Genomic DNA, 245,505 nt, shown 5'->3' on the forward strand with positions numbered 1-245,505 from the left:
TGAGTATTTCTTTAACAATCTCTTGAATGTTTGATATTGTTGTAAAAAATAATGGAGTTTAATCACTCTTCTTGTACTTTCTGATTGAACTTCCTTTGGAGTTTTGTCCTTTCTTTTCTTGAGGGTTGTTTTCTTCATTTTTTTAGACTCTTGCCCATGCTTTTTTGAGACCCTTTAGAGGATTGTTCTCCTACTCCGCCTCCAATCTTACATGGGCCAATTGCTTTAGAATTAAGACTAGTATGCCATGAAGTATCATTCTCTACCAAAAGCTTCCTCCAATCTTACATGGCCAATTGCTTTAGAATTAAGACTAGTATGCCATGAAGTATCATTTTCTACCAAAAGCTTGACGAGTTTTTGAAGTGGAGAGCTGGTTTTGAGTAACGAGAGACATTATGGATTACTTTTACATATATAATATTAAAAAGCACTTGATAGAAAAGTGCTTCTTCATGGATCATGTTTCACAAATTTAGACATCAACTATTAAAATATTGAAACATACTATGGGTAAATAACTTAGAATCATATGATATTTAAGTATGGAATATCATTACATTGAAGAAGATTTTTGAAGTGTAAAGAAAAAGACATGAAAATAGCCCACATTGAAATTAAAATTTTTATTCCTCCACTTTGAGCATAATAAAAATGAATAAATATGTGCATTTTGAGGATTTCTATCCCTTTAGCCACTTCTAATCATATAATTTAATCTAAAGTTAAAAACCACCATAGATGTCATAGGGCCGCTCAAAGTCATATACCTAAATAATTTAATAATCCCCTATATAATGTGTATGAATAATGACAATTTAATTTATAGAACTAAATGTCTTAGAATAAAGATTTAGATAATCTCCGAAGTAATTTTTGTAACTTATAATACAGCTATTTTGAATAATCACTTGATAAATTTGAATTTAAATGTATATTTATGACGGAATTTTTTTTTTCATTCAATGAAAAATGGCATCACATGGTTGATAAAACGTCATTATTTTGTATATGGTTAATATGATTCATGTATTTAAAATAAATAAGCAAGTTGCGTACCAAAACTTTTCATTTCACCTGTTACTTGTTTTGCCTTCATCTTTGCGCTGCCATGAAAAAAGAACCTCATTTATGGGGTGTTTAGGCCATTATTTGAGAGGAGAAAAAAATAATAAACATATGTAACAGAACAGGTAAATAATTAACGCTGAATGGACATAAAAAAAACCATGTTGTATTAAACAAAATCCATCAGAGCAACTCCTTATTTTATTAGACATGAAAATGTGAAGAGAAAACCGTTACATCCATTAAAGCCCCTATTTCACAATATAGAAGTCATTGTGGACATTGACTTTTACCTGTTCAGTTTCATTATACCAGGTATTGAACTTACACCATGGGCTCCATTCTATTTATTGAGAATAAATGTTACATCCATTAAAATTGGTTCAATTGGTGAGTTGGATATTTTGACTTGAAAGCTTGAATGTCAATCATATATTCTTTTTTATATGTCTCTCCTTTTTGGTTACATAACAAAATTCGAAGTCAATTTCCTATTCTAATGAGATATACTTTGGAGCATTATCAAAATTTTGCAAATATCTTTCAAGTCAAAATCATTGATTGCATTATAAATTAATCTAAAGAAGCACAATCAAACAAAGTGTCTAATATCACATGAATGAAGCTATTCTTATGATGTATGATGAATGAAGCAATATATACTTCTATAACCTAAAGTTATTGAGGAATTGGTGTAAAAATCATTAAAGAATAGTATAGCTTTGAGTTAGAGCAAGAATTTGTTTAATAGTGATTTTAGAAAGCATTTATAACTTTTCTAATATTTAAAAATAATTTTTTTAATGAAAAATTTCAAATACTAGAAATATTTAAAAGACTTCATAAAATCACTACCATGATCTGAGTAAATTTTGCATATGATAGCTGAGAACCATTGTTTTACCTCAATGAAACAAGTTGGAGAGAGTTCCTACATATATCTTTGGTCTCAAATTCTACTTTTAGCCTTTTATTTTTTATATAATTGAATTAACTAATTTGATAGAAATTAATCTTTATTAATTTGAACCAACAAGTCACCCCCTTAACTAATTCTATATAATTAAGGATATATGTTTACATGCTCAATATAAACCAAACAAAAGAATGCATGCACATTATAAGTTAGCTAATAAAGTTGACTTTAAAATAAATTTTTCAAAAGGAGATAATATATGTAAAAGTATATTTAGCACTCTAAAACTATATTGATGCGCACGCCCAATTTCCACAAAAATATTGCCTTCTAATGAAAAAGTAGGAGTAATTCTTGATTGAATGAAGAATAGATGATGATGAGGAAGGAATTAAATATATTATACTTGCGACAATGAGTTTGTCCAAGATTTCTGGTTTTGATTCTATTGCTTTCGAGCTCACGAGTTCCTCCATGAATCCTTGTCTCTTCTTTCTTTTTTGTTTTCCAAATGCAGTCGGGTTGCATACAAGATATTAAAGAGCAGTCATTGAATCTTGATCTCTTTCTTCAATTAAATATGAGTAGCTCTTCGCAATGATGTTGGCCAACTTTGTTTCACATTAATTTTGCAAAAATAAAACAAAAGGTAAAAATGTTAAATTAGTAACCTAATGCTATCTTTGCATGCCAAAAATATATGTAAAAGAAATATTCTTATCAATTGTCTTAGATTAATTAAATAAAATCAAAGTTATTTAAAATTTATATGTTTTTAAAGACTCTTCAATTTTTATGTACATGAATATAAATTTGAACAATGTATTTAAGAAAAGTTTAGTGAATTTAAACTTATTAAGTTTTCTTTTAAATTCTTTTATTTTATTTATTTTTTACTTTCCCTATTTCTAAGATCCAAATGATAGATAGATTGAAGTGCATATGCAAATTACTTAAGGCTTTTTTTTTTTCTAGTATCATAAATGTTTTGAACTTTGAAAAAAAAAAGAAAAAAGAAAAAAAATACATGATATACCCTAAAAGCTTAGGCTACCTAGGGACAAACACACATGATATGCCTTTAAGCTTAACCAATTAAATATATATGGTTCTTAAACAATTTTATGTAGGTCCTGATTTTTGTTATCCAATACGCTTTTAGGTACCATATTTTTAGACTTAAGAAATAGTTATTGGATAATAAAAGATCTTTTATTTTATATTTGATTGCATTCAAGATTTTCTTTGAATGAAAATATCAAGACTTTAAAGTATAAAAAGTTACAGTATAGTAACTTTTGTAATTAGTATTAAATATATGTTTGGATGTACTTTTTACTTTTATTTTTAAAGGTAAAATGCAAAAATAAATTTTATATAAAAGATAGAATTTGTTTTACAAAAAATATATATTTATTTTATATTTTTAAAATCATTTTTAAAAATTCAAAATTTGAGGTAGTTAAATTTTTTGATACCTGAAATTTTTAAATAATTTTTTTTTCAAAGCATTATTCTTTCGATGCGAACATTAGAAATGATAAAGAAGTATATATATATATATATATATATATATATATATATATATATATATATATATATATATATATATATATATATTTATTTATTTATTTATTCATCTTATTCCATCCATAATAAGACAAGTTTGTTTAAGATGAGTTTTAGCAATTAAACCAGGGATGCTTTCAGGGTGGGTTTAAGTTTGACTTTAGCTCATTCCGTCCCGGTTATATATAATATTAAAAAAATTATTTTAATTAATTTTTTTATTTTTTTAACTTTTTAAACTATTACTTTCCATAAAAATAAATTATAAATACTTATAATACTTATCAATTTATAAATTGTATTTATTCTTAATACAATTTAAAATTTTAAAAGTAAAACAATTCAAAAAATAAAAGTCAAAAAGTCAAAAAATAAAAATAAAAACAAAAACATTAAATGGGATAGGGCAAATATGAGAATTTTCTACAGTCACTTTGCCCGGCACCATCCCTTAATTTTTATTTTTATTTTCATCAAGAATAACAATAGATATAAATAAACAAAAAGTAATAAACAGATATTTCTTAAAAAGTTCGCTACACCAAACAAGGCTTTAATTACAACATGCAGTAATTTTTTAAAAAGTTTTCAGCACTAGCTGTCTAAGGCTTTGTTTGAATAGTAAAATATAGTAGGAATAGAAAGGAAAATTTAAAATCAAAGGAATCCAAATTTCTTGTTTGATTTACCTTGGAAATAAAGAAGAAAATTTTATAGTAATAAAAAATTTTAAAGTTTGTACACATTGAGAGATGTTAGAAAGAAAAATTTATTAAGTGGGATTTTTTTTTTTCTGGGATAGCCTATAATATCTATATTTGATGGTAAAAGAAAAAAAGGTCTAAAGTCCAATTTTTATATTTGAAGGAAAAAGAATAAGTCTTCAAAGCAGTTAGGAAGCATCTACTCAGACATTGTAAAAAGCTGTGGTTAAGCTTGGATTTGAGAAGCTAGCTCTCCCAACCAGAGATTTAACGACTTCAAGTCAGAGGTGAGTTTTATAAGTGCTTAAGAAACTAAAGTCTATGGCACTAGAGAAAGAATCAGTGAGATGCTAGAAATAGAAATGGAGTATATATAACTTGCAGATGAATTGAGAGCACATCGAATAAACTCATCAAAACACTCAATGACGACGGAAATATGAAGAACTGTTGTTTTATCATTTCTCCGCAAATATTGTTTAGCATCTTCAGGACTTCGTTCATCTAGTTTCATTTTCCCAGCCAGAAACTTAAACATTTCAGTTTGACCGTGCTGGGCTGCACAAAAAATGGGCGTCTCTCCTAACTTGTTACGCGCAAGTAGCAACTCTGGATCTGTTTCCACCATCTTCGTGGCCTCATCTTTCATGGTATCACTGGCAGTTACTTCGTGGAGTATACTGCTATCGACGTTGTTATCTTTAGCGGTAAGTTGATGCTTGCAGTCCTTAGGCAACATATCCAGTATGTTAGAAATATGGAATAATTGTATTCTATTTCTTAATTAAAGAATATACATCAGTGCCTTTATATAGGAGGCATATGTGTGCGGTACAAGTAAAGTGTACTATACAAGTAACCTAACTGGGCCTAAAGCCCATAACATAATATACTTTAACAGCCCCTCTCAAATTCAAGGTGGATGTGAGACCAACTTGAGGTTGTCAACTAAATCACGAGTGCATCTCTTAGGAAGTGACTTGGTGAAGATATCTGCAAGTTGATCTTTGGAGGAGACGGAGAAAAGCTTAAGAGCACCATGGACAAGATGATAACGGATAAAATGACAATCAATCTCGATGTGTTTAGTTCGTTCATGAAAGACATCATTGTGAGCAATATGAATGACACTCTGGTTGTCACAATAAAGAGGAGCAGCAGAGGAGGTGGACACACCCAAATCCTTAAGAAGCCATCTTAGCCAAAGGAGCTCAGATGTGGTATCAACAAGGGCACGATATTCTGCTTTAGTACTGGAGCGGGCCACAAAAGTTTGTTTCTTACTTCTCCAAGAAATCAAAGAAGAACCAAGGAGGAAGCAATAACCTATAGTGGACCTGCGATCAGTAGGATCTCCTGCCCAATCAGCATCAGAGAATGCACGGAGTACAAGAGGAGACCGAGCTGAGTAGAAAAGGCCATGAAAAAGGGTACCCTTCAGGTATCGAAGAATGCGTAGAACAGCAGCATAGTGAGTTGATCGTGGAGCAGACAAATACTGGCTCACCTGATGAACAGCATAGGAGATGTCTGAACGAGTAACTGTGAGATAAACTAAGCTGCCAACCAATCGTCTATAAAGAGAAGGATTAGACAATGGTTTCCCCCTCGAGGGTGTCAGATGCGCATTAAGTTCAACTGGAGTGTCAACAGTCTTGCTGTCAGTGAGTCTAGCTTGAGACATCAGGTTAGAAGCATACTTGGCTTGAGTAATATAAAGACCATCTGTGGAATGAGTAATTTCAAGACCCAAGAAATAGCTGAGATGTCCAAGATCTTTCATCTCAAACTGCTGACTGAGAAAATCCTTGTGTTCTTGAATGCCACTAAGGTCATCACCAGTTATGATCATATCATCCACATATAGAAGAAGCAAAATAGTGCCTTTATCAGTACGACGAAGAAATAAGGCAGAATCATACGGACTGGCAGTGTAACCCAAGCGAAAAATAGTGGAGCTGAACTTGGCAAACTAAGCTCGTGGGGCTTGTTTAAGACCATAAAGTGCACGTCGAAGATGACAAACCTTGTTTGATTCAACAGAGAGACCAGGAAGAGGTTGCATATAGACTTCTTCACTCAGATCCCCATTAAGGAAGACATTTTTAACATCCATCTGAAAAAGATCCCATTTACGAGCAGCAGCAACAACTAAGAGAGCATGAACAGATGAGATACGGGCAACTGGAGCAAAAGTCTCTTCATAATCAATCTCATACTCCTGTGTAAAACCTTTGGCAACAAGACGAGCCTTGTAACGCTCAACGGATCCATCAGAGCGAGTCTTGATCTTATAGATCCATTGTGATGTCCCACATCGGATAGGGGAGCAAGTTCCTAGCGCGATATATGTAGAGACTCCTCTTAATTAAGTAAACGTGTTTTAAAGCCGTGAGGGCCCCCTTGGGCCCAAAGCGAACAATATCTACATGGTTGGGTGCGGGTCGTTACAAATGGTATCAGAGCCGATCCCCGACCTCGGTGTGGGGGTTTGTTTGACTCCGTAAGGGGTGTTTGTCTGTTTGGCCTCGTAATCCCATGGGACACAACGAGGATGTTGTGTCTGCATGGGGGGGTATTTGTGATGTCCCACATCGGATAAGGAAGCAAGTTCCTGGCGCTATATATGTAGAGAATCCTCTTAATCAAGTAGACGAGTTTTAAAGCCGTGAGGGCCCCCTTGAGCCCAAAGTGGACAATATCTACATGGTTGGGTGTGAGTCGTTACATCCACTTACAACCAACCACAGACTGTACAGGAGGGAGAGTAACCAGGTCCCAAGTATGGTTTTTGGTTAATGCATCAAGTTCCTCTTTCATTGCAATCTGCCATAAAGGGTCAGTAGAGGCCTCACGATAGGTTTGAGGCCTGTGAAGTGTAGCAAGGGCAGTGTAACAATGATAGTCAAGGAGGTGTGGAGGAATGGATCTTACCCGGGTTGAGTGGTGAGGTGGAATGTCTTGTGGAGGATCTTCAGGCATAGCAGGAGTAGGGGACCTAGGCTCAAAGTGGGGTAGCTCGTCATCAATTTGTTCATCTACAACCTGTCTAGGAGAAGCATCAAAGATATCTGGAGAGAAGTCCAAAGGAGGATCAAAAGTATTTGTAGAAGGAACAAGAGACTCATCTGGAAAGATTTCTAAAACAGAGGAGTTAGTCAAGGAAGAACGAAAGTGAGAGAGTTCAACAAACAATCGGTGTTCCCAAAAGACAACGTTACGAGAAACACGAAGACGATGATAGACAATATCATAACACCTATACCCTTTTTGAGTTTCGCCATAACCAAGGAAACAACAGAGTCTAGATCGAGGCTCAAGTTTGTTGTGCTCATGAGACTGAAGAAGAACGAAACAAGCAGATCCAAATGAGCGAAGGTGATGATAGTCAGGGGGTGACCCAAAGAGACGCTCATACGGAGTCTGATTATGGATGACAGCACTTGGAATGCGGTTAATTGCATGAACAGCATGAAGACTAGCTTCACCCCAAAATGGGGCAGGAACTTTGGCAGAAAGAAGTAGAGCACGAACAGTGTCAAGAATATGACAAAGTTTTCTTTCGGCTCAACCATTTTGCTGAGAGGTACCTGGACAAGTTAGATGATGTATAGTGTCATAGGAATGTAATAGAGCTTGAAATGCATATTAAGTATATTCAAGAGCATTATCAGATCGAAAGGTTTTGATACGTTTGGAGAATTGAGTTTCAACCATTTTTGCAAAATTGCTATATATTGGTAAAATTTCGGAACGAGATTTCATAGGAAAAATCCAACTATAACGAGAATAATCATCAATAAAAACAACAAAATATCGAGATCCACCAATACTAGCAACAGGAGAAGGTCCCCAAACATCATAATGAATTAACTCAAAAATACTATTAGAAATGGATTCACTGTTATTAAAAGGCAAAGCTGGTTGTTTTCCTAACTGACATGAAGTGCAATCAAAATTGTCTTTAGACACAGAACCCAACAGACCCCTATACACTAACTGTTGTACCCGAGAAGATGGTGCATGACCAAGACGAGAATGTCAAAGTGCAAGAGAAGGTAAGGAAGAAACTGCAGCCGCAGCAGCAGCAATAGAAACAAGAGCAATAGGTGGAAGATGAAGATTGTTCACGGGAAACATACTAGGACCGGTCCCAAGCTCCTGCCCCGTCCTCGGATCCTGCACAATACACCCAGAATAGTAAAAAATAAGGCGATAACCTAGTTTAGCTAATTGTCCCACAGAGCACAAATTATAGGATAGGGCAAGTACATGGAAGACTCCAGGAATAGAAAGATTAGAGGTTGAAACAAAACCTAGACTATTTCCATGCATGGTGGAACCATCAGCTATATGAATATTTAGAGGATGTGGTGCAGGGTCAAGGTTGGAGAACAGGGATGAGTGAGGTGTCATGTGATTGCAGCAGGCAGAATCAAAAAGCCAAGTTTGAGACTTACCAGGTAGAACAGATAAGGCAGTGGAAAGAGATGCATTACCAGCCATACGAATAGCCTAAGCTATGATCTTCTGTGGTTCAGTGGAGGAGAGGTTGATTGTAGATCCAAAAGACTGGGACTCAGCTGAGGTGGAAGCCGTTGGTGGAGTAGGCTTAGTATTAGCAACAACAGCAGTAGATTTGTTACGACGGTAACAAGTCTCAATGGTGTAGCCAGGACGCTTGCAATAGTTGCAGAACTTTTTGTTGGTCTGCTTGCGACGATTGCTAGAGCCAGAAAAATCACCTACATTTCACGGTTAAAAAATGAAAAAAAAAAAAAAAAAAATCAAGTGCGAGGCCCTCTACTTGACGTTTGAATGACAAATTGAGGTGCATCCCATGCGATTCGAGTGACAAATTATTTATTGAGTTTAAATTTTATTTATTTTATTTTTTTTTACTTTTTTCATCACATTTTCTTTCAAATTTATTTTAGGATTTCCTTCTTACCTTTTTATGGTAAAAGTCTTCAAGCTTAGAAGTTGGAAGCTACGAAAACAAAGTCAAATAAAGTCTTATCCTTTTTAATTATATATATAAAAATTAAAGTTAAAATATGTTTGGTAATAATTTTAAAAAATATTTTTAATATTTAAAAAATAAAATTTTTTAAGTGTTATAAAAATTAGAGACTCTTTTTATAATAATCACTATTAAATAGACTTTTAATCTCATGTAATTAGAGTATCATCTAGGCAACACTTGGCCAAATGACATAATTAATAACCGAATGGATATGTATTGTTTAATTCAAAGACTAATAATGAAATCTCCTAAGAGATTTCATGTAGCTAGTCATGTTATCTTAATAATTTTGAGGGTCCCTAGAGTGAGAATTATTAAATCAATGCTTCATTAAAATATAATGTATAGTTTTATTAGCACTGTAGTTGATTGACATTATAAGGTGTTTGGGTATTAGTGTGGAAATTAATCATATTCTCCACAACTTTATGTTGAAAATGAAACTTAAGAATATTATGCCATATTCATCATCTCTAATAAGAAGAAAAGGGATCAAACATGCATATTATAACTAACTCTTTTAAGGTTGGAAATGAAACAAGAAACGGAATCAAGGAAAACTCACTAGAAAGAGGGAGACTTCAAAAAACATGGCCAGAGAAACGAATGCAGGGCAATACAAACACAAGTAGACAAGAAATAATGTCTCCTGAGTAGTCATCAGAATGAACAACACCTATATCAAATTCTAGTTATAGGGTAGTAATCTAGGCAGAAAACTTACATTAGGCTACTGTGATGAATAAATGAAAAAGTGGTCCTAAATGTTTGGATGAGCAATGCAATATCATTTGGCCTCAAGATTGATTACCTTTTATTTTCTGAATAAACCAAAGAGGAGAAGCTAATTGACATGCAGCTAATTAACAACTGATTGATTTGCATTTTATTCAAAAAGTATTTTAAGTGAGAATTTGTCTGAGCATATTATTTCAAAACAATTTTTTTACTTTAAAAGCAAAACACTGTTTTCAAAATGCATGGGCTTGTTAGGTTGGGAGTCTCAAAAAATAATTTTTCTTAACAAAATAAAAAGGAAGGCAATTTTCAAAAAATGAAGTTGTTTTGGATTATTTCCTAAGAATAAAATTAAAACAAGAAAACTTTTAAGAAAAAAAAAAAGAATTAAACTATAAAAAAACAAAGATAATCTTTATTCTCTTGATTTTTTTTTTACTAGACATGCAAACTCCAAATAGTTTAGTAATTTTGATTTGTTAACAATTCTAGCAATTTATACAAATAATTTAAAACTCAAAAATCAATTCAATTAATACTAGAAATTTATTAACTAAAATTGATTTAAAATTATTCTACCAATTTCTTCTTTAAACATAACTACCTTTTTTTTTCCACTAAATAAATAGATTTCAAATTCAACAAAATTTTATATGTTGAAATTTTATAATGTTGGAATGGTTGAAGAGTTTAGTAATTTTTTAAAATAATTTGTATTTCAAGTTTGGATTCTTATCTCTACATATTTTTATGATTATTCCTAATATTAGAGTTTGATAACTTGAATTTTATTTTATCGACTTGAAAAGTTCGCAGTAGGACATATGTGATCAAGATTGTGGATTTTGTTTTTTTTATATGTGTGTGTGAGAGAGAGAGTGTGATTATTCCTAATATTAGAGTTTGGTAGCTCGAATTCTATTTTGTTCGACTTGAAAAACTCATAGTGAGACATATGTGGTCAAGATTGAGGATTTTATTTTTTTATGTGTGTGTGTGGATAAGGGGATTTTATTTGTGTGTGTGGATAAGGGGTGAATATGGGGATTTTATTTTTGTGTTTGTGTGTGTGTGGAGAAGGGGATTTTATTTTTTATTTTTTCTTTTTATGTGGTCAAGATTTTTGCTGATTTTATTTTTGTGTGTTAGTGTCATTCTACCATGATTTGGGAAAAGGTTTTCTCACTCATTTTCAAGCATCTTGCTCAACTAAATGCGGAGAGAGGACATTGGAAATCCATGAAATTGATGTCTTCAATCTCTTCCAAGTTTAGTCTTATCTATTAGAGATATTAGGAATGCTTTCCTTATATCATTATTTCTCATTCTTAGAATGGTGATTACCCTCTATATATACTTTGTACATGAATGAATAAAAGGAAGAATGAGAAAAAAAAAAAAAAAAAAAAAACCTCATTCATCAATTTGAAGATAGTATCAGAGCCATGGAACTGAAATCTTGGATAGTTGCCGGAAAACTGACATTGTCCTACAACCTGGCATGTTTGTCTGTACTTTTAGTGTCTTCTACTATTTTTTCTCTATTATTTGATTTTCTTGAAGAATCTTTCTTTCTATTTAGGGTCCCCTATTTTTTGTCATTTTTTTTCCTACATCGCCAGTTGAATATATATTGTATTTGATCATTAAAAAAAAATGAGTGAAAAAAATACTATTATTTTTCAATCTGAAGGCACTTTTAATCCAGGAATTATTTTGACTGAATCAAACTATGACGTTTGGTCACAACTTGTGGAGATGCATATTGCCGAATGGGAAAAACTTTCCTATATTTGAGGTAAGACAAATCCACCAAAAGAGTCAAAAGATGGATATGAAAAATGGTATGCTGAGAATCAAAAGGTGAAGAGATGGTTGTTAATGTCCATGAGTCCAAAAATTATGAAGCGTTACTTACGCTTACCCACCGCTCAAGAAATTTGGAGTGCATTATCAAAGGCCTTCTATGATGGAAGCGATGAATTACGAGTTTTCACTTTGAATCAAAAAGCCTTCACTTCCAAACAAAGCGGTAGGTCTCTTTCTGAATATTACAGAGAGTTAACTGAGATTTTTTGCGAATTGGATCATCGGGATAAGGTGGTCATGAAAGACCCTGATGACATTGCAACATACCGGAAATCCATTGAACGACAACGGGTGCACATCTTTCTTGCTGGATTGGATGGTGACTTTGAGCAAGTTTGAGGAGAGATTCTACGCAAAGATCCTCTTCCCGATTTAGAAGAATGCTATGCACTGATTCGACGAGAGGTAGTGCGCCATGCTAGTATGAAAATAGAATCTGAAAATCCTGACACCTCACTTATGGTAGTCCAACAACAATCAACCCGTAATTGGCAGGACCAATCCAAGACCAACCATTCTAAGACAGGCCCTAATATTGATAAGTCAACCCTCAAATGCACTCACTGCAATAAGACTGGTCATACCAAAAATCGTTGCTTTGAAATTGTGGGATATCCAGACAGGTGGGATCATAATCGTGATCAACGGAAGAAGGATTCCAAGAAAACCTCGACTACAACTATTGCCGAAATAAAAACAGAGGCCAATGTTACTAAGAATGCCTCTGCATTGGTAGCCACTACAGATTATGATGGTAAGTTTTTGAATACTTCTACACCTGTTATTAATAGTGCATGGATAATTGATTATGGTGCTATAGATCATATGACTTTTGATTCTAGACAAGTCTCACCCCTTAGACTTTCTTCACAAAAAATTGTTTCCACAGCCAATAGTAACACAACCCCAGTTATTGGGGAAGGATCCTTAACTCTTACTGATACTTTGAATTGAGATTCTGTTTTAGTTGTTCCATCTTTAGATTACAATCTTTTGTCAGTTTCTCAAATCACTGCAGCCTTATCTTGTATTGTCATTTTTTGGCCTGAATTTTGTATTTTTAAGGACATCCAAACAAGACAGACGATTGGTTGTGGTATTAAGCGGGGAAAACTCTATTATTTGGATTTACAGTCAAAGGATTCCAATAAGTTGCGACAAACCTTGATGGTAGATGGATTTGAGGGGGAGGAGAAAAAGTCTGAAATTTGGCTATGGCATCGACGTTTGGGACATGCTTCCTTTGGTTATTTAAAAAAATTGTTTCCTAGTTTGTTTGCAAGGAGTGATATTTCTAGTTTCCGTTGTGATATTTGTGAATTGGCTAAAAGTCATCGTACTTCGTTTCCGTTAATTTTGAATACAAGTCCGCTTCCTTTTATGGTTATATATTCTGATGTTTGGGGCCCATCCAAAGTCCCAACTTTGAGTGGCTCGCGTTTGTTTGTTACTTTTATTGATGATTGTACCAGAATGGCCTGGTTATGCTTGATGAAAACCAAAGATGAAGTGAACTTGTTGTTTCAAAATTTTCATAAAATGATTGAAACTCAGTACAATGCAAAGGTTCGGGTTCTGCGTAGCGATAATGGTGGAGAATATCATAATTCTGATCTTCAAAAGTATTTGGAAGGACATGGCATTATTCATCAAACTACTTGTTCCAATACACCCCAACAAAATGGAGTCGCTGAACGGAAAAATCGGCACTTGTTAGAGGTTGTTTGTGCTTCCTTGATAGCAGCAAAAATGCCAATATCTTATTAGGGAGAAGCAATCACATCTGCTGCATACTTGATCAATCGGGCACCTTCTAGTTCAATTGACTTCCAAACATCTCTCCAAGCTCTTACTAATGTTGTAGTTGCCCCAACCGTCCCAAATCTACCTCCTCGTGTTTTTGGTTGCATGGCATTTGTGCATCTACACAAACACCAACGCACCAAGTTAACTTCCCGTGCATTGCAATGTGTGTTTGTTGGATATGCATTGCACAAAAAGGGATATCGATGTTATCATCCTCCAACTCGACGAATGTTTATTACAATGGATGTGGTGTTTCATGAAGATTCAATGTATTTTTCATTTGAGTCTGAACTTCAGGAGGAGTACCATAAGGAAATTCAGACTCTCGATTATGATATCTCTAAAGAGGATGAATATAGACAATTTGAACTAGTGAACCAGGAAACGGGTGAACCAAGTAGTAATGACCACCCAGAAACTGAAGAAGTGATAAAAGAAGGGAGAGATAGTACAATTGAACCATCTGAACAATTTGGGTCCGAAGATGCCTTCATTAAAATACCAAACCAATCGTCGTCTGTTGAAGGTGTTCTTAATTTGGAACCTGATCCATTCATGAAACGGTTTCCACACCGTCATAATAGAGGTATTCATAAACCCACATATGAACCTGAATTGTCTACCAATGTTAAATATCCCATGAGCAACTATGTGTCTAACCATCGTTTGTCTTAATCAAATAAGTCATTTGTAAATCAATTATCTACTATAGTTATTCCTAACAGTGTGCAGGAAGTCTTAGCTGATCCAAGGTGGAAAGCAGCCATGAATGAAGAGATGAAATCATTACAGAAGAATGAAACATGGGAACTCATAGATTGTCCACCAGGAAAGAAGCCAGTTGGGTGTCGTTGGATCTATACTGTGAAATACAAGGCAGATGGTAGTATTGAACGTTTTAAAGCAAGATTGGTAGCAAAAGGGTACACTCAAACTTATGGAATTGACTATATAGAGACATTTGCACCTGTAGCTAAGATCAACACAGTTCAAGTATTACTGTCTTTAGCTGCAAACCTGGATTGGTCATTACAACAGTTTGATGTAAAAAATGTCTTTCTGCATGGCGAGTTATCTGAAGAAGTATATATAGATCTTCCACTAGGATGCATGGGGTCAGAAAAGCAATGTCAAAAGGTATGCAAATTGAAGAAGTCATTGTATGGGTTGAAGCAATCCCCGAGAGCATGGTTTGGAAGGTTCACAAAGTCAATGAGAGCTTTTGGCTATCGTCAAAGTAATTCAGATCACACTTTGTTCCTGAAAAAGCAACATGGTAAGATTACGGCACTCATCGTATATGTGGATGACATGGTAGTTACAGGAAATGATCCTGAAGAAAGAAAAGCTCTGTAGAATTATCTATCTAGAGAATTCAAAATGAAAGATCTAGGTCCTTTGAAATACTTTCTTGGGATTGAAGTTTCTCGATCAAGTAAAGGAATTTTTCTGTCTCAAAGAAAGTATGCCTTAGATCTTTTACAAGAGACTGGAATGTCGGGATGTCAACATGTTGATACACCAATAGAAGAAGGTTTGAAATTGTGTGTTAAGCTTAATCAAGTATCAACCGATAAAGGAAGATACCAAAGACTTGTAGGGAGATTAATGTTTTTAGCTCATACAAGACCAGATCTTGCTTATGCACTAAGTGCAGTGAGTCAATACATGTATAATCCTGGAGAACAACATATGAATGCAGTCATGCGTATTTTGAGGTATTTGAAGAATGCTCCTGGGAAGGGAATTTTGTTCGCTAAAAATGTTGATCATCAAAGTATAGAAGTATATACTGCTGATTGGGTCGGTGCAATGGATGAAAGGTGGTCTACATCTGGTTACTTTACCTTTGTAGGTAGTAATCTTGTGACATGGAAAAGTAAGAAGCAGAATGTCGTCGCTCATTCAAGTGCAGAAGCGGAATTTAGTGGTATGGCTTTAGGACTTTGTGAGGCATTATGGCTAAGACTCCTCTTACATGATTTAAGTTACCTATCTAGGCAACCAATCCGATTGTTTTGTGACAATAAAGTCGCATGTGACATTGCACATAATCCAGTACAACATGATCGTACAAAGCATGTCGAGGTGGACAGATTCTTCATTAAGGAGAAGTTAGATGATAAGATTGTAGAATTGCCTAAGATTCGATCAGAAGATTAATTGACTGATATCCTCACCAAAGCTGTCTCAAGACAAGTGTTCTCAAAAATTTTAGACAAATTGGGCATGTGTGACATCTATGCACCAACTTGAGGGGGAGTGTTGAGATATTAGGAATACTTTCCTTGTATCAGTCTTTCCTTGAGGGGGAGTGTTAGAGATATTAGGAATGCTTTCCTTGTATCATTATTTCTTATTCTTAGAATGGTGATTACCCTCTATATATACTTTGTACATGAATGAATAAAAGGAAGAATGAGAAAAAAAAAAAAAAACCTCATTCATCAATTTGAAGATTATCCATTAATTTTTATATTGTTTTAGAATGGAAAAAGGAGAGAGAGATAAGTTGAAAGTTGGTGAGCATATGGTAAAACTAGATATTTAATATTTAATGATTTAAATAATTTTAAATTAATATACTTAAATTGTTTATATAAATTTCAATATTTAATTATTACTTAAATATTAATGTTGTTTGTTAAAACCAGTCTAAACTATTAAATTGATAATTTGACCCTTACAAATATAATTTATGTAAAAATGAAACAATGGAAGAAGGAGACATAGCTTATAAAAATTGCATTATTTTAAAAATATGAAACAACATTTAAGGTCTCTTAAACATAATTCGATTTTAGAATTTCTAAATAATTTTTTTCTATTTTTCTATTTTATAATAAAACTAAGTTTTTATTTATGTTATAAAGTATTTCATAATCTTATTGTTGTAAGTTTCACCATATTATTTTTCTTACATCATCTCAAATTATATACATACTAATTTGAGAAACCTATAATTTTAGCTTTGGTGATTAGTCTAGAATAGATGGATGATAGGAATGACAAGAAATTATTTAATTGGTTGTGTGTAGGCCATGAACATTTATTTTGCATTAGAAATAGTGGCATATTCCTCAATCAAGCATTAGTTTCTTGTCTGTCTTCAAAGAAGCGTCATTGAACTATACAGTGCTTTGATAAAGAGTACAAGATCGTGACCCAACTCTATCCCAAACTTCTTGACCCATTAGAGAGAATTAATATTTGCAATTCATTTGATGCCAAAAATATGAAGACCAAATACTTACCCTAAATTACCATAAATCAAGTAGCATAGGTCTTATTACTTTGTGTCTTATTGCTTTATACATTAGTTTTATTTTTTATATTTTGATCATATTATTTGTATAGGATCTTATTCTTTTGTACATGAATCCCATTATATGTATCTTTATTCAATAGTTTAACCTTTATTATGCACTTTTAATGGTTTGGATTACATGTTTCATAGGTACTATTTTGATAAAATGCTATTATTAATTTTTTTCTAACAAAAAATAATATAATTTGTTTCTTTATTACAACATTAGTATTCACATGTTATCACAAACTATTTATTTTCCATTCATTTCTAAGATATTTTTTTTTTCATAAAACATGTATTAAATTTAATTTAATATTACAACTCTTTGCAAGATCAAAATATAAAAGTTATTTTTTAAAACAATAGAATTTTTTTTTCTGGAAACTATTTTAACAAAGAACTTCCTAAACACTCTTATTTAAATAATAATAATAATAATAATAGTAATACTAATAAGAACAATATTTTTTTTTATCTTGAATATATTAGAAATATCGACAAACTTGCCTTAAGTAAGTTACACACATTTTCTTCTTTTAGGTTATGTTTGGTTCCTAAAAAGTATGAAAGGAAAAAAATGTTAAAGAAAAATGATTTTCTTATATTTGATATATTATAAAAAAAATATTAAAAAAATTAAATATAATTAAAATTAGTTAGAAACTTATAAATTTTTAAAAATATTAAAGCACTAAAATAATTTAAATGAGTTTAACATTTAAAAATAATTTATTGACTTTAAATCTATTTTTTTTCGTTCATATTTTCTTTTCTTATAAACAATGTCACATGAAGTCTTATCCTTCTTAATTATATATGAAAACTAAAGCTAACCGCATGCAGCTAGAGCATCATCCATGCAACTCTTGGAAAAATGACATGACTAATAACTAAATGATTGATCATGAAATCTCCTAATGGATCCCATTTCTCAAGATAGGTAGCTAGCCGTATTATCAAGATAATGTACAATTTTTATTAACACTCCGTTTATTGATGTTGTAAGTTGTTTGAATATTAGGATGAAAATTAATCACTCTCTAGTCAATCTCTTAATGGATCCCACTTCTCAAGATAGATAGCTAGTTGTATTATCAAGATAATGTACAATTTTTATTAGCACTGCATTAATTAGGGTGGAAATTAATCACATTCTCTAGTCAATCTCCTGATGGATCCCACTTCTTAGGATAGGTAGCTAGTCGTATTATCAAGATAATGCACAATTTTTATTAGCAATGTGTTGATTGATGTCGTAAGTTGTTTGAATATTAGGGTAGAAATTAATCACATTCTCTAGTCAATCTCCTAATGAATCCCACTTCTTAGGATAGGTAGTTAGTCGTATTATCAAGGTAATGTACAGTTTTTATTAGCATTGCATTGATTGACATTGTAAGTTGGTTGAATATTAAGGCGGAAATTAATCACATTCTCTAGTCAATCTCCTAATGGATCCCACTTCTTAGGATAGGTAGTTAGTCGTATTACCAAGGTAATGTACAGTTTTTATTAGCATTGCATTGATTGACATTGTAAGTTGTTTGAATATTAAGGCGGAAATTAATCACATTCTCTAGTCAATCTCCTAATGGATCCCACTTCTTAAGATAGGTAGTTAGTCGTATTATCAAGGTAATGTACAGTTTTTATTAGCATTGCATTGATTGACATTGTAAGTTGTTTGAATATTAAGGCGGAAATTAATCACATTCTCTAGTCAATCTCCTAATGGATCCCACTTCTTACGATAGGTAGTTAGTCGTATTATCAAGGTAATGTACAGTTTTTATTAGCATTGCATTGATTGACATTGTAAGTTGTTTGAATATTAAGGCGGAAATTAATCACATTCTCTAGTCAATCTCCTAATGGATCCCACTTCTTAAGATAGGTCGCTAGTTGTATTATCAAGATAATGTACAGTTTTTATTAGCACTACGTTGATTGATGTTATAAGTTGTTTGAATATTAGGATAGAAATTAATTGCATTTGCTAGTCAATCTCCTAATAGATCCTACTTCTCAAGATAGGTAACTAGCCGTATTATAAAGATAATGTACAGTTTTTATTAGCACTGTGTTGATTGACGTTGTAAGTTTGAATATTAGGGTGGAAATTAATCACATTCTCTAATAACACAATGGAGTCAATCAGCTAAGGAAATAATGCCTTCTTCAAACTTTATCTAAATTTAAATAATTTTTTTTAAAAAAAAAATATCAGTTTAGAACAGAACATTGTACTTAATAAATTTAAAAATTGATTACCTTTTATTTTCTGAATAAGTCCAAGAGGAAAAGCTAATTAACATACAACTAATTGATAACTGATTGATTTGCATTTTATTTAAAAAGTATTTTAAGTGAGAATTTGTTTGAGCATATTATTTCAAAACAATTTTTTTACTTTAAAAACAAAACACTTTTTTCCAAAATGCATGGGCTTGTTAGGTTGGTAGTCTCAATAAATAATTTTTCTTAACAAAATAAAAGGCATTTTCAAAAAATGAAGTTGTTTTGGATTTTTTCCTAGGAATAAAATTAAAACAAGAAAACTTTTAAGAAAAAAAAACATTAAACTATAAAAAACAAAGATAATCTTTATTCTCTTGAATTTCTTTTTACTGGACAAGCAAACTTCAAATAGTGTTAAACTTAATCCATTTTGATTTGTTAACAATTTTAGCAATTTATACAAATAATTTAAAACTCAAAAATCAATTCAATTAATATTAGAAATTTATTAACTAAAATTGATTTAAAATTATTTAACTGATTTCTTCTTTGAACATGACTACCTTTTTTTCCACTAAATAAATAGATTTCAAATCCAACAAAATTTTATATGTTGAAATGGTTGAAGAGTTTAGTAATTTTTTAAAATAATTTGTATTTCAAGTTTGGGTTCTTTATCTCTACATATTTTTAAGATTATTCCTAATATTAGAGTTTGATAACTCGAATTTTATTTTGTTCGACTTGAAAAGCTCGTAATAAAACATATGTGATCAAGATTATAGATTTTATTTTATTTTATATTAAAGTTTCATAACTCTAATTTTATTTTGTCTGACTTGAAAAACTTGCAGTGAGATCTATATGGTCAAGATTAGGGATTTTTTTTTTTTTCTTATGTGTGTGTGAATAAGGGGATTTTATTTGTGCGCGTGCGGGTGCGTGTGTGTGGACAAGGGGTGGATAAGGGGATTTTATTTATTCTTTTTATGTGGTCAAGATTTTTGCCGATTTTATTTTTGTGTGGGATAGGGGGATTTTATTTTTTCTTTTTATGTGGTCAAGATTTTTGCCTTTAAAATAATTTTTATTTTTTTTCTATGGCCATCTGTTAGTGTCATTCTTCCACGATTTGGGGGAAAAGGTTTTCTCACTCCTTGTCAAGCATCTTGCTCAGCAAAATGTGGAGAGAAGTTACATGAAATTGATGTCTTCAATCTCTTTCTCTTCCAACTTCGGCCTTATCCATTAATTTTTATATTGTTTTAGAATGAAAAAAAGAGAGAGAGAGAAATATAGGTTGAAAGTTAATGACCATATGGTAAAACAAGATATTAAATGTTTAATGATTTAAATAATTTTAAATTAATATACTTAAACTGTTTATATAAATTTCAATATTTAATTATTACTTAAATATTAATGTTGTTTGTTAAAACCAATTTAAAATTTTGTTAGACTATTAAATTGATATATTATTGTCCCTTACAAAGATAATTTATGTAAAAAAGAAATAATGGAAGAAATATAAATAACTTATGAAAATTGTATTATTTTTAAAATATGAAACAACATTTAAGTTCTTTTAAACATAATTTGATTTTAGAAATTCTAAATATTTTTTTCTATTTTTCTATTTTATAATAGAAATAAGTTTTTATTAATGCTATAAAGAATTTCATAATCTTATTGTTGTAAGTTCCACCACATTATTTTTCTTAAATCATATCAAATTACATACAAACTAATTTGAGTAACCTATAATTTTACCTTTGCTAATTAGTCTAGAATAGATGGAATTAGTCTAGAATAGATGGATGATAGGAATGACAATAAATTATTTAATTGCTCGTGTGGTAGGCATCAACCTTTATTTTGCTTTTGAAATAGTAGCATATCACCCAAACATTCTTAAAATGTATTGATGAAGCATTAATTTCTTGTCTCTCTCCAAAGGTGCATGATTGAACTATACAATGCTTTGATAAAGAGAACAAGATGGTGACCCAACTCTATCATGAACTTCTTGACCCATTAGAAAGAAGTAAAATTTACAACTCATTTGATGCAGAAAAAAATATGAAGATCAAATATATAACAAAAATTACCATAAATCAAGTAGCATCGGTCTTATTACTTTATGTCTTATTGTTTTATATATTAATTTTATTCTTTTATATTTTGATCTACGATCTTATTCTTTTATACATAGATCCCATTATATGTATTTTTATTCAATAGTTTAAACTTTATTATGCACTTTCAATGGTTTGGATTACATGTTTCATAGGTACCTTATAACTATTTTTGTTTTTTTTCAAACAAAAAATAATATAATTTATTTCTTTATTACATCATTAGTATTCTCATGTTATTACAAACTATTTATCTTCTATTCATTTCTAATTGAAAACTATTTTTTTTTTCATAAGACATGTATTAAATTTAATTTAATATTACAACTCTTTACAAAGTCAAAATATAAGAGTTATTTTGGAAAACAATAGATTTTTTTTTTTTTGGAAACTATTTTAAAAAAAGAACTTCCCAAACACTCTTATTTAATAATAATAATAATAATAATAAAAACAATATTTTTTTATCTTAAATATATTAGAAATATTGATAAACTTGCCTTTAAGTAAGTTACACACGTTTTATTCTTAGGTTATGTTTTGTTTTTAGAAAGTATCAAAAGAAAAAAATGTTAAAAAAATAATTTTTTTATATTTGATTTATTATAAAAAAATAAATATAATTAAAATTAGTTAAAAGCTTATAAAATTTTAAATTATTTTTCTTTTATATTATATTAAAATAATATAAATGAAATAGCACCTTGTTATCTGTAAATAAAATTTGCAATCAAGTAGAATAGGAGTGTTGAGTTAAAATTAAAAAAAAAAAAAAACCAAAAATAATATTGGGTGCCTGTGCAAGGCATAGAATTGCCCAATGCTATGGGTCCAACTCCAGTATGGGCCTTGGGTGCCTCTACTCCATACTTTCCATCTTTACCTACCGAAAATAACTGAAAATTAAAGTTCATTTGTTCTAGTTTTTCTCTCTTTTCTATTTATGGCTTTTAAAACATACTATCATTTTAGAACCAATCTTTCTTAATTCTTGAGTTTAATTTTTACTCTTTAACGAAGTACTAAGTGTTTTTAACTTAAAAAATAATTTTGAAAAAAAAAATGGATGTTTAATAGAATTTATAAAATATTTTAGAAATATGAAAAATTATTTATAATGTTAAAAAATCACTTATAATATTTTTTGAAGAAAAACTTAATAAGTGTTTCTCCCAAAAATATTTGAAGAGATAACATTTTCATTTAAAACACTTTAAAAAAAATATTGTCAAAATCACTCTAAATACTATTGATTTTTAATTTCCTTCCCCCCATTGGCTAAAACATCACGGTTTCGCAGCTCCCACTCTTCAAGTTCAATAGTTGAGGAAAATCCTTATCTCAAAATTTTTAGAGAAATTAATAATATATTTTTTAACCATCATTAACCAATTGTTGATATTTTAAAATCTTTTTTACCTACACATTTGAATTGTTAGGTAATAGATCACATCCGATCCATTTGGAGGATGAGATGAGGTGTATTACCCAACAACTTAAATTTGTAAGTAAATAGATTTTAAATAATATATATATATATATTTTTTTTTTTTAAATTGTTAAGATGTTGTATTTTAAATATGGGAAATAACATTTAGGTTGTTTTTTATTCTTGAAAAATATAAGAAATTTTTTTTATATAAAAAATGATTTTCTAGTGTTTGATTGTATTATAAAAAATATAAAAAACAATTAAATATAATTAAGATTAGTTAGAATTTTACATATTTTTAAATTATTTAATCTTTATATTGAAGAATTAAAATAAGTAAAATGAATTAGAAATATCATATAAAAATAATTTATAGATTTTAAAACAAGTAAAATGTCTTTATTTTCCTTTTTTTGTATTTTCTTTCAAATTTTTTGAGAATCAAACATAACTTTAAAATTTATTAGATATAATTCAATTTTAGAATTTTTATATAATTTTTTTATTTTTATAAGAAAAAAAAAATTTCATTAAATTCCAACTCCTTATTTTTCTTAAAACATCTCTAATTGTATGCATACTAGTTTAAGAAGCCTATAATTTCACCCTTACTAATTAGTCTAGAAGTTAAGAATAGATAGTGAGAATCATGGACAAGAAGTTCTTTGGTTGCTTATTGGTAGGCCATGCACGTTTGTTTTGCTTGAAAATGGATTGATGGAGCATTAATTTCTTGTCTCCCTTCAGAGACAAATAGTTATTTGGTAGGCTATGTAATGTTTTCAAAAATGAATTGATTGAACTAGAAAAATTATTAATTGGATTAAATTTATGATTGAGTTGTAATTAAATAATTGATGTCATAAATATATAATTTATATAATATTAAATTAAAAATAATTATAATAAGTGAAAATATATATAGATAATTAAAAATTTAAAAATATTTTATTATTTTATTTTTAATATTACTAATATTAATCATGATAAGGATAATATGCAAAACCTATGTAAATTTTTTATTTCATTAAACAACATAATTATAATATTTAATTATTAAAAAGATGTCATATATAAAAATTGTGAGTGTCTATTAAACCTAGACGGGACAATATTTACAATTAAGATTGTATTGTTGCATGAATGGGTCAAAAGCATCCATTAAGACTACTCCAGCAACCATCACCAACCACATTTTCATAAATCCCGTGGCATCATCATGCTTAAGGGCATCCTCAAATGGTATTAAAGGGACTTTGCAGTGACTGTGGAACCACCCCCACCAAATCCCTCACTTCTAAAGCCTTCTGCTCTGCTCTCACTCTCCAAAGACGGCTTTCATGGAGGATACCAAACGAAAGGATCGCATTGCAGAACTGTACCAAGCTTTGAAGAAAAAAAACAAGTATCTGTCCCAAATCAACCTTGATCAGCCTCTTGAAGACCCATTGCAGACAATTAGCAATATTTACGACAACACATTCCTTCATCTGGCCATTCGCTTCAAACAAAAGGATATGGTAGAAGAGTTACTCATGAAATTGCTGCCTAGAGAAGGAAACCCTCCACTTTGGAATATAAAAAACAAGGAAGGCAACACTATACTCCACGAACTAGCCTGCAGCGATTCTATGAAGAATCTGGCACAGGAGGCGTTGAAGATCTGTAAGGACAAAGATTCGGAGTTGCTAACTGCGCGTAACGAGTTAGGAGAGACGCCTATTTTTTGTGCAGCCCGCCATGGTCAAACTGAAATGTTTCAGTTTCTGGCTGAGGAAATGAATTTAAACAAAAGAAGTGAAGATGAAGTTAAACACCATTTGCAGAGGCGTGATAACACAACAGTTCTTCATATTTCCATCACGACTGAGTGTTTTGGTGAGTTATTCTGCTCTTAATTCATCTCCAAGTCCTGATCCATTTCTATTTCTAACATCTTACTAGGGTGTTCACCGATCGCCTCTCCAGTGTCAAAGACTTCAGTTTTCTAAGGCACTTTTAAAACCCAAGTCGATTTAAGTCGTTAAATCTCTTTTAGGTCCCTTTCAAACGTGAAAAATGGATTTTTATTTAATTAAAATTTTAACAAGTAACTTCGCTTTTGCTATTAAATATAGAAATTACATTTTATCCCAAACGTTAGGTGAAGGATGATTCAAGTTTATGCAAGATATGACAAAATAGGAGGATCCTAGAAAATATGTTTTGAGATTCAAAGATTTGTTTTAACTTATTACTCTGCTTCTCTTTTAAAAAACACGAAAAAAAATTGAAAAGATAATAAAAGAAATTTTTTAATATATTTTTTTAAAAAATATGATCGATATAATAATCTCTCTTACACCATTCTCCAAATGTATTTTTCAACTTTCTCTCTACCTCTATTTATATTAAACTTTAGATATTTCTTATTTTATTTCATTTTCTTCATTATTTTCAAGAAAAAACAATTTTTTTAGATATTTATTATTTTATTTCATTCTTCTTCATGATTTTCAAGATAAATTAAATCAAATGAGAAAAATTTAAATTCCTTTTATTTTTATTTTTTTCTCTTCTCCCACTATATTTTGCAATCCAAACAAAGCTTTAAACAGTGTTTTGCATTCAAAAGGGGTGTCAAAATTTAAAAGATTAGTGAATATTCTAACTAAAGTCTTGTTTGTCCTAGCTTTAACTAAATAAGAAAAAATAGTCTTATTTCTATTATTAGTGTTTGGTTAGCAAAATCACAGTTTACAAATATTTATGTAAAACCCTTTTTTCTAAATAAATATTAACATCCCAAAGCGTTTTCTTTTTTTTTTTGGTTTTTTTTTTTTCCAAAACTTACTATATTGTAACTTTTGCTAGCTTAAGTGTTAATATTCTCATTTAAAGATCATTTTAAATATAGTCAAATATAAACCAAAAGAGCAATTATTATTCAAAAACTCTTTTTAAGTCTATCAATGGTACCCAAAAGTGTACTGGACAACAAAAATCATAATCCACTTAAACTCAGTTTAAAAGAATTTTATTTACTTGGTTAAACTTTAAATGCATGCCATGTGTTTGTCCAAAGGGAGTTTAAGCTTTTAGAACATATCATGTCTACTTTTCAAAGTTCAAAAGATTTTTAATACTAGAAAAAAATTCAATTAAACTTTTTAAGAAACTTGCATTTACACTTCAATCTTTGGATCTTAGAAATAGGGAAAGTATTACAAAAAAAAAAAAATATATATATATATATATATATATATTTAAAAATAAAAAAGTTAATAACAAGTTTAAACTTAATAAACATATTTTAAATATAGGGCCTGTTTGGTTGCTGTTTTTGAAAACTGTTCTGGAAAACAGTTTTTGAGAACAATTTTTAAGAACAGTTTTTGGTGGTTTTTAAAAAAAAATTGTGTTTGGGAACTGAATTTTGAAAAACAGTTTTTGTTCTCAAAAACAAAAAAACATGTTTGGTTGAGTTAATAAAAAAATAATTTAGAACAAATATAACAAAAAATACGTTTGAAAGATGTTTTTTTTTTCTTTTCTAATTAATAAAATATTTTCTTCAAGTAATTTTATATTATAAATTTATAAATAATTTTTAGATATATAGTTCATTTAAATTAAAAAAATTATTTATTTTATTAATTTAAAAATAAAAATATTTTTTTATTTAATTTTTAACTTTATTAAAAATTATAGCATATTTTATTAAGTTGAGATAAAATTGTTCTCATGATTTGTTAATTTTTTTTTTATCTCTTCTAATTCTAAAATTCAAAATGCCAACCCTTTCTTTCTCCACTCACTTCTCTCATCGGGCATCAAGAAGCCCTTTTCTGAAGTTGCCCTCCAGCCGAGAGAATCCCTAAAAGGCCCTATTTTCCTCTGCCACTCTCAATCCTCGCAGGTACTAATCTAATCATGTTATTATTATTATTTTTTTTTTGCAACCCCCGTTTGATTCCCAAGAAAATCCATCCCCCATTCGATTTCCGGGAAAATTCATCCTCGTTTGATTTCCGAGAAAATCCAAGCAAAAACCCTGCAACCCGTTTGATTCCCAAGAAAATCCATCCCCCATTTGATTTCCGGGAAAATTCATCCTCGTTTGATTTCCGAGAAAATCCAAGCAAAAACCCCAAGGAAAACCAAAAAAATGGATTTTCTTTTGCTCCCTGCGTTTTCTGGATCCGTTTTAGGGTCTCTTTGCTATTGTGCCATTGGATTTAAATTTCACGAACCTTGAATCAAAACTGAGAAATGGGAAAAATCAAAAAGAGGCGAGCGACTGTGCTGGAGATGAAAACGGGAAGAAAAAAAAAACACGGGAAACAGATTGTTTTTTTTTGTTTAATTTTGTTCTTTGAACAGTAAAAAAACGGGGAAAACAACATTTTGTTGTTCTCTAAACAGTGTCATTTTGAGAACACGGGGAACAACAAAAACAAAAATGACTCTCTCAACCAAACGAGTTTTTGGTGTTTTTTGTTTTCAAGAACAGAAAACAGTTCTTGAAAACATTAAACAAACAGGCCCATAGTCTCCAAATTTATTGTTTTCTATTGTTCTTTCTAAAAATTTAAAAAAATTATAAATTTCAAATAGTTTTGATTGCATCTATTTAATCAAATAAGATAATTATATACATATTTCCCTTTCAAATACTATTTGGGATACAAAGACTACTAATTTAACATTTTTTTTTTCTGTTTTGTCTTTGCAAAATTAACATGAAATAGGTTTAGCCCACTTCATTGCGAAGAGCTACAAATGTTTAATAGAAGAAATGGATGAAGACTCCATGACTGCTCTTCGGTATATCACATGCAATTCAAGAGCATTTGGAAAGCAAAAAATAGGAAAACGAGAATTCATAGTGGATATCATTGAATCTAAATCAGATCAGAAACAAGGACTTAGAGATGTGATAAGTGCAGCGATAAAGGAACTCATCGACTCCGGTACAGTTTTCACCATCATCTATTATTCATTTACTCATATTTTATTATTATTTGGAAGACAACATTTTTGTAAAAATTGGATGCAGGCAATAGTATAGTTCTTGAATGCTGGATATACTTTTATTTATTCTTTTAAAAAGAAAAAAAATAGTCTAGGGTCAAGTTAATTAGCAATCATATAAAGTGCAATGCATATTTTTGTTTAGTTTACATTGTCTTTTGAAAAGAGCATATAAATATATGTTCTTGATTACATAGAACTACTTGGGGGATTAGCTAAATTGATGATTCAAACAAATATTAATACATATTAATTCAATGATATCAAAAAGTAAGATATGAAAAGTACAAAACGTGGTAGTGAGATTGATAATATATGTGGAAAATCCCTCTAAACTCTTTCATTGAGGTAAACTCATAGATCAAATCCATTATATATAAAGTTTTGATAAATCTTTTACTTAAAACTTGGTTTTGACCACTTAAAAGAAAGTTGTAAAATTTTTATAATTATGGACAAAAAAAGAGAAACATGTATGATTTACATTCAAGTTTGCAAGTCAATCCAACTCGATTGAACCCATTTTAATGGCTTTAATATTTATTCTCAATAAATAAATAAATAGAATAGAACTATGGTGTCAATCTGATATTTAGAACCCGTTTGATAGTAATTATAGGAAACGTTTTTAATATTTTTAATACTTGACATTTTTCATAATTTAAAATGTTAAAAATATTAGAAACACTTTGTATAATCACTCTCAAACGCACTCTTAGTATAATGGAACTAAAGTAAGGAAAATTCAATGTTTGTAATGACTTCCTTATTGTGAAACGGGCCTTTAATGGATGTAACTATTTTTCTTCTCAAATTTTCTTTTCTAAACAAAATAAGGATTTGCTATGATAATATTGTTTAATACAATTTGTTTTTTTTCTTTGTTTATTTTTATCTTTTTGTTTTCATGTCCATTCACCATTGATTATTTAATTACCTCAATTTCTTATAATTGTCAAGTGCCATTTATTTTCTTTTGTTATATATGTTCATTATGTTTTCCCGCCAAATGGTTGCCTAAACATCTCACAAGTGAAATTCCTTTTTAGATTGGAGCCTTGAAGAGGCAGTGAAGAAAAGTGACGAAAGGTGAGTCATGAAAAGTTTTGTTTTTTTTTTTTTTTTTTAAGTACCTTTGCATATTTATTTTGATGCATGGTTGGTGTTTTAAAAGGTTTTGCATAAGAAATTTAAAATATAATTAGATATTTAAAACCTAAGTAACCTAATGTATATACTTTCTATTTTTTGCTTCTATGTAGAAGTAGGATATCTTATAGAAAAAGTACAAGATTTTATCTTATCTTTAAAAATTTTTAAATTTGAGGTAGTAAAATTTTTTGAAAGCTCAATTTTTTTTAACAATTAATTCTTCAATGTAAGTCTTTGAGAGTTTTTATATATTATATAAAACATAGGACTATTTTATAATTTAAAAAAAAAAGGGCTTCCAAATGAACCCTAACATGTCATTTAGATACACTTTTTGTTTTCTATTTTTAAAAAATAGAAAATGATAATAACCCTTACACAAAACGAAAAAAAAAAACAATTAAAAAAAAAAGAGATTTAGTTTAAACAAAATGGCTTTTAAAAATAGTTTAGTTTGTAGATCTTGCTTAAAGAATAGGGCAACACCCAAAGGGGGTGAATGAGTGATTTTTAAAATATAAGGGTTGAGGTTTTAACCCAATTAAACTTGTGAAAAAAATTTAAACCTTTTTAACTCAATTAAACACTAATGGATTAAAGAGTCAATGAAAAATCAATTAAATACAATAGACAAAAAAAATTTAGGTGGAAAACCTTACACAATTTGTTGAGATAATTTTTTTATATACATTATTAAAATTAAAATTAAAATTAAAATTAAAAATGATATATAATTTTTTAAAATAATAATAAAATTAAAAATCAATAATAGTTTTTTTTATCTTTAATATTATCAAATTAATATATAGATGTATTAATATTTTAACATTTTATTAAATAATATATATATCTTAAAATTTATATATTCTATTATTTATTTATACTATTTATATTTTTATTATTATAAAAATTTTGAAACGAAGCTTGTTAAATTTATTATTGTTTATATATGTGCATAAAGTGTCAACATTGTGGTGTCGTCCTTACATGTTGAATTTAAGGTCAATAGTCCAAACCCTCATGCTGTATGAATTTTTTTCAGTCTTCCCTCCCATCATGTGGCAGACCAAGCCATAGCTTTATGTTGCCCATTCGCACGTAACATAATCAAACATGCGTGATGCGGCGGCCCAAGCCCTAGCCCATGTTTACTCAAGTTTTGATGCCCATAAAAAAAAAAGGGAGAATTATGTTTTGGGGTAGATGACCCCCAAATTAACAAAAGGTCCATGTAACTCTTCAAATTGAGCCCAAGACCCAATGAAAGTATGGAAATTGAGTTGAAGGATATCATCCTTTAGTATTTCCAAAAATGCCCTTTATTGATTTTGAGAATAAAAAATTAATATTTTTGAAAAATGCTTTTATTTAATTTAATATTTTTGATTTAATTTAATATTTTTGATTTAATTTAATATTTTTTATTTAATTTAATATTTTTAAAAAATACTTTTATGTAATTTAATATTTTTTAAAATACTTTTATTTAATTTAATATTTTTTTAAAAATAAAATGATTTAATTTAATATTTTTTAAAAATAAATTTATTTAATTTAATATTTAAAAAAATATTTAATTTAATATTTTTTTTAAATACTTTAATTTAATTTAATATTTTTGAAATAAAAATTATTTAATTTAATATTTTTGAAATAAAAATTATTTAATTTAATATTTTTGAAAACTACTTTTATTTATTTTAGTATTTTTGAAAAAAAAATTATTGAAAAAAAAATTATTTAACTTAATTTTATAAAATATTTTATATGTGTTCTTAAAGGGTATATTTGTCCGTTACTATTTTATATCCTTCAACTCAATTTGAAGAGTTATATGGACCTTTTGTTAATTTGGTGGCCCATCTACCCCCAAAAGATAATTCTGCCAAAAAAAAATCCATCAATGAGCCTCAATCGGATGATTTGGTCAAACCAACTGATTTGGTCCAGTTTTCTAAAAATTGGTTTTGATCAAATTTAAATCATTGGTTGTTTCTATATAAAATATAAATAACCCTATGCAATATATATATATAAATTTATTAAACTTATTAATCTAACTTATTGTATAACCATTTATCATCAGATGTTGTTTGGGTAAAAGTGCAAACCTATAGTAGAGAAGTAGGAATAATGGATTCAGAGCTAATATTATTTCTATAAAGTAGAGCCTTTGGGTCCCTATCATGAGATTTATAAGCACTATTTAATAGTAAAAAGTGTAAAAAAAAATTTTATTCGTATATACATTTGAACCACTGTTAGTCATACTTTTCTTTATCGAGAAACCGAAGAAGCCATCCAAGGCTTATATACGTATATAGCTTTTGTTGTTAAAAATCACTTTAAGAAATTTTAAATTTGATATAGTAAAAAAAATTTAATACCTCAATTTTTTATTTTTTATTTTTAATTACTATCCTTTTAGTGTAAGTCCTTAAAAAATCTTGCATTTTATATAAGTGTTATTATTTTTTTTTTATTTTTCAAAATACAAAGTGTGAGTATACCCCAAGAACACCTAATTAGTTATGAAGGAGAAAAGAAAAGAAAAATGGACACACTTGGGCAGCTTCTCATTATTGTAATTGAAAAATATTATCCCTTATTAATAGGTTTTTCAAATTGCTTCACTAACAATACCAATTCTTTCTTGAACATACAAAAACTCTTGATTTAGCATATATTTAGATCATATTGAAGGCTCAAAAGGCTCAATGCCTAGCCCAGGCCTGCCAGTAGGCTAAAACAAAGGCTTCAATTATTCTTTTTTAAGTTTCATAAAAGGAAAATTCTAGGATAGCGAATTATTATTATACTAAATTTTAAATGAGTCACTGATTTAGGATATAGATTTCAGAAAATATTAAAATGTTCTTCAACTTTTATAGTGGATTAAATTGCAAATTTATCATTGAAAGCTATTGTTGTTGGAGTATTCTACTAGCATAATATTAATTACAATGCGTCTACTAATACAGGCATGTAGAATAAACAATTAGACTTCAATTGTTTTCTTCAATGTAATGATAATCCATACCTAAAATGTCACATAATACTAGATTATTTTCTTATGCTATATTTCAATATTTTAGTAAATTGAGTATTCCTATGCTAGCCTGTTTGTATGTTTCATATGATATTAGGTTGTTTACCTGTAAAATCAATATTTATATGATTATGTCAGTAGTTTATTTTTCCATTTATGAAACATGATCCATATAAAAGCACATTTCTATCAAATACTTTTCAATATTATGTTAAACCAATCAGCAATATCTCACATTGTTGTAAATAGAATGCATTGTGAGAAACTCGCCCAGATTTTGGTAAAGGAGGATACTTCATGGCGTGCTAGTGGTGATGACCAAAACACAGTAGAAACGGCCTCTGAATTGTCCCAAAAACAGGAAGGGAAAATCTCTCCAGGAAGTACTTCGACTAGTGAGTATAACAAAAGCGTTGAAAATCCATTATTGTTGGCAACAATATCAAACATCCCAGAGATTGTCAAAGCAATACTCGATTGCCAACCTCAATTGCTTGGGCATACTAATAAGTACTGTGAAGAAAATCCATTATTTTTGGCAACAATATCAAACATTTCAGAGATTGTCAAAGCAATACTCGATCGCCATCCTCAAACCAACAAGAAGAGCCACGAAGATTTATTATTTTTGGCAACAATGTCTAACACTCCACAGATTGTCAGACAGATACTCATTCATCATCCTCAGGCCATTGAGCATACTAATAAGGAGGGAATGAATATATTACATGTGGCAATCCTTTACCGTCATGATCAAATTTTTGATATGGTGGTAGAAGAGTTTGAAGTACTTTCAAGAAGGCTATTATCAGCTACAGATAATGAAGGGAACTCATTACTACATATGGTTGGCAAAAAAAAAAAAAGTGAAGTCCGTGAAAAGATGCAAAACCCTGCACTCCAGCTACGAACAGAGTTTGTGTTATTTAAGGTAAAGTTCTACTTACCCATTAATGATAAATATAAACATAAACATTGTGCACATGCATACACTTGTGTCAAGTCATTAGATTTCAATCTTTCATTGCCGAAAAGAATAAGTTTTAGGTAATGGATGAGAAATATGCATCTAAGTTAGGGAAATGATAAGGTATTTAACGGGTACTATATAAATTCCAAATTTGAGTCATCAATGTCTAACAAAATCTAGATTATCAAATAAAACATATAAAATATGATATTTAGATATAAAAAAAATAAAACTAAGGGACAAAGAAATGAAACCTTAATACAAATAAATAAGACTTTAATTATAAATAAATAAAACATTTAAATATATATATATATAAACAAATAAGATCATTTTTTACCGGGTATCATTTTTTTTTCCATCACTTTTCTATATTGTATGAAAATTAGTTTTTTAGGATTATAGAATGATAGATCAAGTTATCACTACACTCTATTTTTAGATTTACACAAGGCTCAATAAACGCATAGGAAAAATGAACACATTAATGAGATTCAAACTAAGGATCTCTCATAATTTTTCCTTTCATTTTCTTTTTCTTACATTTTCTCACAAATTTTATAAGAATCATCATAATCTAGAAGTTCATGAATAATTGGCTTGAATGCCCTTGTTTTAATTTAAAGTATTTATGTCAAAGGGACAAGATAACCACTAGATTTGGAAAAATAATTTCAAAAAATTGTAAATATAACCACAATGTAACATTTTTATCCTGTGCATTTGTTTCCAAAAGTGTTTGGATATAAGATAGGGATATATAAATTATATTTCCAAAAGTGTTTCAAAAAATTATTATTATTATTATTATTATTATTATTGATGTAGGATATTTTTGTTTAAAAGAAATTATACTTCATGTTTCTAAAATATAAAAATTATTTTTTGGAATATATAATTGTTTATCACTTTTAATGGAATAACCTTTTTAATTTATTCTCTACAAACCGCAAAATAATTGTATTTAAATGTATTACAAGAATTATTTGTGATTGTATGTGCATGCAGAAAGTGAAGAAAGCTTGTCAGGTGCATGTCGCCAAGCCTCTCAACAAAGAGAACAAGACTGCTGAAGAATTATTTGCTACTAGGAATGAGAAACTCCATAAGGAAGCCAAGGAATGGCTAATGCGCACCACTGAGAATTGCACCCTTCTTTCTGTTTTCATAGCCACAGTTGCCTTTGCAGCAGCCTATACCGTACCAGGAGGTCCTGATCAAAATACCGGTATTCCAATCCTTAACTGCAAACCCTTCTTTGTGGTTTTCATTTTAGCTGATTTGATCTCCCTCACTTGGGCTTTGAGATCTGTGGGTATATTTCTCTCCATCCTTCAATCCTCATTCCTATTAGAAGACTTCGAGAAACATCTTTTTAAGAAGCTGATACATGGAATTATATGTTTGACGCTCTCGGTCTTAATGATGGCGGTGGCATTTGGAGCAACAATCATCCTGATAATGGAACATAATTGGAAAAAGGCTGTTTGGCATGTTGTTGCATTCCTTCCTGTGCCCATTTTTTTCCTCTCATATTCACCTCTATTTTCAGCAGTCCTGCGAACTGGCCCAGGAAAATTGTTCAAAAAAGTTTTAAAAGCCATCAAAGCTGTTGCTCTTGTGGCTCTAATAATCCTTCTTGGCGTCATTATTCATATCTGTAGAGCTTGCAGGAAACTGTTCAATTCTGTAGCAAAGGCTTGTGGGTATAAATCCCATCCCAAATCCGATACCCAATCTCCTCAGCAAACTGCAGATCCAGGTGCTGAAGTTTGAAAGGACAAACAGAAACTCTTTTCAGAGCACGTGCATGGATGAATTGTCTTCTCCTTTCCTATATATTTTCAAGTAGTAACAGAGCATGTCTGTGTAAAGTTGATTAGCATATTGAGAACGTAGTATCAGTTGATGACTCATTATGATGCATGTGTGTTTTAAATTTTAATTTTAGAGACCGTTATTATGATTTAACTACATAATTTTATTATTTGTTTTTAGTATTGCTTTCCTTTATCAATTTTATGAGTAGATGAGACTTTTTGGGAGAGTGTGGGGTTTAGTACAAGTGTATAACAAACCCACCTATTCGACTCTTCGCCTATTTTTGAATTGATTTTGATGGGCAACGAGTACACTTAGTCGTTGGAATCAAATTTCGACAACACTTAAAAGATCGCTGTATCATGAGGAAAGTATGTCAATCAACTTTTTGCAGAATTGTTCTATCATAAGGGAGTAGCAGCATATTGGCCTGGCTTGTAGCTAGTTATACTTCTTAGCTCTCCTTCTCCTGCTACCCAGCAATCATAAGCACAGGCATAAGACCGATGTTGGAGATTCCCATACCGAATGGAAGGGCAGCTCAGCCTCCATGTTCACCAGGCTTTGCGCCATCTGCTAAATTCATGATTCCATCAATATTATCCACAGGAACGAGTGATGGATACCAATCTAATTGTGCCTACATTCATAATTTATAAATATTTAGTGTGTATATTCATTATTTATTTGGAGGATAAGATAAGACGTATTACCAAACAACCTAAATTTATAATAATTTTTTTATTTTATTTTGCCAGCTCATGTACAAGAACTGTGTACACATATCCACGTGCTTGGCTATGTACACGTGGCATATGTCTGAGATCCACTTTCTACGGAAGTATGCCACAAATCCCCAGTCTTCGCTTTCTTCAGTTCAATATTGACCGTTGATTTTGTTGAGATGAAAATTGACCTGGCATTTGATTTAGGTTAATAATAAATAAATGGAATTCATCAAGACACGGGTTCCGCTTTCGGAATTTAATATGATTTTGTGTACAGTGCACCACATGGGATGTTTCAAAAGGTTTATCCATCCATCATGAAAGCGGAAGACAGTTGACCGATTCCAGAGGATAGAGCTGGTCACTAGATTCTCGGCTATAAGTTGTAGCCTAATAAAAATTATTTATTAATTTAATTTTAGATTAAATTTAATATTAGAAATAAGATAATTAAAAATTATAATATATATATATATATAAATTATAAAAAAGAGATATAATTAAATAAATATAAAAAATTAATGAAACAAAAAATTTTCATATTTAACTCAAAATTATTTATAATAATACTAAGAATTAGGGATTTAATGATCACTCTCCAATATAAATACATTTAATTTATCATTAAATCCCATTCCATATCATCCATATCATTTTACTTTAACAAAGTAGGACTCATTTCTCATGCTAGGTTACCATTAAATCATATGTCACAACAACCATGTAAATCCATATAAAAGGCAGTTTTTACTTTACCTAATTTGAGCTCCCAATCTTCTCCTCTCCCCGCCCTCACAGCACCGTTGCTGTGAAGACCCACAACAGACGACACCACCTGCAATGGTGAATTTGCAACTATGCAAGACCCAACACTGGGGGAGCAATCTGACTGTGAGGGGTTGCCTTGCCGGCGTCGCCGTTGTAAGATGCAGTCCACTTGACGAGTCACCACCGCCACACCAAAGCTCCACCCTCCGGTAATGCTCGATTTTCAGGAAAATCGGGTAAGTAAATCCTAAATCATGCCCTCATCCTTGGGTGGTTTCTCCTCTTATTTTGGAACGGGTCAAGCGTTGGGTTTTTTCTTCTTCATTTTCTTTGATCTTCTGGGTTAAAAGTTCCAATTTCAGAATCCCGAGTGTTTGCTTTTGAAAGGGGTATCTCTGATTTTTTTTTGAAAATGTTTTGATATTTTAATGTGATTGGAAAGAAAAAGAGTATGTTTGAAAATTTTTCTGTAACCTAACCGAGTGGATCGAGTCTTACCGATTCCGTGCCGAGTTTGTGCATTATATTGTATCTGGTATCGGCAGGTGTCGAGAGGCGGATACGACTCAGCCGAGTTGCCGATACTTTGAACCCTGAGTGGCCTCACCAAATCCACATTACCACCCAGACATATCATAACTGTACTGTAAGAGCCCGTCCCTCACTGCTAATTAAGCATTCTTCTCTGCTATCCCCTCTCCAAAGGCGCTCTCATGGCGGACAACCATGATATCAGACAAGAGAGCATTGCCGATCTGTACAAGGCTTTGATGAAGAAAGACTACGAGAATGTGGCTAAAGTCTGCCATAAACTTCCAGAAGGGCCGTTGCAGAGAATCAGTCTTCACAACGACACAGTTCTCCACGTGGCCGCTCACGCCGCACAAAGCGATGTGGTACTCGACTTGCTGAATATGTTGCCTAAAGATCTCAACCGTCCACTCGCTGATATAAAAAACAACGACGGCAACACTATTCTCCACGAAGCAGCCACCAGCCATGGCATGATCGATGTAACAGAGGAGCTGTTGAGGAGAGATGCGGGCTTGTTAATTGCGGGCAACAACTTGGGAGAGAAGCCTATTTTTTGTGCAGCCCGCTATGGTCAAACTTCAATGTTCGACTTTCTGGCTTGGAAAATGGGACTAGGGCAACAAAATCCAGAAGATTGTAAAGCTCATTTGCAGAGGAATGATGGAACAACAGTTCTTCATATTTCCATCGCCACTGAGTGTTTTCGTGAGTTACATACTCTGCTTTTAATTCGTCTCCAAGTGCTCCTGCTCCATTTCTATTTCTACAGTATACCTGAACGTAGGACCAAAAAAAAAATAAAATCTATTATCCCATTCTATACCCAAAAGTGTATTCTATGTCAAAAATAGCAAGCCACTTAAAAGCTCAAGCTTTTATGAATATATATATTAGACTACTAATTTAATATTCTTGTTCCTCGTTTTATCTCTATAAAATTGATATGAAACAGATTTAGCCTTGTTCATTGCCAAGCGCTACCCATTCTTAATTGAAGAAAGGGATCAATCCTCAATCACTGCTCTTCAATATCTCGCATGCAATCCAACAGCATTTCGAAGGGGGAAAAGACAAATAAGACGAGGTTTCATAGAACAACTCAGCAAATCAAAAATTGAAGCGAGACGAGGATCCATGGGAGAAGTATTTATGGGGTCTCTCATCTTATTATGTATAGTACCTTTAACTCCTTTATCATCATCATCATCTATTCTTCATTTAGTCAATTATTCTTCTTAGCATTTTTATTTAAAAGTCAAAATTTTGTTGAAATTGGGTATGTGGTTATTGTTGTTTTGGAATGCTAGATATGCTTTTATGTATTCTCTCTTTTTGAAAAAATTAGTTTAGAGTCGAGTTAACTAGCTAACAATCTTACAAAATGCAGTGCATTTTTTTGTCATTAGTTTACATTGCTTTATAAAACAAACATATGAACAAATGTGTTAGATTGCATATAACTACTTAGAGAGAGGTGAATTGATAGTTAAAAAAATTAATTTTAATTTAAATATTCAATGAACAAAAAGTGTTAGGTGATTTATGTATATAGACACACACATACTCTCCAAGCTTTTTCATTGAAGTAAAACCATGGATCTAGTCTATTGTATAGAAAATTTAATGAATTATCTACTTAATTTTTGTTTTATATATTTTTAAAAGTCTATAGGTTAATTTATAACTCAATTTAATTGACTTATATGGTTTTGACTTCAAAGAAATTCCTAATTTTGATAATGTTCCAAACTAAATTTTACTAGAATCACAAATTGACTTGTACATATATTGTTGTAGAAAAAAATAGGAGAAACATATAAAATAATATATGATGTACATTCAAGATTTCAAGTCTATCTAACTCAATTGGACCCATTTTAATTGCTTTAACACATAGCAGTAATGTTTAATAGGACCCATGATGTAAGCTACATATGTAGTAGAATGGAATTGATTAAGTCATATTCCATGTCTCTAAAGACTTGTGTTGTGAAATGGGGGCTTTGATGGATATAACTGTTTTCTTCCCAATTTTTCTCTAACTAAACATATTTGTTATCGATTGGACTCATTTTAATTGCTTTAACACATAACAGTAATGTTTAATAGGACCCACGATGTAAGCTGGATATGTAGTAGAATGGAATTGAGTAAATCATATTCCATGTCCCTAAAGATTTGTATTGTGAAATGGGTGCTTTGATGGATATAATTGTTTTCTTGTCAATTTTTCTCTAACTAAACATATATTTGTTCTCATGGATTTTGTTTCTTAGTCTATATATATATATATATATGTTCATTAACTATTTATTTCTTTTTTGTTACATATTTTTACTATTTTTTTCCTTATGAATTATGGCGTAAACATCTCACAAACAAAGTTCTATTTCAGATAAGCTACTATTGAACCCAAGAAGAAGCATGATAAGAGATGAAAGGTGAGATATGGAAAGTTTTGATACATACCTTGGATATTTAATTTATTTTGATGGTTAGTACTTTTGAAAGCTCTTGCATAAGAAATTTAAAATATAATTAGTTAAAGGAGAAAAAACAAACTTCGACTACTTCTCATTATAGTTTGTAATTGAAAATTATTAATAGGTTTTGCAAATTGCTTCTTGAATATACAAAGACATGAATTCTTTCTCAAACATACAAAAATTCCTAATTTAGCATGTATTTAGACCATTCCATAGGCTTGATGTTCAACCCAAGTCTACTATATACTAGGCCCACAATGGCTCTAACGCTTATTGTTCAACCCAAATGTAATACTAGGCCCAAAAATGCTTTAACTGTTCTTTGACTTCAAGATTCATAAAAGGAAATTTCTAGAGTCTTAATTTATCATCATATCAAACATTGAACTTGAATAATTGATGTGTATAAATGAATTTAAATTATTGAACAAAAAAAATGACTTAATTATGTAAAGGAATTAGACGTAGATACAACTAAATGATAAAATTTTAAGAAAGAATAGATATAGAATTAGGTTTTAGATTGATTGTTATCAATCTACTAGTTAAAATTTTAAGATAGAGAATAGGTACTTTATAACCTTGAGGGGTAGCTCAGTTGGTCCGGCTTTGGGTTTGCTCCCCAATGGTCACCAGTTCGAGTCCCCTCAGGGCCACTGGAGGTTTACCCGATCGTTAACTTCAGAGCCCCGTGGGATTGGTCGAGGAGCATGTAAGTTGACTCAGACATCCACGGTTATAAAAAAAAAGGTACCTTATGCCTAACTCATAATATGAGTTGTTGATATATATGATAAAATTATATAAAAGAATGAAAATAAGTTACAAAAAATGAGACATTAATACAAAGTCAATATATAGACAAAAGTAATCATTTTTTTCCATGTGAATATTTTTTATTGGACCAATTTTTAATAACTTCTAAAAGGTTGTTAGAAAAAATTAAAAATAAAAAGGAAAAGTCTTCTTTATGGATCTTAACCCACTAATTGAAAGTTGTTTTTGTGGTATTCTATTGGTATAATATTAATGAAAATGTGCACAAACATGTTTAGATTCATATTTAGAATAAACTATACATTAGACTTTAATATCATAGAATACTCGGATATTTAATTACAACAAATTTTAGTATTTCGGTAAATTAAGTATATTTAGTACTAGCTTGTTTCCATGTTTCATATGATATTAGATTGTTTACTTGTAAATCTAGTATTTATATGCTTAGTATTTTAATAGTTAAATTTTAGATTTATAAAATATTATCCATATCATAAAACCACTTTCTATCAAATAGTGTTCAGTATTATATAAAGTAATCCTCAATGTCTTACATCACTAAAACAGATATTCACTTGAAGAACTTGTCACGCTTTTGGTAAAAAAAGATACTTCATGGGATGCTAGTATTAATTCTCAAGCAATAAGCCTAAGTGAGAGTAAGAAGGAGCCCGAAATAAAAGAACATTCCTCCAAATTATCCCAAATAAAGGAAGGACAAAACTCCCAAGAAAGTTCAACTAGCAAATACAAGAAGAGCGATGAAAGTCCATTATTTTTGGCAACAATGTCAGATATTAAACAAATTGTCAAAGCAGTACTCAACTTCCGACCTCAGGCACTTGAGCATACTAATAAGGAGGGAATGAACATATTACATGTGGCAATCCTTTACCGTCATATTGATATTTTTGATATGGTGATAAAGTTTGAAGTGCTTGCAAGAAGGCTATTATCAGCTACTGATAATGAAGGGAACTCCATACTACATATGGTTAGCCAAAAAAGAAAAAGTCAAGCTAGTGAAAAGATGCAAAGCCCTGCACTTCAGCTACGAGAAGAGTTGCTTTTGTTTGAGGTGCGCTTCTACTCACTCATTAGTCATAAATATAGACATTGTTCATATTAAAGGGTGCAAATAAGGTTGTTTTGATCAATTTTTGAGTAAAAAAGTGAATCAAATTGATATAGTTGGTTTTATATATGATAGAAACGAAGCTAACCAAATTTGAAGTGAAAAACCAAATCAAACCAAGCCTTTTAAGGTCGATTTGGTTCGGTTTTTGTGGATTGATTTTGACCCAACTTAATGACCTTCTTTAGTCCTTAGCCTAATTATATATTTATGTTTGTTTTTAGCCTAAAACCCATTAATTTGAGTTTATATTTAGTCCTTAAGTATAATTTTCTTTTTGAAATAAATTGAAACCAATTTGGATTTAATGTTAAAAATATATTGAGTGCATTTAGAATTAATTTGACCATAATATAAAAACAATGAATCATTTTAATAGAATCCAATATAAAAAAACTTGTTAAATATCAAACAATTATATATAAGTTTTACAATATTGGTTTGGTTTGATTTTTATCGGTTAAGAGACATGAAAATTGAAAACCAAACCAATATGATCAATTTTGGTTCGTTTGGATTGGTTTGTCGGTTTTCTTTTTTTTTTTTACTTACTCCCTTAGTTCACATGCATTCACTTAGGTCAAGCCATTTGATTCTTCGTCTTCATTACCAAAAAGAGTAAGTTATTAGCTAGGTAATAGATGAGAAATATGCATTAAATTTGAAAAATGCTAAGTTACTAAATGGGTATCACACCTAATTTTAAATTTAAGCCATTATTGTGTAGAGCAAAATATAAATTGTAAAATAAAAATGCTAAAAGATGAGATTTAGATATAGAGAAATAAAATCAAATTAAGTATAAAAAAAAATATAATCTAAGCATAATTAATAAGTAGAACTTTATTAGAAGTATAAACAGATATCATTTTTCTCATATATCAGTTTTTTTGTTGGCTATCACTTTTTTATATGGTATGAATAGCAGTTTCCCTATCATAGAATGATCTATTAACTTATCATTGTAGTCTTTTTTACACTGACACAAGGCTGAGTAAATGCACAGTAATGAGATTCAAATTCAAGATTTCTCATATGCCAAGATACCTATTAAAAGCTACTAGTTGACCATAAGCTTAAGTTGTTGGATAAATAACGATATCAAGCTACTAAGATTAAAACTTAAAAGTTAATGAATAATTGGCTTGAGTCACCATGTTTAATTTATTTAAGTATGGGTATAGATGAAGGGATTACAAACAGAAAAAATGCTTGCATGCATTTCAAGAATAACGACTCATGATTGTTGTTGAACTACCAATTTTTCTAAAAGCCTAAGCTTATAGGATTGAGTCCAACGATGTATATCATGCTTCCTTAGGCCTTATACCCTCACATAGAGAGACAGACTAAATTTGGGAAATGCAAGTTATGGAGAGACAAACTAAATTTGGGAAATGCAAATTGTGGACAGGGGGTTGAACCCGGGACTTCCCACCAATATCATGTTAAATAACCAATTTTCCTAAAAGCTTAAACTTACAATATTTGAGCCCAACAATGTATATCATGTTTCCTTAACAATTGTATTGTATGTGTGGGAGCAGAAAGTGAAGTCGGCCTGTAAGATGCATTTCTCCAATCCTCTCAACAAAGACCAGCAGACTGCGGAAGAATTATTTGCTGCTAAAAATGAGAAACTCCATCAAGAAGCCAAGGAATGGCTAATGCGTACCACCGAGAATTGCACCATTCTTTCCGTTTTCATAGCCACTGTTGCCTTTGCAGCAGCCTACACGGTACCAGGAGGTCCTGATCAAAGCACCGGTATTCCAATCCTTAACTCTAAACCCTTCTTTGTGGTTTTCATTTTAGCTGATGTGATCTCCCTCACTATGGCTTTGACATCTGTGGGTATATTTCTCTCCATCCTTACATCCTCATTTCCATTAGAAGACTTCAAGAGATATCTTTTTAAAAAGCTGATACAGGGAATTATATGTCTGGTCCTCTCGGTCTCAATGATGGCAGTGGCGTTTGGAGCAACAATCGTCCTGATGATGACACATAGTCCAAAAAATGTTGTTTGGGATGTGGTTGCATTCCTTCCGGTCCCTATTTTTTTTCTTTCATATTCACCTCTACGTTCAGTAGTGCTGGGACCTTGTCGAGAATGGTTCGGAAGTTTTGTTCAAAACTTCCTCATAGTTGTTGCCATTCTGGTTGTAATATTCCTCCTTGTCCTCTTTTTTCTTCTCTTTGGAGCTTTTGATGGACTGCGCTGGACCTTTAGAAAGGTTTGTGAGCTTATATGTAAACCTGTTCATTGGATATCCGGGAAGAAATCCGAGCCCAAATCCGATACCCAATCTCCTCAGCCAACCACTCAAGTATGAAAAAAGAAACAGAATCTCGCTTCAGAACTCTTTTCAGAGCACTTTTTCTATTTCCAAGTAGTAACAGAACATGTTTGTGTATTGATAATTAGCATATTGAGAATGTAGTTTTAGTTGTACTACTAAGTTGGTGGAATCAAATTTCCACAACACTGAGATCTCTGTACCGTGCTAGAGGAAAATCACTTCTATGCAGAGAATCATTGTATCATAAGGGAAGAGCGGATTTATGATCAGGTTTTCCTAATCCTCATCGTTATCTGATTAATATAATATTTGGTTTATTATTATTAATGATTGAAATTTAAGCCTATCAATTACTTTCTATTGATTGCATCCCATTAATATTCTTTTGAATGATGAACACCCAGCACATTGGACTGGATTGTAGCTGGTTATACCCATTAGACATTTCTCTGCAGATGCTGCCGCCTCAGCAACCCCTCCTCACTCTTTGGTCTCCATTTTCCTTCACCAAACTCAAACGATTCAGTTGCAGCAGCTTCAACAAATTCAGTTCCTATTTAACCAGTTTGTAATTCAAAATTTGTTTTATCTTTTCTTTGTATATAGGCATTTTTACGTCTAACAAATTGCATAGCTCTTGTATATATATACCGATCCCGCACAGCAAATTAAGTCAATGAAGTGATTATTCAAATCATACAACCTCGTGAGGAGAATGTCCAAACTTAAAAGGAAGGGCAGCTCAGCTCCTACGTTCACAGGCTCTGCACCATTCTATTTCAATTTGCTGCTTTACGAGCCATCTACTAAATTCATGACTCCACCAATCACCAATATTATCCACACGATGAATAGAGTTTGGCCGTTGCATTTAATCTGCTAATTTAGGTGAGTTGAACGTTTTATAATGCACATGATTCGTAAGATCCTTTTTCCAAATCCCGACTTCATTTGTGATATCATGAGCCAACCATTTTGCTCTTTCTATTCCTCATTTAACTCCCCGATTCCACCCGACTACCGTTGTTCATCTTCTCGCCCAACCTAATGCAAATGGAGAAGTCAGAGCTTTAAATTTGAATATGCAGATCTCCATGTAAAGAAAAGAAGAGATGTTTGTCTTTGATTCTTAGGGCTGAAGAAGGTCTATCCATCATCAGTTTGGAAAAGGTTTGGAATATGATTTGAAATAAAGGACCAGTTAAGGATTGTATACGATACCTACGCTAGTGGTGAAGCCCACTGTTGCAATAGGTCTTTGGTAGCAGTACAAGTGAGTTTGCTGCTATAGCACTTGATATATGGCTACATTACAAATGTACACACATTAAAAGGCCATTTGTAGAGTCGGTTCCTCTTATTGCCACAACTATAAGCTTACCATAAAATTTTCACACCAACTTTCCATCTTTCAAGACTTGTAGACACAAATAAAAAAATTTCGCATCTATATATCATCTTTAGTGGAGAATTGTTTTATCCCACTAAAATAAGGTGGCTATAGCTTATAATTCTTGTAGTGATATATGTGTTATTGGAGCACATATTTTGACTAGCTCCAATCACAAGTCCCTTGAGAGAGGTAGCCTTTGAGTCTAAGTAAAATTGTATACTTAATTTTATAATTAGTTATTTTCTATGCATCCTATTAGACCCATGGTCCCTACATCTACAGGATTTTTATATGAGACTCTATAAATGGTTTTTCATATCAATTATGCGTTTCTTGGTGTGATTGCTTGATAATTCTCATTCCCAGATATTTGGATTGATTAAAAAAAATAATAAGAGTTGTGAAAAATAGAATTAATTTTTAACTTAAATAACCGTAGCTAAACACTCCCTCTACATAGTCTCACAAATGAAGATAAACAAACTTTCATATAAGTAGACTATTAAATGGATAATACGAGTTTGTCCACAACCCATGTAACATAATAGTCATAGGGGGCTGCATCATATAAAGCAAGTGAAAAGATAAATGGTTGCAATGAAATCTCTATCTTCAATTTTTTTTTAGTTCTAACTCCAAATACCTACTCAAGCAAACAAAAAAATATCATTAATTTATATAAACTTCATTGTTTACTTAAAATATAACAAACAATATCAATAAGAGTTTTTGTATGGATGAGAACTATTACTTACTATAAATTATAGTTTTTAATAAATGGAGAATGGGATATCCATAGTGCATCAAGTCCTGATAATGTTTAATCTTTATGGATTAAAAATGCAAGATGAATCTTAATATATAGAAGCTTATAGAAGTAGAAAGTTGGGGGAATATAATAATGCCTGAAGTACAAGCATATCAGCCTTGTCTATTTTATGAGTAGCTTTTTCAATGAATTGATTCAAGAAGAAAGATAACATTTTACTTTGTTTCTGTTATCATATAAATAATTTATGAGCCCCGGCAGTGCACATGTTCTCAATATCCACAAAAATAATAAATAAAGATATATTATTTGACTTTTTATGAAAAAAAAAGTAAATTTACATTCACTTGAAGCCTGTAGACGAACTCTCCTAGGTATATAATTTAATGCTGTGTTATGTTAAAACTAGAGATAAATCTAAGTGTATGTTATTACATAATATAAATGTTAGAAAACTATTGTACTTTTTGTATGGTCTAGATTTTTATCAATATTTCTAATTTTGCAAAAGTAAGTATATATATATATATATATGTCTTGTTTCAAAATTTCTTGAATTTGTAAAAGATAAAGTTATAAGAATATATAATCATTCTTGAAGGACAACTTTTTCAGTAGGCAACTTTGCTCTTTGCTCTTTGCTCTTTGATGGCAGGCTTCAATTTTCCATACTAATAAAAAATGTGACAACTTTAACTTTATTTGTCTTATGAAATAGGTAAAGAACAAACAAAAGATAAACCTTATGAAGTAGGTAAAGAATAAAAGAATAACTTTGTCAGACTTATGAAACAGGTAAAGAATCATACAGATAATGCAAATGCTATTAATTAAATTTGTTAATCTTGTCCTAATGTACACATTTTTCAAAGCCAAAATGTTCACTTAGCCCACAGAGAAAATTGATTCACTTGGGCATGATCTAAATTTTTATTTATATCATTTTCAATATAATATCTACAAAGGGCAAATATAATTTTTTTTTTTTTTTTTTAATTTTTCAAAGCATGTTCATACGAATAATCTAAAACCATTAAAAGTCCAGCATGAAAATTGACATGATACAAGTTTATAAAAGCAGAAGCAGAATGTTCTGGAGTCCAGTTCCCTACCACATAGCCTTTATTTCTTTGCAAACTGTTTTGAGAACTTCTCGAAAGCACTTTTATTTTTTTTGGAAAAACAAAAATGTAATAAATAATAATAATAAATTTTAAAAAGCAAGCTTCAAAAAAGGTGACACACATGGCTTTTAGCAAGTAAGGAATTTTTCTTCTTTTTGTAGCATTAGGAATTGGATAAATATGATGAGATATTCACATTTATCATAGCCATAAATTAATACTGTGGCATTATGACTGTGGGCACACTCAAATGATATGAAATGGATTTTGCTGTGGCCTCACCAGATCCATATAACAACTACTGTAAGAAGTAAGAACCCATCCCTCACTGCTAATAAAGCCTTCCGCTCCGCTCCGCTCTCCCTTCTCCAAAGACTCTCCCATGGCTGCTACCAATGATTCCGAACAAAAGGAACGCATTGCTAAATTGTACAAAGCTTTGAGGAAAAAAGACAACGAGCATGTGGCTGAAGTCTGCCATGAACTTCCAGAAGGCCCGTTGCAGAGAATCAGTATTTACAACGACACAGTCCTCCACATGGCCACTCACTCCAAACAAAAAGATCTGGTACTCAAATTACTAAACATGTTGCCTGCAGACCGTCAACTTTCCGATATTAAAAACAACGACGGCAACACTATACTCCACGAAGTAGCCACCAGCGATGCCATGAAAGATGTGGCGGAGGAGCTGTTGACGAGAGATTCTGACTTGCTAATTGCGTCCAATGACTCAGGAGAGACGCCTATATTTTGTGCAGCCCGCTATGGCCAAACTGAAATGTTTAAGTTTCTGGCTGGGAAAATGGGGCTAACGAAAGAAGGTCCAGAAGATTATAAACCCTATTTGCGGAGAAAAGATGGAACAACAGTTCTCCAAATTTCCATCGCCACTGAGTGTTTTGGTGAGTTATATATTCTGCTCTTAGTTCATCTCCAAGTACTGCTAGTCCATTTCTATTTCTAACGTGTCTCTTTCTCAAGCGCCACGAATTAAGTTTTTCGATGCTGAATGGCTTAAGTTGTTAAAGCCCTTGGAGAACTTTTTCAGCTAAAAGTTGAAGTATTTGAATATAAAATATGACTTTAAAATATTTGAATATATATACATGCAAGACGTGATAAAATAGGAGGAAAATAGAAAATATGTTCCTTGGAATTGATTGATTTTTTTGAATTTTAAATCATTTTTGTTGTATCTAATCTTTAAGATAAATCAAACAAAACAATTTAAATTCTTTTTATTTTTACATTTTTTCCTTTTCCTACAAATTTTTTACAATCAAAGCAGTGCTTTCCATAGTGTTTTGTAATAAAAATAAATACTGAAATTTAAAAGATTGATTTCATATCCTAATTAAAGCCTTATCTGACATAAGCTAAAAGCTTTAGCTTCTAAAAAATATAGAAAGAGTTTCTTAAAAATTGATTTGTTAATGCCACATTTAAATGAAGTTATATTGTATTCATGGAAAAACTTTTTTTATTAAATAAATATTAAATTCGCAAAGCCTTTTTGGTTAAAAGTTTCTAAATTGTAACTCCCCCGCCGCCCCCGGCGTCCCCAAAAATATATGTATATAAAGAAAATTCATTATACACCCAAAAGTGTATCCTATGACAAAAATAAAACTTAAGCTTTCAAAATATACACTTTATAAATTATTTATAGTAATTTTAATTTAAGCTTTCACTTTATATATTATTTATAGTAATTTTAATTTTGATATAAATATTGCAAAAAGTGTACTAAACTACTAATTTAATATTTATGTTTTTCATTTTATCTTTGCAAAATTGATGTGAAACAGATTTAGCCTCATTAATTGCCGAGAACTATCCATACTTAATTAAAGAAAGGGATCAATCCTCAATGACTGCTTTTCAATATCTCGCATGCAATCCAACTGCATTTCGAAAGAGGAAAATACAAAGACGAGGGTTCATAGAGCAACTCAACAAATCAAAAACTCGAATGAAACAAAGCTCTATGCTACAAGAATTTGTAAAATTTTCCATGGAAATTCTCATGGAATTATGTATGGTACATTTAACTCTTTCTTCATCATCATTTATTCTTCATTTACTCAATTACTCTCATTTGCATTTTTATTTAAAAGGCAAAATTTTGTTGAAATTGGGTATATGGTTAATATAGTTTTGTAATGCTAAATTTTGTTGAATTTTTCAGTGCATTTTTTCATAATTAGTTTACAATGCTTTTTGAAAATAACATATGTACAAATGTCTTATTGCATGAGACTACTTAGCGAGAGGTGAATGGATAGTTCAAACAAGATTAATTTTAGATTAAATATTCAACAAGATCAAAAAATAAAATACAAAAGGTGGTAGATAAACAGATGATATATATGGGAACTCCGTACAAACTCTCATTCAAGCAAAACCATGTATCTAGTCTATTGTATAGAAAATTTCATGAATCTTTTACTCATATTAAATGCAACTTTCTTCAAGGGACTTGCTTTACCCAAACGCTTATGCTATTCTCTAGTGATTTTTATATCAACTCATCAACTTTAGGCTACAAAAGTATATATTGCTTCTTTCATCATAAACTGGTCCAGTGGACTATTCATGTGATATATATGAAACACTCTTTGATTATGCTACTTTATGTTTTATATATTTTTAAAAGTCCATAGGTTAATTAATAACTCAATTCAATTGACTTATATGATTTTGACTTTAAAGAAATTCATAATTTTGATAATGTTCTAAACTATATTTTACTAGAGTCAGAAACAGACTTCTATGTATATTGTTATGGAACAAAAGAGGAGAAATATGTAAAACAATGTATGATATACATTCAAGATTTCAAGCCTATCTAACCCAATTGAACCCAATTTAATTGCTTTAACACATAGCAGTAATGTTTATTCTCCATAAATAGAATAGGACCCATGATGTTAGCAAGATGTGTAGTAGAAAGGAATTGAGCAAGTCATATTCAATGTCCCTGATTTGTTGACTTGAGTTGTGAAATGGGGGCTTTTATGGATATAACTGTTTTCTTCTCAATTTTCCTCTCTCTAACAAAATATGGATTTTGTTTCTTAGTCTATCTAATAAAATTTGATATATATATATATATATATATATATATATTTTCATTTTCATTCACCAATAATTGCTTACTTTGATTTCTTATAATTAATAACTATTTATTTCTTTTTCTATTACATATTTTTATTATTTTTTTTCTCTTACTAATTGTGGCATAAACATCTCACAAACAAAGTTTCATTTCAGATGAGGAAACCTTCAAAAGAGATGTGACGAAAAATAAAAGGTGAGAGTAGGAATGTTTTGGTACGCACCTTGGATATCAACTTATTTTAATAGTTAATACTTTTAAAAGTTTTTACATAAGAAATTTAAAACATAATTAGTTAAAGGAGAAAAAACAAACGCGAACTGCTTCTCACTATAATTTTACTTGAGAATTGTTAATAGGTTTTTGAAATTGCTTCTCAAATATGCAAGGATACGAATTCTTTCTCAAACATACAAAAATTCTTGATTTAACATATATTTAGACCATCCCAAAGAATAGATGTTCAACCCAAGTGTATAATATACTAGGCCCACGAAGGCTCTAATGCGCAATGTTCAACCCAAGTGTAATTCTAGGCTCAAAAAAGAAAATTCTAGTGTTTCAATTTATTATCATATCAAACTTTGAATTTGAATTCTTGATATGTATATATAAATTTGAACTATTGAACAAAAATAGAAAAAATGACTTAATTATGAAAAGAAACATGACCTAGATAAAAATTAAAAAAAAAATTACAACATTTTAAGAAAGAATAGGAAGAGAATTAGGTTTTACATTGATTGTCATCAATTTACTATTTAAACTTTTAAGAAAGTACAGAATAGGAACCTTAAGCCTAACTCATGATATGAGTTGTTGATATATGTGGTAAAATTATACAAATGAATGATAATAAGGTATAGAAAAATAAGACGTCAATACAAAATCAATATACAAACAAATATAGCCACTTTTGCTATGTGACTATTTCCCATTAGCAATGTCCCAATTTTTAATAACTTTTAAACAATTATTAGAAAAAATTAAAAAGAAAAACGAGAAGTCTTCTTTATGGATCAAGTGACCTACTCATTGGAAGCTATTGTTGTTGCAGTATTCTATTGGTGATATAATATTAACCAAAATATGTATAGGCATGTAAGGACTCATATGTAGAATAAACTATTAGACTTCAATATTATATGATAAATTTCAGTATTTCAATAAATTGAGTATTTAGTATTAGCTTGTTTGAGTGTTTCATATGATATTAGGTTGTTTATTTGTAAATTCAATATTTATATGTTTCAGTATTTCAATAGTTAAATTTTAGATTTATGAAATATGATCTATATTATAAAAGCACTTTTATATTGAATAGTTTTCAATATTACATAAAAGTAATCCTCAATGTCTCATGTTACGGGAAGCAGATTAACACTTATAGCACTCGTCAAGAATTTAGCAAAGCACGACACTTCATGGGATGCTAATATTAATTCTAAAGCAGTGGGTCAAGATGAGAGTAAGGAGCATGAAATAGAAGAACACTTCTCTAAATTGTCCCAAAAAAAGGAAGGACAAAACTCCCAAGAAAGTTTAACTAACAAGGACAAGAAGAGCGATGAAACTCCATTATTTTTGGCAACAATGTCAAACATTGAAGAAATTGTCGACAAAATACTCTACTTCCATCCTCAGGCATTTACACATACAAATAAGGAGGGAATGAATATATTACATGTGGCAATCCTTTATCGTCATATTGATATTTTTGATATGGTGGTAAAGTCTGAAGTACTTGCAAGAAGGTTATTATCAGCTACGGATAACAAAGGAAACTCCGTACTACACATGGTTAGCCAAAAAAGAAAAAGTCAAGCTAGTGAAAAGATGCAAAGCCCTGCACTCCAACTACAAGATGAGTTGCTTTTGTTTGAGGTGCACTTCTACTTACTCATTAACCACAAGCATATACATTGTTCACATGCATTCACTTCGATTGGGCCATTTGAGTCTTGATCAGTCTTTATTACCAAAAAGAATAAGTTATTAGCTAGGTAATTGATGAGAGATATGTGTCAAGTTAGAAAAATGCTAAGTTACTAAACGATTACCTCAACTAAAAGATGAGACTTAAATATAAAGAAATAAAATCAAATTAAGCATAAGAAAATATAATCTTAGTATAAATAAAGAGAACCTTGTTAGAAGTATAAACAAATAAGATCAATTTTTGTCATATATGGGTTTTTCCTTAGCTATCACTCTTTTTATATGGTATGAAAAGTAGTTTCCTTATCGTAGAATGATGTATTAATTAATTTTTCATTGTAGTCATGCTGGACTGACACAAGGCTCAATAAAAGCATGGGAAAATAAACACATTAATGAGATTCAAATTCAAGACTTCTCGTAAGCCAAGATACCTATTAAAAGCTATCCTAGTAGACCTATAAGTATAAGTTGTTAGAAAAATAATGATATCAAGCTTAAAAGTCACCATGTTTTAATTTAGTCTGCTTATAGATGAATGGATTACAGGAAAAAAAAAAAAGCTTGTGATGGTATGTGTGGGTGCAGAAAGTGAAGTCGGCCTGTAAGATGCATTTGACCAAGCCTCTCAACAAAGATCACCAGACTGCTGAAGAATTATTTGCTGCTTCTAATGAAAATCTCCATAAAGACGCCAAGGAATGGCTAATGGCCACTACTGAGAATTGCACCATTCTTTCTGTTTTCATAGCCACTGTTGCCTTCGCAGCAGCCTACACGGTACCAGGAGGTCCTAATCAAGAAACCGGCATTCCAATCCTTCACTCTAAACCCTTCTTTATGGTTTTCGTTTTAGCTGATGTGATCTCCCTCGCTTTGGCTTTGACATCTGTGGGTATGTTTTTCTCCATCCTTACATCCTCATTTCCTTTAGAAGACTTCAAGATATATCTGTTTAGAAAGCTGAGACAGGGAATTATATGTCTGGTCCTCTCGGTCTCAATGATGGCAGTGGCGTTTGGAGCAACAATCGTCCTGATAATGACACATAGTCCAAAAAATGTTGTCTGGGATGTGGTTGCATTCCTTCCTGTCCCCATTTTTTTTCTTTCATATTCACCTCTACGTTCAGCAGTGCTGGTACCTTGCAGTGAATGGTTCAAAAGTTTTGTTGCAAGTTTCCTCATAGTTGTTGCCATTCTGTTTGTAATATTCCTCCTTGTCGTCTTTTACCTCTCTTTCCTTCCGTTTGCCCTCGCTTTCTTTTCGTTTGCCATGGTGATTGTAACATTCATCGTTCTCCTACTTCTCCCCATTTTTCTTCTCTATGGAGCTTTCGTAGGACTGCGCTGGACCGTGAGAAAGGCTCCTGAGTTTTTATGTAAACCTGCTCATTGGATATCTGGGAATAAATCCCAGCCCAAATCCGATACCCAATCTCCTCAGCCAACTACTTCTGCTCCTCTTACCGATCAAGTTTGAAAAAAGAAACAGAATCTCGCTTCAGAACTCTTTTCGGAGCACATGCATGGATGAATGATTACTTATCACTGGAATTGTCCTCTACCTTATATATATATTGTTTATGATGACTCATTATTATTATTATTATTTATGGTTGGAATTTAAGCCTATCTAAATTATATTTTTATTGTTTGCATGTTAAATTAATATTTATTCAAGATAGTTTGATGATTGGGAGTTAAAAGAGGAGGCCTTTGAGTTAAAAATTCAAAAACATTCGGTTTGGTATGATATAGAGAATAAAATGACCTGATAGATCAATTTCAAGAAATGGAAAGGTTTCTGTTGATTAAATATAAAAACAAAAAACAAAAAAAATAAGAGATTTAGCTTTGATAGCAATTGTGAAACAAAGCTAATTAACTTTAGAGAATCACCCAAGAGAGGATTGAATTGGTTTAATTTATTAAACCTTTTTTTGAAAAATGACAATAAAAGCAACAAAACAAGTAAATAAATAAGTAGTTGAGATGAGAGAGATGCAAACTCTTTTTATAATGATTCGGTAATCTACTTACGTACACTCTCTTCACTCTCTTAACCAAATAAAGGTTTCATTAATCATCAAGACATTAAGGTCAAAGTCTTCAACCTTCTTACACTTTACAATCCTTTCCAATTTTCCACCAACACTCAATAGGTAGAAAGGATTTTAATGTTCACAATCCTAATACAAAAATGGCCCACAATGCAAAATAAAACTAGAATGGAATTCAATGGTGCAATGAAAAGGATTCTTCAAGTTTTGAACTAATGCACTTTAATGAGGAAGTTTTGAAAAAAAGAAAAGGAATGGTAAGCAAATAAATGCAAGTATTCCCTTGTTAATAAATGCATAGACTCCAATTTATAGAAAACAAACATCTAAAACAACAAAGTTGTCTTCCACCAATCAATTTCCAATTCAATCAATTGACTAGTCGTTGACACATTTAATGCACAACTATTAATTATTGCCCTTTTTAAGGTTCAACCAACCCTTGACTAGGCCTTAATCAGACCTTGACCAATTAAGTTAGATGTTCTATCAAAAACACCAAGCTACTAGAGAGAAAGAAGAATTTTTTGGGCAACTCGATCGAACGTCAATCAAAAAAGCCTAATTGGTTGAACTGATTCAAACGATTCAAGGTATCCTTGATTGATTGGGCTAAAAACAACCCAAAATGCTTATGAACTCATTTCTAATCTTTTAATATCTTGACCAATTCATTTTAAAACCTATATAAGACATTTTTGAAAGACTTTAACCTAAGGTTTTGAGGTAAAAATAAAATTCATCAATTTTTAAAAATAAAAACCATTTTAAGTTTAGATGGTGATAAAGTAGAGAATCTTTGAAGGGCATAAAAAAAAGGTTAACCCTAAGTGCAATGACAAAAACCATCTTACAATATTTTCCTAGGCACTTGAGTCTTCATGGTCCAAAACTTCATGCTTTTGAAGTGTTTCCTTAATGCTTGAGCTTTCTTCAAAATTTGTGCTTTTAAACTTGAGCACTTCACTTGACTCAAAACATTAGTAAGCTTAACCTTTGTTTTGTAATTATCAAAACTCAATTAAGAAAATACTTGGGCTAACAAATAATATTAATTAAGGTTAAGTTTCATAAGAAGCTTAATTGGGATTAAATTTTTGTTTAAAATGTACATCTAGATTTAACTGTGATTAAGTTTAACAAAATCACCATAATTTTTCATTGATGCAAATTGTTACTCACCATCATTAACCTTGCTAGATAGATAAAATGTTTCAACTCCTTTTAGGTTATTGTTTACCTCTCTTAGATCTTTTTCATAACTAATAATGAAGAGTAATTAATGGTTATTCTCCAGCTCTTTTTTGTGATAAAAAAAGAGGATAAGATAAAATAAAAAAAGTGTTGAATATTTACATCATTCTTTCTCATGACCAATGATAAAGATTAGAGGAAAGAATAGTGAGGAATTCTTTTACTTTACAGCAAAGCAAAACATAAGGAGAAAAAAAAAAAAGAGAAAACATGGAAAAAAAAAAAAAAAAAAAAGGGGGTGATTGGGATAGGTGGGTCAAAATATTCACAAAATTGTAAAAATAACTTTTATTAATTTTATTAAAATTTGGCTTCCTTTGAACAAGTTTACCCCTCTATTTTATTGCCCTCTAAGGGCTTCTTTTTTTTTCTCTCTTTCAATTCTTTTAATCTCTCCACACCTGTTTGTATCCCTAGCTCTCCCATAAATCCAACATAAATTGTCTTTAATTGAGTCACTTAACACCAGAACTTTCTTTTTTTTTTTCATATGCTTTCTAACTTGCTCTCATTTCTTTATTAGTCTCACTTTTTTTCTTTCTTAATTGATGATGTTCTAGAAAAACCCTCTCTCATGATAATGATTTCTCTCATAAAACATGTTCTTACCATTATTATAACTATTAAAAAACTAGATAAATAATAAAAATAGAAATAGAAAGTTAAAAAAAATATATATGACAAATCATTCTTTTTTTGTTCTCATTCAAGATATATTGTCAATTCATAAATTTAGTATAAATTAAGAAAAAGTTTTCATGATATACAATTATTAAATTTATTTATAAAGAACTTAATTAAGATTAAGTTTGTAAGTTTAATTTCAAAATAATTTAATTAGGATTAAATTTCATTTCATTTACAAAGAACTTTATTGAAGTTATGTTTTTAGTTGGAACGTTTATCTAAATATAAATATAATTAAGTTTCATTTATGATATTGTAAGGTATTAAGATTGAAACTTTGATTCCGCAATCAATTGAGTGTGATCCAAGGTTTTCGTTAAAGAACTTGTTGAAAATCAATAAATTTTAAAAAAGAAAAATGCAACAACACCAACTAAAATCCAAAGATTTAACCGATGGTAGCTTTCTAGTTAACCTTATCCTCAATATTATCAAAGTTCATATGAAACTATAAAAAAATCCTAACCAAAAACAAAAAGAAAAGAAAAAAATGGAGGATGTGGCGAATCTCAGAAAACAAAGAAATATGAGACAACATCACTCTTTTATTTGTGACATGAATAAGATTTTAATCTTTAGTTCCTTGATCTTTGCTTTTAGGGTTTAAACTTCATTGAAAGAGGAAGTAGTAAAAACAGGGGGAAATGGGCTAGAAATGAGATATACAAAATGTTTTTAAAGTAAAGACAATGGGTCATTTCCAGTGAAAAAGGGGCTCATTTTTCCAATTTCAAACTAATTCTCGCCCTGTAACCAAAATATGTCCCTTTAACCTTCCACGAAAACAGAAGTCATTGTTCCAACTTCTACACATAAGCAAGAGATTATGTTGCTTGCCTGCTACACAATCCAAACGCGCTTCGACCCTCCTTTCTTATTATATCCCATTAAAAAATACATCAAAAGGTAGAGAAAAAAAATAGAAGTAGAAAATAAAACCAACTTGGCCAATATCTCGTAACCACCAAATGATGGTTGAAGCGTTGAATCTGATACAGCCCCCTTTCCAAAACCAATAATGTCATTCAAATTCTGCAGGATCCAATGAAGCAAGAAGTACTAAATCAATGTAGCTTATGAAATAGAAGTGTTATTCTATAAAATGAATTATCTTGGAGTATTAATCTCACATATATGATCTGATTCCCACCTGGCACAGGTACTAGAAATCTAAACCTTTTTGGATATTGTGGCTATGGTCTAATCTATTTTATCTGACGATGATTTATAAACAAGATTCTTCAGTTCATTCTCCATTTATTCTTATATAGAATCCAACATGTCTCTGGAGAAGCATCACACTGCTAAGAAATAGTTCTTTGCTTTGGCTCAAGGTACCAATAGGGAGCTGCCTTCCTTGATGAGCACAAAGATACTGCCAGCATCTCCCCTAGAGATTCGAAGATCTTCATCAAGGTATGTGGTTAGCAGCCATGATTCAGCATTGCTGTTTGGGATAGAGAACTTCAATGGTGGTTGGCTGGAGATTGTCTTGGCAACAGAAGAAGCTGTATCTTGGACTGAGGTGATCAAGCCTTTGAAGGGCGTCAAGTCAATATTTTGTCCCAGAAATTCCACATTCTCTGGTAACTCGATGGAGTCAGTCAGCTGTGGAGTGCCAATGATGCCTTCTTGGAACTTGATCTGAATTTAAATAAAAATGCATACCAATTTAGAGCAGAACCTTGTACCAGCCCCAGTAAGAGGATGGAAAAGAACTTTCTTGTTTTTGAATAGAATTTACAATCAAATAGAACCCTGAAAATGCAGGGGCATATACAGGAACAATAAGGAAATGAAAATCATTCAACTTTGTTTTGGTGGAGCATACAAACAATTCAATAAGTAAACTGGAGTGTTGAGTGGAAAAAAAAAATCTAGAATAATGAAAAATATAAGTTATTGAATTCCAGATACTAATTATTACCATTATGAAAGACGAAGAACCATTTCACCATGCTTTATATGTTGGAAAAAGAAAAGAAAGTGGATCAAGTTCATGCTCATGACCTTTCCTATGGTCCAAATATTCTCCCTCAACTAATTCTCCACCATTTTTCTCTTACTACTATGGCAAGTGTGAGAAATTTTTTGATTGAGTATACACAAAAAGAAGGATGATGATCTTTAAAGAAGATACAAATAAAGATGCTGACATGTAAATTGAGAATGAATCCTAAGAAGTGGTCAATCACTAACCTTTCTGTTAAAATTTGTCACCATAATAACCAGGGAGTATATGGTTCAGGTATAGAGAAATACCTGCACACGCTTGGGACTTCTGACTTCAAATTTAGCATTGGTACTGATGGAAGTGGTAGCCAGAGGCCCAGAAAACTGGACAGAATTCTGGACTGTGAAATTCTCCGAGTCGATGGTCTGTGATATCTCCTCAACCTTCACCAGTGGCAGTGTACCCCTTGACAACAAGGGGAACAAACCAGCAAAAGATGTGTACCTGCAGCACCACACAAAAATCTCAGTAACAATATCATGCCCAATTTGAATCCCCTTCAAGAGAGTTACAACACACTAACACTGATGAACATGCCATAGTCACCATCTCTAGAGAAGCATGCAAATCATACTCACTCCCGGGTTGGACATGAAACAAGAAATAGGATCAAGGAAAACTCCCAAGCATCAGGCAACACAATAGAAAATATGGCTGGAGAAAAGAATGCAGAGTTAATACAAACACGAGTTGACATAAATATAATGTTCTCTTGTGCAGGCATCAGAATGAACTACACCTGTAGCTAAGTCTAGCCATTGGGTAATCTTGATTTTGCTGCCAAAGAGAAGGACTGAACACAGTGTACAATTTGGTGTATGTAAAGCAAAAGCAGAGGAAAACACATACTAACTTTGAAACATATATGAGATCTCCAAGGTTATGTTTGGTTACAAAAATAATTGTTAAGGAAAATGATTTTTCTCATATTTGATATTAATACGGAAGATTTCGAAACCAAAGTCAAATTAATTAAAATTATTAAGAAATTTACATATTTTTAAATTATTTAATATTTTTAAAAAGAGTTAAATAAATGAAAAGAATTTAAAGTAACATATAAAAAAATAATTTATTGACTTTAATCCATTTCTTGCTTTCCATCCTACTTTCCAAAAACCAAACAGCGCCGAAAAGATTACAACATAAAACAAGATGATTCTGTACCCTACTTGCACATATTGACTCAGACAGCCATAGAATTATGCAACATCACCAATCAGATTGATGGTCAGAGCTCAACCTCGATTAATCAAGCAGCTGCCTCAAGTTTGATTTTACAAAATCTAAAATAATCAGAGAAGGCAAAGGGGCTTTTCACACACCCGTTTCTTCTCCTTAGATATCTCATGTAAGTCCCAGTCACTCCCTTAATTAGTTTGATTCAGTGATCCATTAGCATCAAAGAAAGCAACTATTACAAATAAATAAATCCGAAGATGCATTTTCCCTCTGTTAATCAGGAAAAATTGAGAAACATGCCCAACAATGATCCATGAGGGAAGTCATTTAAAATAACTTTCCGTTCTTTTTCCCCTAGTCTTTCCCAACAACCAAACGGAGAAAAAAGAAAAAAAAAAAAAAAAACTAAAGCAAACAACTTACGCTAGAATCCATTTCCCATTGAGCAGAGTCAACGCCTCAGTTGGCGCTGGAGTCGGATTCTTCGCCTCCAATTGAGTAATAAGCTCCACAATCTCCGCCCGAGTCTCGCTCGTCGCCTTCAACCCCCGATCAGTCCCGTAAAACGAATCCACCAACGCCTTCTTCAAACTAGTAATCTCCTTCGACTTCTCCTCCTCCACCACCGCCACCGTCGACCCTTCCCCCTCCGGCTCCACCTTCTCCGGCCCCCACTCATCATCCAACGCCGTCCGAGCCAAAACAACCGGCCTTCCCCTATTCACCTCCCCCGCCGAAACCCTAACTCTCCCCACTGCCTTCCCCACCACCCCCACCGAATTCGCCGGAAAAAAAGCCAATTTAGCGCCAGACTGTAACTGAGGTGCCGCCACGGCGCAGGTCTTGCAGAAAATTTGATTGAATTGAGAAACTCCAGCCATTTTCAGAATCTCAAAGTTCGAATCTTTCGCAGAGAAAACAGAGAAGAAGCGAAAAACGCAACTACTGTCTATTTAGTGAAGAAACAACGTTAGAAATAGGCGGGTACGGAAGACGGTTATGCCCTGGAGACCGGAGGCAGTTTGGCCTCATTGGTAGGGGTAATATCGGGAACCGTGGCCTAGTTTTCTTTGCCACGTGGAATTTCTCTGTCTGTGGGATGAGTGAATTTTTCAGACAATAAGCCAGCGAGGGGGGTGTGAGGCTGAAATTGGTTTTGTATTTTGTGTGAATTCAGCAAAGCCGTGTGGCTCCTTCTACATTCTTCCCTTTTGTGGGTTTCCATTCAGTGTGTGAGCCTTCACGAAGCTTCCACTAAAATATCTCCTTTCTGGGCTAGCTTATTGAGCTGGGCTAGTTGGAAATGGGCCTGTCCCTAGATTTCTCTCCTCATGTTTGGATTTGTTTATGAAAAAGTTAATCAGGGATAGACCCAATTATTTTCTTGGGCCAGGCCTTGCCCACTTCCTTTTGTTGAGTCCAGGTGGTTCAACACTCCCATAATATATTCGACTTACCAATAAGTGGACTCCAATCATTGATCCAAAAATATTGGGGTCCCTCAAAAGAGAATCAAGTATTAGGTTATAACTAGGAAAATTATTTGAATAAAAAGTTGTGTTATACTCAAAGGTGTCTACTTTATCTAGATTTGAATCCATTGAAAAAGGAGGTCCAATTAGTTTGATAATATAACTTCAACTTTTGGTCAAATTAAGCAAAAATTTTAAATTTCTTTTAATTTGTGATTATGCATTTTGTAATATATTTAAAATGTTGATATTTAATTAAAATAAATGCTTAAAAATGAAGCACGCCACGACGAAACCTATAAGATGCCTTATATTGTAGCCATGCCAACAACTGCCACATGGCATGCGCCGGCTTCCATGGGCTTTGACTTTGCTTTGGCCAGCGAAGACCATTTCTTAAGCATTACAAATGGAGTATAATAAAATGTGATTAATTAATTAATTATGAATTATTGTCCTAACCTACCTGTAATTCATTTGCATTAATTTATTTCTTTCAATTTTCAAATTATTAGTTACTAATTAAAACAATTAAATAGATATAAATAATTTTTTTAGGAAAATAAAAAAATAGTAATTAAATGTCAAATCCCTTCTCTAAGAAGAAAATCTCTCTATTGGATAAATTATAGAATGCTTGTTAGGTATGCAAGAATCAACTCCAAAAAATTCTTCTTAAAAAATAAATATTTAATAAATATATTTATTGGATTTAGTCATTTTCATACTTATTCAAGAAAAAAAGAAAAGGAAAATACAATTCATCAGGGTATAAAATTGAATAAAATTTTATTAAACAGAGGAATAAAGTTGAGCAAGGATGCGCAGAAAACTAGAAGAGAACTCTGTACAGACTCACATTTTCTCATTTCTTTTGTTTTCTTTCCTTCTTCTATTTTGTCCTTGTTTGTTTCTTCAAAGCTTGAATACCCATCTCATCGATGACGGAGCTGCCTATGATCTCAAAAACCCATTGTATATTCACTTTCCAACAGTGCAAAACCGCTTTCTTTGGACCCCATTTCTTAGTTTGCTTCTGTCGTTTTCGTATTTGTGAATTGAAGACGAGGTGGGGGTTCTGATTCTTGAAGAAACTCACGAGACTTACATGGATGAAGCAGGCCAACTCGTCGGCGTGATCAGTGATTGTATGTACTCTTCTTCAGACCCCTTTTTTTTTATGATTTCTGGAAAAAAAAATTCGTGGGTTTGTGTGAGAATGAATGGAAACGGTGAAAACTCCCTTGTCCGTTTGCAGGAGGCGAGAACGCTGCTGTGGTTCCTGAGAGAGGAAATGGACGGTTTGGATCGAATCGGGAGGTGGAGGAGTATAAAGCGACGGCTGGGATTTAAGAAGATGAGCTGCTGCGGCGCGTCCTGGGGTTTCAGGCCGTCGACGATGACCGTGAGAGAGGATGACAATGACGACGACGATGGAGTCCAAGCCCAAGCCCAAGCGCAGTCCATGGCTCAGGCCCAAGAGGAAGTGGGTCAGGCCTCGCCGGGGATCAGTCCGGACCGGGGCTGCGTGGGCGAAGCTCCGGTGTCGCCGAGGATGAACCTGGCGACGGCGCTGGCGGCCGAGCGGCAAATGAGGGCGGCGCAGGACGTGGCTACCGTGGCGGTGGGGCCCACGAATGGTGGGACAAGTGAGGGTGCACCTGGGACGCCGCTGAGGGTGTCGCTGCTGAGACTGCTGGAGGAATCGGACGGTGGGGATGGGGAGATGGAGAAGGAGAGAGGAGCGGGGAGTGATCAACTGTGCTGCGTGTGCATGGGAAGAAAGAAAGGCGCAGCTTTCATACCATGTGGTCACACCTTTTGCAGGGTGTGTTCGAGGGAGCTGTGGTTGAACCGAGGCTCTTGTCCCCTCTGCAACCGTTCGATTCTCGAGATTCTGGACATATTCTGAGCCGTCAGATCAACCGCCTCGGGATCCGACGGTTGATGGGTGGACTCAAGGAGGGAAATTTTTTCAAAAGGGTGATTCAATTTTCGATGTTACGAGGATTTATTTGTAATTTGATGATTTTATTGCGACTTCAAATTTGTCTATTTTTGTGAATTTCCATTTTTGGGGTGGTGCATTGGATTCTTGTGAGCCCATTGATTGCCCATTTATTGATTTAAGTCCTTAATGGGCCTAGGAGAATGATAAGGGCGAAGAAAAGGGGGATGATATAATGATTGCATTATCAAAAAAAATGTCACAAAGTGGAAGAAAAAGGAGATAATAATTGATTTTGCGTTGATTAGGATGAAAAAAATTCCTTCAATCACAAAAAGTCGTGTCTATCAATTGGGATTTGGCCTTGACTTTTATGTTATGAATCATTAGTTTAATATTTTTTTAAAGGATGATTTTAATAGGAAATTAATTAAATATCAAATAAATTTTTATATAAGTTAAAAAAGGAGTTTTATATGAAATAATATTATCTAGATTTTACATCAAATTTCCCTTTTTTGATTATAATTTTTTTTTCAAATATAAAATAATTATTCAAATAATCAAATTAAAACAATTATTAGTGTTGAAGTTTATATGTTAGAATATTTTGTTAATTTCAGTGGAATTGTTTTAATTTTGTTAGGAAGTTAGTTTTGTAATGACAATTATCTAAAGCTCTCACGTGACTACTTAGTAGATTGATCAATTAAGTCATAATTACTTTAAATATTTGCTTAATGTTTCTAAAATAACAAAGAATTTATTAAGTGTGTCTTAGTTCGCACAAGATAACACTATCTTTCTTGAATTCCACTCACATTCTTTCTCAATCCCAATTAGATCTCTCAAAAAAACTTCTTTGATTAATGCCACCTAAATTTCTCTAAACAATGACAACTTTTTTATTTTGTGTCTTTTGCTCTTTCTCATGTAAATGTACACATTTTTTTGAATTCTCAAATGTCCATACCTATAATTTGTAGTTCTATTGTTTATGTTCTTTTTCTTCTTTGTTATAATTTGTAGTTTTATTGTTTATGTTCGTCTCTAAGAAAGAATTGTAAATGTTACACTATATCAATAAAATTGATTTGTCCTTTTGTCCTACTTATTATCTTGGTAAAATCCATATCAATAGTGGGATGGTTCATAGAACTTCTTATTCTCATACTCATAGTAAAATGGTGTGACTAAAAGGAAGCATTCTCACTTCATTAAATATGGTATCACTCTTCTAACAAGGTTATCTATGCCTTTGAAATTCTAGGACGAGACTTACATATCCATTGTTTATCTGATTAATAGGCTTCTTATACCAATTTTGCACAAAAATCTTCTTTAGAAGTGTTATTCGAAACTTAGCCTAATTACTCCATACTTCGAGTCTTTGAATGTGCTTGTTATCCAAATATAAGACCTTGCAACAAACACAAACTAGTCTTTCATTATATTTATCGTACATTTATTAACTATAGCCTAAATCACAATGGTTTTAAATGTTTAGATCCTATTGGCAAAATCTTTATTTCATAAGATCTCATCTTTTATTAACAACCCTTTCCATCTTTTGCCAATTCAATCGAAAGTCGACTCCACACTTATCTTCTTTTAGTTTAAGGTATTTAGCATTGGTACATGTACAACCAAGGTTTGGTTAATCTTGATTTTGATGATAACAAAATAAGGTTTAGAACTAATGATCATATTTCAAGTGTGATTAGGCAAGACGATTTCCAAAGTGGCAATCACAAAGACAAATCAAGCCAATGAGAAATCATGAAGAAGAAGACCACCTCAAAGAGAAGAGTTTTTCAAGACCAAAGCTTCATAAGATCTCTTTATAAGGTTGTTGGTGCACCAGGACTTTCATGCATTTCATTCTTTATTTATACACCAAAATCATCCAAGAGTAATATTGTTTTAAATATCTTAAAAATTGGATGATTTCATGTTTTCAACTAAAACCTTGTGTTAAATGATTTTCAAACTTATGTTAAAAGGTTTTAAGTTGAAAAAGGTTGGGTATTGAGCCAAAAAATGGCTCAATCGGTCGACCGGTTATGCTAGTCCGATCGAGAACCGGTTGAGGGAGGCCAAAAAGTTTATCTCTCTCCCAATGGCCTTCTTTTCCCGGTCAAGGTTGAACCTCAACTAGTTGAGGTCCGGTTGAGGCCCAACGGTCACTTGTCAAGCATTAAATGCTAACGGCTAGTCAATCAGTCGACCCCTATCTCGACCGGTCGAACCCCCAACGGCTAGTTTGGCTTTTTTCTTCTATAAAAAGGTTTCAATCTTCATTGTTTTATGAGTTTAACCTTCCCAAATCTTTCTTGATTATATTTGAGCCTTGGAAGAGTATTTTTTAGTGCACCATTATTTCAAAACTTGCATGTCTTTAGTGCACCATTCAATCCTAGTTTTTCTTGTATCATTTGAGCTTAAAGTTCTTGTGCTAGGATTTTTGAGAGATCATTCATTTGTAAATCATTGAAATGAAGTTTCTCAAGTGTGGGGTATCACTTAAGGGGTTGTTCAAGAGTGGGATATCTCTTGAGAAGTGTAAAGGATGCTTGGAGCCAAAAGTCCAAGAGAGTGAATTAGAACCATAATCCAATTGTATTGCTTGAAGGCTTAGTTTGGAAGCCTTGGATTAGTGGAACCTCAAGCTCGGGATTGAAGCTAGAAGAGAGTGGATGTAGGCCGGGTTGCGCCGAACCACTATAAACTCTTGTGTTTGCATTCTCTCTTTCATACTCTTTAATTTATATGCAATTGTCTATATATTGATTATTATATACTTGCATATAATTGTCTCTTGCATTCACTTGTTTAAATTTGCGAAAAAAGACCATCACCCTATTTACCCCCCCTATAGGGTGATTACCATAGGTTGGATTAGCCTCAAATTTCTAACAGGACCAACCTTATCTCTTCCCAATACATCTATTCACTCTTCAATTCAAACACAATCTAATTCTTTGATTGCAGATGTCCTTGTTGAAAGTTCTTACACAATTCCTACTTCATAAGAAACTTGTTTTTACCAATTATAACATTTTTAAAACCCACTTTTACTTCTAATGTGCAAGCTTTGTGGTTTTTACTCACACATATGTTAACAATCCAACATCAATGTAGGCTTAAAAGAAATTAGAAGTTGGTAATGCACACTAAATAGTCACAAGGTCTAAAGTAAGAACCTTTAAACATCAAGTGTTTATGGTAATTAGTGAGTCGTGACAAATGAATTTTTTAATTTAGTGAAGAATGGAACCTAGTGTCTTATACTTCTGCCACTAAGGAGAAAGACAATTAATTAAAAGTGGGTATTTAAAGTAAAAGAGACTAATGGCACCATCAACAAGTACAAAGCTTAACTTATAGCCAAGGGGTTTCACCAAATGGCAAGTTTCCATTTTAACAAAATCTTTGGTCCAATAGTGAAACCAACCAATATTAGAGTGGTTTTGACTATGACTCCAACAAAAGGTTGGACTATTAGACAATTGAATATTAATAATACATTAAAAGAATGTTTATGGAACAGTCTCAAGGATCCATTGATCCCAAGTCACCAAATGTGGTTTGCAAATTACACAAATCCATATTTGGACTAAAGCATGCCCCAAGGGCTAAATTTTAGAAGTTGCATAGTGCTCCTTTCATTTGGTTTAGTCTAACCTAAATATAATTAGTCTTGGTTTATTCAAATCATACCTACTCACTCAACTTTTGTCCTTATCTATATAGATGACATTTTAGGGATAAGAAGAAATAATATAAAACTATATAGCTTAATTAATAAGTTGAATCATATTTATGCTTTGAAAGACCTTAGTATTGTAGACTATCTTTTGGGAACTCAAGTTAAGCACACAAAGGATAGGATTCATTTGTCACCAACAATATACATCACTGATTTTTTTTATTTTTTTTTAAGGAAAAAACACACTATACCAAAGGTGCTAATTCACAAATGAGAAGTGGTCATCAACTATCTATGTTGGGAAGTGATGCTACTCAAAATTCCAAAGCTCTATAGAAGTGTAGTAGGAACTCTTCGATGCATTATTATTACTAAACTTGAGATTTCTCATTGTGTGAACAAGGTCCATTAATTTATGCAAAATTTGTTAGAAGCACATTGGCAAGCTATGAAGAGAATATTGAAGTACTTAAGAAGCTTTCTTGGTTATGGTCTTTATCTTTGGAAATTTGAATGAGAGTAGGCTTTTGTGATGCAAATTAGGCCACAAACCCACATGATGGAAGATTTATCTCAAGGTATTATGTCTACTTAGGTTCTACTCTAATGTCTTGGTACTCTAAGAAGCTACATATAATTTCTAGGTCTTCTATAAAAGCTAAACATAGAATTATAACACATTATAGTGGTTGAAATAACATGATTGTGCTTATTATTAAGAGAATTAAGGGTAATTGTTCATAAAACTCCAATTGTTTTATGACTACTTGAGTATAATCATGTTGGCTGCCAATTTAGGTCTTCATGTGAGAACAAAATATATTGAATTAGATCTATATTTTCTAAGGAAAAATGTTTTATAAAAGAGAATTCAAATCTGTCATGTGCCTTCATTAAATCATATAGTTGATGTATTTACAAATCCTATTTCATGCTCTTCATTTCCATTAACTCTACCCCTTGAGTTTGAAAGGAGTTGTGAATGCCACATGTAAAATAGTCTACTACACGTGTCATTATTTAAATGAAGTTATTATAACTAGTTGGAAGTAAATTGTATTTGATCAATGAAGGAAGCCATAACAACACACATATAAAATAAAAATAAAAATAAAAATAAAAACTTTTTTTTAGATTTATTTTATTCTCTTAGAATTAGAAATAATATTTTAAGATCTTTTTAAAGTGATAATATTTTAAAATTATGGAGTATAGTACTTAAAACAGTTCAAAGATTTTTGCTTTACTCTTTTGGGCCTTAAAGCCATGCCCCCTTTGGCCCATCCATCCAAGGGTTTTTGGTTGCCAGTCTTTGATCCAAATAGGCCTATATTGGCCCATTACTCCTCAACCTCAGCCCAAACCTCAAACTTCAAACTTCAAACTCCAATAATATTTAATTGGGTATCATATATATCCCACGTTTGGAAAGCCTTTTGGCCAACTTCAAACAATAAAATAAATGTATTTTTCACCTTTACTTACCAGCATGCAATCTAATTAACATCAATACACTCAAAAAATAAAATAAAAATTAAAAAAAAAAATGCCAAAAGCAGTTCCCAGAAGTGCTTAAATGGTAACGATTCTCGTTGTCCAAGCACTCGCCATTTATGAGTAAAAGGGCATGCGGGCGTGTAAGAAAGGAACAAGTGGGGAAGGTGGATAAGCATTAAAGCAAATGGCCTCCTTCACATTGGAAGTAAAATACAACATGCGTATTGCCAAACAGTGGCATGTTTTTAAAAGCAGATGATAGCTGATAAGCATATAATTCTGAGCAACTCTGAAATGGATGTTTCTGCGTTACGTACAAGGGATGTGTTTTTGAAGGGAAAATAAAGAAAGGGGACAACTCGAAAAAAGCTTCTTCAACTTTAGGAAAAGCCTCTTTTGAGGGTTCCAATTATTTCATTTTTGCCTTATTTTATTACTATTTTTTTTTTTTTGGGGGGGAGGGGGGGTGGTTCACCCTTTTGTCTGATTATGATATATACAGTGAAGGTCTTCCCATTTTCTTTTCAGTTTGTAGATTTCATGGATTGCCTTCGGGTGGTATTTGAGTACTTGTATGGCCTTCTAAGCTTTTCATGTTCATGCATTTGTGTAAAGTACCACCATGGGATTTGACATGATAGAGGAGGAAATGAGTATCAAACATCATAGTGGGAAAGATAAGTCAAATAATGGAGCAACACTAGATCTTTCTGAAAGGAAAGAGGTCACTACTCAAATCTCAACATTTTAAATAAAACTTTATTCATATTTTGTACATGCCTAAATTCTTAATTTGTTGGGCCTAGCCTCATACATCAAACCATGCATTATTTTCTAAGGCATCATTCTTGGGAAAGTTCTACATTTATTATTTGTCGAGACACGGTATTTTGTAAATCTAGTAATCTCTCCCTTAACATTTTTCAAGGAGTACAAAGCATTATTTATCACTTTTGCAAGAATATCTGCCTCAATATAATTTTTTCATGACTCGAGTTTATAACTCATATATGGTATCATTTGTTTGATTCAAACTTTAACTATCTCGATTAACTTTTAAACTTCACTTCATGAAGAATCTCTTTTCAAGTATAACTTTTTCATGACTCGAGTTTATAACCCACATATAGTATTATTTGTTTGATCCAAACTTTAACTATCTTATTTAAAAGTCATTTGATTTCCAATCTTAAAGCTTAGACCCTAAAAAGTGGTACGGTAGCTAAAGTCGGGATTTGAATCACGAAAACATGTTACAAACTCCAAAATAGGTATGAATACCTAACTTCTTTTCTTGTCAAATGTCATGGGTCCGAACGGTAATAATATCACATAAATTTCAACATTGGTGCATTTACTATAAAAGGTTTAGTCTACATCGCTATCACCATAGGAGGTTGTTGAGGATTCAAGTCACTAGAATATGACGTGAAAACAATTAATAAAGTAGTGAATTAGGGTTTTAGAACTATAAATACAATCACAATGATTTAGTATAGCTCCATAAAGTAGATATATCTTCCTCGTGAAACAAATGCTTGAAATATGTAGAACTTTCTCATCAACAGTATATGATGAGAATACTTACACGGGCTTTTGTACAAATTAATTCACAGTAGCACGGAAAACAAAAGGCCAGTGGTTGGTACAAAAGATTATTGATTCCATTCAAGGACTAGAAGATGAGCAAGTGGTCAATCACACGATTAGCACGCAGGATAAAAAAACTAGTGCCACAAATCAAAGATGGTCCCATGAATCCCATGAAAGATTGAGGCCACAAGACCCTTTGATTTGATATCCTCTGACCCATTCCCGAGGAGAAAAAAAAGGAATCCCTAATTAGAATTTTTGATACATGGACCACAGAGTTGGAAGGAAAAATGACTCCTTTACCTAATTAGAACTTCTCAATCTTATCAATATATTTTTTTTTTCTTTTATACGACAAAACTGTAATCATCAACAATATTTTCAAGCATAAATTTAATTAAAATTGTAGACTTAAATTTAAAAATTAATTTAAGACCATAATTGGTAACTACAGTTTTGAATCTTTTGATCATTTAAAATAAAATTCAAAATCGTAATTATTAACTTTTTATACGAAAAAGAAATTTTCATCGATGTTTTATTTTAAATGAATTATTTTTGCTCAAAAGTATGGATGATAGATATCCATGGTGGTGGCCCAAGAAAGGCATGGTGTATCCCCACAAGGGTGGCACGCCAAGTGCATAACTCCAAGGTGTTATCTTTGGTCCATGGTCACTATTGAATTGGCTTCCCTTGTAACCTTTCTTATATGGAAAAAAAATCATTGTTTTCATTCATTAGGTTCTCTGTACAGCCATCGTCCACACAAACTTTGGTCAAGAAAAGAATTCCAAGGCCATCTTCCCATTACTTTTCTAGAGAGGTAGTTGTAATGCAACTTGGAGATGTTGATGTTTTTCTTTTAAAAATAATAATGATAATAATAAGAGTTTCTACGCGTGTTTGACGGGATTTTATTTAAAAGCTTTTGACTTAATTAAAAAGAGTTTAATATAGAAATGAGAACAATTTTGCTTTGGTAGAGTTGTTTTTTTTTTTCATTTTTTTATCAAAAAAAAATTATTTTATATTTAATGTAACTTTTATGTTATTAATATTAATATCTCGTTGAAATTATGAATTTCGCATGCATTTCAATTTTCATTAAAAGGCAAAATCAAAAACCCAACCTAAAAGTCAAGCTTTAGCTCATTACTAAGGGACAATATCATCCATATCTTAGAGTTTGTTTGGGAGTGGAGGAGGCTAGAAATGCCTACTAATATTTAGAAAGAAAAAAAATTAGAAAATCACTTGAATGTACTTTTTTAATAATCACTTAATACATTATTTTTTTGAAAATTTTTGTTATTATTTATATCCAAATATCAAGTAATTTTGCTTTAAAATGTTTTAAATGAAAGTATTCTCAATAAAAACGTTATATATTAATAAGAACAACTCATTTCAAATAAAATCACTTTCCAACATGCCTTTACTTATTTGAAAGATTTGGAATAAAGTTGACACGAACTCAAAAGGATAACTATTGTGTTTTCTTTGTAGCGTTATTTCATAAACGAACAAACCATAAAAAGAAACTTATCTCTTTAGAATATTATTATTTTATTTAATAAGCTCGTAAAACCCTAATTAAGTGAACGGAGAAATTTCATAATTAGAATGTTATTTCATGCAATGAGCTCACCTAATTATCTAGTCAACCGATCATAAGAATTTTATTCCCTTTAGATGTGGTATATTTTCTACATGGAAGCTGTATATAAAGACCTATGATGATTTCATTAAATGATTTAGCTGTCCAACTACAATGGATTGGTAGGATGTCCATTTCAGAACTTATGCAACAATAACTGATCATTTTTGTGGAGGAAAGAATGTGTCCCCTCCTAGCTTTTCCAAAATTATGACTCATCTACTACCCTCTTTCTCTCAACTTTTCTTTGTTTAGATTATCATCGTTGGTCCTTTTCTCAACTATTTTTTTCTTTATCTAATAATTATTCTTTCTTCAACTTTGATTGAGAAAAATATCTACCCCAATTTCACCCCCTTAATGTGAATTCAATCTAATTTACAAATTTTGGTATGGGAAAAAGTGAATTCAGAGATAACCCTTTTTGAAAATTTTGTTTTTTCAAGTCCCAAATTTAAAATTTTAATGAAAAAATAATAAAATTAAATAATATTAATGACATAATAAAATGTAATAAAGTAAAAAGATTAAAAATAGAAAATGTTTTGTTGTGAAAATCTTGTATATATCCACACTCGCAAACTTCTTTCAATGTGAGCTTAAAATTTTTTGTACTATTTCTTTAAGAGTCTAGCTTCTAACGAAAAATTAAATACATACACCTTTTTCTCGTACTTTTACAAATTTAAATAAATTTCTTATGAGATTCCTTAGTCTTTCACAAATTTATTATTAAAGAATGATCTAATAAGTGATATATACAAGTACAATAAATTCTCGAAAAAGGTTTACAATTAATCTAATAATAATGTGCAAGTTATAGATTATTATAAAGGAATTATGACATTTTAAAGAAAATTAGTAGTTAGACACATTTTTCACTCAACCAATCAACCATTATCCTTATTTAATTATACGAGTCCGAACTTAACATGCTTAACACATCAAAATCCTATTAGAACTTTAATGAGTCTTCCTTTACTTTCACTGAGACATTTTAAGCTCCTTCATGTATAGGTTTTCCTTAATTGATCCATGAAGATCTTCGTACTTGAATTACTTAAATTTATTTTATTATTATTATAAAACTTAAGTTTAATCAAACATTGAATTGATATTGAAAACTCGAATTAATAACAGTGAAGTCTTTACCTAATACCGAAAAATCGAAACAAAACTAGAAGCAAGATTCGAAGAACTTTCTAAGGTTATGATATTTAAAATGAACTCATGTTTCATTTGTGCAATTAACCATAACAACCAAATATGTTTAATCTAAATTACTTCAATTCAATTCCATCGATACTTTTATTTAAAAACAAGGCAATCGCATATGGATTACATTTTAAAACACGAATTAATTCCACTTTTAAGTATTTTATATAAAATCTAAAAATGATTAAGTAACTAAAAAAATAAAATAATCTGAATTAATTTTCTTCTAAATTAAAAGCAAGTTATAGTTTGACCCCACCATATATATATATATATATACAATGGATACTTTCTCCTGGAGATTTAGGGCTATGATTCATGCATGTCTTCATTGGCATTCATTGAAAGATTCCATGCTTTATTAAACCATATCTATAGAATTTATTACAAGGGAGCATAATCTCACTATCAAAAAAGAGAACCAAAATAAAGCATGAAGTCAATGGAGAATCCACCCAATTGCACCATTTAGACTGCAATCTTTTTTACTTTTGATGGTTAGAGGAATCTGATCCTCAAATATCACCTCCACATCTATTTCTTTCAATTTTTTTCTTTTTTTTAGATTGAGCATTTCAAACGTGCTTTTAATATGGCTGCTAAAACTTGATTTTATCATCAATTAAATATAAATTAAAAAATAATAAATTTTGAAATAATTCTTGAAATTTGATTCACACAAATTTAGTAACTTGTAATTTTACAAATTAGTTAAAATGAATTTAGCATTAAGTTCTTAAGATAATTCAAGACTTAAACCCTTAAATTCATATTAAAGTTTTGATATCTTATTTATTTGTTAATTTATATATATTTATATATATACTACGGTAATAAAAATGCATCATCAATCAAATGGTATTAAATATACATATTCAAGTCTTATTTATTTGTATTATCTTATTATTGGTGCACGACTAACAATATTTTTTTTTGAACTAGCTTCTTTCAAGAAAGGTATATAAAACATTGTCAGAATAAGAGATCATCAAACATCAAATTCAGGTATGACTTAACCTCTTTAAAATTGTTATAATTCATTTCTTAAAAATAATTGACTTAAACTTTGGAGAGATGTATCCAGAAAAACCGTCCGAACATATTTTGTTATAGGTACGTTCGTCGTTCACTCGGATGAAATTAATCGGAAAAAAAAAAAAATCATTATTGATCGTGTACCAATATTTACCTTGATTTCATTTGTTTGTACTTTAGTCTAACAATTTAGATCTCATCACACATATTCAACCATCTAGATTTGGATTTGGATACGTGTAGATTAACATTTTCCTCTCCCTATGTATATATAAAAGTATTTATAGAATTTCATTTGTTGGGATTTGTGTAGAAACGAATAGAGACGTAGGCAAATGGCAAAAGTATTTGGAGTTGAGGCATGGGATCCACGTCCCCATCAACTTGTGAGTTACAAAACATTGCATGTGCACTACATACCAAACTGTATTTTTCCCCAACTTGTACTTCTATTTTCTCAGCAACCAAACACCATGTCAACCACTCATATTACCATCAACTCACACCAGCAAATTTGAAAGTTGATGAAGAAAGTACCTCAAATGAACACAATATGATGATTTATTTTAGATATGAGACCTTGCATTATTTGAAGAATATTAGAGACCACAAAAGAAGCAAAGAGAAAGTTTAATTGAATGTGAAGCTTGACCCCAGCATCATAAATTAATAGAGAAAATATAGGATCATGTCTCTCTACTAGGGCTTTTAATCATGTTATAGTTAGGAAGGACACATCAGAAATCAATGCAAATTCATGTCATGAACAGAAAAAAACCAAAAACAAGAAGCTCTGGGAATGTCTGTTTGCCCCACTTATATTAGATTGGTTTGAAGTAGAATTTACCCAAAAAAAGAAAAGCATGATTCATCTTTATCCAAAATATTGAATTATGTGATGCTATAACGTGTGAAAAGAAAAAGGAAAAAAGAAGTCAGCATTACAATAGTAGATGTTCAAAACATATGATCAACACAAGATCATAATTTTTCGAGAAACCTTAGAAGGATGACTGTTAGTATTACGTATCTCGAATAATCAAGAGAAATCAGTTCAATCAATCGATTTGCCTATCGGAGAATATGAAACAAGACGAGACAATGAGATATAAAAGGATTGTCAAAACCTGATAATTATTCATTAAAAAGAAAATGAAAGAAAATAAAAATTAGATTTAAATTTATTTAATTTTTTTCACATGTTTTCGTAGTTATTAATATAAAAATAATTTTTTAAAAGAAAATATAAATTTATAATTTCCATCATGTTCAATTTTTCTCAATACCGTTAACTTTCTAAAATCCAAATGGAGTCTAAATAAATTCTTTAAATACTATATAAATGTCTAACCTTTATAAAGATTATATAGGCAATTATTCTTTCTATTAAAGGAATAACAACTGATTTCCCTATTTGAATCAACTAAATTGACTATAATATAAGCAATAATGGTAGTTATCCAGAAGTCTTCTTTGAAAGTGTAGGCTTGTATCAGGTTTCATCTTAGCAACTCTTGACTTGAGATCTGCATAAAATATTCCTCTCTTCTCAAAAGAATATGCACTCAAGGTATAACCCTTTTTGGCTCTTGTTTTAGGTACATCAATTTTCAAAGAGTGGGCCCACTAACTCTTATTGCCCATCAACAAATTCAATTTCTTCACAACTACCTCTTTCTCATGATAAGTTTCTCAAAATTTTACTATGAAAAATATTTGTAATATCCAAAATTCACTCATATATTTTCACCCATTTTAATTTAATTAATTGTAAATATTTTTTTCAATGATATTAACTCTACATTATGTTTAAATTTTTAATTTTTTTTAGAAATAACAAAATTAAGAGTATTTAATTAGATAAAATATGACATAAAAATAAAAAAAATAAAACAGTTTGGAGGGAGATGAGAAAATGCACTAACATTTACCAAAAGACATTGCATGTGCCCATGAGACCAAAAGCTAAAAAGTTTCAAAGGAGGGGCCAACTGTTGTCAACTCGAACTCAGAACCCCATAAGCTTTTTCTTGCCTCAAATCATGAAATCAATGGAAAAATAAATAAATAAAATAAAAATAAAAATAAAATGGGAAAGCCCATTGTTTAAGTAGCAGAAAGAAGAAAGCAAATTTATGAAAAAAAAAACACCCACTTGTAACTCCATTTTTTTCCTTTTACAAGCATGAAGCACCACAGTACCGAGCCAGTACAATTCCCACTCACACTGATGTTTCACAAAGCCCATTTCCAAGAAGTAATTAAAGAGGGAAGGAAGGCATGCATTTAAAGTGGGCGTGATTGAAGCAAACTTTTACTTTTTCTTCCATTTTATCATTTCAATTCACTTAAACAGACTTTATTTTCCTCTCTCTCACCACACTTGTCTTTCTTTTTTTTCCATCTATCCTTTTGTTCCCCTTGTTGATGATGGACCTTCATTATGTATCTTGCTTTTGTTTTTCATGTCATGGTTTTGCCATAAACAAGACAAAGAAAATGGCAAAAAGATACAACATGACCTACTTGATTGGGTTGGTAATTATTCCCTTCTTTTTCATGTAGAAAATTCCTATGATATATGCTTTCTCGTGGCTACTATATCTAGCTTCTCATAATAAACCCTAAACCATTGAACACTGACGTAAAGAAATAACACTCACCCAAGTACGAATAAATTGGTTATAAGTATAAAGAAATAAGACCATTGTTAATATGCGAATAAAAGGAGGCCTAGCTATATGATCTGTTTGCTACTTTCAATTGGGTTTTGCTTCTCGGTACGTAGCCAAGAGATATCTTTTCAATACTACCCAAAAGAAAAAACCCACCATTCATAAAAAGAGTGGTTGTGAACCTTGTGGCAATCCCCTACAAAAAGGGAAAAAGAAGAGATCATTGTAGAAAAGTTTTGACAGGATGTATGATTTCATTGTATAGAGAAAAAGTAGAGTAAAATTGGTTCCTTGTAAAGTCCCTCCATTATTTTTCTCAATGGGTTGCATCATTGGATCATGCACTTGGAAATGATGAAAAGAAACTACAAAAATGGTTGGAAAAGGGTACCAGAGAGCTCCCCCTTGAAGACATTGTTTTTGTGGAATCTTGAAAGATGAGGGTTTTTCCTTTTTTTTTTCTTTTTTTTTAGTGCAAAAATAATTGTTTTTGAGTTTTACTTAAAATGAAGCTTTTTAAACATGGGCATGCAAATTATTATATCTCAAGAAGGGTTAATATGAAAATGATAAGCCACAACCTAGAGGTAAAACCCATAATTTGACCTAGAATATTATGGACTACACATCTTAGGCAAATGGATTCAAACTCAAAACCTATACTTAATCAAAGTTCTAATACCTTATCCCAGTGAGGAATAAACAAACGATCATGTTTGCCTTTCGTAAAGTATTTAAAAAAAAAACTAAGAAAAATAATTTTTTCATATTAAATTGTAATATGAAAAATATTATTTAAAGAAACATACAAAAAAAATTATTTTTTATTTTTATTTACATCTTCTTTCAAATTTTTTGAAAACCGAACACAACAAAAGATCCCAACTTGAAATCATTACTTAATTAAAACTTTGATACTATGTTAAGCCATGGATTTGATCCAAAAACTTATACCATTAGATAGTGAGGCAATGATGTTATCAGGCCAATACTTTCAGCTGTTCTAATTTTTATGGATGGGATTGGACCACAAGAAATTTATTTGATATTTACCTTAATTTGGTGGAGGTGCATCAGCCCAGAAGTCCCAGTGGAAACTTCAATTATATCATGTAATGTCATGTTCATACCCAAAACAAGTTAAAGAATGGCGCATGCATGGGAAAAGTAGCAGCCACCCTGGTTTGGCCAAGAACCAATCTAGGAAGGGAAGGGTGACCAAGGTGGGTCCCAACCACCTAAGCATGATGGCTCAGCAAGGAAGAAGAGACCATGGTCCATGGCCATGGATTCAGCCAAAAGAAGGTAGGGGTCCATCAGGATGTGTTCACATACATCCTCCACGAGTCCTGTTTTTCTTTTTTCTTTTTTTAATTAAAAATAAATAACTTCTTGCTTTATTTTTTTAACACGTATTTGGATATATAATTTTAATATTTTTGAAGCCCCCACAGTCTTCTATCTTTTTCTCACCTCCCACTCCTTGAAATGCCTATAAATTGGAGGCCACCCCCACATAGATTGATGCACAGATTCACAAACACACAGTGGGAGAAGCAGTTGAGAGAGTGAGATACACAGAGAGAGATGGAGAGTTTCCCAGTTATTAACATGGAGAATCTCAATGGAGAAGAGAGAGCAGCAACCATGGAGAATATCAAAGATGCTTGTGAGAACTGGGGTTTCTTTGAGGTATACACATATCACATATACAGCTAGTTATAAGCTCTTTGCTTCTTGCTTGTAAATTTCATCCGCAACTATTTGCAGAGCTTTACTGAGCTTGGTTATGGTGGGTTTATGGTTTTTCTGCAGTTGGTGAATCATGGGATATCCCATGAGCTGATGGACACAGTGGAGAAGTTGACAAAGGAGCATTACAAGAAGTGTATGGAGCAGAGGTTCAAGGAAATGGTGGCAAGTAAGGGTCTGGAGGCTGTTCAGTCCGAAATCAACGATTTGGACTGGGAAAGCACCTTCTTCCTCCGCCATCTTCCAACCTCCAACATGTCTGAAATCCCAGACCTTGAAGAAGATTACAGGTCACAATTATAAACTCTACTCGTCTTTCAGTTTACAGTATATTTTTTGGTGTGAAGCCTATGAATTTTGTGAATGATATAACAGGAAGGCGATGAAGGAATTCACCGCGCACTTGGAGAAACTGGCTGAGCTGCTTCTAGACTTGCTGTGTGAGAATCTTGGGCTAGAGAAAGGGTACCTGAAGAAGGCCTTTTACGGGTCTCAGGGGCCAAGCTTTGGCACCAAGGTCAGCAACTACCCTCCATGCCCACAGCCAGAGCTGATCAAGGGTCTGAGAGCACACACTGATGCTGGTGGCATCATCCTACTCTTCCAAGACGACAAGGTCAGTGGGCTTCAGCTCCTCAAGGATGGCCAGTGGATTGATGTTCCACCGATGCGACACTCCATTGTCATCAACCTAGGTGATCAGCTTGAGGTATATGCCCAGAAGACCCAAGTTTCAATCACTTGTTTCTGTTTCAATCAGGGATACTGACGGCAATTTCATGATTTTCCCATGTTTTTCTCGTATGTAGGTGATCACCAATGGCAAGTACAAGAGCGTGATGCACCGGGTGATCGCCCAAACTGATGGAAACAGAATGTCATTAGCATCATTCTACAACCCAGGCAGTGATGCAGTCATCTACCCAGCACCAGCATTGGTGGAGAAAGAAAAGGAGACAAGCGAAGTGTACCCGAAATTCGTGTTTGAGGACTACATGAAGCTTTATGCCGGTTTGAAGTTCCAGGCCAAGGAACCAAGGTTTGAGGCCATGAAGGCAATGGAACCTACTGTTAATTTGGGTCCCATTGCCACAGTTTGAGTCCTTTGCCAACAGAAAACAAATGGGGTTTGTGTGTTTCTTATGCTACTATGCTAAGCCTAGCTACTGATGAGTGTTACTGTAATAATGTTGGGAATCTAAGTTCTACTTTATATTGTGGGTTTATCAGAAAGATGTTTGGCTAGTGTGAAACTTAGGCTTGATGTACCATGCCTGCTGCTGGTGTAATGGTGGGGGAGATGAGGTGTTCTGTTGTTGAAAGTGACAAAAACTTAACCTCCTTTGCTAAGAACTTCAGATTCCTTTTGGCCTTTTCCGCTTAAGAGCATTTTTACTGTTTGATTACTGTGGATTTGCCCAAACAAGGATGTGTTTATTAATTATAATAGACGAAAAAGGACTTTCCGTAACGCAGAGATGACCCAGTTTAAAGAGCCACCCCAATAATTAAGAGCATTATACCTCTTGAATTATCAAACACCTGAACATGTTATTGATGTTGAACTTCAACAGAGGAAAGAATAATTTAAGGCAAACAAACTGTACTGTGTCATGTACAGGGATAGCTTAGAATAGTAGGGGAGAAAAAACATGGGAATCAGCTTTTCAGATTGAATTAAAGGAGATGCTAAATGGTTACATCTCCTTTAAGAATAAGGTAAATTTTGCCTTGATTATGATCCACCACAGTGTTTGCTTACCTCATTATGCCTCAATATCCAGCTAGAGATTCAACTAAGGCAAGTGGAGCACTTAAAAAACAAATGAGTCTACCTACCACGCCATGGAAAGATGATCTCTGCATGACAATTATGAAGTAATTCTAATTGCTAACACCGAAAGCACGCACACGAATCTGGGATATGAATCCAATAAATCCATGTTACAGTTTCCCCACTAATCTGGGGGACCCAGATTCTTCTCTTATGGTACAGGTTCATTGGGATATATAAGAAGTATGCTGATGGTCACTTTCTTAAAAAAGAAACAGCACTATAACATTTCTTGAGGTCGCATCCCTCCTTCTAATCATCATATAAACCACACAATAACATGTTGATAACTAAAAGATAATGGAGTCATCCCGGTATCATTAAAATTTTAAGTTTTCTTTCCATCCTTGTCAGCAAGGAGAGATGGCATTGATGATACCTTGAAATCCCATAATATTTCTTCTGATTAATCAAGCTTCAGGTCTTGATCATATCTAGAATGTAGAGAATCAATTGAAATAATGATTATCAGTGACATCAAAGGGAAAATTTTCATGCCAATGAGCTGCCATAGCTCAGTTGGTATGTGGGTGGTGAGGTTTGGGGAGGGAAGGATGCATGAACATGGTGGCAAAAAGAGAGGTTGGCCAAGTAAAACGGAAAAATAAGATAACACAAGCAACAAAGTCAACTCTATAATGAGAAAACATCTGACCGAAGAACCAGTTGCCTAAAAGTTTGGTGGGATGCCCCATTTGCTTGAAGAACCACAGCTACTTCTTTGCTCCAACTAGTGCTGTCTAATAATGGGTAAGACATCTGAGGAGGAGAAACAAAGTGTTAGAGATGAAGTACTAATCAAGTTATCACTAATTCAATGAAAGTACAATCAAGTTACGTAAGCATTTTGCATTTTTCTTTTTCAGAAAAAAAAAAAAACCTTTATCACTCACATAATTAAACCATCTGAAACAGGTCGGCAAGGTTATGCTTAGTGTGTGTTGAAAAGTTCAGAGAGGATGTGAATCTTCTAACAAGTTACCCATGAAAAAACTAACTAAACAGAGTAGATAATTCCAGTCTAGGATTACAGCAGGGAGAATTGAGGGGGGGAAGGAGAAAAAGAACTGGCACCAATACTCCAAACTATTAGCAGTAAGAATTGTATAAAAAGAAAACCTGGGAAACCACTTTAATATGTCACATGTAATAGATTCTAAACCTAAAAAATAGGTAAAGATGGAATATCAACAACTACAATAAGAACACCAGTTTGTGGCACAAATTAAAGCTCAAGGTTTACAGACAACTTGCATAATTAGTTTATGTTAAAGAAAATCCCCGAATGGCTACCATGTATTAGGATAATCGAACCAACAAGTAAATGTCACACATGAATAACACATTTAGGAATTGAAAATGTTTGACACTTGCATATTTTACAAGTTTAGACTACATCCTTGGTTGCCCGTGTCAAAACAAATGGTTGCATCCTTGGGAATTCAAGGTAATAGGTATCAGAAGATTATTAGGGTGTATTGACAGTCACAATATATCTGGTCTCTAAAGCTTACATTAAAGGTGATATAAGAGAGGAGCTGGGAGAGATCATAATCAATTTAAAGCAAGCTTTTTTTCTCAAGGACACCACAGCCTCATGTTCCCAAGGGGTAAAGCAAAGGGATGTTGATGGGGACTTTCAATGGGGAGAAACAAAGCAATTCACTTATCAGGGGAGATGAATGTGCTCCACAGTGGGTTCCTAGAAATGCAGATTTGGAGGCAGACAGCTTCACCTAAAATGTGATCAGCATCACCAGAGGACTTCTTTAGCACTACTATGCCCTGCTAGACTGGTAAGTTTCCTCGTCTTTCTTCAATGGTTTCTGTGGTTTTCTGGTCCAATAATTTTGCTTCAATTGTTTAGAATCTCTGCCACTTGCTTAATAAATCTCTCATTATTTAGAACAGAAATTTTGTAGAGAGAATCAAACATAGACACAAAAGAATAACAGAGTAACTAGTTGAACCAAGACTCAATGAGATTGTCTCACAAGCCATAAATCACCAAACTGTCTTCAAGAAAATTATCCAGTGTGGGATAAGATGAATGACAGGAGTCACAAGTTAGTAACCATTGAACGTCTTTAGAATCAAACAGAGCAACCAGTAAAATCAAACTCAATATAATGAGATCATCTAATAATGGAATAACAAGTTTTTTGCTCAACCATGAGGCTAAATGTAAAAAGCAGAGCAATATCAGTGTTCAAATACTAAGCCATCTTTTGATGAAGGCTTTTTTTAATTTTTTTTTTTTTTTATAGGTAATGTCTCTTTAGATAAAAGTTACCCATAACAAGTAACAAATCAATCATTGGAGCCTCTTCAGATACCAGACCAGTGCTAATAAAGATCTAGCAGCATTTTTGAGACAAAAAACATAGATCAGAATAAGACTTAATAGAAAATATTTCCCAACAAGACAACGAGAGGAAATGGTTTAACTCAAAAGGACACCTAGAGAATATGATTTAACAGAAAATATAACTTAGATGGAGAGAAATTATCTTGATATTGATGGAAGGGACATCTATTAGTTAAAAGGTCTCATCAACCCAAATGCATTTCTGTGTCTCATCCAAAGTCCATTCCTAAGTGTTTGAGGTTACCTTTCAACAAAAATCATGTCCCATTGTCTCAGTTTAATCCTGGATCATCACTCATGCAATGCTGCGGAAACCTAACATGGAAAAAGAGTGATAACAGTTTCTAATGACCCAGTTATATTGGAAGTCTACATTTCTCAATGATTGGGGGAAGTTTTCACATACAGGCCCCGAAGTCTACTCTTCATATGCTTACCCAAAAAATGTTCCAAACATCTGTTAATAACATAAAATGAGTGGATTGTATTTAATATGCAAACTACCAGTCTACTACTTAAAAACTTCCATCCAGGGTACTAAAGCCACAAGTTTCAAGAATTAAAATAGTTAAATGATAACAAATTGTTGAGACAAAGCTTGCCATGATGAATCACCATACATTTCAAGATGGAGAGGCCAGACCATAAATCAGATCCTGAAGCACATAAAATTGTTCACAGAAAACTCATTGGTGTTTCGAATAATGTTCTGAACAAGTCATTTTGAAGGTTACCATGAAGAATTTAAAACCAAAACTTCTCAGTGATTACACAGCTTTGCAATGTTGCACCCAATGTTTCTATTTAGACACAAATCCACCCTCTTGCTGAGACAAGTTCTCCCTTTTGCCCATTCAAACTTGTGGTTAGGGAGAAAATATGGGCCTAATTTTGTATTGAAACTCCTGCACACAGAATATATCACTTTCCAGATACTTGATCAACTTCATTCTTATCATCTGTTGTCCCAGCCACATCGGTGCTTAAATTCTCAGATTTTTTTTCATTGCTTTCTACCGCATCCCCATTGGAGGAATGGTTCTTCAGAACCATTGAAATGTCAGCCTCAGAAGCTCCAGCAAGCTTAAAGCGCTCAACAGCGGCATCCAGGTTCTTCTTCCAGCCATCCAGCCCTAATTTGCATTCAACTTGGGATCGCTCAAACAGCATGTTACCCCAGAAGAGATGTATCTGTGATCTCATCACTGCTGCTTGTTCTGCTGCTTCTTCAGCCGAAACCTCTGCCTGCCCACCAATTACAGAGGACTCAGTTTCAGTACCACTTCCTTGTTTCTTCCTTCTCTTTAGCAGTTCTTCTCTCTTGCTTACGCTTGGATCTTTTAGCTCATTAGCTCTCTGCTCCTCCAGCTTCTCCCACATCTCAGTCGCAGCTTTCATCTTCTCCTCAGCACTATCAAAAAGCTTAATCGTTTCCGTAGCATCCCAGCCTGAGAGGTCTAATTTCTTAGCCAAAGCAAATGACCAATGAAGTTTTGCCATTTCAAATTGCTGTTGCCCCAAGGCCAGCAACCCCTCATAAAAGTCAGGCTTGATCAAAAGGGCCTCCTCATACTTCTCTCTGGCCAAAGTATATTTTTCTCTGACCCAGTCATAAGCCACTTGAAGTTGGGTTGCCATTACATCTTTTGCAGCAGATTCATCCAAAGGAATGCGTTTCCTTGCTGCACACATATGAACATTCCCCCAATTGAAGAAAGCCAATGCAGCTACCTCCTGGAATTTTGAAGCAGCCTTGTCAAACAGGCTTTGAGCCTCTTCACTTGTCACTGTCTCCTCAAGAGCTTCAGAACAGAGCTCCATTCCAAGCTCATGTAGGTCAATGTGAGCATCTGGGTCAATACCAACATGGGTTCTGAACAGTTGAGCAAACTCAAAGAGCCAATCATCCATCTCCACTTCCTTGGACTCAGGGTCCTCCGAAGCTCCAGCTTTCTCCTTTGGAGCTTCCTTCTCTGTCTTTTCAATCTCTGTACCTGCAGTGTCCAGCACTGAATCACCTAGTGAAGAGTGAGACCCATTATCCTCTCCCTCAAGCCCCTCGCTCTCAGGAGGCCTCTCCTCCTCTTCTTCCAATAAAGGTGGCTCCTGCTCAGGATTCACCTCAACAATATGCAACCTCAACATTCCAATTGAGTCTGTTTTATCAGTTTCGGTTTCCTTCACAATAAGGCTGTCCACAAAGGATTCTGCCAATCTGAGTTCTCCTGCACAGGTTATGGTCACCAAATCACCATCACTATCCTTATACTTAATCAAAACAGACTTTGATGATGGAAAGCGTTTGCTCACAATCTCCCTCAACACTCTAAAATTACAATTCACTGGCATTTGGGCAAGCCTTATGTCATGATCATAAACAAGCTTCAACGGCCTCCAACGAATCACAGCCTTAATAGCCTGCTCACCAGCAGACAATGCACCCAATGAAGATGACTGTTCCTTCTTGTTACTCTTACTTTGATTAGAATTGGGTTTGGACGAACCATTTGAAGGCTTCAACACAAGTTTCGGAAGCTGGGTCTTAGTATCAGAACCATATTCAGCAACAAAATTGGATTGAGCCTTCTCTGGCTTATTATTTGGTGACACAACTGACCCCACTTGTGCTGCCGGCACTGCCTTTTTCTGCACCGGCCGAGCTGGTAAACATGGTCCAAGACCACCAATTGGTGCTCCTCGAACTGCTGAAGCCCCAAGGGCAGCCGGGGATGGGCGGCTCTGCAAGTCCTGCTGAGCCTCTTGGCGTGGCCCAAGGGCGGTCCTAATCCTGCGGGCAATCTCCAAAGCATCTCGATGATTCGGGTCAGCACCCAACAGGGCTTGCACATCCTGCATCGCCATTTCATACTTCCCTATCGCCTCAAACGCCCGAGCCCTCCTAAGAAGAGCCCGGACAAACCGGGGCTGAATCTGAAGCGCCATAGTACACTCAGAAATAACAGTCTCATAATCTATGGGCTTCATTTGCATCAAACAAGCCGCTCTATTGCTATGAAACACCGCCCTATCTGGGTGGGTTTTCGGCGTAAGCCGGAGCGCACTATCATACTGCTCAAGGGCACCCACATAATCCTTCGATTGAAACCTCTTATTTCCCTCTTCTTTCAGCTCGTGGGCTCTTCTCAAAAAGATTGACGAGTCCAAATCAACACCCCCATTAGCATTTGGAATTGGGTTATCTCCCGACTCTGGCTTCACACCACCACTCTTCTTTTTTCTCCCTCCAGATTTCCCCATATAATACCACTCTCACCCTCCCCAAATACAAAGAGCTTGAATCAAAACAACACAGAATACGCAACTTTGCAGTGTCCACTACGATGATTTCCTTCTCTGAGTAATGAAATTCAGAGCTTTTACAGATATTGCGAAAAAAGAGAGAGAGAGAGAGAGAGAGAGAGAGAGAGAGAGAGAGAGAGAGGGAAATGGCAACTTACAAATGAAAAAATCCAACCTCTGTGTAGATTCTGATGCTGAGTGATTCACCTGCGGAGTCCCTAAAACTTGGGTTGGATGGTTTGATGAATAAATATCGCAGCAAAGCCCCTATAGGGAGATGGGGTTTTCAGAAAAGCGAAAGGAGTTCAAACCCTAGATAGCAGCATCAGAATCCACCTTGATCATAGCCTGACCGTTGGATCTGTAGACTTTTTGGTACAGTCGTTGATTTCATCACGTCACAAATGCACCTGAGGGACCCATCAATCTCTGCTGTGAGGATGCAACACGTGGCAGATAAATAGACGTTGAATTCAGGATTATTTCCATTTACCACCTCGAAGTTTCTAGAAATTACAAAAGTTACATCTTCTGATTCTTCTCTCTTCAGTTGCCCATTTATAGGCATATCTGTTTGGTCCGGCCCAGATAAGGGGCTGTGATGGACCAAACCCAACTCATCTCATATATTTAGTTCTTATTTATTAATTCTGTTTTTTGTGCTTAAAATTAGAAAATAATACTAAATTTTTATACCCAAAAAAAAAAATTAAATTACACAAAAATAATAGTTTTAAAAATTATTTAAATTAATTTTTTAAAATATAAGGTGGATTTATACCTTTTATATCAATGTTTCTTATTTTAAAAGCAATCCAAATTAATTAAATTGGAAAATATCTAGATGTCCAAAAAATTTGTTTCCATGCTCTAACAAATCTCTACTTCGATTTTGAATTAAAAATGTTAGGGTAGCTACATCTACTTATTAAAGGCTCTTTTGGCAGACCTTTGATAAAATTTTATTGAACATCATTAAACAATTATATTTTAAAAATATTTAAATTATTTTTAAATATAAAGAGATTATAATCCATGAATATATTATCATAAGTGTAATATTAATTATTAATAATGAAAAATATAAAAGTAGAATTAAATATTTTATTATTTAATTAATTCTTTGTTTGCAAATATATATATATATAATTTTGTTTGGTAATATTTTTAAAAATATTTTGAGAGTTTTTAAAAATTGTTTTCATAATTTTGTTTTTTTGGGAAAAGTGAGATTTTTAAATTAGTATCCTCATTTTATTTAAAAATGATTTGAAATTCATACACTTTTAACGAACCATGCAATTATTCTCAAAAATGTCATTTTATTTGTCATGTCATCCAAATCAGTTGATAGCTAGATTCCTCTATGTTGATGTTTTTCTTCCTTTTAGATATTTTATTATTATTATTATTATTATTATATTGTTAAAATTTCATGCACTTTTTAACGAGTCATGCAATTATTCTCAAAAATGCTCATTTATTTGTCATGTCATCCAAATCAATTGACAACTAGACTCTTCTATGTAGGTATTTCTCTTTCTTTTAGATATTTTATTATTATTATTATTGTTTTATTATATTATTTTATTATTTGAGATTTTTTTTCTTTAGAAACATTCTAAAGTAAGAATTTGAAAAAAAAAATTATTCTAGTATTAATTAGTTAAAAATAAATTCATATTCTTGATAATAAATAAACCAATAATAAATTTGAATTTATTATATAAAATTAATACTTGTTTGATATAATAGATAATAAAATTTCTTGGAAGAGTTTTTCCAGATATAACATGTTTTACAATATGATTGTATTTTGATATATGATATAAAAATAAATATATAAAATTTTATATTAAATAAATTAATCATAATTAAAATAATTATATATTATTAAATTTATTATTTATTATTTAATAAACAACCTTATTACTTTTTGAATTGGTAATTATGATCAAATAGGTTTTGTTTGACAATATTTTCTTTTAAAATTATAGGGAATAAAAAAAAATTAATCCTATCTAAATAGGATTTTTTTGTACAATATTTTCTAAACTTGTAGAAAGCTAAAATAAAAATCCCACAAGTTGTTTGTTTCCAAATAAAAAATAAATAAATCTCAAATAAAATAATAATAAAATATCTAAAAGGAGCAAAAATATTTATATAGAGGAATCTAATTGTTAATTGATTTGAAAGACATGATAAGTAAAAGGGCATTTTTTAGAATAATGAGACGACTCATTAAAAAGTACATATATTTTAAATTATTTTTAAATAAATGAGTATAATACTAATTTAAAAAATTTTGGGTTTTTTTTTCATGTATTTTCATATTAGTGAATCAAATCTCACTTTTTTCTTGAAGTTTGGTCATATTTTCTAATGTTTGTTTTTGAAAGATATTTTTAAGTTAAAAAAGAAAATAGTTTTTTAATATTTTATAAAAATAAAAGTATTTGATAAGTAATTTTTTAAAATAAATTCAATTAAATTTAATTCAAATATTATTAAAAACTATTAAAAATAAAAATAGTTTTGTAATTATAAATAAATTTAAAAATAAATGGTTTTAATATATATATATATATATATATATATATATATATATATATATAGTAATATTATAATAAAATCATAATAATAATAATTTAAAAATAATAATAATAATAATTATTAATATTTTATTTAAAATAAATAGGGGATAAAGTTTATCTTTTTTAACATTGGCAAAGGGGTATTATCGTAATCGAGTAGTATCAAAGGTTACCTTAGGGTTGGTGATCGCTCCCTATAAAAGAGCATGCCGCCTTAGCCTCTCCTACACTCTCGATCCTTTAGGGTTTTCAGATTTCGTCACTCCATCTTTCTCGATCCGTAAGGGTTTTTGAGGTCTAGGTCTAGATCTTGATCTTGGTATGGCGGCTTTAGGAGTAGGGTCTTACTCGATCCGTAAGGGTTTTTGAGGTCTTGATCTTGATCTTGGTATGGCTTTAGGGTTAGGGTCTTAGTCGAAGATTCATTGATTTGGATCTTGGTGTGGCTTTAGGGTTAGGGTTTTAGATGAAGATTCCTTGATTTCGAGAAGAAAGCCTCTGCTTGACTGAGAAAATGAGAGACGAATGTGAATGTCTCGTCATTGATAACAAGAGGAGGTAGAGCGAACGGAAAGGCGAGATATCGTTTCAGTCGTCATTACTCTGGATTGGCGATTCGATTGTTGCTCGTCTACATTTCTTTCTTACTAATGTTTTTTATCTTATTTTCCTCTGGGAAAATTATTGGGTGAAATGGGAGGGTTGTTTCTTCACTTCGAACGGATTGGAGAGTTATAACTTATTTCTCCATGCGGAATGCTCTACGCCCTAATGCACTCTCGTTTTTCTTGCATAATGTTTTTTTTTTACCCCAGAAAATAAAATGAAAGAGGGGATATGTTTGCACACGGGAAAACGTGTTTGGATATCAAAAAAACGGAGGGAAATTGAATGAAAGTAAATAAAATGTAGATTTATTATTAATAAATTATTTTTATAGGTAATTTTATTTTTAGGTAATAAATAAATTTTATTTATTTATTTTTCTTGAATTTTAGTTATATTTATTTTTAAATACAATGTGAAAAAATTATGAATTGTTGTTTAGCAGCTACAAGACTTAAGTAGTTAAGATTCAAATTTGGGTGATTTTTTTTTCTCATTACCTTGAAATGGTCGAGATTTGAGAGCATGAGTAGTGTGAAAGTGTTTTTGCCATTTTTTTTAAATAATCAAAATTTGTTTGCACTGAAAATTTGAGAGTATCCACTCAAAAAATGATTTGAAAAATATTTTCAAATCTATAAAGAATTAAACATTAATTTGAAACAGCTAATTTTTTGAATTTAAAAATATTTATTTTAATATAATTTTAAATTTTATTATATAAATTGAAATTATCTAATCTATAAAGACTTATAAAACATTAATTTGAAACAGCTAATTTTTAGAATTTAAAAATATTTGTTTTAAGATAGTTTTAAATTTTAATATTTAAATTGAAATTACCTTTTTAAAAATAAATCATTCAGATTTAAAGATATTTTTTAAAATAGGATACTAATATTACAGTGCCTGGCTAACCACATTACAATCTTTTGTTTTGGGACAGGAACTTTATTATAATTTTCTCTACGCAGACACCCCAACTCAAACTCAATGCCAGTTCAATCCATCCCTATGAATCACTACGCATCAACGAACAACTCAAAACTCAATCCATCCCAATGGATATTTTGAATTGTTTCAACTACTACTCTTTTACGCAGGCGGTCTGTATGGTATCTCTAGTTTTTTTTTTTTTTTTGTAATCTTCAAAAAGAAAAAAAGAAAAAAAAAAGGAAGACTCCAGAAACTCTACTCTGGTATTTTAGCTTTGGCACCTCCTAGAAGGTGGAGATGTCATTGGCAAGTGCTTGAAGCTGGAAATATCAAACAACTCCATAAACCTCTGGTCTGATATTCTAGCTTTGGCGGCAGCAAACCTCTGGTACTCATCAAAAATTGAAGACAGGCACCATCGTTGCAGCTTTCTTAAGCATCCCACAAGGCAACCAGTGCGGTGCTGCAAAGCATAAAAGACATTGCGCATTAATGGACAGAAGATTCAGAACTGAGGCATCTTTGTATGAGGTTACACCAAGCAATCCATCCTAAGAGGAGAGTACTCACCTTCCCTCGTTTGCAATGAATGAGGAGTGGGTGATTTCTTTTATCTGCATGGCAGACAATTCAAGCATGGGTGAGCAGATTCTAAAGCAAGCAAGCAACCTATGTTGGGCACAAAGTTATTTAAAAGTTGAAGTGATTGTGATACCAAGGACCACTTTCAATGCTTCACGAATTGTGTCCTCTGGGATGTTTACGAAAGGCTCCTGCCAAGTCCCAACATTATCAACTATCAACTTATTGAAGACAAAGGAGTTTTTAAATGCAAATTTGTGATTATCTTTCTGATAATTATATAATGACAAACCGAAAAATTCCAACTATTTATATAATGACTAACCGAAATTTTCCAAAGGTACCCCTGTCTATTGGTAGAAAGTAAGAGATCACAAGGAGCATTGGAGCAACGTAAGGTTCAAACTATGGACAAATATATTCTGTGAACAAATTCATACCTAAGATCACAATAACATTTGGTAGAGTTCTCTGTGGAACAACCCACATGGAGCAACATTAGGTTCAGTTTTCTCTCTATGAGTCCATTCACCCAGGATGTTATTTTGACTTCAAATTTTGGGTTAATCGAAGAACACTGTTTCTGAAACAGATGAATGTTACTTAGCACGGGTCACATGGATTCATATGGATGTTATTTGGACACTCGCTCTCAAACGAATGTTACTTGAGCTATGAAATTATGGTTAATCTAACAACTGCTTGTGAAGAACAGATGGTTATCCGAGAAATTCTGAGTTCTGGAATCAAATAGCCTTAGATCAAGCTATTTAAATTCCCCTAAAGCGTTCTTGAATCAAGACTAATAGCTATATTTAATAACAAGCAGAAAATAATATATCTCAGGAATATAAGAAATTATTAACAAATATTTTGCTTTATCCACACAAAATATGGCCGTATAAATAACTGAGTTCGATTCTCATCTCCGTCTCAATTTCCAAGCAATCGAACCACATACGAGATTATGCTTTACCAGAAACTTATCAATTTCTAGAAATCAGTACCAGATTTGGAACTTCATAACATCGAATCTTCAACCAAAATTCAAAATGAACAGCTCAACTTTTCCACTATCGATAATCAAAATTCCAGTACCATATACCTCATACTAGTAATTCGATTAGCTTCTCCGCATTATCAAACGCCAAATCGATATTTAAATTAATTAAAAAAAGAACAAAACCGAACCTTACATCCATCGATCCCGAACTGGAAGAGCCGAATTCCATTACATTTGAGAAACTCGATGTTCGGTTCAGGATAAGGCTCAGGGCAGAGATATCTACATTAAAAACACACATATCAAATCCAAATCAAAACACCTGTTCACAACAAACAATAACCGAAAAAAAGAAAAAAGAAAAAAGAAAAAGCAATAGCGATTCACTCACATGATCGAACGAAGGCCAAGCGTCTGCAAGAAGGTGAAGTTGGCAGTATCGGGAAAACCAGACCTGAAAACGCCACAATCAACCATCGCGAAGTTCAGAGGCGGCACGAACAGCTCTTCTCCATCTCTATCAGCTTCATCAACGCTCCCCTGAACCTTAGCCACCAACGAGATCTGCCCGGTCGGAGATGGAGCTCCGACAACCGCCGCACAGATCTCGACCTCCGAGCTTTCTAATTTCATGACTTCTTTTTGGCGCGAAAGCTTTGAATTTTAGGAAGAGAATTCAAGATTATTTTTCCGGATTCATCAGGGTTTCAGAATCTAAGAGGATCTGAGGAATGAGCATCTTCTCCTTCTCCTCCTCCTTTTTATACACAGTGGAAAGGGAGGGTGACGTTTGATAACATGCGCAGTGCGTGATGAGCGAGCAGGGAGTGTCGTGGAAAGAAAGAAAACTGAAATGGTGAAACATTGACTGGAAATGAGAGAGCAAAAGCAAAAGGAAAAAGGCCAAAAAGAAAAAAAAAAAAAAAAAAAAAGTTAGAAATTGGAGGCTCCACTTGGCATAACGGAAATCCAAGTGTGAGGAGGGGGGAGTAGGGAAAATGAGGAAACAAAGAAAAGTGGGCGTGCAAAAAGCTTTGATTTAATACTTTAATTAATTTCTCCACACATCTTTTTCCGATGTAAAATAAAAAAATTAAGAGCATATATTTTTATTTTATGCTTTATAATAAATGAAATAAAATAATTTATCTTCTTCTATTGTCTTTTTAACCTCCAAATATGGTATGACAACACATACGCCCGCGTGTTGACACATGTTCTACCGTTTTTTTCATTTTAAAAACATGATGTCGAAACTTTAAATGATAAAAATAAATAAAAATAAAATTAAACGTATAGCATATAAACTTTTTGCCTCTTTTCTTTTAAAGAAAAATATATATAAACTTCTTAAAAATTGATTCAAACAAAATTACATTTGCTTCCAAAAAAAATTGAGGAAAATAAAATAAAACAATTATTAGAATATATGCAAGGATTAAAATCCTCAAAATAAAATAAAACAATTATTAGAATATATGCAAGGATTAAAATTTCAAAATATTTCCTCGAAATATCGGTGAAATATCGAATATCGAAGGTAAGCGAAGTCGAATTATTGATATGAGGATTTTTCATAAAATAAATAAATAAATATATATATATATATATATATGGGTGATATATCACCAATATTTATGTAAAAATCCAAAATTTCTTATAAAAAAAAATCAAAGCAAACATTTTAAATATTTATCCTTGTAATTTTATTTAAAAATGGTTACAATATAAAAAAATTAATGAAATTATAATATTTTATAAATTAAAATTAATTTGATAAGATAAATTATTTAAATGAATTAATGTTAAGAAAAAGTTATCACCAAAAAATTATAATAAAATCTTAAAAATTAAATCTCAAATAAAATATTTTATATAAATCAATTTAATTTTTTATTTAAAATGTAATAAAACATGTTTTAATAAAAGTATATTAAAAAATTTAAAATAAATAAATAAAAATTATTTAAGCAAATTTTTTATAAAAATTTGATAAATATCATTTTTAATCGTACTTATATCAATTACACTTACAAAATAACTTTAATATATGTATTATTTCTTATTTTATCACTTTTTGAAAGTTTTTTTAAGCATTTACATGAATCTTGAACAATTTTTATTCAATTGATATTTTTGTTAAAATCTCTATCGATATTTTCGATATTTCCTATACATCCATAAAACTCAAATACCGATATTTTCGATATATCCATAAAATCCAATATTTATATTTACTGATATTTCAAACATTGAATATAAAGATTTTTTTTTTTTAAAAAAAAAAATACACTTCATCCAAGATTCCAAATACAAAAATTTATTTTAAAATATTTTTTTAATAACCAACGTGACCTAAACGTTTATTAAAAAATAAATAAATCATTTTTCAATTTTCAACCTATGTAATAATTAAATAAAAGAATTGCTTTATTTTAATAGGTCAGTGAAGCTACTTGATAGAAGCCACTAAGCTTCGATGACATGGATGACTTCTTTATGAACCTTGAAAATTAGAGAATTCGTGGTTGGTTAAGCATCTCAAAAATTGATATTTAGGAACTCAAGTTTGTGGACTGCCTTTCGGCTTAGGTCCCATCCTTGGATTGCAATCTTGAAATCAGTTCGCAGTGTATACCTTTTCGTTTATGCTTCTTCCTCTTCCTGATAAAAGCTTTGAAATCAATCTGGCATTTGCCGTGTTTAATTTTCATACCAGTACTATTGAAGAAATTCTGGAACAGCAATTGAAATATTCAGGGGAGAAAACAAAAAGGCTTAGAAAAGCTCATAACAATTGGAAGGACTTCAGAAAATCACCATTCCCATTAAGGATATCAGTAATAATCAAAAGACAGTGATGATTCCCTGAAAAATGTTGGCAACTTAGTTTACAATTCTAGTTGAAATTCCAAAAATAGAATACATTTGAGTCTCTGGGTAACATATGATACACTTGCAAAGGCCGCAGTTCATCGGTTGAGTAAAAGGCAAAAGTATGAAGTCCTAGATTGTGTTAAAGCCCTTGACAAGAAGTAAGCAGCTATGAAGCTATATGAATGATGATTATATACAAATAAATACCCTCATAAATTATGTGGAGGGTGGGGAGGGGGGTGCAGTTCTAAAAGTTGATAATATAATCTTAATTTTATTATCTCTTTTACCGTTCAGGCAGCGAGGACGAGGACTTTTATCGTTCCTTGGCTATTTGCAGTCAACATTGTTGGGCTATCGCTCTTCCAACACACAGCACTGATGAAATATGATCCATTGTCATCATCAGTATCATCCAAATCAGATGAACCAAACCTGTGCCAAGCTGCAGGTTTGGAGATGGCCTGCAAGTGAACACAAAAATTAAATTAGTTTGGGACTAGATGCCTAATGCTAGCTTCTTTAAGTATTTTGTAACCTTGTGATACGCGAACACTTCGTTTGTTTCACTGCCACAGGCAATGTATTCGCTGTTTACTGTGAGACCCACAAAATTCTTCTCATTTGAATGCCCTCGAAATGTGCGAACCTAAGAAAAATTATGAAAAAGGAATTGAGATGAATTAGTTGTTCGTACCATATGTAATTTCCACAAGATTTTCCAAAAATGGATGGTCAACGTACTAAAAAAATTGGCAGGTATCACCATACAGAGGGATTTATAATGCGGGGATAGAACAAAATAAACAATAAAAACATAATAACTTACAGGCATATTTTCCTTTACGTCCCACAATCGCAATGTGCTGTCAGTGGATGCGGAAGCAAGTTCATTGTTAGATAAGAATTTCACATACGAAACAGCTTTTCTATGCCCACTGAAGACATGCAGTGGTTGGTTGATATTTCTCAGGTCATAATAGTGAATGTGATGATCTGCAGAACCCACCTGCAAAATGCCAATAGTTAATGTTATATATGGATTTTATCCAACTACATGCCCAAAATGATCTGATAAGTTTTATTAGGTTGAATTATTATTATTTTTCCATTAAATGAGAAACAAAGAAACAGAAAGAGGGTGTCTAAGTGCAAACCTCCTTTACAATAGTTATATATTTATAGACATTTGTGCCTAGAGGGAACAATAGAACAAGAAGTATCAAGGTTGGGAATACATACTGCGACGTAAATGCTAGATCCAGGATTATACTTGACCGAACAAATATTTGCTTTCATGTCAATGTTAAGAACGCTAGCTTCCTGCTTTGTGCACCAAATTTTGACCTGTTTGATACATAGAACAGAGATACACAACACACTGAAACTCATCTAAAATGAAAAATCAATCAGAGTTAGCTTACTGCTAAAATTCCACATACTCTAATTACGAGTTTTCAAATGGGAACTGAGAACCTAAAAATTCCACATACCCATCAAAATGTAATGCAGGGGAAGAAAAAACAAGATCAGGCTAAAGGGAAATGCTTTCGTAATAAAGAAATTTAGTAATTCTATTTTGCCACATTGAAAGCTAATCCAGAAAAATTCAGATTCTTCAGCTTCTGACTCGGGACACTATAAAACAGACTATCTTGATCCAGTCACCTTATAAAGCAAAGGGAAAACATTTTCAACAATGAGGTTGAGTGTTCTGTGAAGTACAAACACATTGGTACAACCAGAATTCATACTTCAAAGAGTGTAAATGACACCTCGACCTCTAATAATAGATGAGCACTACAAAGATATGCTCAGGTCAGTACATGACAAGACTCTTTATGAACTTTAACCAACTTCTTAAGGAATAATTTGTGTTTCTCGATAGCTAAGATTAACCAAAGTATATGAGATATATGAACAATCTCCATGCCTAGGTCTCCATATGGTTTTTAATCCTTTTCTATTTGCTCAATTCTTTCCGAGTGCTGAAACATGGCTAGCAAATGCTTCAGAGATGGTTCTGTTCTTCCTTGACTCCCCCACACATGTGACCCATACATGGAATATAGTCAATCTTCAGTGTATATGTCAAGATCACACAATGTTCCATTTCCCATAGATTTCAAATTCCAACTACCTTGCAGTCATCACTGCCGGATACAAGCATTGAAGGTTCAGTGCGTGAAAAATCAACACTCCATGCTCGCTTTTCATGCTCCTCGTATTCCATCACACTCTAGAAGAAAAAGAATCTTAGTGAACAAACTCGAAATCATTGGGAGGTTAGAAAATTGTGAATGCAGATCAACATTTGTGCATATATGATGTAATTGAGATTAACAGAAGAGAAGAGATACAATTTCTACCTGACGAGTAGTTACATCCCAAACAGTTACTATCCCTTCATAATCACTGCTAGCTATATGGTTCTTTGTGTACTTATTCCAACTCAAGCAACTAAGTTTTGATCGCGTGGACATTTCCACAACTGGACAGTGCACATCTGCTGGTTCATTCACTACCTAAAAAACAATCAAACACTTGCAACTCTCAATAGAAGACACAAGTATAATACATACATACTGAAACATGTTTTGTTTAAGATAATCATCAGCTAGTAGCACCACTTAAAGGGGTCACGGTAAAGAGATTTTAGGCATAGACAGTTGAATAATGCTCGTAAGGCAAGATGGAAAGTTCCAAATTAAATGGTCATGTGATCAGTTGATCAACAGCCAAAGCAATGAAAAACCTCCATAGCAATACAAATAAGAAAAAAACTATTGTTCAGGAAACAGCTTAGTTGATAGAGATATATTAAGTAACTGCATATTTTTTTCCATATCAAATGCATGAAAATGCATTATCAAATTTAAAGATTCGATAGAATATCATAAATTTTGCACCCACATAGTCTAGAAAACTAGCTAGGCAACTATGCATATGAACATTATAACAAGGTAACAAAGCAGCACAGAACAGCACTCATACCCACCAGTCATTGGAATTTGAGTATAGGTAGCAACGGACCACACAATGAATGGAATCATAAGTCATTTGCCCCAAAGCCTTTCTGGGAAATAATTTGTAAATTTACTAGTATAAACAATTTGTCCTGGATCTTTTCTTGGAAATATTTTTATAAATTTACCAAGTAAAACTCTTCCCATCAAGTTGGTGGCACCATAAGGACTCACAGCCCAGGATTCAAGCACTCAATGAAGAGTAAATACTTTGACAGATCTAAATACCTAAACAGGATTCATGTAGCTCACACTAAATAGTTAGGCTTAAAGATTTATCAAGCTGAATCGTGCAATAACAAAATCTATCTGAAAGCAGCATATGTTGTGCAACCCTTACAGAGGAAAACTCAAAAACTTTGATCCGCCGTGAAACTCCAGCAGTAGCAAACAATTCATCATCTCGATCAAATTCTATACTGCAAGAAAATATGGGAAATACTCAACTCAACAGTTTGTTCATTATTTACTGAAGTACAATTAATATGATGAATGCAAATTAACAATTCAACAACAGCAAAAAGGGTGACATCAAGAAAAGTTTTCTGACCTCGGGAGTTAAAAAAATAATTGTAATTAAATAGTATAGAATGCATTTCAACGCACCTTGACACAATATTGGCAGAGTGAAAAAGATCCCCATGCCTAAGTTCAGCAATGACTCTCAACCGACTAATTCAAACAACCAAATAGAGGATGTAAGCAACAAAGGGTGAAGAAATTATCTGAAAATTTGTAATGCAGATAAGCAGCAATAAGGACATCACAGAAGGCTCCTAAAAGGGAAACAGGAATGTGGAACTAAAAACAAATAGTGGAAGAAAATGATCAAAATATATATACCTATATCGTGTAAACGTAGTTAGCACAGATTGGAAATCCTCAAGACCTGCATGATAACCTTCTCGAATAGAATTTGTGTCCCTTTCTTCCTGTTTATGTTGTTGCCGCACCCAATGCCTCCGTTTTTGCAAGTAACAATCTTGTAGGTCATTGAACTATTACAAGAGATGGCAACATGAACATGTTTGGAACAATTAATCTCTAACAATAGGTTTTTAATGTCATTATTAGTCTTTCAACAACATGCAATGAGAGAAGCTGGTCAACAGCATAATAGCACCATCAAGCGCATTAAGGATATAAAAAATGAGCAAGGATATTTTCTAGCCATCCAAAAGACAGAAACCGATTTCATAAAAAAAATCTCAAAGGATTTATAGATTTGGTCCAGATTTCTTGCATGCTCACTGGTCATCCTCTGATCCAACCAGTGGGAAATTTGGATATTCTCAAGTTGGTATCGATGATTATTAAAATAAATATTTATCTGATAACTCAAACCTATAGCCAGGTTAGTGGATGTGAAATCTCGCAAGAATACTAACCTGTGCATGGAGCAGTCTTTTTCTTGCTACAACCAGCCCTGATTGAGTAACATGTGAATCTGACCCACTATAAGCATCTTTTCTTTGTAATCCATGAGAACTTACTTGAGCCTTTACATCAGCTTTCTTGTTCTGTGAACTACCTGCACCCATCCGGCCTTGTGTACTATGGGCACTAGAGATAATTCCACTACTATGCTTATCCGTCAATGAAGGCCATGCTTTTGTTGCAATAGGATCATCAGCCAGCATCCTCAGTTTCACTGAGTATCTTTCCCTTGATCGATATAAATCTATTCTCTGTCTTTCTACAGCATTTATGTCCTCCTTAATGTACTGAAGATCAGTTTGTATCTAAAATAAAAAAAGAAAACTATTAATACATATTTAATCTGGTGCAGTTAAAAAGGAAACAATCTTTTTGGTTAAATTCTTAAAGCAGTCATCCAACAGGGAAAAAGATCACATCAAAACAAAAAGGAAAATATCCTCTGTAGTTTGATCCTTGGTAGTATTATTCCCCTTTTTGAGGTAAACCCCGCCAATGAGTAGCCCACCTACCTCCAGTTTTACCAATGTATATCTACAAGAAAATGCTACCACTTCCACTTGGAAGAGAACCAATCCTTAATTTAAAAGAGGAAAAATGTAACTGCTGGAAAGAAATAAGTTCAAGTTCAAGAACCTCGTTGAGCTCTTCAAGCTTTTGCTTCCTTAGACAATGCAAGAAATCAAGCAGAATCTGCATATTTGTCTCAGCTTCTTCTTGCTCCATTTTCCTCCTCTTCTCCACAAGCAGAGACATCAGACTGTCTAGCTCCTTAACTGACACTTCACAACCCTGTCTAAGAATCACAAGCAAGTCACACTCTATACAAATCAAAGCACGATTACATGGGTGGTAAAATGCAAAATTTAAGTGAATCTGGATCCAAAACATTAGGAGAAGAAATAAAATTGACACACTAAATATAGCTCTAACTGGCAAAAAATCCTGTTATCCTGAAAGATCAATGGAAAAGTTGCAGCTAGTACATGACCGTTCATGATCATATATTGGAGTCATCTCCCTTTTATATCCAACAATTTGTGCTCTAAATAATGCGAGTGATCATAATCAAATTCAAGTAAGAAATAAAATTCATCACCTTGCTACACAAAGATAATATCACTCTTAGCAAGTGATATATAGATATATATGAGCCACCTGAAATATTAGGTAAAGCATGCCTCAAGGCATGAGACAAACATCTCATGTAAGCCTTGATCTCACCCTAAGTTGTAGGAGATCTGCAAAATTCATTCAAATGTAATAAGTCCATTCAAGAGGACCCATATTGAAAATAATCACGCCTGTAATGCAAGAGGATATAACAGTCTTTCCCTATGGAGTAATACATTAAATATTGTTACCATGAAGCTATTGTGCACTAAAATTGGAAAATAGGTGATTTTATTACTTTCTAACCCACAGAAGAACAATTACAAGTTTGTTTTGCAAAATTTTCAAATTTGATATAATAACTGACCTGCTGTAGTGCCTGGCGAAGATGTTCAAAAGGAGTTGCAGTTTTCGCTATTTGACGAGCAGAAGTCTTCCTTAAAAACTGAAATTTTTTATGAAGAGAGTTTATACATAAGCCTACCTTTCAAAGTAGATAATTTCAAGATGCTAATAATTTAAAGATAAAGGCAATCAGAAAAGTAGAGCCTCATGTTTCAGAGTTAAATTTAGTACTTAAATATCCACATATCAGTTTAAACTAGACATACACAGTCACATATAAACGAGGAGAGTTCCTTTTCCCTAGAGTAACACTAAGTTCTTCAAGCGAACCCTCCAACAAAATACTAACAAACAAATTACCCTAATTTTGCAAAAAATTTAGAACACATACTTATTTGTTCATGGGATGGGCAATTAAGAGAGTAGTGTGTTCTTTAGAATTATTTAAAAAAAAAAAACAACAACATTGAAGTTGAATCCAGACATTACATCAGGTGATTGACATTACCTTAATGGTTTGGGCACATGTGAGAAAATTAACCAAAAGTAAAGTTGCAGAAAGGTGTCTACATAGAATATTTATATACGCACTTTATTGTCTCTTTATGGTAAGCTCTAGTATAGAGGAGGTTTAGCCACATGTATAGTGGATCACCTCAGCTTAAAGGGAAGGCAGAGTGGATTGTGAGGACACGCAGGGTTGGAAATGTTGACAGGGAATCCTAAAGGTTAATCAAGGATTGGATCAGATACCTTCTCAATAATGGAGGTGAGATTTCCCCTTCCCTTAAACTGTGGTCATTTGGAATTTGTATAGAGGTTAAGAGGATGCCACAGGGATAAGTAGGACCAGAAAAAAAAAATCCTATTGTGACTGATATCTTATTTGTTAATAATTTATATAATATCAACCAGTTTCAAAGATCATTTTGGTTTTAATACCATTTTCTGGGGAATATGGCATTTGGTAATATGAAATGCTTGTCGACTTTTGTTCAAACTAAGAGGGTTTTCTTTGGGCAACAGATATCAAGAAAACAAACAAAGTGATGCAGACAAAAAAGGTTCACTGAATAGTGTTATTGACACACTCATGAGCAAAACTCATTTCATAAAACATTACACACAATGCTATTGAATTTGTTGGCAATGCTATTCAATAAATCTGTTCAAACTGAATAGCATTTTATTTTCTTGAAACATGTTATTCTGGCAGTAATGCATCACAATCCCAGCATTTCTCATTCTATCAGGGGAACAGAAACTTCATTTTTGTTTCCTTTACCACCTTCAGATTTGTTATAGAAAGTTCAACATCAGCATCAATAGCAATAGCCTTCAGCCAAGTGAAAAAGAACCACCACGATGAAGCAATTGAAATTGTTAATGATTCCTATCAGGACACTCTCCTATAGCTTTTTTCTTCTTTTTTTATTTTATTTTTTTATTTTTTTTAGGGTGGGGTATTTCACTCTTCCTTATTCATACTTGTGAAGTTTGAGGGATAATAATACTCGATAGTCAATAAAGGTACTTATGATAATTTAATTATATGTTTCAGGGAATGCATAAGGAAAGAAACAGCAGCTCATAAAGTGCTGATTGTTTCAGGAGACTGAAGCAAGTCCTCAACGAATTGCTGCAAAATCCTACCCAAATGAATAAAGACTATCCCTAAAATTATAATGTACATTAAAATATAATTCCTAATTTTGTAATAGAAACCATAAAATATCTCAAGTGCCATCAGCAGATATTAACCGCGCTAAACAAACACTAACACAGCGCAGGTTAGAATGCTCTCTCCATCTCTGGTATTGTGTACCCCTCAGGAAAACAGTAACAAGATAATTGAACGCAATTTTATTGTCTAATAAGGAAACTAAATTGACAGTTAAACAACAATAAAGAAGAAAAATTAAAACACCAACTTGATCAAACTTCATGAGGATACAAGATCCACAAGAGTTTCCCTTACCATCCGTTTGTTTCTGAGAAAATATTAGAAAAGAAACTTTTGTCTCTTACAATTCCTCTTGCTTTTGTTCCGAAGAAGGAAAAACTCAACTCACCTAAGCTGAATAGTTGATCTTATCCGGCTTGGTTGAGTGTAATTTCTAATTTTGTCCGGATATTAAGCAATGAAAATCCAAGACACCAAATTTTAATTTCCTCTCTTTCACCGCATTCTCTCGGGAACTAAACGATGCATTACCATAAACAGATCCCAAAATTCAGAAGACCGACAAATTATCACAACAATCTTCGACAAAAAACTGACCGACCTTATTGAGGAGAAAATTAGGGAAGAGATGGTTGGTGGTGAGGAAGTGACCACAGCAGGGACAATCGTTCTTGTTGTTGAGATGAGTCACAATGCACATGTAGCAGAAGCTATGGCCACAAGCCGTGAGAAACGCGTCCTTGATGATCTGCATGCAGATAGGACACAGCAAGTCCTTGTCAACCTCGCTGACTCCGGTTTCCGCGGCCTCCACGGCGGGGACCTCTGCCTGCTCCTCTGGTGCCGGCTCCGGAGGTGGCGGTGGAGGTGGTGCAGTCACGGCCTCCGACGAAGATCCGGCAGGCTCCGGCTGCTTCACTGTGGGGACCAGAGCGCCCATTGAGCTGTCCCCCATGACTCTCTCTCTCTCTAGATTCCTCTTTCTTCTGCTGGTGATGCCGGTCGGAGGGAGGGAGGGATGGAGGGATGAACCTAGTGTTTCCGTACAGAAGCAGAAAACGAAATGAAATGCTGTGTAGTGAGTGGCTGTTCATGAGAGAGAAAAAGGTGAAGAGAGAGAGAAAGGAGAAGATTTTTGTGAGGGTAGAAACGGCCCACGTTGGGCGGGCGTTTTTTTGATTCGTTTTCTCGATAAATGCGTTTGTTTATACGCTCCTCCCTGTGGCTCGTAGGGACGCAACCATACGATTCATACAAATATATTAAACGGCGTCGTTTCCAGTTTTGCTTTGTCTTAGCGCTTCATTCAGCAGGCTTAGGGGCCTGTTTGGGAGTACGATTTAAAAAATAATAATAATAACCAATATTTGGAACCATCACCTACAGGCTACAAAGCACTAAAATTATTAAACATTATGATAAACCCTTATTTTAATTTTTAATATATATATAGCCTTCAAGTCAAAGCGAAAAGTAAAAAATTAAAAACTATTTTAAATTTCAAACCGACCCAGGGTCAATTCACACCCCACCTACATTTTTATGATTAAAAATCAATTTTAATAATTAAAATTAATTTTCAAGGTGATTATGGAAGTTCACTAGGTTGTTGCATTTAGGACAACTTCCTTTTCGGCTAACGACAAATAATGAAAAAAAAAAGTAACTTTATTTGAATGTCAAGAAACGATTTTTCCAGGTACATCCAAACAAATGAAAATTCTTATCATTTTTCTCTTTCTTTGCTTATAATTTTCTTTTCTATTTTCCTTCCCTTAAGCTCTGAAACCAAACATAGCCATGTCATTTTCTCTTTCCATTGGAATTTCCTTTTTCTTTTATTTTGGTCAGAGCAAGAATCTGGACTCACCAGCTGCATTCAACTCATGTTACACGCCACTAGCTTTGTTTCCCACAAAGACCACTCGTGTTTCTCTTCTAGTCACAAACAAACAAACGAGGAAATGTGGGAAAACCTGAAAACCCATTATATAAAAGTAGATCTACAACATAATTTACCAAATTCTTAAGATCTCAAGATCAATTTACACCAGAAAACTAAGAAATTTTCCTATCTATTCCCCATTGGTAGACTAAAAACCACAAGCAGGATCCAGTAAAAGTAACATCATGCTTTATAAATGATTCTGAACAATAATGTCAAATGAGAAACTTCCAACCTCTTCACTAAGTGGTAGTTGGAGCTCATCAATAAACAGCCTATCATAGTTGAACATGACATTAAAAGATCAGAAACACATTTATTGAACAACCCAAAAAAAAAAAAACCTATATTCTGATATATATTCTTGTGTAAATGTTGACAACTTTTGCCATGATGGTGAATCAGTTGTATCAGTCTTCTCTTGCTGTATTGTCTGTGTCTTGTTTAATGAGAAGAAACTGATTTTTTTATACAATCTACAATACCCTCACAGTCTGCTTGAGGCAGGATGCTGCCAGACTCTTCATCAAAGGCATCCTCAGGATATGAATGAGGAGACCGGAGATTCCCATGAGTCTGGCAGGCCTTCATTGTCTTGCAGTGTTCTGCTTCATCATCTCTGATATTCAGAAACACGTCGTACAAGTTCTCTGAAAGAAAGGAAAAAATAGTGAAGAGGAGCAAGTAGAATTTGTAGTAGAAACCATTATTATGTTCTGAAGAAGACTAGGTGATAACAATAACTTAACAAATTAAGGGAGTTCGTGTTTTTTTCCCCCCACCAACATGTGAAAGAGAAAAGCTCTAAGCCTCCAATAGGTGCAGACTTGCAGGTATGTACCTCGAAGTAAAGGTTGTTCAATCATTTCATGAAAAATATCAGCTGCTGAAATCTATGTTCCATTGCTATTTAAGCTCAAGCAAAACTAGACATCAAAATATGGCAAGTGTACAAACACTTTCTCGGCTTCTCTATTCTAAGTAAAATTTGATATTTGGTTATAGTGGTAGTTTGCTAAAAATAACAACTGGTAGAATTAAAATGGCCCCATTAAATCAAAATCACAATATTTTCCAAGATTTGCATATAATGGAATGATTAAAAAAGCATCTAGTATTTGAACAATTTATTTTAGACAGATTAATCTATTTTTCTAACCTAAGAAAAAATTTGTTTTGCAATCCTATCTTCATGTTCATCGATATCCATGTTGACTATTTAGGTTCTGGATTTCCCAACTCAAGTATATCATAAATCGTGTAAATGAAATAATCTTCCAATATAGTTAGTGAAAAGCAATTATATGAAGTTCCAGCAACTTTCAGCTTCAACTCCATGAAGGGGAATTAAAATATTACGTAGGGAAAAGGAGGGTTTGGATTTTACCAAGTAGGTACTATTTGTGTAAAGCTGATGAAGAATCAGCAAATCATGTGCTTATTCATTGTCCCACGGCAGCTATGATTAGGCACCTTATTTTTACTCTTTTTGGTGTTCATTGGGTTATGCCCAATTCTATCAAGGAAACCATTCTTGGGTGGAACGGCTCCTTTGTTGGAAAGAAAAGAAAAAAGGTGTGGAATGCAGCCCCTTTATATTTATTTTGGACTTTATGGAAGAAGAGAAATAGAAGAATCTTTGAAGATACTGAATTAGCGGATCAAGCTATTTTACGGTCTTTGTTGTACATGTTTTCGGATTGGGTTAGGGTGCATGTAGATTGTACATCATGGTCCATTTTCGATTTCATTCATTGGTTGGGTTGTAAGTAAGGGGATGATTTTTTTGCTATTCCTTTTCTTTTTGGCCTTGTTGCCTTGTATACATTGTGTATACTTTAAGGTGTACATCAGGCTTTCTTAATACAATTGCTTTTACTTATCAAAAAAAATATTACGGAGGGAAAAGTAAACTATGAACCACAAAGAGCCATACTCAGGACTTGATTGTTACCTATTTTAGGCCTCCGAGACTTTGGAGCTCTGGCAGTTTGAAATTCATCTGGAAAGAAATAAAAGGAAATGCTAAACCGAGAGTTCAATTAAGAAGAGAGAGAACCAAAGGTGGTAACAAATGGACTTACCAAACAGATACAAGTCACCTTCAGTATAGTACCTCACAGCAATCTCAGGAGCAGGTAAGTTTTTCAACTCGTCTACAAATGAAACAGAAGGGTCACATGTTATTCTCATGGACAGGCCATGTTAGGATTGTCAAAGTTGAAACAGGAGATCAAGAGGGGATTTGTTAGGCAACTGATCGGACGTTAGGATCATGCAGTTGGATCCTTTGGCATGTTCTAAGATGTTGGGTATGACATAATGGTCAGAAGGCTAACCCCTCTGTATGTTGCATGCACTCTGGCATCTAGTATTTTTTATGTTAGTCTCATTTTTCATGTTGCCAAAACTTAAGCTCTTTAAGTCTTACCTCCTTGGCTCTTGATAAACTCGTCATAAGTTTCATATGCATGGCTCTCCACACATTCAGAAAGGTGATCTGCATGAGTGATAAAAGAGTCTATTAATCAGCATCCAATAATTAATGCTATACAATCCATGTACATGACAATTCATTCATATCATTCAGCATAAAAAAATTACACTCCAGTATATTCGAACAGGAAATGTCCAAAATGCTTTTGTCCATGAGGTTATGGTATGGTAGCTACCAATGCATAGGCTAAGCCTCCAGTCGCTATTTCATTTCCATTCTTTCACAAGGTTCCATGCACATTTTTGGTGAAGGGAGCTTTGAATTTAGAAAGACAACAGTTAGGTAATTTAAGGGATATGTTCATTCAAATATAAATACATTGTAGATGCAGTAAATGGTTTTAAAGAAGAGGATAATAAAAGAGCACAAAATGATCACTTAGCTAGAGGTCAACCTTAAAAAGGTTTCTTAGAAAAATTTTGTTGTGGGCTTGCAAATAAACTTAGGGCATGTTTGGGAATTGTTTTTTAGAATAGTTTTTTAATCATGCACAAAATGTTTTTTTTAGAACAAAAAACATAGAAAACACATTTGACAATCAAAAACTGTTTTTTGTTTTCTGTTCTTAAGAACAGAAAATAGGATGTTTTCAAATAACATATTTTAGTTGTTTTATTTTGTTTTTTGAAGACTATTTTAAGAAATAATTATACAAACATGTAGAATGATTAAAAATAAAATACTAGATGTAAAAATCATTTTTAAAACATATTTAAAAATATTAAAAACGTGTTAAAATCATTTTAAGTTTCCAAACAGACTTTTGTTTTACAAAATTTTGATAACAGTTTTCAAAAACTATTTTTCAAAATTGTTTTCGAAAACGGTATACAAACGGGCCCTTAGTTTCTATAACGATTCAGAACAATAGAATAAAGAGGCAATGAGAGACATGATTTTGGGAAGAGGGAAAACCCACAACATTAACCATAAAATACAAATGGGTAGTAGAAATTTGGGAGAAGGTGGGAGGTGTTGCACATTGGAGCCCTTGTTTTTCAAGATTTGGGGTAGAAATAGTTGAAACTATCCTTATGCAAATCCAAGATACAAGGGTCAAAAGAGATTATGAGGACAAGTCGGTTTGGAAATTGAACAAGGGTAGAAGTTCTCTGAAAAATACTATTATAGTTCTTTGGAGTTAGCTTTTGGAGATCTTTTTCCAGTCAAAGAAGTTTGGGATTCTCGGGCTCCTCCAAAGGTGGGTTTCGCTCTGGCTTGGGAGGCTTTTTGGGTAAAAATCATGACATTAGACCAGCTAAGGAGGAGAGATAGAACCATAGCTACCTAGAGTTGCTTGTCTAAGAATGACTCAGCTACACATGTACTTCTTCATTATGGTGTAGATCATAGTTTTGGTACCTATTATTCTCACTCTTTATGGGAGTTCCCTTTTATGGTGACAGATGCTATCTTAGGATGAGGCGGTTTTTTTTTAGGGAAAAGACACAGAAAAGCTTGCAGGTTAGCCTCATTATGTTTGTTCTAGACTACTTAGCAGAAGAAAAATCAAAGTAACTTTTGAAGGAGTGGGGAAATCAATTTCAATTGTTAAAGAATAATTTTGTTTTTTGTCAAAGTAACTTTGTTTGGTTCAGATATTTGTGGAGGAACAGAATGCTCATCTGTGCTTGATTTTATGGATAAGGTGGAACTGCGGTAATGTGTTTCCTGTTCCTTTTCTCTACATTTGGCAACCTTTCTATACTTCCTGTGTACTCAAGTTCTGCCCTCTTGTTTATTAGCATTTTTTTAATTAATTGTTCCTTTGCCTATCAAATAAATTAATAGATAACCATAAAATAAGAACCAGAACTGCATACTTACATGCCATTCTAGGGCTCAATACATACATGAAGACCGTCATGAAATAATAGAAGATTGCAATATGTTGAGCAAGAAAGCGATCGAACCACCAAGCATTTCCCCCCAATTCCTGCAATAAAATCCTTTTATTATATAAACAGCAAGAGAACAAAATATTCAAGAAAAAATTTGCAAATAAACAAACCTATGGTGTAATTTGAAGACTGCATCATAACAAATGGTAGGAAAATAATACAACGATGAAGCTAGAAATGGCTAGAACTTCCTACTTGTGGATATGACTAAATTCTAACCATGAAACAGAATTTGGATGAAATATAGACACTGACATGACAAGACTAGCATAAATTATGGCAAAAACAAAGAAACATCCATCATAATTCATTGATGAAACTTCTCCAAGATGACACACCATAATGAAACAAAGAAAAACAAATGAGGAAGCTTGAAAATATGATTAAGGTAAAAAATTTGAAGTAAGAACAGTACTTCCATGATAAGCAGATGATGCATTTCATTCCAGCTCTCTGCAAAATGCACCTTCAGATAATCCGCCCTTCTCCACCAGCCAAAACTCTCATACATGTGCAGAACAGACATAAAGGCTGCAATGAAACAGAACAATGTCACAAGTCCAATTAAAATAATATAAAATACACTATTTTAAAAAAAATTGCACTTGGCTAATCACAACATTGGCTGGCCAAGGTGTTGGCTAATAGGTTGAAGGGGGTGTTAGCTAAGGTGATTTCTGAGACCCAAAATGCGTTTGTGGAGGGTAGGCAAATATTGGATGCAGTGCTCATTGCGAATGAAGTAATAGACTCGATTTTGAAAAGCAATGGAAGGGCGATTCTTTGTAAGTTGGATATTGAGAAAGCCTATGATTATGTGGAGTGGTCTTTTTTGCTTACAGATATGGAGAAAATGGGGTTTGGGGATAAGTGGTTAAGGTGGATTAAATGATGTTTATCCACAGCCAGGTTTTTTGTTTTTGTTACCATAACACATTCAGGCTTCTTTCAAAGCTCTATGGGCCTAAGGCAGGGAGACCCGCTTTCATCTTACCTTTTTGTGATAGCAATGGAAGCCCTTGGTTGTCTTTTAAAGAGAGCAGTCTGTGGTGGCTTTTTATCGGCTTGTCAAGTGCAAGGTAGAGGAGATGAAGGTGTCAAGGTCTCCCACCTGCTGTTTGTTGATGATACTCTGATTTTTTGTGAAGCACGAGAGGAGAAAATGACATTTTTGTGCTGGTTGTTGATGTGGTTTGAGGCAATCTCTAGGTTGAAGGTTAATTTGGATAAAAGTGAGTTGATTCCGATGGGAAGGGTGGAGAACGTGGATGATTTGACTTGTGAGCTAGATTGCAAGGTGGGAAGTCTTCCATCCACTTATTTGGGGATGTCGTTGGGGGCTCCTTTTAATTCCGTGACAGCTTGGGATGGTATTAAGGGAAGATTCCATAAAAGAATGGCTATGTAAAAGCAACAATATATCTCTAAGGGTGGGAGAATCACTTTGATTCATAGTACTTTGTCCAACCTGCCTATTTTTTTCATGTCCATCCTCCATCTGCCAAGAGTTGTCAGAATGAGACTGGAGCAGATCCAGAAGGACTTTTTGTGGGGAAGTAGGGCTCTCGAGCGAAAACCTCATTTAGTCAGGTGGTCAACAGTTTGCACAAATTAAAGAAAAGGGGGTTTGAGGATTAAGAGCCTCACTCTGCTCAACAAGGCTCTCCTTGGCAAATGAACATGGCGTTTTGCAACTAAAAGAGAGGCTTTTTGGAACCAAGTTATAAGGGGAAATATGGGGAAATATGGGGAGGATCGAGGTGGGCGGTGTTCTTGGGAGGTTTGGGAGGAGTATGGAGTAGGGTTGTGGAAAGCAATTAGAAAGCTTGGCCACCTTGTTAACACTAGACTTTCTTTTGTGGTGGGTAATGGCCAAAGGGTGAGCTTTTGGAATGATAAGTGGTGTGGAACTTCTTCGTTTTGTGAATCTTACCCCTTTTTATTTGTTTTCTCTGCAACCAAGGAGGCTAAGGTGAGTGATATGCGGACTGTTTTAGCAAGTGGGGAAAAGGGGGGAGGGAGGGAGTTGGAACCCTTGTTTCACTAGGCCCTTCAATGTTTGGGAGCTGGTTGAGGTGGAGAACCTGTTGGGGCGCTTGTGTGGGGAAAGAGTGTTGTTAGATGAGGAGGACGAGGTGAGGTGGTTGAAGTCCAAAGATGGCAACTTCTCAGTAAAGTCCCTTTACAAAGTCTTAGAGCCAGACTCATCGGTTTGTTTCCCATTGAAGATAATTTGGAACTCTTGGGTGTAGCCAAAAATTAGTTTCCTTGCTTGGGAAGCTTTTTGGGGAAAAACTCAAACTTTGGACCAAATTCAAAAGAGGGGATGGGTCTTAGCAAATAGATGCTTCTTGTGCCAAGCTCATGAGGAGACTACTGACCATCTTCTCCTCCATTGCAAAAAGACGAGGGAGGTGTGGAAACTGTTTTTTACCTTATTCAGTGTATTTTGGGTGTTCCCTTCTTCAGTAAGGGAGAACCTCTTGGGATGGAATGGCACTTGGGTGGGCCAAAAGCAGGGTGGTGTGGAAAGCGGGCCCTTTATACTTGTTTTGGTATGTTTGGAAGGCTAGCAATAGAATTGTTTTTAAGATGGGGTGTTGTCCTTGCAAAGGTTGAAAGCTTCTTTTGTGTATTTACTTTGGTCGGAAACCAAACTGTCTATAAAAGATGATCCTTCGACATTAATAGTTTTTATAAATTGGGTGGGATCCCATTGAGGGAGGGGTTGTTTTTTGTACATCTTGTTTGGACAGTTTTCCTTTTTGTTCCAGCTGTAAGGGGATGAGTTTCCTTCTCTTGTACATTTTGGGCCACTATTTTAGCGCCTCTTTTTTAATACAATACTTTAACTTATAAAAAAAAATATTGTATAATGTCATAGAGTAATATCAAATACAAAAGTTTTAGCAAAACCTAATAAATTCGTCTAAAGGAACTATGTATATGTGAAGAGATTGAAAATTTGAGCATACCTTTCCATGCATTCACTAAAACTATGATTATATATGGAAAGACTAAAGGAACATCTCCATTTCCTACTACTGGTTATTTTTTATTAATCAATGTTACCCTATTTTAGATGGCTACAGATAAAGTTTGATGTGTGGGAGGGTATGCAAAATCAAGTTTGATCTGATTAAAAGTTTAGCAGGATTTTAAGTATATGCCAGAATTTTTAGGTATCAAGACCTTTTACTAACATTTTAATGGCCAAACACTAGAAAATTTTTCCAAAGAAATCATGAGACCCTCCCAGAGGGCTAAACCAGTTGAGGAAATAAAGAAACTTAAGCACTCACCAAAATAAGGAACTCTTGCAATTGTTTCCAGTACAAAAAACCTTGCATAGTCTCGGTCATGATACAACGTGTCAAGTATCTTGATCACGGACTCCTGGAATGGTTGATAGAGTTAAACCATAATTGCAGAGTATCAACTTCTGCAAGAGGCAGATGCCTGTCTAGCAGCTCCAAGATTCCAAAACGTGAACTCCAGTAGGAATATGAAAATGAATCAACAGGCACCTCAAATCCCCACTTTCTCAAGCTAAGGGTATGTCATTGATTGAGTACATGGCAGCTAGAAAACAGACTACGTAAAAGATTCTCTAAACATAGGGCCATAGTTTGCAATAGTAAAGTGTCATCGTTTTGTAGTTCAATTTCCCAAATTATAAATTACAAAAAGAAGAGGCAATGTGAAGACATACAATCTATTATAAGAACCTTATAAACATGATCAGGTTATCATTTATAGATAGCATGATGCAGAATTTAGAAAAGGGCTTTAAAACTAAAACACTCTGAATATAGCCTTCCACCCAACTGAGAATTGGGTCTATCATCCAAACATCAAGCAAGGAATATAACCAAGCTTCAAGTTATCATGGGTTCCAGCAGACAATAGTAATCCAGAATTACATATCAAATCATCTGCCCAAATTATAGGCAACACTTTCACTCATTCAAAAATCTAGGCCTAGATTATTGGATAAAGTAGTGAGCCCAAAATAAAAGGAGCCTAAGAGGAAAAAAAAAATACTTAGTCATACACAATTACAGAATACTAGGCATAGATTATGAGATAAAGTTTTCAATTCAACATATAAATTTTACTTTACATACAGCATAGTGGAAGTCAATCGAGTCGGATAAAAAAGAATTAGAAAATTTACCGTTAGAAAGACATTGAAAGATTGCTCAAACTTGATAACCCATCTATTCAAGACACTGGATGATGAACTGTCTTGTGGCGCCCCACTGCATCCTTTACTGTCATCTTCAGGGAAACTGTTTGACTGAAATGATTCCTCCACAGTTACTTTCTCCTCGTTTTCTTGCAAAATTGTGGCTTGAACTGAATGAAATTTTCTGCTCAAACCAAACTTCAAATTAACAACTAATCAAAACCCCCATTTCAAAATTTCCAGCATGCAGAAATTTGACAACAAGTATTACCAGATTGACAGTCTGCCTATCCAATACACATGAAGAATCTATAATAAGCACAATTTGATTCAAATTCAATCTAATTATCTCACGAAATAGAGAGTTTCTAACACAACTTCGAACAAGTCGATAAGAACAACCAAAATCAACATATTCTTCAGGATTTCCATCAAATACGCTATAATTTTAACACCCAATACCTAAACTCTAAATCCTCAGTTTCCTCGCCAAACAAAGAAACAGAAAATAAATGAATAAGCCCTCATGCTGTATGCTGTTCGGTCATCAAATAAGGAGAATTGAACTCAGCTAAGCCAAACAGTTGACTTGTCCTGACCTAATCGTCGAGGTTTTCAGCTTTCTCAGCTCACAAACAATGAGAAAGCAAACTCAAATTCTAAGAATTTTCCATTTCGTACCTTTTTCTCAGCAACCAAACAAACTATATAAAGGCCAAAGAGGGAAAAATACCTGGAAAGGAACCGAGAAGAAGAGAGAGGACTGCAATGAAAAGAGTTTGGTGAGCTGAAGGAACCTAAGTGTCTACCCTTCTTTGCCTTCAACGACGGAACGGATACCACAAAGACTGCCGATGATAGAGAAGCCGCCATCGTCCCTCTCGATACGACGTCGTTGCAGAGAATTGAAGAACGAACTTGAATTTAGAGATGTTGAGAGAGGAAACTAAGCAGCAAAAATGGATTTGGCAAGCGGTAGTGCAGAAAAATGAAAAATGGGTTGTGTTTTGAAATATTCGGAAGTTTTGTCCTTATTAGACAAAGGATATTTAGCGGAGGATTCGTTTGCAATTGGCGGGAGGGCGGCGCCGGTCGGCGCACATTCCCCGTCGTCGCAGCCGATTCTACTTGTCCGTGAGGAGGGCCCAAGGCCCACGAAGGACCATAGAGCCCAACCCGACCATGGCCCAACTTTGAAACTTTTGTTTGATCCAATTTGAGGCCCGTTTGAATTTGTCTCTACCAATGTCCTAGGTTTAAATAAAGTGTTTTTAATAAGGCAGTAAAGTAGAATATTAAACTTGGTCTTTCTTTTTCTTTTTCTTTTTTTTTAAACTCAAGTATAAAAGAAAATTATTTTTAAAATTTAAGATATTTTTAGATCTGTTCATTTTTTCTTTAATAATGGAATAAAATAATTATCATCAATTATAAGAAAATTCTCTAATTAAAATTTCCAAACATAGCTCACACTTATAATAAATTTTTTCAATTACTTTTCAAATATAAAAAAAACTGATATTTTATGCTATTTTCCAAATTAAAATTTTTTAAATTAATAAATTGATTTTTGTTATAAAATATGAGAATTTATGAGACTACGAGAACTTGTAGATGATAATTCATAATGATGTATATCTTTTTGTGACTATCTAAGAGACCTTTAATGAAAATTCATTTTGTTTTCTTCCTATATTTTAAATTTTTTTTTCCTTCTACTTTATTATTTTATAACAATTTTAATCATAAAACATAAATATGAAAATACACCCTAAATAATTAATAAACTTAATTTATAAAATGTCTAATATTTTCTTAGCAACCAAATATAATTAGAGACCCTAATTATTGTTTAATTACCAAAATTTTAGCTAATTGTATAATGAATCATTATAAAATATTTATTATTAAAGTAAATTCTTATATTTTAAGATAATTGAAAATATATTAAATTATTTTTTTCTAATAAGTTAAAATAAAATTATTATAAGAAGCAACAATTTTAGTGACTTTATTTTAAGTACCCTTTCTAGGGGTGATTTGGTAAATTAATTTGATTATTAAATAATTTAATTTAAGTTGTTAAGTAAATTAAGTTTTTTTTAAAAGTAACTTAATATCACAACTCAAAGTTAAAAATAAATTTAAATATTAAGTTAAAATAATTAACTCATTTTTAATTTATAATAATTATTATTATTTTTTTATTTTCCCACAATGTATCTACCAATCATAACTCCTAATCCATGATTTGTTTTATAATAAACATCTTAAGGTTATATATTAAAAACATCTAAGTATGGTGCTTAATAAACAAATTTACTATCTAGGATTAATAAAAATAAATAATCATTAAAATTAATGATAATAAACATTAATTAGAATAATATGTTAATTTAATAACTTAAAATAAATTTCAAATTAATTTTATTAAACAACATTAATATTTAAAGCAAAAAATAAAATAAATAATAAGTTTTAAATTAACAACATAAAAATAATTTAAATTAAAATCAATTTAAATAATTAAGTAATAAATATTAAGTTTTATCACATACTTACTTAATCACAAGATTTTTTTAATAAAATTAACCAAACAAATATAAAATCTTTTTATTGAACTTAAAAATAAATAAAATTGACTTCTCATAAGTCATCGAAGGGGGACCTAATGTTTTTTTAAGCGGCATCAATTATACAAGCATTATAAATTATTTCCTAGTATTTGGAAGCATTTTTCTTATAAAAATTACGCCTATGATAAAGTAATTTTTAAACCAACATTAATAAGGCGAGAAAATTAAGGTAACGTCTCAAATAAAACAAACATCAACACTACAAGATTATAAGAATACCAACTGTCCATGTTTCTCGGTAAAAAAGAGGACACGTAGCCAATAATGGAATATGAGGAATCAAAATAAAAAAATATATTGAGTGAGGAGTGATAATAAAAAAAGAATAATCAAAGAAGGGACCTCCAATATAAAAATATAAAAACATACTGGAGCTGATGACTCATCCTAACACGTATGCCATAATGCCAACTTGGCATCAGCTCAATGGAGTAGGTTCCTGAAGTTTAGCTGTAATCCAAAGGGCTTCATGTTCTCTATTTTTATAATTTTTTTTTAATGAGACAGATGAAACTTGTCAGCATCACCATCTTTTACGCGTAGAAAGGCCCCAAAGCACAGGCCACATGCCGCCGCTCGGAGGCCCTCTTGACTCTTGCCTCTTGCCTATCACTGTCGCTCACGTCCGAACCGTGGCTTCTCCGTCACTGTTGGATTCGTTGAGGCGCCACCTACACCCCCGTTTGACCTTAAAGGAACAGGGGAAAGCTTGGTGCCATAGCAAGAGTGAGGTTGTCAAATGGCTTGTACTAACTACTAACTACTAAGCTTTTATTGGTTTGTATATTAATTTATAGGTATCTACTGCATTTTTGGTAGGCATAAAAAAGTTACCACTAATCCATTGCATCACATAACCACTTTTGGAAGTAATTATTAAAGTATTATATATAAAAATTATTTTAAAAAATATTTGAAAACATGTAAAATAAGAGGTTTAGAATATTTCAAGCTTTTTATCAGACAAACCATAAAAAATAGTTTTCAAAAACACTTTTCAAATATAATCTAATTTTCTTAATTTATATTCATGAAAATATTATACACATTGTTGAATCGTAAATTAATAATGTAAATTTTAAAGGAATGAGTGATTCACCAATGCATTAAAGGCTTTCATGCTTCACACATGTCCCTTGAGAACTCACCGATGCTTTTAAGAGTAGACTTTCGAAAAGACTAGATTCATCATACTCACATCAGAAAGAACCAATTAGCCACTGGCCACGACAGCTACATGCAGGTCTACAGGAGCTATCCCAAGTACTTGTATTTTCTGTACTTAAAACAGAGACTGTTTTTTGTCGTCTGAGTGCTGAAACTTGAAACGACTATTTCTCAAATTCACCTGATCATTTGCAGAGCTGTTATGATTGGGAGGAATGGAAGAAGAGAGAGAGTTTTTCCTGAGAAGCAACAAGGCATTTTCAGGGTACTTGGGTCTTGAAGGAGGTGAATTGCAGAGCTTCAGATCATGCCTTAAGTGGGTGTGTGTGGATCAGTCCAATCTGTGGAGGACCGGCCTCTCATGGTCCATCTTCTTTGTTCTGGCCATTGGCGTTCCAATCCTCTCCCACTTCCTTTTTTCTTGCTCCAGCTGTGACGACAAGCACGCAAGGCCTTATGATGTGATAGTGCAGTTGTCTCTTTCTTCTCTTGCCGCTCTCTCATTCATCAGCCTGTCTGCTCTTGTAAAGAAGTATGGGCTCCGGAGGTCGCTTTTCCTCGATAAGCTTTGCGATGTGAGTGAAAAGGTTCGACTGGGGTATACACAGCAGCTCCATGTATGTTTCTCTTCACCTTTTTCTTTGATACGAGTTTGAATTCTGAGTAAATGTGAGGTTTTTGGGTCCCAGTTCTTCAGAATTGGCAGGACCCTCATGTGTGGTAGCTCTGTTGTTGAATTTGAGTGGGTTTCCATTAACTGACTGATGAATCAGAAAGTGGGTTTTTGGGATTTAGTTTTTCTTGGCCTTTTTTTCTTTGATAGTCCCATTTCATTAGAACTACCAGGACCCCTATGCATGGTTGCTTTGTCATTGAACTTGAATGGATTTTCATGAACTAACTGATGAATCAGAAAGTAGGTTTTGGGGATTTAGTTTCTGCTAACATCATCTTTATTTTTAGGATCAAGGAATTCAAATTCTGAACATTCATATGGGTTTCAGAGATAATTTCTGAAAAAACCCTTTAATCAATGGTTTTGGAAATCACCATTGACAGTTGATCAGTCCCTCTGTTGCTCTATGTACAGAGCAAGAAACAGAGCAGTCTAGTTTCTTTCAGTTCCCTAGTGATATCTGATTCTAGGGAAAACATAGGATCTTTGATTGACATTGACACAAGGGGATGAAACTGGAATCTCAATACTATGGGAAAAATAGTAGAACCAAAAGTGGATCCATTTTTTCTCAACCACAACAATCAACTTCTATTTTAAGCCAATAACCCATGTCCCACACTAGGACAACATAAAGAGAATAATTAATTTTGAAGCTTAGCATAGGTGCCATTGCTTTAAGGAGATGTTTGTTAATGGCGTCTTTCTCAATCAACCAAACCCTAGATTATAGGGAATAATGTATCCTTTTTTTGACAGCATAATATTTTTTCCTTGCAGAGATCAATGAAGCTGCTGTCTCTTTTTGTCCTCCCCTGTTTTGCTGTGGAGATTGCCTACAAAATATGGTGGTACATCACAGGAGCCACTCAAATACCTTATCTTGGTAACATCTACCTGAGTCACGCCATTGCCTGCACATTGGAGCTGTGTTCATGGCTTTACAGGACCGCAATTTTCCTCCTCGTCTGCGTTCTCTTCAGATTGATCTGCCATATGCAGATACTCAGGCTGGAAGACTTTGCCCAGGTTTTCCAGAAAGAATCTGATGTGGGGTCGGTCTTGAAGGAGCACTTGAGAATCAGAAGGAACCTCAGGATCATAAGTCACAGATTCCGGGTTTTTATTTTATCCAGTTTGATCCTGGTCACAGCAAGTCAGCTAGCATCCCTGCTCATCACCACCAGGTCCAGTGCTAAAGTGACAATATACAAGGCTGGAGAACTAGCAGTAATTTTCTAGTCTCCACTCCTCAAGTCCCAGCTGATCAGCTGCTTCTTATAGTACTAATTCTTCTGGTTTTGTGCTGCAGTTGTGCTCCATCAGCCTGGTGACTGGGCTAGGCATATGCCTGCGCAGCGCAACAAAGATCACACACAAAGCACAGTCAGTGACATGCCTTGCTGCAAAGTGGCACGTCTGTGCAACCATCGACACATTTGATGCAACAGATGGTGAGACTCCCACTATTCGTGCTGCTTCCGCCCAAGTTTTTCCTGTCAATACTAATTGGGGATCAGATGACGAAGAAGGAGATGGAGATGATGCTCTCGATAATACTAAAATGATCCCAATTTATGCACACACCATCTCCTTCCACAAGAGGCAAGCTTTAGGTGAGTGGAATCAAACTACTAATTTGTTAAGCAGTTTGGTACTATGATATATAGTAATCATCAAATGGGGTTGAATGTCCTGCAGTCACATATCTAGAGAACAACAGAGCAGGGATTACAGTTTTCGGGTTCATGCTGGACAGGACATGGCTGCACACCATTTTTGGGGTTGAGATGTCTCTTGTGCTCTGGTTACTCAGCAAGACAATCGGTATTTCTTGAGCTTTCCTTTTCTACAGAGAAGAAACAACGATTTTCTTTTTCCTTATTGATTCAAATTTTTATTTCTTCCTTTTTGTGATCATTCGCTTGTAAAAATTGAAAAGGACATCGTGTCATTGTTGAATGAAGCTCTGAAAGTATCCTGTTTGATGTTTCTTTGAAAACTACTGACCTACTTCACAACACACACTCTAACATATACAGCTTGGACATTGAAAAAGGCGTGAAACTGAGAAAGCTAAAGGCTCTTCACAAGGGAAACAGATGGAGGGGGTGCAGGAAAGCAGTAGCTAGCTGCCTGTGATTATGGCACTTTGCCCTGATCTTTTCTCATGAGAGCCTTCCTGAGGGGACTTTCACTTTCATGTGAAACACAGACTTTTCTGCATTTTAGTCGACCAACCCGAGTCCAACCGGAAGAAAATGTTCACAAGAAAAACCAGAAAGATCTAACTCTCAACAACTTCTTAGACCTATAAATTTAATGAAAGGGAGCTTGTCACGGAACATATGGAGGAGAGGACTCAATGTCCCTGTTCTAGCTGCTATATATATACATTGATGCCCAGTAGAACTATGGATTTGTAGTAGAAGACTGTAACCACTGATCTTCAAGAATTTAAGTGAAATTTCAGATTCTGTGTTGATGAATTTTTCCAACTGCTTATGATAAAAAGCTTTCCACTTAAAGCGTAGGGAAGAGAGGCATTCGACATGTAAAATCACAAGTTGGCTTGCCTCCGAAAGGGCTCAAAATAATAATAATAAAAAAAAAAACCTCTTTAAAAACATTTTATTGATTTATATGCAAAGAATGACTTGAGTAGAGTTTTTGAAGAAAAATAAAAAAAATTTGATAAAATTTCAAAAATATTTTTAAAAAGTTACAACTACACGTGTCAATACAAATATATTAAAATGAAAAACATAAAAATAAAGTAAATCATATAAAAAAATATACAAGATTTTAATATGGTTCAACCAATCATGCTTACCTTTACGAATAAGAGAGAACATTTTATTATATGATAAAGAATATTATAATAGATAAAAATCGAATAAAACAAACCACACAAAAGGTACACAAGGTTTTAAATATGGTTCAACTAATCATAGTTACCTCCGAAGATGAAATAAAACATTTTGTTATGTGATAAAGAATACTATAAAAGATAAAAATTGAATATAACTATTGGTCTTTTTGTATCTTCATCATAAACCACAAACCATTTTACTAAATTAAGTGTCTCTAACTCTTTCTTATATCTATCGAGTGTCTTTTACTTTTCTTTATATCTTTATTTCATATCTCTTGTAACTTTTTCCCCTCATAACTTAAAATATTTATAAAATTATTTCCATTAACTTTCTTTATTTTATAAAAAAATCTGTTTATGATGATATATAAAATTAAGAAATATTCCATATAATATTTTTTTTTTACAAAAAGAAATATATTCTAAAAAAGAATTTGAGATACATTCCTAACAATATATACTTTGCTATTTTGGTTTTATTTATTTAAACCTTCATCTAATAAGGTATATTTTACCACATACATTCAATCATTTAGATTTGGAGTTTCGTGCTTACAACTTTCTATATCTTAACATTTTTCAAAAAAGTTAACTATAGGCGAGTCAATGCAAGGATATGAGTTAACAATTTGACAAAAAAAAATTATTTATTGTAATTAAAAATAATGTATTTTCATACATTTATATAAAAATAATCATAAAATAAAAAATTTTTAAAAATAATTTAAGTTTTATATATTCATCTATTAAATGTAGTATTAAAATGACCAAAGTAATACATAAATCATTAAAAGATAATGAATTAGATATTCATAGCAAACTTGCGCCTCGATGACTTAAACCTCTTCACCAAACCCACCAAAAATAGTGCAGTTGAATTCCAAGAATCTGTATTTGCTCTCTATAAGTCAATTTAAGAAATAGGAAGTTCTAACCCCACATTCTTACTCATCCAAAATCCAGTCAAAGGGGAGCCAGATATGCAGTTTAGGTGGGAAATCATCTGCCTCCACCTGAGATGATCACTTGCATCCCTTTGATGGGAACTGGTCTGTAGAGCCAGCATCTGAAGCATTTATTTAATGGGAACAGGAGACTGATCCTTGTTCCCATCCACACACACCCACACGACAGATATAAAATAGGAGGGAGAGAGAAGGGTGAATACTAATTTCCCATGGAATTTGTGACCTAATGGGTATCATAGCAACTTACAAAATCCAATGATGAAGTCCAACACATGGACACACAGAAAGAGAGAGACTTCAACTTGCACATTATAATGATTTTCAGTCCAACATTTGCTAGTATCTTACTGATCTGACCATTATTATGTAAAGTTCTCCTAGCTCCATCATGACCATGAACTAGTACATGAAATAAAATGCAAGTCTAATTATCTCGCAATCCAACCATTTTCTGATTGCGGAAGCATTTTTTTTGTCATACATAAATGAACTGATAAGCATAAACCAAAAACAAACACCCAGTAGCAGTCCCTTTACTGAAACTTTAGCTTGGGAATCGATCAAACCCTGCAAAAACAAAAGACAACAAAAAATAACAACCAAAAAAAAATTTAAGTTTTATCACCTTTGTAAAGCCAGAAAGCTACAAAATTTCTTTTTGTGTATATGTGCACATGTTGTTCCCACATAATGCATACATGCACTTTGCATGCATGTATGTGTTGTGTGTGTGAGAGAGAGAATTTTGTGTTTTTGCATGCATACGTATGTATATATGTCTGTGTAACAGGGAGAGAGAGAGAGAGAGAGAGAGAGAGAATGAGTTTTGTGCTTATGAGTGCATATGTATGTGTGTAAGGATGAGAGAGAAAGAACTAACTTCTTGCAGTCCATGTCTGAGGTAATGGTCATGTTCAGATTGAGCTTGCAGGATGATAGAAGTTGATTAGCTCTTTTAAAATTAACACCAAGAGTTGGTGCAATCTGCATGAAACACTCACACAGAGACTGGCGGTCAGGCTTGCTTACAACTATCTTCTTCAGAGCCTGTGCACTGTTGCAACACGGCAAGGTAGGCTTGGGATCTCCCATCCCAAGCAAGTAAGACTCACAAGAGATTAATGCAGACACTGCATCACCGCAATTTATCCCTGATGTGGGAATTGCCAGCATAAGAATTACTGACAAACACAACATCCACCTAGAAAACACTATCTTCTTTGCCATCCTAGTTATTCAATCTTAGAATGCTTCTTCTTGTATTATGCTCAATATAGAAGCCTTCTGAGTGTTGAATGGAACAAAACAACACAGACATGGTTATATATAAGCTTTAGAGTGGAGTTGTTTGTCTACACTCTTAAATGACTTCAACTGCACCTCTGTAAGAATCTGTGTGTTCAAGTGTGAGTGTGTGTGTGTGTGTGTGAGAGATGTTGTCGCCTCGCGTATCCGGTGATCCACGTTGCTGCTAGAGGGATGGACACGTGATTCTCAACACACAAGGGGTTCTTGATTCAGCGATTACACCTGCAAAAGGCATCCGGACAGGGTGTCCGGACGCACCCTCCGATGGTTTTGTCAGCCATGGTGAAAGAGAGATAAATAAATCAGTTGGTCTTTTACTAGGTATCAAGAGGTTACCAGGGGATCAGCCTTTCTTCTTCATGCGAAGGCATATATATACAGCTTCAGGGGTACTGTTCCTCTCATTAATGGTGATGAGATATTTTCTGTTGTGATGATGACAATAGGTGTTAGTAGGAGCATTATCATCCTACGAATGGCTGTCAGAGACCATGGTAGGTGATGCGGCTGTCAGAGATCGTGGGAAGCGATTATGTAGAATGATCGTGGGAAGTGACTTGCTGTCACTTCCTCTTGTCTTCTCATTCTGCAGGTGATGGGATGTGGGCCATGGCTGCTTGTTGTGATTGCGTGTAAGACTCGCTTTACTTTAATTGACCATCCAGACGATTTATATCCGGATGGATCATGCTGAATATCCGGATGTGTTGTGGAGACTATCCGGGTGTCTACGCTCTGCCAGCGTCGTTTGCTCTTCCTTGGATAGGAGAAGCTTGAAACGTCGTTTGTCTTTCCTTGAGGGGTTCCGGATAGGATAGCCGCACCATGCATATCTTTAGGGGAATTCGGATGATGATGGTCCGGCTGATAACACGTGCCACGCGTCACCATGAGCCGCGTGCCACGTGTTTCCCAAGGGGAGGGGTCCCTACATTGCCCCCCTTTTTAACTTGCCTATTTTGCCCAAAAAATGGGCGGGTTAAAAATAACTGGGTTCTTGAAAATTGAAAAAGTCCATTCGTCTAATTTGGCCACGTGGCGAGTGGGGGTGCGGAAGCCAAAAAAGGCATTTATGGCGAGCCGCCGACCCTGTGTATCCCCAGGCAATATGTCGTTTCAATGATAACATGGCTATTGGTTTGGCTTTCCGAGGGGCTGTCCTGCTATAAATAGGGCACTGTACCTCTTTTTGTATTTTTTCTACTGCATTCTCTTGAGAGCCTTCCTTCTTCTTACTTTTTCCTACGTCCTTTGCTTTTCTAAGAAAAAACTTCGAACGACCTCGCTTGTTTGTTGCCGGTGATTTTATACCGAGAGAGTAACCGTTCTTCTTCTTCAGAGCTCTATTTGGTACGTACCTCTTTGCTACTGTCATTCCTTTGGTTGCGTTTGCTGGTGCTTTAAACTTGGTTCCTGGCTTTGTTTTGGACAAGTCGCTTGCAATTGTTTGTTGAATGTTGGTACTTTGTTGGTGTTCGGAGGGGTTTTTGAGGGGGTTTTTCTGACTGTTTTGGGTTAGGGTTTGTGTATTTTCTGATTGCTTGGTTTGAACCGTTTGCATTGCTTTTGCGTGTAGATTTTGCTTTGGCTTTGTGGTAAGAAATGACTCCAAAAAAGACTGTTTCGTCTGTCCGGGTCAGCGAGGCTGGCGAAAAGGCGATAGACAAATTAAATGCGAAGGAGTTCCGGGAGCGATTCCGCATCCCCCATGACATATTGATAGACCTGGTGAACGAGGAGGCGGCTATGCCTTCTGAGAAAGGTGGAAAAAACGCTATCCTCTTCACAAAGGAACAATTCAACGCGGGGCTCCGGTTCCCTCTGCCAGCCTTGTTCAAGGAATTCCTCCACTTCTCTCAGATTCCACCCATCTTCATTCATCCCAACCTTGTCCGGGTGCTGATGGGATGCAGCATTATCAACATGCTGTACAGCCTCGACCTTACGCTACTGGAATTGTTCTTTGTCTATTCCCTGAAGAAAGCAAAGAATGATATCTTCAGTGTGTCCGCTCACCTACCCTCCCTTCAAATGGTGACAGAACTGCCAGATTCGACAAAGGGAGGGGCGAAGGGGCTGGTGGCAGTCTGGGGTGGATGGGCGGGGCTATCGCAGCATCCGTCGAGGCCTTTTTCTCCGAATTATACCTTAAAAATTCCGGGTAATCTTGTTTTGCGATTTTTTGTCCGGATTTTGCTTTGCTGATTTTTTCTGATTTTTCCGGATGGAATTCTGACCTTTTGTTGCCGACAATGCAGGTTTGGAATTGAGGGGCCACCTTGTGGATTGGGTGGAAAAGGCGTCCTTTGCCTGCGTCTGCAAATTATTTGAAATAGATCCCAAGGAGAGGGCCTACAAAACATTGCTTTCCGCGCGGAATTTGACAGAGGTCGTCCGGGAGCCCCAGGAATATGTTATCAATATTCTTCCTAGGAAACTGGCAAAGGATGAGATAGTGCCTGGGGAGCATTATACTGTGAAGGAGCTCCCCCTCTATCAGGAAGCTAAAGAGGCTGACGCTGAAAGGCGGCGAAAGCTCCTGGAGGATAGAGATCAGAAAAAGACTGAAGGCACTATCCGGAAGGCTCCCGGACAGAAGCGGGGTCCGGACTCTCCTGCGAAGAAAACTTCAGGAAAAAGGGGGAAGCTGGTGAAGAAGCATGGGAAGGATGCGAAGGAACCCAGGAACTCACTCCTCCCAAGGAGTTTCCTCCTCCACAAACTACCTATGAGGGGGAAGTAATGATAGAGGAGCCAGTAAATGCTGCTCCGCACTCTATCTCAAGCGGCCCCGGACGCATGTCGGGGTTGAATCACTCAGGTCCCTCCTTAGTCGCGGCTGCGCGTCTGGCCAACGTGGCTGAGGAAGCTGCATCTATCAACCATCCGGGCAACCTTAATCCGGATGCTGATGCAGCTGAAACGGCCCCGTTGGAGGAAGCGGGGGCAGAAAGCCAAAGTCAGCCTTCCGACGACCCGGATCGCTTGGCCATAGTCCTGGTGAAAGGGCCTCCCCTCAAGAAGCCGCGTTTGACGCGCGATCTACAGTCCGGACTCTTTGAGCGGCTTCAAGAGCGGCAGTAAGATATTGAAATTAGCTGCGCTTCTGCCCATGACGCTCATCCGGATGGAGGCGAGGTGGAGATGGCTACTGAGACCTCAGCCGCTCCGGCAATAATTCCGGCTGAGGATGCATCCGGACCTATATGCCCGGACGAAAATATGGGGGTTCCGATTCCGGGACACGAGCTACCCTCTCCTTCCTCACCTGAGGAGGAATCTGCTGACGATGCCGCTCCCGCTAGCCCTTTCAGCTACGCGGAGTTGGAAGTTAAGTTAAAGCAGATTACTCCTGATTGGAAAGCCATCAAGCCCTCTGCTAAGATGTTTGATATGATAGAAACGGTACACCGTTGTCTTGTGTTTTTGCTTTTTGACTTTTTGTTGCACTGATGTGTTTGTTGTAGTATGATTTATGTTTTTGCTTTTCTTGTTTGTGTGTCAGCTGGTGAGGGGCCTCCGCAGCATGTCTCAACAACACGATCTTTTTACTCAGCTGCTGCAGACTGCAGACTATATGAGGACCTTCTCCTCTCGGCGCCAAGAGATTGAAAATCAGCTGCGTCTGAGAATGGAGGAGGCTGAGGCCAATTTATCCACCATGCGAGAGGAAAATGAAGCCCTCCGAGCGGAGCTGGCTGAGGCGAAGAATCGCGAAGAATCAACTGCGGGTCGCCTACATGAGGCGGAGGGTGAGGCAGCCCGGCTGAGAGATGAAGTGAGTCAACTCCGGACCGAGGTTTCGAATGAAAAGAAACAGAAGGAAGACTTGCAGCTGCGTCTGGAAGTGCAAAAAGAGGAACTTGAACGGGAGTTTGCTGTGGAAAGGGAGGAACTTGCAGCGGACTACCAGCAGCAAGTGGATGATACGTTTATCTTTGGGTATCGCTGCTACATGAAGAAGAACGGCATTAAGCGAGATACCCCTTCAATTCCTCCGGGTAAAGAAAAGAAGCTCCATGAGAAGCCCGCTCCCTGATAGTTTATCCCTTTTTGCAATTTTTCTGCTGTAATTTTTCCTTCTGTCTTTTTGTGGTCCGGAGATCTCTTTGTAATTACATCTATTTATATCAATAAAAATATATTTCTTTCTCATTTGCACTTGTGTATACTTTTTACTGATAGTACTGCTTTAAATTGGACACATTCCATGGTCTGAGTAACGGAGTGCCATCTAGCTTTTGTAAATGATAGGATCCATTTTCGTTTGCTTTAGACACTATGTAAGGTCCTTCCCAATTGGCTTGGAACTTTCCCACGCCTACTTCAGCAGTATTTTCAAAAACTTTTCTAAGTACTAGCGTACCATTTTTGAAGTTTCTGGGCCTGACTTTTCGATTGTAATGCGCTGATGCCCTTTGTTGATAATCTGCCATCTGGATGGACGCGCTTTCTCTGACTTCGTCTGCCCAGTCCAAATTTCTTCCTAGTTCCGTGTTGGCGTCTTTTTGCTTTGCTGCATCAGTCCGGATAGTAGGAAGACCTATTTCAGTGGGAATGACTGCATCCATTCCATATGTGAGGGCAAAAGGAGTATTTCCTGTTGGTCGTCCGGGTGTGGTTCGATAGGCCCACAGGACGCCGGGTAGTTCCTCCACCCACTTCCCTTTGGCTTGCTCCAGCCTTTTCTTTAAGGCATTGACTAGAGTTTTGTTTGTGGCTTCCGCCTGGCCATTGCTTTGAGGATAACGTGGCGTGGAGTATGAATTCCGGATATTCAATTCCGAACAGAAATTCCTGAATGCAATGCTGTCAAATTGTGGACCATTGTCAGCTATGATGATTTGGGGAATTCCGAAGCGGCAAACAATGTTCTTCCATACGAATTTGGTGACATCTTTATCTTTGATGCTTGCATATGCTTCAGCTTCTACCCATTTACTGAAGTAATCAGTGGCGACAAGGAGGAATTTCTTCTGGGCAGGTGCTGCTGGGAGGGGTCCCACAATGTCCATGCCCCATTGCGCGAAAGGCCATGGGCCTGAGACCGATTTTAATGCGGCTGATGGCATGCGTGGAATGGGAGCGTATCTTTGACATTTATCGCACTTTTGGACATATGCTGCCGCGTCTTTCTTCATTGTTGGCCAATAGTACCCTTGTGAATGAGCTTTATGTGCTAGGGATCGTCCTCCCGTATGATTTCCGCATATTCCTTCATGTAATTCAGCTAGCACATACTGGGCCTCTGAATGCCCAAGACAGCGAAGATAAGGCCCTGTGAAAGATCGCTTGTACAGGTGCCCCCCGATCAGGGTGAAGCGGGCAGCCTGCACCCGGATTTTGTGCGCTTGTTTAAGATCTTTGGGTAAAGTGCCTGTCCGGAGATATTCTGCAATATCATGCGTCCATTCTTGATTATCCGTTTGGGTTGCCTCAACGGTGTTGCAAGTGGAATTTTCTGCGACAGAGGGATTGGCTTGCACATGTATGGGCAATAGAATGACTTTTTTGATAGGTAGAGAGGCAGCTATGCCGGCCAAAGCGTCAGCGTGCCTATTGTCAGCTCGCTTAATTTTTTCGATTGTCCACTCGGTGAATTGCTGTAAGGTGCTTCTTACTTTGGCCAAGTATCGGGCCATGCGTGAGTCCTTAGCCTCATATTCTTTCTGGATGTGCCTTACCACTAGTTGCGAGTCGCTGTAGATCCGGAGTTTGGAGACGGATAGAGCAAGGGCGAGGTCCAATCCGGACAGGATGGCCTCGTATTCTGCCTCATTGTTAGACGCGGAGAATCCCAGCCGGATGGCTTGCTCCAGATGTTCTCCAGTTGGGGACTGTAATACGAGCCAAACTCCAGATCCTGATGAACGTGAGGCTCCGTCAACTCGTAGTGTCCACCACTCCTGTTCACTTGATTCGTGGTGCTGGTTGGGTCTTCGTGAATATTCGAGCACAAAGTCGGCCATTACTTGGCCTTTTTTGGATAATCTGGGTTGGAATTCGATTCCAAATTCGCTCAATTCGATGGCCCATTGTAGCATTCGCCCAGTTAAATCTGGTTTGTGTAGAATGCTATGAAGGGGTTGGTCGGTCAGTACAATCACTGGGTGGGCTTGAAAATAGGGGCGGAGCTTTTGGGCAGCACTTCGAAGAGCTAAGGCTGTTAGCTCCATTTTTGAATACCTGGTTTCTACATCTGCCAATGCCCTACTGACATAGTAGACAGGTTTCTGCTCCTTTGGTGAAGGGCAGCGGAATAGAGCGGCGCTGATTGCCCATTCTGAGACAGCTAGATACATATATAGCTTCTCCTTTGGGATGGGGCTGCTAAAGATGGGTGGATGCATAAGACAATGTTTAATTCTTTCCAACGCGTTTTGGCAATTGTCCGTCCATCCCTGCGTTCCAGCTTTTCGTATCGCTAAGAAGAAGGGTCGCAACTCATCAGTGAAGCGGGCTATAAAACGTCCTAACGCAACGAGCTTGCCTGTGAGGCGTTGTAACTCCTTTTTGTTCCTGGGAGGAGGTGTCTCCATGACTGCTTTGACTTGATCCGGGCTGACTTCTATGCCTCTTTGGCTGACCATAAATCCCAGAAACTTGCCAGCACTCACGCCAAAGGCACATTTGGAAGGATTTAGCTTCATGTCATACTTTCGCAAGAGGTAAAATACTTCTTGTAAATGGAGGATATGCTGCTCTCGAGTTTTGCTTTTAACCACGATATCGTCAATGTATACCTCGACCGAGCGGCCTATCAGAGGTTTGAAGATTTTAGTCATCAATCTTTGATACGTGGCGCCAGCGTTTTTGAGTCCGAATGGCATGACTTTGTAGCAATAGAGGTCGTGTGGCGTTATGAATGCTGTTTTTTCTTCGTCATCCGGAGACATGGGAATTTGGTGATATCCGGAGAAGGCATCCAAGAAATAGAGCATCTCTTGCCCGGAAGTGGAATCCACAATTTGATCTATCCGTGGTAAGGGAAAACTGTCTTTTGGACATGCATTATTGAGATTGGTGTAATCAACACAGACTCGCCATTTGCCCTCTTTCTTTGGTACCACTACTACATTTGCCAACCAATCCGGATAAGATACCTCTCTGATGAACCCGGCTTCCAACAATTTGTTAATTTCATCTTGGATAACTCTTTGTCTATCCGGGTGAAAGCATCTAATCTTCTGTCGAATGGGTCTGGCTGCTGGAAAGACGTTAAGCTTGTGAGAGGCGATAGAGGGATGAATTCCCTTCATATCCGAATGTGTCCATGCGAAGATGTCATGGTTGCTTCGAAGGATATTTTGTATGCTCTGGGTTTCTTCCTGTGTCATGAGGGAACTGATGTTTGTGAGGTGATCATTCTCTTCTGAGATTTGGATTGTTTGTAAGGGATCTGCTACCGGGGGATCCTTGTCCACCGGACCCAATAATTGCTATTGGTCGTGCGCAATGCTAGGTTCAGGGGGAGATGCATCCTCCTGGTTAGCGACTGCTTCACGTGCTATTTGGTAGCACTGGCGAGCGGCTAACTGGCTGCCATACAAGTCAGTTTGCCCTTCGTTGGTGAGGAAACTCACCATTTGATGATATGTGGAAGGGATGGCTTTCATGTAGTGAAGCCATGTGCGTCCCAAGATGACATTGAAGGGTGACAACTCTTGCACCACCGAGAATTGCACGTTGAGAGTGACTGGTCCAGCTCGAACCAGCAGTATAATGTCTCCTAAGGATGTTGTTGATGATCCGTTGAATCCGGATAAGATTCGTCCGGGGTTTTCGAGACCCGCGAGACTATGTCCCATATGGCCAATGACTGATGCTTGTACTAGATCGGCTGAACTGCCTGGATCAACCAAGATACGTCTTACATCAAAATCTCCTATTTCTAGAGAGAGGATGAGGGCGTCGCGATGTGGCTGTAGCGTCCGGGTGGGATCTACTGGTGGGAAAATGATTGTCCCATCAATGGGGCGAGGGCCCTCCCCAGTAAGACCCGGCCGGATGGAATTAATGCGTTCGTGTATTGACGCGGCTCGCAGCAATTTCTGTCTTTTCCGCCTGGAATCGTATTCCTCGTCAGATGGGCCCCCGTTGATATAGTTTATGACAGCCTTGGGGGCGACTGGGGCCCTCGGGGCCCCAGAGTTATGATGCTGTGATGCGTCCCTTCCTCCAGTATCTGAGCGGAGGTACTGTTTTAAATGTCCTACTTTGATGAGCCTTTCAACTAGATACTGGAGGGACCGACATGTCTCTGTTGTATGACCATGGTCTTTGTGGAAGGCGCATTTCTTGCTGCGGTCTCTTATAGATGGGTCCGTTTCGAGGGGTCTAGGCCACCTGAAGTCGGACAACCCTTGGATCATTGGGAGAAGTTTTTCGTATGATATGGATAGGGGTGTGATGGGCGGCCTATCCGGACGACTCGGCCCTTCCTGCCTCCGGTCAACTGGTTTTGGCCGGTCCGGAGGTTTGGCATGTATGTCCGCGTTATCTCTAGAAGCCCGTCCGGCAACTAAAACTTGCTGAGTGGCTGCACGTACGTCATCTTCGAGCATTGAATATTTGTTAGCGCGTCTGAACAAATCGTCCATCGTTGTAGGAGGTTTTTTTTGCCAGCGATTCGAAAAATGGGGTGCCTGGACAGATGCTTCTTTTGAAGATCTGTAGGACAGCGTCCATGCTGCAAACCTCTATTTGGAGTACGGCTTGGCCAAATCGTTTCACAAATTCCCTCAAGGATTCGTTGTCTCTCATTTTTATGTTCTGGAGGGTGCTGATATTCTGCTTGTGTCGAGCAGAGCATAAGTACTGTCCCACGAATGCTTCAGAGAGGTCCCTGAAATTGTCAACAGAGTTAGGAGGTAGGCGATGAAACCATGAGAGGGCCTGCCCTTGAAGGCTGGCAGGGAATACTTTGCATAATAATGCATCGTTGCCAATATTGAGCGTCATAAGCTGTCGATAGTGCATGATGTGATCGAAGGGATCGTTGGTCCCATCGTATGTGGAAAACTTTGGTACGAGGAATCCTCTTGGGGGCTCGTAATGGGTGATATGAGAGCAAAAGGGCGTGGAGAGCATGTCATCCAGCCTTTTGCTGATGGAGCCAATGGGTGGCTCGTTTGGGAGGTTTCTCCCAGCTGGTCGTTCCGCTAGGTGTGAGTGAACGTTCCGCATCGCTGGGGTGACCATGGGGTCACGATGCGGAGGTACGTTCTACACCATGGGAGCAATCATAGGATCGGGGCGTGGCGCCCGGGTTGTGGCTACTGGTGGCCTTGATCTCCCAGGCTCTTGTGGGCCTAGTCTTGCGCGCATAGAACTTGACAACTGTGATTTTCTATCACGTTGTCTTTTTGCTGAAAAATGAGTGGAATCTGAGCTTTCCTCACGGGGAGCTCGAGGCATGGGTGTGCGTGGCTCATGGGGCCTTGCGTTGTATGTTCCTGGGACAGCTCCTGTTGACCCAGGATATATTGATTCTGGCTCTGGCCTTGAGTTTGCCACCTGGCCTTTTGAGCGCTGACGACGAGGAGGTCCTGATGTTGAGGCTTGAATGCGTAACACAGCGTTTTCTTCCCTTAACCTCTCCGTCTCCTGGAGGAGAGCTCTTAGCTGTTTTTCGCTCGCCAACTGTCTTTTTTCGATGGCTTGACGTCATTCGTGATTATCTTCTTCCTCTCTACCAGATGATCGACTTTGGGAAGGTGTGGCCATCTTTGCTAGTGACTGAATCAAAATAAAAAGTAAAAGTTTCCCACAGACGGCGTCAATGTTGTCGCCTCGCGTATCCGGTGATCCACGTTGCTGCTAGAGGGATGGACACGTGATTCTCAACACACAAGGGGTTCTTGATTCAGCGATTACACCTGCAAAAGGCATCCGGACAGGGTGTCCGGACGCACCCTCCGATGGTTTTGTCAGCCATGGTGAAAGAGAGATAAATAAATCAGTTGGCCTTTTACTAGGTATCAAGAGGTTACCAGGGGATCAACCTTTCTTCTTCATGCGAAGGCATATATATACAGCTTCAGGGGTACTGTTCCTCTCATTAATGGTGAGGAGATATTTTCTGTTGTGATGATGACAATAGGTGTTAGTAGGAGCACTATCATCCTACGAATGGCTGTCAGAGACCATGGTAGGTGATGCGGCTGTCAGAGATCGTGGGAAGCGATTATGTAGAATGATCGTGGGAAGTGACTTGCTGTCACTTCCTCTTGTCTTCTCATTCTGCAGGTGATGGGATGTGGGCCATGGCTGCTTGTTGTGATTGCGTGTAAGACTCGCTTTACTTTAATTGACCATCCAGACGATTTATATCCGGATGGATCATGCTGAATATCCGGATGTGTTGTGGAGACTATCCGGGTGTCTACGCTCTACCAGCGTCGTTTGCTCTTCCTTGGATAGGAGAAGCTTGAAACGTCGTTTGTCTTTCCTTGAGGGGTTCCGGATAGGATAGCCGCACCATGCATATCTTTAGGGGAATCCGGATGATGATGGTCCGGCTGATAACACGTGCCACGCGTCACCATGAGCCGCGTGCCACGTGTTTCCCAAGGGGAGGGGTCCCTATAAAAGAGAGAGAGAGCATATCTAAATTAATGTTAGTTAATTTTACCAGAAAAGAGGTTGGTTGATTATGTAACACCCACTTGCTTGGTTGGGTTCCATATGTGTGCAAATTGCCAGTTGTCCCATTGGATGTTAGTGGCTGGAAATGTCATGTTAGAAACCCACATGCACTTATCATATTCAGCTATATCCTCGTGGACCACATCCAAGTTTTTGTTTAATGTTCCACCTTGAGTTCTCCCACTTTGATGGTCAACAGATTCAAATTTAGTTAGCATCAAGGAATGAGATCTGTACAGTGTCACTTGAGCATGCATCATGTTGAAAATTTCATACTTAACATGAATAAGCCAACAAGCATTCACGTTTTAGGAAATACATATGTTACAAGACCATACTTCATTTTAGGTTATCATCTTGCTCTTGTTCAGCTGACCTTTATCTTTTCGTAATACATGTACAAGAGAGGGTTCTAATCCAATATTAAATTTTTACCAGGAAAAATGCCCTGTTCCATTGGCTCTTTGTGCTAAACCGTCTCCCAATGTTCTTTGGTAATTAATTTAGTAACTTTAATTAGGTCATTTATAAGTTAATGCATTGTATGACTGGGAATGAAGGAAAAATAGATACCAGGCTTCCTAGTCAATCTCAATTTTAATAACAGAAAAATAATCTCTTTGTATCAATTTTCGTCTGATATTTAGATGATGATTGTGGTGGATATGGATTCGATTACCAATGGAATTATAATGTTGATTCCCAAGTTTTCTTCTATAGGTTGCTTCTGAAATTAATTATGATTTATTATGTCATGAAGATGCCTTAGTTCTGCCAAGATTCGTTGTATGTGTTAATTCTTTCTTTTGGGTTTTCATCACTCTATGTTTGACTCTGAAATTAATACTTTTACTTTGTTTTCTTATACAGTGAGTATTTTACTGAAAGTGAATTTTTATCTAAAATAGTGAGGCCGTCAGCTAGGCTTGCCTAAGTATTTTGATGACCATGTTATGATCTCATAGTGTCAGCCTGCTGCAACAGGGATTTTTTTCCCTGCAATGGTTAGAAGCCATCTGTTGAAGTTTTGGCATCGAGTTCCATATGATTTTGAGCTTTATATTTGCAGATCTTATACTTTCAAGGGAACATGGCTCCTGTTTACCCTGGAAATGAACAGTGTTAGAAAGAAATGGAGAAAAGAGGAAAAAGAAAAAGAGGAAGGACTGTTGTTCTTGTGGGGTATTGGGTGAGGTGAGCATTCATAACGTACTTTAAATTCTTTTTATAGCTGTCTTAAATTTGACATAGTCCATGTAAATAGTCGCTGGATACCCTGTGGAGCAACTCATTGAAACACCTATATTATGGGTCTGTTTAGTCCATATCAGCAATATCGCTGATTCTCTTCGAGCTCTGTCTGGTCCATATCTACAGTCCTCCATTTAAATATCTGGGAAAGTTATGTTTTCATGGACCAATTTGTTAAATATATGGTTTTTGGAACCCAGATTTATGGAATATAAAAAATATCTTTCAATGTGGAAACTTATATCAGATTCATGCACTCTGAGCCTTCTGTATTTTTTCTACCGAAATTGCCCCTCCAGGTATCCACATCAGCAACCCATCTCAGTAGGGGTTGAAACTGAACCGGTTGAAAACTCCAAAATCAAATGTTGAGCTTCCCACAAAAACACCCTAGCCGACGGTTCTTTCTTCCCTCTTTCTCATTTGATACCCATTCCTCTCAGTTGTCTTCACTCTGTCACCAAGGAGAAGCAGAGGTTCCCAGAAAAACGGTGTAGCCGACGCTTCAAGACCCTTGCCGACGGTTCTTTCTTCCTTCTCTCTCATTCCATACCCATTCCTTTCAAATGGTTAGTTCTTTCTTCCCTCTCTCTCATTCCTTACCTGTTCCTCTCATCTGTTTTCACTTTGTCACAGAGGCAAAGCAGAGAACCTTGTAGAGTGTTAAAAAAGTTCTGTCATTTCAGTTGAGAAGGGCTTAATCCCATTTGTTTCATCTCAGATTTTCTGTCTCGAGGTAATGCATTCCTTCCTTCTGTCATTTCAGTTGAGAAGGGTTTAATCCCATTTGTTTCATCTCAGATTTTCTGTCTCGAGGTAACCCATTCCTTCATTGTTTTGCATTCGCATTTACACTGACGTAAATATGTTGTTAGTGTGGGTTTTTTATGAACTAGGTGTGGCTTAAATGTTGGCATTTAGGAGTTGGTACTAAATTTTTAAATCTATTCGTAATAAATCATCATCATTTTTTTTCAATTCCATGCGTTTTCTGAGTTTTTACTGTTTTATTTGGATTGGCAAATTCTCGAAAATCTGTTGTTTTGATATAAAATGAAGGCAAGAATATGAGTTGGGAATTGTTTTTGTTGTGGTTTAGAATTGGGAAAAACATATTTTGAATTGGTTTGCCAAAAAAGGAATTTTTTTTTCCCCAAACTGTTTTTGGGTATTGGGAAACAATGCATTTTTAGTGAAACCCATTTATTGGATTGGGTTATGCAATGGATTACCAAAATGGAACACTTTTTGGGGATGATGTATTTCTTCTGAGAGCGAAATAAGTGCTTCTGAAATGGTGATTTATAGATTCGAAATTACTCATGTTTTTGGGTTTTTGTGATATTCATGGTTGGTGGGTGCTAACGTTTTCGTTGTTGTTTTTTTATTTTTTTTGTATTTGTTTTATATGTATAGTTTAAATTCACGACCCGTTTCTTCAAATATTTTTGGTTAGTATATGTTACTCTTCTTGTTGATTAGTAATTGATATTGATTTAGAGATCTCTTTTAGAACATGGAAATAGGAAATGCTATATAGGAACTATTGGTATTATCTATTGCTCTCGTTGAGTCCTAATTTCAAGATAAACGCACTATCTGTTGCTCTCGTTGTCATATGTCTAGCCACAACAGAAAAACCTGCAGGAAACCTTTGCCTTAAATGCATATTTGTCACCTTATTGCATTATGTAGATCTTGTCTTACTCTATTTCAAGTATCTTTAGTGAATTGGTTGTCACCAAATTAGCGTTACTATTTCAATATTTTGTACCTTTGCCTTCACTTGCTATGTTCATTGAGTTAAGTTATATTGCTTTGATTATTAATTTCTTTCACAATGTCCGAACTATGGTTGCACCACATCTTGTTTTATTGGTATTTACTCCAACCACATGTATTGCCTCCCATTACATTGCTTAAACCAATTTAACCAAACTGCAGTATATGTTTCCATGTATAAAGACTACTGCTTTGTTGTACTATATAGTACGCCTACGCAATAACATGAATTGTATACCATTGAATCAATGTATTTTGTTATTCTTAGTTTTTCCCTCATTTCCCCTTTCTCTCGTCGCCACAGCTTATCTTCACTTGCTTGTTAGTCTTCTCATAGTTTTGACAATTCTGATTTGTTCATTAGTGCATACTGACTTTAAACTAATTGTACAGGAGAGTGTTGAAAATTTGGGAAACATTTTTTTCCATCACTGTTCATAGTTTTCTTCTTCATGTTTCAGAGTTGTTGATCTTGTGCTAAACCAATGACATTAATATATATCACAATAATCTATTTGAAATCATACGTGTCTCATTTTTACTCCTTTGTACAACTTTCATATCCGTAGGCTTCAATGTTCATAAGGCCATTGATTACTTTGTAGGTTTCGAAACTCGTCGATTAAGTATCGCCATCCAAACATACTGATTATACACATGCCAACAGAAAAGAGAAAAAGGAAGGAGCATGTTCCACCAACATGCACACAGGTGGGTAAAACAGATTTCATTGAACAATGGCTCCAATCTTCAAATTCAGCTTAATTGGAAATTTGCATATATTGGATTTTTTTTGTCATTAACCCATATTTCATTTTAATTGTAGGTTAAGCTTCCTAAGTCCCGATGTTCTGGGAAGAAATTCATAACTGTCATTGCACGCCTAGCCCCTGAAAAACAGCAAGCCATTAGAGAGATGGGCTTTGGGGGCCTACTGACTTTTGCTTGCCGCGAACTAAGATATGAGCTATGCGGGTGGCTCATATCTCAATATGACTTTACCTACCATAGACTTAATATGGAAACCGGCAATGCTATCACTGTCAATGAAGAACATGTCAACAAAGTGATGGGCATCCCTAACTCCGGGGTAGACGTGGTTATCCTTAAGAGAACAACCCCGTCCAATCGCACATACACTCTCAGGGTACTGGAGCAAAACCTTGAGAACTTGCCCGTGTGTGATGAATTTTTAAAATCATTTTTAATTTTTTCATGTGCCACTCTACTGGCACCTAACTCAAAGCTTGAAGGAAGCCATGACCTTTGGGACACCATATGGGATGGTGATGTTGGTGTCCAAAGGAATTGGGCAAAGTTTCTGCTGAAACACTTAGAAGATGGAATAAAGGAATATCGACAAAAGCAGCCTACTTACATCCGAGGCTGCCTCATGTTCCTCCAGGTATAGTTTAGGCTCCAACCCCTTTTGTAATTAGTATGAACTTAGTTTACATTTTAATTTGAATGTCATGCTTACTGCAATTTGCTCTTTTAATGCTCTTTGTTTCATATACTACCCTTGGACAGCTGTTCTACATGGCATACTTCTACATGCCATCAGTCAATGTTGAAGTGACCAGCCCGCTAGCTGCTGCATGGACTGACGATGTAATGAAACGCCGATTAGCAGCTGAAATATCAACATTCGGTGGTTATGGATATGTGCATGTATGCTCTAACTCAACAAAGCTTTCCCTACTAGTTAAATTACCATATTAGCCTCGCACCAGTAATAACCAATTTGTTGATTCCCTCATTGAAATAATGATGCAAGACACAGGCACAGGAGCGAGCACAAAGCACAGCCAATATGGATGTACCATCAGTAGCCTCAACCTCTACAGCTGATGACGATGCTACAGAGGTAGTTCTTCTTCACTAACCACTCATACAAGTTCTTCTATACAATGCATACAATACTATTCTAAAACTATTCTGTTTTCCACTATGTAATAGGTTATTAAAGCCCGTGTCATTGACACATCGGAGAGTATGCTACGATTAGCTTCCTCTCTGGCGCGGGATGTTGCTGCACTATGTTCCCGCCGAAGTGGACCAGAGGGGATATCTTCAATCCCTTGCCCAAAAGCACAGCACCACGCTGAATATCAACCAATGCGCGAAACACCGGGCAAGCAGACGTCAGCTGACGAAATAGAACCACAAGATAACCTCGCACCAACCCCCCATTCTCCAATTGGAATGGAACCGTCACCAGAAGCCACTCATTCCGAGCCAATGGCCCCACAGTCTCATGCAGAGGCATCGCTTCCACCACAAGTGACAATAGAAGAAGCGCGAGAATGTGATAGGGTAGGTGGGAGTGGTGATCAAGCCATTAAACCTTCATCTATCAAGAGATTTAAGCGGACTTGTAAGAGGATAGTGAAGCGTCCTCCCACTTGCAAAAGTCCATTTGTCACCCAATGTGTTAAACAATTCCCTAAAATCCCCCATGCTCATCGGGTAGTAGCAGATTACGCTTTGGCAGAAATTGGCGATCCTAGGTACATTTCATTTTTCTAAAAATAATTCTTGCAATCATTTAATATGTGAATAATTTTACATCATTATGACATGATTCATTTTCAATCATTCTAGCGAGATTTTATGCGAGATGTATGGGATGTACATTACCCGAGAAGAAATTTCTTGTCTAAATGCAGGGTGGTGGGTTAATTCAGTAGTAAGTTACTTATCTTTATGTTGAATTAAATTCAAAAGTAATTGGTCATATAATGTATAAAGTGTTGATGGGGTTGTAAAATTTGTTCATTTCTACAACTTTGCCAGATTGTGGCGATTGTCTCTCGCATGATGAATGGACAGCAAGCACCACCAGCGCGCACACATTATTTTGATCCTTCGTTCTCGGTGAACCCTCTAATATCCTAAATTGACATAGTCTCAAAATAGAATAGCATTTGTTGATGTTTGTATTGATAACCCCACCCGTGAACAGGTGATTCTGACCAACTTGAAAACAAATGCAACCAGCCAGGTGATCATGGATAGATGTCGCATGTATCTGGATGCTGGTATATTGGGCCATGATTTGGGGACATGTGACATGGTAAATAACGGTTGTTAAATTTCATTTCCATAGTAATATATGCAATGGCATTGGACATGACTATTATCTTATAACATAAAAGGTAATAACTCTTTTATGATAATGCAGATGTTCATTCCAGTTTGTGAGAACAATCACTGGCACATGCATGTAGTTAATTTTGCAGCTGCACGAGTTGAAATTCTTTCATCTTTGCCCTTGAGGCGAGGAAACAGTATTAGTGCTGCAACAAGGCGATTATCTATGGCAATCAATAAAGCACTGCATGCATATGCAATTCATATGGACGTGGATGTCTCGACTTTTGAGCATGTCCAACCACACCTTGTGCAACAACTGAATGGGTAAAATATTCATATATTCTAACCAAAACGGACATTTGAGGTGATTTTTTTTTCTTAGATTTCTATGATGTACATGACAAGCCTAAATGTGATGTGTTATAGGTTTGACTGTGGTATCCTTGCACTAAAATTCATGGAATTTTGGAATGGGGCCACCTTAACTACTTCAGTGGCAGAGGTTAGAGTTAGTTTACATCCTAATTGGTTTTGTTTTTTTTAAAAAAAAAAAACAGTATGAAATAAGTTTTTCCCATTTCTGTAGGACAAGCTCAACATGTACAGACTCCAGCTAGTTGTGGAACTAGTGCTCAATGAACGCAACACTGTTAGAGATAAAATTATGGCCTCCTGTCATTTGTGACTTCATGGTTGATGATAAGTTTTTTCCTATCTGAAGCTACTTACCATATAAAGCAATACTTGATTGTAGTTTGTCCACAAATGACTGAATTCATATCCTGTTATGTGATGATGTGATTTTGTTCCCATTCTAAAACCATTATTTATGTTCTATATTTATTGTATCTTATTAAGTATACCACTTCCCATTGTAACAGTGACAGTATGGTGATGCTGAATGTCAGAACTTTATGTACAACAATGGGCAACGCGTAAGGGAAAGAAAGACTGCATGGTGATGTTGTTGCTATAGCTTACAAGAGGGAGTAATATCAGAATGAGTCATATGTTATCCTCTTTCTTCGGATTGTATGAAGCAAACTTGGTTTACCATATGATCAAAATTAGGTTTCTTTGGTTTGTTGACTACATTAGAAACATTTTGCTGATGTACACATTCAAAGGACTATGTTTGTGTTTTGTTTTATACAGGAAATCCTAATAGAGATAAGGCATTTGTTACATATCCTTTCAATTTTTTCCCTGTTCCATCCTAATTAGGTTTCTTTCGTAATGAATCATTGAAGACTATTGGCACTGGTGATTTTTTTAGATTGTCATGTGTTGAGATAATTCTTTGTTACATATCACGAGTTTTTTTTCTTTTAGTTAATAATATTAAGTGATGATCTGGCATTTCATCATGTTCTTAATATTTGGCTTAGCTCTTACTCATGAAGAATATTTGCAAAAAGTTATACAGGGTTCCAAAATGGTTTTGCATGTAGCATGTTTTGCTTCCAACAATCTGTAGGTTGTGATAGGCAAATAAATATATGTGTTGAGATAAAACCAAAAAATAAATGGTTCACATGATCACATTCCATATCCAACCACAACCCTTCAAAATCTAGATGAATACCAAAATGGGAAAACAACTGTTTACTTAAATAAATAGTCACAACAAAATATTTGTAAAAAGAACAACATTTCTCGAATGTCCATTTAGGTAGTACATGAGGTACATTAAGGTAGTACCTCAGGGTCTTACGGTAGTACCTCATGTGCATTAAGGTAGTACCTCAACTTTTTTATGATTACATAACCTACAGAATGAGTGAGCAATAAGAATATAATAATGGCATGCTGTAATATGTAATGCAATGAACTAATTCTGACTTAAATCATAGAAGAGCATCATTTCTCTAAGGTGCCTTAAGGTAGTACCTTAGGTACATTAAGGTAGTACCTCATGTCATTAAGGTAGTACCTCATGTGCATTAAGGTAGTACCTAAAATTTTTTATTATTACATAACCTACCGAATGAGTAAGTTATAAAAACATAACACATGGCATGTTGTTATATGTAATGCAGCATGACATTGTTATGTTCTCATAGGTTACCTTATGTAATCATAAGAAATTTCAGGTACTACCTTAATGCACATAAGGTACTACCTTAATGGTCTTCAGGTACTACCTTAATGTACATAAGGTACTACCTTAACGCACCCGCGAGAAATGTAGCCATTCTGTGGCTTCAGATTTTTATTAGTTAATTTCATGACCTATTGCAGCATGACATTGTTATGTTCTCATAGGTTACTCCAACGGTACCTTATGTAATCATAAGAAATTTCAGGTACTACCTTAATGCACATAAGGTACTACCTTAATGGTCTTCAGGTACTACCTTAATGTACATAAGGTACTACCTTAACGCACCTGCGAGAAATGTAGCCATTCTGTGGCTTCAGATTTTTATTAGTTAATTTCATGACCTATTGCAGCATGACATTGTTATGTTCTCATAGGTTACTCCAACGGTACCTTATGTAATCATAAGAAATTTCAGGTACTACCTTAATGCACATAAGGTACTACATTAATGGTCTTCAGGTACTACCTTAATGTACATAAGGTACTACCTTAACGCACCCGCGAGAAATGTAGTCATTCTGTGGCTTCAGACTTTTATTAGTTAATTTCATTACCTATTGCAGCATGACACTACCTTAAACCATATTCGATAAATTTTACTCTCCCGACAATTTTTCACTCTCAATATTTATTTATTTAATCATACTGTTGTTTTCTCATTTTTCTGGTTATGTCAAGTTACGATGGTTGTGGTTGGATATGGAAGGTGATCATGCGAAGCAAATATTTATTGGTTTTCTACCACATTTATTTTTTCTATAACAACCTGTACATGGTTTGAAGCACAAAATTAGCAAAATGCACAATCATTTAGGAACCCTGAGTAACCCGTGCCAATGAGAATGTGCAATAGTCCTGAACCCTGGTAGATCAGGATTTGAAGGGCGCCATTGCAAACTATTGGTATACCAGCAAACTGTTTCTAATGTAGTAAATCAAACCAAACAAACCTCTCAACTTACCAATAACATTAACAGAAGATGATATGTAAAAGCTTACACAATAACTAAATATGAAAGGAAAGTCATCAAACAATTTACTAATGTGAGTATGGAAGGATAAACTGAAACTGCATCAATGTACAAACAAATAGGTTCCAGTCTATGTTTGTTGTTCTCTTATGAAATTAGTACCATACCCCATAATAAACCTATCACTGTGGATTACATCTTACAATCACAGTTGTTGTCCAATCAGTCGCCAATACAACACTGACTAGCACCCTTAACTATAATAAAAGAACAAATACTGAGTGTTGTCCATGTTCCTACTCTCTTACTTTACAATATTGAAGGAAAAATGAACAACCCTATTACATTGCTGTGACTGCATCCCATATGCTCTAGCAGCAGCATTACCAGGTACTCTTCCTTTCCCTTACACGTTGGCCATTCTTGTACATAAGGTCCTCATATTCAGCATAACCCAACTGTCACTGTTACAATGGGATGTGGAATACTTCATTAGATACATCACATATAGAACATAAATAATGGTTTTACAATTGGAACAAATCACATCAGCACACAACATGATATGAATTAATAAATTTTGGACAAACTAAAATCAACCCTTGGTCATTTTGGTACGTAGCAGCAGATAGGAAGAAACTTATCATGAACTATGAAATCACATATGACATGCGGCCATGATTGTATCTCTGACACTGTTGCGTTCATTGAGGACTATTTGCAGCACTAGCTAGAGTCTGTACATATTCGTCTTGTCCTACGGAAATGGGAAAAAATTATTCCATGCGGTTGGGAAAATAGCACTCAAATCAAAGGACAAATATGCAGATAATTAAATGAAACAGGCCAGCTGACACTGATATTAGCAACCAGCCTCTGAAAAATGCCACCAAATGATACATGGGAACATAAACTACAGTATGGTTGAAATGGCTTAAGCAATGTAATCTTACCAAATACATGGGATTTGAGTAAATACCATTAAAACAAGATGTGGTGCAAACATAGTTCGGACTTTGTGAAAGAACTGAATCAGCAGAGAAATATAATGTAACTCAATGAACATTGCAGGTGAATGGAAAAACACAAAACATTCAACTAGTAACGATGATTGGGTGACAACCAGTTAGTTGAAATAGAGTAATACAAGATCAGCATAATGCAATAAGTAGACAGATATGCATTTAGGGCAAAGGATTTTTGCAGGTTTTTCTGTTGTGGCCGGACATATGACAACGAGAGCAATAAACAGGCCGTTTATCTTGAAATTGAGACTCAATGCGCTTCTTCCTTGGCCTTCCGGGAGGACGCTTTGTATGTGGAGGCTTTAGAGAGAAGAACACCTCCCCGGTGATAGATCGAACCAAACCATCATCGTCCACAGTAGGCATGTCATGGGTCTCTATGCCGGAGAAAGAGCCCCCATATATCAACTCTTGCATTGGGTATTTGTAGCAATCATCGACGAAATCAGTAACATTTTGACCAATGGAAATAATGACGGCTGTGGCATGCTCACAAGGGATTCCCAACATCTGCCAACCCCTACAAGTGCATGTATGGTTCAGAATGTCTACATTCAACAAGGCTCTCCCGATACATACCCCAAATACTCCATTCTTGAACGGTGTGACTGGATACACCGCACCCTTTGCAATATTTTCCTGCACCTTAGCTTCAATTTTTGGCCCTATACACCCTTTCCAATTCTTAGACTCTTCTTGATGCTTCACAAGCATAGAAGCTAAATTGGACATGTGCTCCAATAAAAAGTTACAAATAGAGTGATGTCTTTCAATCCGTAACCAAGCATTAAATGACTCGGCAAGGTTCGTAGTCATTTTATCCCATCTTTGTTTTGGGAATTTTGACATGGCCCAATGGTGCGGCGCATTTTCTTCAACCCATGTGGCTAAAGCCTCGTTGTATTTTTTTAGTTCAACCATGGAAACGTTATAATCATGTTCTAGCCTTCCATACGCAATGCTATCTAGGAATTGCAATGCATTTTCTTTACCCTTGTTCCCTCGTGTGTTATGCTTGGACAAGAAACTACTAAAATTCTCCTTTAGGTGACGGTAGCAATAAGCATGGTTTTCAATGCCAAACACCTCAGGGACACTACGAAGCAAAGCATGATGTCTATCTGAGATAATAATAACTTCCTTGTTTCCCACAACTATCTTCAGTTTTTCCAAGAACCATAACCAATCTTCATAATTTTCCGACCTCATCACTCCAAAGGCTAAGGGGAACATGGAGTCATTAGCATCGTAAGAGGTGGCTGAAAATAGAGCACCGCCATAAGGCCCACTCATATGGGCCGAATCAATTGCAATGATTGGTCGACACCCCCTTACAAACCCTTCGATAGATATTGAATGAGCAACAAAAAGCTTCTCAAAATGGTCATCATTGGAATAACTTAGCTCAACACTCGATCCCGGATTTGTTGCAAGCATTCTTTCACACATCCATGGCAACAATTTGTAATAATTCTTGGGTTGTCCATAAATGCGCTCCTTAGCCTTCTCCTTCATTTTCCATGCTTGTAGGTAAGTTAACTGGATGCCATGTTGCCTTACAAAGTCCTTACAAATTTGGCGTGGTTGGTATTCAGGAGTAGATCGAATGACATCATCAATGACCAACGATGCACGAGTGGATCTCACTAAAGGCTGAGACAAGACAACATCTTCCAAGCAATGGTTATGCACATTTCGGAATGTGTGTACTTGAACAATGTTTGAATCCCCTATTGCACGCGCAGTGATTTTCCAAGGACAATCTTCAATTGTGCATACTACGGTCATGTGTTTTGGACTATTCCTTTTGTAAGAATATCGAAATTTTCCAGCCAAAGACATCAAATAGATTGCATCTCGAAACTCCGACGCATTTGGGAAGGTATGTCCACTACCTACAATTGAATGTTCGAACCGGCTTGGTTGAAGTTGAACGGTATTTGTCATAGCACATCTTTGGGAAAACCCAACTGACTGAATTGTGGGCGACTCATTAGAGATGTGTAATGGGGGCTCGCCAATAGAGGAAACATGAGCTGAGTTTGAAGCAACAATGGGGGTTGGGCCACTACAAAAAACATAAGGAAAGAATTTGATCATCCATCAATCTAAGTGTGAAAAGCGATTATACAAAAGGGAACATTATTGTGGAAGGACATCAGGTACCTAGTAGGGCAAATGAGGTCATCACCACATTCGGAACACTGGGAGATGTAGACATGACAAAACATGTCGTTGAATTTGAACATATTGACTATGTCGTCATCATTATGCAGTGGCAATAGACATGATGGGTCAAACTTGACTGTGAATTCCAATTTAATGGAATTGGAATCCAAGTTCAGTACACCACATACTTTTGAAACGAATTCAGATTGTGAGATATTCTTGCTAACAACACTGCAATTGGTCCGACCTCCCTTATATTCGACGGACCCAACAGCAGTCTTAACAAGCTCACCACCTTCATGAATGTAACAAAACATCTCCTCTTCCATTTCCTTATTGACATAAAGATTTGTTAAAAACAATACAACAACGAAAGATTGAGGAATTATGCATGTTGATTCCATAGACTTTAAGGTTCAAACATGCTAATTGGCTGATGCACACAATTAAGGTTCAAACATGCTAATTGGCCGATGCACACAAGTAGTGTACAAGTCCAACTACGGTAGTACCTAAGGATATCTAACCTAGTACTTAAAGATTACTAAGGTTAGACCTAAGGTTAATTAAGATAGTACCTATGGTACAGTCTCAAGTAAAGGTACGGGGAACCAAATGAGCAGAGTAGTCAAACACATAATGTCATGATAGCTTGTATGTGGAAGTGAATACAATTTAATTTATGCATGACTTGAAAACAGCCTGTAGGTCCTATGTTTGACAAACTGAACCCCATTGGGTTAACAATAAAGACAACTTTTATTCACATATGAATTATTTGAATATTAAAAAATGAAGTTTCCAATCGTCACACAACTTGTACCCAAGGTTGGCTCAGGTAGTACCTGATGTTGACTAATGCAGTACATACAGTCGATTAAGGTCGTACATTCAGGAATAATGAGGTAGTACATAAGCTTAACTTACCAGTACAATAAGGTTAACCAACTGATCACCAAAACAAACAATATATAGATAAAAATGCATTTCATCCATTCTGACCAGCATTCCCTATTTTCTATTTATGTTATGAAGGGAATTAAACCAATGCATGGATACCAATAGTTCCTATATAGCCTTTCCTATTACCATCTTCTAAAACGGATCTCTGAATCAATATCAATTACTAATCAACAAGAACATTAACATATAGTAACCATACATATGTTACTATATGTTTGAAGAAATGGGACGTGATCTGAAATTATACATATAAAACAAAAACAAAAAAACACAACAAAAACTTTAGCACCCATCAACCATCAATATAAAAAAAAACCCAAAAAACTGAGTAATTTGGAACAACTTTCCCATCTAAAAATCACCATTTATTAAGAACTTTTTTCGCTCTCAAAATGAAAACTTCATCCCGAAAAAATGTTCCCTTTTGGTCATCCATTGCATAGCTCAATCCAAAAACATAATCCAATAAATGGGTTTCACTAAAAATGCATTGTTTCCCAATACCCAAAAACACCACTAGGAAAAAAAAAATTCCTTTTTCGCTAATCAATTCAAAATATGTTTTTCTCAGTTCTAAACCAAAACAAAAACAAATATCTTTTTCAACGAAACAATTCCTAACTCATATTCTTGCCTTTACTTTATATCAAAACAACAGAGTTGAGATAATTTGTCAATCCAAATAAAACAGTACAAAATCAGAACAAAATCAGATTTGCAAAAAGACGATGATGATTCATTACCAACAGATTTAAAATTTTAGTACCAACTCCTAAATGCCAACATTTCAGCCACGCCTGGTTCAGAAAAAACCCACACAAACAGCAGATTTTCATGAATGAGAATGCGAATGCAAAACACGGAACGAATGGCTTACCTCGACAGAGAAAATCTAAGATGTGACAAATCGGATTAAGGCCTTCTCAACTGAAATTTGCTTCGCCTTGGTGACGGAGTGAAGAAATATGAGAGGAATGGGTATCAAATTAGAGAGAGGGAAGAAAGAACCCTCGGCTACACTATTTTTATGGGATTTTTTGCTTCGCCTTGGTGACCGAGTGAAGACAGATGAGAGGAATGGGTGCCAAAATGAGAGAGAGGGAAGAAAGAGCGGTCGATCGGCTAGGGTTTTCTTGTGGGAACCTCTGCTTCGCCTTGGTGACGGAGTGAAGACAACTGAGAGGAATGGGTATCAAATGAGAAAGAGGGAAGAAAGAACCGTCGGCTAGGGTGTTTTTGTGGGAAGCTCAACATTTGATTTTGGAGTTTTCAACCGGTTCAGTTTCAACCCCTGCTGAGATGGGTTGCTGATGTGGATACCTGGAGGGGCAATTTCGGTAGAAAAAATACAGAAGGCTCAGAGTGCATGAATCTGATATAAGTTTCCACATTGAAAGATATTTTTTATATTCCATAAATCTGGGTTCCAAAAACCATATATTTAACAAATTGGTCCATGAAAACACAACTTTCCCTAAATATCTGAGGATAATCTGACAATGGAAAAAAAAAATACAAATCATGCAGGTTTATATTTATTATGCCTGTTGTTAGTTTGACAGCAGGATATCTGTGGGGCTGACATTTACTTGGTTCGTCTGTCCTCTACCTACCAATTTGACAAAGGAAAACAGCAGTCTTATCACTTGAAATAGTAGTTGATGTGCTACATGCAATTACATTATTGCATGATGGGTGGTGCTAAAGAAAAAGTGGCAGGAAGAAGTAATAAGTTCTGGTTGTTCTGCTGGTGAAAACAATTAAGTTCTTTCAATATGTATAGATCTAAATAGAATAATTCTGCATTATTGACCTGAATTAATTGTGTAGTTGGTCATATTGGATTTGGAATCATGTCAGAGTCAGGTTTCACTGAGTAGTTCACAATTAGGGTGATTCATTTGCATCCTGATATGGAGCAAGCTTGGATTAAATCAGCTATGGATGTGGATGCAGAAGATTTGGTGTCATTTTGAAACTTGCAGAAAGAAGTTTAAGAAATTTAATATTTTTCTGGGTTAGCATTGCTGAATACCTGAATAACAATAGAACATTTTAATATTTTTGTTGATTAATGTGTAAATGTGGACATTTATAGAAAAATTAGAGAAATTTGTAAATATTGGGGAACAACAGAATCAACAGGCAATTTGAACTTAGGATCCTGGCATCTGTCAAATGCTTAGTTCATAAAGTTAAAAGAAATCAACCTTGATATCAGGAAAGTGACGATGTAGATAATCTCATTTATTCCCATTTTATTTTATTTTATTTTTTCTTGCTGCTGCTGTTGGAAGGGCTATCAGTAACTGCTGAGCTATGTGATGTGATCAGGAATTGGAAAATTGCAGGATAGTTAATCCTGATTATATTTGTCCAAAAAATAGTCAGTGATAATTTTTCATTAGATTTTGGAGGCAACTTGTCCCTGAAGTCGAGTCCAATTGCACCCATCATCAGATGTACCTCACTGCATTTGGAGATTTCAGTAGCAAGACATCTTCATCTTAAACTGTGAGTTACTAAACCTATGTTAGATTCTCTTTGGTTCTGCTTTTATCCCTTGGAATCAAGACCCCAGATCTTTTGACAATGTTTGAGTTGTTATTAAATGCTCACACACACACACACACAAAAGAAATTGTAAGTGCTTCTTTGTCATTGTTTTTTTGGGTCACATACCTTGTTCCAAAGTACACCACCTCAATGTATGATGTGTTCAAGGATGGTTTTGCTTATAGAACATCAAGTGGATTTGATTTCTAGAAGGGAAAGCTTCAATGATAATGATATAGTCTTTGATTGTTTTCAATAAATATAAATAGGTTTCAATGACTTATCATAGAAACACTAAATTGCGATATCGAATCTTTAAATATATGGATGTTATTGAGTCGCATTTGGTTGCTTGAATAGTTAATGCTGAGGCCTGCATGTGTATCCTTTGCCCATATGTACAATTTTTAGAATAGTAAAAAGGCAGTTGTACTGCTGCATACATCCCATTCATAAATCCCTCAATGTTATCTAAATGCATTTGAAGCCCATGCTCCAAAAGTCGGTAGTTAATTGCAAAGCCCCAACTCATTACACCACATGAAGAAGTAGGGCCACGGTTAGGTCATATGGCACTTATCATGTTATATATTCTAATATGTGAGTCGCATTGTGATATGTGGGTTATTAATTTTCCATGGAAAGTGACACTTATCTTTGTTCTTAATTTTCATGTTGTGACTTTGTTGAATCCTTCACAATATGTTTGGTGTCTAGAAAGCTTGAGGTAAAGAAAATAAAGAAGAAAAATATAGGACAAAAAATGGTGAGAAAAATTTATATTGGTAGTCTATAGAAAAGTTGAGGGAAAGAAAATTAGATTATTGAGGAATGTATCTTCTTGAAACTTCGTTCAGTTAGTAAGGAAAATGAGGAGAAAATCTTTCAACATTTTTCCTTCTCTTTTCTATAGTATTTTTTTCTTGCCTTTTTTGTAGTATTCAAACATAAGAAAATCATTTTCTTTAATTTTTTTTAGAAGCCAAACATAGTCTCATTTTCTTGATCTCAAATAAAACATAGTTTGGGATCTGGGTTACATTCTTCAAATCCTGCATCTCATGAATTATTGGGAACACTGCTGAAAGGTGAAAGAAGAAACACAGGTCTAGGAGAACAAGAAAAAGAGAAGAGAAAGAAAAAGGAGTTCTTTAGCTACCATACTACAATCTTTGTCCTTCTCCCACATATCTATGATCCAACAGGAAACAAACAAACAAACTACAATAGTTTAATTTTTGCACAAAATCCTCCACACTGCCACTCCACCAACTTTTATTTAATTTTCTTCATATCATAGTCACTCTAGTAGAATTTCCACGTTTCACTGAACCCTGCAAATTCAAACTCAGTGAGTAGCCAGTATCATAAGAGATTGTGAATAAATACTCTTAATTTTACGAAAAACTCAAAATCTAAATAACAAAATTCTAAATCCGAAAGAATGAAAGGTCATAGTGTGTAAAAAGAGATATTACTTGTTGCAGTCAACATTGGGGGTGACAGGAATGTTGATATTGAGCTTGCAAAGTGAAGGAAGGAGCTTGGTTCTGGCAGGCTTAACCCCAAAAGATGGGCCACTCTTCACAAAACATTGACACACAGCCCTCCTATCTGCAGTAGTAGTTGTTAACTTGTTCAAGCTTTGAGCACTGGCACAGCACTCACTGCTAGGCTTAGGTGCACCCACGCCCAACAAGAACGATCCACAAGGGATCAAAGCTGAGACAGCGTCACCACACGACACCGCATCCACCACCGGGCTGGCAATGATCAGAGCCAGGACCACCAACCCATGAACCCACACCATCTTCTCAGCCATTCTTTCCTCTTAAGAAGAAATGGTTGTTTGCTTGCTTAATTGCTTGCTTACATGTTTGGATTGTGAGGGGTTTGCTTTATTTATAATGCCTTGGGCTGGGGCCAGGGCATCTCACCTGTGGCTTATTATTAAATATAACTCAACTTACAGTTATTTTTAAGTGAAAATGGGGATAAAACAGAGCTTTGATTTGTTTGACTGCGTTTGTATCTGCATGCGTGTGGTAAGACTTAAGCGCTTATATTGATGGTTAGAGTTTGTTTAGTTCAAGGAATAATCTCAACAACTAACCCTGTCGTAATCTTACTAATAGTTCGATTGTCTTAATCTTATTAATAATCTGGTGGGAGTTCACCTAATGTCCATTACAGCATTTAATTTTTGTAAATGCATAAACAAAATAAAATTAAAATTAAAATAAAATTTAAAAGCCTTTTCATTACAACTTAGGATGTGTCTACCAAACAGGTTATATATATCTTTAACTAGGAAATAAATAGATATAAGATTACAACGTTTGGATATATATAATTTGGAAAATCTTACAAGATTTTTTTTCTCTATTATTGATTCTTGGAAAACAAATAAGGGAAAGAAAAAAGAAAAAAAAATATTTAAAGTTAAAAAGTTATTTTATATGGTTTTAAAAATTATTTTATTTATTTTTACAACAATTAAATGACTTAAAATATACATTTTTTAATTAATTTTAAGTATTTATATATATATTTTTATGATAAATTAAATGTGAGATTTTATTTTTTAATTTTTTTTAACTATTTTTCTGGAATCTTTAACTTGAAAAACTTAAATTCAAAGGAACCAAAGAAAGATGAAAATGAGGAGTTTTAAATATCACTCTACCTACCCCATTGACCAAAATTAATTTTGGTTCCTTGACATGATATGTTCAACCGACTTTTTTCAAAATTTCAGAAAGGTGATCGGGTGGTGGTGAGACGTTGATTTAAAGGGCAAAGAATTCTTTGTACCACACTAAATTAAAGACTCTTTAATTTCTTATAATTATTATGGTCTTATTTGGATTGATTTTTGAGAAGTTAATTTTTTTTTATTTTTTTTTAAGAATACATAAAAACATTTATAATTATTTGGTAATTCTATTAAAATAGTTTATGATTTAGGATGTTAATATAAAGATTCGAAAAATGTTCTTTTGATTAATTATCACTAAAATAAAAGAAGTAAAGAGCTATCTAAAATGGTGTTATGAGTTTAAGAGGTTGTTGGGGCTACTTGGGAAGTTGAGTGGGAGAGAGGTGATGATTTAATGAAATTAAATGCATCCAATAATTTGGTATAAAAATAGTAATAAAAAAAAGTGTCACAATTAGCATTTATCTACCATCACTCTCAAGTCAACATTCATTTAATATTTATTTATTTATTTATTATTTTTCTTGTTCCAAATTCATTTATAAGTACATGATAATTAAACAAATTTGAATGTTAAGTGGTTTGAAAAGGTTTTTTTTTTTTAAAAAAAAAATATATATATTTGGATATACTACACTTCAAAAAACATTTCCAAATCTATGCCATTTTGTCCCAACAAGACACTACATAATTTTTACGGTATTTTGCCAATAAGGATAAAAGACAATAGAAAATGAAAAAAATAAATTAAATTACTATTTTTTTTATAAATACATTCTTTTTAATTTACTATAAATATATCAAAAATCTTAGGAAAATGTGATTGCGAGGGGCCCTGTTTGAGCAGTGGGATTGATGGATATCAGTATGCATTTATGATGATTTCTAGAGAGCTTTCTGGTGAGCCAAGTAGGATAATATAAAAATTAAGAAGAAAGCAAATTAGGGAGAAAAAGGAGGGATTATTTGGACACCCTTTTTAAAAATAGTTTTCTTAAAATCAATTTTATTTTCAGTTTTTAAAACAGAAAAAACAAAAACAAGAGGGTTTTCGTATATTGGATTTTTGAGGAAGAATAGTTTATTTTTAAAATTTTATTTTAAAAAATAAATTTGAAATATATTTTTAAAATTTTTTATGGAATGTTATAAAAAATAATTTAAAAGATAAAACATATGTTAACATTTTTTGTATTATATATGTTTATATAGTATTTTCACAAATAAACAATATTTGATTATATATAACAAAATAAATTTTAAATTTTTTTATTGAATTTGTATAAAATTATTTTAAAATAAAATATTATGAAAATTATTCATAAATTTAAAGTATTTTCACTAATTTTAAACATAAAAATTAAGTTTTTGAAAATAAATTCCACAATTATTTTTAGAAATAGTTTATAGAAGTAAAATAAAAACAATTTTTACCCGCCTAAAAAAGCTAAAAGTGCTTTCTCTTCTTCTTCTTCTTTTATTTTTTTTTAAATAAAGAAGAAAACAAGAACAAATAAAAAAATTATTCAAAAGAAAAAAAATAAATTTTAATAAATATAAAAGTTGATTATTATATTTTTCATGTGTTTTCCTTTCTTCTGGCTTGTTCCTCCATGTTTCTTAGCGATGGACGTCTTCAAGAACAGACATGAGGAAATGCCAAGGTAATAGGTTGCTGCAAGAGGCGACAAAACAACCGATTTGTTGCTATTATATAGATTGATCTTCCATTCAGTTTGTTTTCAGATTTGAAGCATTGAAATCATCGAATCATCTGCCTCATCTGCCTGCAGCTGCAGGCTCACCTCCTCGAGATTTCCGGGTCCAAACAACACTGAAAACCAGGCTAATACTACACCACTCCAATCCAAACCAGACTTGAATTGGGAAAAAATAAAAATAAAAACCAGGAAAATCTCTCCCCACCCACTTGATTATTCATGGCTGTAAGTGTTTCTTTCATTCCTTTTTTTTTCTTAGCACTATCAATTTTCATGTGGATTTCTGAGAATTTGGCTCTGTTTTCCACTGTTTCATTTGCTTTAATGTGATGCCTGCCATCTGTTTGATTCAAATCTCTCCGGGTTTCTGATTTTGTGGTGTTTATTCGCTCTTTGGATTGACGGGTGTCATGAAATAATGAATTTATCTTCTTTGGTAGTTGTTTGTTGGAGGTTTAGACTTTAGAGTCATTTAATGCTGTCTTTTGAGGATAGTACGGTTGAGAAAATTTAATAGAGCCATGAAACTAATTAATTGAAGCTCTAGTCTGAACAGAACTCATCCGCCATGGAATTAAACCAGCTAAAAGCAATTAATTTAACAAGAGTTTTCCCAATTAGATACAAAAATTTAATGGAAATTTCAACTATCAAATGTTTGATTATATTGTGATGGGCCATGCTTACAAATGAGTTGGTTGCAGCAAAGATCCCATGTTCCAAAGTTCGGAAACTGGGACAATGACAATGTCCCATACACAGCCTACTTCGACAATGCCCGCAAAGAGAAAACCGGTCCTACTGGATTGAGGATAAACCCTAACGATCCTGAGGAGAATCCAGAAGCCTTTATGTTTGGGAGGAGTGAAGCCACTCCTCCCCATCATCTCAATCCACAGAAGCCCCCCCCAGAAGAAAACAACCAGGTAGAGGGGCACAGGAGGCGGGATTCTCACCGGAGAAGCCCTTCTGATCATCAGCAGAGGAGTGGGGGTACTAGTAGGAGCATCAACTCTGAATCTGGCAGCGAGAAAAGCAACTTGGATTACTCCCATCTCCGGAAGAAGAGTCAGCTCAGTGATGGTGGTAGTAGTAGCCTCTCTCCCTCGGTCCCAGGACCTTCGCATACTAGACTGAAAAGCATCGGAACTCCTCCGCCTGATGATCATGTAAGTTATTTGCATTGCCTAACAATTTAAGCTTTTTAGGTTAACTAATATACTTTTAGTATTGTCTCGAAGCTCTGGTTAACTAGAGGCCTCAGGTTTTTATGTGTATTGGGTTGGCAGGCTCATAGAGTGGCATCAGTGCCCAAATTTGGTGCTTGGGATGAAACGGACCCTACTTCAGGGGAAGGTTTTACTGTGATTTTCAACAAGGTCAAACAGGAAAGACAAGTTGCAGCTACCATGCTTCCAAGAGTGCCCCCACCACAAAGTGCTTATTCAAACAGCCAGAAAAAGCATCAAAATTCTTCCTCTGGATCAAAGGTGTGTTTGCATCACTACTTCATGGTTTATGTTGATCTTATGTTTGTTCAATCCAATAATGTTGAAGTGAGCTTTTTCTGTCATTTTTATGAAGTGATTCCTCTCAACCTTATGAACGTGTTTTAAATTTTTAGAAATTAATAAACTCAAAATGAATGATGGATAGCATTCATGTGTCACAACGAATTACTAGAATCAATTCCTGCGTAGAAATATGAAAGTTTGGTCAACTTGTGACCTCACTACCATGACGAGGATGTCGTGCCTATATAAAAAAACGATTATGATGTCAGTATAAAGAAGTTGTTTTTAGTACTTATAATTAACGACTCATCTAATTTATATGGATATGTTTTAAAATCATAAAGACCCAAGACACAAAACGGACAATATGAATGCAGGTGGACCTACACCATAATGTCATGTCTTCATAACTCTTGTTTGTAGTGTAAGTCGATGAGTTTAAAGCGAACAATATCTAAACAAGTCATAATAATTAAAAGTCAATTCTAGTTTTTGTTACCCATTTCTATTCGATTTTTTCTTGCAAACCAAACAAGGTATGAACTTAATATTCTTTTCCATTTTTATCTTCTTACCCTTGGCTTGATGCTTCCTTGTACAAATTTACCATGTTCTCATGCTGCCATGCAGATATGTTGCTGCTTTTCGGCGGGGAGGGACTGATGCACACGGCTTTAGCTTCTCAAGCCCCTTCATATAAGAAAGACACATTTTCATACATATTATTATGGGAAAGTTGTGTTTATAGGCTTCCATACGATAAATATATGGTTTTGAAACCCATATAATTGAAATATAGGTTTTGGTTGGTAATAAGAAAAATATTATAGGATTCATACACGATTTACTGTTTATATTTTTAATTTTCGAAATTACCCTTAAAGCCTCCTACCAGAAAAAAATTTTCTTTCTCTTGGGGGTTAAGGGTCTCCCTACCGGAAATTTTTTATTTTTTATTTTTCTCTTGGGGGCGCATGGCAGATCCAAGATCCAAAAAACATGGGGAGCAAAAAAACAACAATCTTTTTTGTTTTCCTTGGGGGTTTTGCAAGAATTTTCTCGGAAAGCAAACGAGGATGGGGCGGGGCGGCGGCGGCAGTTGAAAACACAGGAGCAGGCGGCAACGACAGATCCAGAGAAATTAGGGAGAAAAAAATGCAATTTTTTTTTGTTTTCCTTAGGGGTTTTTGTATGGATTTCCTCGGAAATCAAACGAGGGTGAATTTTCCCGGAAAAAGAATGAGGGAGGAGATCCAGAAAACACAAGAGCCAAAAAAAAAAGCAATTTTTTTGGTTTGCATGGTTCCCGGAAAACGAACGGGGGAGCGGCGGTGGCGGCTGCAGCGGCGGCAGATACTGAAAATGCAGGGAGAAAAACCAAAAAAAGCAAAAAAAAAAAATATAATATTTCATAAATTTAAAAAATAAAGGGTAATTTTGAAAATTAAAATATAAATAATAAATAGTGTACGAAATCTATAATATTTTTTTTATTATTAGACAAAACCCATATTTCAATTATAGGGGTTTAAAAAACCATATATTTCTATAAACACAATTTTTCCTATTATTATTATTCAATTTTTTTCTCAGCATATTGACAAAGGATCATCCAGAATAAATTTATTCTTTTATATTTATATATACCTTTGTCTTATATTTATTATTAGATAGGCTTAGTTTGAATTCAGCGTTTTTTTTTAAAAAAAAAAATAATATTATGGCTCTCTAGATGATCATTTTGCCATCAATTTTAATTTTTAACTAAAGTTAAAAAACATGACCTCTGATAAAGCAAAATTAAAGAGTCAAATAATATTTTTTTAAATAGTTTATAATCAGATTAATTACTAAGCTTTGATATTTTATGGTACCATTTAAATTATGGGTCTACTTGAATTGATGGGTGTAGGCTTTTTTTTTTTTTTTTTTTTTTTGGTTTTTTCCTTCATGACAATTGATTGACTGGGACATAAGTGGGCCACCTTAGAATGAAATTATTAGATGCAAATGTGGGCCTACCAAATGGCCTGGTTGGCAGATGCCGCTCAAGGTTTCAAACTTCAAATACATACAAGATTTAAATTACAACTTTAATTAAATTAGCCAAGAGGTAATCTTAACCGGTAATTCAACTTCCATCTTTTTATCCCATTTTTTATTTATTTATTGTGGCCCATGTAATATCAAAATATATTTTTTCGATAAGACATCATCAATCAAACATACAGAATAAAATATTTATGATTTTTTTATTTATAATTTTATCAAAATATTCATGATTTAGGGACGTTGATATCAAAAAAGGGGTAGAAATGTTTCAATGTCATACAAAATTTCGAAAATAACATAAAGATAAATTCAAACAATTTTTTATTTATGATAAATTATAAGAAGAAATCAAAATAGTTATATAGAATTATATTGATTATTATGTGACATAGTATCAATGTGTGTTATTTTATTATCAAATATTAGTATATGACCATATAAAACTTATATTATTTTTTAAATAAATAAATTTAATATATGTATTGTTAATTATTTTACCATTTATAAAGTTTTATTTAATTGTTTTATATATTTTTAGTCAATTTTCATGTATTTTTATATTAATGTTCCTCTCTATATTTTCAGCAAATCAAATCCCCTCTCTCTCTCATATATATATATATATATATATATATATATATAAATGGTGGGATGCATTGAAAAATGATGCATCTACTGATGCAGTCAAGCAGTATTTCCTCAAGAACCCCTCACAAGTCTCAGCCAGTGATGATATGTCTCAGTTTCTCCTCAAAAAGCAGCAGTTACAAGCCATGCTCGCAGCAGCTAAGACCCCTCAAGAGTTTCAGAAAATCCTTGATGAAGGAAGCTCAAGCTTTTCCCAAGAAAATTCTTATGCAGAGTCTGACGATTCAACAAGCTACCTTCCAGACAATGGTGATGACTGTGAAGGAATCCTTCCTCCCATAAGAAGATCTAAGTAATTATCAGCCTTTTGTCTTCCTTCAAGAGTATTTTACAAGCTTTACAGTTTCTGGAGCCAATGGCCAAAGACTTGCCATTAAGTATAAGTTAACAGATGTTCATATCCGTAACCATGACATCTGTATTAAGCAAACCTTTATCCTTGTTAAGAACCTTAAGGAAAAAGCCCTTCTAGGAATACCCTTCTTAAGCTCTATTTATCCCTTGTGGGTAGATAACCAAGGTATAAGAACTAAGCTTTTAGATAAGGAAATTCTTTTTGAATTTGCTAATCCAATTGGATGCATCACCCCTCTTAACCAAGAAATTAACCTTGTTGGGTTAGATGTCCCAAGTAAGATAATAAGCAACCAGTTCATGCATAATAACATTTTAAGCATTCCTTTATGCATTTCAAAATTTCAAACTGATATTTTGAATCAAGGAATTTTAAAAGTTGTTTTCACATCTGAGAAAACTATTAAGTATATAGCTTTCAAGTATAATTTAACTGATTGGATTATTTTAAAACCTAGTTTTCAAATTAAGTTTATTAAAGGAGAAAGTTTCATTCCTAATCACTCAATTCATGGAACTTGCAGGATTCACAAGAACATGGCCCCCAAGAAAGACAAACAACCTCTTAGGTCCATTAATTCTAAGGATTCCCATTCAGCTCTCTCTGAGAAATTCGCGCCTTTTTATGACCATTTTGAAATAGCAGATTCTTCCAGCCACTTCAATCATCACATTACTTCACCATCCACTAGTATGGATATAGACTCAAGCTCGGAATCTCTACCTTTTGTGGAAGATTCCTTACCCACAAATTCATCTTTTGATAATGCTAACACTTTGTCTGATTATGTCAATTGCATTTTTGAATGGCAGGGAAGGTATGAGACTCTTGAAAGAAAACTTGAGTCAGTCGACTTTCATAAGCTCATGTTAAACGCTCAAGCCTCATTTTCCCCACTGGAAAATGGTGAGAAAAACCCATTCACCCCACTGGTGAATGAGAAATTAAGTAAGGATGAGCAGGAGTGCATTATTTTTAGAATGTTTCACCAAAGGAATGAGATCCTGTCCACTCTTAAGCCAGATATTTATCATCTGATTTGTGAAAAAGCCAGGTCCAGTGCCGAAGAAAAACAAGTTTTCATTTCAGCATATCTTCAGGATCTGCATGTCCATCTCTCAGCTATTCCTGGTCTCTGTGTCCCAGGACTAAATTTAATCAAGGAAATGGAATTTGATGGTTCAAAGATTTGCAGAAATATTAACGAGCCGCTTCTGCATCAACATAATAACAAGCAATTGTGCAACTGCAATAGAAATTTCACCATCAGCAGAGTCTGCATTGATCTTCAGCATTATCAGCCTATTGACCTCGCTTTCAAAGAAGGAGTTATAACCCTAACTCCTGAAATGCTTCTTGAGTACGGGTTAGTCTACCAGCTTATTTGTTCAGATCCTAGTCAAGTAAGCAATTTTGGCAGAAAGATTAACTTAAGCTTAACCCAAGGCTTTAAGTTAAAAAAGAAATTTGCAGAAGCCATTTTCTTCAGCAAAGCTCCTGAATGGACTTCTAATGGCAATGTTCTTCCAGCCCAGCATTATGTTAATCTTCATTTTCAAAATAGAAGACCTACACTTTTGTTCACTCCCTTATTGCAAAATGAGATTTGCGCTGAACCAATTATTAAACAAATTAAGCATTGGAGGGCTAGAGTTATCAGTAGAGACTTTGAAGCCTACCCTAAAAATATGAGGCATCTCATTGCTGCGGATTCCCGTCATCAGATATTCTGCAGCAAAAAGATTGATTCTATATCATTCAAATCTACTATTCAAAATACTCAGCTCTTAATGGATTATCGTTCAGATTATATTCCCCCATGATCAGCATGCTCTTCCCAGTCTACAAGTCTACAGCAAGCCTTTCCAGCACAATTATCTACAGTTCAGCTTCCAAGCAACCTATCTTCTGTCCTCTCAGCCGAAAGCAAGCTTCCGGGTCAAAAGTCAATATTGCTACAGTTCCCTTTACTGTTCACTATTCACTATTCAAGCACGGGTATACTATTCATGGTTACTGTTCATGGTCGGTTACTATTCCTTTTTTGCCTATTTAAGGAGGCTCGGTCCTCATTTGTAAGGACGCTTCATTTTACGCTTCATTTTACGTTTCATTTTTCTCTCCTAAGCTGAAGCTCTCCCTTCTCTCTTCTTTCTCTCTCTTCCTTCTCTCTTCTCTCTCTCTCATCATGTAACCTCTTCAAGCCTTCAAGCTTTCTTCAAGCTTTCTTCCCTTATCCATTGTAAGATATTTCTCCTTATGTAATATATAAGTATGTTTTGATTACCTCCTATATGGATGGTTTTTAATTAAGTTTTATTTTTCATTTTATATTTCATTTCATTTTATGTTCTGATACCGCCTATATGGTCGGTTTTAATTAAGCTTTATTTTTAAGTTTATGTTTTTATTTTGTACCGCCTACATGGTCGGTTTTAAGCTTATGATGAACTAACAAGTTTTTTGGTTCCTTCTCTTTAAATTTCTTTGATGGATATCTTTTGTATTTTCTAACCCTCTTCTTTGTTTTGAATCCCTGGCGTAATTCATTTGTTCATTTGCATATGACCTTGTCCTGGGTGTCTATGGTATCAGAGCCATGTGGGAGGGAAGTTGGGTCCTTGTTTTGGGTGTTCTTGGACTATCCTAGGATAGGTAGCAGTGTGCCTGGGAGCGCGAGCCCTGCCGGTTGAGCCGTTGTTAGCCGTGGATAGGCGTTTGTTAGGCTGTAAGAGGGTTGGGGTGACGTCTCATAAGGTTTGTCAATCTGCTATTAGGCTCTAGATCAAAAACCCTAAAATGAGTTCAATTTTCCGAACCATGTCTAGGAGATCCAGTGATTCTCAAGATACTGTTGTAAACAGTGAAGAGATCAATTATCCTAAGATTCAAAATGATTTAGATGATTGGAAGTTACCCAAGGTATCTAATCAGGAAATTTATAAGAAAGGAACCTTTAAGTTCTTCACAGATTATACCATTAAGACCTCTGAAATGACAGTCAGTTTAGAGCAAGACGACCAAGTCATAAGACTTCTAGATAACAGATCCGTTGAAAAGCATAAGAAAGATGGCTATAATTTCATACACTTTGGTATGATTCAAGTAGCAGCTAAGCCTTTGACAAGATTAGGTTTAAACACCGCTATTGTCATGTGTTTAAGGGATAATAGGCATCTCGAATATAGAGATTCTATTATAGGCGCAGTCCAAGCTGGACTGAATGATGGCCCAGTTTATTTCCAGTGTTATCCTAACTTCACAGTTAGATTAAGAGATGCAGACATCTTAGATTCAGTTGTCCTGCATATTAAGACTCATGGCTTTAAGATCAAACCAGGAAACAGTCCTGTTTCTATCATAACCAGGTTTGCCTATAAGAGCATGAACACAAGTGTTGGATCTGGGGCTCTTTGCACCAGTCCTAAAGGTGAGACCACCTACTTTCACTCTGATATGCTAGATAAGTCGGATTTCATCATCCCCAAGAAGATCTTGTGGAAAGATGTTGATTTCCCTGAAAATTGGCATTTTGCTAATGCTGTTCCAGCCATAGCACAGCGTTCTGAAAGTATTGAACAAATTGTTCAATATCCAGATGGAGGAGGAGAACTGGTCTTCTCCAAATCTTTCAGACATTCCAGCAGCCCTAGAGTTTCTGTTTATGAACCCTCTAGAGCTTCAAGCTCTTCCATCCCAGTTAGAACCACTAGGGAAGAAGGAGGATCCAGCTCAGGAAACCCTAAGAACGTTAAGCTTACAGGTGTCAGAAGTTACACCAATGTGGCTAGACCATTTTACAGTGAAGAAAATGAGTCTACTCAGGAATCCCAACAGGATGAGTCCCCTGTTATGTCTCCTACCTATTCTCAGATGATTAACACAATAAGCCTAAGTGATGAGGACTTTGAGATCAACAAGGATCTCTTAAGAAAGGACTTCTATTCTGAAGTCAATAAGCAAAGAAATGATTGGTTCTTTAGCACTATCCCTAAGGTCATTAGAACCATTTACCAAGAAGAATTCTATGCCTACTTAAGACAAGAAAAGAAAAACATTAAGTTTTGGATCTGGTTTGAACTCTTCAAACAAGAGGAATATCCAGATTATCCCTTTAAGCGTATAAAGGTTACCAGTAGTAATAATGAAAATAAGCCATATGAATTCTCTAAGGATTTCCAAGAAAATCCCCAAGTCAACCAAGCTTTTGTCGATAGGATTAATCAGAAGATTAAGGATAATCTTATTACTCCTTTGACTGATCAGCCTGATAAGAGAATCAACATGATTAAAGGTGATATTAGTTCAGAAGAAGAAGCTGATGAACTAATTAAGATGTTTGAGGAACCCCATAATCAAATTATTAACAACTTGGAAACCTTTAAGACTAGGAATTACTATCCTAGGCCTACTTTTCCTGACATGCAGTTTGAGGAAAGAAATCAGTATACTCAAGCCTCATACACCAGTGGTACTATCTATGAATGGAACATAGACGGTATGACCGAGTATAACATACTCACTAAGCTTCAAGAAATGACCATGGTTAGTACAGCCTATAAATTAAACAATAGACTGCCAGATCATGCTGTAGCTCAGACCATTGTTGCTGGGTTTACAGGTCAGCTTAAGGGTTGGTGGGATAATTATCTCACCTCTGATGATAAGAATAGTATCCTTAAAGCCTATAGGATCAATGAGAGTAATGAAGTTGTTAAAGACGAAGATGGCCAAGATATTGAGGATGCAGTGGCTACTCTAATCTACTCAATATCCAAGCATTTCATTGGAGATCCTGCAAAAATTAAGGATAAAACTGCAGATCTCTTAACCAACCTTAAGTGTCCCAAGCTTCATGATTTTAGGTGGTATAGGGAAGTCTTCCTAACCAAAGTCATGCTAAGGTCTGATTGTAACCAGTCTTTTTGGAAAGAAAAATTCATCTCAGGATTACCCAAGCTTTTCTCTGAGAGAATTAGGATCAAGATAAGGGAACAGTATAACGGTCAAATCCCTTATGATAAGCTAACCTATGGTGAGATCATAAGCATTGTCACTGGTGAAGGGATTAAGTTGTGCAATGACTTCAAGCTTAAGCAACAAATGAAGAATGAACAAAAAATCTACAAGAATGAATTTGGATCATTCTGTAGCCAGTTTGGTTTCAGCCAAAAAGAAACTATGCCTCCCTCTAAGCAAAAGCCAAGCAGGAAGCCTAGCAAAGATAAGTTTTACCACAGTAAGAGAGGTACCCATGACAACTATAGGATGAATGATACTAAGCATTCAAGGCACGTCCAAAGAAGGGTCAACAAAGATACCCAGAAAAGGGTAGAAACTCCTTTAGACGTCAAGCCAATTATCTGTTTTAAGTGTGGCAAAGTTGGCCATTTTAAGAAAGATTGTAGAGTTAAGCAAAAGATTAATAACTTAAGTGTCTCAGATGACCTAAAAAATATGCTTTGTAAAGTAATGTTAAACTCAGACTCTGAATCAAGGAATGATTCAGATAATGAAGATGATATTAATCAACTAGATAGCAGTGGCGATGTTTCTAGCCAATCTTCTAGTGACCAAGATGTTTGTATTAAGGGTAATTGTAATTGTCGTCCTAAAACCATAAATGTCATAAGCCAAGATCAGGAATTCATCCTAGATACTTTAAGAAAAGTTGAAGATGAAAAAACTAAGCAAAACCTTTACGAAGTTTTTAAGAAATCTGTTGTTAAGGTAGAAGCCAAGAAGACTGTTAATCCTTATAACCTTAACGATATCTTAAACAGGTTCGACCAGCAGTCTCCCAAGGATGTCAGTATTAAGGAACTTCATGAAGAAGTTAAGCAGCATAAAAAAGAGATTAAGGAGTTAAGACAATTCATAAGTCTAGGTCTCTCTGATCTCCAAGATCAAATCAATAGAATTGGCAACCAAGAAATCCATACGGATGTTCCAGAATCATCTCACGTTAATGATAATGAGACAAATACTTTTTTGAATACTGTAAGTAGGGTTATCTTCCAGAGGTGGGAAATCTCCCTTACTATAGTAGTCAAAGATAAATTTGTCTTTGATATTATTGCCTTGATTGATTCAGGAGCAGCTGAAAATTGCCTTCAAGAAAGTTTGGTTCCTATTCCTTTATGCGAAGAGACTAGTGAGTCTCTATTTGGAGCCAATGGCCAAAGACTTGCCATTAAGTATAAGTTAACAGATGTTCATATCCGTAACCATGACATCTGTATTAAGCAAACCTTTATCCTTGTTAAGAACCTTAAGGAAAAAGCCCTTCTAGGAATACCCTTCTTAAGCTCTATTTATCCCTTGTGGGTAGATAACCAAGGTATAAGAACTAAGCTTTCTGATAAAGAAATTCTTTTTGAATTTACTAATCCAATTGGATGCATCACCCCTCTTAACCAAGAAATTAACCTTGTTGGGTTAGATGTCCCAAGTAAGCTAATAGGCAACCAATTCATGCATAATGACATTTTAAGCATTTCTTTATGCATTTCAAAATTTCAAATTGGGATTTTGAATCAAGAATTTTTATTAAGAATTATTTTCAAAGATTTTGAAAAAATTAAAAATATGACTTTTATGTATGATTTAATTCACTGGTATATTATTTTAAAATCTAAGTTTCAAAGTTACTTTATTAAAGGAGATTATTTCAACCCTAATCAACTATCTCGTGAATTTTGCAGGGTTCATGAGATCATGGCCCCTAAAAAGAATACCCAAGCTTCTAGCTCTCAAAAATCCCAATCCGGTCAAGCTAACCAATCTCCTTCTACCCATAAAATGCTTTGGAGTCAACAAGTTGAAGAGGAAGAAGCACAACTTTTGGCAAAGCTTCATTCTTCTAAACCTATGCATGAATCCAGCCATATGCCTAACAAAATGTTAACCTTATACTATGATCATTCTGATCATTCTAAACCTATTAAGGCAACACAATATCCAGCTACCTCAGGGTCTCAGACCTTTAAGCAGGTTACTATGGCTAATCCCTCCCAAAAGGAATTAGCAACAAGCTCTTCTTTTTCAAGCAAACAAATTGTGGTGGCTGCCAACCCCACACCTCTTTCAACAAAATCAAGATATTGGCAAAATGATTTAAATCAATCTCTTTTAGTTATTGAAAGAGAATTTTTCTCTGAAAACCCCAGAGAGATTGCTGCAAAAGCATTTCAAGAAAATTTTCATTATCCCTCTGGTGATATTTTAAAAACAAGAGAGTTTTATGAAGCAGTCCTTATGGAAACTGGTTCTGTTAAGATTAAGCATCACGCTGATAAATTCAGCAATATAGGCTTGGCATTCTCCACCTGCCATATCTATAAGATCCTTACAGTCAAGCAATGGGGTGGAAATCCTAATCTTTCAAGGGAATTTTCTGAACCATCTAAGCCAAGGTTTTTTAATTATTGGGATTATCAGAGAGCATGGTTTAATGCTTTTCTGATCCAGAATAGGGACTTCCATCATTCATGGATGTTCTATTTTCCATCTAAGAATCAGCTTTCCTCTTTCCCATTTTGGTTCTACAGTTGGTGGATTTATTACGGTCCAAATATTAAGATTCTTCCTAAGCCCATTCTGGATGGCTTTGAGCTATTCAGAAGTTCTTTTAATATTCCCAGAGAACTTTCAGCTTTTCCCCCTTTACTATTCTTTTTCAGCAATTTTGGCCTGGCTTGGATAGTCCAGTGGGACTATATTATTATTACAGACGAATCAGCAGCCTTTCCATCCCTGGGAAGGACTTTTAAAACTAAATGGTGGGATGCATTGAAAAATGATGCATCTACTGATGCAGTCAAGCAGTATTTCCTCAAGAACCCCTCACAAGTCTCAGCCAGTGATGATATGTCTCAGTTTCTCCTCAAAAAGCAGCAGTTACAAGCCATGCTCGCAGCAGCTAAGACCCCTCAAGAGTTTCAGAAAATCCTTGATGAAGGAAGCTCAAGCTTTTCCCAAGAAAATTCTTATGCAGAGTCTGACGATTCAACAAGCTACCTTCCAGACAATGGTGATGACTGTGAAGGAATCCTTCCTCCCATAAGAAGATCTAAGTAATTATCAGCCTTTTGTCTTCCTTCAAGAGTATTTTACAAGCTTTACAGTTTCTGTTCCAAAAGCAGCAAGCATGTGTCTACACAGTTTAAAGCAGCTTGCCAGATGTCTTCTCAGCCGAAGAAGGTTGTTTCGGAGGATTTCGGTATTAAAGTGAATCTTACTATTCACTGTTCACTATTCACTATTCAAGCACGGGTCTACTATTCATGGTTACTGTTCAAGATTCCTTTTTTTTTGCTTATTTAAGGAGGCTCGGGCCTCATTTGTAAGCACGCTTCATTTTACGTTTCATTTTTCTCTCCTAAGCTGAAGCTCTCCCTTCTCTCTTCTTTCTCTCTCTTCCTTCTCTCTTCTCTCTCTCTCATCATGTAACCTCTTCAAGCCTTCAAGCTTTCTTCAAGCTTTCTTCCCTTATCCATTGTAAGATATTTCTCCTTATGTAATATATAAGTATGTTTTGATTACCTCCTATATGGATGGTTTTTAATTAAGTTTTATTTTTCATTTTATATTTCATTTCATTTTATGTTCTGATACCGCCTATATGGTCGGTTTTAATTAAGCTTTATTTTTAAGTTTATGTTTTTATTTTGTACCGCCTACATGGTCGGTTTTAAGCTTATGATGAACTAACAAGTTTTTTGGTTCCTTCTCTTTAAATTTCTTTGATGGATATCTTTTGTATTTTCTAACCCTCTTCTTTGTTTTGAATCCCTGGCGTAATTCATTTGTTCATTTGCATATGACCTTGTCCTGGGTGTCTATGGTATCAGAGCCATGTGGGAGGGAAGTTGGGTCCTTGTTTTGGGTGTTCTTGGACTATCCTAGGATAGGTAGCAGTGTGCCTGGGAGCGCGAGCCCTGCCGGTTGAGCCGTTGTTAGCCGTGGATAGGCGTTTGTTAGGCTGTAAGAGGGTTGGGGTGACGTCTCATAAGGTTTGTCAATCTGCTATTAGGCTCTAGATCAAAAACCCTAAAATGAGTTCAATTTTCCGAACCATGTCTAGGAGATCCAGTGATTCTCAAGATACTGTTGTAAACAGTGAAGAGATCAATTATCCTAAGATTCAAAATGATTTAGATGATTGGAAGTTACCCAAGGTATCTAATCAGGAAATTTATAAGAAAGGAACCTTTAAGTTCTTCACAGATTATACCATTAAGACCTCTGAAATGACAGTCAGTTTAGAGCAAGACGACCAAGTCATAAGACTTCTAGATAACAGATCCGTTGAAAAGCATAAGAAAGATGGCTATAATTTCATACACTTTGGTATGATTCAAGTAGCAGCTAAGCCTTTGACAAGATTAGGTTTAAACACCGCTATTGTCATGTGTTTAAGGGATAATAGGCATCTCGAATATAGAGATTCTATTATAGGCGCAGTCCAAGCTGGACTGAATGATGGCCCAGTTTATTTCCAGTGTTATCCTAACTTCACAGTTAGATTAAGAGATGCAGACATCTTAGATTCAGTTGTCCTGCATATTAAGACTCATGGCTTTAAGATCAAACCAGGAAACAGTCCTGTTTCTATCATAACCAGGTTTGCCTATAAGAGCATGAACACAAGCGTGGGATCCGGGGCTCTTTGCACCAGTCCTAAAGGTGAGACCACCTACTTTCACTCTGATATGCTTGATAAGTCGGATTTCATCATCCCCAAGAAGATCTTGTGGAAAGATGTTGATTTCCCTGAAAATTGGCATTTTGCTAATGCTGTTCCAGCCATAGCACAGCGTTCTGAAAGTATTGAACAAATTGTTCAATATCCAGATGGAGGAGGAGAACTGGTCTTCTCCAAATCTTTCAGACATTCCAGCAGCCCTAGAGTTTCTGTTTATGAACCCTCTAGAGCTTCAAGCTCTTCCATCCCAGTTAGAACCACTAGGGAAGAAGAAGGATCCAGCTCAGGAAATCCTAAGAACGTTAAGCTAACAGGTGTTAGAAGTTACACCAATGTGGCTAGACCATTTTACTCTGAGGAAAATGAGTCTACTCAGGAATCCCAACAGGATGAGTCCCCTGTTATGTCTCCTACCTATTCTCAGATGATTAACACAATAAGCCTAAGTGATGAGGACTTTGAGATCAACAAGGATCTCTTAAGAAAGGACTTCTATTCTGAAGTCAATAGGCAAAGAAATGATTGGTTCTTTAGCACTGTCCCTAAGGTCATTAGAACCATTTACCAAGAAGAATTCTATGCCTACTTAAGACAAGAAAAGAAAAATATTAAGTTTTGGATCTGGTTTGAACTCTTCAAACAAGAGGAATATCCAGATTATCCCTTTAAGCGTATAAAGGTTACCAGTAGTAATAATGAAAATAAGCCATATGAATTCTCTAAGGATTTCCAAGAAAATCCCCAAGTCAACCAAGCTTTTGTCGATAGGATTAATCAGAAGATTAAGGATAATCTTATTACTCCTTTGACTGATCAGCCTGATAAGAGAATCAACATGATTAAAGGTGATATTAGTTCAGAAGAAGAAGCTGATGAACTAATTAAGATGTTTGAGGAACCCCATAATCAAATTATTAACAACTTGGAAACCTTTAAGACTAGGAATTACTATCCTAGGCCTACTTTTCCTGACATGCAGTTTGAGGAAAGAAATCAGTATACTCAAGCCTCATACACCAGTGGTACTATCTATGAATGGAACATAGACGGTATGACCGAGTATAACATACTCACTAAGCTTCAAGAAATGACCATGGTTAGTACAGCCTATAAATTAAACAATAGACTGCCAGATCATGCTGTAGCTCAGACCATTGTTGCTGGGTTTACAGGTCAGCTTAAGGGTTGGTGGGATAATTATCTCACCTCTGATGATAAGAATAGTATCCTTAAAGCCTATAGGATCAATGAGAGTAATGAAGTTGTTAAAGACGAAGATGGCCAAGATATTGAGGATGCAGTGGCTACTCTAATCTACTCAATATCCAAGCATTTCATTGGAGATCCTGCAAAAATTAAGGATAAAACTGCAGATCTCTTAACCAACCTTAAGTGTCCCAAGCTTCATGATTTTAGATGGTATAAGGAAGTCTTCCTAACCAAAGTCATGCTAAGGTCAGACTGTAACCAGTCTTTTTGGAAAGAAAAATTCATCTCAGGATTACCCAAGCTTTTCTCTGAGAGAATTAGGATCAAGATAAGGGAACAGTATAACGGTCAAATCCCTTATGATAAGCTAACCTATGGTGAGATCATAAGCATTGACACTGGTGAAGGGATTAAGTTGTGCAATGACTTCAAGCTTAAGCAACAAATGAAGAATGAACAAAAAATCTACAAGAATGAATTTGGATCATTCTGTAGCCAGTTTGGTTTCAGCCAAAAAGAAACTATGCCTCCCTCTAAGCAAAAGCCAAGCAGGAAGCCTAGCAAAGATAAGTTTTACCACAGTAAGAGAGGTACCCATGACAACTATAGGATGAATGATACTAAGCATTCAAGGCACGTCCAAAGAAGGGTCAACAAAGATACCCAGAAAAGGGTAGAAACTCCTTTAGACGTCAAGCCAATTATCTGTTTTAAGTGTGGCAAAGTTGGCCATTTTAAGAAAGATTGTAGAGTTAAGCAAAAGATTAATAACTTAAGTGTTTCAGATGACCTAAAAAATATGCTTTGTAAAGTAATGTTAAACTCAGACTCTGAATCAAGGACTGATTCAGATAATGAAGATGATATTAATCAACTAGATAGCAGTGGCGATGTTTCTAGCCAATCTTCTAGTGACCAAGATGTTTGTATTAAGGGTAATTGTAATTGTCGTCCTAAAACCATAAATGTCATAAGCCAAGATCAGGAATTCATCCTAGATACTTTAAGAAAAGTTGAAGATGAAAAAACTAAGCAAAACCTTTACGAAGTTTTTAAGAAATCTGTTGTTAAGGTAGAAGCCAAGAAGACTGTTAATCCTTATAACCTTAACGATATCTTAAACAGGTTCGACCAGCAGTCTCCCAAGGATGTCAGTATTAAGGAACTTCATGAAGAAGTTAAGCAGCATAAAAAGGAGATTAAGGAGTTAAGACAATTCATAAGTCTAGGTCTCTCTGATCTCCAAGATCAAATCAATAGAATTGGCAACCAAGAAATCCATACGGATATTCCAGAATCATCTCACGTTAATGATAATGAGACAAATACTTTTTTGAATACTGTAAGTAGGGTTATCTTCCAGAGGTGGGAAATCTCCCTTACTATAGTAGTCAAAGATAAATTTGTCTTTGATATTATTGCCTTGATTGATTCAGGAGCAGCTGAAAATTGCCTTCAAGAAAGTTTGGTTCCTATTCCTTTATGCGAAGAGACTAGTGAGTCTCTATTTGGAGCCAATGGCCAAAGACTTGCCATTAAGTATAAGTTAACAGATGTTCATATCCGTAACCATGACATCTGTATTAAGCAAACCTTTATCCTTGTTAAGAACCTTAAGGAAAAAGCCCTTCTAGGAATACCCTTCTTAAGCTCTATTTATCCCTTGTGGGTAGATAACCAAGGTATAAGAACTAAGCTTTTAGATAAGGAAATTCTTTTTGAATTTGCTAATCCAATTGGATGCATCACCCCTCTTAACCAAGAAATTAACCTTGTTGGGTTAGATGTCCCAAGTAAGATAATAAGCAACCAGTTCATGCATAATAACATTTTAAGCATTCCTTTATGCATTTCAAAATTTCAAACTGATATTTTGAATCAAGGAATTTTAAAAGTTGTTTTCACATCTGAGAAAACTATTAAGTATATAGCTTTCAAGTATAATTTAACTGATTGGATTATTTTAAAACCTAGTTTTCAAATTAAGTTTATTAAAGGAGAAAGTTTCATTCCTAATCACTCAATTCATGGAACTTGCAGGATTCACAAGAACATGGCCCCCAAGAAAGACAAACAACCTCTTAGGTCCATTAATTCTAAGGATTCCCATTCAGCTCTCTCTGAGAAATTCGCGCCTTTTTATGACCATTTTGAAATAGCAGATTCTTCCAGCCACTTCAATCATCACATTACTTCACCATCCACTAGTATGGATATAGACTCAAGCTCGGAATCTCTACCTTTTGTGGAAGATTCCTTACCCACAAATTCATCTTTTGATAATGCTAACACTTTGTCTGATTATGTCAATTGCATTTTTGAATGGCAGGGAAGGTATGAGACTCTTGAAAGAAAACTTGAGTCAGTCGACTTTCATAAGCTCATGTTAAACGCTCAAGCCTCATTTTCCCCACTGGAAAATGGTGAGAAAAACCCATTCACCCCACTGGTGAATGAGAAATTAAGTAAGGATGAGCAGGAGTGCATTATTTTTAGAATGTTTCACCAAAGGAATGAGATCCTGTCCACTCTTAAGCCAGATATTTATCATCTGATTTGTGAAAAAGCCAGGTCCAGTGCCGAAGAAAAACAAGTTTTCATTTCAGCATATCTTCAGGATCTGCATGTCCATCTCTCAGCTATTCCTGGTCTCTGTGTCCCAGGACTAAATTTAATCAAGGAAATGGAATTTGATGGTTCAAAGATTTGCAGAAATATTAACGAGCCGCTTCTGCATCAACATAATAACAAGCAATTGTGCAACTGCAATAGAAATTTCACCATCAGCAGAGTCTGCATTGATCTTCAGCATTATCAGCCTATTGACCTCGCTTTCAAAGAAGGAGTTATAACCCTAACTCCTGAAATGCTTCTTGAGTACGGGTTAGTCTACCAGCTTATTTGTTCAGATCCTAGTCAAGTAAGCAATTTTGGCAGAAAGATTAACTTAAGCTTAACCCAAGGCTTTAAGTTAAAAAAGAAATTTGCAGAAGCCATTTTCTTCAGCAAAGCTCCTGAATGGACTTCTAATGGCAATGTTCTTCCAGCCCAGCATTATGTTAATCTTCATTTTCAAAATAGAAGACCTACACTTTTGTTCACTCCCTTATTGCAAAATGAGATTTGCGCTGAACCAATTATTAAACAAATTAAGCATTGGAGGGCTAGAGTTATCAGTAGAGACTTTGAAGCCTACCCTAAAAATATGAGGCATCTCATTGCTGCGGATTCCCGTCATCAGATATTCTGCAGCAAAAAGATTGATTCTATATCATTCAAATCTACTATTCAAAATACTCAGCTCTTAATGGATTATCGTTCAGATTATATTCCCCCATGATCAGCATGCTCTTCCCAGTCTACAAGTCTACAGCAAGCCTTTCCAGCACAATTATCTACAGTTCAGCTTCCAAGCAACCTATCTTCTGTCCTCTCAGCCGAAAGCAAGCTTCCGGGTCAAAAGTCAATATTGCTACAGTTCCCTTTACTGTTCACTATTCACTATTCAAGCACGGGTATACTATTCATGGTTACTGTTCATGGTCGGTTACTATTCCTTTTTTGCCTATTTAAGGAGGCTCGGTCCTCATTTGTAAGCACGCTTCATTTTACGTTTCATTTTTCTCTCTCTTCCTTCTCTCTTCTCTCTCTCTCATCATGTAACCTCTTCAAGCCTTCAAGCTTTCTTCAAGCTTTCTTCCCTTATCCATTGTAAGATATTTCTCCTTATGTAATATATAAGTATGTTTTGATTACCTCCTATATGGATGGTTTTTAATTAAGTTTTATTTTTCATTTTATATTTCATTTCATTTTATGTTCTGATACCGCCTATATGGTCGGTTTTAATTAAGCTTTATTTTTAAGTTTATGTTTTTATTTTGTACCGCCTACATGGTCGGTTTTAAGCTTATGATGAACTAACAAGTTTTTTGGTTCCTTCTCTTTAAATTTCTTTGATGGATATCTTTTGTATTTTCTAACCCTCTTCTTTGTTTTGAATCCCTGGCGTAATTCATTTGTTCATTTGCATATGACCTTGTCCTGGGTGTCTATGGTATCAGAGCCATGTGGGAGGGAAGTTGGGTCCTTGTTTTGGGTGTTCTTGGACTATCCTAGGATAGGTAGCAGTGTGCCTGGGAGCGCGAGCCCTGCCGGTTGAGCCGTTGTTAGCCGTGGATAGGCGTTTGTTAGGCTGTAAGAGGGTTGGGGTGACGTCTCATAAGGTTTGTCAATCTGCTATTAGGCTCTAGATCAAAAACCCTAAAATGAGTTCAATTTTCCGAACCATGTCTAGGAGATCCAGTGATTCTCAAGATACTGTTGTAAACAGTGAAGAGATCAATTATCCTAAGATTCAAAATGATTTAGATGATTGGAAGTTACCCAAGGTATCTAATCAGGAAATTTATAAGAAAGGAACCTTTAAGTTCTTCACAGATTATACCATTAAGACCTCTGAAATGACAGTCAGTTTAGAGCAAGACGACCAAGTCATAAGACTTCTAGATAACAGATCCGTTGAAAAGCATAAGAAAGATGGCTATAATTTCATACACTTTGGTATGATTCAAGTAGCAGCTAAGCCTTTGACAAGATTAGGTTTAAACACCGCTATTGTCATGTGTTTAAGGGATAATAGGCATCTCGAATATAGAGATTCTATTATAGGCGCAGTCCAAGCTGGACTGAATGATGGCCCAGTTTATTTCCAGTGTTATCCTAACTTCACAGTTAGATTAAGAGATGCAGACATCTTAGATTCAGTTGTCCTGCATATTAAGACTCATGGCTTTAAGATCAAACCAGGAAACAGTCCTGTTTCTATCATAACCAGGTTTGCCTATAAGAGCATGAACACAAGCGTGGGATCCGGGGCTCTTTGCACCAGTCCTAAAGGTGAGACCACCTACTTTCACTCTGATATGCTTGATAAGTCGGATTTCATCATCCCCAAGAAGATCTTGTGGAAAGATGTTGATTTCCCTGAAAATTGGCATTTTGCTAATGCTGTTCCAGCCATAGCACAGCGTTCTGAAAGTATTGAACAAATTGTTCAATATCCAGATGGAGGAGGAGAACTGGTCTTCTCCAAATCTTTCAGACATTCCAGCAGCCCTAGAGTTTCTGTTTATGAACCCTCTAGAGCTTCAAGCTCTTCCATCCCAGTTAGAACCACTAGGGAAGAAGAAGGATCCAGCTCAGGAAATCCTAAGAACGTTAAGCTAACAGGTGTTAGAAGTTACACCAATGTGGCTAGACCATTTTACTCTGAGGAAAATGAGTCTACTCAGGAATCCCAACAGGATGAGTCCCCTGTTATGTCTCCTACCTATTCTCAGATGATTAACACAATAAGCCTAAGTGATGAGGACTTTGAGATCAACAAGGATCTCTTAAGAAAGGACTTCTATTCTGAAGTCAATAGGCAAAGAAATGATTGGTTCTTTAGCACTGTCCCTAAGGTCATTAGAACCATTTACCAAGAAGAATTCTATGCCTACTTAAGACAAGAAAAGAAAAATATTAAGTTTTGGATCTGGTTTGAACTCTTCAAACAAGAGGAATATCCAGATTATCCCTTTAAGCGTATAAAGGTTACCAGTAGTAATAATGAAAATAAGCCATATGAATTCTCTAAGGATTTCCAAGAAAATCCCCAAGTCAACCAAGCTTTTGTCGATAGGATTAATCAGAAGATTAAGGATAATCTTATTACTCCTTTGACTGATCAGCCTGATAAGAGAATCAACATGATTAAAGGTGATATTAGTTCAGAAGAAGAAGCTGATGAACTAATTAAGATGTTTGAGGAACCCCATAATCAAATTATTAACAACTTGGAAACCTTTAAGACTAGGAATTACTATCCTAGGCCTACTTTTCCTGACATGCAGTTTGAGGAAAGAAATCAGTATACTCAAGCCTCATACACCAGTGGTACTATCTATGAATGGAACATAGACGGTATGACCGAGTATAACATACTCACTAAGCTTCAAGAAATGACCATGGTTAGTACAGCCTATAAATTAAACAATAGACTGCCAGATCATGCTGTAGCTCAGACCATTGTTGCTGGGTTTACAGGTCAGCTTAAGGGTTGGTGGGATAATTATCTCACCTCTGATGATAAGAATAGTATCCTTAAAGCCTATAGGATCAATGAGAGTAATGAAGTTGTTAAAGACGAAGATGGCCAAGATATTGAGGATGCAGTGGCTACTCTAATCTACTCAATATCCAAGCATTTCATTGGAGATCCTGCAAAAATTAAGGATAAAACTGCAGATCTCTTAACCAACCTTAAGTGTCCCAAGCTTCATGATTTTAGATGGTATAAGGAAGTCTTCCTAACCAAAGTCATGCTAAGGTCAGACTGTAACCAGTCTTTTTGGAAAGAAAAATTCATCTCAGGATTACCCAAGCTTTTCTCTGAGAGAATTAGGATCAAGATAAGGGAACAGTATAACGGTCAAATCCCTTATGATAAGCTAACCTATGGTGAGATCATAAGCATTGTCACTGGTGAAGGGATTAAGTTGTGCAATGACTTCAAGCTTAAGCAACAAATGAAGAATGAACAAAAAATCTACAAGAATGAATTTGGATCATTCTGTAGCCAGTTTGGTTTCAGCCAAAAAGAAACTATGCCTCCCTCTAAGCAAAAGCCAAGCAGGAAGCCTAGCAAAGATAAGTTTTACCACAGTAAGAGAGGTACCCATGACAACTATAGGATGAATGATACTAAGCATTCAAGGCACGTCCAAAGAAGGGTCAACAAAGATACCCAGAAAAGGGTAGAAACTCCTTTAGACGTCAAGCCAATTATCTGTTTTAAGTGTGGCAAAGTTGGCCATTTTAAGAAAGATTGTAGAGTTAAGCAAAAGATTAATAACTTAAGTGTTTCAGATGACCTAAAAAATATGCTTTGTAAAGTAATGTTAAACTCAGACTCTGAATCAAGGAATGATTCAGATAATGAAGATGATATTAATCAACTAGATAGCAGTGGCGATGTTTCTAGCCAATCTTCTAGTGACCAAGATGTTTGTATTAAGGGTAATTGTAATTGTCGTCCTAAAACCATAAATGTCATAAGCCAAGATCAGGAATTCATCCTAGATACTTTAAGAAAAGTTGAAGATGAAAAAACTAAGCAAAACCTTTACGAAGTTTTTAAGAAATCTGTTGTTAAGGTAGAAGCCAAGAAGACTGTTAATCCTTATAACCTTAACGATATCTTAAACAGGTTCGACCAGCAGTCTCCCAAGGATGTCAGTATTAAGGAACTTCATGAAGAAGTTAAGCAGCATAAAAAGGAGATTAAGGAGTTAAGACAATTCATAAGTCTAGGTCTCTCTGATCTCCAAGATCAAATCAATAGAATTGGCAACCAAGAAATCCATACGGATATTCCAGAATCATCTCACGTTAATGATAATGAGACAAATACTTTTTTGAATACTGTAAGTAGGGTTATCTTCCAGAGGTGGGAAATCTCCCTTACTATAGTAGTCAAAGATAAATTTGTCTTTGATATTATTGCCTTGATTGATTCAGGAGCAGCTGAAAATTGCCTTCAAGAAAGTTTGGTTCCTATTCCTTTATGCGAAGAGACTAGTGAGTCTCTATTTGGAGCCAATGGCCAAAGACTTGCCATTAAGTATAAGTTAACAGATGTTCATATCCGTAACCATGACATCTGTATTAAGCAAACCTTTATCCTTGTTAAGAACCTTAAGGAAAAAGCCCTTCTAGGAATACCCTTCTTAAGCTCTATTTATCCCTTGTGGGTAGATAACCAAGGTATAAGAACTAAGCTTTTAGATAAGGAAATTCTTTTTGAATTTGCTAATCCAATTGGATGCATCACCCCTCTTAACCAAGAAATTAACCTTGTTGGGTTAGATGTCCCAAGTAAGATAATAAGCAACCAGTTCATGCATAATAACATTTTAAGCATTCCTTTATGCATTTCAAAATTTCAAACTGATATTTTGAATCAAGGAATTTTAAAAGTTGTTTTCACATCTGAGAAAACTATTAAGTATATAGCTTTCAAGTATAATTTAACTGATTGGATTATTTTAAAACCTAGTTTTCAAATTAAGTTTATTAAAGGAGAAAGTTTCATTCCTAATCACTCAATTCATGGAACTTGCAGGATTCACAAGAACATGGCCCCCAAGAAAGACAAACAACCTCTTAGGTCCATTAATTCTAAGGATTCCCATTCAGCTCTCTCTGAGAAATTCGCGCCTTTTTATGACCATTTTGAAATAGCAGATTCTTCCAGCCACTTCAATCATCACATTACTTCACCATCCACTAGTATGGATATAGACTCAAGCTCGGAATCTCTACCTTTTGTGGAAGATTCCTTACCCACAAATTCATCTTTTGATAATGCTAACACTTTGTCTGATTATGTCAATTGCATTTTTGAATGGCAGGGAAGGTATGAGACTCTTGAAAGAAAACTTGAGTCAGTCGACTTTCATAAGCTCATGTTAAACGCTCAAGCCTCATTTTCCCCACTGGAAAATGGTGAGAAAAACCCATTCACCCCACTGGTGAATGAGAAATTAAGTAAGGATGAGCAGGAGTGCATTATTTTTAGAATGTTTCACCAAAGGAATGAGATCCTGTCCACTCTTAAGCCAGATATTTATCATCTGATTTGTGAAAAAGCCAGGTCCAGTGCCGAAGAAAAACAAGTTTTCATTTCAGCATATCTTCAGGATCTGCATGTCCATCTCTCAGCTATTCCTGGTCTCTGTGTCCCAGGACTAAATTTAATCAAGGAAATGGAATTTGATGGTTCAAAGATTTGCAGAAATATTAACGAGCCGCTTCTGCATCAACATAATAACAAGCAATTGTGCAACTGCAATAGAAATTTCACCATCAGCAGAGTCTGCATTGATCTTCAGCATTATCAGCCTATTGACCTCGCTTTCAAAGAAGGAGTTATAACCCTAACTCCTGAAATGCTTCTTGAGTACGGGTTAGTCTACCAGCTTATTTGTTCAGATCCTAGTCAAGTAAGCAATTTTGGCAGAAAGATTAACTTAAGCTTAACCCAAGGCTTTAAGTTAAAAAAGAAATTTGCAGAAGCCATTTTCTTCAGCAAAGCTCCTGAATGGACTTCTAATGGCAATGTTCTTCCAGCCCAGCATTATGTTAATCTTCATTTTCAAAATAGAAGACCTACACTTTTGTTCACTCCCTTATTGCAAAATGAGATTTGCGCTGAACCAATTATTAAACAAATTAAGCATTGGAGGGCTAGAGTTATCAGTAGAGACTTTGAAGCCTACCCTAAAAATATGAGGCATCTCATTGCTGCGGATTCCCGTCATCAGATATTCTGCAGCAAAAAGATTGATTCTATATCATTCAAATCTACTATTCAAAATACTCAGCTCTTAATGGATTATCGTTCAGATTATATTCCCCCATGATCAGCATGCTCTTCCCAGTCTACAAGTCTACAGCAAGCCTTTCCAGCACAATTATCTACAGTTCAGCTTCCAAGCAACCTATCTTCTGTCCTCTCAGCCGAAAGCAAGCTTCCGGGTCAAAAGTCAATATTGCTACAGTTCCCTTTACTGTTCACTATTCACTATTCAAGCACGGGTATACTATTCATGGTTACTGTTCATGGTCGGTTACTATTCCTTTTTTGCCTATTTAAGGAGGCTCGGTCCTCATTTGTAAGCACGCTTCATTTTACGTTTCATTTTTCTCTCTCTTCCTTCTCTCTTCTCTCTCTCTCATCATGTAACCTCTTCAAGCCTTCAAGCTTTCTTCAAGCTTTCTTCCCTTATCCATTGTAAGATATTTCTCCTTATGTAATATATAAGTATGTTTTGATTACCTCCTATATGGATGGTTTTTAATTAAGTTTTATTTTTCATTTTATATTTCATTTCATTTTATGTTCTGATACCGCCTATATGGTCGGTTTTAATTAAGCTTTATTTTTAAGTTTATGTTTTTATTTTGTACCGCCTACATGGTCGGTTTTAAGCTTATGATGAACTAACAAGTTTTTTGGTTCCTTCTCTTTAAATTTCTTTGATGGATATCTTTTGTATTTTCTAACCCTCTTCTTTGTTTTGAATCCCTGGCGTAATTCATTTGTTCATTTGCATATGACCTTGTCCTGGGTGTCTATGGTATCAGAGCCATGTGGGAGGGAAGTTGGGTCCTTGTTTTGGGTGTTCTTGGACTATCCTAGGATAGGTAGCAGTGTGCCTGGGAGCGCGAGCCCTGCCGGTTGAGCCGTTGTTAGCCGTGGATAGGCGTTTGTTAGGCTGTAAGAGGGTTGGGGTGACGTCTCATAAGGTTTGTCAATCTGCTATTAGGCTCTAGATCAAAAACCCTAAAATGAGTTCAATTTTCCGAACCATGTCTAGGAGATCCAGTGATTCTCAAGATACTGTTGTAAACAGTGAAGAGATCAATTATCCTAAGATTCAAAATGATTTAGATGATTGGAAGTTACCCAAGGTATCTAATCAGGAAATTTATAAGAAAGGAACCTTTAAGTTCTTCACAGATTATACCATTAAGACCTCTGAAATGACAGTCAGTTTAGAGCAAGACGACCAAGTCATAAGACTTCTAGATAACAGATCCGTTGAAAAGCATAAGAAAGATGGCTATAATTTCATACACTTTGGTATGATTCAAGTAGCAGCTAAGCCTTTGACAAGATTAGGTTTAAACACCGCTATTGTCATGTGTTTAAGGGATAATAGGCATCTCGAATATAGAGATTCTATTATAGGCGCAGTCCAAGCTGGACTGAATGATGGCCCAGTTTATTTCCAGTGTTATCCTAACTTCACAGTTAGATTAAGAGATGCAGACATCTTAGATTCAGTTGTCCTGCATATTAAGACTCATGGCTTTAAGATCAAACCAGGAAACAGTCCTGTTTCTATCATAACCAGGTTTGCCTATAAGAGCATGAACACAAGTGTTGGATCTGGGGCTCTTTGCACCAGTCCTAAAGGTGAGACCACCTACTTTCACTCTGATATGCTAGATAAGTCGGATTTCATCATCCCCAAGAAGATCTTGTGGAAAGATGTTGATTTCCCTGAAAATTGGCATTTTGCTAATGCTGTTCCAGCCATAGCACAGCGTTCTGAAAGTATTGAACAAATTGTTCAATATCCAGATGGAGGAGGAGAACTGGTCTTCTCCAAATCTTTCAGACATTCCAGCAGCCCTAGAGTTTCTGTTTATGAACCCTCTAGAGCTTCAAGCTCTTCCATCCCAGTTAGAACCACTAGGGAAGAAGGAGGATCCAGCTCAGGAAACCCTAAGAACGTTAAGCTTACAGGTGTCAGAAGTTACACCAATGTGGCTAGACCATTTTACAGTGAAGAAAATGAGTCTACTCAGGAATCCCAACAGGATGAGTCCCCTGTTATGTCTCCTACCTATTCTCAGATGATTAACACAATAAGCCTAAGTGATGAGGACTTTGAGATCAACAAGGATCTCTTAAGAAAGGACTTCTATTCTGAAGTCAATAAGCAAAGAAATGATTGGTTCTTTAGCACTATCCCTAAGGTCATTAGAACCATTTACCAAGAAGAATTCTATGCCTACTTAAGACAAGAAAAGAAAAACATTAAGTTTTGGATCTGGTTTGAACTCTTCAAACAAGAGGAATATCCAGATTATCCCTTTAAGCGTATAAAGGTTACCAGTAGTAATAATGAAAATAAGCCATATGAATTCTCTAAGGATTTCCAAGAAAATCCCCAAGTCAACCAAGCTTTTGTCGATAGGATTAATCAGAAGATTAAGGATAATCTTATTACTCCTTTGACTGATCAGCCTGATAAGAGAATCAACATGATTAAAGGTGATATTAGTTCAGAAGAAGAAGCTGATGAACTAATTAAGATGTTTGAGGAACCCCATAATCAAATTATTAACAACTTGGAAACCTTTAAGACTAGGAATTACTATCCTAGGCCTACTTTTCCTGACATGCAGTTTGAGGAAAGAAATCAGTATACTCAAGCCTCATACACCAGTGGTACTATCTATGAATGGAACATAGACGGTATGACCGAGTATAACATACTCACTAAGCTTCAAGAAATGACCATGGTTAGTACAGCCTATAAATTAAACAATAGACTGCCAGATCATGCTGTAGCTCAGACCATTGTTGCTGGGTTTACAGGTCAGCTTAAGGGTTGGTGGGATAATTATCTCACCTCTGATGATAAGAATAGTATCCTTAAAGCCTATAGGATCAATGAGAGTAATGAAGTTGTTAAAGACGAAGATGGCCAAGATATTGAGGATGCAGTGGCTACTCTAATCTACTCAATATCCAAGCATTTCATTGGAGATCCTGCAAAAATTAAGGATAAAACTGCAGATCTCTTAACCAACCTTAAGTGTCCCAAGCTTCATGATTTTAGGTGGTATAGGGAAGTCTTCCTAACCAAAGTCATGCTAAGGTCTGATTGTAACCAGTCTTTTTGGAAAGAAAAATTCATCTCAGGATTACCCAAGCTTTTCTCTGAGAGAATTAGGATCAAGATAAGGGAACAGTATAACGGTCAAATCCCTTATGATAAGCTAACCTATGGTGAGATCATAAGCATTGTCACTGGTGAAGGGATTAAGTTGTGCAATGACTTCAAGCTTAAGCAACAAATGAAGAATGAACAAAAAATCTACAAGAATGAATTTGGATCATTCTGTAGCCAGTTTGGTTTCAGCCAAAAAGAAACTATGCCTCCCTCTAAGCAAAAGCCAAGCAGGAAGCCTAGCAAAGATAAGTTTTACCACAGTAAGAGAGGTACCCATGACAACTATAGGATGAATGATACTAAGCATTCAAGGCACGTCCAAAGAAGGGTCAACAAAGATACCCAGAAAAGGGTAGAAACTCCTTTAGACGTCAAGCCAATTATCTGTTTTAAGTGTGGCAAAGTTGGCCATTTTAAGAAAGATTGTAGAGTTAAGCAAAAGATTAATAACTTAAGTGTCTCAGATGACCTAAAAAATATGCTTTGTAAAGTAATGTTAAACTCAGACTCTGAATCAAGGAATGATTCAGATAATGAAGATGATATTAATCAACTAGATAGCAGTGGCGATGTTTCTAGCCAATCTTCTAGTGACCAAGATGTTTGTATTAAGGGTAATTGTAATTGTCGTCCTAAAACCATAAATGTCATAAGCCAAGATCAGGAATTCATCCTAGATACTTTAAGAAAAGTTGAAGATGAAAAAACTAAGCAAAACCTTTACGAAGTTTTTAAGAAATCTGTTGTTAAGGTAGAAGCCAAGAAGACTGTTAATCCTTATAACCTTAACGATATCTTAAACAGGTTCGACCAGCAGTCTCCCAAGGATGTCAGTATTAAGGAACTTCATGAAGAAGTTAAGCAGCATAAAAAAGAGATTAAGGAGTTAAGACAATTCATAAGTCTAGGTCTCTCTGATCTCCAAGATCAAATCAATAGAATTGGCAACCAAGAAATCCATACGGATGTTCCAGAATCATCTCACGTTAATGATAATGAGACAAATACTTTTTTGAATACTGTAAGTAGGGTTATCTTCCAGAGGTGGGAAATCTCCCTTACTATAGTAGTCAAAGATAAATTTGTCTTTGATATTATTGCCTTGATTGATTCAGGAGCAGCTGAAAATTGCCTTCAAGAAAGTTTGGTTCCTATTCCTTTATGCGAAGAGACTAGTGAGTCTCTATTTGGAGCCAATGGCCAAAGACTTGCCATTAAGTATAAGTTAACAGATGTTCATATCCGTAACCATGACATCTGTATTAAGCAAACCTTTATCCTTGTTAAGAACCTTAAGGAAAAAGCCCTTCTAGGAATACCCTTCTTAAGCTCTATTTATCCCTTGTGGGTAGATAACCAAGGTATAAGAACTAAGCTTTCTGATAAAGAAATTCTTTTTGAATTTACTAATCCAATTGGATGCATCACCCCTCTTAACCAAGAAATTAACCTTGTTGGGTTAGATGTCCCAAGTAAGCTAATAGGCAACCAATTCATGCATAATGACATTTTAAGCATTTCTTTATGCATTTCAAAATTTCAAATTGGGATTTTGAATCAAGAATTTTTATTAAGAATTATTTTCAAAGATTTTGAAAAAATTAAAAATATGACTTTTATGTATGATTTAATTCACTGGTATATTATTTTAAAATCTAAGTTTCAAAGTTACTTTATTAAAGGAGATTATTTCAACCCTAATCAACTATCTCGTGAATTTTGCAGGGTTCATGAGATCATGGCCCCTAAAAAGAATACCCAAGCTTCTAGCTCTCAAAAATCCCAATCCGGTCAAGCTAACCAATCTCCTTCTACCCATAAAATGCTTTGGAGTCAACAAGTTGAAGAGGAAGAAGCACAACTTTTGGCAAAGCTTCATTCTTCTAAACCTATGCATGAATCCAGCCATATGCCTAACAAAATGTTAACCTTATACTATGATCATTCTGATCATTCTAAACCTATTAAGGCAACACAATATCCAGCTACCTCAGGGTCTCAGACCTTTAAGCAGGTTACTATGGCTAATCCCTCCCAAAAGGAATTAGCAACAAGCTCTTCTTTTTCAAGCAAACAAATTGTGGTGGCTGCCAACCCCACACCTCTTTCAACAAAATCAAGATATTGGCAAAATGATTTAAATCAATCTCTTTTAGTTATTGAAAGAGAATTTTTCTCTGAAAACCCCAGAGAGATTGCTGCAAAAGCATTTCAAGAAAATTTTCATTATCCCTCTGGTGATATTTTAAAAACAAGAGAGTTTTATGAAGCAGTCCTTATGGAAACTGGTTCTGTTAAGATTAAGCATCACGCTGATAAATTCAGCAATATAGGCTTGGCATTCTCCACCTGCCATATCTATAAGATCCTTACAGTCAAGCAATGGGGTGGAAATCCTAATCTTTCAAGGGAATTTTCTGAACCATCTAAGCCAAGGTTTTTTAATTATTGGGATTATCAGAGAGCATGGTTTAATGCTTTTCTGATCCAGAATAGGGACTTCCATCATTCATGGATGTTCTATTTTCCATCTAAGAATCAGCTTTCCTCTTTCCCATTTTGGTTCTACAGTTGGTGGATTTATTACGGTCCAAATATTAAGATTCTTCCTAAGCCCATTCTGGATGGCTTTGAGCTATTCAGAAGTTCTTTTAATATTCCCAGAGAACTTTCAGCTTTTCCCCCTTTACTATTCTTTTTCAGCAATTTTGGCCTGGCTTGGATAGTCCAGTGGGACTATATTATTATTACAGACGAATCAGCAGCCTTTCCATCCCTGGGAAGGACTTTTAAAACTAAATGGTGGGATGCATTGAAAAATGATGCATCTACTGATGCAGTCAAGCAGTATTTCCTCAAGAACCCCTCACAAGTCTCAGCCAGTGATGATATGTCTCAGTTTCTCCTCAAAAAGCAGCAGTTACAAGCCATGCTCGCAGCAGCTAAGACCCCTCAAGAGTTTCAGAAAATCCTTGATGAAGGAAGCTCAAGCTTTTCCCAAGAAAATTCTTATGCAGAGTCTGACGATTCAACAAGCTACCTTCCAGACAATGGTGATGACTGTGAAGGAATCCTTCCTCCCATAAGAAGATCTAAGTAATTATCAGCCTTTTGTCTTCCTTCAAGAGTATTTTACAAGCTTTACAGTTTCTGTTCCAAAAGCAGCAAGCATGTGTCTACACAGTTTAAAGCAGCTTGCCAGATGTCTTCTCAGCCGAAGAAGGTTGTTTCGGAGGATTTCGGTATTAAAGTGAATCTTACTATTCACTGTTCACTATTCACTATTCAAGCACGGGTCTACTATTCATGGTTACTGTTCAAGATTCCTTTTTTTTTGCTTATTTAAGGAGGCTCGGGCCTCATTTGTAAGCACGCTTCATTTTACGTTTCATTTTTCTCTCCTAAGCTGAAGCTCTCCCTTCTCTCTTCTTTCTCTCTCTTCCTTCTCTCTTCTCTCTCTCTCATCATGTAACCTCTTCAAGCCTTCAAGCTTTCTTCAAGCTTTCTTCCCTTATCCATTGTAAGATATTTCTCCTTATGTAATATATAAGTATGTTTTGATTACCTCCTATATGGATGGTTTTTAATTAAGTTTTATTTTTCATTTTATATTTCATTTCATTTTATGTTCTGATACCGCCTATATGGTCGGTTTTAATTAAGCTTTATTTTTAAGTTTATGTTTTTATTTTGTACCGCCTACATGGTCGGTTTTAAGCTTATGATGAACTAACAAGTTTTTTGGTTCCTTCTCTTTAAATTTCTTTGATGGATATCTTTTGTATTTTCTAACCCTCTTCTTTGTTTTGAATCCCTGGCGTAATTCATTTGTTCATTTGCATATGACCTTGTCCTGGGTGTCTATGGTATCAGAGCCATGTGGGAGGGAAGTTGGGTCCTTGTTTTGGGTGTTCTTGGACTATCCTAGGATAGGTAGCAGTGTGCCTGGGAGCGCGAGCCCTGCCGGTTGAGCCGTTGTTAGCCGTGGATAGGCGTTTGTTAGGCTGTAAGAGGGTTGGGGTGACGTCTCATAAGGTTTGTCAATCTGCTATTAGGCTCTAGATCAAAAACCCTAAAATGAGTTCAATTTTCCGAACCATGTCTAGGAGATCCAGTGATTCTCAAGATACTGTTGTAAACAGTGAAGAGATCAATTATCCTAAGATTCAAAATGATTTAGATGATTGGAAGTTACCCAAGGTATCTAATCAGGAAATTTATAAGAAAGGAACCTTTAAGTTCTTCACAGATTATACCATTAAGACCTCTGAAATGACAGTCAGTTTAGAGCAAGACGACCAAGTCATAAGACTTCTAGATAACAGATCCGTTGAAAAGCATAAGAAAGATGGCTATAATTTCATACACTTTGGTATGATTCAAGTAGCAGCTAAGCCTTTGACAAGATTAGGTTTAAACACCGCTATTGTCATGTGTTTAAGGGATAATAGGCATCTCGAATATAGAGATTCTATTATAGGCGCAGTCCAAGCTGGACTGAATGATGGCCCAGTTTATTTCCAGTGTTATCCTAACTTCACAGTTAGATTAAGAGATGCAGACATCTTAGATTCAGTTGTCCTGCATATTAAGACTCATGGCTTTAAGATCAAACCAGGAAACAGTCCTGTTTCTATCATAACCAGGTTTGCCTATAAGAGCATGAACACAAGCGTGGGATCCGGGGCTCTTTGCACCAGTCCTAAAGGTGAGACCACCTACTTTCACTCTGATATGCTTGATAAGTCGGATTTCATCATCCCCAAGAAGATCTTGTGGAAAGATGTTGATTTCCCTGAAAATTGGCATTTTGCTAATGCTGTTCCAGCCATAGCACAGCGTTCTGAAAGTATTGAACAAATTGTTCAATATCCAGATGGAGGAGGAGAACTGGTCTTCTCCAAATCTTTCAGACATTCCAGCAGCCCTAGAGTTTCTGTTTATGAACCCTCTAGAGCTTCAAGCTCTTCCATCCCAGTTAGAACCACTAGGGAAGAAGAAGGATCCAGCTCAGGAAATCCTAAGAACGTTAAGCTAACAGGTGTTAGAAGTTACACCAATGTGGCTAGACCATTTTACTCTGAGGAAAATGAGTCTACTCAGGAATCCCAACAGGATGAGTCCCCTGTTATGTCTCCTACCTATTCTCAGATGATTAACACAATAAGCCTAAGTGATGAGGACTTTGAGATCAACAAGGATCTCTTAAGAAAGGACTTCTATTCTGAAGTCAATAGGCAAAGAAATGATTGGTTCTTTAGCACTGTCCCTAAGGTCATTAGAACCATTTACCAAGAAGAATTCTATGCCTACTTAAGACAAGAAAAGAAAAATATTAAGTTTTGGATCTGGTTTGAACTCTTCAAACAAGAGGAATATCCAGATTATCCCTTTAAGCGTATAAAGGTTACCAGTAGTAATAATGAAAATAAGCCATATGAATTCTCTAAGGATTTCCAAGAAAATCCCCAAGTCAACCAAGCTTTTGTCGATAGGATTAATCAGAAGATTAAGGATAATCTTATTACTCCTTTGACTGATCAGCCTGATAAGAGAATCAACATGATTAAAGGTGATATTAGTTCAGAAGAAGAAGCTGATGAACTAATTAAGATGTTTGAGGAACCCCATAATCAAATTATTAACAACTTGGAAACCTTTAAGACTAGGAATTACTATCCTAGGCCTACTTTTCCTGACATGCAGTTTGAGGAAAGAAATCAGTATACTCAAGCCTCATACACCAGTGGTACTATCTATGAATGGAACATAGACGGTATGACCGAGTATAACATACTCACTAAGCTTCAAGAAATGACCATGGTTAGTACAGCCTATAAATTAAACAATAGACTGCCAGATCATGCTGTAGCTCAGACCATTGTTGCTGGGTTTACAGGTCAGCTTAAGGGTTGGTGGGATAATTATCTCACCTCTGATGATAAGAATAGTATCCTTAAAGCCTATAGGATCAATGAGAGTAATGAAGTTGTTAAAGACGAAGATGGCCAAGATATTGAGGATGCAGTGGCTACTCTAATCTACTCAATATCCAAGCATTTCATTGGAGATCCTGCAAAAATTAAGGATAAAACTGCAGATCTCTTAACCAACCTTAAGTGTCCCAAGCTTCATGATTTTAGATGGTATAAGGAAGTCTTCCTAACCAAAGTCATGCTAAGGTCAGACTGTAACCAGTCTTTTTGGAAAGAAAAATTCATCTCAGGATTACCCAAGCTTTTCTCTGAGAGAATTAGGATCAAGATAAGGGAACAGTATAACGGTCAAATCCCTTATGATAAGCTAACCTATGGTGAGATCATAAGCATTGACACTGGTGAAGGGATTAAGTTGTGCAATGACTTCAAGCTTAAGCAACAAATGAAGAATGAACAAAAAATCTACAAGAATGAATTTGGATCATTCTGTAGCCAGTTTGGTTTCAGCCAAAAAGAAACTATGCCTCCCTCTAAGCAAAAGCCAAGCAGGAAGCCTAGCAAAGATAAGTTTTACCACAGTAAGAGAGGTACCCATGACAACTATAGGATGAATGATACTAAGCATTCAAGGCACGTCCAAAGAAGGGTCAACAAAGATACCCAGAAAAGGGTAGAAACTCCTTTAGACGTCAAGCCAATTATCTGTTTTAAGTGTGGCAAAGTTGGCCATTTTAAGAAAGATTGTAGAGTTAAGCAAAAGATTAATAACTTAAGTGTTTCAGATGACCTAAAAAATATGCTTTGTAAAGTAATGTTAAACTCAGACTCTGAATCAAGGACTGATTCAGATAATGAAGATGATATTAATCAACTAGATAGCAGTGGCGATGTTTCTAGCCAATCTTCTAGTGACCAAGATGTTTGTATTAAGGGTAATTGTAATTGTCGTCCTAAAACCATAAATGTCATAAGCCAAGATCAGGAATTCATCCTAGATACTTTAAGAAAAGTTGAAGATGAAAAAACTAAGCAAAACCTTTACGAAGTTTTTAAGAAATCTGTTGTTAAGGTAGAAGCCAAGAAGACTGTTAATCCTTATAACCTTAACGATATCTTAAACAGGTTCGACCAGCAGTCTCCCAAGGATGTCAGTATTAAGGAACTTCATGAAGAAGTTAAGCAGCATAAAAAGGAGATTAAGGAGTTAAGACAATTCATAAGTCTAGGTCTCTCTGATCTCCAAGATCAAATCAATAGAATTGGCAACCAAGAAATCCATACGGATATTCCAGAATCATCTCACGTTAATGATAATGAGACAAATACTTTTTTGAATACTGTAAGTAGGGTTATCTTCCAGAGGTGGGAAATCTCCCTTACTATAGTAGTCAAAGATAAATTTGTCTTTGATATTATTGCCTTGATTGATTCAGGAGCAGCTGAAAATTGCCTTCAAGAAAGTTTGGTTCCTATTCCTTTATGCGAAGAGACTAGTGAGTCTCTATTTGGAGCCAATGGCCAAAGACTTGCCATTAAGTATAAGTTAACAGATGTTCATATCCGTAACCATGACATCTGTATTAAGCAAACCTTTATCCTTGTTAAGAACCTTAAGGAAAAAGCCCTTCTAGGAATACCCTTCTTAAGCTCTATTTATCCCTTGTGGGTAGATAACCAAGGTATAAGAACTAAGCTTTTAGATAAGGAAATTCTTTTTGAATTTGCTAATCCAATTGGATGCATCACCCCTCTTAACCAAGAAATTAACCTTGTTGGGTTAGATGTCCCAAGTAAGATAATAAGCAACCAGTTCATGCATAATAACATTTTAAGCATTCCTTTATGCATTTCAAAATTTCAAACTGATATTTTGAATCAAGGAATTTTAAAAGTTGTTTTCACATCTGAGAAAACTATTAAGTATATAGCTTTCAAGTATAATTTAACTGATTGGATTATTTTAAAACCTAGTTTTCAAATTAAGTTTATTAAAGGAGAAAGTTTCATTCCTAATCACTCAATTCATGGAACTTGCAGGATTCACAAGAACATGGCCCCCAAGAAAGACAAACAACCTCTTAGGTCCATTAATTCTAAGGATTCCCATTCAGCTCTCTCTGAGAAATTCGCGCCTTTTTATGACCATTTTGAAATAGCAGATTCTTCCAGCCACTTCAATCATCACATTACTTCACCATCCACTAGTATGGATATAGACTCAAGCTCGGAATCTCTACCTTTTGTGGAAGATTCCTTACCCACAAATTCATCTTTTGATAATGCTAACACTTTGTCTGATTATGTCAATTGCATTTTTGAATGGCAGGGAAGGTATGAGACTCTTGAAAGAAAACTTGAGTCAGTCGACTTTCATAAGCTCATGTTAAACGCTCAAGCCTCATTTTCCCCACTGGAAAATGGTGAGAAAAACCCATTCACCCCACTGGTGAATGAGAAATTAAGTAAGGATGAGCAGGAGTGCATTATTTTTAGAATGTTTCACCAAAGGAATGAGATCCTGTCCACTCTTAAGCCAGATATTTATCATCTGATTTGTGAAAAAGCCAGGTCCAGTGCCGAAGAAAAACAAGTTTTCATTTCAGCATATCTTCAGGATCTGCATGTCCATCTCTCAGCTATTCCTGGTCTCTGTGTCCCAGGACTAAATTTAATCAAGGAAATGGAATTTGATGGTTCAAAGATTTGCAGAAATATTAACGAGCCGCTTCTGCATCAACATAATAACAAGCAATTGTGCAACTGCAATAGAAATTTCACCATCAGCAGAGTCTGCATTGATCTTCAGCATTATCAGCCTATTGACCTCGCTTTCAAAGAAGGAGTTATAACCCTAACTCCTGAAATGCTTCTTGAGTACGGGTTAGTCTACCAGCTTATTTGTTCAGATCCTAGTCAAGTAAGCAATTTTGGCAGAAAGATTAACTTAAGCTTAACCCAAGGCTTTAAGTTAAAAAAGAAATTTGCAGAAGCCATTTTCTTCAGCAAAGCTCCTGAATGGACTTCTAATGGCAATGTTCTTCCAGCCCAGCATTATGTTAATCTTCATTTTCAAAATAGAAGACCTACACTTTTGTTCACTCCCTTATTGCAAAATGAGATTTGCGCTGAACCAATTATTAAACAAATTAAGCATTGGAGGGCTAGAGTTATCAGTAGAGACTTTGAAGCCTACCCTAAAAATATGAGGCATCTCATTGCTGCGGATTCCCGTCATCAGATATTCTGCAGCAAAAAGATTGATTCTATATCATTCAAATCTACTATTCAAAATACTCAGCTCTTAATGGATTATCGTTCAGATTATATTCCCCCATGATCAGCATGCTCTTCCCAGTCTACAAGTCTACAGCAAGCCTTTCCAGCACAATTATCTACAGTTCAGCTTCCAAGCAACCTATCTTCTGTCCTCTCAGCCGAAAGCAAGCTTCCGGGTCAAAAGTCAATATTGCTACAGTTCCCTTTACTGTTCACTATTCACTATTCAAGCACGGGTATACTATTCATGGTTACTGTTCATGGTCGGTTACTATTCCTTTTTTGCCTATTTAAGGAGGCTCGGTCCTCATTTGTAAGCACGCTTCATTTTACGTTTCATTTTTCTCTCTCTTCCTTCTCTCTTCTCTCTCTCTCATCATGTAACCTCTTCAAGCCTTCAAGCTTTCTTCAAGCTTTCTTCCCTTATCCATTGTAAGATATTTCTCCTTATGTAATATATAAGTATGTTTTGATTACCTCCTATATGGATGGTTTTTAATTAAGTTTTATTTTTCATTTTATATTTCATTTCATTTTATGTTCTGATACCGCCTATATGGTCGGTTTTAATTAAGCTTTATTTTTAAGTTTATGTTTTTATTTTGTACCGCCTACATGGTCGGTTTTAAGCTTATGATGAACTAACAAGTTTTTTGGTTCCTTCTCTTTAAATTTCTTTGATGGATATCTTTTGTATTTTCTAACCCTCTTCTTTGTTTTGAATCCCTGGCGTAATTCATTTGTTCATTTGCATATGACCTTGTCCTGGGTGTCTATGGTATCATATATATATATATATATATATATATATATATATATATAAAATTTTTGGGGTTTATTTAATAACTGTTTTATAAAACAATTTTTTAAAATTATTTTCTAATGTAATTTGTAAAATAAAAGTCTGTTTGAAAATTTAAATATTTTTAATTTATTTTTAAAATAATTTTTATATCTAGTATTTAATTTTTAATTATTCTACATATTTATATAATTATTTCTAAAAACAACTTATAAAAAACAAGTAAAAATAATATAAAACAATTAAAAAAATATTTTTTTTAAATACCTAATTTTCTATTTTTAAGAATAAAAAATAGAAAATAGAGTTTAATTTTTAAAACGTATTTTCTGTATTTTTTGTTATGAAAAATAGAAAAACCTTTTAAAAAACAATTCCTGAGTAATATTTTTATATTTAACGGTCAAGACAATTAAACGAAAAAAATAGTGCTTAGAGACAAACTAACGACGTCGTTTTACCTTGAGTGTGAAAATTTGCCTTGGCAATATAACTTTCTCGAGCGCCAAAACTGTTATAAATGGGGGCAGAACAGAGCACTCTATCTGTTAATTCATCTTTCAAAATTTGAATATCCTGAAGTTCCGAGAACCCGCCGATCATCAACCGTTCTGTGTTGATCGATGGAGATAGCATCCGTTCCGATCAGTTCGTGTTCCAAACACAACCAAAAGATCTACCAAGAATGGTTCAACTACGCCGATTCAGGTCTCTTTCCTTCCTTTTCTCACTAACCAAACACCCTCTCTCAATCCATTCTCATTGCTTTTATTTGTGTACTTGTTTAGATAACGATGGACGCATTACTGGAAATGATGCTACAAAGTTCTTCGCAATGTCCAACCTTTCCCGTTCGGAACTCAAACAGGTTCTTTTCTCCAGTTTTGTTTTATTTTATTTTTTGCTACGAATATATACATATATATGGAAAATTCTATGGTGCTGAGGGAGGTACCATACCTCAGATTTTTTGTAGCCGTTGGATGAAATATATTAAATCTCAGCCATTAAAAAAAAAAAAAAAAAAAAAAGAAAAACATATATATATATATATATATATATATATATATATATATATATATATATATATATATATATATATATATATATATATATATTAAATTTCAGCATTTTATTGCTTTCAAATAGGTGACTGGAGCTTTTGAATCAAAAGAATTTTAGGCGGAAATGATGAATTATTTGGTTATAATACTGATCGATGTTTAATCAATTAATCAAATCGGTTCTGGACTCGAAATTGCTTGAGGCCATAGATAATTTAATTGTGATTAGAACATGTTTTCTCAAGCATTTCATTTATTTTCTTTAGTATTTACAGGTTGAGAAGGTGAATAATATGTTTAATATGTAGGAACTTGTTGTAAATCTAACTTCTATTTTCTTCCATTTTCCTTATTTTATTTTTTTCATTTGTTTTAATCCTCCAAACTAAAAATTAAAAGAATTTAAATTTTTCACGGAAAGAGAAATAAGGAGCAAATGATTGTCATGTTTTTTAAGCATTTGATAATCTGATTTTGCTTGAATTTCCATTGTTCTGTAGCTGTTACAGAATGCACATTCAATTATAGTTCTATTCACTCTGTGTGGAAATGAAATCAGCCGGTGATTTTTAATTTTGTTTGGTGGCTGCTGAATTTAATGATGGGATCTATTTCCTTCCACCCCTTTGCCTTAGTATCAGGGTTCTAGTTGTTTTAAACTTATATTCTTTGTGTTTGTTGAAGGTTTGGGCTATTGCAGATTCCAAACGACAAGGATTTCTTGGTTTCAGGGAGTTCATCACTGCAATGCAGGTTCCTCCTTTCAACATTCTTTCTTGTATTTATATCAACTAATTTGTAAGAACTCGATATTTATTTATTTTGGTAATGAACAGCTGGTTTCTCTGGCGCAAGCAGGAAATGAGATTACTTCGGACATCCTTAAAACTACAGGCAAGCAGAATAATATGTTTTGATTTTCTCTTTCTTTGAGCATTTGAACAACAAATTTCAATTAATATAGATTGGCATTTTGACAAAAAAAAAAAAAAAAAAGTAGCCTTGCCCTTATGCATTTTTAAATTTGTTTATTCATCCGGTACATGTTTTTAAAGGAGCGAGGCATGAGATGGGGCAATGGGACCTTAATTTTTTATAGATCATAACCCTCAAGGTATGATATTTTCTTAAACAAATAAAATCTGAAGTAAGGCATTAAGACATAAAGGTAATATTCTGATGGAGACCTTATCTTTAAACTTTGCTCAAAGGCGGTTTGCACACTACCCTACACAAGGGAATGATTGGGATTTAAGGATTAACCTTCAGTTAACAAACACTTGTAGAACATTGTTTGTCTTGCTGTTTAGCCTGAATTGTCACATCTTTCCTTTATTACAGTGGATTTGGAGAATTTAGAACCTCCATCAATGGAAGGTTTGAATGCCTTACTAGCTGTAAGTTTTCTTTCTTATCTTTACACTAGTTTATTTATTCAAATGACCTTTTTAAGTTTATTGAATTTCTCCTTGTTCTTTTTCTTCTAGAAAAATAAGGCCTCAACAAATAATGGCGAGCTTGAATTAAATGGTTAGCAAATTTCTTATCTTCCAATGGTAAATTTGAGATTGGTTTAACTGTTCTTTCCTTAAAATCAGTTTACTGGTAATGTTGTAGGAGATTCTAGGCCACAGCCATCACCATCAGCTCCTTGGTTCACCTCAAAATCTGTAAAGAAAGTAAGAACTGTCTTGCCTAGTGATTTTAATCTTTCATTTCGTTTATGGGCATTTTTCCAACATGGAAGATTAGAAGCATTATTATTATAAATAAAAAAATTGGTGGGATTTTCTGTTTAATAACTGTCAAATTTAGTTCTTCACCTACTCTTTTATTTATCCATTTTAATGAATCTGCCCTTGCACCATGAAGATGTTCTTATATATGGATTGAAAAATGTCCTCCTTTTGGTCGTTTTACCAGATATTCTCTCCTCTTCTCTTCTTTTGTAGGCACCTCTTAATTCCGTTACATCAATAATAGATGGCTTGAAGAGACTATACAATGAAAAGTTAAAGCCATTGGAAGTCACCTACCGCTATAATGATTTTGTTTCTCCCTTATTGGTAAGTGGACTGAGTATTTTAGTTTGTTTATGATGAGATGCCTAAATATGTTAATGATAAAATGTCTCTCCCTTTTCCTATGTAACACATGTTCTGAAAAATGTGATATTATGTATGCTCTGTTCTCGTAGATTTCTGACTCTAGCTCCAGAAGTTCTATTTGAGAGTATGGAAATATATATTTTTTTTCTTTTGCAGACACATAGTGACTTTGATGCCAAACCCATGGTTATGCTTTTGGGTCAGTATTCAACTGGGAAAACTACATTCATAAAACATTTACTCGGATGTAATTTCCCAGGTAAGTAAACTTTCTGTTCCTGTTCTTCCCTTTTTCAGTTACAACTAGTTGAGAACAATTTCGTTTCTTGGCTTACTATTTCCTTCTTTTTGGATAGGAGCTCACATTGGACCAGAGCCTACAACCGATCGTTTTGTTGTTGTCATGGTATCATAAAATCATTTTCATGTTTCCATTCTATTACTGAAATTTAATCAAGCACTGCTTTTCTTTTAGATGTCTTCGCTTATCTTCTTCTCCTATTTCTCCCCATATCTGTTGATTATTTGAGGTTCTGTGAAATCAAATGCAGTTTTTAGTAACTTCTTGTGTACTCGTTCTCAGTCTGGACCTGATGAAAGGAGCATTCCTGGAAATACCATTGCAGTTAATGCAGAGATGCCATTCAATGGACTGACAACTTTTGGAGGGGCATTTTTATCAAAATTTGAGTGTTCCCAGATACCACATTCTGTGAGTTATAAATCCAGGAGTAGGAATATTTTGATTGTTACTATTGTTAACTCTTCACCACCACTGGCATATGATCTTTTCTTTTATAAACTTGCAGCTTCTAGAACACATCACCTTTGTGGACACTCCAGGGGTCCTATCTGGAGAAAAGCAAAGAACACAAAGAAGCTATGATTTCACTGGTGTAATATCTTGGTTTGCAGCAAAATGTGATCTCATTCTTCTTCTTTTTGATCCCCACAAACTTGATATCAGTGATGAATTTAAGCGTGTGATTGCATCTCTACGTGGTAATGATGACAAGATACGTGTAGTTTTGAACAAAGCTGATCAAGTCGATACACAACAAGTAGGATTTACAACTGTTATCCTCTTATTTTTCATTCCTCTGCATATTTACCTCTTCTCCCAGCAATTGATCCGCATTTCTTGACTTGATTGCTTCTTGTTATACTATAGCTAATGAGGGTCTATGGTGCATTGATGTGGTCACTTGGGAAAGTTTTGAATACTCCCGAGGTTGTGCGAGTTTATATTGGGTACGATTCTTGTTCTTTCCTATGTAATTTATTTTGACAAACCTCCTTGTTCTTGGGACTAAAGGCCTGCAACCAGTGAAGAGCTTTGCGTGTTCTTTTGAAGTATTTATGTTTATATTAGAATTTCTTAGCTTGGGATTGGAAACTCTTTTCCAATTCCTCTTTCATTGTTTCATAAGTGTGATGGGCCCAGAATTGAACTTAAAAAAGGAGAGTAGGGAATCCGAATCATATCCAATCATCAATAGCTTGTTTTGGATTGACTGATGGTAGAATGTCAACCATGAGGATTCCATATTGATCCAGGACACTGGGTTTTTTTGTTTGGCTCAAACAAACTGGTTTTGGGTTTTGTTTGAAATATCATTCATATAGACCTAGTATTTGAGTTGGATTATTGAATCTGCTTGTTCTGGGATAACTTTTCCTTTCTTGGTTTTTGTAGTTCATTCAATGACAAGCCTGTGAATGAAGCAGCCGTGGGTCCAATAGGGAAGGATCTTTTTGAGAAAGAGCAGGATGATCTTCTTGCAGACTTGATAGATATTCCAAAAAAAGCTTGTGATCGTCGGGTAAGCTCACCATTCTCATTTTTTATCTGCTTTCTGAGTGTTAAGCAGAATTCTGACAGTATTTGTGTATTGCAGATCAATGAATTTGTAAAACGAGCTAGAGCTGCCAAGATTCATGCCTATATAATCAGTCACCTCAAAAAGGAGATGCCTGCAATGATGGGCAAAGCTAAAGCACAACAGCGACTAACCGATAATCTTGAAGATGAATTTGCAAAGGTTGCCACCTTTCTGTCTCTCTGTCTCTCTCTTTCTATATCTATATATATGTATATATATGAATAGACTAGTTTATGACTCAATTTTTTTTAAAAAAAAAAAACAGATCCAAAGGGAGTTCCATCTTCCAGCTGGTGACTTCCCAAATGTGGAGCACTTTAGGGAGGTTCTAAACGGCTACAGCATCGATAAATTTGAGAAGTTGAAGCCTAAAATGATACAAGCTGTGGATGACATGCTTGGCTATGATATTCCGGAGCTCCTGAAGAATTTCAGAAACCCCTATGAATAAACATGGTGTTGCAGCTGAATACACCACTATAAGCTGGAAGAAAGGTGGAATGGTTTTCCACAACATATATATATATATATATATATATATATATATATATATATATATATATATATATATAGCAGTTTTTATGCTTTTATACATATTTTTGTTTTCATTGTTATTAGACCCTTCCAATTTCAAATGTGTAATCTGTGAGCATTTGAAGATCCTTTCTTGGACTTTTGCTATTTGTAGAGGGACAGTCTTGCCATTTTTACTGTTCCTAGTTGGAAAAGTTTTGTTAGGATTGATAATATTTGATATCATACGTGGACACAATTCAATTATTATTTATATTGTGTTTGGGTTAATCAATGCCTAAATTTTTAGGCAATATGAACATTACCCACCAACTCAGGATGTCTGATGTTACAAACTTGCAATATCCTAGGGAAATTGCTTTTTAGGTTTACCTTTTATTGATTTTTATTTTTCAATAGTCATTTTTAGAAAAAGGTTAACTCGCTCTGGGACAAGAATGGAAAGGAAACAATAAATGGGATCTTTGTATTGGTCGGCGGAGAGGATCCCGACGAAAGAAATGATCTAACGGTGCAGATTTATTGTGGACAAATCTCGTACGCTGGTCAAACTCTAGCGCCCTGCTTGTAATCTCTGAATCGAGCAAAAAAACGCGTTTTAGTGAGGAAAAATGGAGAAGATCGGAAAGAGATTTCAAGGGAAGGTGGCGATCGTGACGGCGTCTACTCAGGGTATCGGCTTCAGCATTGCAGAGCGGCTGGGCTTGGAGGGCGCCTCTGTTGTACTCTCGTCTCGCAAGCAGGTTCGTCGCTGTCTCTTCAATCCTTCATTTTCCCTATTTCTCTTGGGAAGATTAGATGTTAATCCATCGGAGTTTGTTGAATTTTATGAACTTTTGGATTATTTTTGTGTTTTTAAGTATCCTCCGTTTGGTCGGTGAGAAAATGATGGGAAAGGAAATGAAAAGAATTAATCATTTTAGGGTTTTAAGATTGTTGTCTTCCTTACATGAAGAAATCATGAAGTTTTCTTAGCTCAATCCTAATACGACTACTTGTTGGGTGAATCAAGGTTTTACTTAAATTCGGTGTCTCATTAATGCTTTTTCTCGTATACACCGATTGGTTCCTGAGAAAATGCAGGAAAAAGAAAAAGAAAAAGTACGATAACAAGGTTTGGGATGCTCACTATTCTAGAACTGAAACAAACTATATATTTGGTTGACGTGTGATTGTTTCACTCTTTCGGATTTGTTTCTGGTTCGTTTTCGTTTGTCCATTTTCTCAGCAGCCAAGCATGGAAGGGCCTACTGGTGTATTGATTTGATTTTGATTGCCTTTATGCAGAACAATGTAGATGAGGCAGTTAAAAAGCTCAAAGCTCAAGGAATTGAAGCGATGGGCGTGGTTTGTCATGTGTCCAATGCCCAGCATAGGAAGAATCTGATTGAAAAGACGGTTCAGGTGAGCAATTACCTTTCTCTCTTATGTTTTCACTCTTTCAACAAAGGGATTTATAATTTATCTTGTAATTGGGAGAATTGAATTTTTTTGATGATGTAAAATTGGGATTTTGTGTTTTAAGCTGTGTTTTTCATACGAAGAAGTGTGGAGAAGCAAAAGTGACTGTTCTGAAAAAGATTTCTGTTCTTTAAAACAAAAAATTAGAAAAATTGATTTGACGATCCAAAAACATAAAACAACTTTTTATTATTAAAACCACAAAATATGGTTGTATATAAAAATTATTTTTAAAATATATTTAATAATATGTAAAACAGGTTAAAGAATATTTCAAATTCTCAAATAGAGTTTTATTTTACAAAATATTATAAAACAATTTTTAAAAATTATTTGAAGAAACTGTTTTTTCAAAACTGTTTTTCAAGAACACTTTGCAGACAGAGCCAAAGAAAATCTTCACCTACTATGCCTATTTTTCAGTGGCTTTAGTGTGTGCTAAGTTTGAGTGTTCTTGTTATTAATGATGTTGATTCATGAAGATGGTGAGAATAGAAGTGTTGGATATGAGTAATTGTTGTGTTGAATTGCAGAAATACGGAGCAATAGATGTGGTTGTGTCCAATGCTGCTGCCAACCCATCTGTTGATCCTATTCTGGAAACACGAGAATCGGTTCTAGACAAGCTATGGGAAATCAACGTCAAATCTTCTATACTCATTCTACAGGTATGAATTTGACACAATTTTTGCGGATAGGGTAAGCATTAGACATGTTTTGCATGAATGGGTCCATGTGGATAGCCCTCTTCAACCATTCTTGACCCACATATCAAACACCTATTTCTGCAGGAGGCAGCTCCTCACTTGAGAAAGGGTTCGTCGGTTGTCCTAATTTCCTCTATTGCCGGGTATCAGCCACAGTCTTCCATGTCTATGTATGGAGTGACAAAAACAGCCCTTCTTGGGCTTACCAAGGTAATATGGATCGTCTCCCTATCTTGTTTTAGCTCAGGTGTTTGCTTTTGCATCTGCTCAAACCATGAAAATCTACTTCCAGTGTGGCAGTGTCATTGAATGATTTGTGAACTTGTTCTATGCCTTATAATTCTTGCAACTTTTTATGAGTTCTACATTTGTTTTAGCTGGCTGATAAGATGTTTCCCTGATTCCCGCATGCTTGCCAAGTATTAAATTGATTAGATATTAGTAGCCATAAGATCCATGAACTCTTTTTTTAAAAATATTTTATATATTTTATATATTTATTTTTATGAAAAAAAAATAAAAATTGGAACTCTAATTTAGTGTTCCATATGGACGAGGTAGCTCTTAATCTTCAACCAAGTTAATAGTTGATAATTCACACGCACCATCATAACCATTCATTGAGCGGGATTTAGCGAACATTTTCATTCTTACTTTGCGTTGATCTGCGTTTAGGCCCTTGCAGCTGAGATGGGCCCAGACACTCGTGTAAATTGTGTTGCGCCTGGTTTTGTACCAACACACTTTGCCGAATTCCTCACGAAAAATGCTGAGATTGTAAGTACATTTCTGGCCTTGTACTCAGGTGTCTAGCTTTCAATAATGGAGTTTGTCAAGGACTAGCTATGGGTTTGGATATTTCAATTTATTTTATTCTTTCATGCAGAAGAAGGACATTGAGGATAAAACTCTACTCAACAGGCTTGGAACCACCAAGGATATGGGTGCAGCCACGGCCTTCCTGGCTTCCGACGATGCTTCTTATATCACTGGAGAGACGCTGGTAGTGGCTGGTGGAATACCTTCTAGACTCTAGTCCTTTTTTCTCTGATTTGTACTAGTCTTGCAGTAAGGCATGGTATTCAAGTACACAAATAATAAAGATCTTCAGCGCAGTTCTCAATGCAATAATAAACATGTTCTCTTCTTTCAAAGTAGGAATTAGCTTTTCGTACACCATCTTTACCGTAGAAGAACATGCTGAAGATGAGAGTTGATCAGAGTGAGATAGTTGCAAAGAAATACATACCAAATATTACAGCCCCGAAGAAGAAAGAACAAACATAAATATTTGATTATTCTTCTACCCTCCATGCTAGAATTGAATGTGTCTGAAGAAAAGCAACATTGGCATAATGCAAACGGGAACCCTTTTTTAGAGAACCCCATGCAGCTTATGTACATAGAATCAGCTAGAATCAAAACGTGTAGCATCATCACAATACATCATTTTTTCCTATCTGCTTGGAGAAGGAAAACTTTTCCCCCCATTGGATTCCCCCATTAGAACCCCAAAGCATATAAAATAAAAGCCTGACTAGATAACCTTATCCTCGCTTATTATGCATCTTCTTCGGGTCTTCCTGCTCTGCATCTACTAAGCCCACTTTACATATGCTTAAAAAAAACCTGGAAAGGGAAGAAGAGTGGTCCTGGTACCTTTTTTCTTTTTCTCTTTTTCCTTTTTTTTTTTTTTCAAAACCTTTCAATATTTACTCGTGATATCCTTTAGCAAAAGAAAGTTGAGGCGTGGCATGGCATGGCATATCTACACGGGAACCACATCTGCATTTTGATTATCGTCACACATCAAAACAAGACCCTCGACATAGCTGGGGAGGAGGCACCGAGCCCATTGACAACCTGTTGAAACAGGCTCAGCTGGTGGAATGATCATGAGGACATTATCGTGGCGTCGGACTACCCCCATCACACTAACAGTGCTTCCTTCTTTAATATACCTGACATGAAATATTTTATCATAGGAAAATTTAATTGCTTCGGCTCAACATGCATGGAAAGTGGGAAAAAGAACTCCAAGAAAACCAACAATCAGGCTCTCAGTTCCATAAACTCAAATGAGCAACATATGGCCAGCAAACTCATTGCTAGAGATAATGAAAGTAGAGCACAACGAGGCTAAGAAAATCAACTGATCAGTTTCAGGATTCCATTCTAGAGGGTAAGTGAAAAGCCACGATGTGATGAAGAAGCATGAGGCACAAGTTACAGATGGAACAGAGCAATAAGAGCCTTACCCTTCTTTGAGGCGCATGATGCGATCATCACTAGAGAGGTTGCGATCAGCTAGCCAGCGAAGAAAGCTTGGAGATAACTCTCGCTTTTCCTTTGTCACATTAACTACTGTTGCTGGTTTGACAAATGCAGCGACCTTGGCCCCATAGCCTGCTTTCACCATTGCTCTTAACCCAGATTGGAAGTCTGATATGTAGAAGTCGGCCACATGTTTCTGTGAACAAGAGAAGGGCAGGTGATTTCTCCATGAATAGTCAGAAATTCAAGCAGAGCCAGAGAGAAATACTACAAGATACTACCAGTCCTATCTTTCCTACTTGTAAACAACATATCTGCAAAATAGTTGGAAACTTGGAAGACAATATTCTTCTATGTTAACTAGTTCATCCTAAATGGCAAAAACCGGTTCCCAACACCATAACATCAACTCAAGAGTCATGTTCTAGACTGGACACCTCCTGCATGGTCCTTGGCAACTCCATCTTCTCAAGCTTAAAAAGAATAGGACACCAGTTTATAGGATCTCAAGATTTGGAATCTCAGAAGCTGACCTTTTGGCTAATACAGGAGCAATTGTGAGTGAACATTATAGTGGCTTCCTAAAGCTTAATTAGTTTAAAATTCATATGTTGTTCTCTCTATGCCCCTTTAGCTGCTTGGCTTGTTTTTCCTTCTTGAAGAAACCCCCCACCTTTTCCATTACAATGGGGAAGTAAAAACCGAGAAAAAAAATAAATAAATAAGAATACCAAAGAAGAAGCCCAAACACCCCAAGCATGTCATTCCTACTTGGAAATACAGAAGTGAAGTATTTGCTCTTCTAAAGGTCTTGGTATTGACTAAAATCATAAATTTTGGAAGAAGTAGCCTCCTACAAAAGAACCTCCAATGTTAAAAGCATTAAAGCAGTCAAAGAGTTCCATATTCTTTAGACAGGCTAGGCATGAATTTGAACATGAATCCTGCATCAAGAACCAAAAATGCATGTCAAAAAGCATTGAAGCAGCATGAATGAGAATCCAGAGCAAAGATGAGTATTCCTCTCACCATGCATGCTCAACTTACAATCAGGCAATACTTAATAATTGTCACTTGTAAGTCTGATATCTGGTGGATATTGCATGAAGTCAATCCTAAAATTTACATTGGAGAGAAAAGACTGAATAAGCATGAAGAGGTTTGTAAATCATCATTCAGATATCTTAGGCACAGATGGATATACTTCATAAACTCAAATATTGTGGAGTGAAGAAAACAATTAGTTTAGCAAGTCTGGGTAATCATTCAGGGTCTAGTCAACTGATTAAACCAGTTCATAGATGACACTGTCGAACATATTCAGAAATTTTCAGAACATTTCCAGGAGTTAAGATTCGAGTTGAAATTTTTAAGCTAAAATTTCAGCAGCTTCTGTGGATTTCCCCCTTAAAGAGCATTTTGATGTGGGCCTTACAAGTAGCAATCCATGTGCCAAATTATGGTCTGTACCCACACAAAATGATCAGATCTTCCCGTAACTTTTAGCCCTTTCTCATCATTCATGGCATCTGATCTTACTCTTTCCCACAGATGAAAACCAATACAAACATAAATAATGAACATAATAGAATATGTAGAACTATATAAGTACCAATGAATCATATCAACGTCCATGCATGTGGTCCACACGCATTGCATGCTGAAGAAGCACACAAATGCATACTTCTACTGTGATATGTTGCTATATTAACATGTTGATATGGTTATTGTTTATATTAATTAAATAACCACACATCAAACCACGACCTCCAAACAATTCATCAGTATATTTATAGTTTTCCACGAAACACAGTTCTTTACTCTTCAAGATCTTAATTTACAGAAAGCTAAAACAACCACTTCAGTTTTCCAAGAGTTGAAAACCTAGCTACCATGTCAAGGCAGTATTTGAAACTAATACAATTACTAAGCTTTGATCCTCAATGTTTAAGACAGGGCAGATTCAACATGAACAGTTCATTGAACTAACCTCTGAATGTCTAGAGCCCCATGAGAAGAAACGGTGTTTAGGATTTGCAGATTTTCCACACCAGCCTCTATATTCGTATAACTCTGTGGACATGTACACGCATCTGGGTATCCTCTGGTAAGATGATTCTAGTGGAATACTGCCACAGGTGACAACCTACATGAAGAAAGATATTAAAGAAAATTACAAGTATAGAAAAAGAAATGAGCAAAAAACTTTAGAAGGAATATTGACCTAGTATGATTCACAGTTTACTTTTGAAGCCACCCATCTTGGTTATTTGGGCCACTTCAAGTCAAATTCCTCAAATAAAACCAAGACTTACCATGATTGGAGTTGTAAAATCAGTTTAAACAATTTCTGATCAGAAGATGATATATAACTTAAAACCAACAGCTCCAGATACATAACCTTTATACCTTAGAAAAAGTAATCTCATACCTCGTAACTTTGGGGATTAATTTACGATGAGCTAGTTAATTATTTGAAGTTCCAAATTCCCTGTTAAGCATGTAGAATCTTCGAATACAGCTAAATAACTTATCATACAGTTAGAAAACTAAAAAGGCACTGGCATTAGAAACATCAAGATTCAGCTAACCACAACCGGGGAACAGAATGCCAGATTGTTCATAAAACGGTTTTGACCTTGAAATCATCCATATTTACTACACGCATTTTTTAGGTGGCATAGAATGCAATAACCAAAATATATTAAATCTTCTAATGCCAAATAATAGACCCTAGCTCTATGATAGGAAAGAAGCACAATAAGTAAAGGTGAAGACTTGATCACTCTACTAAAGAGAATGCAATACCCATCACAATCATTCCTGTTATAATACTGGAATAAGACACCAGATGGAATTATATCCTTTAACCCCAATAGAAGCAAATTTTGGTCCATAAAAACTTAACTGGCACATGCAACCTAGAAGTTATCCTCAACACCTTTGCTTGCTAAACTCTATTCATCACACGTATCAAAACCTTTTGATTGCTTCCCTTGTGTTGTAGAACATACAATTGCAGGCGCTGCAAGTATGTAGAGACTCCACTTTTGCTTCCAGCATCATTTTGCCGATCACCCACTCAGTTTATTAGAGTCGCGTAGAGGAAGGTCCAACAATTCACTGAAAAATCTCCAATCCGCCATTATTTACTGAATTGTGTTTAATGCTTAAAATTGCCCGTATCTGAATCCATTCCAGGAAAGTTACCATTCGTAGGAACAACGAGCAGTTACTGATTCTACTTCCAACACATATCTATAGTATAATCCGGGAATGTTCACGGATATATGTTTGTACGTAAGATTATATATAGTATGCTCACATATATTATATAACTCAGCAACGAATTTCAATGTTTCTAATAAAAGGGCTTAAAACTGAAGTAGAAATCATCTTAAGATAGAAAATTACCCCTGTAACCTTGACATATTGTCCGTCAATGGCACCTCTGAGCTCAGCATCGGGATACCGCTTCAGAAACCCTAACAATCCTCTCTTCCCCCAAGCATAATTCCACAGAACAAGCATTATTACCGGCACCAAAATCCCGGCGACGGCCACCAAAATCACCGCCTTCTTCACGGCCACCATCAAAAACGCTCCAACCAACAATCCCATCGCCACCACCACCAGAAAAACCCACATTACCGCCTTCGACACCTTGAACCCGAACTTCGCCTCCTCGTTCAAGCTCGTCACTGAAGAACCGTACACCGCCTTCCCCATCGAACCTGAAGGCTCCAACTGCCCTGACCGCCGCCCCCCGATGCTGCCGGAGGAGCCGAGCGGACCGGAAGTTATAAGTCCCGTTGGCTGCAGCGGCATGGGACCGGACGATTTCTTATGGATCGGCCCCGAGTTCGAGAGCTTCGGTAGCTGCCCTGAGTTTGGGCCGGATCGGACCGATCCGCTGGTGTGCTGCGACGAGGACGAGTGCCGAGAGGGCTTCAAAGTTGGGGGTCCGCCGGCCGATGGATCCACGACCGCAATATCAAACATTTTTCCGAGCTCGCCGGATTTCTTCACGTCACCTCCGGTATACGGCACTGCACGTGACCCTATCGTCGGCTGCCGCTCCTTGTGCTGATCCGGCCGCCCAGACACGTAAAGGCCATTGCTGAGCTGGTGAGATGGAATTCGCGTACCCATTGATAACCTAGAGAGAGAATCTACAGAGAGGAAGATAGAGAAGGAGCGAAATGGAGAGGTGCTTTAGAGAGAGAAAATACAGTTGCAGAGGAGAGAGTGTGTAGATAGTAGTGGCGGAGGGGGTGAACCTTGAAATGACGTGAATACCCCTGTTTTTTGTGATAATGACGTGTGTGCCCCTGTCTCTCTACTGCAGTACAGTGTCCGTTGTTAAGGAGGTTACACTATGATGAAATTAGTTTAGGAAGTCGACGCATACTCCTGCCTTGATATTACTCCTTTGCCCCTGTCGCCACCACAATCTGGTGCTGCGCGGACCACCGGTATTTAAATAGTTCCTCTCCATCACCGGTTTTGAACGGCTAGAACAAACCCATCAGAATCGAATGAATGGGACCAACGATCAAGCGTGTTCCCCAATCTGTAGATCTACGGTCCACATCAGGCACATCTACAGTAAGATTCTTGCAACAATAATTGGGTCCCGCCGCTTGTCATAACTAGACCCGATCAATTAGTGACGGTTAGAGATTGGGACCGGAGATGTAATTTCAACTAATTTGAAGGTCAGTATTGGAAATCCGTCAAAATATAAGTCGGTCATGAGCCATATACGGCCACGAAGGCTCTTAAAATTGGCCGTATATGGACAAAAATATCCTTGTGCGCTTGTACAGAAGAAGCATGATTTCGGTTTTACTTATGTCAGCTCAAATAGTGCACACTACCGAAACGAACCGGCGGCGCGTGGGCACCACTCGTAAAATAAAAAAAAATGAAATAGTACACATGTGAATAATTAAATTCGGTTGGGCTTTGGTTGAATTAATATTATATTATTAGTATAATAATAATAATTATACCAACACTTAGCCCATTAATTTTTTTTAAAGGATGAAAAAATATTTTTTATTTTTAATTATTAATTAATAAAAGTCAAGCACATATTGGGCTAAATGATTTTTAAATCATCCAAAAAGTTTCTTAAATAATAAAAATAACATTATCGTGAATACGACATTTCTCAAATTCAATCATGAGCTAATTCTATATTAATTAATAAATATAATGAAATGGCTTAAAAAATGTTTAAAAAAAACACAGCTTCGACATGAATTCGATCCAATATAATCCCGTGCTTTAATTTTATATTAAAATATTAAAATATCAATTTAAAAAAAATATATATATATATATATATATTATATTTCTTAAATTATTTTATAGGGTGCTTTAGTCATTTCACTCCTACAATCGATTTATGAGATCGTAATTTTCCCTCTTCTCTTTTTCTTGTTTTGAAATTTACGTAAGCTTAAATGTCTTCCATATCACCCTTTTTCATTAAAGAAGGAAGACTTGTTCCTAATTGTCCGCATACATGGTTTATCAATGGTCCATATTAAAGGCCATGGTGCACATGGGTGCATTCGTGTCCATGATTTTTATTTTTGGGTGTGTCTGTGGATTCAATGTTGGCATCGATGGACCGACACACCAATAACCAAAAATAAAAAATAAAAAAATAAAATAAAAATAAAAAAAACCATGGCCCCAGCCACTTGTAAAACCAACATATCTATAAAAAGGGCAGTGGAGATCCTACTATGGGGCGAAGGAGGGTCTCCGAGTACTTAATCACAATTAGTTGTAGTCAAGGGGCCCATTTCGGAAATCCGTTGAAAAATGTTTTTTTTTATAATTAATTAATTAACTGTGTCGTTTTCGAAAGTTTCATACAAGGAAGGTGGTGATATTTTGTTTTTATTAAGAAAATGACTGTTTTAAGTTGGCGTATTATGGAATCGGTTTGTTTAATTGATGGAATTAAAATAAAATGTGTTTTTCATCACACATCATCGTCATCATAATTGACCATGTCGTCTTAGGACAATCATCTGATGGTGATAATTTCACTTTTGGAGAGAAAGGTGGTGGGAAAATGTTGACCAATGAGATTCAAATGATATGTAGCTTTTCGAAGTGTTGACTCTGGGAATTTGTGGGGGATATATATTTTATAATATGCTTATTATTTTTAAAATTAGAAATTAATTCTCATTTTTGTTGTCAATTAATTCTAATATCCTAGTCAAATGCCTCTTCACTTCAAAAACAATTTATTAAAAATTTTATAATAAAGAATATTCTTTTTAATTTTCACATCAAGTTTATTTTATAAAATTAAGTCTTGTTTGAAAATAATTTTATAACATCGATAATAAATTTTGAATATTCTTAGTTGGTTTTTTTTCGTAAAAGCGTTGAAAATATTTTGAAAGCTTATACTATTTATTGTGTATAAATAATATTGAAAAAGGTAAGAAGATTATTTTTTTACATTCGGTTTTTCAAAAGTTATTTTTTTTAAAATATTTTATTTATGAAAATATTTCCGAACAGACATTTAACTTTTCTAGTATATTTTACCGTTATTACGGAGTTAATGAGAATTAGGATAAATTATTAACCATAAACCCATATGAATTTATTGAAGGGGAGTGAGAAGGTAGAATTGGGTTTAAGTAGGGTTTTGTGGGTACAAATGAACATTGATGGAGTTGGGCCCAATGCTAAATCCATGAACATCTACCGCACTTGCTTCCTTTCAAAGACGCCACTTCCTCCATAATGCACACATCAACTCTTGTATGCAAGGGCTATACGTAGCATTCACACTCTTTATCTCTAGGCTCAATATTTTTTTCATTTATTTATTTATTTATTTATTATGTTACAAACTTATACAATTGATTGTTCTTTAAAATCCTTGTTTTTTTTTTCTTTATTTGTGAAGCCATGAAAAAATGGAAAGAGGATAAAAATCAATAATAATTTTAGATAGAAAATTAAAATTATGAGAGAATTTTAAAATCAAATCCTGAAATAATTTTTTTTTTAATTTTTTTATTTTCTAGTCCTTCCGATCATGTAATTAAATCATCCATTGTGTTAGAAATTAAGCTTTAATATTGGTTGCGTGTAAATCATCAAATATAGGATGAGAGTGTTAACCTAATCACATATAAATATAAATAAAATAAAAAATAAGCATTTTTAAGGTAGTTGAACTATCAATGTTATGCCTATGTTCACACGAGTGCACCAACATTAAAAAATGTATTAATTAAACAAAAGAAAAAACTTACACTAGTAGTGATTCTCCTACTCATCTCTTAATTATAGTCACATTCTAATTTTTTTTCTTTAAAATAAAAATCTAAATCATAAAGGGGTTAAATTATAATAGGGGTGAATTCATCATTAAGATACGTAAAAAAGAAAAAGAAAACCTATGTTAAATACAACAAGATTAATCAAAATTCACAATCCAATAGAGTTTTGACTCATTTTTTCTTCGCAGTAATAACATGTAAAAAAAAAGTTATTCCATTACATATTGCGATAATTATTGAAAAACTAAAATCCAAATATATTTAGATTTTGGTCTTACATAATGTTTTGTCGTAAATTGTTTCTTAAATAATTTCTCCTGAAAATAAATAATAAAATTTAACAATAATCTCATAATCGAACAAAAAGAAGTTCTCATATCCACATATTTTAAAAATTTATTGAGAAATATGATTTTCAATCCATTGAATGGCTTGGTCAGCTATGACCCATTACCATACCCTAACCACATGTCTCCTTGTTCACTTAGACCACCATCACCCTCATCCTCCCCATCACCACCATCTTTGTCAGAGAATCATTATCACAACACCTTCACCTCTACCGTCCTCAAATGGGAATCCCTCTTTACAAAGTTGGAGTCCAAATTTGCCTAGGCCCAACCACAAGCCCATTCCTTCTTGGGCTGGGTTTAGGAAACCACACAAGCCCAAGCTCGCTCATCTGAATGGTGAGTCCCACTACAATACCGCATCGGTGTCTATCAAAAAGCATGATCCCATCGCTTTGTATCTGGCCTCATTTATTTGTACTTTGATTCTATATATTTATACTCTCATCCAACGGCTTCAATCTGATGATACACTTTCAACGACTGAGATTAGAAGTTCGGTCGGTACTGAATCGATGCCCTAGAATTTTCCGATTTAACATGATGGCCCGTCCTCTGAAGGACGGGTGTGATGAGGGCTTGTTGGGTCTAGGACAAAATGTGTGACGTGGCAATGTGCCATGGTTGGGCTCTGGCCCATGAACAAGGCAAGTGGGGCTTGGAGAAGTTGACTCCCTTTTTACATCATCCAAATCCACCAGGACCACCACAGCGGACAGAGACAACTCAAACCTAACTTGCGAAGGACGGCATGCAAATGGGTCTCAAATTATTTGGCTCTCGGCTGAGCGTTGGGGGGAGTAATTTCAAGAATTTTATTTTATTTTATTTTATTTTATTTAAAAACCACTTTCGTTTGTGGACTGAAAAACCAAAAGTTTTAATTTCAAATTTTCTAATTAAATTGAATTAATATTAAGAATATGTTTTGAGATTGCTTTTAAAAATGCTTTTGGAGAAAAAATTCAATCCTTTGACAAGGTTTTGAAAATATTTAAAAACATTTATAGTGATTTTTGAAAAAACATTTGATTAAATTATTCTTTCAAAAATAATTTAAAAAAAAACACTTTAAATAATAAATGTATTAAATAAAAACATTTCAAAAATGACTCTAAAGAGTATGTTTTGTCATGTTTTTAAAAAACACTTCCTAAAAAAATAATATATTTGACAAGACTCAAAAAATAGTTTTAAAAAATTTTAAAAATCATATATATTATTTTATGAAAAAACATTTGATCGATGATTCTTATCAAAACACTTTTATAGATAATATTTTTATTAAAATGCTTTAATAAATAAAAACACTGTCTATCAAATACATCTTTAGAGTGTCGATTCTCTTTAAAAGTATTTTTGAATCAAATGCTTCTTTAATAAATGCTATACGCAATTATTCAATTATCTTCTTAATAAATTGATTCTTAAATTTTATCAGATTGATTTTTTTTTTATAAAAAAAAACACTTTTACATCAAAAATACGTTCCAAAAGCACGGGGAAATGGATTCTAAGATTAGGAGAGTATGCTCTTTCCATTTGATAAGGAAAAAAATGGTGCATGATTCTTTGTTCCCGGAATGAAATGCTGCACCCCATTTCACTCAAGAAATATGAAGTTTGATGCCTTGATTCTAGAATGGAATCAATATTTTCCAAATAGCCGTAGAATAAGCCATCACTAAAGTGATTTTTTTATGCCTTAATGGTTTCTAGGCATGTTCTTGAGTTCATATTTTAATTAAATTAAGAAGAATTGAATTTGGACCCACCCACCATGCAATGACTTGAGTTAACATAAGATCTTTGTAGGACAAAGCCCTGCGATATGCATGGGGCCATTGGAGATTGCGGTGAACATAATCCATAAGCCCAGTTCACTATATGTAGAGTTGGCCATTATTGTATTATATTATATACTTCTTCCTCCTTCTAATATCATTGAATTATTATTATTATTATAAATAAAAATTAAAATAAATATTTTTCACATTCAATCACTAATTACTATAAGCGTTATGTATATGTTTATTTTTTTCCCCTATTTATCTTATAACTAATCTAGCATTTTACTTTTTAGATAAAAAAATATAAAAGTTATGTTTGGTTCTAAAAAAATATTAAGGAAATAAAAAAAATTAAAAAAATGGTTTTCTCATATTTGATTGCATTATAAAAATATATATATATATATAATTAAAATTATCTTAAATTTATATGTTTTTAAATTATTCAATCTTGCTATAATAAAGAGAAATAAGTAAAATGAGTTTGAAGAAATATACAAAAATAATTTATTAAATTTAAAGTTATTTTTTATTTTTCTCTCTATTTTCTTTCCTTTTCATTTTCCCTATAATATTTCAGGAACTAAACATAATCATAATGTAATTTAAATTAGATATTCATATAGTGTTTTTTTTTTCTAACTTGTCTTTCTCTTTCCTTTGTAGGTACTTTTTTTTCTAACATTTTTAGGTTATGTTTGGTTTCCGAAAAATTTGAGAAAAAAAACGTAAGAGAAATAAAATAGAGAGAAAAAATAGAAATTTTTTTTAAGTCATTAAATTATTTATATATATTACTTAACATCTATTTAACTTATTTGAATTCTTTAATATAAAAATTAAATAATTTGAAAGTGCATAAATTTCTAAAATAATTTTGATTATATATTATTCTCTTTTTATTTTTTATAAAACAACCAAATACGAGGAAAACAAGAAAATCATTTTTCATATTCTTAGCACTAATTGGGATTGAACATAACCTTAAGATTTAAATGAACTATTAATACTTATTAGATGACATTTTCAAAAACTGTTATAAAAAATTAATTTTTTTAAAACAATGTTTTATTGTTTTTATAAGTAAAATTATATTTAAAAAGCTCAATCATGAACAATGGTTTTATTTGTTGTGTTGAAGACAAAACTATGTGAAAATAATTGAAATTTATTCTTAAAATGGTCTTATTCTTTATATTTCCTCAGTGGGCCTTTTTATTTAACAAATTTATTGTTTTCATAATTAAAATTTTCAATTTATTAAAAAAAGAAAAAGAAAAAAATTATCATTAAAGAATCAAAGTTATTCCATAAAACAACTTAAGAACATGCACTATCACTATTTTCAATTAGATGGTGTGAGTGATGTCCACTTGTTGATTCATTCATAGAAAATTAAATTAAATTAAATAGTATCTACTAAAATAAATAAATAATAAAAAATTCATAAGATGGAGGCATATCCAGATATCCAAAAGTGCTTAATCTATTGCTGAACTTTTTGCTACTGTGGCCACTTAGCATTAAATGATGAAAAAAAAAGCTACGAGAGTTGGATTCGATTGAAGGAGAAAAAAAAATCTCTTTTTCTCTCTGCCTTCTACTTTCAAGCCAAGCAATCACGAGACACACCTGAAATCTCTGCTTTGAATTCATCTTTCTACTGCTAAACAACCTAATCCTCTCACCATATTTGAAAAAAGCCGTGAAAATCTGCACTCTCCTCTCGCTTTCGGGGGGAAAAGGGAGGAAATTTTTTTTTCATTTTCATGATTTTTTTTTTCATTTTTTTTTAATTTTCTGTTCATTTCATTGCAATTCTTGGAGTTCATGAAACCCGATAGATTAGTCTGTGTGTGAATTTTTTCTCTCTTGTTTTTTCATGGTTATGGTTTTGAGAATCCATGCAAAACGGCGTCGTTTTCTGGGTTGTCTTCTAGAAATGGAGAGGTGTTGGGAGGTTTATCTGTGGGTGGATTTTGATGGGGTGTGCTTGGTCTTGTGATTGTTTGGATTGATTCATGAAAACCCATCTCCCTTTTCCATTTTTCTTCAGAACCCATGTTTTTGAATCAGTTCATGCACTTTCTGAAATCAATTCACACATTCAGAAGAAGAACTCCTCTTGACGGTTCGTTTTGATCTTTTTGTTTTCTTTTGTTTTGTTTTCAATAATAGAATATCATCCTTTCTCTTCTACAAGGCGTTTGAGGGCAGAGGACTTCTCAAGGTAGAGAAGTCCAGTTCAGGAGCAGAGCTTCAATGGCGACCTCGTTTTTCCACCGTTTTCGCCTTCGAAAACCGAAGAGCAAACCGCAACCATTCCCTTCCACGTCGAAAACCAAGTCGAATTCTGATATGGAGATCATGGAGAGGAGGAGATTTGACAGCTTGGAATCATGGTCCATGATACTGGATTCTGAAAATTTGGACAACTGGGAGGTTTCAAAGGACGATCAGGAGGAATGGACTGCTGATCTTTCCCAGCTCTTCATCGGAAACAAGTTCGCTTCCGGGGCGCACAGTAGAATTTACAGAGGAATTTACAAGCAGAGAGCAGTTGCCGTGAAAATGGTGAGGATTCCAAACCAAAATGAGGAGACCAGAGCTTTGCTTGAACAGCAATTCAAGTCTGAAGTCGCCTTGCTTTCTCGCCTTTTTCATCCCAATATAGTTCAGGTAATTCCAAACTTGTTCCCAATCCTATACAAGACTTCGTTCCAATTCAAGCATTTTCGGGTTTTATCTTGTTGTATATTTGTTTTCCTCTGCTTTTCGAATTCATTCTTTCAATTATCCCTTCTGGTTCCTTCTTATATCCCTTTTCTCTAAGTACATAGGTGGATAACTATTTCAAGGATTGAACATATAGATCAGAGTCTTGTGTTTCTAAATTGGTTAGTCGGCTTCTTTGCAGTTCATTGCAGCCTGTCAAAAGCCCCCTGTCTACTGTATAATAACAGAATACATGTCTCAAGGGACTCTTAGGATGTATCTCAACAAGAAAGAGCCATACTCACTTTCAACAGAAACAATACTGAGGTTAGCCCTTGACATATCCCGGGGAATGGAGTACCTTCATTCACAAGGGGTCATCCATAGAGACCTCAAGTCAAATAACTTGCTTCTCAATGATGAAATGAGGGTTAAGGTGGCTGATTTTGGTACATCTTGTTTGGAAACACAATGTCGGGAAACGAAAGGAAACACGGGGACTTACCGGTGGATGGCCCCTGAGATGATCAAGGAGAAGCCCTGCACTAGAAAAGTTGATGTGTATAGTTTTGGGATTGTGCTGTGGGAGCTCACTACAGCTCTGCTCCCATTTCAAGGAATGACCCCTGTGCAGGCTGCGTTTGCTGTCTCTGAGAAGGTCAGTAGAATTTTGCTTTCACAATCCAAATTCTTTCTTTTTTTTTTTTTTCTTTTTTTTGTTGAAGTATGTGAATTCTTCTTAGTTTTAATAGTTCCATACATGAAAATCTTCTTAACTTTAGGATAGATCATGGAATGCCATTCAGAAAAAAGAGGATTTGGGAAAATTTGTAGATCTTTGTTCACAGAAAGTTCTTGAAAAAGTGGAACTATAGAGAAGTAGAATCATGAACATTGTCAATTTACCAATCCTGTAGAAAAGGAAATCTGGCCTTATTAATGTTATTTCCTATGATTAGAGAAGAGTAACTGTCAAAGTTTTTAGGCCTATTCGTGTTTTGTTCAACATCATAAGGAGAAATACTATCAACAAATGTCCTACACTTGTAGGTGATGTATCAGGAAGTTTCATGTGTCATCTACAGATCCTTTCCATGTGGGTTCAACTCAATTGTATTTGTATCTTCTGCACGATGGATTGCCAATTTTGTCTGCTGACTATCATTCTGTTTGGAATGGTCATTTGGTACTTGGCCAGGGAAACTTCCCGAAATGGGAAGGCAGACTCTTACTGCAGAATCCTACATTTCTTTGGGTCATTTTCTTTCCTGTTGTAAAGAAAATGGGGCCACCATGGATGGACAAACCCTAATCAATATTTACTCATGTTATTGATTATATCCATAGAGACTCAAGAGTTTCTGCTATAGATATTACTGGGTTTAAAAGCATTCGAACACATTACCTTATACCAAATCTCCAATCTATGGAAGATATAGTTTGATTCAGAAAATTCACAGTAAAGAAGTTCCACTAATAACATAACTCAGCACACCCCACAACACGGGCACAACGACAAAAAAATTAAAGAAAAAATGCATTTGGTATCAGATTCTGCACCTGGTTCATGGCTGAGGGGGGGTTTGGGAGTTTAGCATTTATAGGGCTCTTCCATCCCAGTTGGTCAGTAGTGGGCATCAAGGTATGGGAATAGCATCACAAGAAAGAAAGGGATATGCAGGGTGTCTGATGTGTGGATTTGATATATTTCTTATTCCTCAAATGAGCCCCTTGTTCAATTTTCCTGTTTTTCTTTGTCTAATTCCCATGATTTAGTCCTGAACATGGGGCATGATTCCCTTTTGGCTCTTTCCATTATGCAGAATGCTCGGCCACCATTGCCCGCTAGTTGCCAGCCAGCACTTGCACACCTCATAAAGCGCTGCTGGGCGGCCAACCCCTCAAAGCGGCCTGATTTCAGCTCCATTGTTTCCGCCTTGGAGAAGTACGACGAGTGTGTCAAGGAGGGCCTCCCCCTCACTTCCCACTCAGGACTAGTGAACCGCAACGCCATTCTTGAACGCTTGAAAGGCTGTGTCGCCATGAGCTCATCAATACCTGTACATGCCTGACCCCAATGGAAGGTATGCATCATCCCCTAATCCTTCAGGCCACATTGTAATCTGTCCATACTTGTTCTCCTCAACCATCTAATGTAACCGTACCCCAGGAATCTAAGACTGGTGGCAATTCTATACGGTACAGCAGATGAATCCATAAATCCCCTAAAGCTAATCCTAACTGTTTGATATTTGGTAGAAACTGTGATGCATGTAAAGAAAGTTCTTACAGATTGCTATATGCCATAGCAGACCATGTTGATGAATTCCTCATTGTAGTTGTCCTAATGTATAAACAGATAAGCCGATAAACCCCATGTTCCTAATGTTCTATTGATTCAGTAAAGGATGTGTTATTTTAGACTTAATCAAAGTCATGGTCATGCGGAGGTTTTCTAAGCGGCTGGGAGGAAGATTTCATAGTTCAATAATAGTGATAGTAATATCTCACATCACATTAAATAACGAAAAGAATTTTTGAGTTTATATGTATGAACTCCTTTTAACCTTATAAACACGTTTTAAAGTAATGAAAACTCATCGGATTCAAAATAGATAATATTTACATGATAGTGAACTGGTTATTACAAATAGTACTAGTCAATCTCTAAATTCAAGTGTTTCAAATAGTATTAGAGTTAATCCTTACAATGGGTATTTGTCTGTTTGGCTCATAGTCACGGGTTAGCGGATAGGGCTCCTCTTAACTTTATAAACATATTTTAAAGGCTCGAGGGTTTTTTGGGTACAAAGTGAATAACATCCATAAGATTGGGAACGAGTCGTTACACGATGAAAGAGTAAAATAAGGAGCAATTTGATCAGGTCTTCACCAAATTATGCTTCCATTAGGCAAGCTTGATAATGGCTCTTGCTTTTCAAACTTTCAACATCAGTTTTGTGGGGTTTGGTATGCTTTTGAGCAATGCCCAGATCATTTTTTTTTTGTTAGGAAAAGGGCCTTTTATGTAGTTATCACACACTGTTCAAAGTTGGAAAACCATTCAACTAGCAGTGGAGAAGAAGCCAAAATGATTAGGACATTCTGCATTTGGTGGAAGCCTAGTTAAACATCATTCTTGGACTTACTCCTGACTAGTCTTTTTTTCAAACTTTCATGGATTTGACACATTATATTTTTTACTCTTTTGGAAAAATCTTTTTATCAAAATCAGGATTAGGATGCTTTACTTTTTATTACAAAATAAAAAATAAAAACATAAAAATAAGACTTTTTTTCCCCATAAATTTGTTATCTGTTTTTAAAAATAAAATAAAAAATTTATACAAAAATATAAATTTATCATTTGTTATTAAAAATTACTTTTAAATTTTCAGGTCATAAATTTTTTTTAATAAGCTTTGAACATTTTCAATGTAAGTCTCTCAATACTAAATTAAAAAAAAAAAAAGAAAAAAAAAAGGGGGGGGGGGGGGGGGGGGGGGGGGGGGATTTCCTTGAAACTACAAAAAGGGTTAAAATTTTGAGAGTGATCAACACTGCACTTCTTGACTGATGACCCATTCCAAGTCTCCAACCATAATAATAAATTATCCATTATTAGGGTATGTTTAGAAAAGTTGATTCAAAACTGTTGACTCCCCACATCCCTAAACCTTTGGGCATTGACATAAAAAAAAATTGTGATCACCAAGCCTCCATGACCCAGACAGAATCAAAGATTGAAAATGGGAGCAAAAGACTAAGAAAAAAGTGTGTTTTGGTGTACACTTTTAAAAAAAAAAATTAAAATTTCAGACATTTTAGAGGATTTATTTTCTTCAAAAATATGAAAAAAAAAAAAAAGAAAAAGAAAAAAAAGAAGGAGGGGTGTATGGTGGTACAGAGAAGCATGGTATTATTATCATTGAATATTGAATTGAGGTTACAGAGACTTGAGCCCACTGTCCATTTGTCCCCTTTGCCTATCTTTCTTTATAAATGACCAAACAGAAAGTAGGCAGACGAGATGCGCATTTCTAAGATACCCCCACTTCATTTTTGTTATAAAATAGAGTGGCAAGGGATAAAGTCTAAAGACTAGAGTCCAAAAATTTATTGCAAGAAAAATATTCCTTTTCTCTTTCTTTTTTCTTTTTGACTAAACTACCCATGCATCATCTTCAACTTTCATGCATGACCAACCCAACCCCACGTCTCCCTTGTCCTCAAACATATTATACCCCAAGTGTATTAAGGATAATAACCTAAACTTGATGGAAGGGAAACTACCAATTTGAAGGGCATTTTGTTTGGGAAAATTGAGGATTAGACTCCAAAAATATTAATGCAAGGCTCCCACTTGTTTTTGGAGTTGAATGAGAGACAAAAGACAACCATTGTATTAAATGTGTAATAAAAAGGATGAGCATGTCATGAGACAAAAGTTGAAGGCATTTGTAAAGACAAAATAGTGGGTGAAGGCAATAAAGAAAGGCACTATATAGTGTGTACTTTGATTTAGCAACTTGTCATGGCATGCCCAAAAGCCAACTCAAAAGAGTTGTGACATGTTCTATTGGCTTTAAATTGAATCCTTGGTTGAGTTCAATGTCACTACTTTTTAAAAGCCTTTGTTTAATTGTGTTATGGGATGATATGCAAACCTCTCTTACCATTCTAGTCCTAAATTTGAGGATGGTACAAGGATAAAATAATAGATTAAAAAATGAAATAAATAAATAAATAAGTGAAGAAAAAATAATAAAAATAGCTTAAAAGACAAAAAAAATTAATATGGAGTAGTATAAACCATGTCTTTACCCTAGATTATTTAATTACTAGAAAAACTCAGAATTTGTTGATTTTTTTTTTTTTATCATTTTCTAACCAAAAAACAAAAAATTTTAAATTCTTTCTTTCTCCCATAATTCAAATATTGGGAAACTTTGGCACAAAAAATGGAGCCACTTCATAGTGCATGAGAACAATATTACTTCTCATATTAAAATCTAGCTCTCATATTTTATGAAGTTGGATTCCAAAAATCTGATATTTTCCAAATGATCCCATCAAAACACAAGTTTCCTTCAATATTTCACCATATGGTTTAAAAACAAATTTTTGCTTTTAAAAATAAGAAACTGTTTCAAAAATTTTTAAACACACCATTATTCTCTAAAAATAAATAATTTTTAAGAGTTATTTTTACCGATTTTTAAAAATAAAAGACAAAAATAGACATGCTTCGCCATGTTTTCTAAACTTGTTTTTACAAATTATTTTTGAGTTAAAGAATAAAAAATAATTTTTAAAAAACATAATCAATCGGGTCTAAGATACCAAAAATAGTACAAATTTGCAATATAAATAAGATGTAACATTAAAAAAACTACTCTTTAAAAAAAAAAAAAAAAAACCATAATGACTCTTTTTTTCATAATTTTGGTCTTTTTCTGTTAATAAAATGAAACCATTTATCTCCATTCAAATGGACAGACCCAATTATATTCCATGATGGGTTTTCAATTTTCTTTTATTCACTACATGAAAAGAAAAAAACGGAAAAAAAAAATGTGAGAATCAATAATAAGAGGTCTGTGAGGGGCAATTCGGTCATTCTAAAATTCCAATGTAAAATATCAGTTTAAAGAGGGGTAAAATGGACATAAAAATGGCCTAGGAGTTTGAGAACAAGGATTTAGTGGTGGCTTTTTTGCCCCCTTTGCTTTAATCGAAGCCTACTTTTGCCGACCTCGTCCATGGCGACACCTACCCTTTCAGGTTTTTTCTACTCTGACCATTCTACCCTGTACAATTACGAGGTGTATTATTCCCTTAAATGAACCCTCCAGGGGTACATTGGTATATCGCCATTTGTTCGTTCCTGTTTCTTAATCTCCGGCGGAGGTGGAATGGTAGTGAGTCGAGTGACCCTCTGTACGACGTCGTTTTGGAAATGAATGTGGAGTCATACGAAGCCGTTTTCGATGGCCTTGTCTCCAGAAAACATGGTAGGAGGAAAATCACAGAGAGAAGCACCGTCTGATGAAGGGATATGATCGGTGAAACTGGTAAGAAAATTCATTAGGAAAAGGGAACCCAAAATTGATTACCCAGCTATTCATCATTCCTTTGAATATATACAGAGAGCTTTAACATAGAAAGCAGACATGGATATTGGAGAAACAAAGTCCTGATGAAGATCAAAACTAACCCCTTTTTTTTTTTACATCGTAATCGGGTTGATTCAAAAAAACCAGAATAAAAGGAAATTTTTTTAGAAGAAGAAAACTGAAACCCACCTTTTCTCCAACTTATTGGGTCCAGACACCCCAAATCCTCTCTCCAAGAAAACTCACAAACTTTCTCACTGATCCCTTCTCTGACCCTTCTTCTCCATCATCACCACAACCCTCATAATCGTCGCCGCCGCCGTTTCCACTAGTCTCCGCCACCGATTCTGGCTGACCCAGCTCGTCCTTCCCCGAACTCAGCTTGGACTGTTTCAACTCATCTGACCCAGTACACCCTTTTCTCCTCCTTTCTTTCCTGCTCTTTGGGTTCTTACTCTGCACCAACCCATCTTCGACCGCGTCGATGATTTCGTGTATGAGCTGACGATTCGGCGACGAGTCCCACTTCACCCAGTAACTCGTATAGCATCTGAAACAGTTGCAGTTGAACAGGGGCGGATGGTCCCCACTCTTCTGGGTGGTGGTCTTCCTGTTGCCGCTAGTATAAGTGCCGGAGCACGACAGAAGGTAAGCCAGAACCTCCCGGTCCTCCGGCGAGAGAGCGGCCGCGAGGGTGAGGATAGCAGAAGGAAGAAAAGCGAGGTGCTGGTCGGAGATGACCGGCGGCGGCGAAGGGTGAACAGTGCCTTTGCGATAGAGCTTCTTCATGGGTGTAGGTGGGTTGAAGCTCTAAAGGGTCCCTGAGTGAGGCTTTATTCTGGGTATTAAAAATGGTGACGAGTGTGAGGAACCTCGAGGGGCGTTCCTGTGCGACGCGGGTGCAGGGTTGTGATTGGTAGGTGCGTCGCAGTGGCTGCTGTGATGTGATGGGACCTACACGACCGGTCTCCATCTTCGCCAGTTAGGGATTTCAGGCCCCATGGGCTTCCCATATCTGGGCTGGGCTGGCCTTAGTGCTCCATGTGTCAATCCCGGGATCGGTCTCTTAATTTTTCTTTTTGGCTTTAATTATTTGCAAAATCAACTAGAAAGGGGCTTTTAAAAGAAAGTATGAACATTGAATTGGAATAAAAGATTTTCTTCTTCTGACCCCATGGTTTTCAGTATTTCTTGGAATTAATATCCTTAGATATCCTAACCTTTTGACATTTTCTTCTAAGAAAGATTCACCCCCTTTTGTTACATAAACTCGATCCTCCATGCACACTCTGATCTACTGTACTTGAATCTTATACAAGTTGGGACTCCTTTGTCAAGTAGACTGATCATTTTCCCAAGAAAAAAGAGGCATGGGAGAAAAGGGAAACAGAGATTGGACACCATGGTCAAATTCAGATCAAGTCACTTGCAGAAAAGTGAATGCAGGTCTGTAGAAACCAGAGTGTTATACCCAAGACTTCAAGCTGGGAGCAAAGCATATTTCAGTTGACTGAAAGTAGAAGCAAAGGCAATGGACCCATCTGGAAAATAAAAGCTAAAACCTAAAAGAATACGGAACTCCATTTTCATGTGCGGAAGTGCCATGGAAATTACTCTTCAATTTCTTACACAGGCCGTTCGGGTGCTTACCTCGAGGCTTCTCCCTTGTTTCAGTGTTTCCATTGAACATTTCAACCCATGGACTATTTCCCTGCTTTCGTGGTCCCTTTCCTCTCCATCTGCGAATTTTCCCAATCAGTCAAGTCTGAAAACACTGTCTCACACATGTTCATATCACAAGATCATAGGTTGATGATAAACCAATGGCTTGCATTTGGGTCATTCTTTTGTGACCCACAGCTGGGTCCATTATGTCAATATCAAGAGGAGAAAGAATCCAAAAGAAAGCTCGGAGACCCCACCATATAAGTAAAATTATAATGCACTGAATTTTCCTATGTTGACTTGACCCTGCTAAATTTTTGAGGTTTTGGGTAAGAATCATCAGAGGGTGTTGAGAGAAGAAGATTTAGGAATGGCTGAAGAGCTGATTCTTTTCTTTTTAAGAAAATTAAGTGAGCAGCTGAATGAAGAAGGAGAGTTACTGTCTGGAGTTCATGAAGACATTGAATGGATCAAGAACGAGCTACAAGCCATGGTGGCCTTCCTGAGGGATGTCCACAGGACGCAGCAAAGGGATAAAAGGGTTGGAAGATGGGCTGAGGAGGTAAGGAAGTTGGTTTATGATGCTGAAGATATCATCGATGAGTTTTTGATTCGAATGGAAAACCCGCGCTGGAATTTCATAAAACACCTTCAGACCAGGCATCAAGTCGGCTCTCAAATTCAGAAGGTCAAAAAACGGGTTATGGAGGTCAAAGAAAGAAGGGACCGGTACAATTGGTTGCATATTGCACAAGAAAATACACCAGGAATCATGCGTGCCTCATCCACAGGCTTTGGTGCAGCTACCCCCTTTTTCCAGGTGGATGATATCGTTGGAATTGAGGTTCATGTTGAACAACTAGTCGAGTTGTTAATAGAGGGAAAATCAGATCGGCGTCAAGTGATATCAGTGTTTGGTATGGGAGGTTTGGGCAAGACTACTCTTGCTAAGGAAGTCTACAAAAGAGTTAAAACCGATTTTGATTGTTATTCTTGGGTGTTCTTATCACAATCCTGTAATTTAAGGGATGTCCTCCAAAGAATCCTGTTTGGACTAAAAGAAAGTAAAAACGAGCCAGCCATGGAGGTAATGGATGTCATGAATGAGGGGCTGTTGCAAGAGATGATCTACAACTACCTGCAGGACAAGATGTATTTGATTGTGTTTGATGATGTATGGGATACCGAAATTTGGGAAGAATTGAAACATGCGCTGCCTCGAGAAAGAGGTCAGATCATACTTACGACACGGATACAGGATATAGCTTCATCGGTTGAAGATGGTTGTTACATCTATCATCTCCATCCTCTAACTCATGAGTTAGCTTGGAAACTTTTCTGTAAAAAGGCATTCCGGAGAATGAAAGCTTGTCCTGAAGATTTGAGGGGACTAGCAGAGTCTATTGTGAATAGGTGCGGAGGATTACCGCTTGCAATTGTGGCCATTGCAGGGCTTTTGTCAAGCAAGGGTACGAATGCACGAGACTGGCAGCATGTTCTTGATACTCTTGATTGGGAACTTAACCATGACCGTGACCTAGACCGGCTACATAAAACCCTGTTGTTAAGTTACAATCACCTACCATTTTACCTTAAGTATTGTTTCCTGCATATCGGTTTGTTTCCTGCAGACTATGAGATTGGGAGGAAAAGGCTGATCCGAATGTGGGTAGCTGAAGGCTTTGTTGAAAAATCTAGGAGTAAAACAGATGAAGAAGTTGCAAATCATTATTTTTTGAAGCTTATACGTGGGAGTATGATCCAACCTATTACCTTACCTGCCCGAGACGTGGTTAAAGCATGTAGAGTACATGACCAAATGCGAGATGTTGCAGCCTACATGCTTAAGCAAGAGATGTTTGGAGCCGCTTTAGAAGCTGGAGACAAGGAAATGGAAGGAAGACCGCGTCGATTATCAATCTATGACAATGCTAAAAATCTCCCATCCAACATGGGTAACTTGAAACTCCGCTCTTTTCTCATGTTCAAGATAACCGAATTGTCATCCTCTAACTTACTGAAAATATTTGAGGAGCTTAAACTAGTAAGAGTGTTGGACTTACAAGGAGTTCCAATAGAAAGATTGCCAGGTGAGGTGGGTAGCCTAATTCATTTGAGGTATCTAAATTTGAGAGGCACATTTATCAAATGTCTCCCAAAGCAGCTTAAGAGTTTGAGAAATCTTCAGACTTTGGATATCAGAAACACAAATCTGACAAGTTTGCCAACTGGAATCAATAGGCTTCAGCAGCTGAGACATCTTCATATAGCAAGCTTCTGTGACAGAGAGAAGGGTTTCTTGAAGATGCCCAAGGGAAAAAAGTGGTTTAAGAACCTTCAAACACTCTCTGGTGTTGAACCTGATGAGGATCTATTGAAAGAGCTGAGAAGCTTAACCAACTTGAGGAAATTATACATTGGGGGGATGAATAAGACAAACAGTGAAGAATTGTGGATTTCTCTGGGGGAGATGAAGAGCTTGCGCTCCTTTACAATGGTAGCGGATAGTTCACCTGAACGACCCCAAGTAGAATCTCTTTCCAGGCCCCCACCATCTCTCGAGAAATTAAAACTGCAGGTGTCTATGACCAGATTGCCAAAATGGTTTGTTTCTCTTAGATACCTCCATACTCTGTACTTGCTCAAGAATTTTCTTGTGGAAGACCCATTTCCCATTCTCCAACAACTTCCCAATCTTTTTGTCTTGATACTGGCGTCTTCAGCATTTTTGAGCACGGAAATATGTTGCAGATCAGGAGGGTTTCCTAAGCTCACACTACTGCGAATCCTGGGAATGGAAAACTGGAGGAGATGGATGCCAATTGAGGAGGGTACCATGCCAAACCTCAGGTATCTTCTAATTGCAGATTGTCCAAGACTACTGGGGTTACCAGAAGGCTTTCATCACCTCACAGCCCTCCAAGATCTCACCCTAATAAGGATGTCTTCCTACCTCTCATACAAGTTACAAGGAACTGATCATTGGAAAGTTCATCATATTCCAGAGGTTTCGATTATTTCACAAGATGGGGCTGAATTCCTATCAAAAAGCTCGGATAATTAGTTTCCACAAATGTGTCCTGGCTACCACCATCATGGGTTACATCTACAATTCCTTCTGTTTTAATGGAATGACGATTGTCATGAACCCTCAGAACATTTTCTGTATAGATTCCTATTCAGTTGTTGTCACCAATCTAATAAAACTAAATTCTCCCTTATGCCCAAAAGAGGAGGGGAGGAAATGGAGCACTTGGACCAATCAAATCATTGATGCTTACCATGGGCATGGGATGAAAACAAAATCTTCACAAGCCTAGATATTAGGGAAAGGTTCTACAAAGGACAGGAAACTCCATCCTTTCCTTCATGACCTTGGTTTCATTGCTTGTTGCTTTGTTTGGTTCAATGATACTGCTTATCCTAGTGAGTTTTATGGGCCAACTGGTCCCCCTCCAGACAGCCCGAATCTCACGAGCGAATAGAAAGTTAGATCTATGATGGATCTCACCTAAATCGCCCCATCTATCCTCTTGAAGAGAAATTTGGTTTTAAACCCCGGTTCCAACAGGAGGAGTACACCATGCTAATGTGACTTGGATGATCCACATCTCAGGGTCAGGCGCTGATGAGCACATTGAACTATTCATGTGACTGAGAGTCCTAACAGCTCAGGCACAACAACGCAATTATCAAGCTTTTCATGCGACTGGCAAGTTTGAGGAAACTCTAAAAGCTTCTCTCATTGTTCTAGTTTCTAAGAGGGGAGGGAGAGAGTTAGGATTCCAGATCTTATCAATTTGGTGAATGGTACTCAAAAAGTAATCTAGTTGGTACCAGAGAGAAAATAAGGTGCCTCTCTCATGATTTAAAAGCGTTTGGGAGGTTTTGGCAAGACCACTCTTGTTAAGAATCATTCCAATTTGGTGTTAAATATGTAAAAGGGATAACAACACTCTGGATGATCATCTTGTCATCCAATGTCCCTTGGTCTGTGAGGTATGATCTTAGTTACTGTACATCTTTGGGTGATTTTGTGTGTGTGTGTGGCCTAGGAGAGTTACAATCAATAATGTTGTATCATCTTTTGTAATATTCATTTAGATTGCAGGTTCATCAGGTATTTTAAGTAATTTTGTTCACTTCTATCATCTTGACTCAACCTCTCCATAAAAGCAAAGGAGCTGCAGCATTTATCCTCCAACTTGCTTGTCCTTTTATTTTTTTTCTAGGTTTAGGGTTTCAATCTTCTATTTTGCTTTGAGGCTAGATGTACCAACAGAAGGGAGTGGTAAGCACCCTTAATTTTGGATTGCTAAAGGTGGCTGCAGATATATCAAATCAAATGGCTGAGAAGTTAACTGGCCAGTTGCGGTTAATCTTCTCTTACAACAAAACATTTGATTTGGTCACCTTCCAGGCAAAGCCCCTTTGATTCCCCAGTGACTTTGCATCTCTTGGTGACTACGTTTCCCATCACCTTAGTTTTTCCTCAAAACCTTTGCCCAATGTTTTTCACTTTCCCACCAAAACAAACTCATTCATTTCCCCAGGTGAGATGGATGCCAATTGAAGAAGGTACCATGGCAAACCTCCAGTATCTTGCAATTGCAGATTGTCCAAAACTATGGTGGTTACCAAAAGACTTCCATCACCTCACAGCCCTCCATAGTCTCACCCCATCAGGAATTGTCCCCCTACTTCTCATACAGTTTACGGGGGACTGATTGTCCAGAAGTTCACCCTATTCAAGAGAAATCTTTCATTTATCTTCGTGCTTAATCCATCCCAGAAAACCCAAATACTTAGGTTCTGTTTGGTAGCCAATCCAGATTGTATTCCATGCTTTCAAAAACACGGAATATAATCTGCACATAAAAAAAAAAATTGATTGACAGCCATAATTGAAGTCAAGATTGTATTTTAATATCCATACCTGATCAACAGATCCAATTAAATAATACCCACCTATTGTTCTTCATAACACCCATTAAACACTTGTTCACTATTTTCATATTTAAAAACAATTTTCAAACTATTGTTTTGGTATACTAAACTTGTTTGAATCTAAAAAAAGTGTTTTTAGGATTTTAAATTATTACTTACACAATGAAGACTGGTTTCTTTGCCTGGGAAGTGACTCAGGTAGAATTCTAACCCTTGATCAGCTCAAAAAGAAGGGGTGAACTTTGCTGAATAGGTGTTATTTGTGTAAAGACGAGGAGGAACCGATGAATCATTTGCTTCTCCACTCTTCCAAAGCAAGTATGTTGTGACAGACGATATTTTCTTTCTTTGGAGTAGTTTGATGCACTCTTCAGTTAGAAGGAACCTTTTGAGATGGCATGGCTCTTCTGTGGAGAAGAAATAGAAAAAATTCTTAAGGCCACAACCACACCCTTGTGCTTGTTTTAGACTCTTTAAAAGGAAAGGAACAAGAGGTCTTTTAAATATATTGAGCAGTCCCAACTAGACTAGGCATATATTATATATATATATTGTGTGTACTTTGGCACACCTCCTCTTAGGCGTTTTTAATATATTTTCTCATTTCCCTATGAAAAAAATAATTACTTCAAATTCCGTCAATTAGTTGATGGATGCACCACCAAAGAGAGGGAATCTCTTAAATCTTACAAGTGACCCAGAGCAATAGAATAAAAAGGGTGCTTCTTACATTAGCCAAAGCACAAAGATTGTTGGGGGAAAGAGTATTTGCTTCCTGCATGAGCAAAAGTATAATTGTGTGTTTGCAGAAAGTTCATGATAAAGCTAAATTACAACTGGGCAAAAGTTGAAAAAGCTAAAAGAAAGGCCTCCCTCCTTCCAGAGTTATGTATACCATAAGAATATGTGATATATCAAGTCTCATCCATATTAATCATCCAATAACAGCTCAAGCGCAAGGAGCTTTGATAACAGTAGACAGCAATGTCATTCTAGACAAACCTCTACGAAGAACTCTGAAGTCGAGTTTTGATCCATGATTCTAGGTACCGCAATTCCTCATTGCTTATGGAATGAGCCAGACCAGGATAAGCCTGAAAATAAACAACCAACCAATTTATTCTGAGTTGTACTTAATGAATAGGGGGAGGGGTTTGAGACAACTGAAGTGAGGCATATATTACCTTAAACTCACAACTTACACCAGCTTGTTCAAGGAAAGGAGGACCTGCTTGTCCAGCTTCAAACAATACTGTTCTGTCAGCCATACCATGTGACCACAAAATAGGTGTCTGCATTTTGTTCACAAACAGATCCTTAGATCATGCAAAAACTTCAAACACAACATAAAGTATTTATAAAATGGAAAAATAAATTTGGTTGAGAGTTAGTTCGAGGGATAGATGTTACTAGTTGGACAACAATCAATAATTTCAGATTAACAGAGACAAAAAGGCAACTCAATGTACCAAAAAAAAGAGGCTAAAACCTTGGAGTATTAGGAAGTACCTTCTTGGCATCTGCTGGCATTCGTTCTATCATGGTTGAATTAAAAGGAACCCATCCACTGAAGACAGCACCTCCTCCTAGAGTTCTTGGGTATAGCAAAACACTTGCCAAGGTCAAGGCACCTGTAAACGCATTATAATTCGCATGTTACCAGTCGGTATGTGAACCTAGGATGAAAAACAATGGTTTTAAATATGTTAAGAGATAGAGATGGAACAAAAGAGAGAACGAGAAAAACACCTCCTTGACTGAATCCACATACAAATATGTTTTTAGGATTTGTGCCTGCAGCTAGCTCCTTATCTATCATTGCATGCACATTCTGAACTGCTTTAAGTACACCATTTTCATCTTTTGGAGAATCCTGATGCATGTTCACAACAAAAAATGTAACTGAAGAAGGCAAAAAAAAAAAAAAAATGTGTACTACAGTAAAGAATCTAAGATACTCAAATTTTGAACAAGAGAGAGAGAATCAAAAGAAAAGGCTGAGACATCATAAAGGAGCAGTTAAAAACGTCATCAGATAGCAGAGGGATGTGAAATTCAAATGAGAAAATTTTAAAGCAATGAAATATGAGAAGAATTGAAGCAGGACTTACAGCTGTCACAGGTATCTCATGAATGTCAAACCAGGAAGGCATGACAGAACCATCTACAAGGCAAAGAAAATTAGTAACTGCCTCACTTTATATGACAAGAAAATCAAGAAATCATAATCACAAGAAGTCAAACATTTTGACCTATGACATGCTAATGCAGGACAGCCTTTGAATCCTTTATGTTACTGGCTTTTCTTGCAAAAGAATGTAGTGGGATCTTAGCAAAAGCAAGGAGAATAGAGTTGAAGAGCTAAAGAAAAGATCCCAAATAACAAGAGAAATAACTGCCATCTTTGCCTCCAATTTCATCTACTTCAAGACTGCATATTCCCAGATCTCATTTTTTTCAATAGAGTTCTGATACTTTATTTTCGATTGCATTATTGTAGAATTCCAATAACATATTCAACTGAATGGTAATAGAAAACTTATTATTGTGCATGCTGTTCTGAATTCGATCACCATGAAATTTCCACCAGTTCCAACACACTTCTTGAATTCATGACTTCTCAAACTAGGCTTTGATACCATATTGATGTAGTGCATTGATGCTCTTAGTCCATTATTTGAGGTCTATCAACCGATACCAAATGATACAGTACAGACAATAGATATGCATCTACTGGTCGACACCACTCAATTACAATCATCCTCTAATAATAGGCCAAAAAAATGGATGGAAGCCAGAGAAATTTTTTTTAATGAAATATTACTCAAAACCAAGTCTCAGAAAATATCCTTTATATAGACCACAAAAATACCGAAAAAAACCCAAACTAATAAAGGGCTTGACACATCCATAAGATAATAAGGTCCTAATAATAACAAATAAAAGTCAAAACCAACACCAAGAAATAATCTTATTTCCTAATAAATAAAAAATAGTAGCAGAACATATATAATATAAAAGAATCTCCCTTTTTTTTTCCTTTGTTTTTCATATTCTAATTTTCCTTCACCATTTAAACACCCATCTTGGCAATCCATCACTACATCACCTTGTTTGCTTATTCATGAAACACAATGGAAAACACTTGGATGTTTGCCACTCGAATGGAAAGAAGACTAAGGCAAATGAGGAGGGCTTCCATTACAGGAATTGCAATCATGTTTTATGAGGAATGGGACACTCAGATAATAAACTAACGCATCTAGAAGATGGAAACTTAAAGAAATACACAATTTTGGAGGAAAAGGCTACAAAAATGATAGAAACAAAATCACAGAGATTAATTCTGCATCTAGATAAGAGTGCCATCAACAGAAACTAAATAAAAGGTTTGTGATTAATTCTTTCAACTTGTGACTTCTAATGAAATGAACTGAGCTAATATCACATGGTCATGGGCAGTCCTATTGAAACCCCGCTTTCCATTATCCTTCTACTAATATATCCAAAACTGGACCTTCAGTAAAGTGGTCGAATTATAGCCTTTGTTTCTCTACTTCACCACCCATTTACTCCTAACTGAAATTTCAAGCATTCCAACCAGTACTTCCCAATGCCTTTGAATAGATCATACTGGACATGAGGCAACATCTGATTCAGTCTCATTCAAAAGCAATTTACCCACAATCATGCAAACTTGTTCTATAATTCAACACTCATTTTCAACAATCAAACCCAAACGGTGAATTTCTCAATTGAATAAATCCCACTAATCAATCCGACCTCAAAAAATTCCCAAAACCCTCAAGAAAACCGCCCAGAGCCATACCCATATCAATGATTTCACTCTGATCATCAAAACAAAACCATTCACAGAATCAAACACCCAAAAAAATAAAATAAAAACCCAGAAAGACTCACAATTGCAGGTGACTGGGTTTGAAGGAGCAGAAGGGAATTTCCATATGGTGTTTCTGAACTCAGGAGAAGTGAAGAGGGTCTTGATGGGTTCATTGGCAGGGCCTGAGTCACCCAACCCATGAAGCCACAAAACAAAGCTTCGAGCCATGGAGTCTGGCTTTGGAGAAAATGTATGCGGCCGGAGGATAAGTATGAAGAAAATGGTGCTACCTAAGGTGATTGTAAGGAGAGCAATTGGTTTTGTTGACACTGTTATAAGGTCCATCGCTGTTCTTCCATGGTGGCTCTCTTACCAACAATTTGGGGAAGAGGTGGTGAAATGACTCATTTTACCCCTCAATTCTTTCAAAATTACAAGGGTGTCCTCAGAGATGTTTGTTGCGCTGACTTGTGAGTTGGCCCAACTCATAGAGCTCAGCCCAACATCAAATCAATGTTTAAGAAATAGAAGTAATCACTTTCGTTACTTAAATTTTTTTTATTAGAAATAAGAACAATTTTGATATTGAAAAAAGACTTAAATAAATAATTAAAAATTAATTTTCAATTTTTTTTTAAAAGCAAAACATAAATAAATGATATTGAAATTTGAAGATGATTTAAAATTTAAAAAAAAAAAAAAAAACCCGCACGCACACTACTAATCCAAAAATCACTTTAAATAATTCTCTAAATTTTTGAAACTTTGCTAAATATCTATCTTTTATAAGAAAAACACACTTAAACCTTCTTAAAATCATATCTCTAATCTTACCATAAGTGAACAAATATTGTATAAGAAGTCACCCTAGCTCTCAAGCTATCATACTCCTTGTTTGAAAATGACCCATTAAAGAAATTGAAAATATGGGGAGATTCTATAAGAAATCTGCTTGAAAAGTACCAATATCAGCATCCAAATAGTTGAATTTAGACCTTGCCTAAAGCATCTCAAATGCACCAAGAAGTTGTGGCTCAATGAAAGAGCCTTGGACTGAATTAGGGAAAAACATATGAGATGAGTTTGATACGATATTGGCTCTCACAACTTTAAAACGCATCTAAATGTATAGGATGATGAAATCAAAGCAATACAGTATCTATCACAGGTCCACGCAATCAGCCTTTCAGATGCAAGCAAATCAATCCAGCTATTTCGATTGAAGAAGTCAATATGAATGTTGGGCATAGCTTCTGTCTGGAATCAAAATAAAAGTTTCATCCTACAATTCTAAAATCTCCATTTACAGATTTCAAAGGAGTTGGGCTGCAGACCATATCCAATACCATTCTCTTTCCATCCTGCAGAAAAGAAAACAAAGAATTGTATTGAGTTCAGTACATTCAAGTCTCTAGATGCAAATGTAAATTGGATGGTGCAGTTGTAAGAAACTTATGCCTTGTTTGGTGACTGTTTTTTAAAATAGTTTTCTCTTGTTCAAAACAAAAAAACAAAAAAACACATTTAACAATAAAAAAAACATAAAAAAGTTTTTCGTTCTTAAAAATAGAAAACAAAGTATTTTCATATAACATTTTTTAGTTAATTTTAGTTGTTTTCTAAGAGCTATTTTTAAAAATAATTATATAGAAAATGATTAAATACAAAACACTACATATAAAAGTTGTTTTTAAAACATATTTAAAAATATAGAAAATGGGTTAAAAACATTTTAGGTTCCCGACAAAGAACAATTTTCAAAAATTGTTTTTTAGAACTGTTTTTGAAAACATTTACCAAACAGACCCTGGAGCATCCATAAAAAAGGAAGAAACAAAGCAATGTTCAGCAAGTCCACAAACCTCTACAAACCCTTTTGCATGTGATGATTAAATAAGAGCATAAACACCAAGCACAGATGGCAATCCCATTGTACTAGAACCACTACAAAGACCTCTGAAGATGAGTGATGATCCATGACTCTAGGTCTTGCAACTCCTCATTGCTTATTGAATGGCCGAGACCAGGATAAGACTGACGATGAACAACTGGTCAATATTTTCAGGAGCTTTATATCAACAAGATGAGGGGTCTGAAAGAACAAGACATATATTACCTTAAACTCACAACTTACGCCAGCTTGTTCAAGGAAATGCTGACCTGCTTGTCCAGTTTCAAACAATACTGTTCTGTCAGCCATACCATGCAACCACAGAATGGGTGTCTGCATATACAACCAGACCCCAGCATGTTAAACCAGTCATCAACTTCACAACAACAAAGAAGTATACCTAAATTACAAGTACATTCTCAGTAGAGAATGAGAAACATATCTATTACTTTCCTATTTCAAACCAGGTAGCAGCATTTTAATCAGTTTGGCTCCTTCTTTTGCCTACCATGAGATCCAGATAGTATCTCAATCATAACTCTTTTGTACTTGGCTTTTTGGTTGAAGGGGAAGGAATTTAACAACCAACCAACAGTCAATAGTTTGTGATTTTTCCCTTCATTTACACACACACACACACAAGAAGAAGATTTTTTAGTAGGCTTTGTAATCACATTGATGATCAAATATTGGCAAAAGAATAAAATATGAAATCGAATTAGAACTTGAGGCTTATAGTTGGTTCCAGGAGTAGATGTACCCAGTTGGACAATAATGATATTTTTTCCTTCTATTTGTGCCCTAACTAACAGGATGTTGATTGATCATCGGTCTACACATTTAGCATTTGATATCTTATGCATGGAGACATCTGCCAAGGTCAGTCAGAAAGAAAGAGAAAAAAACAATAATAGAGGATCATATATTCATTGAATCTAAAATCCAGAAAAAGAAGTACTTATGCAGCTATAACTGGATATAATTAGTGAATTAGAAAAGACACCTTCTTTGACCCTGGTGGGATTTGTTCTATTATAGACGAATTAAAAGGAACCCATCCACTAAAGATTGCACCTCCTCCTAGAGTTCTTGGGTATAGCAAAACACTTGCTAAGGTCAAAGCACCTGTAAACTCATTACCGTTTAACAATTACCAGCAAGAATAAAAACCAATGATCAAGCAGTGCTTTTTATACTTATCAATTATTGAGAACTAAGGGGAGGGGGGGAGAGAGAGAGAGAGAGAGAGACCTCCTTGACTCTCTCCACATACAAATACATTATTAGCATTTGTGCCTGCAGCAAGCTCCTTGTCTAACATTGCATGCACATGCTTAACTGCTTTAAGCACGCCATTTTCATCTTTAGTAGAATCCTGATGCATGTTAGCAAAAATCATGACAATAATCATAGTAGGAATAATAATAATACAGAGCAGGGTGGATCACTTAGCCCTAGTCCTATTCCTGACAGGAAAGAAGAACAACATTTCCATGACCAACAGCACTAGGATCAAGTGGTGGCATGCATAACAAGAAATTGGAAAGCCTGAGTGTGAAGTTAGATTTCGTAAATACAAGTTGACCATTTTTCTTATTACTTACCACGATTTGTAGCTAAGTGCTAGTTCTACCAAGGTCTTAGATCACTCAAGCATGCATGTATAAATATTAAGACCCACAAATCGGTAATTAATCACAAGAAAAATGCCAAAACATCTCGAAGCAGAACAAGATAGGCAGGCTTATGCAAAAGCTACTAAGCAACATGTCATACTCTACAAAGTTAATTTCCATCACTACAAATAAAACTTAAGTGGCACTACTTTAAATGGATATACCATTTCCTGAAGAATTGACAATTCCAAACAAGAGTCCAGCACTAAACTCTTATATTCGAATATTTGATAGCTCAATTTAATCAGTTATAAATGTCATTTCATAACAGGAGGACATGAAATTCAAACAAGAAAGAGTCCAGGCAATGAAATATGCTAAAGAAATAGATGCATAACTTACAGTTGTCACAGGTATCTCATGAATGTCAAACCATGAAGGTGTGATGGCACCATCTACAAGGAGAAGCTAATTAGTACACAGCATGGCTTTATATGACAACCAAATTCAGAATACGATTCTCATTCTCAGGACAAGTAAATAGGCCCATGACATGCTAATGCAGGATGGCCCTTGAAGCCTTTACACTACCATTTATCTGCAAAACAGGGAAATTGATTCCTTGCAAAAGCAAGGGGAATAGCTTCTGAAAGAGAGCTAGAGAAAAAGTTTAAAAAAGGAAAAGAGAGTAAAATAGATGCTATCTTTTCAACAATGTCTTCAGCTTTGGGACAGTCTCTTCCAAATATTTTACCATGGAGGATCATGTGGCTATATTTTCAATTACAATGTTATAGGATTCTGATAATATTTTCTAACTGAATAAGTCAACCAGCATGAGGTCCTATATCTAATTCAATGAAGTGAGGCATCAAACCGATATCATTTAGGTCATTGGCAGCCCCATTTCTTACTGCTTTTCATATATGAACCTCCTATATTTAAAAATAAAATCGAATTCTATGCATTTTAACTGCTAACAACATATTTAAACCTTTTTTTTTTGCTTCATTCCCATTTCTCCTTGCTATCTACACTCATGACTCAGCCAACAATCTCTTTCCAGTATCCTTCTAATTATAATCCAAAATTGGATCTGACTTCATACCCCGGAAAATTAATTGTCCATAATCAAGATCACCTTGTTCTACGATTTTTTAACACTTATTCTCAACAAACAAAGACAAATTACACTAACCAAAAGACTCTAAATTTCCTAACTGAAACAGACTGGATTAAATTATCAAAATGTGAAACCCATAAGCATCATACTAATCAAACGATTCAAACCCATGTCTCAAAATCCTTAATCACGATTCCTAATCAATACCCATATGAATAATTCACCATAATCATCAAAACGAATCCATTAACAGATTCCAACCAAAAAAAAATCCACGAAAGCTTACTATTGCAGGTGACTGGGATGGGAGGAGCAGAAGGGAAGGACCAGACAGTGTTTCTGAACTCAGATGAAGTGAAGAGGGCCTTGATATGTTCATTGGCAGGGCCAGAGTCATCCAACCCATGAAGCCATAGAACAAAGCTTCGAGCCATGGAGACTATGAGTATGGCTGGAACTGATCAGGAAACTGTGAGTTTTCTTCCAAAATAATACATTTTAAAAAATGGAGAAAATTGGTGTGGAAACTGAATATTTATAGTACATTTTGCAATATTTTATTAAAAAAAATGTTTGTGTACGCATAAATAATATCACTAATTCTAAATAATTAATTTAATAAAAGGTTTACAATAATAAGTAATAACTATCTTTTGGGAGATTATCCTGAAAAAGGACAATTTGGTGTGGATTCAGGGTTTAAGGTTCTAAAAAAATACATCTAAATACAAAGTGAAACAACCTGCTCTTAAGGCCAAGCAAAAAATAAAACTATTTATCTATTTATTATTTATTACACATTATCTTTTGAAAATTTTGAAATTTTCATCCATAAATCATATGTTTATATATATATATAACAAATGTTTAAAAAAAAAGAATTAAAAGTGCGTTTGAGTGTCTTTTTACTTGTTTTTAGTTGAAAAAATGTTTTTAAAAGAATAACGTATAAAGTGTTTATTTAGAAAACATTATAATGATTTTTTAAAATTTTAAAAATGTTTTTTATATTTTATCAAACATTTGATATTTTTTTCAAAAACACTTTCTAAGTTAAAAATATTTTTAAAAATCTGAAAAATCACTTATAATACTAAAAAAAAAATTCACGTTAATAGATCATTCTCCTAAAAATGTTTACAAAGAAAATACTTCCATTTAAAATATTTTAAGGAGGAACACTGTCCAAATAATGAAATACACTATAAAAATGTGTTTAATAGTATTTTTACTTGAAATATTTTAATAAAAGTGGCTTCTCTTCAAATGTCTTTAGAAGAATCACAAAGTACTTTAGAAAACACTATAAATAATTTTATAACATTATAACTCATTTTTCAGATTTTTAAAAATATTTTCTAAATTTTACCAAACATCTAACTTTAAAAAAAAAAAACACATTTTAAACTAAAAAGCACTGACAAAGGACTCTAAATATGACTCGGGCTCTAGCTTTCACTGGAGCATTTGTTATTTTAGAGTAAACTATAAATTTAATTTCTATTAGGAAGGATTCCTTTTATCACCCGTTTACGTAGTGGGGGATCTCTAAAAATGATTAGTATATATTAAATGCAAAATGATATATATTTTTTTTTTCTCAAGTGTAGAAGTGATGGTTGTAGGGACCCCTCCCCTTGGGAAACACGTGGCACGCAGCTCATAGTGACGCGTGGCACGTGTTATCAGCCGGACCATCATTATCCGGATTCCCCTAAGGATATGCATGGTGTAGACATCCTATCCGGACCGCCTCAAGGAAAGGCAAACGACGTTTCATCTTCTCCTATCCAAGGAAGAGCAAACGACGCTGGCAGAGCGTACACATCCGGATAGTCTCCACAACACATCCGGATAGTCAGCATGAGCCATCCGGATATAAATCTTCTGGATGGTCAATTAAAGTAAAGCGAGTCTTACACGCAACCACAACAAGCAGCCATGGCCCACATCCCATCACCTGCAGAATGAGAAGACAAGAGGAAGTGACAGCAAGTCACTTCCCACGATCATTCTGCATAATCGCTTCCCACGATCTCTGACGGCCGCATCACCTACCATAGTCTCTGACAGCCATTCATAGGATGATAGTGCTCCTACTAACACCTATTGTCATCATCACAACAGAAAAGATCTCCTCACCATTAATGAGAGGAACAGTACCCCTGAAGCTGGATATATATACCTTCGCACGAAGAAGAAAGGGGATCTCCTGGTAACCTCTTGATACCTAGAAAAAAGCCAACTGATTTATATATCTCTTTCTCACCATGGCTAATAAAACCATCGGAGGGTGCGTCCGGACACCCTGTCCGGATGCCTTTTGCAGGTGCAACCACTGAATCAAGAACCCCTTGTGTGTTGAGAATCACGTGTCCATCCATATAGCAGCAACGTGGACCATCGGATACGCGAGGCGACAACATTGGCGCCGTCTGTGGGAAACTTTTACTTTTTATTTTGATTCAGTCACTGGCAAAGATGGTCACACCTTCCCAAAGTCGATCATCTGGTAGAGAGGAAGAAGATAATCACGAATGGCGTCAAGCCATCGAAAAAAGACAGTTGGCAAGCGAAAAACAGCTAAAAGCTCTCCTCCAGGAGACGGAGAGGTTAAGGGAAGAAAACGCTGTGTTACGCATTCAAGCCTCAACATCAGGACCTCCTCGTCGTCAGCGCTCAAAAGGCCAGGTGGCAAACTCAAAGCCAGAGCCAGAATCAATATATCCTGGGTCAACAGGAGCTATCCCAGGAACGTACAACGCAAGGCCCCATGAGCCACGCACACCCATGCCTCGAGCTCCCCGTGAGGAAAGCTCAGATTCCACTCATTTCTCAGCAAAAAGACAGCGTGATAGAAAATCACAGTTGTCAAGTTCTATGCGCGCAAGACTAGGCCCACAAGAGCCTGGGAGATCAAGGCCACCAGCAGCCACAACCCGGGCGCCACGCCCCGATCCTATGATCGCTCCCATAGTGCAGAACGTACCTCCGCATCGTGACCCCATGGTCACCCTAGCGATGCGGAACGTTCATTCACACCTAGCGGAACGACCAGCTGGGAGAAACCTCCCAAACGAGCCACCCATTGGCTCCATCAGCAAAAGGCTGGATGACATGCTCTCCACGCCCTTTTGCTCTCATATCACCCATTACGAGCCCCCAAGAGGATTCCTCGTACCAAAGTTTTCCACATACGATGGGACCAACGATCCCTTCGATCACATCATGCACTATCGACAGCTTATGACGCTCGATATTGGCAACGATGCATTATTATGCAAAGTATTCCCTGCCAGCCTTCAAGGGCAGGCCCTCTCATGGTTTCATCGCCTACCTCCTAACTCTATTGACAATTTCAGGGACCTCTCTGAAGCATTCGTGGGACAGTACTTGTGCTCTGCTCGACACAAGCAGAATATCAGCACCCTCCAGAACATAAAAATGAGAGACAACGAATCCTTGAGGGAATTTGTGAAACGATTTGGCCAAGCCGTACTCCAAATAGAGGTTTGCAGCATGGATGCTGTCCTACAAATATTCAAGAGAAGCATTTGTCCAGGCACTCCATTTTTTGAATCACTGGCAAAAAAGCCTCCCACAACGATGGACGATTTGTTCAGACGTGCTAACAAATATTCAATGCTCGAAGATGACGTGCGTGCAGCCACTCAACAAGTTTTGGTTGCCGGACGGGCTTCTAGAGATAACGCGGACAGGCATGCCAAGCCTCCAGACCGTCCAAAACCAGTTGACCGAAGACAGGACGGGCCGAGTCGTCCGAATAGGCCGCCCGCCACACCCCTATCCGTATCATACGAAAAACTTCTCCCAATGATCCAAGGGTTGTCCGACTTCAGGTGGCCTAGACCCCTCGAAACGGACCCATCCATAAGAGACCGCAGCAAGAAATGCGCCTTCCACAAAGACCATGGTCATACAACAGAGACGTGTCGATCCCTCCAGTATCTAGTTGAAAGGCTCATCAAAGCAGGACATTTAAAACAGTACCTCCGCTCAGATACTGGAGGAAGGGACGTATCTCAGCATCATAACTCTGAGGCCCCGAGGGCCCCAGTCGCCCCCAAGGCTGTGATAAACTATATCAATGGGGGCCCGTCTGACGAGGAATACGATTCCAGGCGTAAAAGGCAGAAATTGCTGCGGGCCGCGTCAATACGCGAGCGCATTAATTCCATCCGGCCGGGTCTTACTGGAGAGGGCCCTCGCCCCATAGATGGGACAATCATTTTCCCACCAGTAGATCCCACCCGGACGCTACAGCCACATCGCGACGCCCTCATCCTCTCTCTAGAAATAGGAGATTTTGATGTAAGACGTATCTTGGTTGATCCAGGCAGTTCAGCCGATCTAGTACAAGCATCAGTCATTGGCCATATGGGACACAGTCTCGCGGGTCTCGAAAACCCCGGACGAATCTTATCTGGATTCAACGGATCATCAACAACATCCTTAGGAGACATTATACTGCCGGTTCGAGCTGGACCATTCACTCTCAACGTGCAATTCTCGGTGGTGCAAGAATTGTCACCCTTCAATATCATCTTGGGACGCACATGGCTTCACTACATGAAAGCCATCCCCTCCACATATCATCAAATGGTGAGTTTCCTCACCAATGAAGGGCAAACTGACTTGTATGGCAGCTAGTTAGCCGCTCGCCAGTGCTACCAAATAGCACGTGAAGCAGTCGCTAACCAGGAGGATGCATCTCCCCCTGAACCTAGCATTGCGCGCGACCAATAGCAATTATTGGGTCCGGTGGACAAGGATCCCCCGGTAGCAGATCCCTTACAAACAATCCAAATCTCAGAAGAGAATGATCACCTCACAAACATCAGTTCCCTCATGACACAAGAAGAAACCCAGAGCATACAGAATATCCTTCGAAGTAACCATGACATCTTCGCATGGACACATTCGGATATGAAGGGAATTCATCCCTCTATCGCCTCTCACAAGCTTAACGTCTTTCCAGCAGCCAGACCCATTCGACAGAAGATTAGACGATTTCACCCGGATAGACAAAGAGTTATCCAAGAAGAAATTAACAAATTGTTGGAAGCCGGATTCATCAGAGAGGTATCTTATCCGGATTGGTTGGCAAATGTAGTAGTGGTACCAAAGAAAGAGGGCAAATGGCGAGTCTGTGTTGATTACACCAATCTCAATAATGCATGTCCAAAAGACAGTTTTCCCTTACCGCGGATAGATCAAATTGTGGATTCCACTTCCGGGCAAGGGATGCTCTCTTTCTTGGATGCCTTCTCCGGCTATCACCAAATTCCCATGTCTCCGGATGACGAAGAAAAAACAGCATTCATAACGCCACACGGCCTCTATTGCTACAAAGTCATGCCATTCGGACTCAAAAACGCTGGCGCCACGTATCAAAGATTGATGACTAAAATCTTCAAACCTCTGATAGGCCGCTCGGTCGAGGTATACATTGACGATATCGTGGTTAAAAGCAAAACTCGAGAGCAGCATATCCTCCATTTACAAGAAGTATTTTACCTCTTGCGAAAGTATGACATGAAGCTAAATCCTTCCAAATGTGCCTTTGGCGTGAGTGCTGGCAAATTTCTGGGATTTATGGTCAGTCAAAGAGGCATAGAAGTCAGCCCGGATCAAGTCAAAGCAGTCATGGAGACACCTCCTCCCAGGAACAAAAAGGAGTTACAACGCCTCACAGGCAAGCTCGTTGCGTTAGGACGTTTTATAGCCCGCTTCACTGACGAGTTGCGACCCTTCTTCTTAGCGATACGAAAAGCTGGAACGCAGGGATGGACGGACAATTGCCAAAACGCGTTGGAAAGAATTAAACACTGTCTTATGCATCCGCCCATCTTGAGCAGCCCCATGCCAAAGGAGAAGCTATATATGTATTTAGCTGTCTCAGAATGGGCAATCAGCGCCGTTCTATTCCGCTGCCCTTCGCCAAAGGAGCAGAAACCTGTCTACTATGTCAGCAGAGCTTTGGCAGATGTAGAAACCAGGTATTCAAAAATGGAGCTAACAGCCTTAGCTCTTCGAAGTGCTGCTCAAAAGCTCCGCCCCTATTTTCAAGCTCACCCAGTGATTGTACTGACCGACCAGCCCCTTCGTAGCATTCTACACAAGCCAGATTTAACTGGGCGAATGCTACAGTGGGCCATCGAATTGAGCGAATTTGGAATCGAATTCCAACCCAGATTATCCAAAAAAGGCCAAGTAATGGCCGACTTCGTGCTCGAATATTCACGAAGACCCGACCAGCACCACGAATCAGGTGAACAAGAGTGGTGGACTCTACGAGTTGACGGAGCCTCACGCTCATCAGGCTCTGGAGTTGGGCTCTTATTGCAGTCCCCAACTGGGGAACATCTGGAGCAGGCCATCCGGCTGGGATTCTCCGCGTCTAACAATGAAGCAGAATACGAGGCCATCCTGTCCGGATTGGACCTCGCTCTTGCGCTATCCGTCTCCAAACTCCGAATCTACAGCGACTCGCAACTAGTGGTAAGGCATGTCCAGAAAGAATATGAGGCTAAGGACTCACGCATGGCGCGATACTTGGCCAAAGTAAGAAGCACCTTACAGCAATTCACCGAGTGGACAATTGAAAAAATTAAGCGAGCTGACAACGGGCGCGCTGACGCCTTGGCCGGTATAGCTGCTTCCCTCCCCATCAGAGAAGCCATTCTATTGCCTATCCATGTACAAGCCAATCCCTCTGTCGCAGAAAATTCCACTTGCAACTCCATTGAAGCAAACCAAGCGGATGATCAAGAATGGACGCATGATATTGCAGAATATCTCCGGACAGGAACTTTACCCGAAGATCCTAAACGAGCGCACAAAATCCGGGTGCAAGCTGCCCGTTTCACCCTGATTGGGGGGCACCTGTACAAGCGATCCTTCACAGGGCCTTATCTTCGCTGTCTTGGGCATTCAGAGGCCCAGTATGTGTTAGCTGAGTTACATGAAGGAGTATGCGGAAATCATACGGGAGGACGATCCCTAGCACATAGAGCTCATTCACAAGGATACTATTGGCCAACAATGAAGAAAGACGCGGCAGCATATGTCCAAAAATGTGATAAATGTCAAAGATACGCTCCCATTCCACATATACCATCAATCACATTAAAATCGGTCTCAAGCCCATGGCCTTTCGCGCAGTGGGGCATGGACATAGTGGGACCCCTCCCAGCAGCACCCGCCCAAAAGAAATTCCTTCTTGTCGCCACTGATTACTTCAGTAAATGGGTAGAAGCTGAAGCATATGCAAGCATCAAAGATAAAGATGTTACCAAGTTCGTATGGAAGAACATTGTTTGCCGTTATGGGATTCCCCAAATCATCATAGCTGACAACGGTCCACAATTTGACAGCATTGCATTCAGGAATTTCTGTTCGGAATTGAATATCCGGAATTCATACTCCACGCCACGTTATCCTCAAAGCAATGGCCAGGCGGAAGCCACAAACAAAACTCTAGTCAATGCCTTGAAGAAAAGGCTGGAGCGAGCCAAAGGGAAGTGGGTGGAGGAACTACCCGGCGTCCTGTGGGCCTATCGGACCACACCCGGACGACCAACAGGAAATACTCCTTTTGCCCTCACATATGGAATGGATGCAGTCATTCCCACTGAAATAGGTCTTCCTACTATCCGGACTGATGCAGCAAAGCAAAAAGATGCCGACACGGAACTAGGAAGAAATTTGGACTGGGCAGACGAAGTCAGAGAAAGCGCATCCATCCGGATGGCAGATTATCAACAAAGAGCATCAGCGCATTACAATCGAAAAGTCAGGCCCAGAAACTTCAAAAATGGTACGCTAGTACTTAGAAAAGTTTTTGAAAATACTGCTGAAGTAGGCGCAGGAAAATTCCAAGCCAATTGGGAAGGACCCTACATAGTGTCTAAGGCAAATGAAAATGGAGCCTATCATTTACAAAAGCTAGATGGCACTCCGTTACTCAGACCATGGAATGTGTTTAATTTAAAGCAGTATTATCAGTAGAAAGTGTACACAAGTGCAAATGAGAAAGAAGTAAGTTTTATTGATATGAGTAAATGTAAATTACAAAGAGACATCCGGACCACAAAAATATACAGAAGGAAAAATTACAGCAGAAAAATTGCAAGAAGATATAAACTATCAGGGAGCAGGTTTCTCATGGAGCTTCTTTTCTTCACTTGGAGGAATTGAAGGGGTATCTCGCTTTATACCGTTCTTCTTCATGCAGCAGCGATACCCAAAGATAAATGTATCATCCACTTGTCTCTGGTAATCCGCTGCAAGTTCCTCCCTTTCCACAGCAAACTCCCGTTCAAGTTCCTCTTTTTGCACATCCAGACGCAGCTGCAAGTCTTCCTTCTGTTTCTTTTCATTCAAAACTTCTGTCCGGAGTCGACTCAATTCATCCCTTAGCCGGGCTGCCTCACCCTCCGCCTCATGAAGGCGGCCCGCAGTTGATTCTTCTTGACCCTTTGCCTCAGCCAACTCCACCCAGAGGGCTTCATTTTCCTCTCGCATGGTGGATAGACTGGCCTCAGCCTCCTCCATTCTCAGACGCAGTTGATTTTCAATCTCTTGGTGCCGAGAGGAGAAGGTCCTCATATAGTCTGCGGTCTGCAGCAGCTGGGTAAAAAGAGCGTGTTGTTGAGACATGCTGCGGAGGCCCCTCACCAGCTAACACACAAACAAGAAAAGCAAAAACATAAATCATACTACAACAAACACATCAGTGCAACAAAAAGTCAAAAAGCAAAAACACAAGACAACGGCGTACCGTTTCTATCATATCAAACATCTTAGCAGAGGGCTTGATGGCTTTCCAGTCAGGAGTAATCTGCTTTAACTTAGCTTCCAACTCCGCGTAGCTGAAAGGGCTAGCGGGAGCGGCATCATCAGCAGATTCCTCCTCGGATGAGGAAGGAGAGGGTAGCTCGTGTCCCGGAATCGGAGCCCCCATATTTTCGTCCGGGCACATAGGTCCGGATGCATCCTCAGCCGGAATTATTGTCGGAACGGCTGAGGTCTCAGTAGCCATCTCCACCTCGCCTCCATCCGGATGAGCGTCATGGGCAGAAGCGCAGCTAATTTCAATCTCTTGTTGCCGCTCTTGAAGCCGCTCAAAGAGTCCGGACTGTAGATCGCGCGTCAAACGCGGCTTCTTGAGGGGAGGCTCTTTCACCAGGACTATAGCCAGGCGATCCGGGTCGTCGGAAGGCTGACTTTGGCTTTCTGCCCCCGCTTCCTCCAACGGGGCCGTTTCAGCTGCATCCGGATTGAGGTTGCCCGGATGGTTGATAGATGCAGCTTCCTCAGCCACGTTGGCTAGACGCGCAGCCGCGACTAAGGAGGGACCTGAGTGATTCAACCCCGACATGCGCCCGGGGCCGCTTGAGATAGAGTGCGGAGCAGCATTTACTGGCTCCTCTATCATTACTTCCCCCTCATAGGTAGTTTGTGGAGGAGGAAACTCCTTGGGAGGAGTGGGTTCCTTCGCATCCTTCCCATGCTTCTTCACCAGCTTCCCCCTTTTTCCTGAAGTTTTCTTCGGAGGGGAGTCCGGACCCCGCTTCTGTCCGGGAGCCTTCCGGATAGTGCCTTCAGTCTTTTTCTGATCTCTATCCTCCAGGAGCTTTCGCCGCCTTTCAGCGTCAGCTTCTTTAGCTTCCTGATAGAGGGGGAGCTCTTTCACTGTATAATGCTCCCCAGGCACTATCTCATCCTTTGCCAATTTCCTAGGAAGGATGTTGATAACATATTCCTGGGGCTCCCGGACGACCTCTGTCAAATTCCGCGCCGAGAGCAATGTTTTGTAGGCCCTCTCCTTGGGATCTATTTCAAATAATTTGCAGACACAGGCAAAGGATGCCTTTTCCACCCAATCCACAAGGTGGCCCCTCAATTCCAAACCTGCATTGTCAGCAACAAAAGGTGAGAATTCCGCCCGGAAAGATCAGAAAAAATCAGCAAAGCAAAATCTGGATAAAAAAAAAAAAAAAAAAAAAATCGCAAAACAAGATTACCCGGAATTTTTAGGGTATAATTCGGAGAAAAAGGCCTCGACGGATGCTGCGATAGCCCCGCCCATCCACCCCAGACTGCCACCAGCCCCTTCGCCCCTCCCTTTGTCGAATCTGGCAGTTCTGTCACCATTTGAAGGGAGGGCAGGTGAGCGGACACACTGAAGATATCATTCTTTGCTTTCTTCAGGGAATAGACAAAGAACACTTCCAGTAGCGTCAGGTCGAGGCTGTACAGCATGTTGATGATGCTGCATCCCATCAGCACCCGGACAAGGTTGGGGTGAATAAAGATAGGGGGAATTTGAGAGAAGTGGAGGAATTCCTTGAACAACGCCGGCAGAGGGAACCGGAGCCCCGCGTTGAATTGTTCCTTTGTGAAGAGGATAGCGTTTTTTCCACCTTTCTCAGTAGGCATAGCCGCCTCCTCGTTCACCAGGTCTATCAATACGTCATGGGGGATCAGGAATCGCTCCCGGAACTCCTTCGCATTTAATTTGTCTATCGCCTTTTCGCTAGCCTCGCTGACCCGGGCAGACGAAACAATCTTTTTTGGAGCCATTTCTTACCACAAAGCCAAAGCAAAATCTACACGCAAAAACAATGCAAACGGTTCAGACCAAGCAATCAGAAAATACACAAACCCTAACTCAAAGCCGTCAGAAAAACCCCTCAAAAACCCCTCCAAACAACAACAAAGTACCAACATTCAACAACAATTGCAAACGACTCGTCCAAAACAATGCCCAAGCAAGCCAGAAAGCAAGTGTAAAGAACCAGCAAACGCAACCAAAGGAACGGCAGTAGCAAAGAGATACGTACCAAATACAGCACCGAAGAAGAAGAACGGGTACCGCCTTGATACGAAATCACCAGCAGCAAACCAACAAAGTTGCGATACAAAAGCACTGGTACAAAAGAGCTTTCGGAGTCTTTTTTTTTCTCGTTTCTCAGAAAAGCAAAGGGCGTAGAAAAAGCAGTAAGAAGAAAGACTCTCAAGAGAATGCAGTAGGAAAAAATACAAAAAGAGGTACAGTACCCTATTTATAGCAGGACAGCCCCTCGGAAAGCCAAACCAACAGCCATGTTATCATTGAAACGACATATTGTCTGGGGATACGCAGGGTCGGCGGCTCGTCATAAAAAATGCCTTTTTGGCTTCCGCACCCCCACTCGCCACGTGGCCCAGTCAGACGAAGGGACTTCTTCAGTTTTCAAAAGCCAGTTATTTTTAACCCGCCCATTTTTTGGGCAAAATGGGCAAGTTAAAAAGGGGGGCAATGTAGGGACCCCTCCCCTTGGGAAACACGTGGCACGCAGCTCATAGTGACGCGTGGCACGTGTTATCAGCCGGACCATCATTATCCGGATTCCCCTAAGGATATGCATGGTGTAGACATCCTATCCGGACCGCCTCAAGGAAAGGCAAACGACGTTTCATCTTCT

General features: G+C 35.4%; 23 protein-coding genes, 1 long non-coding RNA gene and 1 other non-coding gene across 30 annotated transcripts; 14 read left to right on the forward strand and 11 right to left on the reverse strand.

Moving 5' to 3' along the window:
- Window positions 1-23,973: 23,973 nt before the first annotated feature.
- LOC104878502 (uncharacterized) lies at window positions 23,974-35,012 on the forward strand. 2 transcript variants are annotated; one of them, XM_059740205.1, is made up of 5 exons: window positions 23,975-24,689; window positions 27,542-27,763; window positions 28,874-28,913; window positions 32,275-32,956; window positions 34,004-35,012. In XM_059740205.1, the coding sequence occupies exons 1-5, from the start codon at window positions 24,152-24,154 to the stop codon at window positions 34,769-34,771; spliced, it is 2,250 nt and encodes a 749-aa protein (XP_059596188.1). In that variant the 5' UTR covers window positions 23,975-24,151; the 3' UTR covers window positions 34,772-35,012. The 2 variants fall into 2 exon arrangements, with proteins under 2 accessions (XP_059596189.1, XP_059596188.1); XM_059740206.1 differs by lacking the exon at window positions 27,542-27,763 and having other exon boundaries at window positions 23,974-24,689.
- Window positions 35,013-36,186: 1,174 nt separating this feature from the next.
- On the forward strand, window positions 36,187-43,886 carry LOC132254439 (uncharacterized). The gene is made up of 6 exons (XM_059740049.1): window positions 36,187-36,548; window positions 36,858-37,551; window positions 37,799-38,017; window positions 39,242-39,287; window positions 40,680-41,190; window positions 42,795-43,886. The coding sequence occupies exons 2-6, from the start codon at window positions 37,026-37,028 to the stop codon at window positions 43,581-43,583; spliced, it is 2,091 nt and encodes a 696-aa protein (XP_059596032.1). The 5' UTR covers window positions 36,187-36,548; window positions 36,858-37,025; the 3' UTR covers window positions 43,584-43,886.
- Window positions 43,887-47,069: 3,183 nt separating this feature from the next.
- On the forward strand, window positions 47,070-53,506 carry LOC132254440 (uncharacterized). Its single transcript, XM_059740050.1, has 5 exons — window positions 47,070-47,741; window positions 48,648-48,875; window positions 50,113-50,152; window positions 51,334-51,841; window positions 52,484-53,506. Exons 1-5 carry the CDS (start codon window positions 47,219-47,221, stop codon window positions 53,375-53,377), a joined length of 2,193 nt encoding a protein of 730 aa, XP_059596033.1. The 5' UTR covers window positions 47,070-47,218; the 3' UTR covers window positions 53,378-53,506.
- A 3,462-nt stretch (window positions 53,507-56,968) lies between these two features.
- LOC132254529 (uncharacterized LOC116803646) lies at window positions 56,969-60,289 on the reverse strand. The gene is made up of 3 exons (XM_059740379.1): window positions 59,518-60,289; window positions 58,161-58,356; window positions 56,969-57,542 (listed from the first exon to the last, which is right to left on the reverse strand). The coding sequence occupies exons 1-3, from the start codon at window positions 59,973-59,975 to the stop codon at window positions 57,228-57,230; spliced, it is 969 nt and encodes a 322-aa protein (XP_059596362.1). The 5' UTR covers window positions 59,976-60,289; the 3' UTR covers window positions 56,969-57,227.
- A 1,068-nt stretch (window positions 60,290-61,357) lies between these two features.
- Window positions 61,358-62,637, forward strand: LOC132254526 (uncharacterized). The gene is made up of 2 exons (XM_059740368.1): window positions 61,358-61,714; window positions 61,825-62,637. The coding sequence occupies exon 2, from the start codon at window positions 61,861-61,863 to the stop codon at window positions 62,476-62,478; it is 618 nt and encodes a 205-aa protein (XP_059596351.1). The 5' UTR covers window positions 61,358-61,714; window positions 61,825-61,860; the 3' UTR covers window positions 62,479-62,637.
- A 14,718-nt stretch (window positions 62,638-77,355) lies between these two features.
- On the forward strand, window positions 77,356-79,003 carry LOC100232928 (1-aminocyclopropane-1-carboxylate oxidase). Its single transcript, XM_059740482.1, has 4 exons — window positions 77,356-77,590; window positions 77,714-77,940; window positions 78,026-78,359; window positions 78,460-79,003. Exons 1-4 carry the CDS (start codon window positions 77,486-77,488, stop codon window positions 78,748-78,750), a joined length of 957 nt encoding a protein of 318 aa, XP_059596465.1. The 5' UTR covers window positions 77,356-77,485; the 3' UTR covers window positions 78,751-79,003.
- LOC104880475 (protein CLMP1) lies at window positions 78,497-85,523 on the reverse strand. 2 transcript variants are annotated; one of them, XR_009466845.1, is made up of 3 exons: window positions 85,311-85,523; window positions 82,587-85,206; window positions 78,497-80,243 (listed from the first exon to the last, which is right to left on the reverse strand). XR_009466845.1 is itself a non-coding variant. In XM_059740481.1 (2 exons), the coding sequence occupies exon 2, from the start codon at window positions 85,108-85,110 to the stop codon at window positions 82,774-82,776; it is 2,337 nt and encodes a 778-aa protein (XP_059596464.1). In that variant the 5' UTR covers window positions 85,111-85,206; window positions 85,311-85,523; the 3' UTR covers window positions 82,388-82,773. The 2 variants fall into 2 exon arrangements, 1 of the variants encoding a protein (XP_059596464.1); XM_059740481.1 differs by lacking the exon at window positions 78,497-80,243 and having other exon boundaries at window positions 82,388-85,206.
- Window positions 85,524-87,979: 2,456 nt separating this feature from the next.
- On the forward strand, window positions 87,980-88,573 carry LOC132254450 (uncharacterized). The gene is made up of 2 exons (XR_009466737.1): window positions 87,980-88,050; window positions 88,120-88,573. It is a non-coding gene; the product is annotated as an uncharacterized LOC132254450 (long non-coding RNA).
- LOC132254590 (small nucleolar RNA snoR111) lies at window positions 88,258-88,386 on the forward strand. The gene has a single exon (XR_009466852.1). It is a non-coding gene; the product is annotated as a small nucleolar RNA snoR111 (small nucleolar RNA).
- Window positions 88,574-89,285: 712 nt separating the features above from the next.
- Window positions 89,286-91,729, reverse strand: LOC100256357 (probable tyrosine-protein phosphatase DSP4). The gene is made up of 5 exons (XM_002273044.5): window positions 91,268-91,729; window positions 91,065-91,158; window positions 90,007-90,064; window positions 89,862-89,905; window positions 89,286-89,754 (listed from the first exon to the last, which is right to left on the reverse strand). Exons 1-5 carry the CDS (start codon window positions 91,507-91,509, stop codon window positions 89,560-89,562), a joined length of 633 nt encoding a protein of 210 aa, XP_002273080.3. The 5' UTR covers window positions 91,510-91,729; the 3' UTR covers window positions 89,286-89,559.
- A 1,951-nt stretch (window positions 91,730-93,680) lies between these two features.
- On the reverse strand, window positions 93,681-102,552 carry LOC100246063 (E3 ubiquitin-protein ligase COP1). The gene is made up of 13 exons (XM_002270294.5): window positions 101,960-102,552; window positions 99,697-99,774; window positions 98,853-99,008; window positions 98,168-98,521; window positions 97,623-97,777; window positions 97,386-97,451; window positions 97,120-97,198; window positions 96,123-96,278; window positions 95,894-95,992; window positions 94,996-95,100; window positions 94,583-94,762; window positions 94,292-94,402; window positions 93,681-94,217 (listed from the first exon to the last, which is right to left on the reverse strand). Exons 1-13 carry the CDS (start codon window positions 102,311-102,313, stop codon window positions 94,047-94,049), a joined length of 2,064 nt encoding a protein of 687 aa, XP_002270330.3. The 5' UTR covers window positions 102,314-102,552; the 3' UTR covers window positions 93,681-94,046.
- A 918-nt stretch (window positions 102,553-103,470) lies between these two features.
- On the reverse strand, window positions 103,471-112,985 carry LOC100258527 (ubiquinol oxidase 4, chloroplastic/chromoplastic). The gene is made up of 9 exons (XM_059740483.1): window positions 112,624-112,985; window positions 111,879-112,074; window positions 111,004-111,097; window positions 108,117-108,232; window positions 107,628-107,736; window positions 105,735-105,803; window positions 105,388-105,459; window positions 105,258-105,305; window positions 103,471-103,953 (listed from the first exon to the last, which is right to left on the reverse strand). The coding sequence occupies exons 1-9, from the start codon at window positions 112,761-112,763 to the stop codon at window positions 103,748-103,750; spliced, it is 1,050 nt and encodes a 349-aa protein (XP_059596466.1). The 5' UTR covers window positions 112,764-112,985; the 3' UTR covers window positions 103,471-103,747.
- Window positions 112,986-115,726: 2,741 nt separating this feature from the next.
- On the forward strand, window positions 115,727-118,858 carry LOC100854830 (uncharacterized). Its single transcript, XM_003632912.4, has 5 exons — window positions 115,727-116,310; window positions 117,150-117,599; window positions 117,682-117,985; window positions 118,071-118,196; window positions 118,412-118,858. Exons 1-5 carry the CDS (start codon window positions 115,909-115,911, stop codon window positions 118,432-118,434), a joined length of 1,305 nt encoding a protein of 434 aa, XP_003632960.2. The 5' UTR covers window positions 115,727-115,908; the 3' UTR covers window positions 118,435-118,858.
- A 4,264-nt stretch (window positions 118,859-123,122) lies between these two features.
- Window positions 123,123-124,604, forward strand: LOC132254420 (uncharacterized). The gene is made up of 3 exons (XM_059740000.1): window positions 123,123-123,681; window positions 123,779-124,225; window positions 124,471-124,604. The coding sequence occupies exons 1-3, from the start codon at window positions 123,123-123,125 to the stop codon at window positions 124,602-124,604; spliced, it is 1,140 nt and encodes a 379-aa protein (XP_059595983.1).
- Window positions 124,605-142,555: 17,951 nt separating this feature from the next.
- LOC132254460 (uncharacterized) lies at window positions 142,556-144,894 on the reverse strand. Its single transcript, XM_059740161.1, has 2 exons — window positions 144,563-144,894; window positions 142,556-144,464 (listed from the first exon to the last, which is right to left on the reverse strand). Exons 1-2 carry the CDS (start codon window positions 144,892-144,894, stop codon window positions 142,556-142,558), a joined length of 2,241 nt encoding a protein of 746 aa, XP_059596144.1.
- Window positions 144,895-149,212: 4,318 nt separating this feature from the next.
- Window positions 149,213-150,005, reverse strand: LOC100854121 (non-specific lipid-transfer protein). The gene is made up of 2 exons (XM_003635261.4): window positions 149,563-150,005; window positions 149,213-149,418 (listed from the first exon to the last, which is right to left on the reverse strand). The coding sequence occupies exons 1-2, from the start codon at window positions 149,904-149,906 to the stop codon at window positions 149,409-149,411; spliced, it is 354 nt and encodes a 117-aa protein (XP_003635309.1). The 5' UTR covers window positions 149,907-150,005; the 3' UTR covers window positions 149,213-149,408.
- A 2,379-nt stretch (window positions 150,006-152,384) lies between these two features.
- On the forward strand, window positions 152,385-154,875 carry LOC100249030 (RPM1-interacting protein 4). Of its 4 annotated transcripts, none has more exons than XM_059740078.1 (5): window positions 152,385-152,467; window positions 152,597-152,749; window positions 153,229-153,693; window positions 153,814-154,014; window positions 154,669-154,875. In XM_059740078.1, exons 2-5 carry the CDS (start codon window positions 152,744-152,746, stop codon window positions 154,699-154,701), a joined length of 705 nt encoding a protein of 234 aa, XP_059596061.1. In that variant the 5' UTR covers window positions 152,385-152,467; window positions 152,597-152,743; the 3' UTR covers window positions 154,702-154,875. The 4 variants fall into 4 exon arrangements, with proteins under 4 accessions (XP_059596061.1, XP_010647143.2, XP_059596059.1 ...); XM_010648841.3 differs by having other exon boundaries at window positions 152,394-152,467; window positions 152,603-152,749; XM_059740076.1 differs by having other exon boundaries at window positions 152,395-152,467; window positions 152,603-153,693.
- Window positions 154,876-191,082: 36,207 nt separating this feature from the next.
- Window positions 191,083-196,444, forward strand: LOC100262940 (EH domain-containing protein 1). The gene is made up of 16 exons (XM_002264284.5): window positions 191,083-191,308; window positions 191,389-191,468; window positions 192,349-192,417; window positions 192,501-192,558; window positions 193,006-193,061; window positions 193,152-193,194; window positions 193,282-193,343; window positions 193,617-193,730; window positions 193,929-194,031; window positions 194,129-194,178; window positions 194,356-194,484; window positions 194,582-194,833; window positions 194,944-195,023; window positions 195,469-195,595; window positions 195,671-195,814; window positions 195,921-196,444. Exons 1-16 carry the CDS (start codon window positions 191,224-191,226, stop codon window positions 196,104-196,106), a joined length of 1,638 nt encoding a protein of 545 aa, XP_002264320.2. The 5' UTR covers window positions 191,083-191,223; the 3' UTR covers window positions 196,107-196,444.
- A 29-nt stretch (window positions 196,445-196,473) lies between these two features.
- On the forward strand, window positions 196,474-199,511 carry LOC100257814 (tropinone reductase-like 3). The gene is made up of 6 exons (XM_010648842.3): window positions 196,474-196,932; window positions 197,477-197,593; window positions 198,184-198,318; window positions 198,442-198,567; window positions 199,033-199,134; window positions 199,244-199,511. The coding sequence occupies exons 1-6, from the start codon at window positions 196,801-196,803 to the stop codon at window positions 199,391-199,393; spliced, it is 762 nt and encodes a 253-aa protein (XP_010647144.2). The 5' UTR covers window positions 196,474-196,800; the 3' UTR covers window positions 199,394-199,511.
- Window positions 199,512-199,626: 115 nt separating this feature from the next.
- On the reverse strand, window positions 199,627-204,941 carry LOC104878436 (uncharacterized membrane protein At1g16860). Its single transcript, XM_059739976.1, has 4 exons — window positions 204,046-204,941; window positions 202,622-202,777; window positions 200,616-200,827; window positions 199,627-200,318 (listed from the first exon to the last, which is right to left on the reverse strand). The coding sequence occupies exons 1-4, from the start codon at window positions 204,781-204,783 to the stop codon at window positions 200,126-200,128; spliced, it is 1,299 nt and encodes a 432-aa protein (XP_059595959.1). The 5' UTR covers window positions 204,784-204,941; the 3' UTR covers window positions 199,627-200,125.
- A 6,664-nt stretch (window positions 204,942-211,605) lies between these two features.
- Window positions 211,606-215,237, forward strand: LOC104878433 (serine/threonine/tyrosine-protein kinase HT1). Its single transcript, XM_059740283.1, has 4 exons — window positions 211,606-212,230; window positions 212,303-212,778; window positions 213,017-213,472; window positions 214,638-215,237. The coding sequence occupies exons 2-4, from the start codon at window positions 212,362-212,364 to the stop codon at window positions 214,884-214,886; spliced, it is 1,122 nt and encodes a 373-aa protein (XP_059596266.1). The 5' UTR covers window positions 211,606-212,230; window positions 212,303-212,361; the 3' UTR covers window positions 214,887-215,237.
- Window positions 215,238-218,901: 3,664 nt separating this feature from the next.
- LOC100252669 (uncharacterized) lies at window positions 218,902-220,114 on the reverse strand. The gene has a single exon (XM_002265111.4). The coding sequence runs from the start codon at window positions 219,717-219,719 to the stop codon at window positions 219,132-219,134; it is 588 nt and encodes a 195-aa protein (XP_002265147.1). The 5' UTR covers window positions 219,720-220,114; the 3' UTR covers window positions 218,902-219,131.
- Window positions 220,115-220,965: 851 nt separating this feature from the next.
- On the forward strand, window positions 220,966-223,659 carry LOC100255919 (probable disease resistance RPP8-like protein 4). The gene has a single exon (XM_002264033.5). The coding sequence runs from the start codon at window positions 220,966-220,968 to the stop codon at window positions 223,657-223,659; it is 2,694 nt and encodes an 897-aa protein (XP_002264069.3).
- Window positions 223,660-226,248: 2,589 nt separating this feature from the next.
- On the reverse strand, window positions 226,249-234,515 carry LOC100854352 (uncharacterized). The gene is made up of 14 exons (XM_059740162.1): window positions 234,300-234,515; window positions 233,293-233,345; window positions 232,526-232,649; window positions 232,278-232,399; window positions 231,500-231,607; window positions 231,332-231,417; window positions 231,181-231,190; window positions 230,691-230,744; window positions 229,464-229,749; window positions 227,654-227,706; window positions 227,292-227,415; window positions 227,052-227,173; window positions 226,727-226,834; window positions 226,249-226,636 (listed from the first exon to the last, which is right to left on the reverse strand). Exons 1-14 carry the CDS (start codon window positions 234,445-234,447, stop codon window positions 226,547-226,549), a joined length of 1,488 nt encoding a protein of 495 aa, XP_059596145.1. The 5' UTR covers window positions 234,448-234,515; the 3' UTR covers window positions 226,249-226,546.
- A 7,549-nt stretch (window positions 234,516-242,064) lies between these two features.
- On the reverse strand, window positions 242,065-244,583 carry LOC132254443 (uncharacterized). The gene is made up of 3 exons (XM_059740081.1): window positions 244,063-244,583; window positions 242,817-243,949; window positions 242,065-242,716 (listed from the first exon to the last, which is right to left on the reverse strand). Exons 1-3 carry the CDS (start codon window positions 244,475-244,477, stop codon window positions 242,183-242,185), a joined length of 2,082 nt encoding a protein of 693 aa, XP_059596064.1. The 5' UTR covers window positions 244,478-244,583; the 3' UTR covers window positions 242,065-242,182.
- Window positions 244,584-245,505: the final 922 nt, after the last annotated feature.

The sequence above is a fragment of the Vitis vinifera genome, chromosome 10 (genome assembly GCF_030704535.1).
Source record: "Vitis vinifera cultivar Pinot Noir 40024 chromosome 10, ASM3070453v1".
NCBI classification, from domain to species: domain Eukaryota; kingdom Viridiplantae; phylum Streptophyta; class Magnoliopsida; order Vitales; family Vitaceae; genus Vitis; species Vitis vinifera.

Excerpts from the sequence above, each read along its gene's own strand:
- LOC104878502 (XM_059740205.1), top strand. The coding sequence starts at position 24,152 with ATGGAGGATACCAAACGAAAGGATCGCATTGCAGAACTGTACCAAGCT. Across the intron at positions 27,764-28,873 it reads AAAGGAACTCATCGACTCCG|ATTGGAGCCTTGAAGAGGCA; the intron begins GTACAGTTTTCA and ends ATTCCTTTTTAG. Across the intron at positions 28,914-32,274 it reads GTGAAGAAAAGTGACGAAAG|AATGCATTGTGAGAAACTCG; the intron begins GTGAGTCATGAA and ends TGTTGTAAATAG.
- LOC132254439 (XM_059740049.1), top strand. The coding sequence starts at position 37,026 with ATGGCGGACAACCATGATATCAGACAAGAGAGCATTGCCGATCTGTAC. Across the intron at positions 37,552-37,798 it reads CATCGCCACTGAGTGTTTTC|ATTTAGCCTTGTTCATTGCC; the intron begins GTGAGTTACATA and ends GATATGAAACAG. Across the intron at positions 39,288-40,679 it reads AGCATGATAAGAGATGAAAG|ATATTCACTTGAAGAACTTG; the intron begins GTGAGATATGGA and ends TCACTAAAACAG.
- LOC132254440 (XM_059740050.1), top strand. The coding sequence starts at position 47,219 with ATGGCTGCTACCAATGATTCCGAACAAAAGGAACGCATTGCTAAATTG. Across the intron at positions 47,742-48,647 it reads CATCGCCACTGAGTGTTTTG|ATTTAGCCTCATTAATTGCC; the intron begins GTGAGTTATATA and ends GATGTGAAACAG. Across the intron at positions 48,876-50,112 it reads GGAAATTCTCATGGAATTAT|ATGAGGAAACCTTCAAAAGA; the intron begins GTATGGTACATT and ends GTTTCATTTCAG.
- LOC132254529 (XM_059740379.1), bottom strand. The coding sequence starts at position 59,975 with ATGGCTGGAGTTTCTCAATTCAATCAAATTTTCTGCAAGACCTGCGCC. Across the intron at positions 58,357-59,517 it reads AATGGGAAATGGATTCTAGC|GTACACATCTTTTGCTGGTT; the intron begins GTAAGTTGTTTG and ends GTGGTGCTGCAG. Across the intron at positions 57,543-58,160 it reads GAAGTCCCAAGCGTGTGCAG|ATCAAGTTCCAAGAAGGCAT; the intron begins GTATTTCTCTAT and ends ATTTAAATTCAG.
- LOC132254526 (XM_059740368.1), top strand. The coding sequence starts at position 61,861 with ATGGACGGTTTGGATCGAATCGGGAGGTGGAGGAGTATAAAGCGACGG.
- LOC100232928 (XM_059740482.1), top strand. The coding sequence starts at position 77,486 with ATGGAGAGTTTCCCAGTTATTAACATGGAGAATCTCAATGGAGAAGAG. Across the intron at positions 77,591-77,713 it reads AGAACTGGGGTTTCTTTGAG|TTGGTGAATCATGGGATATC; the intron begins GTATACACATAT and ends GTTTTTCTGCAG. Across the intron at positions 77,941-78,025 it reads GACCTTGAAGAAGATTACAG|GAAGGCGATGAAGGAATTCA; the intron begins GTCACAATTATA and ends ATGATATAACAG.
- LOC104880475 (XM_059740481.1), bottom strand. The coding sequence starts at position 85,110 with ATGGGGAAATCTGGAGGGAGAAAAAAGAAGAGTGGTGGTGTGAAGCCA.
- LOC100256357 (XM_002273044.5), bottom strand. The coding sequence starts at position 91,509 with ATGAAATTAGAAAGCTCGGAGGTCGAGATCTGTGCGGCGGTTGTCGGA. Across the intron at positions 91,159-91,267 it reads CTTGGCCTTCGTTCGATCAT|ATATCTCTGCCCTGAGCCTT; the intron begins GTGAGTGAATCG and ends TTTTTAATGTAG. Across the intron at positions 89,755-89,861 it reads TTCATTGCAAACGAGGGAAG|CACCGCACTGGTTGCCTTGT; the intron begins GTGAGTACTCTC and ends TATGCTTTGCAG.
- LOC100246063 (XM_002270294.5), bottom strand. The coding sequence starts at position 102,313 with ATGGGGGACAGCTCAATGGGCGCTCTGGTCCCCACAGTGAAGCAGCCG. Across the intron at positions 95,101-95,893 it reads CCGGCAGTGATGACTGCAAG|GTCAAAATTTGGTGCACAAA; the intron begins GTAGTTGGAATT and ends TGTATCAAACAG. Across the intron at positions 94,218-94,291 it reads AAGTGTTCGCGTATCACAAG|GCCATCTCCAAACCTGCAGC; the intron begins GTTACAAAATAC and ends GTTCACTTGCAG.
- LOC100258527 (XM_059740483.1), bottom strand. The coding sequence starts at position 112,763 with ATGGCGGCTTCTCTATCATCGGCAGTCTTTGTGGTATCCGTTCCGTCG. Across the intron at positions 112,075-112,623 it reads TCTTCTCGGTTCCTTTCCAG|AAAATTTCATTCAGTTCAAG; the intron begins GTATTTTTCCCT and ends TGGTTTGAGCAG. Across the intron at positions 103,954-105,257 it reads GTCTCGGAGGCCTAAAATAG|AGAACTTGTACGACGTGTTT; the intron begins GTAACAATCAAG and ends CCTTTCTTTCAG.
- LOC100854830 (XM_003632912.4), top strand. The coding sequence starts at position 115,909 with ATGGAAGAAGAGAGAGAGTTTTTCCTGAGAAGCAACAAGGCATTTTCA. Across the intron at positions 116,311-117,149 it reads GGTATACACAGCAGCTCCAT|AGATCAATGAAGCTGCTGTC; the intron begins GTATGTTTCTCT and ends TTTTCCTTGCAG. Across the intron at positions 117,600-117,681 it reads ACAAGGCTGGAGAACTAGCA|TTGTGCTCCATCAGCCTGGT; the intron begins GTAATTTTCTAG and ends TTTGTGCTGCAG.
- LOC132254420 (XM_059740000.1), top strand. The coding sequence starts at position 123,123 with ATGACTCCAAAAAAGACTGTTTCGTCTGTCCGGGTCAGCGAGGCTGGC. Across the intron at positions 123,682-123,778 it reads TTATACCTTAAAAATTCCGG|GTTTGGAATTGAGGGGCCAC; the intron begins GTAATCTTGTTT and ends CCGACAATGCAG. Across the intron at positions 124,226-124,470 it reads GAACTCACTCCTCCCAAGGA|AAAGCCAAAGTCAGCCTTCC; the intron begins GTTTCCTCCTCC and ends AAGCGGGGGCAG.
- LOC132254460 (XM_059740161.1), bottom strand. The coding sequence starts at position 144,894 with ATGGAAGAGGAGATGTTTTGTTACATTCATGAAGGTGGTGAGCTTGTT. Across the intron at positions 144,465-144,562 it reads GACCTCATTTGCCCTACTAG|TGGCCCAACCCCCATTGTTG; the intron begins GTACCTGATGTC and ends TGTTTTTTGTAG.
- LOC100854121 (XM_003635261.4), bottom strand. The coding sequence starts at position 149,906 with ATGGCTGAGAAGATGGTGTGGGTTCATGGGTTGGTGGTCCTGGCTCTG.
- LOC100249030 (XM_059740076.1), top strand. The coding sequence starts at position 153,214 with ATGAGTTGGTTGCAGCAAAGATCCCATGTTCCAAAGTTCGGAAACTGG. Across the intron at positions 153,694-153,813 it reads CTCCTCCGCCTGATGATCAT|GCTCATAGAGTGGCATCAGT; the intron begins GTAAGTTATTTG and ends TTGGGTTGGCAG. Across the intron at positions 154,015-154,668 it reads ATTCTTCCTCTGGATCAAAG|ATATGTTGCTGCTTTTCGGC; the intron begins GTGTGTTTGCAT and ends GCTGCCATGCAG.
- LOC100262940 (XM_002264284.5), top strand. The coding sequence starts at position 191,224 with ATGGAGATAGCATCCGTTCCGATCAGTTCGTGTTCCAAACACAACCAA. Across the intron at positions 193,344-193,616 it reads CCTCAAAATCTGTAAAGAAA|GCACCTCTTAATTCCGTTAC; the intron begins GTAAGAACTGTC and ends CTTCTTTTGTAG. Across the intron at positions 195,815-195,920 it reads TTGAAGATGAATTTGCAAAG|ATCCAAAGGGAGTTCCATCT; the intron begins GTTGCCACCTTT and ends AAAAAAAAACAG.
- LOC100257814 (XM_010648842.3), top strand. The coding sequence starts at position 196,801 with ATGGAGAAGATCGGAAAGAGATTTCAAGGGAAGGTGGCGATCGTGACG. Across the intron at positions 196,933-197,476 it reads TACTCTCGTCTCGCAAGCAG|AACAATGTAGATGAGGCAGT; the intron begins GTTCGTCGCTGT and ends GCCTTTATGCAG. Across the intron at positions 198,568-199,032 it reads CCCTTCTTGGGCTTACCAAG|GCCCTTGCAGCTGAGATGGG; the intron begins GTAATATGGATC and ends ATCTGCGTTTAG.
- LOC104878436 (XM_059739976.1), bottom strand. The coding sequence starts at position 204,783 with ATGGGTACGCGAATTCCATCTCACCAGCTCAGCAATGGCCTTTACGTG. Across the intron at positions 202,778-204,045 it reads AATATGTCAAGGTTACAGGG|GTTGTCACCTGTGGCAGTAT; the intron begins GTAATTTTCTAT and ends TTCTTCATGTAG. Across the intron at positions 200,828-202,621 it reads GGGGCTCTAGACATTCAGAG|AAACATGTGGCCGACTTCTA; the intron begins GTTAGTTCAATG and ends TCTTGTTCACAG.
- LOC104878433 (XM_059740283.1), top strand. The coding sequence starts at position 212,362 with ATGGCGACCTCGTTTTTCCACCGTTTTCGCCTTCGAAAACCGAAGAGC. Across the intron at positions 212,779-213,016 it reads TTCATCCCAATATAGTTCAG|TTCATTGCAGCCTGTCAAAA; the intron begins GTAATTCCAAAC and ends GCTTCTTTGCAG. Across the intron at positions 213,473-214,637 it reads CGTTTGCTGTCTCTGAGAAG|AATGCTCGGCCACCATTGCC; the intron begins GTCAGTAGAATT and ends TCCATTATGCAG.
- LOC100252669 (XM_002265111.4), bottom strand. The coding sequence starts at position 219,719 with ATGAAGAAGCTCTATCGCAAAGGCACTGTTCACCCTTCGCCGCCGCCG.
- LOC100255919 (XM_002264033.5), top strand. The coding sequence starts at position 220,966 with ATGGCTGAAGAGCTGATTCTTTTCTTTTTAAGAAAATTAAGTGAGCAG.
- LOC100854352 (XM_059740162.1), bottom strand. The coding sequence starts at position 234,447 with ATGGCTCGAAGCTTTGTTCTATGGCTTCATGGGTTGGATGACTCTGGC. Across the intron at positions 227,416-227,653 it reads ATGAGATACCTGTGACAGCT|GATTCTCCAAAAGATGAAAA; the intron begins GTAAGTCCTGCT and ends AACATGCATCAG. Across the intron at positions 226,835-227,051 it reads TGCCAGCAGATGCCAAGAAG|ACACCTATTTTGTGGTCACA; the intron begins GTACTTCCTAAT and ends AACAAAATGCAG.
- LOC132254443 (XM_059740081.1), bottom strand. The coding sequence starts at position 244,477 with ATGCCTACTGAGAAAGGTGGAAAAAACGCTATCCTCTTCACAAAGGAA. Across the intron at positions 243,950-244,062 it reads TTATACCCTAAAAATTCCGG|GTTTGGAATTGAGGGGCCAC; the intron begins GTAATCTTGTTT and ends CTGACAATGCAG. Across the intron at positions 242,717-242,816 it reads TGTTTGATATGATAGAAACG|CTGGTGAGGGGCCTCCGCAG; the intron begins GTACGCCGTTGT and ends TTTGTGTGTTAG.